The following is a 214,730-nucleotide window of genomic DNA, read 5'->3' on the forward strand; positions in this document are numbered from 1 at the left end:
CTAGAAACCCATCAGTTACACAACCCAGGGCAACATGGGTTTAGAACAGGTCGCTCCTGTCTGTCTCAACTATTGGATCACTACGACAAGGTCATAAATGCACTAGAAGACAAAAAGAATGCAGATGTAATATATACAGACTTTGCAAAAGCCTTCGACAAGTGTGTCCATGGTGTAAGAGCGCACAAAATGCGTGCTAAAGGAATAACAGGAAAAGTCGGTCGATGGATCTATAATTTCCTCACTAACAGAACACAGTGAGTAGTCGTCAACAGAGTAAAGTCCGAGGCAGCTACGGTGAAAAGCTCTGTTCCACAACGCACAGTACTCGCTCCCATCTTGTTCCTCATCCTCATATCCGACATAGACAAGGATGTCAGCCACAGCACCGTGTCTTCCTTTGCAGATGACACCCGAATCTGCATGACAGTGTCTTCCATTGCAGACACTGCATAGCTCCAGGTGGACATCAACCAAATCTTTCAGTGGGCTGCAGAAAACAATATGAAGTTCAACGATGAGAAATTTCAATTACTCAGATATGGTAAACATGAGGAAATTAAATCTTCATCAGAGTACAAAACAAATTCTGGCCACAAAACAGAGCGAAACACCAACGTGAAAGACCTGGGAGTGATCATGTCGGAGGATCTCACCTTCAAGGACCATAACATTGTATCAATCGCATCTGCTAGAAAAATGACAGGATGGATAATGAGAACCTTCAAAACTAGGGAGGCCAAGCCCATGATGACACTCTTCAGGTCACTTGTTCTATCTAGGCTGGAATATTGCTGCACACTATCAGCACCTTTCAAGGCAGGTGAAATTGCCGACCTAGAAAATGTACAGAGAACTTTCACAGCGCGCATCACGGAGATAAAACACCTCAATTATTGGGAGCGCTTGAGGTTCCTAAACCTGTATTCCCTGGAACGCAGGAGGGAGAGATACATGATTATATACACCTGGAAAATCCTACAGGGACTAGTACCGAACTTGCACACGAAAATCACTCACTAGGAAAGCAAAATACTTGGCAGACGATGCAACATCCCCCCAATGAAAAGCAGGGGTGTCACTAGCACGTTAAGAGACCATACAATAAGTGTCAGGGGCCCGAGACTGTTCAACTGCCTCCCAGCACACATAAGGGGGATTACCAACAGACCCCTGGCAGTCTTCAAGCTGGCACTGGACAAGCACCTAAAGTCAGTTCCTGATCAGCCGGGCTGTGGCTCGTACGTTGGTTTGCGTGCAGCGAGCAGCAACAGCCTGGTTGATCAGGCTCTGATCCACCAGGAGGCCTGGTCACAGACCGGGCCGCGGGGGTGTTGACCCCCGGAACTCTCTCCAGGTAAACTCCAGGTAAACACTGCAAGGCTCCAGGCGGACATCAACCAAATCTTTAAATGGGCTGCAGAAAACAATATGAAGTTCAACGATGAGAAATTTCAATTACTCCGATATGGTAAACATGAGGAAATTAAATCTTCATCAGAGTACAAAACAAATTCTGGCCACAAAATAGAGCGAAACACCAACGTCAAAGACCTGGGAGTGATCATGTCGGAGGATCTCACCTTCAAGGACCAAAACATTGTATCAATCGCATCTGCTAGAAAAATGACAGGATGGATAATGAGAACCTTCAAAACTAGGGAGGCCAAACCCATGACACTCTTCGGCTCACTTGTTCTATCTAGGCTGGAATATTGCTGCACACTAACAGCACCTTTCAAGGCAGGTGAAATTGATGACCTAGAAATGTACAGAGAACCTTCACGGCGCGCATAACAGAGATAAAACACCTCAATTACTGGGAGCGCTTGAGGTTCCTAAACCTGTATTCCCTGGAATGCAGGTGGGAGAGATATATGATTATATACACCTGGAAAATCCTAGAGGGACTAGTACCGAACTTGCACACGAAAATCACTCACTAGGAAAGCAAAAGACTTGGCATACGATGCATCATCCCCCCAATGAAAAGCAGGGGTGTCACTAGCACGTTAAGAGACCATACAATAAGTGTCAGGGGCCCGAGACTCTTCAACTGCCTCCCAGCATACATAAGGGGGATTACCAACAGACCCCTGGCAGTGGACAAGCACCTAAAGTCGGTTCCTGACCAGCCGGGCTGTGGCTCGTACGTTGGTTTGCGTGCAGCCAGCAGCAACAGCCTGGTTGATCAGGCTCTGATCCAGCAGGAGGCCTGGTCAGAGACCAGGCCGCGGAGGCGTTGACCCCCGGAACTCTCTCCAGGTAAACTCCAGGTATGGAATTTTTGTATGGGGCTCAACAACAATTAACCATCTCAGACCACTAATTACCCAACAAAAGGCTGCAGTTAGAATGATAACAAATTCTCACTACAGGCAGCACACTCCACCAATATTCAATACACTAAACCTACTCACCATTCAAAACATCCATACCTATTACATACATAGAACACTTAACTCTGATATTAACCCTCCCCTCAAACATCTCCTTGCCAACCTCAACAGAACACATGACCATAACACAAGGCACAGATCACTCTTTGATGTTCCTCGTGTCCATCTCACGCTATGCAAAAACTCAATGCACATAAAAGGCCCTAAAATCTGGAATTCATTACCTGTAAATATAAAAGAAACACTACCTGTTTATAAATTCAAGTCTCTTCTCAAAGATCACTTACCCATAACCAAATAAATACTGAATAACTGAACCTTATAAATTGTATATCTTAAATGTTTCTCACAATTACATCACATAAATGTTAAACCTAGGACCCAATCTAACTTTGTTATTTTTTAAATACACTACCTAACAGAATACTCCATTCTACTGAATGTACAGCAATGCATGCAACCATATGACCTGTCTTTGTAATACTCATTTGTGCTTTATAGTTATCTGTTTACAATGATGTCTTATCACTGATTTCATCATTGCTTAGTTAATCTTAAGTTAATTTTAAGCCAGCCCATAATGCTATGCATATAAGTGGCTTTGGCATGCTGCTCTTACCTGCTCTCTTACCTGATCTTGTCTTAATGAATTGACCACATATGTAGCTGAATGCATCTGGAGAATGATTGTAACCTCATGATGCCATTTCGCTTCTTCTAATTTGTCTTCTCATGTAGCCAGAGCTGAACTGAATGCTGGTTTGTGAGCCCTTGTTTTTATATTTGCCAAGAAAAATTCTAGAACCTAATAGTTTTACATCAGTCTTTCTTGAAAGTGTTCCAGAAGTGTCCTGATCACAAAAGCAAAGTTCTGGGATCAAAATTGCTTTTTTTTTAAATTTGTTTAGTTATAAAGAATTGGGAAATGATGCTTATTTCCCAGGAACACGACAAAAGTGAAATTTTGTTACATAGTGTAGTAGAGCCTACAAGACTATAAAATACACTATACCTCATTTTCACTATCAACAATCTCATATGTAATATAAACAAATCAAAGACAATACACTCAGATCATAACATGATAGAGGTACAGTCATGTATGCATAGGGCTCCTGGCCAGCAAAATGTGATCATTTATGTGGGTGCCTTCACAAAATTCAACTTCAGTAACATAAACATACACTGGGAACAAGTCAGCCATGTCCTAAATGAAACAAGCTGGGAAGATATCTTAAACAACATGGATCCTAACCTTTGCCTAAAAAAAATTAATTCTATGCCACTTGAGGTCTGCTCAAGGCACATTCCATTAAGAAAAAGAGAGACGCTCCCCATACAGGCAAAGGCGAAGAATTACAGAGCTACTGAGAGAGGCCAGTACATCTGAAATACGAAGGGAGGCACTGGAGTTTACCTGGAGAGAGCAGTCAATTAAATTGAAAGAAACCCAAAATACATTTTCTCCTCTGCCAAATCTAAGGGGAAAACAACATCCAGTATTGGATCCTTTCTTAGACAAGATGGGACCTACACAGCAAAGAAATAAGATACTCAAGTCAAAATACGACTCAGCGTTCAGCGAGCTGTTAACCAGACTAAGGATCGACAATCTAAATGATTTTTTATGACCGAGACTCAAAATCTGGTCATTTAAAAAATCTCTGATATTATCCTAACACCACATGACTTCGAAAGGGCAATTAATGACATGCCCATGCACTCTGACCCAGGCCTGAACCCAGGGAACTCTGTGTTCATCAAGAACTGCATGAAGCCCTTGTCACGTGCGTTCAGTGTTCTATGGAGGGGAAGCATGAACACAGGGGTCATCCCACAGTCACTAAAGACAACAGACATAGCCCCACTCCACAAAGGTGGCAGTAAAGCAATTGCAAGGAATTACAGACTGATAGCACTAACATTACATATCAAAAAAATCTTAAAAAGGGTTCAAAGAAGCAAGATCGTCAACCACCTAGATACCCATCAGTTACACAACCCAGGACAACACAGGTTTAGAGCAGGTCGCTCCTGCCTGTCCCAGCTACTGGACCACTATGACAAGGTCCTGGATGCTGTAGAGGATAAGCAAAATGCAGAAGTAGTATACACAGACCTCGCAAAAGAATTCAACAAGTGTAACCACAGTGTAATAGCACACAAAATATGTGATAAAGGTATAACAGGAAAAGTTGGTAGATAGCTCTATAACTTCCTAACAAATAGAACACAAAGAGTAATAGCAAACAGAGTAAAGTCTGAGGTAGCTACAGTGAAATGTTCTCTTCCACAAGGAACAGTACTCGCTCCCATCCAATTCCTCATCCTCATATCTGACAGAGATGTAAGCCACAGAGCTCCGTGTCTTCCTTTGTGGATGACACCCGAACTGCCATGACAGTATCCTCCATTGAAGATGTTGCAAGACGCCAAGTGGACTTCAACCAAATCTTTAAAAGGGCATGCAGAAAACAATATGAAGTTCATTGAAGAGAAATTTCAAATATACTCAGATACAGAAAACTCGATGAAATTTAAACTTTTTCAAGGCATCAAATTCTAACCGCACAATATAGCGAAAAACTAATGTGGAGGACCTGGGAGTGATAATGTCCGAGGATCTCATCTTCAAAGACCACAACAACATATCTACCTCATCTGCTAGAAATATGATAGAATGGATAATAAGAACCTTCAAAACTAGGGATGCCAAGCCCATCTTCATTCTCTTCAAATCACTTGGTCTCTCAGGAATGGAATTCTACTGTACACTAACTGCCCCCTTTAAGGCAGGCAAAATTGCTGACCTGGAGAATATATAGAGAACATTCATGGCACACATAAGTACGATAGAGCACCTAAATTACTGGGAACAGTTGAAGTCCCTTGATTTGTATTCTCTTGAATGCAGGTGAGAAAAATACATGATAATATACATTTGGAAAATCCTAGAGGGATTAGTACCAAATTTGCACACGAAAATCAGTCCCTACGAAAACAGAAGATGCAACATTTCCCCAGCAAAAAGCAGGGGCACCAGTAGTACACTCAGAGACAACACAGTAATTGTTAGGGGCTCAAGACTGTTAAACTGCCTCCCAGTATACATATGAGGGATTACCAATAGACCCCTGGCTGTCTTCAAGAAGGCACTGGACAGGCATACAAAGTCAGTACCTGATCAACAGGGCTGTGGTTCGTACATCACTTTTCGAGCACCCAGCAGTAACATCCTTGTTGATCAGACCCTGATCCACCACAAGGCCTGGTCTCAGACCAGACCTTCTCGAAACCCTTTCCAGGTATACTCAAGGTATCCTATAATTTTCCAAGCAGATGTGGTAGAGACAGTGTTGTGATCTTTGAAAATGAGATTCTCTGACATTATTACTCCCAACTCCTTCAATTTAGTTTTTCTCTCTACTGTGTGGTTGGAATGTTTTTTTTTCCGATTCAGTTTTTATTTCCTCGAGTTTTCCGAAGCAGAGTAATTGAAATTTCTCCTCAATAAACCTCATATTGTTTTCCGAGGCTCATTTAAATACAGTGGACCCCCGCATAACGATGGCATCGCATAGCGATTTTTCCGCATAACGATTACTTTTATCGCAAAATTTTTGCCCCGCATACCGATTAAAAACCCGCATACCGATTTTCGTCCGAGACGCGTCCAATGTGCCCTCACATGTGCCGGCCGTCCCATTGTTTACCAGCCAGCCTCCGCGGTAACATCCAAGCATACACTCGGAATATTTCGTATTATTACAGTGTTTTCGGTGGTGTTTCTGGAAAATAAGTGACCATGGGCCCCAAGAAAGCTTCTAGTGCCAACCCTGTGGTAAAAAGGGTGAGAATTAGTATGGAAATTAAGAAAGATTTTGAAGGGTTTGGGGCTAACCCTGAGAAGCCTATGCCAGTTGTGGAATCCATTGTGCCTACTTCAAAGATTAAGGAAATGTGTGCAGAGTGGTTTGAACTGCAAACCTTTATAGATGAAAATCACCCTGACACAGCTGTTGCAAGCCGTGCTTGTGACTATTTCAATGACAATGTTATGGCCCATTTTAGGAAAGTCTTGAAGAAACGGGAGGTACAGAGCTCTATGGACAGATTTGTTGTGCGACAGAGGTCCAGTGACTCTGAAGCTGGTCCTAGTGGCATTAAAAGAAGAAGGGAAGTAACCCCAGAAAAGGACTTGCTACCTCAAGTCCTAATGGAAGGGGATTCCCCTTCTAAACAGTAAGAAGATAATGCTCTCCCCTCCTCCCATCCCATCAATCATCACCAGATCTTCAATAAAAGTAAGTGTCATGTAATTGTGCATGCCTTTTTCAGTTTGTGTGTATTAAAATTAACATTTCATGTGGTAAAAAAAATTTTTTTTCATACTTTTGGGCGTCTTGCACGGATTAATTTTATTTCCATTATTTCTTATGGGGAAAATTAATTCGCATAACGATTATTTCGCATAACGATGAGCCCTCTTGCACGGATTAAAATCGTTAACCGGGGGTCCACTGTACTTGGTTAATGTTTGCTCGGAGATTTGTAGAGTACTCTATGAATGACACTGTCATGTAAATTCTGGTATCGTCAACAGAGGACACGGTGCTGTGGCTTAATCTCTATGTCAGACATGAGGGTGAGGAAAAGCATACCTGGAGTAAACCTGGAGGGGGTTCCTGGGATCAATGCCCATGCAGCACAGCTTGATCAACCAGGCTGTTATTGTTTGCTGCATGCAAACCAGTGTAGAAGCCACAGCCTGGCTGGTCAGGTACTGACTTTAGGTGCCTGTCCAGTGCTTTCTTGAAGATAGCCAGAGGTCTATTGGTAATCCACCTTATGTATGCTGGGAGGCAGTTGAACAATCTTGGGTCGCTGACACTTACTGTGTTGTCTCTTAGCGTACTCGTGGTGCCCCTGCTTTTCGCTGGGGGAATGTTGCATCTCCTGCCGAGCCTTTTGCTTTCGTAGGGAGTGATTTTTGTTTAAAATTTTGGGACTAGTCCCTCTAGGATTTTCCAAGTGTATATTATCATGTATCTTTCTTGCCTATGTTCCAGGGAGTGTAAATCGAGGAACTTTAACTGTTCCCAGTAATTTAGGTGCTTTGCCTTATTTATACATGTCATGAAAGTTCTCTGTACATTCTCCAGGTCTGCAAATTTGCCTGCTTTGAAAGGGGCCATTAATGTGCAGCATTGTTCCAGCAGAGAGAACAAGTGATCTGAAGAGAATGAAGATGGGCTTGGCAGCCCTAGTTTTGAAGCTTCTCATTATCCATCCTGTCATTTTCCTAACATGTGGTAGTTGCATTGTTGTGATCTTTGAATATTAGATCCTCTGACATTATTACTCCAGGTCCTTCACATTGGTTTTTGTCTCTATTGTATAATTGGAATTTGTTTTTTACTTGTATACACTTTTAATTTTATGGAGTTTTCAATATCAGAGCAATTGAAATTTCTCTTCATTGAACTTTATATTGTTTTCTGCAAGGGTCACCCCGATCCACAAAGGAGGAGACCAAACAGAGTTGAATAACTATAGGCCAATATCCAACTTACACCCTCTCTCAAAAATCTTCGAAAAATTAATTCATAAACGAATCTACTCCTACCTTATCTCCCAAAACATACTCAACCCCTGCCAATTTGGATTCAGGCCTAATAAAAATACTAATGATGCTATTATACACATGCTAGAACATATATACACTGCAATAGAGAAAAAAGAAGTCCCACTGGGGATCTTCATTGACTTACGTAAAGCTTTTGATACAGTTGACCATGACTTGCTCCACGTAAAATTGTCACACTATGGTATAAGAGGGCACTCCCTCAACTACCTCAAGTCATACCTCAGCAACAGAAGCCAATATGTGTACGCAAATGGGGCAAACTCTCCTGCACAACCAATTACAGTTGGTGTCCCACAGGGAAGTGTCCTTGGCCCTCTTCTCTTTCTCCTATACATAAATGACCTACCAAATGCTTCGCAATTACTCAAACCCACACTATTTGCTGATGACACAACATACGTCTTCTCCCACCCGAGCCCAGTCACGCTAGCCAATACTGTAAATACCGAATTACAGAAAATATCTACCTGGATGAGTACTAACAAACTTACACTAAACATTGACAAAACCTACTTCATTCAGTTTGGTAACAGAGCTACAGATGTCCCTCTTAACATAATGATAAACGGATCACCTATCACAAAGCTAACAGAGGGAAAATTCTTAGGAATCCACCTTGATAATAGACTCAAATTTCATACACATATACAACAAATTTCTAAGAAAATTTCCAAGACTGTAGGCATACTATCGAAGATACGGTACTATGCTCCACAGTCAGCCCTCCTGGCCCTATATCACTCTCTTATTTACCCCTATCTCACCTATGGAATTTGTGCATGGGGCTCAACAACAAGTAACCATCTCAGACCACTAATTACCCAACAAAAGGCTGCAGTTAGAATGATAACAAATTCTCACTACAGGCAGCACACTCCACCAATATTCAATACACTCAACCTACTCACCATACAAAACATCCATACTTATTACTGCACCTATTACATACATAGAACACTCAACTCTGATATTAACCCTCCCCTCAAACATCTCCTTGCCAACCTCAACAGAACACATGACCATAACACAAGGCACAGATCACTCTTTGATATTCCTCGTGTCCATCTCACGCTATGCAAAAACTCAATGCACATAAAAGGCCCTAAAATCTGGAATTCATTACCTGTAAATATAAAAGAAACACTACCTGTTTATAAATTCAAGTCTCTTCTCAAAGATCACTTACTCACCCAAAACCAAATAAATACTGAATAACTGAACCTTATAAATTGTATATCTTAAATGTTTCTCACAATTATATCACATAAATGTTAAACCTAAAATCCAATCTAACTTTATTATTTTTTAAATACGCTACCTAACAGAATACTCCATTCTACTGAATTTACAACAATGCATGCAACCATATGACCTGTCTTTGTAATACTCAATTGTGCTTTATAGTAATCAGTTTACATTAATGTTTTTCACTGATTTCATCATTGCTTAGTTAATCTTAAGTTAATTTTAAGCCAGCCCGTAATGCTATGCATAGTATAAGTGGCTTTGGCATGCTGCTCTTATCTGTATTTTTTTTGTACCTCTGTATGTGTGCTCAAATTATAAATAAATAAATAAATAAATAAATAAATGTAAAGATTTGGTTGATGTCCGCTTGGAGTCTTTCAGTGTCATTGATGGAGGACACTTTCGTGCAAATTCAGGTGTCATCCGCCAAGGAAGACACTGTGCTGTGGCCTAAATCTCTGTCTATGTATGACATGAGGATAAGGAACAGGATGTGGGCAAGTATGTGCTTTGTGCAACAGAGCTTTTCATTGTGGCTGCTTCACTTCAGTCTGTTTACTGCAGGTTAGCCATCACTAATCCGGCATCATTGGGACCTGTAGTGTGCCGGATTAGTGAGTTTGCCGGATTACCGAGTGGTTAGGTTAGAATACACTTAATTACCTATCAATAGAGACTCTGCTACATCTTCCTCATTTTCATCACTGCTTTCTCCTCCACTGGCTTGCTGCTGTGGATTTACAACCATCTGCACAATTTCTGAGTCAGTATAATGATGAAATTTGAGTCAGTATAATGACGAAACTTGAAATTATGCTAGCTGAAATTAATGCCACATTACTGATGGAACCGGTTAACTGATTGCCGGATTAGAGATGGCCAACCTGTATTACCCTTTGTGTTCTATTTGTTAGAAATCTGTAGATCCATCTACCAACTTTTCCTCTTATTTCTTTGTCACACATTTTGTGCATTATTACACCATAGGTTTCACTTGTAGGTATTCACGAAGTCTGTGTATACTACATCTGTATTTTATTCATCCTCCAGTGACTCTATGACCTTGTCATAATGGTCCACTAGTTGGGGCAGGCAGGAGTGGCCTCCTCTTAACCCATGTTGCCCTGGGTTGTGCAACTGATGGATATCTTGGTGGGTGATGATCTTGCTTCTTAGGACCCTTTCAAAATTTTTTGATATGGGGCATTAGTGCTATAGGTCTGTAATTCTTTGCAATTGTTTTACTGTTCACCTTTGTGGAGTGGGGCTATGTTTGATGTTTATAGTGACTGTGGGATGACCCCAGTGTCCATGCTCCCTCTCCACATAATATATAATTATAATCATGGGGGAGGGGGAGGGGGGTTGGAAGGTATTCAGGCTCAATTCAGAGAACTGGAGCACAGATCCAATTCCCTAAATCAAGAGCCCCTCACCAGCATCAAGGAACCTCCCTTGAGGGGTCTCTCTCCACAGAATGCAGAAGGCATGTGAAAGAGGCTTCATGCTTTCCTTAATAAACACGGAGTTTTGTGAGTCTGGGCCTGGGGCCGAGTGCATGGGCATGTCATTATTGCCTTTTCAAAGTTTTGTGGTATTAGGATAATATCAGAGATTTTTTAATTGACCAGATTTTGAGTCTGTAATAAAAAAATTTGTTTAGATTTTCGACTCTCAGTCCTGTTAACAGCTCACTAAACACTGAGTCTTACTGGGACTTCAGCATCTCACTCATTTCTTTGCTGTCATCTAAGTCCCATGTCATCTAAGCAGGGATCCAATACTGGATGTTGTTTTGGCCTTAGGTTTATCATAAATTTTTTTTTTTTTTTTTCCAATTTCAGTGATGGCTTTAAATTCTTCCTGAGATCCTTGTCTCCTGTTTGATTCCTTAAGCTTAGTTCAATATTCGCTATTTCTCTGACCAGTGCCTCCCTTTGTATTTCAGATATACTGGCCCCTTTCCCCAGGTCTGTGATCTTTTGTCTTTGCCTGTATAGGGAGCATCTCTCTCAAGTTTGCATCTTCTCCTTTTTCTGAAAGGAATGTGCCTTGAGTATACCTCAAGTGCCACAGAGTTAATTCTTTCTAGGCAAAAGTTTGGATCCATCCATGTTGTTTAGTACATCTTCCTAGCTTGTTTCATTTAGGACATGGTCAACTTGATCCACTGTGTTTTTGTTATTGAAGTTGAATTTTGTGAAGGCACATTCATAACTGGTCACAAGCCTATCCGATGTTATCCTGACTCCAAATGACTTCGAACAGGCGATAAATGACATGCCCATGCACTCTGCCCAGGGCCGGACTCATGGAACTCCGTGTTCATCAAAAACTGCAAGAAGCCCCTATCACGAGCCTTTTCCATCCTATGGAGAGGGAGCATGGACACGGGGGTCGTCCCACAGTTACTAAAAACAACAGACATAGCCCCACTCCACAAAGGGGGCAGTAAAGCAACAGCAAAGAACTACAGACCGATAGCACTAACATCCCATATCATAAAAATCTTTGAAAGGGTCCTAAGAAGCAAGATCACCACCCATCTAGAAACCCATCAGTTACACAACCCAGGGCAACATGGGTTTAGAACAGGTCGCTCCTGTCTGTCTCAACTATTGGATCACTACGACAAGGTCCTAGATGCACTAGAAGACAAAAAGAATGCAGATGTAATATATACAGACTTTGCAAAAGCCTTCGACAAGTGTGACCATGGCGTAATAGCGCACAAAATGCGTGCTAAAGGAATAACAGGAAAAGTCGGTCGATGGATCTATAATTTCCTCACTAACAGAACACAGAGAGTAGTTGTCAACAGAGTAAAGTCCGAGGCAGCTACGGTGAAAAGCTCTGTTCCACAAGGCACAGTACTCGCTCCCATCTTGTTCCTCATCCTCATATCCGACATAGACAAGGATGTCAGCCACAGCACCGTGTCTTCCTTTGCAGATGACACCCGAATCTGCATGACAGTGTCTTCCATTGCAGACACTGCAAGGCTCCAGGCGGACATCAACCAAATCTTTCAGTGGGCTGCAGAAAACAATATGAAGTTCAACGATGAGAAATTTCAATTACTCAGATATGGTAAACACGAGGAAATTAAATCTTCATCAGAGTACAAAACAAATTCTGGTCACAAAATGGAGCGAAACACCAACGTCAAAGACCTAGGAGTGATCATGTCAGAGGATCTCACCTTCAAGGACCATAACATTGTATCAATTGCATCTGCTAGAAAAATGACAGGATGGATAATGAGAACCTTCAAAACTAGGGAGGCCAAGCCCATGATGACACTCTTCAGGTCACTTGTTCTATCTAGGCTGGAATATTGCTGCACACTAACAGCACCTTTCAAGGCAGGTTGAATTGCTGACCTAGAAAATGTACAGAGAACCTTCATGGCACGCATAATGGAGATAAAACACCTCAATTACTGGGAGCGCTTGAGGTTCCTAAACCTGTATTCCCTGGAATGCAGGCGGGAGAGATACATGATTATATACACCTGGAAAATCCTTGAGGGACTAGTACCGAACTTGCACAAGAAAATCACTCACTACGAAAGCAAAAGACTTGGCAGACGATGCAACATCCCCCCAATGAAAAGCAGGGGTGTCACTAGCACGTTAAGAGACCATACAATAAGTGTCAGGGGCCCGAGACTGTTCAACTGCCTCCCAGCATAAATAAGGGGGATTACCAACAGACCCCTGGCAGTCTTCAAGCTGGCACTGGACAAGCACCTAAAGTCGGTTCCTGACCAGCCGGGCTGTGGCTTGTACGTTGGTATGCGTGCAGCCAGCAGTAACAGCCTGGTTGATCAGGCTGATCCACCAGGAGGCCTGGTCACAGACCGGGCCGCGGGGGCGTTGACCCCCAGAACTCTCTCCAGGTAAACCTTCTGCTGGTCAGGAGCCCTGTGCATACATGTCTGTACCAATAATTATGTTGTGGTTTAAGTGAATTGTCTTTCATACATGGGAGTGAGTACTGTACCTTGTGGAACATAGCTTTTCACTTTAGCCAATTTGTCTGTTTACTATTACTCTGTGTTCTATTTGTTAGGAAGTTATAGATCCATCTACCCACTTTTCCTGTTATTCCTTTATCACAGATTTTGTGATCGCACATGTCAAAGACTTTTGCAGTCTGTGTATACATCTGCATTTTGTTTGTCGTCCAGTGCACTGAAGACCTTGTTATAGTAGTCCAGTAGTTGTGAGAGGCAGGAGCAACCTGTTCTAAACCCATGCTGCCCTGGGTTGTGTAACTGATGGGTATGTAAGTGGGCGGTAATCTTGCTTCTCAGAACCCTTTCAAAGAATTTTATGATGTGGGATGTTAATGCTACCCATTTGTAATTCTTTGCAATTGCTTTACTGCCACCTTTGTGGAATGGGACTGTATCAGTACATCAGCTTGCAAATAGGGAAGAAGGTTCATTGTGATTATGAGGGAAAATAGGAAGGGTGTGGGGAAGCATGTATTTCTTCATTAGTTGTAACAAAGATAAAAATTAAGAGTCTGCAGTGGTGGTTAGTAGTAGTCACAGTTTGTAAAGAAATAGAAGTGTTGTGTGGTCTCCAGGTGATGGGTTTTAAAACTCTTTGGGGTCGAGAGGCAAATGTTGAGAGAGTAGTTGCTGTGAGCTGTGTAAGATGTTACCTAGTGTGGATAGTGGATGGTGAAAAGGTAGGGATTTCATCTGTAAGAATTGTGCAAAGGTGAGAAACAGGTGAAAATTACAGGGAGGCACTACTGGGTATGTGCATTTTTTAGGGAAATTCAAGCATGGATGCAAGGCAGATGCTCCTGTAAGTAGCATGTTGATAAAAACCCTCTTCGTCTCTAAGACCGGATTTCTCTTACCTGGAGGATGACACAACAGGGGCAAGAGTATAAGAGGTGCACTTTAGTTACAATTAAGGAAGGAAGGAAGGAATGCAATTCCAATCGAAGTCATTATGGCTCATGTTCTTACAGATGGGGCATTCTGCCTGGGACTTGCAAAATTTGGCAGGTGGCCAAGGCTCCAACAGTTGCAGCAATATTGTGGTGTAAATTTTGGCTCCTACAAATTATTTTTATAAAGTGGAATACAATTAATTATATAATTAGGATGATTGACATATATTGCTGCTTTACAGGAAGCCCCTTGATATGCATATCATTTTGGGCAGCCTTAATTAAAACTAAATCTTCTTTCAACAAATCGGCCATATCCCACCGACGTAGGGTGGCCCTAAAGGAAAAACGTAAGTTTCTCCTATTAAATTTAGTAATATATACAGAAGGGGGTTACTAGCCACTTGCTCTCGGCATTTTAGTCGCTTCTTACAACACACATGGCTTACAGAGGAAGAATTCTGTCTCACTTCCCTTGGAGATAAGTGGAAATAAAAAAAAGAACAACTAGTAAGAATATAGAAGAAAACCCAGAGGGGTGTGTATATATCTGCTTGTACATGTGTAGGGTGACCTAAGTGTAAGTAAAGTAGCAAGTAGTACCTGAAATCTCACATGTTTATGAGACAGAAAAAAAGACAGGCTTCCGTTTCAGGCTTCCGTTTTACATTCACTTGGCAGGATGGTAGTACCTCCCTGGGCGGTTGCTGTTTACCAGCCTACTACCTAGGTAAAGCTAAATTATGATTACCAATATATGAGAATAAGAATGCATAGTTTTTAACATATTGGAGGTATTTAGCAATTCAATAAAAAAGTTTAATTAGATATATTTAGGAAGAAACTAGGTACATGTGATGAATGGTAGACAAGGACAATACAGTTTGAATTTTTATTATAATCAAAACTAATTGCTAAACCCACAAAGGTCATACAGGATTGCAATACAGGTTGAAAATATTGTTCAGGATAATTAATTGTTGATAGGATCTTATTAGGGAAAGTAAATGTTTTTTAATAGCTTCGAAGCAGCTGTCAGAGAGGGAAGAGTTATCAGGTAGTGTTCCACATTTTAGGCCCTTTCATGCAAATTGAGTTTTTGCAAAGATCAAGCTATATTTACTGAGAGGGGAAAGGCTGTGGCCATCATATGTCAGTTTACTGAGGTTCATTAGGTACTTTGTTCATCTGTAAGCAAGGCAGACATAGGTATCAATACAAGTAATTCAGAGATGTTGCAGTTTTGATTGTTGTTGTTGTACATCAGGAAAGCAGTCTACAAAGTCTTGCTGGACAACAGAGTGAGAGATGACCACCATTTTCTGGCAGGAATTAAAGGTTGAGTGCTGATGAATTGTCACTGGGGTCATGCCAAAGGAATGAAGGTGATTTAGGCTGCTGTAAAGATGCATATCCAGTTACGTAAAGAAAGGAAACTGATAACTAGCTCACCATAGGTCAAGTTATCTTGTGCAACAATTTGGTTATTTAGTCAGTGCCTCTGGATTTGTTGGTTGCATAAAAATAAAACTGCATCCACTGATGTGTGTGGGAAAAGGTTTGACATTGGGAGAGACTACCAAGTCATGGCTTTCTTAGAGTATAATTGTTGCATCTGCATTATTCATTTCTTGACGGTATCAAATGATTTAGATAAAGAAAAATTGGATATCAAATTGGGGACGAGGAGTATGGAAGAAGTGAATGTTTTCAGATACTTGGGAGTTGACGTGTCGGCGGATGGATTTATGAAGGATGAGGTTAATCATAGAATTGATGAGGGAAAAAAGGTGAGTGGTGCATTGAGGTATATGTGGAGTCAAAAAACGTTATCTATGGAGGCAAAGAAGGGAATGTATGAAAGTATAGTAGTACCAACACACTTATATGGATGTGAAGCTTGGGTGGTAAATGCAGCAGCGAGGAGACGGTTGGAGGCAGTGGAGATGTCCTGTCTAAGGGCAATGTGTGGTGTAAATATTATGCAGAAAATTCGGAGTGTGGAAATTAGGAAAAGGTGTGGAGTTAATAAAAGTATTAGTCAGAGGGTAGAAGAGGGGTTGAGGTGGTTTGGTCATTTAGAGAGAATGGATGAAAGTAGAATGACATAGAAAGCATATAAATCTATAGGGGAAGGAAGGCGAGGTAGGGGTCGTCCTCGAAAGGGTTGGAGAGAGGGGGTAAAGGAGGTTTTGTGGGCAAGGAGCTTGGACTTCCAGCAAGCGTGCGTGAGCGTGTTAGATAGGAGTGAATGGAGACGAATGGTACTTAGGACATGACGATCTGTTGGAGTGTGAGCAGGGTAATATTTAGTGAAGGGATTCAGGGAAACCGGTTATTTTCATATAGTCGGACTTGAGTCCTGGAAATAGGAAGTACAATGCCTGTACTTTAAAGGAGGGGTTTGGGATATTGGCAGTTTGGAGGGATATGTTGTGTATCTTTATACATATATGCTTCTAAACTGTTGTATTCTGAGCACCTCTGCAAAAACAGTGATTATGTGTGAGTGTGGTGAAAGTGTTGAATGATGATGAAAGCATTTTCTTTTTGGGGATTTTCTTTCTTTTTTGGGTCACCCTGCCTCGGTGGGAGACGGCCGACTTGTTGAAAAAAAAAAAAATCTGGTAGGCTTAGTCTTTCTGCTCTTTGACACTCAGATGTTCTGCAAATAGTCATTGAGTCATGGGTGAGGTTGGGTCTACAGTCATGGTTGTGCAGGGAACAGAACTAGAAGACAGGCAAAACATCAGTATTTGGTTCAGGCATTGAGTGGTTGCCCTAAAGTGATTCTAGATTCTGAAAGAGTTCTGTGGGTATGCTGTGGTCTGAGGAGGATGCCACAGGGATCAAGGGACCAGAGTATAACAGTTTTTTTGGTTGAAAAGGGAGGAGAAAGTGACAGCTCTGTCCCTCTCTCCTCCCTTTACAACAAAATATATAAATTTTTTATATATAAAAGAAATCAATATTCTGACCCATGAACCACAATCACCATTGACGTGGCAGGCAGTGCTGTTGCTCCTTGGAAACTCCCCTCAACCCTAATCTACATACCAGGATCCACAGCACACCAAGATGGCACCTCTAGAACTGACTGAGATAGACTCAACCAATAATAGAAGTGGGAGATCAGAAATGCCAGAAGCCATACCCTTTTGGCCATAGCTCTCCAAGTCTGAAAGACAGTGTCTGGTAATAATTCTGTCATCTAAGGACATACAAGACTATCCTCCAGGGACACTGGAGGGTCACCCAGCATGCCCCCAGACTACCACTTCAGAAAGGAGCTGACAATGATCTCTTTTCCTTCTGCATAAGAAGTGACTTTCACAAGGTGGTGGTATTATTATTATAATCAAAGTAGGCGCTAAACTGATAAGGGTCATGAAGCGCTGCTCAAAAGGTGGTAATTTTCCCAATCAGGATGCTAAATGGAGAGGGAGGAAGGGGGTATTTAGAGTCCATTGAGGAAGGGGATAAAAAAAGTTACCTAATTTCCTGGATGAAGAGCCCCTTCACTGCACCAAGCATACTCCCTGAATGGGTAATTATTCAAAAACACTTCACGAGTGAGATAGGTACACGATGTTCAATTGCTGACAGCTAGTCAGTAAAACTCAAAATATGAGGGAATTTTGAAAAAAATATGTATTTTTTATTAAAACATATAACACACTGTACAATAAACATATGCACATCCTGTTCAGCTGTTGCCAGGTAATCAAGAATGTTCAAAATAACATAAAAAAATTTATTCCAATTTTAGTAACAAAGATCCTTAGTTACTTTAATTCAGTTTTCAGAGTCAAACTCTGCAGATTTGAATCAATCAAAAGGCCACACTTTTATCTCAGTAGTAAACTTGTTATCCAGTGTTATAGATGGGTGATACCTAAATATCAGCACATTTTAATCTGTTGCAAGTCCAGTCAAGCGATTCTTAACACTTAAGTTGATAACTGTCACATCACGTAAGTTCTGATGTTTTTATTTCTCATCCTCTTGACTTTAGGCCCATGAGAATGACTTCAGCATTATCCTCATTATCACACTAATTTTTTCCAAAAATTTTATTCTCCTACTTTCTTTGCTCTGTTGTCCTTGTCACACTTGCCACTGTTTCTTTGCTAATGGATACAAGAACATAAGTACGTACAGCCTCTCCTCACTTAGCGACGTCCTTGCTTACGACAGGCTCTCTGACCTGTGTGCATACGTAAATAATGTATATAAGAGCTGATTTCCTTTATTCTGTTTATTAGAATACATAGTGCACTACTGTATAAACATTTAAAAATATATCAGAAATGTTATCAATGGTGCAAAGGTGATATTAAAACAATATCAAAGATGGTTGGCACAAACCCACTACCATTATAGTATGTTCCTAACTTAGCGACGAATTTGTTTACCAACATGGTCTTAGGAACAAAACTCCATCATTAAGTGAGGAGAGGCTGTACATATTTTTCATATGTTCTATCTCTTTCTTCAAAAGAGATCGGTGGTCATGACTGCAATATTCTCCGATCAAGGGCAAAGTTACTGCCAAATGGTCACCTGTCCAGCCAGACCTTCTTAACTCTTTCAGTCTACATAACTCTAATATTGTTTCTTGGTTACTGATACGCTCTCTTAAGTTTGTTGGTCTTGGTGTCGAGGAAGAAAAAGTTTGTACATTATCTTCTGCTTGGATCGAAGAAGATCGTATCTTCCTTCTTTGGCCATTCTAAAAATGTAAAGGGTAATTATGTCAGTTCAATAAACTTAATATTTTATATTATATGCATTATTTTATATGTTAAACAAACATGTAGATTTTTATAACATAGAAAAAAGAAAAATATTTTGAGAAATTAAATTTGTCATAAAACCTGTTAAACTAGTGTTAATACTTAAAATTTCTGATTACAAATACAGTGGACACTCGGTTATCGGCCGTAATTGGCTCCAGAGGGTTGGCCTAAATCCAAAAAGGCCGAAAATCAAAATGTAAATCCAATTAATCTGTTTCAGACACCCAAAAATATAAAAAAAAAATACATTTTTTAGAGATTAACTATAGTTTTATATACAGAAAACAATGAGAAATAAATATAAAGCACATATTTTAATGATAAATGAACATTGCATACCTTTATTGAAGACTTCTTGGCATATTGATGAAGGCAGAAGCAGAGAGGGAGTTAGGAATCCCCAACTCCCTCTCCCTTCTGCCATATTACAGTGGAACCTCAAAAATCGAACGCATCACATATCGAACGTTCCGAAAATAGGAACATTTTTTCGGACAAACTGTGTCCCTATTATCGAATGCGCCCCTATTTTCGGACCGCCAGGTATGGGACCTGTCTGCCGCCCGCTCTGTCTGCGTCCCCGCGCAGGCGCCGTGAGCAGTCTAGCTTTGTTTATGCTTGAGTGAACACTAACCTGCGCTCTCATTCATGCATTTTACGATTATTTCGTTGTGTTTAGTGCTTGTGGGACTGTGAAATAAGCTGCCATGGGCCCAAAGAAACTTGCTAGTGGTACCCCTGTGGTAAAGAAAGTGAGAAACACCATAAATGTGAAGAAGGAAATAATACAGAAGTATGAGAGTGGTGTGAGACTTGTTGAGCTTGCCAGGATGTATGGGAAAAACAAGTCGACCATCGGTTCTATCCTGTCAAAGAAAGAACAAATCAAGGAAGCTGATGTTGCGAAAGGTGTTAATATAGGGAGTGGACGAGGTGCCTTCTTCAAAGATTAAGGAGATTTGTGCCAAGTGGAATGATGTCCAAATGTTTGTGCAGAAGTACCACCCTGAGCAAGCTGAAACAAGCCATCTTTGCAACAAGTTCAGTGACAGAACCATGTCCCATTTTAAGGAAATGTTAAAGAGGCGCCAGAAACAGAGGACTGTGGACAGTTATTTTGTGAGACAGGGGTCCAGTGACTCTCAAGCTGGTCCTAGTGGCATTAAAAGACAGAGAAGGGAAGTAACCCCAGAGAGGGCTTTACCTGAAGTCCTCATGGAGGGGGATTCTCCTTCCAAACACTAACCCCAACTCCCTCTCTCCTCCTCCCTATCTTCCAGATGCCATCACCAATCTTCAATAAAGGTAAGTAAAAATGTTATTTTATATGTATTACTATACATAATTAAAAACTATAGTATTTGTTGTACGTAAAACTGTAATTAATCTCTATAAAATGTATTTTTTGTGTGAATATTTTTGGGTTTCTGGAACGGATTAATTGTATTTCCATTATTTCTTATGGGAAATATTGCTACGAATTTCAGACTTTTCGAATTTAGAACTACAGGTCCGCCATCACAAATCGGGCAAGCAGTTATTCGGTTCCTTCAGTTATTCGGCACTAATTTTGGCTAGCATAATTTCAAATTTCCAGGGTCGCCACACCAACCTGCTGGTACTGCTTGCTGGCGCTACTTGCTGCACAAGTCATTCAAATTTCTTTTTCTCCATTTATTGTTTTAACCTGCTTGCTTTTAGCCCTAGCCATGGATCCAATGAATAAAAGAAATGCTTCTCATTATGTAAAGCACCTACACAGTGCATTATCCATTAAAGTGGCTTTGAAGCCACTGTCGGTTGCCATGAGCTCAGTCTCGTGATGCAGGAGAATATGCTTTATTATTACGCTAATATCAACACTACAGCTTATTTGCCTATCACAACTGATCTAATATGACATAAACAATATAAATAACATAAAACATGTTAAATACTCCAGAATGAATAATACAGTGGACCCCCGCATAGCGACTTTAATCCGTGCAAGAGGGCTGGTTGTTATGCGAAATGTTCGGTATGCGAATGAATTTTCCCCATAAGAAATAATGGAAATCAAATTAATCCGTGCAAGACACCCAAAAGTCTGAAAAAAATTTTTTTTTACCACATGAAATGTTAATTTTAATACACACAAACTGAAAAAGGCATGCACAATTACATGACACTTAATTTTATTGAAGATCTGGTGATGATTGATGGGATGGGAGGAGGGGAGAGAGAGTGTTAGTGTTTAGAAGGGGAATCCCCTTCCATTAAGACTTGAGGTGTCGAGTCCTTTTCTGGGGTTACTTCCCTTCTTCTTTTAATGCCACTAGGACCAGCTTCAGAGTCACTGGACTTCTTTCGCACAACATATCTGTCCATAGTGGCCTGTACCTCTCGTTCCTTTATGACTTCCCTAAAGTGTTTCACAACATTGTCAGTGTAATAATCACCAGCACGGCTTGCAATAGCTGTGTGAGGGTGATTCTCATCCATAAAGGTTTGCACTTTCAGCCACATTGCACAGATTTCCTTAATCTTTGTAGTAGGCAACTTCTTCAATTTCTCTCTCCCCTCCTCTGAACCAGTTTCCTCAGGTCTGGCCTCTTGCTGTTGAAGTTGATCTATCAGCTAATCAGTGGTTAGTTCTTCATTGTCCTCCTCCACCAACTCTTCCACATCATCCCCACTAACCTCCAACCCCAAGGACTTTTCCAATGCTACAATGGATTCCTCAACTGGCATAATCCTCTCAGGGTTAGCCTCAAACCCTTCAAAATCCCTTTTGTCTACACATTCTGGCCACAGTTTCTTCCAAGCAGAGTTCAAGGTCTTCTTAGTCACTCCCTCCCAAGCCTTACCTATAAGGTTTACACAATTGAGGTTATTAAAGTGCTCTCTCCAAAACTCTCTTGGAGTCAGTTGAGTTTCTGAGGTCACTACAAAGCACCTTTCAAACAGAGCTTTTGTGTACAGTTTTTTGAAGTTTGCAATAACCTGCTGGTCCATGGGCTGCAGGAGAGGAGTGGTATTAGGAGGCAAAAACTTCACCTTAATGAATTTCATGTCCCCATAAAGTCGCTCTGCCACGTCTGTAGGATGACCAGGGGCATTGTCTAACACCAGGAGGCACTTAAGTTCTAATTTCTTTTCAGTTAGGTAATCTTTCACATTGGGGGCAAATGCATGGTGTAACCAGTCATAGAAAAAGTCCCTAGTGACCCATGCCTTACTGTTTGCCCTCCACAGCACACACAAATTCTGCTTGAGGACATTCTTTTGCCTGAACGGTCTGGGAGTTTCAGAGTGATACACTAATAAAGGCTTCACTTTGCAATCACCAGTAGCATTGGAACACATCAACAAAGTAAGCCTGTCTTTCATAGGCTTATGTCCTGGGAGTGCCTTTTCCTCCCCAGTAATGTAGGTCCTGCTTGGCATTTTCTTCCAAAACAGGCCTGTTTCATCACAATTAAACACTTGTTCAGGTTTCAGTCCTTCACTGTCTATGTACTTCTTGAATTCCTGCACATATTTTTCAGCTGCTTTGTGGTCCGAACTGGCAGCCTCACCATGCCTTATCACACTATGTATGCCACTACGCTTCTTAAATCTCTCAAACCAACCTTTGCTGGCCTTAAATTCACTCACTTCATCACTAGTTGCAGGCATTTTTTTAATTAAATCCTCATGCAACTTCCTAGCCTTTTCGCTTATGATCGCTTGAGAGACGCTATCTCCTGCTAGCTGTTTTTCATTTATCCACACCAATAAGAGTCTCTCAACATCTTCCATCACTTGCGATCTCTGTTTCGAAAACACAGTTAAACCTTTGGCAAGAACAGCTTCCTTGATTGCCTTTCTGTTGCCCACAATAGTAGCGATGGTTGATTTGGGTTTCTTGTACAACCTGACCAGGTCGGCGACACGCACTCCACTTTCATACTTATCAATGATCTCTTTCTTCATCTCTATAGTAATTCTCACCCTTATTCCTGTAGGGTTGGCACTAGAAGCTTTCTTGGGGCCCATGGTCACTTATTTTCCAGATAAAGCACCGAAAACACTGTAATAATACGAAATATTCCGATTGTATGCTTGGATGTTACCGCGGAGGCTGGCTGGTAAACAATGCCACCGGCGGAACATGTGAGGCTGGCTGAGGGCGCACATTGGGCGCATCTTGGACGAAGAGCGGTGAGCGGGTTTTTGGGCGGTATGCGAGGCAAAATTTTTGTGAAAAAAGCGAGTGGTATGCGGATTGTACGGTATGCGGGGGTCCACTGTATTTGGCATAACACCGAGGAGTTCGACAGAGTTACGAAGAGGATATGGTAAACAAATACCATTCTCCTATCCTTGTCTTGGGGGCTTATATTAGAGAAAACGGAATATAGCACAGGGCTAACTATGATATACACTCGTACTCCACCATAAACATGTAACAAAAAAGTTATTTTCTCTCTATAGATTATCACACATAGCAGCATATGTGTAGAGAACCTAGGATAACCCCAAAAAAGTCAACGTGGCTTATTTTTAGTACCTGGCTTGGGTTAGCCATATATGATTTTTGGTAAATATTCGATTCCCAGCCAGGGTAGAAACATTAGGCGTGTTTCTTTACACCTGTTGTCTATGTTTACCCATCAGTAAATGGGTACCTGGGTGTTAGTCGACTAGTGTGGGTGTTATCCTGGGACACTGACCTAATTTTCTTGAAATACTCAGCATACCAAGTGCCTTTCTATACAGTAGTATGTCACTGATGTCAGATAGGCCTGTATACCTTGTACATGTACGTGTAGTAAAGATATTATTATTTTCTCAGTTGTTTGTTGGGTTATCTTATTCAAACTTGGGCAATGTATGATGGAAAGATACTTCTTCACGTACACCAAAAATGAAAGAAATCAGACTATAAATAGCGGAGTTCACTTCTCAGCCATTAGTGGCCGCTTAGCAGTATATTTGTGTATGGTTGTTATGGTTATATTCTCATTTTTTCGGTCTCATTTGATAGAATGAAAGATATATTACAGAAATAGATATGATTTTGATTGCTTTCATGACGAAAAGTACCTTGAAATTCCGCTCTCAGTAGCGAAAATGTTCTATCCTTTAGTGAAGCTCAAGAGTAAACAAATGACGTCACCGTACAATACCTGTCTGCCTGCCAGTCTAAATTCCAGTAAGGAGTCAAGAATGGATTGACATTATTTATACAATTATTACAAAAATGCAGCAGTCTGCATAACAGTAAATCTTCTATTTTTTTTGTGAATAAAAATTCCAAATGGTAAGCAAGAGTAATATAAGAGGGGCCTGTAGCCGTGACTAATGAACAGAGAAAATGTTATTTTAGTGCCAGGAATGTCTGCATTGTTTATTCTGGACCCTATTTTGAAATTGGCATCTGTTGAAATTTGTGTGAAATCGCCCAAATTGCCAATTTCTGACCACTTTATTGGGAAGTTGAAATAAGTGAATGGGCAGTTTCTTGTACTCAGTTGACAGACTAGAAGTAAATCAGTTTATTCAGGTATACACAAATACAGTTACACAGATTATCATACATAGCAGTGTATGTATAGAGAACCTGGGATAACCCAGAAAAGTCAGACAAAGTGACTTATTTCCAGTACCTGGCTTGGGCTTGCCATATATGATTTTTGGTAAATATTTTTTTTCTCGGTTGTTTGTTGGGCTATCTTATTGAAACTTGGGCAATGTATGATGGAAAGATGCTTCTTAACGTACAACAAAAATAAAAAAAGAGGGACAATATATAAGGGAGTTCACTTCTCAGCCATTAGCCGCCTCTTTGCAGTATACTTTCGTATGGTTTTTATGGTTGTATTCTCATTTTTTGGACTCATTTGATAGAATGGAAGATATATTGCAGAAATAGACATGATTTTGATTGCTTTCATGACGAAAAGTACCTTGAAATTGAGCTCAAAGTAGCGGAAATGTTCGATTTTTGCCGATGTTCAATGAACTGTGTAAGTCAAGTTAGTTAATTTTATTAAGTGTATTCTAACCTAACCACTCTGTAATTTGGCAAACTCAGTAATCCGGCACACTACAGGTCCCAATGATGCCAGATTTGTGATGGAGGACCTGTAGCTCCTGGAACGGATTAAGTTCGATTTTTGAGGTTCCACTGTACGTATTACCATGTTCAATGAGTTTAATCGTTTCTAACAACTACCTTTAGATGCCATCATAAACAAAGAGAGAAGTAATAAATAATTCATGCCGAGAATTGTAAACAAATGCATACGAAGAGCAGTTACTGGGCGAGACGCCAGATTCACAGTTTTCTCTAACCTTGAATCAGAGAAAACATAATGTTTACTCTCCACCTGATAGCATATAAACATTGCATGTTTATATGCTATATGCTATGCAACATGTTTCTTATACAATTCTGAAGAAAATATTATAGATGGATTAATGAAAATGTCTATATTAACCTAAATTAGGACAATGTGCCCAAGAGTGATTATTATTAACCCTTTGACTGTTTTGGTCATATATAGATGGCGAGAATATTTTGAGGAACTTTTAAATGTTGAGGAAGACAGGGAGGCGGTAATTTCATGCACTGGTCAGGGAGGTATACCATCTTTTAGGAGTGAAGAAGAGCAGAATGTAAGTGTGGGGGAGGTGCGTGAGGCATTATGTAGAATGAAAGGGATAAAGCAGCTGGAACTGATGGGATCATGACAGAATTGTTAACAGCAGGGGGGGATAAAGTGTTGGAGTGGTTGGTACTTTTGTTTAATAAATGTATGAAAGAGGGGAAGGTACCTAGGGATTGGCAGAGAGCATGTATAGTCCCTTTATATAAAGGGAAGGGGGACAAAAGAGATTGTAAAAATTATAGAGGAATAAGTTTATTGAGTATACCAGGAAAAGTGTACGGTAGGGTTATAATTGAAAGAATTAGAGGTAAGACAAAATGTAGGATTGCGGATGAGCAAGGAGGTTTCAGAGTGGGTAAGGGATGTGTAGATCAAGTGTTTACATTGAAGCATATATGCGAACAGTATTTAGATAAAGGTAGGGAAGTTTTTATTGCATTTATGGATTTAGAAAAGGCATATGATAGAGTGGATAGGGGAGCAATGTGGCAGATGTTGCAAGTATATGGAATAGGTGGTAAGTTACTAAATGCTGTAAAGAGTTTTTATGAGGATAGTGAAGCTCAGGTTAGGGTGTGTAGAAGAGAGGGAGAATACTTCCCGGTAAAAGTAGGTCTTAGACAGGGATGTGTAATGTCACCATGGTTGTTTAATATATTTATAGATGGGGTTGTAAAAGAAGTAAATGCTAGGGTGTTCGGGAGAGGGGTGGGATTAAATTATGGGGAATCAAATTCAAAATGGGAATTAACACAGTTACTTTTTGCTGATGATACTGTGCTTATGGGAGATTCTAAAGAAAAATTGCAAAGGTTAGTGGATGAGTTTGGGAATGTGTGTAAAGGTAGAAAGTTGAAAGTGAACATAGAAAAGAGTAAGGTGATGAGGGTATCAAATGATTTAGATAAAGAAAAATTGGATATCAAATTGGGGAGGAGGAATATGGAAGAAGTGAATGTTTTCAGATACTTGGGAGTTGATGTGTCGGCGGATGGATTTATGAAGGATGAGGTTAATCATAGAATTGATGAGGGAAAAAAGGTGAGTGGTGCATTGAGGTATATGTGGAGTCAAAAAACGTTATCTATGGAGGCAAAGAAGGGAATGTATGAAAGTATAGTAGTACCAACACTCTTATATGGGTGTGAAGCTTGGGTGGTAAATGCAGCAGTGAGGAGACGGTTGGAGGCAGTGGAGATGTCCTGTCTAAGGGCAATGTGTGGTGTAAATATTATGCAGAAAATTCGGAGTGTGGAAATTAGGAAAAGGTGTAGAGTTAATAAAAGTATTAGTCAGAGGGCAGAAGAGGGGTTGGTTTGGTCATTTAGAGAGAATGGATCAAAGTAGAATGACATGGAAAGCACATAAATCTATAGGGGAAGGAAGGCGAGGTAGGGGTCGTCCTCGAAAGGGTTGGAGAGAGGAGGTAAAGGAGGTTTTGTGGGCGAGGGGCTTGGACTTCCAGCAAGCGTGCGTGAGCGTGTTAGATAGGAGTGAATGGAGACGAATGGTACTTGGGACCTGACGATCTGTTGGAGTGTGAGCAGGGTAATATTTAGTGAAGGGATTCAGGAAAACCGGTTATTTTCATATAGTCGGACTTGAGTCCTGGAAATGGGAGGTACAATGCCTGCACTTTAAAGGAGGAGTTTGGGATATTGGCAGTTTGGAGGGATATGTTGTGTATCTTTATACGTAAATGCTTCTAAACTGTTGTATTCTGAGCACCTCTACAAAAACAGTGATTATGTGTGAGTGTGGTGAAAGTGTTGAATGATGATGAAAGCATTTTCTTTTTGGGGATCTTTCTTTCTTTTTTCTTGGGTCACCCTGCCTCGATGGGAGACGGCCTACTTGTTGAAAAAAATATATATATATATATATATATATACATCTTACAAGCCACAGTGTTTGATATATATATACTCAAAAATTCTAGCAGCTTCAAGTCAAGCAGGAGAAAGCTGGTAGGCCCACACGTGAGAGAATAGGTCTGTGTGGTCAGTGTGCACCATATAAAAAAAATCCTGCAGCACACAGTGCATAATGAAAAAAAAAAAACTCTGACCGTGTTTTTGGATTAAAACGCTGACTTTGTGGTATACACGTATTTTCGTATAGTATTTATGGTTGTATTCTCGTTTTCTTGGTCTCATTTGATAGAATGGAAAACATATTACAGGTCCTCCATCACAAATCCGCCACCATTGGGACCTGTAGTGTGCCGGATTACTGAGTGGTTAGGTTAGAATACACTTAATAAAATTAACCAACTTGACTTACACAAAGTTCATTGAACATCGGCAAAAATCGAACATTTCCGCTACGTTTGAGCTCAATTTAAAGGTACTTTTCATCATGAAAGCAATCAAAATCATGACTATTTCTGTAATATATCCTCCAGTCTAAAAAAATGAGCATACAACCATAAAAACCATAAGAAAATATACTGCAAAGAGGCAGCTAATGGCTGAGAAGTGAACTCCCTTATTTATCATCCATCTTTTTTTATTTTTGGTGTACGTTAAGAAGCATCTTTCCATCATAGGTGGTTGGAAGTGGCAGCGGCAGCAACAGCAGCGACCTCCAAGCTCCGTATTTTTCTCCAACTATCAGAGCCACCAATGCTCCTATGATGACCTAGTTACAAGCAAACCTGCACTACCCAACATAGCACCCAGAATGACCAAAGATTACCAACAGTGAAACCTACAAATCGAAAATAATAGAGATCAAAGGAAGATTGCCTTCAAACTCAAAGCAATACACAAATAACCAGCACATAAAAGAGAGAAGCTTACGACGACGTTTCGGTCCGACTTGGACCATTGACAAAGTCACACAAAGTCAGTGTGACTTTGTCAATGGTCCAAGTTGGACCGAAACGTCGTCGTAAGCTTCTCTCTTTTATGTGCGGGTTATTTGTGTATCGTTCCAGTCATGGTATTGTGCCTTTTTGTTATTTATAAACTCAAAGCAACACCCCACTGCCAGCCGAACAATGTAACCCTAAGCTTTGTATAACTACAACTTCTTCTTAACTACAACAATTCCTGTAGTACTATGAGGCACAATCTCAGAAGAAACAGCACCAAGGCCAGCAAGAAAACACCGAAAAATCAACTATTCAACAAGTGTAGCCAGGACGACGCTGGCCTAGCTACCACCCCTCTCACCATTGCTCAAGGCAGCACCACAACAATAACAAAAAACATGGCTGCCGCCAGCCTATCCACCCCTCTCTTCCCCAGATTCAACCTACCAAGTAGTCCCTCAGGTATGACCAACGATCCAGATACCCTAAAGTCATGCATCTCCACCTTAGTTATTGAAAATATGAATCTTCGAGAGACGCTAACAAAACAAGACACCAGGATGGCACAACTCGATAACAAAATCCTAAGTCTTGAACAAAAGTTATCAACACCAGGAATGACTAACTATGGCAAGACCATCCAAACAGTCATAGATAGCCATACAGAACAAATAATATCTCTTAATACAAAGGTTGAGGAAGCAGTAAAAGAATTGAAGAACAACTTGGATAACCAGTTCAGTGACTACTTTGCTCTCCAAGAAGATAAAACTGAACAAGATAAACTATCGGACACAGTAATAGTTAACAGTCCACTTTTTCCCAGTGATATGAACCAAATGAACAGTAAAGAAATTACTCTCCAGATCATAAAGGACCAAACAAAAGTTACAGTACCAGAGTCAGAAATAAAGAAAGCCAGGTTACTAGGATCCCATGGTAGAAAAAGTGTTATGCTTAGATTCCACTCACATGACAGGAAAAAAGACTTAATAACTGCATCTATTAAAGTAAAGGAAGAGGTATACATGAACGAGTGTCTTACCAAAAAATGTCAGAACCTCCTGTATAGTCAGAAAACTTAAGCGGGAGAATAATGACACAATACACCAATGCTTCACACGGGATGGGAAAATTCTAGTTAGGAAAACAAATGTAGGTCAACTGTACACAATCACGAACGAGAATGATCAATCACGATTTCTCAGGGATACTAATCTTACAGAGAATAACTAAACAATGTCCAACCTAAAAGCCTACGTAGTGTAGTGTATGTTTTGCTCCATTATTGTTCAAATTTCATAGTACAATCTCTTAGTAATTAAATAATCAACTACCTCATTATGTGATTTTACTAGTAAGCATAAGTCACCTTATGTAATTTTCTTATTTACTATTGTTTGCTTAAATATTAGCTGAATTGATACTTTCTCTGTCCATATTACTACCTCATATTTTTTTAAATACTATTAATTGATATTACTTACTAAAATTAATAATTAATTACCATTTTTACTATCAGTACAATTTACTCTTAACATTTTTGACATCATTTAATTACCATTACTTGTCTAATTACCATAACCTGTTTTAATACCACATTTACTATCTTAGAGTACTCTTAACCCTTTCAGGGTCCAAGGCCCAAATCTGGAGTCACGCACCAGTGTCCAAGATACTTAAAAAAAAATTTTTTTTATTTTTTCTTATGAAATCGTAGAGAATCTTTTTGTGAAGGTAATAAAACAAAAAGTACGAAAATTGGTGGAAAATTGACGAAATTATGCTCTCGCGAATTTTGATGTGTCAGCGATATTTACGAATCGGCGATTTTGCCGACTTTGACTCCCATTTTAGGCCAATTACATTATTCCAATCAACCAAATTCTTAGCTATTTCACTAGTATTACTTCTATCGATTGAGCACAAGAAATCGCCAAGTCAACTGTTTCAACTACAAAATAAAGTGATCGGAAATTGTTAATTTGGCCAATTTAACACAAAGTTCAAAATATTCCGATTTCAAAATAGGGTCCAGAATGAACAATGTAGGCATTCCTGGCACTAAACTAACATTTCCTCTGTTCATTAGTTATGTTTTGAGGCTTTACAAATAAATTCCATTTTGATTTTTTATTCACATAATGAATTTTTATTCACACCAAAAAATAGAAGATTTACTGTTATGCAATACTGTAATAATTGTATAAATATCATCACCATATTTGTGAATGTATATTAGACCCACCAGCTGATGTGTATTAGACGTGTGAGGTCGTTTGTTTACTCTTGAATAACGGCAAAAATTTAACATTTCCGCTACTTTGAGCTCAGTTTCAAGCCATTTCCAATGCTAAAACCAATCAAAATCATCTCTATTTCTGTAATATGTCTTCCATTCTATCAAATGAGACCAAGAAATTGCAAATACAACTATAAAAAATATACGAAAAAACACTGCAAAGTTGCTGTTTTAATCGAAAAATCATGATTTCATTTTTTTTCTCTCATTATGCACAGTGTGCTGCAGGATCTGTTTTATGTGGTGCACACATACCACATAGATGTATTCTCTCATATCTAGGCCCAAATGTACCACTCACAGTTTATCAGAGTGAGCTGAGCTCATGGCGTAGATCTACGGTTTGGACCCTGAACGTAAAGCCGTAGATCTACGGGACGGACCCTGAAAGGGTTATATACCTTGTACTGCCAAATAACCTCTAGTATAACTACCATTGCAATATTGAATCCAAATAACTGTTCTTAAAATTTAATACTTGAAATAAACATTACTTTTTCACTTTTTTTTTTTTTGCTAATTAATCTTTTTTTGTAATCATTATTACTTACAAAAATTTTATTAAACACCATATTTACTACCAGTCAATTTTACTTTTGTAAATTAATCATTATTTTACACTTTTCATAACATTTTGTTGCCAAATTTTCAAGTTTGTATATTCAACTCCAGCCTTTATATTATCCTTTGTACCTGTGTACCTGTCTACCCTCTTACTATCATATTATAACCAAGTCATTGCCATTGTTATTTTTTACTTATTATTCCTTGCAACACCCCCCCCCCCCTCCCCACTCTTCATAGATCTAAACTTACTCCCTGGTCAGAACATCCACACTTACTACTGTGCAATCTATATCTACAGGACCTTAAATTCCAATATTAACCTTGACCTAAAACGCTTCCTTGATAGTTGTGACAGGATCCACAGGCATAACACCAGACACATTCCCTGTGTTCAATTAAACCTTTACAAAAATTCAATGTATTTCAAAGGACCTAAAATCTGGAACACCCTACCTGAAAACTCTAGAACTGCAGACACATTCATCACTTTCAAAACTACAGTTAGAAAACATCTTATCTCCCTGATACACCCCGACAACTAACTACATGATAACCACCTGGTGGTTCACAATTATACTCATTCACCCACTGACTATAAACCCAGAAATACTAATCTTAAAATAATAAATCCTAACTAGTCATAAGTCTGCCCATGATACTCCAATATAGACACTTTGTGTTGTGCCAAAACAAAAGCATTCACATTGCTAAACTCACAAATTATGATGTAGTCACTTAGCCTTAATATCATAATCTGTAAGGATTTAATGTTAAGAATTAATCTAAGTCTGATCGAAATGCCTAGCCATGCTAGGTGTCCTAGTGACCCTCTCTGTAATTAGTATTTTATAACATGTAAACCACACAATACCCAAAACCTGTAAACCCCACATTGTAACCCTTATAGAGAATAAACTTGAATTGAAATGGAGCTCAAAGTAGGGGAAATGTTTGATTTTCCCAATGTTCAAAAGTAAACAAATGATGTCATTGTCCAACTAGCCATTCTAATATGCAGTCATGAATAGGTTGACATTATTTATACTATTATTACAATATTGCAGTAGTCTGCATAACAGTAAATCTTCCATTTTTTGTTTGAATAAAAATTCAAAATAGAAAGCAAGAGTATCAGAGGGGCCTGGACACATGACTGAAGAACAAAGAAAATGTTATTTTAGAGCCAGGAATGTCTGCATTGTTCATTCTGGTCCCTATTTTGAAATTGGCATATTTTTTAATTTGCATGAAATTGGCCAAATTGCAAATTTCTGACCACGTTTCTGGGTAGTTGTAGTTGGTAAATGGGCAGTTTCTTGAACTCAATTGATAGAACAAATGGAGTTCTAAAGAAATAGTTATGAGTTTGGTTGACTGGAACAATGGAATTAGCCGAGTATAGGGCTTAAAGTGGGCGAAATCGCCGATTTGTAAATATTGCCGAGATCACTAACTTCGCGAGAGCGTAATTCCATAAGTTTTCCATCAAATTTCGTTCTTTTGGTGTCATTACCATTGGGAAAAGATTCTCTATCATTTCATAAGAAAAACACTTCTTTTTTTTTTCAAAAATTTTGCGACACCAGGAAACACCTCGGGATTTGGGGTTGCAAGAGTCAAGGGGTTTAACATATAAACATGGCATATTTTTTATATGCTATGTAACGTGTTTCTTACATAATTTTGAAGAAAATATCATAGACGGATTAATGAAAATGTCTATATTAACCTAAAATATTTAACCCTTAAACTGTCCAAACGTAGATCTATGTTTTTTCAGCATTTGAAAGTATGTAAAAAAAGTAGATCTTTGTTTTTTTTTAGATTTGAAAATGTGTAAAAAAATTTGAGCTACTTTTTTTTTGTTATTGAAAATATGTAAAAGAAATGCAGATTTACTTTTGGAGCGCTACGCATGTGAACGTAGATCTGCTTGGACAGTTTAAGGGTTAATGTGCTCAAGGTTTATTACGCATCCAATACAGCCAATAACCGGGATAGAATTTTGGCCAAAAAAGCTGGGTGAAAAACGAATTGTCTGATATCCGGAATGGCTGATAACCGATAGTCCACTGTAAAATGATAATACTGTACTGTACAGTAAATGATCAATATAAAAAAAAATCACAGAAAAAGCACTAAAGTCATCTACTGTACCTAATATAGCACTGCATGCACAGTTTACAGATACAGTAGGGTCCCACTTACATGGCAGGTTAGGTTCCAGGCTACTGCCGTAAAGCGGAAATTGCCGTCAAGTGAAACTCTTTTTTTCCACTTATAAATCCATAGAAATACTAGATAACAAGTTTACATATTATGCGTATTATGTATATTAACCCTCAAGGGTTAATATACATAATATGCACTTACATTACTGTGCCTATTATATAAACAAACATTAAATTCCAATATAAACCCTCTTCTCAAACTACTACTTGATAACTACAACAGAACACACAGGCACAACACAAGGCACAAAACTCTTTTCGACATCCCTCATGTCCACTTCACTCTAAGCAAAACTGTCAATGAAATTGCAAATATCGAACTTATGCTAAAGAAATCTTACAGGAGGCAAGAATCACAGGAAGAACTAGTCATACAGGAAACTGAAAAAAAAAAATCTTCTCTTATGCCAAATCTAAGGGAAAAACAAATCCAGTATTGGGCCCCTGCTTAAGCGGGATGGGACATACACAGATGACAGCCAAGAAATGAGTGAGATACTAAAGTCCCAGTATGACTCAGTGTTCAGCGAACCGCTGCCCAGACTAAGGGTCGACAATCCAAATGAATTCTTTATGAATGAAACCCAATAAATGACATGCCTATGCACTCTGACCCAGGCCCAGACTCATGGAACTCTGTGTTCATCAAGAATTCCAAGAATCCCCTATTGCGTGCCTTCAGCATTCTATGGAGAGGGAGCATGGACACAGGGGTCATCCCACACACACTAAAAACAACAGACATAGCCCCACTCCACAAAGGTGGCAGTAAAGCAGTTGCAAAAAACTACAGACCAATAGCACCAACAGCCCATATCATAAAAATCTTTGAGATGGTTCTAAGAAGCAAGATCACCAACTACCTAGATACCCATCAGTTGCACAACTCAGGGCAACACTGGTTTAGAGCAGGTCGCTCCTGCCTGTCCCAGCTACTGGACCACAATGGCAAGGTTCTGGATGCTGTAGAGGATAAACAAAATACTACAGATGTAGTATACACAAACTTTGCAAAAGCCTTTGACAAGTTTGACATAAAATGCATGATAAAGGAATAACAGGAAAAGTTGGTAGATTGATCTATAACTTCCTGACAAATAGAACACAAAGAGTAATAGTAAACAAAGTCTCAGGCAGCCACGGTAAAAAGCTCTGTTCCAAAAGACAAAGTACTCACTCCCATTCTATTCCTCATCCTCATTTCTGACATAGACAGAGATATATGCCATAGCTCCATGTCTTTCTTTGCAGATGACACACGGATTACCATGGCAGTGATTTCCATCGAAAACACCACAAGACTCCAAGTGGACATGAACCAAATCTTTGAATGAGCCACTCAAAACAATACCAAGTTCAACGAGGAGAAATTGCAACTACTCAGATATGGGAAACAAGGAAATTAAAAATGTATCAGGGGATACTACAAATTCTAACCATACAATAGAGTGAAAAAGTGATGTGAAGGCCCTGGGAGTGATAATGTCAGAGGAACTCGCCTTCAAAGACCACAACAATGTATCTACCTCATCTACTAGGAAAATGATAGGATGGATAATGAGAACCTTCAAAACTTGGGATGACAAGCTCATGATTCTCTTCAAATCACTTGTGCTCTCTAGGCACCTAAAGTCAGTACCTGACCAACCGGGCTGTGGTTCGTACGTCAGCTTCCGTGCGGCCAGCAGTAACAGCCTGGTTGATCAGACCCTGATCGACCATGAGGCCTGGTCTCAGACCGGGCCGTGGGGGCGTTGACCCCTGAAACCCTCTCCAGGTAAACTCCAGGTTGGAATACTGCTGTACACTAATGGCCCCCTTTAAGGCGACACTGCAGACCTGGAGAGTGTACAAAGAACTTTCACTGCACACATAAGCAAGATAAGGCACCTAAATTACTGGTAATGGTTGAAGGTCCTTGATCTGTATTCCCTAGAATGAAGGCGAAAAAGATACATGATAATATACACTTGGAAGGTCCTGGAGGGATTGGTACCAAACCTGCACACGAAAATCACTGCCTATGAAAGCAAAAGACTCGGTAGGAGATGCAACATTCCCCCAATGAAAAGCAGGGGCACCACAAGTACACTGAGAGACAACATAATAAGTATCCGGGGCCTAAGACTGTTCAACTGCCTCCCAGCATACATAAGGGGAATTACTAATAGACCTCTGGCTGTCTTTAACCCTTTCGGGGTTTCGGCCATACTAGTACGGCTTACGCGCCAGTGTTTTTGATGTACTAGTACGCATAAATTCTAGCGCCTTCAAATCTCGCGGGAAAAGGCTGGTAGGCCTAGATGTTAGAGAATGGGTGTGCATGGTCGGTGTGCGCGGTAGAAAAAAAATCTGGGACCCAGTGGCGCATTGTGAGAACGCAATTTTAGTAGACCTTGTTCACCATGCCTCGCGGTAAGAAGCTCCTCACTCCTCGGTGAATTGGGACACTTTTGTTCCCCAGTGACAGTTCTAATACAGATGGAAGTGCCAGTGAAGATGAGTTTCAAGGTTTTGGTGAGGCTGTGACCAAAACTAATGACCATAATATCGGTAATAGTGAGGAAAACCCAGACGACCCTCAGCCTTCCACCTCTGCTGCTGGGCCGTCTTGTTCACATTCAGTTGTACCAGAATCAAAGAGGAAACTCCTATTTTCCCAAATCCCGCACTCAGATGTGAGCATTGGTGATGATAGTGATAGTGAACTACAAGCACTTGAAACCAGTTCCTGTAGTGATAGCGAAGTGGAATAATCTCCAGTGAAGCGTCAGTATATACGACGATATATGCGCTCTGGTAGTGTGCCACATGCTATTCCAAGGGGAAGGAGTACATCTCGGAGTACATCCCGTGGCTGTACAACAGGAACAGACAGTGAAAATGATTATGATAGTGTTGCAATTGGGATGGAAAATGTGCATGGTGGTGGTAGTGGTGGTGCCGGCCGTGAGGCACCAGCAGTGGGCCATGCTGCCACCCATGCTGCTGCCACCCACGCCGCTGCCTCAGCTGGTCTACAACAAAGGCCACCATCCCCCACCCACCACACCAGCCTCCACAACCACAACCACCTGTCAATGTCCAGTACCCACCAGCAGACCGCACCTGGGATTGGCAGGAAGCTGTCAATTTTGTTCCAAATCCCCAACAGTTTGAAGAAAGCCAAAGTGGAATATGGCCATGTTGTACATTGGGGAACAATGCCACTGAACTGGAATGTTTTGAGTTATTCTTTGATGAACCCCTGATGGAAATTATTGTCAGTGAAAGCAACAGATACTACGAGTACACCATGGCAAACACATTACTTTCACCAAAATCACGTCTACACAAGTGGAAGGAGACAACTGTGGCTGAGATGTATCTTTTCTTTGCCACAATAATGCTTATGCCACATGTGTATAAGCACAGAGTGAAATCATACTGGTCAACAGACTGCCTGATTGCAACCCCAGGTTTCAGTGATATAATGCCAGTGAATGGATTTGTGCCACAGTTACGTATGCTTCACTTCTCAGACAAAACGAGGCCTGACAGAAACGACAGGTTATATAAGATTAGGAATGTGTTTGTGTATCTGAAAGAGAAATTCAATATGTATTTTTATCCCTTCAGGAAGCTTGTAATTGACGAGTCTTTGATTCTGTTCAAAGGAAGACTCTCTTTCAAGCAGTACTTAAAGTTGTTTGTGCTTTGTGATTGTTACAGTGGTCTGGTATTGGATATTATTGTGTACACTGGAAGTTATACATTGCAAAATACCAGGAAGTTATTGGGCATCTCTAGTGATGTGGTTAGAACAATGATAGAACCATACCTTGGTAAGGGGCATATACACCTACCATCCGACTTACGACCAAGCTTGGTTCCGACCAACCGGTCGTAAGTCGAAATGGACGTAAGTCGAACCTTTGAAAATTGCCGACATATTGGCTAGGGCATAATGTCAAAACTTTCCTATATAAACTACCGACATAATACTGTAATGTAATGTACAATCATTATTTCATTCTTTTTACCATAATTTACTTCTATTGTTGTATTTTAATTATTTATGTACTGTATATAATGTATATATGGTAGTGATATGTATTGTAAATTTTACATCGCATACAGTATACCCTAAGTAAAGAGAAACAACTCTGGAACATGTGTAATACATATCCCGCTGGCTGGCTGGGTGGCCGGGTCTGTGGTTGGCCGGGTGGGTGGCTGGATGGGTGGGTGGTTGGATGGGTGGGTAGTTGGCTGACCGAATGTGGCTGTCTCTTTGTATCTCTCTCTCACTGGTACACGTAAGTCAAGTTATCATACATATTATAAATTACCTAGGATAACCCAAAAAATCCAGACAAAGTGCTATACAGTGGATCTGTGCTCCAGTGCCCTAAATTAATAATAATATTATAGAGGGGCCACAGATATATCAGATCACTTTCTAGTTGTAGCTACACTGAGAGTAAAAGGTAGATGGGATACAAGGAGAATAGAAGCATCAGGGAAGAGAGAGGTGAAGGTTTATAAACTAAAAGAGGAGGCAGTTAGGGTAAGATATAAACAGCTATTGGAGGATAGATGGGCTAATGAGAGCATAGGCAATGGGGTCGAAGAGGTATGGGGTAGGTTTAAAAATGAAGTGTTACAGTGTTCAGCAGAAGTTTGTGGTTACAGGAAAGTGGGTGCGGGAGGGAAGAGGAGCGATTGGTGGAATGATGATGTGAAGAGAGTAGTAAGGGAGAAAAAGTTAGCATATGAGAAGTTTTTACAAAGTAGAAGTGACGAAAGGAGGGAAGAGTATATGGAGAAAAAGAGAGAGGTTAAGAGAGTGGTGAAGCAATGTAAAAAGAGAGCAAATGAGAGAGTGGGTGAGATGTTATCAACAAATTTTGTTGAAAATAAGAAAAAGTTCTGGAGTGAGATTAACAAGTTAAGAAAGCCTAGAGAACAAATGGATTTGTCAGTTAAAAATAGGAGAGGAGAGTTATTAAATGGAGAGTTAGAGGTATTGGGAAGATGGAGGGAATATTTTGAGGAATTGTTAAATGTTGATGAAGATAGGGAAGCTGTGATTTCGTGTATAGGGCAAGGAGGAACAACATCTTGTAGGAGTGAGGAAGAGCCAGTTGTGAGTGTGGGGGAAGTTCGTGAGGCAGTAGGTAAAATGAAAGGGGGTAAGGCAGCCGGGATTGATGGGATAAAGATAGAAATGTTAAAAGCAGGTGGGGATATAATTTTGGAGTGGTTGGTGCAATTATTTAATAAATGTATGGAAGAGGGTAAGGTACCTAGGGATTGGCAGAGAGCATGCATAGTTCCTTTGTATAAAGGCAAAGGGGATAAAAGAGAGTGCAAAAATTATAGGGGGATAAGTCTGTTGAGTATACCTGGCAAAGTGTATGGTAGAGTTATTATTGAAAGAATTAAGAGTAAGACAGAGAATAGGATAGCAGATGAACAAGGAGGCTTTAGGAAACGTAGGGGGTGTGTGGACCAGGTGTTTACAGTGAAACATATAAGTGAACAGTATTTAGATAAGGCTAAAGAGGTCTTTTTGGCATTTATGGATTTGGAAAAGGCATATGACAGGGTGGATAGGGGGGTAATGTGGCAGATGTTGCAGGTGTATGGTGTAGGAGGTAGGTTACTGAAAGCAGTGAAGAGTTTTTACGAGGATAGTGAGGCTCAAGTTAGAGTATGTAGGAAAGAGGGAAATTATTTCCCAGTAAAAGTAGGCCTTAGACAAGGATGTGTGATGTCACCGTGGTTGTTTAATATATTCATAGATGGGGTTGTAAGAGAAGTAAATGCGAGGGTCTTGGCAAGAGGCGTGGAGTTAAAAGATAAAGAATCACACATAAAGTGGGAGTTGTCACAGTTGCTCTTTGCTGATGACACTGTGCTCTTGGGAGATTCTGAAGAGAAGTTGCAGAGATTGGTGGATGAATTTGGTAGGGTGTGCAAGAGAAGAAAATTGAAAGTGAATACAGGAAAGAGTAAGGTTATGAGGATAACAAAAAGATTAGGTGATGAAAGATTGGATATCAGATTGGAGGGAGAGAGTATGGAGGAGGTGAATGTATTCAGATATTTGGGAGTGGACGTGTCAGTGGATGGGTCTATGAAAGATGAGGTGAATCATAGAATTGATGAGGGGAAAAGGGTGAGTGGTGCACTTAGGAGTCTGTGGAGACAAAGAACTTTGTCCTTGGAGGCAAAGAGGGGAATGTATGAGAGTATAGTTTTACCAACGCTCTTATATGGGTGTGAAGCATGGGTGATGAATGTTGCAGCGAGGAGAAGGCTGGAGGCAGTGGAGATGCCATGTCTGAGAGCAATGTGTGGTGTGAATATAATGCAGAGAATTCGTAGTTTGGAAGTTAGGAGGAGGTGCGGGATTACCAAAACTGTTGTCCAGAGGGCTGAGGAAGGGTTGTTGAGGTGGTTCGGACATGTGGAGAGAATGGAGCGAAACAGAATAACTTCAAGAGTGTATCAGTCTGTAGTGGAAGGAAGGCGGGGTAGGGGTCGGCCAAGGAAAGGTTGGAGGGAGGGGGTAAAGGAGGTTTTGTGTGCGAGGGGCTTGGACTTCCAGCAGGCATGCGTGAGCGTGTTTGATAGGAGTGAATGGAGACAAATGGTTTTTAATACTTGACGTGCTGTTGGAGTGTGAGCAAAGTAACATTTATGAAGGGGTTCAGGGAAACCGGCAGGCCGGACTTGAGTCCTGGAGATGGGAAGTACAGTGCCTGCACTCTGAAGGAGGGGTGTTAATGTTGCAGTTTAAAACTGTAGTGTAAAGCACCCTTCTGCCAAGACAGTGATGGAGTGAATGATGGTGAAAGTTTTTCTTTTTCGGGCCACCCTGCCTTGGTGGGAATCGGCCAGTGTGATAATAAAAAAAAAAAAAAAAAAAATTGTTATTATTACAATAATACATATGTACTAATATTAATATTATTATTATTATTATTAAGCTATAATAAGTAATGAGTGGACACGATTATATCATAAAATATCTGTATTTTAATGTAGAGTGAGAGGTGAGTAAACAAGATTAAATGAATAAATGAGAGAGAGAATGAGAATGTAGAATGTTCACGAGTTATGTAAACAAACGTTGTTGTTGTTACCAGCCCGGACACGAATGATTCCTGTTCACTGTCAAGCCGACCAGAAAAACATCTCGTATTTGTTAATTTATATGTTATGTAGCATGTTTATTATATAATTTTGAAAAAAAAAAATCACAGATGGATTAAGCAAAATGTCTATATTAACGTTTTATACACATTTAATGTGCCTCAGTGATTATTATTGTTATTATCATTATTAATATGGCATCTTCAAGACCAAGTACACTCTTAATGAGTGGCTCTGAGACAGACAAGCAGACAAAGACAGACACACAGATAGACAGACAGACACACTAGTAGCCAGACAGATAAACAGACACACAGATATACAGGCAGACAGATACAGACAGGTTTATGTGCAACAGTAAAAAATAGAGAGTTCGACAGTAAGAGCCTTTCTTGCCACAATCTCCAGTGCAAGATTCAGACTTCATCTTAGGGGCCATTGTGAAATTTACTGTCCAGTTAGTACAGTTAATACAGTATGATGCTGCTGATAGGGCAGGGTTACTCAAACTGATGCTGCCTGCATGACACATTGCCACCGCGAGCATTGTCAAATATTGTACAGCGGTGTGCATCAACCGGCCCAGCCCAGCTGCCAGATACACGGTCGTAAGTCGAGTGGACGTATGTCGAGCAGGCCGTAAGTCGGATGGTAGGTGTATTATATACTGATAACTGGTACATAAGCCCCTCACTCAGTGATTTTTTGCGAGCGAACATGACAGACGTGTGTGGCACAGTGCCTGCAAATCGTAAGCATATGCCCAGGTTTGACACTGGCACTCGTAGAGATGAGGTGCAGGCGTTTGCTGCCAGTGACATCATGGCATTTCGGTGGCATGACAAATGAGATGTCACACTGTTGTCATCAGTTCACCCTAATGAAATGGCAGACACTGGCAGGCAGCATAGGGAAAGCAATGAACCCATTCTAAAACCTACAGCTCTGATTGATTACACCCTCAATATGCACTCAGTGGACAAATGTGACATGCAGATTGGGTTTGCTGATTGTGTTCGTAAGAGTTGTAAGTGGTACATAAAACTCTTTTTCTGGACATTTCCATTCTCACTGCTTGTAATATGTATAAGATGAGGACCAGAAACAAACCATCATATGACAAATTCCGTTTGTCTGTCATCAGACAAATATTATTCAAGTACCAAGGAACAACACCTGCAATAGACTGCCCACTAAATTATCAACAACTACCTTCTCGTCTGAAGCATGGTGATCATTTCCTAGTAAAACTGCCTGCTACTGCTTTCAAGAAAAAGGCTCAGAAGAGGTGTTACGTCTGTGCACATACAAAAAAAATGCCCACAACAACACAGACACTCGTTTTATGTGTGAGGAGTGTAAAACACCACTGTGCATGACACCATGTTTCAAAGACTTCCACAGGCTGCAGAACTTCTAGAAACATTCCCTGTGACTGTATATGTGTATATAAAATATAGAAAAATAGTAATAAAGAACATTTCATATCAATTGTGTGAAAACAACAATTATAAACAATATAAGGACAACAGTGTTTGTGGAGTTATTGTGTAGTAAATAAAGAGAAAAAACTTATAAAATATTGCTAATATTGGTCTCACGGGCCATAAAAGTAACTTGGAAAAAAAAAATTAAAAAATAATAGAAAATAGTATCTAAAACCAAAAACAAATAATACCGGGTGACGGCAGTTGGCGATGATACCATACGTGAGACATTTTCTGTCAACTTCACGCCTCCATATCTCGGTAAGTATTGATGGTAAACATTTTTTGTTTAGCCTATAATGTTTAGAAAAAAAAAAAAAATTCATAAGAAAAAATATTTTTTTTTTTTTCAAATTTGGGCGACCCTGAGAACAAGTCTCTGAGAGGACCTGCCGACCCTCAAAAGGTTAAGAAGGCACTGGACAGGCATCTAAAGTCAGTACCTGATCACCGGGCTGTGGTTCGTATGTCAGCTTGCGTGTGACCAGCAGTAACAGCCTGGTTGATCAGACCCTGATCCACCATGAGGCCTGGTCTCAGACCGAGCCGCGGGGGCGCTGACCCCTGAAACCCTCTCCAGGTAAACTCCAGGTAATATAAAGAGCCCCAGGATCTAGAATTTACTGCCTAAACCAATAAAAGGACTCCTGTCTGCCAATCAATTTAGAACTATAATTAAAGTCATGGTGCCACGTGGCCTGGTGGCAAAAGCTCTTGCATTACACGGTGAGGGTACGGGTTCGATTCCCGGCGAAGGGGTGGAAACATCGGACGTGTTTCTTTACACTGGTATTCTGTGTTCCCCATCAGTAAAATGGGTGCTTGGGTGTTAGTCGAATGGTGTAGGTCAAATCCTGAGACAAAACTAACCTAATTCGCCTGAAATACTCTACATAACAAAGGACTTTCTATATAGTAGTATGTCACTGATGTCAGCTAGGCCTGTATACCTTGTACATGTAGTAAATAAAGATATATTACAGTGGTACCTTGAGTTATGAACTTAATTCGTTCCAGAAGGCTGTTGGAGTGCCAATACCAAACGAATCTGTTCCCATAAAGAATAATGAAAATTAGATTAAACCATTTCAGACCTCCAAAAATATACTTACAAAAGCACTTACAAAAATACACTTACATGACTGTTCGAGTGGGAGCTGTTTGAAACTCTAGGCACCACTGTATTATTACAAATCACCTTATCTCCCAAATGTAATTACACCAACATTGTGCTATACCATACAAAACCATCTTGTCCAACTACTTCTGTTACTTCACCATTTCTTTCCTAGCCTGAAATTACAGAACCAGTTAAACTACTCATGAAACACTAATTAACTTAAGATCACTAAATCAGTTTAAAGTATTAATACTCTCTTAAAATTGTACTATTGTAATTGCACTGTTTGCTACATCTCTACTACAAATGTTTCTAATTACAGTGGACCCCGGTTTACGATCAGCTCCCAATGCGACCAATTATGTAAGTGTATTTATGTAAGTGCGTTTGTATGTGTATGTTTGGGGGTCTGAAATGGACTAATCTAATTCACAATATTCCTTATGGGAACAAATTCGGTCAGTACTGGCACCTGAACATACTTCTGGAATGAAATAATATCGTAAACCGGGGGTCCACTGTATAATTTTTTTACTAGCTTTTTTTGTAATATTACACAACTGAAATTCATCACTCCATAACCCATGTCTAGTTTTAAGTAGTCTGCATTAAGATTAGTCTGCCAGAAATGCTCATGCATGATAGTGGCATTCTTTGTGCTTAACAATATTTTATTACATGTAAATTACACAAAGAAATAAAAATTTTGATTCTGATTTTATTGTACATATGTTATGCAGGGTTCTGCATGACATCGTAATGTACATATAGTGGAGAAGTGTGCCATAATAGTATGAATATTATAGTTGTAAAGAATAATTTTATAATTGATAATGTGCATTTGGGGGTACTGTAAAGTACTCTAACTGTAATTATAAAGAAATTGTGTTAATGATTTATTTTCCAAGGATGTTTTGGTACGCGGAGTAAGCGTGGGGAGGGGGTCACGTGATGTTAGCATGGTGTGTAGAGGCTGGCGTCGGAGATGCTGTGTATTTAAGTTAAGTTTGTAGTTGTACACTCATTTTGTTTATCCAACTCAAGCCATAGGCTTTCATATGGCTTACCTGTATGGTCACCCAGGCTCTGACATGGTCAGGGTGCTGTGGGATGAATGATGAAGTAAGAAATGAGGTTTGTAGTGTAATGACGGCCTGACGCTGACGGAAGCCTAGTGTTATGGTGGCTGAACCTCCAGCCAGCTGTGTGTACCCTCATTTGGGCGTTTAGAATTAAGGTTTTTCTGTTATGTTATGTTATGGTGATTAAATAGATATATTTTCCTAATTGGGATTTTTGCCTAACCCTCTGTTAACCAACCCCTTGAAGTAACACATACTGGTTTAGTGCTTTCTGTTTTGACTGGGATAGCCCTGGGTGGACGGTTTGGGTTTGAGATGTGTGTAACTTTTACCTTTGCCCTTAGACCAGGCTCAAGCCCCCAGCTATCCCACATTTCTGCATAACATGGGGGCCTGTATATGGGAGAATTATCAAATTTTTGTGGTAATTCAAGTTTGCAACTTGGAAAGTCAATAATCATTCTTTACTGGGTTGGTCAGAGGAAGCATTCACTATAACACTCCCACTAAAATAATAATTTACTTTTGTTTGCAACATTCCTGGTTTTTAGGGTGTTATTATTAATTAATACCCTGTGAATAATTTACCTTTGTTTGTAATATTGCTGGTTTTTAGGGTGTTATTATTAATTAATACCCTGTGAATAATTTACTTTTGTGTGCAACATTGCTGGTTTTTAGGGTGTTATTATTAATTAATACCCTGTGAATAATTTACCTTTCTGTATAATATTGCTGGTTTTAGGGTGTTATTATTAATTAATACTCTATAAATCATTTACCTTTCTGTACCATATTGTTGATTTTTAGGGTTTTATTAATACTTGATATTTTGTGCATAATTTACCCTTGCAGGTACAATCTTGCTGATTTTTAGAGGGTTATGCTCACCTAAATTTCTGGAAATAATTTACCTTTGCAGGTGCAGTAGCTCTTTTTTTTTTTTTTCTGCCAGGGTTTTCTTTTTGTGTACAATCCTGTTTAATTTGGGGGAGTCACATGACAACTCCTTGTGAATATACTACTTCAGTATATGTACCTTGCTGTGTGCTTTATTATTTTATATCAGTAAGTTCTGTGGCTGGTAGTAAGATTTGGTGCTATTATTTCCCAAAATGGCTGACACTGGTGAAAATTCTGAGGATGACATGCATTTGGAAGGTGACATTGAATCACATCCCCATGATAGGGACCTGGATAAGGAAGTAGTAATTTTACAAATGAAATTAGCCCTAGTTGCAGAAGAAAAGGAACGGTTAAGGATTGAGCGTACAAAGATCCAGGAACAGAGAGCCTTAGAGGAGCTTAGGGCTCAAGAAAGAGCTAAAGAGAGGCAGCTTGCTTCTCACCCAGACACAGACACGAGGGTAGATGTTTTTCATTTGGATAAAGCCATAAAATTTGTGCCCAAATTCCTAGAGAAAGACCCAGACCAGTTTTTTCTGTTATTTGAAAGTACGGCCAAATCCCAAGTTTGGCCGGAAAAGGAATGGGCGACATTAGGAAGAACCCAATTAGTTGGTAAAGGGTTACAGGCTATTAGTTCTTTAGAAGGATCTGCCTTTTCTGATTATCATAAGCTAAAAGAGGTAGTTTTACTGGCTTATCAAATGTTGCCGGAAAGGTACCGGCAGAAATTTAGAGGACTAAAGTTTCAGTCAGGGCAGTCTTTGGTGGAATATGGTAAGGAGAAGATGTCACTTCTAAATAGGTGGTGTCACTCAAACGGGGTGGTAGGCAATTATGAAGGTGTAATTACCTTAATTTTGTTAGAGGATCTTTTGGGAAATGTTCCTTCTGACCTTAAGGCATATCTTGAGGAGAAGGATCTTGATGATTTTAATAATGCTTTAGAGCTGGGTGACAGATTTTTAGTTAACCAAAAATTTGGTAGTAGTTACCACACCCCACATACTAACAATGGTAAGTTTTCTCTACCCACCAATAGGAATAAGAAATTTCAGAAGTTTAAGCCACCCATTTATCAGCCTAATAACCAAAGGAGTTTTAATAACCCTAATTTTCCAGTACCCACTCGAGGAGCTTTCAAATCAGCTGTCACAGGTCCAGGACTACAAGGAACAGGTGGGACGACCCCAGTTCCCCAGAACCAAGGGATCCAACCTAGGTCAAATGGGCAGGGGGCCTTTAAACCTTATCACTGTATATATTGCAATAAACAGGGCCACCTGCAGCCATATTGTCGAAAGATGCTTAGGGACCAGGCTGCGACAGATGCTTCTCCAGTAAATACACCAATTACACATGATGTGGCTTGCATTGCAGTCTTGCCCCAAGGTATTCAAAGAAGACCAGCTGTCTTTGACCCTCGGATGAAGGTCTATTCAAGTAAGTCTACTGTGGCCTTACACCAAAATGAAGGTAGGGTCACGGGCGTTATGTCTTTGAGGGACACTTGTAGCACATACACCTTGCTTCGCAGGGGTGTATTGCCAGTGTCGGATGACACCTACACCGGATTGGACATTTTTCTTAAAGGGATAACTGGAGTCCCTGTCATGACTCCAGTGCACAGGTTATGGGTAGAGTCTGAGTACCAGTCTGGGTACCTACCTGTAGGTATTGCAGAAGATGTACCTTTTGCAGGAGTTGACCTTCTACTAGGCAACAATGTTGTGGGACTCCTCAAAAGTGAGGAATGTTTGGTTTTGCAGGACCCTGCTTTACAAGGTGGTAATTACCCAATTGGAGCAACGGTACCTGAAAATTTTTCAATGTTTTTTTCAATGTGCTTTTGGACTAAACAGGGGAACAAGGTAGGAGCTGTGCCTCCCTGTGACCCTTCTGCACACTGTGGTGATGGTTTGGGCATGGGGAGCCTGTTCATTGAGTCTGACCTGCAGGAGACTCTGAGCAGTGATGAACCGGCTCAACTGGAACTCGGTTGGAGGAGTGGTCTTGGTGCTGATGTGGGAAAAAATCCCCTGACTCTGCAGCAGCTGAGTGAGGCCCGGGAAGGTTGTGACCTCCGGAACGCTATTCATTTATCAGTTGTCGCGGAGGATGTGGTTCCCAAATTTCCCAAGTGTTTATTTTGCAGAGTTGATCAAATGAGCAAGACTCTTTTTAAGAGGACCTGTGCTTACGTGGACGCGGCAGAACTATTAAAGTGTCTTTGTCAGTATTTTTTACAGATTCTGAAGGAACGGCATTTCAGTGTTAAGACGGGAGAGCTAAATAATCAGTGTTTAATAATAAATTCCTTTTCTAACAGGTTACCAGAGTCTGTACCCTTTCTGAATAATTTTGTGTGTGTGGTTTTGAGATTTCTGGTGAAACATTTTTGTCTCTTAGGCTTTGCACAAATCACCCAGAAGTCATATTTTATGAAATGTCATGTAGTTTTGAGAGGCCTACTTGAGGTTAAATTTACCAATGCATATCATCCTAGGAGTCAAAGAAAAGCTCCATGGTTTTCCCAGTCTCTCAGGGCAATGCATGTTTGCTTTCCCCAGTACCAGGACTGGGAGGAGGGAATTCCCCTCCCTTTCATTACCGTGTGGAGAAGCACTCTGGAATCATTAAGTCATGTGCTACGTGAGGATGGTGATGTTTCCCCAGCGGTGTTTTATCTCGGTTTCAGAAAATTCTTGGCTAAGATGAGGTCGATGGCACTAGTGCACCAGTCTGCCAGTCCGCCCAGGATGACGTGGGACTATGAGGTGGTGCTACACATTCTGGAAGCTGGAGAGATGGGATTGGCATTGGAACTGGGTTCTGGGAAGGCTATGATGGAACTGTGTGGTGCCTTCAAAATGATGATGGATAAAGTCCCTGAGAAAGATAATGCAAGCAGGAAAATTGTAAGAGATTGTGGAAGATTTGGATCTTCTGAAAGACTGGTTGAAGTGTTGGCTCAGCCATGATGCACCTTAGTGAAAGAGTTTTGGGATGCTGAAAAATGGGGCCATGTTAAACCCCATGAGGTAGAGGTTTCCGAATTTGTGAAATGTCAGCAGGTCTGGCATGATGTAAGCTGGGGTGAAATAGGTTCCTTGAAGGAAGTGAAGTGTTTATTTCTAGAGACTGTGTTTGTATCCAGCGAGAGTCGGTGGACGTTGTTTTTTACTGGTCTCACACTAGGTGATACCTTGAAAACGTGCACTGACTGCCGCCAGGTACAGTTAAAAAATAAGGTTTTGTCTCCTCTTTATGAACTACATGCGAATTGTGTGAATGAACAGTGGGTGCGTCATCTGCTTCCCACGACCATGTGTGCCAAGGACACACCCGTATTTGTAACTTTAATATCTCTGTCCATGTACCTTTTGTATGCCATTAACCCTCAAGATCTTTTATGTGTAATCCTGAGTTACCCACCCCGGGTTTTGCAAAATGATACAGAGGTTGGGTCAGTCTTGTTGCAGGGTAGAGCAGGGGAAGTAATGCCACTCGGCTGCTTCTCAGCAAAAAGTAGCAGGCACCAAAGAAGTTATACCTCCATAGAAAAAGAGGTTTTTGCTTTAGTGTTGGCAGTGCAACATGTTGAGGTGCATATATCTTCATCAGTCCACCCTATAACTGTGTATAGTGACCATATTCCTTTACGTTTCCTTCACTTAATGAGGAACCACAATCAGAGACTTACGAGGTGGGCCTTGTTTCTCCAACCTCTTAATCTGGTGATTCATTATGTGAAGGGAGCGGAGAATGTGGTTGCTAATACCTTGTCTTGTGTTTAAAGTGCACAATGTAGTGTATAGATCACTTATCTATTCTTATTTTGCAGTGATTTGCAATAGACGAGTAGATGGAACTCTGGACCACCCAAAGGAGAAGGGCAGGTTGAGCTGGAGCTGGAGGTATCAGGATTCCCTAGTGTGTGTATATTTAGGGGGGTTGTCACATCAAAGGCCATGCCTAGGTAAGGTATGCTACGTTTTTTAGGTGTTGGCTGGAATGCCTCGCCTCTGTTTTATGTTGGTATAGAGACTGTTGGACCTAACGTTTTAGTGAATGTGGGGCTGGCGGTGATGCCCTCCACTGTTTGGGTCATGTCTTTTGATCCGAGGTGTTTTGGTTCTCCAGGACTCTTTTTCAATTTTTTCTTTTTGGATCACCACTGGGGTGACTCCAGGGTCCTTGGAATGACATGTAGGTTGCGGCCTGGGAGGTCCACCTTTTGGGGGTCTTCAGTGATGACTCCAGGGTTTTACGGCCGCAGTCCCACCAACAAGATTTATGTGCCTATCCACTTGTTGTTTTTAGGGGCCTGATATTTTCCCCCTCTCCTGTGCTCTCCTGATTCTCGCAGAGGTGTGTCATGGGGAACCAGTTTTGTTTACTAAAGATTGCTGTGAGATGGGAGTGGTAATGTGATGTTGTTTTCTCAGTAGAATTTAACATGTAACATCTGTTTTTCTTTTCTTTGAACTCCTGGAAAATGTACTTACTGTTTAAAAGTTTTTTTTGGTGGCACCTACAGTTTGGTCTGCCTTGCAACATACTGAACTTTGGTGTTACTTCATAAAACGGCATTCCTCAGGGGCACTTTTGTACAAAGTTTACTTGCTTGTTTATAAGTTTGCTTGATGTAATTTAGGTAAAATGCATCAACGCCAGTGCCTGGCCAGCGCTGTGTTGTAATGGTGCCTTTTCCTAAAACAGCTGTCTAAGAGTGTGACTGTGAGCTCGTTGGGTATAGAACTTGATCACTTTTATGTTCGACGAGTTTCATATGTCTGCAATCTAGTACCTCAGTTTGTAAATATGGCATATTTGTAGAACCAAAAGACCGTGATTGTTTGGTGGTCATTTCCCAGTTATCATTTTGCCAGTTGCCTCAGACCTTAATGTGGGGCTTATTTTCTTTTTTTTTTCTTTTTGCCTAGCGGTGTCCGTAGGGACCCCGCTAACAGAGTGAGACCTATGGTCTGGGGGTGGGGGTGTTATGCAGGGTTCTGCATGACATCGTAATGTACATATAGTGGAGAAGTGTGCCATAATAGTATGAATATTATAGTTGTAAAGAATAATTTTATAATTGATAATGTGCATTTGGGGGTACTGTAAAGTACTCTAACTGTAATTATAAAGAAATTGTGTTAATGATTTATTTTCCAAGGATGTTTGGGTACGCAGAGTAAGCGTGGGGAGGGGGTCACGTGATGTTAGCATGGTGTGTAGAGGCTGGCGTCGGAGATGCTGTGTATTTAAGTTAAGTTTGTAGTTGTACACTCATTTTGTTTATCCAACTCAAGCCATAGGCTTTCATATGGCTTACCTGTATGGTCACCCAGGCTCTGACATGGTCAGGGTGCTGTGGGATGAGTGATGAAGTAAGAAATGAGGTTTGTAGTGTAATGACGGCCTGATGCTGACGGAAGCCTAGTGTTATGGTGGCTGAACCTCCAGCCAGCTGTGTGTACCCTCATTTGGGCGTTTAGAATTAAGGTTTTTCTGTTATGTTATGTTATGGTGATTATTAAATAGATATATTTTCCTAATTGGGATTTTTGCCTAACCCTCTGTTAACCAACCCCTTGAAGTAACACATACTGGTTTAGCGCTTTCTGTTTTGACTGGGATAGCCCTGGGTGGACGGTTTGGGCTTGAGATGTGTTTAACTTTTACCTTTGCCCTTAGACCAGGCTCAAGCCCCCAGCTATCCCACATTTCTGCATAACAACATATATATATATATATAGAGAGAAAGAGATAGAGATTGAGACAGAGAGAGAGAAGTTTCAGGAAAGGTTACTCTGCTGGTGATCTGTTGCTAAACCTCTCCACTAAGTGGCACCAGTCACTGGATGAACCCAAAGTCAGCTGTATGGTACCACTGGACATTGCTGGTGCTTTCAACTGAGTATAGCACCAGGGCCTCTTGGCAAAACTGCAAGCACTGGGAAATGCAGGCTCTACACTATGTCTCCTCAGTGATTACCTTCAAGGTAGATCTCTCAGTGTAGTTCTCAATGGGACAGAGTCAGCAAGACATCCTATTGGGGCAAGTGTTCCACAGGGAAGCATGCTTGGGCCATTGTTATGGAATGTCTACTTCAATGACCATCATCTCATCGCAGAATCCAATGCATATGCAGATGACTGTACTTTGACATTTACTTATCCAAGAGAGGAAATGCCAGCTGCTCTAAGCTACATCAATCACCAGAACACACGAACAAAGAAACAGATTCACAGGTAAGGACCCACTAGGGGTGAGGGGGAAGTGGGGACTGACGAAGAATAGCCAATGAGAGGAATGTCTTCAGTCGTAGAAAAAAAGCTGATTTTAAACCCGACCACAGGCCAGTGTAAAGCACTTATACAAGCAAGGAGAAAGCAGAGGAAAAAATCTGCTGAGTGCTGGATGCACACTAAGTTCTTGAGCCTTGAAATCTTGTTGGTGAAAGGAGGGTGGCAGGCAGGCAGGCAGAAAGCAGGAGGAATCACCAGCTAAGAGCTATATCAGCCAGGGGAAACTGATGACAGGTAACATTTGCTCCTGAGAAAACACAAATAATGATGGTCACTAGGCACCAAGATGGTAATGCTGGAGCAGTGATAAGTATGAATGGGAGTGTTGGGCATCTGGTAAACCTGGGAATAGTGTTCCGATACCTCAGTAAGGAATCGTTCAAGACTGTACATCGTGTACGTCAGGCCCATATTGGAGTATGCAGCACCAGTTTGGAAGCCACACCTGGTACCCAGGGATGAAGTTGATATCCTTGGAGTAAAATTTGACTCCAAACTGACCATGAAGAACCATGTTGTAAATCTTGCAAACAAGGAAGACAGGAAGCTTACAACACTTCGACATATCTTGCATCTCGTATCTTGCATCTGGGAGATAAGGTTCGAAGATTCTGTATGAGACACAAATACACTCACACCTTGAGTATGTTCCACTTTTTTGGACTGCCTGGCCCCCCTCCCTTCTCATCTGCAACTGCTTGACAGAGTAAAGAACAGAGCAAGATGCCTCATCTCTCACCTGGACCCATCCTGGATAGACCTCTCATTTCAGCAGAGCCTTCAACACTGGAGTGATGTGGGTGGTCTTACTGTTATGTTCAAGGCCAATACAGTATTGTCAGAGTATCACACGTGTCTCCATTCTGAGGACAGCAAGAAGTGAGCATCTACACCACAAGATGGGCAGCAAGTAGCAGCTTCACTCTGACTGGACCCTTCTCCAGAACATCACTTAATCTGATATCATTTATTCGCAGGATGACTAGAGTCTGGAACATGTTCGTACAGCATAATGATGTCAGTGAAATAAAGTAAGTTGATCAAATGAAAATGCTGGCTCACAGATGGCTCCAACATCATCCTGTTCCCTACTTGTATGTTTCATAACACTAAAAATGCTTTAAATGAGCTATATAGGTAACAGCGCTTAGCCTGTCAATAATTTTAGGAATCCTTAACTTGTCAATAAAGTTAGGGATCCTTAACTTGTCAACAGCTTGTCAATCAAGTAGCCCAGCCAGAACTGTAGCCCATTTCTGACTAGGCTACAATTCTTACAGACACCTCTTAGAGAAGATGTGGGTTCTTTTTTTCATTTCTTAGGTGTACTCTCTAATTGCTTCTTTAACACAGTTAAGGTATGAACAGATGTCTTCTTTGAGGGGCCAGGCCGAGGTTTGGCAGGCAGTAATGCAACACCACCACCAGCCTTGAAATGCTGCACCCAGTTCCTCACTGAACGCTCACACACACCAACATTCTCCACTATTTCTTTCGTCTGGTACCCAGCTTTGTGAAACTCTATGATTTGAGCTATAGTTTCAGGTATTAAAGACTTCTTTTTACCCATAATCAAACATGAATAGCCCCAAAACCAAAGGGAACACCGGATAAAAGATGGGGCAGATGAGAGACAAAAGTGCAACACTTCCTCTCACCACGGCAGCCACGTGAGCACTGAGGAGTCACTGTGGAGTGTGGCGGCAGGCCGTGATGTCATGCTAATGGCTACTACCCGGCATAATGCACTGATGAAAAAAGACCCCCTGTGTGATAGGCCTTTGATTTTTGTTACATCATTATGCCGGGGTGCTCACCCAGCCATGACTAGCACTGTATGTAGGTAAAAAACTGGGTTGTAGGGTTTAGCTATGCACTCGTTCATTTGACCCTGGCCACTGTGCTAAGGTGACCCAGTGTTAGGGAGGAGGCACAGGACACAGAGAAGCACTAGGTCAAAACTAATATAGAAAAGATATGGGGGATATAGAAAAAGGAACAAAAAAAAAACATTAAAATGTATAAATAATGGGAATGAAATGTGAAATCAAATTAAAGATAACGGGAAATTAAATAAAAGAGCTAGCAGAGAAAGCAATAATGAAAAACTAACATATAAAAGAGAGAAACTATGCAATTACAAAACTATACACAAGAACATTTCCAAAGTTCAGTCATGATGTAGAGAAGCAAAAGATCAAGACAGTGAAAAAGTAAATACTAGGAGTCATTACTATTCTTCAAGCTTAATACAAGGTAGCACAGTAAATACTAGAAGTCATTACTATTCTTTAGGAACATAAGAACTTAAGAAATGAGGAACACTGCAATAGGCCTGTTGGCTCATACTAGACAGGTCCTTCACAATCCATCCCAGTAACAGAATATTTACCCAATCCAATTTTCAATTCTACCCAAATAATAAGCTTTGATAATTCTATTAAGTCACGTGCAAGTCCCACTCAAATCCAACCCCTCTCAATCATGTGTTTATTCCACTCATCAACTACCCTATTTCCAAACCAATACTTTCCTATATCCTTTCAAAATCTAAAGTAGACATGTATCTGTTTAACCTAAGCACACATTGATAAATTAGACACATGTGCAACTCTTGGGTATATTCAGGAAATGTTTCGCCACACAGTGGCTTCATCAGTCCATACATAGGAGAAACTTGAAGAACAGAAGGAGAATGAGGTAATCAGTCCCTCAACCTTGAGTCGATGTGGTCAGTCCATCTGCCACATCGACTCAAGGTTGAGGGACTGATTACCTCATTCTCCTCCTGTTCTTCAAGTTTCTCCTATGTATGGACTGATGAAGCCACTGTGTGGCGAAACGTTTCCTGAATAAAGATACCCAAGAGTTGCACATGTGTCTAATTTATCAACGTGTCGGTTCTCTGAACCATTCATCTACTAAGCACACACATATGTTTTTAACAAAGTGGCCATACACCACCAAGGCAGGAAGGCTTAAGAAGAAAAGCAAAAAATTATTAATTTATACATAAAAATGGTTACTAGGCCATTGCTCATGGCATACATATATCATGTTTATGTTAACATAAGGACATAAGAAAGAAGGAACACTGCAACAGGCCTACTGGCCTGTTGCAAGGTAGTGCAGTAAATACTAGCAGTCATTACCGTTCTTCAAGCTTAATACAGTGGACCCTCAGTTATTGGCCGTAATCCATTCCAGAAGCTCGGCCTAAAACCGAAATGGCCAATAACCGAAATAGTTATTCCCATAAGAATTAATGTAAACAGAATTAATCCGTTCCAGACAAAAATATTCACAAATTTTTTTTTTTTAACAATTAAATCAGTATTACATACCTTTATTGAAGACTAATGCTGGTTTCTGGAAGATAGGGAGGAGTTAGTGTTTGGAAGGGTAATCCCCCTCCATAAAGACTTCAGGTAGCAAAGCCCTCTCTGGGGTTACTTCCCTTCTTTGTCTTTTAATGCCACTAGGACCAGCTTGAGAGTCACTGGACCTCTGTTGCACAAGATATCTGTCCATAGAGGTCTGTTTCTGGTATCTTTATATGATTTCCTTGAAGTGGGACAAGGGTTTGTCACTAAACACGTTGCAGATATGGCTTGTTTTAGCTTGGTCAGGGTGGTACTTCTCAACAAAAGATTACACATCATTCTACTTTGCACAAATTTCCTAATCAATGAAGAAGGCACCTCCTTCACTCCCTCTTCCTCCTCCTCTGAAGCAAGTCACCTCCTTCACTCCCTCTTCCTCCTCCTCTGAAGCAAGTCACCTCCTTCACTCCCTCTTCCTCCTCCTCTGAAGCAAGTTCCTCAGCTGTGGCCTGTTGCTGTTGCAGATGAAGCTCTTGCAGCTCGTCAGTGGTTAGCTCTTCCCTGTGGTCCTCCACCAACTCTTCTACATCCTGGTCATTCACCTCCAACCCCATGGACTTGCCCAATGCCACAATAGAGTCCACAACAAGCAGAGGGTCAGGGTCAGCCCAAACCCTTCAAAATCCCTTTTGGATGCAATCTGGCCACAATTTTCTCCAAACAGAGTTCAGTCCTGGAAATCACTCCCTCCCAAGCCTTACCTATAAAACTTATGCAATTAAGGATATGAAGTGATTCTTCCAAAACTCTCCTAGGGTCAATTGAGTGTCCGAAGTCATTTCAAAACACTTTTGAAACACTGCTTTTGTGTTGAGTTTTTTGAAGTTAGAAATGACCTGCTGGTCCACGGGCTGGAGGAGAGGAGTGGTGTTTGGAGGCAAGAACTTCACTGTGATGCAACTGAAGTCCCTAAACACTTGGTCTTCCAAGTCTGGAGGATGTGCAAGAGCATTGTCCAGTACCAGGAGGCACTTGAGTGGCAATTTCTTTTCCAGGAGGTATTTTTTCACACATGGGCCAAACACATCATTAACCCACTCTTTGAAAATTTGTTTTGTGACCCATGCCTTGTACATCACACACAATCTATTTTTTATGACATTGTTCTTCTTGAACACTCTGGGATTTTCAGAGTGATACACCAGTAAAGGCTTCACTCTGAAATCCCCACGAGCATTAGCACACACCAAGAGAATTAGCCTGTCTGTCATAGGCTTGTGTCCTGGCAGTGATTTTTCCTCCTGAGTAATGTAGGTCCTCTTTGACATTTTCTTCACAATTGTACACTTGTTGGGATTTGAATCCTTTAGCCTTAATTTTATTATTTTTTTATTATTATCACACTGGCCGATTCCCACCAAGGCAGGGTGGCCCGAAAAAGAAAAACTTTCACCATCATTCACTCCATCACTGTCTTGCCAGAAGGGTGCTTTACACTACAGTTTTCAAACTGCAACATTAACACCCCTCCTTCAGAGTGCAGGCACTGTACTTCCCATCTCCAGGACTCAAGTCCGGCCTGCCGGTTTCCCTGAACCCCTTCATAAATGTTACTTTGCTCACACTCCAACAGCACGTCAAGTATTAAAAACCATTTGTCTCCATTCACTCCTATCAAACACGCTCATGCATACCTGCTGGAAGTCCAAGCCCCTCGCACACAAAACCTCCTTTACCCCCTCTCTTCAACCTTTCCTAGGCCGACCCCTACCCCGCCTTCCTTCCACTACAGACTGATACACTCTTGAAGTCATTCTGTTTCGCTCCATTCTCTCTACATGTCCGAACCACCTCAACAACCCTTCCTCAGCCCTCTGGACAACAGTTTTGGTAATCCCGCACCTCCTCCTAACTTCCAAACTACGAATTCTCTGCATTATATTCACACCACACATTGCCCTCAGACATGACATCTCCACTGCCTCCAGCCTTCTCCTCGCTGCAACATTCATCACCCATGCTTCACACCCATATAAGAGCGTTGGTAAAACTATACTCTCATACATTCCCCTCTTTGCCTCCAAGGACAAAGTTCTTTGTCTCCACAGACTCCTAAGTGCACCACTCACTCTTTTTCCCTCATCAATTCTATGATTCACCTCATCTTTCATAGACCCATCCGCTGACACGTCCACTCCCAAATATCTGAATACATTCACCTCCTCCATACTCTCTCCCTCCAATCTGATATTCAATCTTTCATCACCTAATCTTTTTGTTATCCTCATAACCTTACTCTTTCCTGTATTCACCTTTAATTTTCTTCTTTTGCACACCCTACCAAATTCATCCACCAATCTCCGCAACTTCTCTTCAGAATCTCCCAAGAGCACAGTGTCATCAGCAAAGAGCAGCTGTGACAACTCCCACTTTGTGTGTGATTCTTTATCTTTTAACTCCACGCCTCTTGCCAAGACCCTCGCATTTACTTCTCTTACAACCCCATCTATAAATATATTAAACAACCACGGTGACATCACACATCCTTGTCTAAGGCCTACTTTTACTGGGAAATAATTTCCCTCTTTCCTACATACTCTAACTTGAGCCTCACTATCCTCGTAAAAACTCTTCACTGCTTTCAGTAACCTACCTCCTACACCATACACTTGCAACATCTGCCACATTGCCCCCCTATCCACCCTGTCATACGCCTTTTCCAAATCCATAAATGCCACAAAGACCTCTTTAGCCTTATCTAAATACTGTTCACTTATATGTTTCACTGTAAACACCTGGTCCACACACCCCCTACCTTTCCTAAAGCCTCCTTGTTCATCTGCTATCCTATTCTCCGTCTTACTCTTAATTCTTTCAATTATAACTCTACCATACACTTTACCAGGTACACTCAACAGACTTATCCCCCTATAATTTTTGCACTCTCTTTTATCCCCTTTGCCTTTATACAAAGGAACTATGCATGCTCTCTGCCAATCCCTAGGTACCTTACCCTCTTCCATACATTTATTAAATAATTGCACCAACCACTCCAAAACTATATCCCCACCTGCTTTTAACATTTCTGTCTTTATCCCATCAATCCCAGCTGCCTTACCCCCTTTCATTTTACCTACTGCCTCACGAACTTCCCCCACACTCACAACTGGCTCTTCCTCACTCCTACAAGATGTTATTCCTCCTTGCCCTATACACGAAATCACAGCTTCCCTATCTTCATCAACATTTAACAATTCCTCAAAATATTCCCTCCATCTTCCCAATACCTCTAACTCTCCATTTAATAACTCTCCTCTAATGTACCCATTAAATTCTGCTACAAAGTCTTCAGCCGCTTTTTTGTCAGAATTTGGAGCCTCACCATGCCTTACCACACTGTGTATGCCAATACGCTTCTTAACCCTTTCAGGGTCCAAGGCCCAAATCTGGAGTCACGCACCAGTGTCCAAGAATTTTCAAAAAAAAAAAATTGTTATTTTTTCTTATGAAATCGTAGAGAATCTTTTTGTGAAGGTAATAAAACAAAAAGTACGAAATTTGGTGGAAAATTGACGAAATTATGCTCTCGCGAATTTTGATGTGTCAGCAATATTTACGAATCGGCGATTTTGCCGACTTTGACTCCCATTTTAGGCCAATTACATTATTCCAATCAACCAAATTCTTAGCTATTTCACTAGTATTACTTCTATTCTATCGATTGAGCACAAGAAATAGCCAAGTCAACTGTTTCAACTACAAAATAAAGTGATCGGAAATTGTTAATTTGGCCAATTTAACACAAAGTTCAAAATATTCCAATTTCAAAATAGGGTCCAGAATAAACAATGTAGGCATTCCTGGCACTAAACTAACATTTCCTCTGTTCATTAGTTATGTTTTGAGGCTTTACAAATAAATTCCATTTTGATTTTTTATTCACATAATGAATTTTTATTCACACCAAAAAATAGAAGATTTACTGTTATGCAATACTGTAATAATTGTATAAATATCATCACCATATTTGTGAATGTATATTAGACCCACCAGCTGACATGTATTAGATGTGCAAAAAATTAACATTTCCGCTACTTTGAGCTCAGTTTCAAGCCATTTCCAGTGCTAAAACCAATCAAAATCATCTCTATTTCTGTATTATGTCTTCCATTCTATCAAATGAGACCAAGAAATCGCAAATACAACTATAAAAAACATACGAAAAAACACTGCAAAGTTGCTGTTTTAATCGAAAAATCATGATTTCATTTTTTTTCTCTCATTATACACAGTGTGCTGCAGGATCTGTTTTATGTGGTGCACACATACCACATAGATGTATTCTCTCATATCTAGGCCCAAATGTACCACTCACAGTTTATCAGAGTGAGCTGAGCTCATGGCGTAGATCTACGGTTTGGACACTCACCGTAAAGCCTTAGATCTACGGGACGGACCCTGAAAGGGTTAAATCTCTCAAACCAGCCTTTGCTGGTCTTAAATTCACTAACAGCACCACTTGTTCCAGGAGTTTTCTTCACAAGATCCTTGTGCAACTGCCTTGCCTTCTCACAAATAATCGACTCCACAACACTGTCTCCCACTAAATGGTTTCCTTAATCCACAATAACATAACTTTTCCATATCTTCCATTATTGGTGACCTTTGTTTTGTAATCACATTTACTACTTTCGCAACATAAGCTTCCTTGATTTGTTCTTTCTTTGCCAGAATGGAAGTGATGGTAAATTTATTTTTCCCATACATCCTGGTAAGTTCCAGCACTCTCACACCACTCTCAAATTTTTCAGTAATTTCTCGCTTAAATTCCATGGTGTTTCTCACTTTCTTTGCCACTGGAACTTTACTAGGAACTTTCTTTGGACCCATGGTTACTTATTTCGCAGTTACACTGACAAAAAACCACCATAAACAATGAAAAACAAGAGAAATGTTTGGATGAATCAGCAGAAGCTTCCTCATGAACTGAGAGACACAGCCAAACTGACGTGCAAGCTGGCACAGCCAGCGAGGGACACTTCCAATACAGCCGATAACTGGTAGCTGAGAAACCGGCCTACAACCGAGTTGGTCGATAACAGGAACAGCCGATAACTGGGGGTCTACTGTACAAGGTATAATGAGAACACTACTCACTTGGCCTCCCATTCTGTGAGTTCACGTTCATACTGGTCTCGTTCTTTTCTAGCCTTCTCGAGGAACACCTTTTTCTCATCTTCAGGCAAACTCTGCCATCTGCGGCCAGCTTCTAATGAAAATTCCTAAAAAAAAAAAAAAAAAAAATTGGTGAGCTGTAGATGTGTTAGTTAATACACCTACCATCCGACTTACGACCGAGTTTGGTTCCGAGAAATCGGTCGTAAGTCGAAATGGTCGTAAGTCGAACTTTACTACTGAATATCAACATCACATTTTTGTAATGACTTTATTTTATTGTTTTACTTTGGTATTTCATGTTTTACTTTACTTTTTATGCTGTTAGTACTGTATTTTATACTGTAAGGTTTAGGATAAAAACTTTGTACAACACAAATAGTTGTTTATGTCCCAGAAATTTGGCAAAAAAAACACGGTCGTAAGTCGAGTGGTCGTAAGTCGAGCAGGTCGTAAGTCGGATGGTAGGTGTACTTTATTTCTCATTTATACATTACTTAACTTGGGTCACACCTATGTAATAATGGTTACACACATACTTAGATGGTAATTCTCTAGGTTAACCCTGTCACTGTGAATTGTGTAGGTCTATATGACAAGGGACAGTGTCACTCACATAGATCTACATATAAATCACAATGATGTGAGTGGCAAATCTTAGCCTAGTTATGAGAGAATGGGTGTGCATGATGGGTGTAACCTTATCAACTCAGTGTTCTTGGCCCTTTGCTCTTTTTCATTTACATCAATGCTCTCCCCAATGCATCTCATCTCTTTGAACCTGTCCTGTTCATAGATGACATGACTTATGTCTTATCCCACACAAATCCGACCACCCTCAGCGACACTATTAACCCTCTGAGGGTCCGTCCCATAGTTCTACAGTTTTGAAGCCAGGGTCCAAGCCGTGATTCTACACTCTGAGCTCAGCTTACTCAGGTAAGCTGTGAGTGGTAAATTTGGCCATCCTCCACCATAGGATGGTGGAGGATGACAATGATGAGCTAACCATACAGAGCTGCAAGACCTTCATCTGCAATATCAACAGATCACAGCTCAGGAATTTCCTTCAGAGGAGGAGGAGGAGGAGGAGGAGGAGGAGGAGGAGGAGGAGGAGGAAGAGGAAGAGGAAGAGGAAGAGGGATGGAGGAAGTTGCTGTCTTCAAAGATTAAGGACATTTGTGCAAAGTGGATTGAAGTGCAAACCTTTATGGATGAACATCATCCTGACACAGTAGTTGCAGGCCATGCTGGCAACATCTACAATGACAATGTTGTGTCCCATTTTAGGGAATTCTTAAAGAAATGCCAGAAACAGAGCTCTCTGGACAGATTTTTGGTGTGACAGGGGTCCAGTGATTCTCAAGTTGGTCCTAGTGCCATTAAAAAACAAAGGAATTAACCCCTGAAAAGGGCTTGCTACCTGAAGTCTTTATGGAAGGGGATTCCCCTTCCAAACAATTGTAAACTCCTCCATCCTCTCCCCTCCTCCTGTCTCATCACTCATCAATAAGTCTTCAATAAAGGTAAGTGTCATTTTAGTACTGTTTATTCTGCATGTCTCATTGTTTTCTGTGTAGGAAAATGTATATTTCATGTGAAAAAAATATTCTGTTTAATACTTTTGGGTGTCTGGAACGGATTAACTGGATTTCCATTATTTCTTAAGGGAAAATTAATTTGGATTATGACAGATTTGGTTAAGACACACTCTCTGGAACGGATTAATGTCATAATCCAGGGGTCCACTGTATAGGAAAAATCATTGATTTTGATGATGTGATAGATGATTTTGCAGGACTGAAGGCAAGGAAATGTAAGATCAGATTCACTGAGATGTTACCTGTACTCAAGGTCAAATTGAAACTAGTGTTTCTCTGATACTACGATGTTTTCCTTTATTTTTCAAGCATTTTTCTGCATTGTTGAATAAATGTAGGATCTGTTGCCTGTACTCAAAGTGGTATTTGAGTTTATATTTCCTCAGTATTACTACGATTATTTATTCTATCATTAAGAAAGTTAAGAAGTATTCTCCTGTTCGATATATGGCCCTTAAACGTTCTCATTACTAAACATTAGTCATTGGTCATGCAGTAGTGACATAACTGGAATTTATTCCCCCAGTCCCCCCACCATTGGATTTCATGGGGCTGACACCAAAGATGCCACCCCGGGTGGCACCAAATACGTATTCCGCTCCTGGTGACACCAACCCTAGCTACTACCAACCCTGCTACTACCACAGGATGGTAGTACCTCCCTGGTGGTTGCTGTCTGCAAACCTACTACCACAAGATGGTAGTACCTCCCTGGTGGTTGCTCTCTACCAACCTACTTCCACAAGACGGTAGTACCTCCCTGGTTGTTCTAGTCTACAAACCTACTACAACAAGATGGAAGGGCTCCCCTGGTGGTTGCTGTGTACCAACCTACTACCACAAGATTGTAGAACCTCCCTTGGGTGGTCGCTGTCTACCAACCTACTACCACAAGATGGTAATACCTCCCTGGGTGGTTGCTGTCTACCAACCTACTGCCACAGGACAGTGGTACCTCCCTGGTGGTTGCAGTTTACCAACCTAATACTACAGGATGGTAGCACCTCCCTGGTGGATGCTGTCTACCAACCTACTACCACAGGATGGAAGTAACCTCCCTGGTGGTTGCTGTCTACCAACCTACTACCACAGGATGGAAGTACCTCCCTGGTGGTTGCTGTTTACCAACCTACTACCACAGGATTGTAGTACCTCCTTGGGTGGTTGCTGTCTACCAACCTACTACCACAAGATGGTAGTACCTCCCTGGGTGGTTGCTGCCTACCAACCTACTACCACAGGATGGTGGTACCTCCCTGGGAGGTTGCTGTCTACCAACCTACTACTACAGGATGGTAGTACCTCCCTGGTGGATGCTGTCTACAAACCTACTACCTCAGGATGATTGTACCTCCCTGGTGGTTCCCCCCAAGGGAGGTTCCTTGATGCTGGTGAGGGACTCTTGATCTAGGGAATTGGATCTATGCTCCAGTTCCCTGAATTGAGCCTGAATACCTTCCATCCCCCCACATGTGCTGTATAATCCTAGGGGTTTAGTGTTCCCCCATGATTATAATAATAATGTTAAAATTCTCTTATAATCATACTTTTTTTTTTCCCCTTTTCTCCCAAACTACAAATAACGAACTTCTAGCTAGTATCAACTACCTCAAATAATATTCCTATAGTGATATTAATTGCTCAAACTTTATGCTATAAGGCAAATCCTACTCTTAGATTATTCTTCATATTTTAGTGACTATATTGTGTGTGCAATTAGTGTACATTCCAATTACATTATTGTTCAAGTGCCAAAACTTTCTTTTGCTAGCTAGTACCAACTACCTCATATTATTTTTACTTTTTATAGTACAATAAATTGCTTAACTTATTAATATTACAAATCAGATCTTACTCCCAAATCAATATTATATCATAGTGACTATCTGTCAATTTAACTTTGTTTACCATTACAGCGGTCCCTCAATTATCGTCCTTAATCCGTTCCTGGAAGTGGGACTATTATCGAAATAGACGATTTTCGAATCAATTTTCCCCATAAGAAATAATGTAAATCCAATTAATTCGTTCCAGACACCCAGAAGTATCAACAACCATTTTTTTTTTTTACCTAAAAGATAGATTTACATGCACAAAAGAATGAACATTCAACATGACAGTTACCTTTATTGAAGGCTGCTGTTGATGAATGGAAGACAGGGAGGAGGAGAGAGGGAAGAGAGGTTACTGTTTGGAAGGGGAATCCCCCTCCATAAGAACATAAGAATGGAGGAACACTGCAGAAGGCCTACTGGCCCATGCGAGGCAGATCCTTATCAAAACGACCTCTACCTTAAGCTACCCAAGAAATAACTCCCGTACCCAATGGCACCAATCAAACCCAGCCCCTCCCACTCATATATTTGTCCAGTCTCTTCTTAAAGCTACCCAAGGTCCTAGCCTCTATCACCCCACTGGGAAGACTGTTCCACACATCTACAACTCTGTTAGAAAACCAATACTTACCTATGTCCTTTCTACATCTAAATTTATCCAACTTAAATCCATTATTTCTGGGTCTTACCTGGTTCAACACCCTCAGTACTTTATTAATATCTCCCTTGTTCATGCCCGTCATCCACTTATACACTTCGATGATATCTCCCCTCATTCTACGCCTCTCCAGAGAGTGGAGATTTAAGGCTTTAAGTCTATCTTCATACAGGAGGTTCCTTACACAGTAAATCATTTTAGTCATTCTTCTCTGTATGTTCTCTAATGAGTCTATATCCATCCTGTAGTAAGGGGACCAAAACTGAGCAGCATAATCTAAATGAGGCCTCACTAGTGATGTATAGAGCTTTTGAACTTTTGAACTTCTGTTACTTATACTTCTTGAGATAAATCCAAGTAATCTGTTGGCCTTGTTACGCACACTAAGGCACTGCTGTCTTGGCTTTAGATTTCTGCTTACCATGACTCCCAAGTCTTTTTCACATTCTGTATGCTCAAGCTCTACTTCACCTAGATTATAGCTTTGAGGGTTATTTTCATTACCAAGGGCAAGTACCTTACACTTATCCACATTGAACTTCATCTGCCATTTTTCAAACCAAGAGATTAATTTGTCCAAATCCTCCTGGAGTTCATTGCTATCCTCCTCAAAGTGAATTATACGGCCTATCTGTGTATCATCAACAAACTTACTCATGTCACTCGTAATCCCTTCATCAAGGTCATTAATTTAAATTATGAACAAGAGAGGGCCTAAAACTGATCCTTGTGGAATGCCACTAGTGACTAATCCCCATTCAGATTTCACTCCATTAATGGTAACTCTCTGCTTTCTATTGGTAAGCCATGCCTCAATCCATGCTAGAACTTTACCTCCTATACCATAAGCTGCCACTTTTCTTAAGAGTCTCTTGTGAGGTACTCTATCGAAGGCCTTACTAAAATCCAAATAAACAATATCATATTCCTTATCACTGTCAACTGCCTCAAATGTTCTCTTGAAGAACGTCAGTAAGTTTGTCAGGCAGGAATGACCTCTCATGAATCCATGCTGAGATTCATTTATCAAGTTATGCTCTTCAAGGTGACTTCTAATAAAGTCAGCTATAATTGATTGTAATAACTTACCCAATACAGATGTCAGGCTTATAGGACGGTAATTTGAAGGAACGGACTTATCCCCTGATTTGAATATAGGAACCACATTAGCCATCTTCCACAACTCTGGCACAACACCTGGCTGACTAAGCTCCATCTTGCCTTCCCTAAGTACCTTGGAAAACAGCTCAGCGGGTCCCGGGGACTTATTTTGCTTCAGTTTGTCTATCTGTTTAATAACCATGTCCCTTGTGACAGTAATATTAGTTAATTTAAATTCATCAGGAACTAAATAATTGTTAATTACTGGAATCTCATTTACATCTTCCTGTGTAAAAACTGACAAAAAATAGTCATTAAATAAGGAACACATTTCCAGTTCGTTATCCGTCAGCTGTCCATTCCCAATTTTCAGAGGTCCTACTTTTTCCTTCACCTTCGTCCTATACACTTGAAAGAACCCCTTTGGATTAGTCTTTGATTCATTAGCAACTCTAATTTCATAATCACGTTTAGCCTTTCTAATCCCCTTTTTTACTTCTCTTTTAAGCTGAACATATTGGTCAGTAAGGTTAACCTCTCCTCTTCTGATGCGCCTACAAATTCCCCTTTTCTCCCCTAATAGATGCTTTATCCTACTGTTAACCCATTTGGGATCGTTATTATTAGACCTAATTTCTCTCTGAGGAATGTATATACTCTGGGCACGGTGTACATTATTAAGAAAAAAATCATAAAAGCAGATCCCTTCATAATCATAAGTATGATCATCATGACTCAAGAAATCGTAATGACACGATTGCAAACAAACCATACCCCCGGCCGGGATTGAACCCGCGGTCATAGAGTCTCAAAACTCCAGCCCGTCGCATTAGTGACGTTTTGAGACTCTATGACCGCGGGTTCAATCCCGGCCGGGGGTATGGTATGATCATCATCAATAAAATCATTAGCTAGATAACCCCAATCAAGATTAGACAGGTGCTCCCTTAGTCCATTATAATCAGCAGAACGGAAATCAGGGATTTTTACTGTATTATCATTATTCTTGCATTCCCAGTTAATGCTAAAAGTGATGGATTTGTGATCACTTGCACCAAGCTCTTCAGTGATCTCCAGATTATTCACGAGTGTTTTCTTATTTGACAAGACTAGGTCTAGCAAATTAGTATTACCCCTGGTAGGCTCTGTTACGCACTGCTTCAGAAAACAGTCCTGAACTGTTTCCATAAAGTCACTGAAAGTCACTGGACTCTAGATTACCTGTCAAAGAATTCCAGTCAATTTGACTAAAGTTAAAGTCCCCTACTATCACTATGTTATTGTGTCTAGAAGCCCTAACAATTTCGTCCCAAAGAAGTCTCCCTCTATCGTGATCCAAGCCAGGAGGTTGGAATATTACACCTAGAATTAGTTTTTCTTGACCCTCTACAAACTCTACCCAAACAGATTCTGTTACTGTTCCATCTATTTTTATACCTGCTTTTATGCAACAATTAATATTTTGTAGATGAATGATTCAGAGAACCGACATGTTGTTAAATTAGACACATGTGAAACTCTTGGGTATCTTCAGTGAGGAAACGTTTTGCCACACAGTGGCTACATCAGTCCATACAAAGGAGAAACTTGAAGAACAGGAGGAGAATGAGGTAATCAGTCCCTCAACCTTGAGTCGATGTGGTCAGTCCATTAATCTTGAATAGAATACGGCATATGAGCGGAGAAGCAGCTTATAAACCGTAGGGAGGAGAGGTGCAGCAGTCGTAGGTGGTGTCACATTTGTCCAATGTAGAAGAAGGTTGTGCCCAAGGGTTAGGCAAGTGAAGAATTCCCAAGTATTAAGATCCCAAGAAGTTGCAGTGTCTGACAGGATTGTAGATGAATGGTTTAGAGAACCGACATGTTGTTAAATTAGACACATGTGCGACACTTCTGTATCTTTATTGAGGAAACGTTTCACCACACAGTGGCTTCATCAGTCCATACAAAGGAGAAACTTGAAGAACAGGAGGAGAATGAGGTAATCAGTCCCTCAACCTTGAGTTGATGTGGTCATTCCATCAGTAGTAGTCACTTTCAGACTTCACAATGAGGCAGCCATGAATAACTTCACATCAGCAGTGACAAACACTGACTGGCACACTGAGCTAGAAATCTATACAGATATTGACGAATGTATTAATAATTTTCTAAAAAAGACCCAATACCTCTATAACAAGCACTGCCCTAAAAAAAAAAAATAAACAGATGACAGCTAAAGGACTGAACAGTCCCTGGCTAACACCCAGCATCCTCAAATCCATAAATACAAAGCACCTATATGAAAAACAGTACAGAATGGGTCACATAACCAGACCAAACAAAACGTTACTAGTCAGTCCTAACCAGCCTGATAAGAAGGGCTAAAAAATTGTATTATGAGAACAGATTATCCAACTTACGAGGTGATACAAAAAAGACCTGGAAAACCCTATTAGAAATTCTAGGAACAAAAAAGATATCACGAAATAGCAAAATTAAATTAACAAAATCAGATGAACCCCAACTCCCACCAACTGAAACAGCAAACAGACTCAATGATTTCTTCTCCACTATAGGAAAAAACCTTGCCAATAAAATCCCAGGCTTAGATACCCCACCCAATGACTACCTCACTGGCAACTACCCAAACACACTGATCCTAGCTCTGACTAACCCAACTGAAGTCTCCCTTATTATCAACACACTAAAAAACAAGACAGGAGATTTCAATACCTTACCACCCTTTATATACAAAAAAGCATCACAAGTGCTATCACCAATCATTGCAACACTCTTTAACAAATCCATCGAATCCTCTACCTTCCCTACAGTTCTCAAAATAGCAAGGGTCACCCCAATTCATAAAGGAGGAGACCAAACAGACTTGAATAACTATGGGCCAATATCCAACTTACACCCTCTCTCTAAAATCTTCAAAAAATTAATTCATCAGCGAATCTATTCCTACCTCATCTCCCAAAACATACTCAACCCCTATCAATTTGGGTTCAAGCCTAACAACACTGCTGCCGCAGCCACAGCCGCAGCAAGCAGCAACAAAGTTGCTCCTATATCTTGCCGTCCCCTGGGCCTATCCGAACTCCAGTGATGGCCAAATTTGCAAGTACTGCTGCAACAACATGCAAGGAACCTATAGTGACATAAAAACTGATGGTGACGACAACGAAATGGACTAAATATGACAAAAGAGGGACCGGCATTCAAGTACCAGACGTGAACCAGACATGAGATGTTTTCCACTACAATGAAATAACTGACCTCCATATCAACTGCACCAGTGTTTAACGGGAAGACAACATGGCAGAAAACCTGATCAACTAAATCTCCAAGAAAATGACAGGTCTGTAGGACTTTTTTCTTCAGTGCCAAACGAGGGAAAGAATTGAGCATTTAAACATGGCTGACCGGCATCCAAACAGCCACTACTGCCAGATGTACAACTAGCGAAGTGAAATTCTCATCTTTATTAACGTTCATCTGTTGACAGTAGCATCATATCTGTACCACCATCATATCACCTGTACCAGTGCTAACGAGAGGGAAACACAGGAGACATCGTCAAATCAACAGTACAAAACTCCAAGGTCATAGGTCGGATATCCCTCAGTGCTAGTCGTGAGAAAGAAGTGAATAGTTAAACAGTCAAAGTTAATGTTTTAGTAGCTGACCTATATTCAGCTGACCAGTGTACAGTGAGAGAATCATAGCAGAAAATGCCAAATATATCTATAAACTCAAGGAAAGTCAGGTTGTAGGTGGCGTTACTCCCCTCAGTGTTTTAAAAATGGCTGAGACAGCAGAACAGGTCAGGAGTCAACAACACCACACAACCCCCGATAAATGGAATTGAGGGGGATTTGGAAGGATAAAACCATTGATTAAACCTTTCTGATCTACCAGAATGGAAAGGAGTTAGAAGTAAATTGCGGAAGCCTGACTGTGAAGTGAGATGGGAAGGGGAGTGTGTAATAAGGGGTTAACTGTAAGGGGTTTGTGAAGTTAAGGGAAAAGTGAGCAGTGAAGAGGCTTTTGAAGAGGAAATTTTACTAGTAATTCAGTGGTGATTGCTAAAGCAGATACTAAGTGTACTAGGGACTGGAAAAGAGAAATAAATATTATTGTATATGAGTAAAAGAGCGAAGAGTGAAAATGGCAGGCATTAGGGGGGTACAGGCTGCCATAATTATATTTATATTTCTTCTTCAATTCCATGAAGAAAGAAATCAGTCATGGGGGCTGGAAAAGGTGAATGGAGTAACAGTGCCCTGGACAGTAAAAGCCCAACAGTTGCCATCCTACCAGAAAAATAAATATCACTATCGCTGCAAGGTATGGCAACACCGCATACCCAAACAAAAACAGTGGCACACAGCTCTTATTGTAGCGCTCTTAAGTGGTGATATCCAAATTAATCCAGGACCTCAAACTATTGTGCAGAGGCAAAACAGACAGATAAATGACGGCGATAATGATGGTCTAGTAGCTAGGAATGATAACCTTAACTCCATATGTAATGCATACATAGGTCAATGTGAGACAATACAGCCATTATTATCTCAAACACTACCAAACAGGTGCATACACTGTACTAAAGTACGCATGAAAAACAGAAAAGGCACCTTATGTAAAATGTGTAAGGGGTGGGTGCATGATGGATGTATGTACAATTATAGCAATGGTGCCAGAATTCATTTTGTGTGTAACAAATGCACTTTGGCACAGTTACCCTTTAGCAGTGATGACATTGATTTACCTAATTTTAATACAAATGACCCATTGCCATATATTGATGATTATGATTGTTTTATGAAAACAGGCCTTCACTTCATTCATGTCAATGCAAGATCACATCTTCCTACATTGGCAGAGATTAGGATTCTAGCTAACAAAATTAGGGCGGCAGTTATAACCATCTCTGAATCTTGGTTGGATGATACGGTGACTGACGACGAGGTCAAAATAGAAGGTTACAATATAAAACGCTTAGATAGGAACAGAAAGGGTGGTGGAATATGTGCCTACATTAGAAATGTAGGTTGGTAGTAGGTTGGATAGGTAGTAGGTTGGTAGACAGCAACCACCCAGGGAAGTACTACCGTCCTGCCAAATGACTGTGAAACAAAAACCTGTAACTGTTTTGCATGATGGTAGGATTGCTGGTTTCTTTTTCTGTCTCATAAACACGCTAGATAACAGGGATATCTTGCTTCTCCTACTTACACTTTGGTCACACTTCACAGACACGCACATGCATATATATATATATATACATACATCTAGGTTTTTCTCCTTTTTCTAAATAGCTCTTGTTCTTTTTTATTTCTTCTATTGTCCATGGGGAAGTGGAAAAGAATCTTTCCTCCGTAAGCCATGCGTGTCGTATGAGGCGACTAAAATGCCGGGAGTAATGGGCTAGTAACCCCTTCTCCTGTATACATTTACTAAAAAAGAGAAGAAGAAAAACTTTATAAAACTGGGATGCTTAAATGTGCGTGGATGTAGTGCGGATGACAAGAAACAGATGATTGCTGATGTTATGAATGAAAAGAAGTTGGATGTCCTGGCTCTAAGCGAAACAAAGCTGAAGGGGGTAGGAGAGTTTCAGTGGGGGGAAATAAATGGGATTAAATCTGGAGTATCTGAGAGAGTTAGAGCAAAGGAAGGGGTAGCAGTAATGTTAAATGATCAGTTATGGAAGGAGAAAAGAGAATATGAATGTGTAAATTCAAGAATTATGTGGATTAAAGTAAAGGTTGGATGTGAGAAGTGGGTCATAATAAGCGTGTATGCACCTGGAGAAGAGAGGAATGCAGAGGAGAGAGAGAGATTTTGGGAGATGTTAAGTGAATGTATAGGAGCCTTTGAACCAAGTGAGAGAGTAATTGTGGTAGGGGACCTGAATGCTAAAGTAGGAGAAACTTTTAGAGAGGGTGTGGTAGGTAAGTTTGGGGTGCCAGGTGTAAATGATAATGGGAGCCCTTTGATTGAACTTTGTATAGAAAGGGGTTTAGTTATAGGTAATACATATTTTAAGAAAAAGAGGATAAATAAGAATACACGATATGATGTAGGGCGAAATGACAGTAGTTTGTTGGATTATGTATTGGTAGATAAAAGACTGTTGAGTAGACTTCAGGATGTACATGTTTATAGAGGGGCCACAGATATATCAGATCACTTTCTAGTTGTAGCTACACTGAGAGTAAAAGGTAGATGGGATACAAGGAGAATAGAAGCATCAGGGAAGAGAGAGGTGAAGGTTTATAAACTAAAAGAGGAGGCAGTTAGGGTAAGATATAAACAGCTATTGGAGGATAGATGGGCTAATGAGAGCATAGGCAATGGGGTCGAAGAGGTATGGGGTAGGTTTAAAAATGTAGTGTTAGAGTGTTCAGCAGAAGTTTGTGGTTACAGGAAAGTGGGTGCAGGAGGGAAGAGGAGCGATTGGTGGAATGATGATGTAAAGAGAGTAGTAAGGGAGAAAAAGTTAGCATATGAGAAGTTTTTACAAAGTAGAAGTGATGCAAGGAGGGAAGAGTATATGGAGAAAAAGAGAGAGGTTAAGAGAGTGGTGAAGCAATGTAAAAAGAGAGCAAATGAGAGAGTGGGTGAGATGTTATCAACAAATTTTGTTGAAAATAAGAAAAAGTTTTGGAGTGAGATTAACAAGTTAAGAAAGCCTAGAGAACAAATGGATTTGTCAGTTAAAAATAGGAGAGGAGAGTTATTAAATGGAGAGTTAGAGGTATTGGGAAGATGGAGGGAATATTTTGAGGAATTGTTAAATGTTGATGAAGATAGGGAAGCTGTGATTTCGTGTATAGGGCAAGGAGGAATAACATCTTGTAGGAGTGAGGAAGAGCCAGTTGTGAGTGTGGGGGAAGTTCGTGAGGCAGTAGGTAAAATGAAAGGGGGTAAGGCAGCTGGGATTGATGGGATAAAGACAGAAATGTTAAAAGCAGGTGGGGATATAGTTTTGGAGTGGTTGGTGCAATTATTTAATAAATGTATGGAAGAGGGTAAGGTACCTAGGGATTGGCAGAGAGCATGCATAGTTCCTTTGTATAAAGGCAAAGGGGATAAAAGAGAGTGCAAAAATTATAGGGGGATAAGTCTGTTGAGTGTACCTGGTAAAGTGTATGGTAGAGTTATAATTGAAAGAATTAAGAGTAAGACGGAGAATAGGATAGCAGATGAACAAGGAGGCTTTAGGAAAGGTAGGGGGTGTGTGGACCAGGTGTTTACAGTGAAACATATAAGTGAACAGTATTTAGATAAGGCTAAAGAGGTCTTTGTGGCATTTATGGATTTGGAAAAGGCGTATGACAGGGTGGATAGGGGGGCAATGTGGCAGATGTTGCAAGTGTATGGTGTAGGAGGTAGGTTACTGAAAGCAGTGAAGAGTTTTTACGAGGATAGTGAGGCTCAAGTTAGAGTATGTAGGAAAGAGGGAAATTTTTTCCCAGTAAAAGTAGGCCTTAGACAAGGATGTGTGATGTCACCGTGGTTGTTTAATATATTTATAGATGGGGTTGTAAGAGAAGTAAATGCGAGGGTCTTGGCAAGAGGCGTGGAGTTAAAAGATAAAGAATCACACACAAAGTGGGAGTTATCACAGCTGCTCTTTGCTGATGACACTGTGCTCTTGGGAGATTCTGAAGAGAAGCTGCAGAGATTGGTGGATGAATTTGGTAGGGTGTGCAAAAGAAGAAAATTAAAGGTGAATACAGGAAAGAGTAAGGTTATGAGGATAACAAAAAGATTAGGTGATGAAAGATTGAATATCAGATTGGAGGGAGAGAGTATGGAGGAGGTGAACGTATTCAGATATTTGGGAGTGGACGTGTCAGCGGATGGGTCTATGAAAGATGAGGTGAATCATAGAATTGATGAGGGAAAAAGAGTGAGTGGTGCACTTAGGAGTCTGTGGAGACAAAGAACTTTGTCCTTGGAGGCAAAGAGGGGAATGTATGAGAGTATAGTTTTACCAACGCTCTTATATGGGTGTGAAGCGTGGGTGATGAATGTTGCAGCGAGGAGAAGGCTGGAGGCAGTGGAGATGTCATGTCTGAGGGCAATGTGTGGTGTGAATATAATGCAGAGAATTCGTAGTTTGGAAGTTAGGAGGAGGTGCGGGATTACCAAAACTGTTGTCCAGAGGGCTGAGGAAGGGTTGTTGAGGTGGTTCGGACATGTAGAGAGAATGGAGCGAAACAGAATGACTTCAAGAGTGTATCAGTCTGTAGTGGAAGGAAGGCGGGGTAGGGGTCAGCCTAGGAAGGGTTGGAGGGAGGGGGTAAAGGAGGTTTTGTGTGCGAGGGGCTTGGACTTCCAGCAGGCATGCGTGAGCGTGTTTGATAGGAGTGAATGGAGACAAATGGTTTTTAATACTTGACGTGCTGTTGGAGTGTGAGCAAAGTAACATTTATGAAGGGATTCAGGGAAACCGGCAGGCCGGACTTGAGTCCTGGAGATGGGAAGTACAGTGCCTGCACTCTGAAGGAGGGGTGTTAATGTTGCAGTTTAAAAACTGTAGTGTAAAGCACCCTTCTGGCAAGACAGTGATGGAGTGAATGATGGTGAAAGTTTTTCTTTTTCGGGCCACCCTGCCTTGGTGGGAATCGGCCAGTGTGATAATAAAAAAAAAAAATTAGAAATGACTTAGCTTACAACCCAAGACCTGATTTAAATAACAATAAACTGGAGATTCTATGGTTTGAAGTGCTGCTTCCTAAGACCAAACCCATCTTAGTAGGAACTAGTTACCGCCCTCCTACCCAGGACCAGTTCTTAGAAGACTTTTCCAGAGTCTTGTCCGGAGTTGAAAACAATTGCGAGACAATAATACTGGGCGACTTCAATATCTGTTTTCAGCAGCAAAATAACGGGCTATGCAAAAGGTATAAGCAAATTCTAGGATTAAATAGTTACACTCAACTAATTAATACACCAACCCGGATCACACAGTTCTCAGCCACCCTAATTGACCACATACTTTGTAACTGCGCTGAGAACATTAGTCAGTCAGGCGTCATTACCACAGGTCTTAGTGATCATTTCATCATTTACTGCACCAGGAAAATCACTAGGGATAGGATAGGCCTACACAGGACAATAAAAATGAGATCAACTAGAAACTACAGTAAAGAAACACTGGTAAATAGGCTACACAATTGTGACTGGACAGAGATAACAAGTTGCACGGACGTAAACGATGCCTGGGAAAAATTCAAAACAATGTTCACTATCATCCTTGATAATATTGCACCAGTTAAAGAGGTTAGGATTAAACGAAGAACTGAACCCTGGATGAATACCGAGATATTAGATAATATGAAATCCAGAGACCAGCTGCTAAAAAGATTTAAAGCAAACAGACAGGATATTGCAGCACTAAATGAATTCCAAAGGGTGAGGAACAGAGTACAAAGACTTATAAAAGGAGCAAAGGCAAAGCACTACTGCTCAAAAATTGAAGAGTATAAGCATAACCCCAGAAAGCTCTGGCAACAACTAAAACAGTTGGGGTATAGCCATAAGCCAGTAGATAGGTCTAACATAGTACTCACTATCGATAATGAGGTATGCCACGAAACATCTAAGGTGGCAAATTGCTTTAATTCATACTACACATCTGTTGCATCAACACTAGTAAGTAACCTACCAGCTGCATCAAATACCTTTAACACAGACTCTGATAAGTTTCAAACATACTATACCAATAAAGGGGTAACCCCAAACAGTTGTCAACTAGTAAGTGTATCTCATGACTTTATTCAAAAAGAACTAAGCAGGTTAAACCCAACTAAGAGCACAGGCCCTGATAACATCCCGTCTAAGTTCCTAAAAGATGGTGCTTCTGAACTGTCAATCCCTATTGCTCACATAATAAATCTATCAATCACCACTAATACCGTACCGGAGGGGTTCAAGGAGGCCAGAGTTACTCCTATCTTCAAGAAAAATAGTAGGTCTGATGTAAGCAACTATAGGCCTGTTAGTATACTCAGTATAATATCTAAAATTCTAGAGAGGGCGGTGTATTCTCAAGTAGTTAAGTACCTTAAAGACAACAACATTCTCCATAGCTATCAATCGGGCTTTAGAAGATCCTACTCAATCGACACCTCCCTTATTAATCTGATGGATTACCTGAGAACTGAAATGTCAAAGGGGAACCTCATAGGTATGGTAACCTTAGACCTGCAAAAGGCCTTCGATACTGTCAACCACAATATATTATGTAATAAACTTCAAGCTATCGGTATAGGTTCTGTAGACTGGTTTAAGTCCTACCTTAGCAACAGAAGATAAATAGTCAAAATCAACAAAACAGAATCAGAACCCCTGCCGATAACATGTGGAGTTCCCCAAGGTAGTATTCTGGGTCCCTCATTATTCTTACGTTATGTCAATGATATGCCTATCAGTGTCAAGTGCAAACTCCTACTGTATGCAGATGACAGTGCTCTGTTAGTGTCAGGTAAAGACCCACAAGATATTGCTAATGTTTTAACACTGGAACTGGAGTCCTGCAGCAAATGGTTAGTAGACAACAAACTATCATTACACCTAGGAAAAAACTGCAGTCATTCTCTTTGGCACGAAACATAAACTGAGAAGGGTAAATAATTTTAATGTTCAGTGTAATGGGGAGCCCATCACTTTGGTTTCATCAGTAAAATATTTGGGAATCCCCTTTGACCCATGCATGTCAGGAGAATTGATAGGGAACAGTGTAGCAAAGAAAGCGAATGCCAGACTGAAGTTCCTGTATAGACAAGCACAGTGTCTACCTACTGAGGCTCGCAGGACCCTATGTCTAGCCCTTATACAATGCCATATGGATTACACTTGCTCTTCATGGTACTCTGCCTTGACAAAAAAACTGAAAGATAGACTGCAAATCACCCAGAACAAAATCGTAAGATTCATCCTGGGGCTGGGACCAAGAGAACATGTAGGCCAGGATGAATTACAGCAGTTGGATATGCTGAATGTTGAAGACAGAGTAAAACAACTGAAGATAAATCATGTTTATAAAATTGCTCACAAACAGTGTCCAGAATATCTTGCTGTCAATTTTGTCAAGGTTGGGAACCAAAGCAATCATAGTACTAGGGGGAGAGAGCACAACTTTGTAGTACCCACAGTCAATGGCCAGGCTTCAAACACCTTTTATTTGTACATGTCAAAGCCAGTCATAGCATGAACCAGTTCAAGAAGAGTGCCAAAAGGTGTCTGATGAATGTAGCTACAGAAAGGGAGGGGAATGATTTTCTATTTTTTAGCTAACATACATGTAAATTTTACCTTATTCCTAGTAATGACCCTCGTATTGTAGATAGTATTAATGACCCTCGTGTAGTAGAGGGCTGAGGAAGGGTTGTTGAGGTGGTTCGGACATGTAGAGAGAATGGAGCGAAACAGAATGACTTCAAGAGTGTATCAGTCTGTAGTGGAAGGAAGGCGGGGTAGGGGTCGGCCTAGGAAAGGTTGGAGGGAAGGGGTAAAGGAGGTTTTGTGTGCGAGGGGCTTGGACTTCCAGCAGGCGTGTGTGAGCGTGTTTGATAGGAGTGAATGGAGACGAATGGTTTTTAATACTTGACGTGCTGTTGGAGTGTGAGCAAAGTAACATTTATGAAGGGGTTCAGGGAAACCGGCAGGCCGGACTTGAGTCCTGGAGATGGGAAGTACAGTGCCTGCACTCTGAAGGAGGGGTGTTAATGTTGCAGTTTAAAAACTGTAGTGTAAAGCACCCTTCTGGCAAGACAGTGATGGAGTGAATGATGGTGAAAGTTTTTCTTTTTCGGGCCACCCTGCCTTGGTGGGAATCGGCCAGTGTGATAAAAAAAAAAAAAAAAAAAGTTATCTTCATTGTAGAATAATAAGAAAATATTATAACCTTTATATTATAATAATAAGGTAAAAGGACCCCAATGGAAATAAGTCACTCTGTCTGACTTTTTTGGGTTATCCTAGGTTCTCTACACATATGCTGCTATGTATGATAATTCTATGTAACTGTATTTGTGTATACCTGAATAAACTTACTTACTTATTTAAAAATACTAATGATGCTATTATACACATGCTAGAACATATATACACTGCAATAGAGAAAAAAGAAGTCCCACTGGGGATCTTCATTGACTTACGTAAAGCTTTTGATACAGTTGACCATGACTTGCTCCACATAAAATTGTCACACAATGGTATAAGAGGGCACTCCCTCAACTACCTCAAGTCATACCTCAGCAACAGAAGCCAATATGTGTACACAAATGAGGCAAACTCTTCCGCACAGCCAATTACAGTTGGTGTCCCACAGGGAAGTGTCCTAGGCCCTCTTCTCTTTCTCATATACATAAATGACCTACCAAATGCAATGCAACTACTCAAACCCACACTATTTGCAGATGACACTACATACGTCTTCTCTCACCTGAGCCCAGTCATGCTAGCCAATACTGTAAATACCGAATTACAGAAAATATCTACCTGGATGAGGACTAACAAACTTATTCTAAACATTGATAAAACCTATTACATTCAGTTTGGTAATAGAGCTACAGATGTCCCTCTTAACATAATGATAAACGGATCACCTATCACAAAACTCACAGAGGGAAAATTCTTAGGAATCCACCTTGTTAATAGACTCAAATTTCAAACACATATACAGCAAATTTCCAAGAAAATTTCCAAGACCGTAGGCATACTATCGAAGATACGGTACTATGTTCCACAGTCAGCCCTCCTGGCCCTATATCACTCACTTGTTTACCCCTATCTCACCTATGGAATTTGTACATGGGGCTCAACAACAATAAACCATCTCAGACCACCAATTACCCAACAAAAGGCTGCAGTCAGAATAACAAATTCCCACTACAGGCAGCATGCTCCACCAATATTCAAAACTCTAAACCTACTCACCATACAAAACATCCATACTTATTACTGCACCTATTACATACATAGAACACTTAACTCGGATATAAACTCTCCCCTCAAACGACTCCTTACCAACCTCAACAGAACACATGACCATAACACAAGGCACAGATCACTCTTTGATGTTTCTCATGTCCATCTCATGCTATGCAAAAACTCAATGCACATAAAAGGCTCCAAAATCTGGAATTCATTACCTGTAAATATAAAAGAAACACTGTCTGTCTATAAATTCAAGTCTCTTCTCAAAAATCACTTACTCACCTACAACCAAATAAATACTGAATAATTGTTGTATCTTAAAAATTGTATCTCATAAATGTTTAACCTGATACCCAATCAAACTTTGTTATTTTTTAATTACATTACCTAACAGAATACTCCATTCTACTGAATGCACAGCAATACAGTAAATGACCATATGACCTGTCTTTGTAATACTCATTTGTGCTTAATTGTTATCTGTTTACAATAATGTTTTACCACTGAATATATCACTGCTTAGTTAATCTTAAGTTAATTTTAAGCCTGCCCATAATGCTCTGCATACAAGGGGCTTTGGCATGTTGCACTTAACTTTATTCATTTGTACTACTCTGTATCATGTTCAAATTAATACATAAATAAATAAATAAATAATCCCTGGTGGTTGCTCTCTACCAACCTACTACCACAGGATGGTTGTACCTCCCTGGGTGGTTGCTGTGTACCAACCTACCACAGGACGGTTGTATGTCCCTGGGTGGATGCTGTCTACCAACCTACTACCACAGGATAGTCGTACCTCCCTTGTGGTTGTTGTCTACCAATCTACTACCACAAGATGATAGTACCTCCCTGGCGATTGTTGTCTACCAACCTATTACCACAGAACGGTAGTACCTCCTTGGTGGTTGTTGTCTTCCAACCTAGTACCACACGACGGTAGTACCTCCCTGGTGGCTAATGTCTACCACCCTGGTTGTTGCTGTCTACCAACCTACTACCACAGGACGGTAGTACCTCCCTGGATGATTGTTGTCTACCAACCTACTACCAGAGGACGGTAGTACCTCCCTGGTGGCGGCTGTTTACCAACCGACTACCACAGGATGATAGTACCTCCCTGGTGGTTGTCTACCAACCTACTACCACAGGATGATAGTATCTCCCTGGTGGTTGTTGTCTACCAACCTACTACCACAGGATGATAGTACCTCCCTGGTGGTTGTTGTCTACCAACCTACTACCACAGGATAATAGTACCTCCCTGGTGGTTGTCTACCAACCTACTACCAGAGGACGGTAGTACCTCCATGGGTGATTGTTGTCTACCAACCTGCTACCAGAGGACGGTAGTACCTCCCTGGTGGTTGTTGTCTACCAACCTACTACCACAGGATGGTAGTACTTCTTTGATAGATTTATACAAAATGTTTTGCATATTATGTGGTTAATTCTGAGCATAAAAATGTATCAAATTAGTGGTGCAATAACTACATGATGACAGTATTATTATCAGTAATAGTAGTACTAAGACTAGTAGTAGTTGTAGCAGTATTAAGACTAGTAGTAGCAAAAGTAGTAGTAGTAGTTGTAGTAGTATTAAGACTAATAGTAGCAATAGTAGTAGCAGTAGTTGTAGTAGTATTAAGACTAGTAGTAGCAATAGTAGTAGTAGTATTAAGACAAGTAGTAGTAATAGTAGTAGTACTATTAAGAGTAGTAGTAGTAAGAGTAGACATAGTAGTAATAGTAGTAGTAAGAATAGTAGCAGTAAGAGCAGTAGTAAGAGTAGTAGTAGTAAGAGTAGTAGTAGTAAGAGTAGAAGTAGAAGTAAGAGCAGAAGTAGTAGTAGTAAGAGTAGAAGTAGTAGTAAGAGTAATAGTAGTAGTAAGAGTAGAAGTAGTAGTAAGAGTAGAAGTAGTAGTAATAGTAGTAGTAATAGTAGTAGTAGTAGTAGTAGTAGTAGTAGTAGTAGTAGTAGTAGTAGTAGTAGTAGTAGTAGTAAGAGTAGTAGTAGTAAGAGTAGTAGTAATAAGAGTTGTAGTAGTCATAGTAGTAGTAGTAGTAGTAATAGTAGTAGTAGTAGGAGTAGTAAGAGTAGTAGAAGTAGTAAGAGTAGAAGTAGTAGTAAGAGTGGTGGTGGTGGTGGTGGAAGAGGTAGAGGAGGACAGTAAGGGTCACACAACACTGCGGAGGAGGAGGTAGAGGAGGACAGTAAGGGTCACACAACACTGCGGAGGAGGAGGTAGAGGAGGACAGTAAGGGTCACACAACACTGCAGAGGAGGAGGTAGAGGAGGACAGTAAGGGTCACACAACACTGCAGAGGAGGAGGTAGAGGAGGACAGTAAAGGTCACACAATACTGCGGAGGAGGAGGTAGAGGAGGACAGTAAGGGTCACACAACACTGCGGAGCAGGAGGTAGAGGAGGACAGTAAGGGTCACACAACACTGCAGAGGAGGAGGTAGAGGAGGACAGTAAGGGTCACACAACACTGCAGAGGAGGAGGTAGAGGAGGACAGTAAGGGTCACACAACACTGCAGAAGAGGTAGAGGAGGACAGTAAGGGTCACACAACACTGCGGAGGAGGAGGTAGAGGAGGACAGTAAGGGTCACACAACACTGCAGAGGAGGAGGTAGAGGAGGACAGTAAGGGTCACACAACACTGCGGAGGAGGAGGTAGAGGAGGACAGTAAGGGTCACACAACACTGCAGAGGAGGAGGTAGAGGAGGACAGTAAGGGTCACACAACACTGCAGAGGAGGAGGTAGAGGAGGACAGTAAAGGTCACACAATACTGCGGAGGAGGAGGTAGAGGAGGACAGTAAGGGTCACACAACACTGCAGAGGAGGAGGTAGAGGAGGACAGTAAGGGTCACACAACACTGCGGAGGAGGAGGTAGAGGAGGACAGTAAGGGTCACACAACACTGCGGAGGAGGTAGAGGAGGACTGCAGAGGAGGAGGTAGAGGAGGACAGTAAGGGTCACACAACACTGAGGAGCAGGAGGTAGAGGAGGACAGTAAGGGTCACACAACACTGCAGAGGAGGAGGTAGAGGAGGACAGTAAGGGTCACACAACACTGCGGAGCAGGAGGTAGAGGAGGACAGTAAGGGTCACACAACACTGCAGAGGAGGAGGTAGAGGAGGACAGTAAGGGTCACACAACACTGCAGAGGAGGAGGTAGAGGAGGACAGTAAGGGTCACACAACACTGCAGAGGAGGAGGTAGAGGAGGACAGTAAGGGTCACACAACACTGCGGAGGAGGAGGTAGAGGAGGACAGTAAGGGTCACACAACACTGCGGAGGAGGAGGTAGAGGAGGACAGTAAGGGTCACACAACACTGCGGAGGAGGAGGTAGAGGAGGACAGTAAGGGTCACACAACACTGCAGAGGAGGAGGTAGAGGAGGACAGTAAGGGTCACACAACACTGCGGAGGAGGAGGTAGAGGAGGACAGTAAGGGTCACACAACACTGCGGAGGAGGAGGTAGAGGAGGACAGTAAGGGTCACACAACACTGCAGAGGAGGAGGTAGAGGAGGACAGTAAGGGTCACACAACACTGCGGAGGAGGAGGTAGAGGAGGACAGTAAGGGTCACACAACACTGCGGAGGAGGAGGTAGAGGAGGACAGTAAGGGTCACACAACACTGCGGAGGAGGAGGTAGAGGAGGACAGTAAGGGTCACACAACACTGCAGAGCAGGAGGTAGAGGAGGGCAGTAAGGGTCACACAACACATCGGAGCAGGAGGTAGAGGAGGACAGTAAGGGTCACACAACACTGCGGAGGAGGAGGTAGAGGAGGACAGTAAGGGTCACACAACACTGCAGAGGAGGAGGTAGAGGAGGACAGTAAGGGTCACACAACACTGCGGAGGAGGAGGTAGAGGAGGACAGTAAGGGTCACACAACACTGCGGAGGAGGTAGAGGAGGACAGTAAGGGTCACACAACACTGCGGAGGAGGAGGTAGAGGAGGACAGTAAGGGTCACACAACACTGTGGAGGAGGAGGTAGAGGAGGACAGTAAGGGTCACACAACACTGCAGAGGAGGAGGTAGAGGAGGACAGTAAGGGTCACACAACACTGCAGAGGAGGAGGTAGAGGAGGACAGTAAGGGTCACACAACACTGCGGAGGAGGAGGTAGAGGAGGACAGTAAGGGTCACACAACACTGTGGAGGAGGAGGTAGAGGAGGACAGTAAGGGTCACACAACACTGTGGAGGAGGAGGTAGAGGAGGACAGTAAGGGTCACACAACACTGCGGAGGAGGAGGTAGAGGAGGACAGTAAGGGTCACACAACACTGTGGAGGAGGAGGTAGAGGAGGACAGTAAGGGTCACACAACACTGCGGAGGAGGAGGTAGAGGAGGACAGTAAGGGTCACACAACACTGCAGAGGAGGAGGTAGAGGAGGACAGTAAGGGTCACATAACACTGCGGAGGAGGAGGTAGAGGAGGACAGTAAGGGTCACACAACACTGCAGAGGAGGAGGTAGAGGAGGACAGTAAGGGTCACACAACACTGCGGAGGAGGAGGTAGAGGAGGACAGTAAGGGTCACACAACACTGCAGAGGAGGAGGTAGAGGAGGACAGTAAGGGTCACACAACACTGCAGAGGAGGAGGTAGAGGAGGACAGTAAGGGTCACACAACACTGCAGAGGAGGAGGTAGAGGAGGACAGTAAGGGTCACACAACACTGCAGAGGAGGAGGTAGAGGAGGACAGTAAGGGTCACACAACACTGCAAAATCAAAAAATAACCAAATGAACAGCAAACTTAAACATTACAACTTGTGTTTATTCTTCTTAGAAGTAAATTTTATTTTTTTTTTTGATATAATGACCATAGAATAAATTCTTTATCAAGGTTTATGACCCCAATACTTTTATACATTTCAAGTTTAGGAAAATCTTTGAAAGCTGAATTTCATGCCCTTTTTTTTTGTGGTAATATCTTGATGCATCACCTCACTTATTCCTAGTCTTCAGGTGTATCATCTTAATCACTACTTTTTAAAAAAATAGGCATGTCATGAAGATAATGAAATATTTAAATACTGTACCTTTCTACTCAGTTCTGGTATTTTCAGCAATTCTAGAAACATCATAAAAGGACTATTAGGCAATTTAGGCTTTCCAAGTTTTTCCCCTTCAATGTTCTTTCTTCGCCGAATGTATTTCTGTTGCTTCTTGTTTTTAAGTTTCTTTTCCAATTTCTTCATTTTATTAAGATCTTTTGGGTTCATCATTTTCACATAATTTATATACCTAGAGTGAGAGACAGAGAGAGAAAAGTACAATTAATTAAAGAAAACTGATACTAACTGTAATTTATCATTGTCATAAGGAACACATTCATTGAAATCCCAGAAATTAACTTCAAAATGTGCATATACCTAGCTGCTACACTTCTGCATTGTCTTAACCATGGGGGAGGGAAGGGGGAGGGAATGTCTGTATGACTCTTAGATCCTGACCTTGTGCGATGAGAATAAATCGCTGGTGAGTGGAAAAGATTATTTTTTTCATTACCGAATGCATTTCAAATGCCTGATAACGTGTTTACACCATCACATAGAGCTGGGAATAAACAAAATAGATAAAAAAGTAAAATATTTGCCTTAAAATATGCCGCCAGTCGCTCTTCCCTTACACAACTGTTGTGGGGAAAAGTGGTAAGAGCACCAGACATAATGAACAATGGTTCAACTGAAAGCCAATAAAAACGTGAAACACTGAAAAAGATGGTGCTGAGTACACTGGGCCCTACTGTACTGTAAGCCCTAGATGTTTTTAACCCCTTAACTCTCCAAACGTTGATCTACGTTTCCACTACTAGCACTATTAATATTAAAAAAAAATTTTTATTAAACAAAAAGGGCAATTTTCTGCGTGTAATATAAAAAAAAATTAGCACCAGTACTTATCAAGATATAATGCAGCGAACTTGACACTGGATGCTTGCCTGACGTCAACGTGAAGACCTGCTGCTCCCAGAAATGTTGCCAATATACTTTTCTCTTGTTTTAATTTACATAATCTTTGTTCTGATACCTGGGGTATACCTGGAAAGGGTTTTGGGGATCAATGCCCCTGCAACCCATTCTGTGACCAGGACTCTTGGTGAATTAACCCCTTGAGTGTTTCGGTCGTATATATACGTCTTACGAGATACCCTGTTTGACATATCTATATGCATAAATTCTAGCGGCTTCAAATCAAGTGGGAGAGGGCTGGTAGGCCTACATGAGAGAGAATGGGTCTGAGTGATGGGTGTGCACCCTGTGAAAAAAATCTGGGACTCAGTGGTGCACTGTGGGAATGCCATCTTGGTAGTCCATTTTCACTATGCCTCGTGGTAAGAAGTACCTCACTCCTCGGCGGATTGGAGGTTTTTTGTTCCCAAGTGATAGCTCTAACAGCGATGAAAGTGTCAGTGAAAGTGAATTCCCTGGTTTTCAAGTGGGTGTGACCGACAACAGTGCCCAGGATAACGTAATTAGTGATGAAAACCCAGATGACTCACAACCTTCCACCTCTGGTGCTGGGCCGGCTCGTTCATTTTCACCTGTACCAGGATGAAAGAGGAAACTATTTGCCCGTGTACAAGACTCAGATGTGAGCAGTGAAAGTGATAGTAATTTCAAAGCTATTGAAAGCAGTTCTAGTTGCGACAGTGAGGGTGAATATTCCCCAGTGAAGCGGCAGTATATACGACATCGCTTGTGGTCTGGTAGTGTGCCATATGCTGTTCCAAGGGGAAGGAGTAAATCTCGGAGCATATCCCGTGGCCCTACACCATGACCTGATAGTGAAGATGACGATATTGTTACAATGGGTATGAATGATGTGAGGCAGCAGGCAGTGGTGGTGATAGTGATGGTGGCATGAGTCATGCGGCACCAGCAGTGGGTCATGCTACTACCGATGCTACTGACTCTGCACAACTACAACCAGCCTCACCCAACCCCACACTCCCACAACAACCACAACCACAACCACGTTTCAATATCCAGAACCCACCAGTTGACCGCATCTGGGATTGCCAGCAAGGTGACGAGTTTGTTCCCAGTCCCCATGACTTTGATGAAACACAAAGTGGAATATGGCCATCATGTACACTTGGGAACAATGCCACTGAACTGGAATGCTTTCAGTTGTTCTTCCATGAACCCCTGATGGACATTATTGTCCATCAGGCCTGGTTAAAATAAGTTCTGTAATAATATATCGCAAACCACTTTATTACTAGCTAGATAAAGCAGGTTTGACTATATATTATGAATCATCAAAAGTACTCTCATTGTATTATATTGTATTATATTATTATTAGGTTAGGTATTACGAATGTGTAACCACTACTGTAGTGACCAATTGGTGGTTCTAGAATTGATGCCACGTGTCGCCTTCTGGCCGAGCTGAAGTCATACTATGGAGTAGTTGAGTGAGTCAGTCAGCTCCTAGCTCTGACTCGGTACGGGTCTTCAACCCAAAGCTCCTAGCTTAAACTAAAACTTTAAACCTAGTCTATTGTCTTGCCTTTGCCTTTAGTTTCCTGAAGTCTGGTAATTCATGTCACTTATGAAAGATAACTATTTCATTACCTCAGACCTTTCTAAAAGAGTTAAATGGTGAGATTAGTAGATTATTAATTGAAATTATTGTATCATACTCTGTTAATGAGAATTTGAACGTAAGACTGGGTTTCTTGCTGTATAGTATTTCATTTATAATTGCTTGTGGTTATTTTAATTCACTAACCAAATACCAATGAAACTAAATGATTGGTAATAAAATAAAACTAACAAAAAAAATTGGAGTTATTTGTGCCCCTATTGTTACGGTGAAGATTAAGTCGTAACAAATGGGGGCCTGTCCGGGAGCTACTTACCCTGAAGTACATATTTGTTTTGCATTAAAATTAAGCTCCCTTGCGAGAATTAAGAAAATGGATCCAGAAATTTAGTCATTAATAGATGAATTAACAGAGGCTACTATTGACACTTTAAAATTACAGACGTGTTGGCAAATAGCTAGACAGTTAGATATACCTTATTAAAGATACCATAGCGCAGAGACTCTTAGGTCCCTAATTAAGGATAGATTATTTCCGAAATCCCAAGCAATGCCAGAATTAGATTCAGAAGATAGTTTTATTTCTCAGTTCGAGGAAGCAGAAATCCCACAGATGGGAACTGCCTTAAATAATGAAGTTGAACCAGGGTTTACAAGGCCTTACTACTCAGTCCAGTCTCAAAGCTCTCCCCCATTCATTTCCCCAGAGTATGTATTGGTGGTTGGAACGAACCTTCAGTCAAGTGACGGGGATAATTTTAGGAGTGGTGCTCGTCCAAAATACTTCCGGAGAAGACGCCCGAATTCCCCTCGGTGTCATTACCTCTTGGGAATTTCACGTCCGAACAACTAGAGAGAATAGAACGCATATTACTATTACAAAACTCTCAAATCGAAGCTAGAAGATATCTAAACGAGGAAGAATTTAGGCATGAAAGGTTTCATTTTGAAACAAAGCAGAAGGGAGTTCCGGAAGAAAGAGATGTGAAGAGCACTGTAACCGGGTTTGACTTACATAAAGCAGCTCTGATGGTACCTAAGTTTAACGAAACAGACTTAGATGAATTCTTTGAAATTTTTGAGAATCAGGCACGTTCAATGGGCTGGCCCAAAGACAAATGGGCCACATTGCTGCACACGTCTCTATATGGAAAGGCGCAGTCTTGTGTCACCTCCTTACCATATGAGTTTTATGTCCAGTACGACGTAGTAAAGAGAACTATTTTAGAAGCATATGACATGCTCCCTATTAGTTACCAAATAGCTTTTCATTCCATGAAACAGCAAACAGGACAAACTTATTTAGATTTTGCCCGAGGGAAAGCAGTGGCGTTTGAACGTTGGTGTCGAGCTTCTAGGGTCACGACTTTAAAAGATCTATCACAATTAATGTTACTAGAAGATTTGTATGCAAATTTTCCAGAGGGAGTTCGCCAGTATCTTGTTGGCCATCCGCAAACGACGTTGTTAGAGACTGCCGTGCTGGCAGACAACTTTGAGATTTCCCAGAGGTTGGTACACTCTGAAAGCAGCCAGGTTATCAAACCAGCAACGAGACCCGAACCTGCGAAGCCTTTCGGTAGGCGACCTACCCAACCCGTTCACTCCCGTGTAACAAGTAAACCCGAAGTATAACACCAAATTCAATCGAGCCCATCCTATAGACCAGATAGGTCATGGGAAAAAATTAAATGTTCGTACTGTTCGAAGCTGGAACATTTCAAATCACAATGCTTTAAGCGTGATAGGGACCAGGGAAGGAGTCCGTCCTATAGATTGCCCACACAAATCATATCCTCTACGACTCATCCAAGGAAGTCCGAGCCAAGAGTAGACGCTCTGTCCCAAGGAAAAGGAACAGATCCTCCTAGTTGACTAAGCAGAATATGGGTATCATCGTCAAACTTGTCAAGAGCTATGAGTCCTTACTTTTCCAAAAGCAAAGTAGGAATTACTGATAGCCAGTTGTTGCAAGTAAATTCCTTTAGGGATACGGGGTCCTACTTAACATTGTTAAGAGAAGGACTGTTATCATTCCCCGCCGGATCATATACGGGTTTCAACGCTCTGTTGGAAGCTTATGGTGGCTCCACTATGCGAGTACCCCTGTACAAGTTATATGTCGAAACTCCTATCTTTACAGGCTGGACGTCAATCGAGTGTCTCCAACTAACTTCCCCATAAAAGACGTAGACCTATTGATTGGGAATGACTTAGCGGAAGAAGGAATATGGAAAGAGCCCATAGTTATGGAAAATCCAACCGAGGAAAATTACGTCATCGAAGCACGATGAACGGAACCTACCCTCTTTCCTCTAAGCGTAGTAACCCAGGCAATGACCAAACAGTCGCATTCTCCGTTGGTATCGGAGGAAGTCAAGGACGACGTCGATGTAGGAGTAGGAGACATATTCAACGAAAGCTCGAGTTTCGAGCCAACAGTCCACCCGGAACCGATACCAGTTCCTAAGTCGGTGGTTTCTGAAATAGATTTATTCTCGAAGGAGGATCTAGTAAGAGAACTCCAAATAGACCCCTCCTTAAGTGACATCAGGAAGCTTGCTGTGTCGGGAGAAGAAGCCCTTAAAAGTGACAGCTCTTACTATTGGGAGAAGGACTTACTGAAAAAGAAACTAGGATCTCTTAAAAGTGATCATCTAGTGGTCATGCCTACCCTGTTTAGAAATTTAGCATGTAAGTTTGCTCATGACAGTCCTCAAGGTGGACATCTGGGACAAAAGAAGACTTAGAAAAATTGCTAAGCACTTCACATGGCCAAAAATGAAGGAAGAAGTGGAATGGTATGTAAGAAGCTGTTCCATGTGTCAACTAGTAGGCAAACCTGCACATAATCCACCACCTGCGCCGTTGAACCCTATACAAGTAAGAGGCGAACCCTTTTCACGTCTGGTGATCAACTGTGTCGGCCCGCTACACAAGACTCGGCAGGGCAACCAGTTCCTGTTCACTATCATGGACACCGTCACCAGGTACCTGGAAGCAGTTCCTCTCAGGAGGATTAATGCTTGCCTAATAGTGAGAGCATTGATTAAGTTCTTCTCTCACTTCGGATTTCCAAGAGAAGTTCAATCTGATCAAGGGTCGAATTTTACTTCAAAATTTTTCTGTGAAGCCTTGGCTCAGTTAGGAGTCAAGACGGTTTACGCGACGGCCTATCGACCCCAATCACAAGGCGTGGTGGAAAGGTTCCATCAAACTTTGAAGATTATGATGAGGTCCTATTGTTTGCAGTATTCCAAAGATTGGGATGAAGTTATTCCACTACTCTTGTTTGCCCTAAGAGAAAGCGAACAAGACAACTTGAAGTTTTCGCCATTTGAGTTAATATATGGGCATCAAATTAGAGGACCAGTACAGGTTCTCAAAGAAGCTTGGACCGGGGAAGAAACGCCGACTTTTAGGAGCTCTCCTACCTTAATGAAAGAACGCCTGAGCCTAGCTAGAGAATTGGCCGCCGAAAACTCACGACAAGCACAGAGTAAGATGAAGGAGGAATACGTTCGTCGAACTAAACTTCGTTCATTTGAACCAAAAGATCAAGTTCTGGTTCAACGATTTCATCAGGGATATGCTCTACAGCCCAAATTTGAAGGTCCTTTAGAAATCGTGAAGCGCCTAAGTGACGTGAACTACTTGGTAAGGACGCCGAAGAAGAGAAACTCACAACGGACGTATCACATTAACCAACTTAAACCCTATTCAGGAATCATTTCTCCAATTTCTACTATAACGCCTCTGAACCAAGAATGGGTACCAGCAAGTTTGGATGAAATGATAGGAGTACCAATTCTTCTGAACAATTCGACAGCCTTAAAGAATTTAAATTCTCTACTGATAAATCTGGAAGTGGACAAAGGACACGAAATAAAATCCCTGATTAAGGCAAATCTCCACCTATTCAACGACGTCCCAAAACCGTGTACGTTGGGTGTGCATGATGTTACTCTCAGAGAACCTACTCCAATCAAGCAATCTCCCTACAGAGTGAGTCCCAAGAAACAAGGTGAGCTAGAGGCAGAGGTGAACTTCTTACTCTCACACGGGTTGATAAAACCAAGTAACAGTCCTTGGGCATCCCTGTGCATTCTAGTCCCCAAACCAGACGGGACCTCCCGTATGTGCACGGATTTTAGAAAAATCAATGCTGTAACAGTACCTGATGGGTTTCCAATACCCAGAATTGACGACTTAATAGACAAGGTCTCCAGAGCTAAGTATATCAGTAAATTGGACTTGTTAAGAGGGTATTACCAAGTCCCGTTGTCACCAAGAGCTCAAGAGATATCGGCTTTTACGATACCCGGTGGCCTATACAAGTATTGCGTTATGCCCTTCAGCTTCTGTAATGCGGCCTCTACGTTCCAGTGCATTATGAACATACTTATGGGCGGATTGGATGGAGTAGAAGCTTACTTAGACGACTTAGTCGTATACAGCAACAGTTGGCCCCAACACCTTAGACAGCTTAAAGCCTTGTTTGACGCCTTAAGTAAACATAATTTTACAGTGAATTTGTCCAAGTGTGAGTTTGGCCAGATGAAAATTAAATACTTAGGATTTCAGATTGGACAAGGTGAAGTCGCTCCTTTGAACGCCAAAGTAAAGGCCCTCTTAGAATTTCCTACCCCTAAGGATAGGAAAAGCGTATCAAGATTTTTAGGAGTTGCCGGTTACTACCGTCGGTTCTGTCCGAATTTTGCACAGGTAGCTTTCCCCCGAACTGAATTAACAAGTCCAAAAACAAAGTTTTCATGGACCCATGACTGTGAAATTGCTTTTAATCACTTAAAAAGATTACTATCCTCTTCCCCATATTGCTAAGTCCTGATTTTAATAAACCATTCCACTTACAAATAGATGCCAGTGCGTATGCTTTGGGAGCCGCATTGTTACAGAAGGCTCCAAATTCTGACCTATTACAACCTGTTTCTTATTTTTCTTCTAAGTTAAAGAAACACCAAATTCATTATTCAACTATAGAAAAAGAAGCCTTAGCTCTCGTTGTATGCCTAGAGAATTTTGATGTATATTTAGGATCTTCTCCCCATCAGGTATCGGTGTACTCTGATCACAATCCTTTGACCTTCATAAATACTATGAAATCGAAGAATGCCAGAATACTTCGTTGGGCTTTGAGAATTCAACCCTTCTCTATTACTATTTCCCATATAAAAGGAAAACAATCTCATTGCTGATGCCCTCTCTAGGCCTTGAATCTTTATTAATATACCTTTATTTTTAACAGTACGAGTCGGTACTTTTATGACCATCAATGTTGTGGAGAAAGCTGGAGATGATGTAGGACTGCTGTCTATGTTACAACCTCTGCTACTACGACAGATGCTACCCACCACGAAGAGTACAAGTCAATGGCGACCGTCAGTTGTGAGGGGGCAGGTGTTACGCTCCCCTACTTCACTCCATTATATACAAAAATAAAAGGCCTGGTTAAAATAAGTTCTGTAATAATATATCGTGAACCACTTTATTACTAGCTAGATAAAGCAGGTTCGACTATATGTTATTATCGGGTACAGTATGAATCATCAAAAGTACTTTCATTGTATTATATTGTATTATATTATTATTAGGTTAGTATTACGAATGTGTAACCACTACTGTAGTGACCAATTGGTGGTTCTAGAATTGACGCCACGCGTCGCCTTCTGGCCGAGCTGAAGTCATACTATGGAGTAGTTGAGTGGGTCAGTCAGCTCCTAGCTCTGACTCGGTACGGGTCTTCAACCCAAAGCTCCTAGCTTAAACTAAAACTTTAAATCAAGTCTTTTGTCTTGCCTTTGCCATTAGTTTCCTGAAGTCTGGTAATTGATGTCACTTATGAAAGATAACTATTTCGTTACCTCAGACCTTTCTAAAAGAGTTAAATGGTGAGATTAGTAGATTATTAATTGAAATTATTGTATCATACTCTGTTAATGAGAATTTGAACGTAAGACTGGGTTTCTTGCTGTATAGTATTTCATTTATAATTGCTTGTGGTTATTTTAATTCACTAACCAAATACCAATGAAACTAAATGATTGGTAATAAAATAAAACTAACAAAAAAAAAATGGAGTTATTTGTGCCCCTATTGTTACGGTGAAGATTAAGTCGTAACAAGTACACCATGACAAACACAATTCTTTCACCAAGATCACACCTACACCAGTGGAAGGACACAACTGTGGCAGAGATGTATCTGTTCTTTGCCACAATAATGCTTATGCCACATGTTTATGAGCACACTGTCAACACATACTGGTCAACAGACTGCCTGATTTCAACCCCAGCTTTCAATGACATTATACCAGTGAACAGATTTGTGCTACTGTTACATATGCTACACTTTTCAGACAAAACAAGGCATGACAGAAGCGACAGGTTATAAAAGATCAGAAATATGTTTATGTACCTGAAACAAAAGTGCTGTATGTATTTTTATCCCTTCAGGAAGCATGTTATTGATGAGTCTTTGATTTTGTTCAAAGGAAGACTCTCATTCAAGCAGTATATACCAAGCAAGAGGAAACGCTTTGGTATAAAGTTATTTGTACTGTGTGATTGCAAAACTGGTCTGGTTTTGGATATAATTGTGTACATTGACAGTAAAACATTGCAAGATACCAGGAAGTTACTGGGTATCTCTGGTGGTGTGGTTAGAACAATGATAGAACCATATCTTGGTAAGGGCCATATTTTATATACTGACAACTGGTACACAAGCCCTTCAATCAGTGATTTCTTGCGAGTGAACATGACAGATGTGTGTGGCACAGTGCGTGGAAATCGTAAGCATATGCCTAGGTTCGACGCTGGCAGTCGTAGAGGTGAGTTGCAGGTGTTTGCTGCAAATGACATCATGGCATTTCGGTGGCATGACAAATGAGATGTCACACTGTTGACATCAGTTCACCGACACGAAATGGTAGACAGTGGCAAGCAGACTAGAGACCAATGAACCCAGTGTAAAATCTGCAGCTGTGATGGATTACAACCTCAATATGCGCTTAGTGGACAAATGTGACACGCAGATTGGGTTTGCTGATTGTGTTCGCAAGAGTTATAAGTGGCACATAAAACTCTTTTTCCATCTTCTTGACATTTCCAACAACAAACCCAAATATGGTGAATTTTGTTTGTCAGTCATCAGACAAATAATATTCAAGTACCAAGGAACAACATTTACAATAGACCAGCGCCCACGAAATTATCAACACATGTCCTATCGTCTGAGGCCTGGTGATCACTACTTCATACCACTGCCTGCTACTGCTCTCAAGAAAAATGCTCAAAAGAGGTGTTTTGTCTGTGGACATCCCACAAAAACGCAGAGACACTTGTTTTATGTGTAAGGAGTGTAAAACACCATTGTGCTTATACCCATGTTTCAAAGAATTCCACAAGCTGCAGCACTTCTAGAAAAGTGTCCAGTGATTGTACATTTGTATATATATTATAGAACAATCCTAATAAAAAAATTTTTAGATTGTTTGTTTGTGTAAACAAGTTTTATAAGCATTATGATGATACTAGTGTTTTTGCTATAATTGTGTTACATTCAACGAGTGTATATATGAACATTGCACCATACTTTGGTCTCACAGGCCACAAAAGTTATGTGAAAAAATAAAATAGTGAAAAAAAAACAAGAAACCGTCGAATAAAAGTAAACCAAAGTTCACCGGGTGAGTGGCAGTCGCCGCTGTCGCCATACGCGGCTCATTTTATGCAAACTTCACGCCTCTATATCTCGGTAAGTACTGATGGGAATTTTTTTTTTTTTTGGACTACAACAATCAGAAAAATAATCATAACATTTTCATAAGAATTTTTTTTTTTTTTCAATTTTGCGACACCAGGAGACACTTCAGGATTGGGCCTTTCAGTGCAAGAATAGTATGTTGGTATTATATACCATTCTTGCACAGCTTGTCAGACACTGCAGCATCATGGAATCTTGATTCTGAGGACATGTACATTACCTTCACAACTACGACAACTACTACTACAACTAACCCATCTCTTTGGGAAGGACCTACTTCCACTGGGGAATCCCGCCTACCAGTGACTATGCCCTCATCTGCTGCACCTGACGTCAGTATATAAGTGCCAAGGTCCTTGCTTCTGCTTCAGAATCTTCACGACTACGGTGCTCTTCACACCTACTCCAAGGTTGAGGGACTGATTACCTCATCTTCTGTATATAGTCCAACTGTCTTCAAGTTATGTCCTGGAATTTGTATTGATAGCCACTGGATGGCGAAACATCTACAATAAAGATACTTAGATGTTGCACATGTGTCTTAATTTCATTGGGCCTTTCAACAGTCAAAGGGTTAAGGCCTGATGAACCAGGCTACTGCTGCTGGCCACAGGCAAACCAACATACCAACCATAGCCTGGCTGATCGGGTACTAACTATACGTACCTATCCAGTACTTTCTTGAAGACAACCAGGGTCTATTAGTAATCCCCTTATGTATTCTGGGAGGCAGTTGAACAGTCTTGAGCCCCTGACACTTACTGTGTTGTCTCCTAGCTTTTTAATTCTGCCATTCAATAAAATATTACCACCTGCACCATTACTTGTAAGGTAGATTTTGTGTGTAATTTCAAACTTATTTTACTGAACCCTACTCACTTGTATTAAGTTTAAATAAGATTGTAAAACAGCTAACCACTATTACTTGTCTAGTTTTAAGTATAGTTACTATGTACTATTATCTCGTCTAGTTTTAATTAGTTACTATGTATTAGGATTAGTTGGCCCGAAATGCCTGGGCATGATAGTGGCTATCTTTGTACTTAGCAAATCACAACTGTAATTACACATTGCAACCTTCACAAAGAAATAAACTTTATTTTACATGTGGTGCCTCTGCTTTTCATTAGGGGGATGTTGCATCTCCTGCCCAGTATTTCACTTTTGTAGGGAGTGATTTTCGTGTGCAAATTTGGGACTAGTCCCTTCAGGATTTTCTAAGTGTATATTATCATATATCTTTCTCATCTGAATTCCAGGGAATATAAATCAAGGGACTTCAGTCATTTCCAGTAATTTATGTGCGTTATCATACTTATGTGTGCTGTGAAAGTGCTTTGTACATTCTCCAGGTCTGCAATTTTGCCTGTCTTGAAGGAGGCTGTTAGTGTACAGCAATATTCCAGCCTAGTGAGAAAAAGCAATTTGAAGAGAATCATTGTGGGCTTGACATCCACAGTTTTTGAAGGTTCTCAATATCCAGCCAATCATTTTCCTAGTAGATGTGTCAGATACAGTGTTGAAGTCCTTGAAAATGATTTCTTCTGACATTTTCACTCCAAGGTTCTTCACATTAGTTTTTTTGATTTATTCTGTGACTGGAATTTGTTTTAAACTTCAATACAGTTTTAATTTTGTCTCTGTCGCTTTCTTGTTGGTTCTGTAGAACTCTGTTCACAGAACATTGTCTAGACTTAGTGATTTTCGACGTTATACTGAGGTTGTGTGTCGCATAGACGCTCTGAGAAACTCAGGTCCTGAGCTGTAGCTTCTGACCTAACTTGTACTGGTATCTGTGTACTGTCACAGTCGGGGAATTTCTTATGCTGAACTTAGATTCAGGGGAGTTTTGTGACTTTTGTGGAAGATCTGCAGATGGTCCCTACTTAGTGTTGTTATATTATCTCCTTGTTCCTGATTCTGTGTTGCAGTTGCTTGTTATATAGCTATGGGCTTAGTAATCGTTTCATTGTTCAAGCAAGCTGTTCTGATTGCCAGGGGGTCAAGAAGTTAGTTGATGTGAGGACTTTGTCAGTCATTGGTTTAAGTCTAGTTGAGTTTTGAGACATAGCGAACTACTTAGAGCACTTACACACATACACACAAACTTGCTTGTACATATTTGAAATATCTTAATAAATGTTAATGTACCAGACTGTACTTAAGATGTAAAAATGTGATATGTGCCTTCAGCACAATATTTCTGTACATGAGAGAAGTGATTATTTTTTTTTTTTTATTATCACACTGGCCGATTCCCACCAAGGCAGGGTGGCCCAAAAAAGAAAAACTTTCACCATCATTCACTCCATCACTGTTTTGCCAGAAGGGTGCTTTACACTACAGTTTTTAAACTGCAACATTAACACACCTCCTTCGGAGTGCAGGCACTGTACTTCCCATCTCCAGGACTCAAGTCCGGCCTGCCGGTTTCCCTGAACCCCTTCATAAATGTTACTTTGCTCACACTCCAACAGCACGTCAAGTATTAAAAACCATTTGTCTCCATTCACTCCTATCAAACATGCTCACGCATGTCTGCTGGAAGTCCAAGCCCCTCGCACACAAAACCTCCTTTACCCCCTCCCACCAACCTTTCCTAGGCCGACCCCTACCCCGCCTTCCTTCCACTACAGACTGATACACTCTTGAAGTCACTCTGTTTCACTCCATTCTTTCTACATGTCCGACCCCTCAGGGAAGGTTTCTTGATGTTGGTGAGGGGCTCTTGATTTAGGGAATTGGATCTGTGCTCCAGTTCCCCGAATTAAGCCTGAATGCCTTCCACATTCCCCCCCCCAAGTGCTGTATAATCCTACGGGTTTAGCACTTCCCCTTGATTATAATAATAATAATAATCTACATGTCCAAACCACCTCAACAACCCTTCCTCAGCCCTCTGGACAACAGTTTTGGTAATCCCGCACCTCCTCCTAACTTCCAAACTACGAATTCTCTGCATTATATTCACACCACACATTGCCCTCAGACATCACATCTCCACTGCCTCCAGCCTTCTCCTCGCTGCAACATTCATCACCCATGCTTCATGAATATTATTATTTTGATTACTTTGATAAATTTAATTTGATAATATACTCCTAGACAATTTTGTTATTAATAAACTTATTAAATTTTAATTTCTTTAGTTAGTAACCTACCAATTGCAATCTTGAAGCACTAATAATTATTATTGAATTCTAATGGATAACTGGACCAGGATACTGACTACTTATTGGGAAAACACCCAGTAACAGGCTGGATGCTAGAAGGGCAGTTCTTTCTAGTATTCACTGGAGATCTCTATGCTTATTAGAAATCGCATTTTTTATAACAATATGTACATATGAAACTCCTTGAAGCACGGTGTAAGATGAGTGTCACTCCACTGCAAGTGGAGTGACACTCGTGGAGTGACGTTTGATGATTGTGCACTGCCTTGGCTTTATTTTTCACTGTTACAAACATGTCTGTCTATCTGTTTGTTTCTGTATCTGTCTATCTGTCTGTCATTCCACTGCAAGTGGAGTGACATTTGATGAACGTCCATTGCCTTGGATTTATTTTTCACAGTTACAAATAAACATGTCCGTCTATCTATTTGTTTGTCTGTTTCTATCTGTCTATTTGTCTGTGACTGTCTAGCTCTATGTTTATCTTTGTCTCTGCTTATCTGTCTTTCTGTCTGCCTGTGTTTCTGTCTTCCTGTCTCCTTACTTGTCTCTCAGTCTCAGAGAGAGAGAGAGAGAGAGAGCCACTCATGAACCAATAGGTGTTACAAATGATGCAGAGTCAGTCACGTCTGATTCCTGAGCAAATGAAAAGGTGTATCACTTGCCAGTCATGCTTATTATGCCTTATATCTACAAGCATAGTATGGCACTTTGTCTGGATTTTTTTGGATTATCCTAGGAAATTTACACTAAGTATAACTGTATTTATGTGTACCTGTGAGAGACAGAGATAGAAATAGACACACAGATAGACAGAGACAGAGATAGATACAGACAGACAGAAGGAGATAGAGACAGTCAAAGCAAATCAGTCAGGCAGCTGGCCACCCAGCCAGTCAGCCTGACAAACATGTTCCAGAATTGTTTCTCTTAACTTAGGGCATACGTTATAGAACATTCTGGCACTGGTTATTATCGAGGTTTTTGAAATTTTCTCTCACCTGTGAGTGGCGGCATATCTGAAGCTCACTCGTAACTTGGATTTCGGCTCACAACTCAAAGCAAAAAACTGACCGAGCGACGGCTCATAACTCGAAAAACTTGTAAGTTGGGGCAATCATCAGACAAGGTATTACTGTACATACTGGTTTCTAAGATTTTAAGTAATTGCGAGAGTGTCCTCTGACCCCGAAATGTTCGAGTTTTAGGTGCAATAGGTCATGGTCAACTGTGTCAAATGCTTTTTATAGGTATATGAAAAGTTCCAGGGGAATTTCATTATTTTCGATGCAGAATATATTTATTTATTTATTTATTTATTAACAATTTGAGCATACATACAGAGGTACAAAAAAATACAGATAAGAGCAGCATGCCAAAGCCACTTATACCATGCATAGCATTTTGGGCTGGCTTAAAATTAACTAAGCAATGATGAAATCAGTGATAATACATTATTGTAAACAGATAACTATAAAGCACAAATGAGTATTACAAAGACAGGTCATATGGTTGCATGCATTGTTGTACATTCAGTCGTATGGAGTATTCTGTTAGGTAGTGTATTTAAAAAATAATAAAGTTAGATTGGGTTTTAGGTTTAACATTTATGTGATATAATTGTGAGAAACATTTAAGATATACAATTTATAAGGTTCAGTTATTCAGTATTTATTTGGTTTTGGGTAAGTGATCTTTGAGAAGAGACTTGAATTTATAAACAGGTAGTGTTTCTTTTATATTTACAGGTAATGAATTCCAGATTTTAGGGCCTTTTATGTGCATTGAGTTTTTGCATAGTGTGAGATGGACACGAGGAACATCAAAGAGTGATCTGTGCCTTGTGTTATGGTCATGTGTTCTGTTGAGGATGGCAAGGAGATGTTTGAGGGGAGGGTTAATATCAGAGTTAAGTGTTCTATGTATGTAATAGGTGCAGTAATAAGTATGGATGTTTTGTATGGTGAGTAGGTTTAGGGTATTGAATATTGGTGGAGTGTGCTGCCTGTAGTGAGAATTTGTTATCATTCTAACTGCAGCCTTTTGTTGGGTAATTAGTGGTCTGAGATGGTTAATTGTTGTTGAGCCCCATGCACAAATTCCATAGGTGAGATAGGGGTAAATAAGAGAGTGATATAGGGCCAGGAGGGCTGACTGTGGAACATAGTACCGTATCTTCGATAGTATGCCTACAGTCTTGGAAATTTTCTTAGAAATTTGTTGTATATGTGTATGAAATTTGAGTCTATTATCAAGGTGGATTCCTAAGAATTTTCCCTCTGTTAGCTTTGTGATAGGTGATCCGTTTATCATTATGTTAAGAGGGACATCTGTAGCTCTGTTACCAAACTGAATGAAGTAGGTTTTGTCAATGTTTAGTGTAAGTTTGTTAGTCCTCATCCAGGTAGATATTTTCTGGAATTCGGTATTTACAGTATTGGCTAGCGTGACTGGGCTCGGGTGACAGAAGATGTATGTAGTGTCATCTGCAAATAGTGTGGGTTTGAGTAATTGCGAAGCATTTGGAAGGTCATTTATGTACAGGAGAAAGAGAAGAGGGCCAAGGACACTTCCCTGTGGGACACCAACTGTAATTGGTTGCGCAGAAGAGTTTGCCCCATTTGCGTACACATATTGGCTTCTGTTGCTGAGGTATGACTTGAGGTAGTTGAGGGAGTGCCCTCTTCTACCATAGTGTGACAATTTTACGTGGAGCAAGTCATGGTCAACTGTATCAAAAGCTTTACGTAAGTCAATGAAGATCCCCAGTGGGACTTCTTTTTTCTCTATTGCAGTGTATATATGTTCTAGCATGTGTATAATAGCATCATTAGTATTTTTATTAGGCCTGAATCCAAATTGGCAGGGGTTGAGTATGTTTTGGGAGATAAGGTAGGAGTAGATTCGTTTATGAATTAATTTTTCGAAGATTTTTGAGAGAGGGTGTAAGTTGGATATTGGCCTATAGTTATTCAACTCTGTTTGGTCTCCTCCTTTGTGGATCGGGGTGATCCTTGCTATTTTGAGTACTGTAGGGAAGGTGGAGGATTCTATGGATTTGTTAAAGAGTGTTGCAATGATTGGTGATAGCACTTGTGACAGTTTTTTGTATATAAAGGGTGGTAAGGTATTTAAATCTCCTGCCTTGTTTTTTAGTGCGTTGATAATAAGGGAGACTTCGTATGGGTTAGTTGGAGCTAGGAACAGTGTGTTCGGGTAATTGCCGGTGAGGTAGTCATTTGGTGGGGTATCTGAGCTTGGGATTTTATTGGCAAGGTTTTGTCCTATAGTGGAGAAGAAATCATTGAGTCTGTTTGATGTTTCTGTTGGTGGGAGTTGGGGTTCATCTGATTTTGCTAATTTTATTTCGCTATTTCGTGATATCTTTTTTGTTCCCAGAATTTCTGATAGGGTTTTCCAGGTCTTTTTTATATCACCTCGTAAGTTGGATAATCTGTTCTCATAATACAATTTTTTTGCCCTTCTTATCAGGCTGGTTAGGATTGACGAGTAACGTTTTGTTTGGTCTCTGGTTATGTGACCCATTCTGTACTGCTTTTCATATTGGTGTTTTGTATTTATGGATTTGAGAATGCTGGGTGTTAGCCAGGGACTGTTCAGTCTCTTAGCTGTCATCTGTTTAGTTTTTTTAGGGCAGTGCTTGTTATGGAGGTATTGGGTCTTTTTTAGAAAATTATTAATACATTCGTCAATATCTGTATAGATTTCTAGCTCAGTGTGCCAATCAATGTTTGCTACTGCTGTTGTGAAGTTATTAATGGCTGCCTCATTGTGAAGTCTGAAGGTGACTTTAGTAGTGTCTTTGGGTAGTTTACCAAGAGTTGTTATGAGGAAAGTAGAGTAGTGGTCCATGGTATTATCTGTAATTATGCCTGATTTTAAAGGGGATATGGTGTTGGTCCAGATGTGGTCAAGTAGGGAAACACTAGTCTCTGTAACTCTTGTAGGTTTTGTTACTGTTGGTAGTAACATACAGTTACTCATTGTGTTTGTGAATTCAGTAACGTGTGGGTCCTTGTCTTGCAGGAGATTTATATTGAAGTCACCTGAGAGTAGTAAGTGATCTTTGTTCATGTGTGCATCAGTTATCATACTTCCTAGGTTTTGACTAAATTGGCTAATGTTTGACTGTGGAACTCTGTAGATGTTTATCAATGTGAGAGGTTTTTGTAGGTATTTGGATTTGAATTTAGCTATTATATATTCCCCATGTTCATCCCTTGTGCAAGTATTAGTGATACATTCTAGTTGGTCTGAGTAGTATATGGCTGTGCCACCCCCGTGTTGGTCTGGCCTACAGTTGTGTATGGCTGTGTAACCAGGAATGGCATAGACATCTGTACTATCAGGCTTTAGCCAGGTTTCAGTTAGTGTAATGATGGACATATTGGCATGTAAGGAATTAATAATGCTATGAGGTCATCGTAATGCTTGCTTAAAGATCTGATATTGTAGTTAAAGATAGTTATGTTGTTGTTGGCACTGAGAAGTGCCTTTGATTGTTCTGCAGTGTAGTAATTACAGTAACTGTTTGATTCATTTAAGTCATTAAATAAGAGGTTGGTATCAGGATCAATGCTTGTAATCGTAAGATTTGTAGTGAATCTATAGTTAGAATTAAGTATAAAACAAAGTAAATAGTCTTAAGCTAAAAAAAAGCACCTGAATTATTTAACAAATGTAAAATAATGAGCTAAGGTAGTTTTTTTTTTTTTTTTAAGCTAAAATAAAGGAGACAATATAAAAGGGACTAATACAAATAAAGTGATGATTAAATAATGGAGCAGGGGAATATGATAGTAGGTAGTACTATAAAGGTAATTTTTTAAAGTTAGAATTATAGTATAAAATTATAATATAAAAGGGACTAATATAGGTTGTGGTGAACAATAAAGTGGTAATCAAATAAATGAACTTTGGAATATAATGGCAAAATTGTGAACTTATTCTACTTTAGCACCTGAAAATAGCACCTTGATTATTTTAACAATTGTGAATATATAAACTAGGGTAGTTATATAAAGCTAAAATAAAGGAGAAAATATATAAGGGACTAAAATTAAGTAATGGTAAACAAAGTTAAATGGACAGATGGTAGGAATTATAATATAAACTTATAATATAAAAATACAATTTGAAATGGTACTTGCAATTGCACTAGAGTCTGGTATAGGTTGTTGACAAGATCAAGATTATAACTAGATTTAAATTGACAAAATAAAATTCACAATTAAAGTACCAAAAGAATAATAGTAAAAAAATAACAATGGTAATGTCTTGGTTATAATATGATAGTAAGATGGTAGACAGGTACCCAGGTACACAGGTACACAGGTACAAAGGATAATATAAAGGTTGGGGTTGAAAATACAAACTTGAAAATTTGGCAACAAAATGTTATGGGAAGTATAAGATAATGTTTAATGTACAAAAGTAAAATTGACTGGTAGTAAATATGGTGTTTAATAAAATTTTAGTAAGTAATAATGATTACAAAAAAGTGAAAAAGTAATGTTTATTTCATTCAATATTGCACTGGTAGTTATACTTGGTTATATGGCAGTACAAAGTAATTAAGAGTAATCTAAGATAGTAAATGTGGTATTAAAACAGGTAAAGGTAATTAGACAAGTAATGGTTATTAAATGTCAAAAATGTTAAGAGTAAATTGAAATTTTAGTAAAAATGATAATTATTAATTTTAGTAAGTAATATCAATTGATAGTATTTAAAAAAATATGAGGTAGTAATATGGACAGAGAAAGTATCAATTCAGCTAATGTTTAAGCGAACAATAGTAAATAACAAAATCACATAAGGTGACTTATGCTTACTAGTAAAATCACAAAATGAGGTAGTTGATTATTTAATTACTAAGAGATTGCACAATGAAATTTGAACAATAATGGAGCAAAACATACACTACACTACGTTCAAGCATTTCAAGCATTTGTATAACTGCATCATTATTACTTTTTTTGGTCTAAATCCAAACTGACAGGGCTTAAGTAAGTATGTTGTGGGATACTAAGTAGTAGATCTGTTGTAAATTAGTTTTTCAAAGATTTTAGATAGTAGGGGCAAATTTGAAATAGGCCTATAGTTGTTCAATTCCATTGGATCACCTCCTTTGAGGATCGGGGTGATCCTTGCTGTCTTGAGTATAGATGGGAAGGTGGAAGACTCAATGAATTTGTTAAAGAGAATGGCAATAATTGGTGACAACACATGAGAAGCTTTTTTTATACACGAGTGGTGGTGAGTTGTTTTGGTCTCCTGTCGTGTTCTTTAGTGTTTTGATGATGAGCGAGATTTCAGTAGGGCTTGTTGGGGCTAAAAAGAGAGTATTTGAGTAGTTACCTGAGTGAGTGAGCTGAGCTCATGACGTAGTACTACGGCACTGACCGTGGCTTCAAAGCTGTAGAACTACAGGACGGACCCTCACGGGGTTTTTTAAAAAATATTAGAACACTGAAGCTGCAGTGGCCCAGAAAAGTTTTCATTCTTGAGCCATTTTTTTACACTTTTATGGTGAGTAAACCCAGAAAATAACATCTCAATATTTTATAAAAATAAATATAAAGTGTTTTATTAATAAACTGTACTACATAACAGCATGCTACAAATGATTTGTCTATATCTATGAAAAGGATGATTTACTCTGATTTACATTGTGAAAAAGAGCATATGTTACTGTATTATATATATGACTCGTGTAGCAAGAGCAACTCGACGTGAAAATTTAACCCTTTGACTGTCGGAACCCCCAATCCTGAGGTCTCCTGGTGTCACAAAATATTTTGAAATTTTTTTTTTTCTTATGAAATGATAGAGAATCTCTTTCCAATGGTAATGACACCAAAAGTATGAAATTTGATGGAAAACTTACGGAATTATGCTCTCGCAAAGTTAGTGACCTCAGCGATATTTATGAACTGGCAATTTCGCCCACTTTGAGCCCTATTTTCAGCTAATTCCATTGTTCCAGTTGACCATAGTTATTTCTTTAGAACTCTATTTGTTTTATCAAATGAGTACAAGAAATTGCCCGTTTACCGATTTCAACTACTCAATAAAGTGGTCAGAAATTGGCAGTTTGGCCAATTTCACGCAAATTAAAAAATATGCCAATTTCAAAATAGGGTCCAGAATGAACAATGCAGACATTCCTGGCTCTAAAATAACATTTTCTTTGTTCATGAGTCATGTCTCCAGGCCCCTCTGATATTACTCATGCTTTCTATTTTGAATTTTTATTCAAACAATAGAAGATTTACTGTTATGCAGACTACTGCAATATTGTAATAATTGTATAAATAATGTCAACTCATTGATGACTGCATATCAGAATGGCTAGTTGGACATTTATTGGACAATGACATCATTTGTTTACTCCTGAACATCTGCAAAAATCAAACATTTCCTTTAATTTGGGCTCCATTTCAAGGTCCTTTTCATAGTAAAACAAATCAAAATCATCTTTATTTCTGTAATATCTTTTCCATTCTATCAAATGAGACCAAGAAAATGAGAATATAACCATAAATACTATATGAAAATACACCTTAAAGTCGGCACTTTAATCCAAAAACACGGTCGGAGTTTTTTTTTTCCCCATTATGCACTGCGTGCTGCAGGTTTTTTTTTGTACAGTGCACACTGACCACACAGACCCATTCTCTCATATGTGGGCCTAGCAGCTTTCTCCCGCTTGATTTGAAGCCGCTAGAATTTTTGAGTATATACTGTATATGTCAAACACATTGGCTCGTAAGACATACATATACGACTGAAACAGTCCAAGGGTTAATGAGATATAAATGGTTGAGTAACACAACAACAACAAAGAAGTATGGAATTCTGTAGCTCTCACTTACTGAATATCATATGCAGCTTTCTCTCTCTCAGATTTTTGTGTCCACTCCTCCTTCTCTGCAGGACTCAAGTTTTGCCATAAGTGTGACAGCTTTGTGATAACTTCTGAAAATCATCAATAAAAGTAAAATGATGACAATAACTTTAAAATACAGTAATTGCTGATATGTTTGAATTAAAATTTAAGAGAAAATAACTTTTTAACCCTTTAACTGTTGATGTACGCATAGTACTACTAGCACTCCAGACACTGATCAACTATTTTTTCAGCATTCAAATTTGGCATGCTAGGCTTGAGAGGCCTAGTCAGAATAGAATGGGTCTTAATACTCACTGTGTGCAGTATTAAAAAAATCTGGGACTACTTAGTACCTCGTGGGAGCACTAGTTCAACTGAGTGCCAGCTAAGGCAAACTGCGTGGCAAACTCCAGGGATTCACTAGCACAATGTTGTATTAACACTCTTTTTTCGAGGTAAGTGATGTTGACCCCAACTTTAGTGGCTTTGTGATGGATGTGGCCACAAGTGGTCAATGAAATACCAAAAACCTAGATAATAACCCAAGTGCAACATTTATGCCACATACTTTCAGGATTATGTGGATTAAAATAAGGGATGGATGTGAAAAGTAGGTCATAACGTGTATGCACCTGGAGAAGAGAGGAGTGTAGAGGAGAGAGTGATTTTGGGAGATGTTAAGCAAATGTGTAGGAACTTTTGAGCCAAGTGAGAGAGTAATTGTGGTAGGGGACCTAAATGCTAAAGTAGGAGAAACGTTTAGAGAGGGTGTGGTAGGTAAGTTTCCGGTGCCAGATGTAAATTATAATGGGGAGCATTTGATTGAACTTTATATACAAATGGGTTTGGTTATAGGTAACACATATTTTAAGAAAAAGAGGATAAATAAGTATACAAGATATGATATAGGGCATAATGACAGTAGTTTGTTGAGCTATGTATTGGTAGATAAAAGACTGTTGGGTAGACTTCAGGATGTACATGTTCACTGAGGGGCCACAGATATATCAGATCACTTTTTAGTTTTAGCTACAGTGAGAGTAAAAGGTAGATGGGATACAAGGAAAATGGAAGCAGCAAGTAAGAGAGCGGTGAAGATTTATAAACTAAAGGAGGAGGAAGTTAGAGTAAGATATAAAAAACATGGAGGACAGATGGGCTAGTGTGAGTATAAGCAATGGGGTAGAAGATGTATAGGGTAAGTTCACTATTTAGTGTTCAGCAGAAGTTTGTGGTTACAGGAAGGTGGGTGTGGGAGGGAAGAAAAGCGATTGGTGGAATGATGTAAAGAGAGTAATAAGAGAGAAAAAGTTAGCATATGACAGGTTTTTACAAAGTAGAAGTGATGCAAGGAGGGAGGAGTATATGGAGAGAAAGAGAGAGGTTAAGAGAGTGGTGAAGGAATGAAAATAGAGAGCAAATGAGACAATGGGTGAGATGTTGAGACAATGGGTGAGATGTTATCAACAAATTTTGTTGAAAATAAGAAAAAGTTTTGGAGTGAGATTAATAAATTGAGAAAGCCTAGGGAGCGAATGGATTTGATAGTTAAAAATAGGAGAGGAGAGTTATTAAATGGAGAGTTAGAGGTATCGGAAAGATTTAGAGAATATTTTGAGGAAGTGTTAAAGGTTGATGAAGCTAGGGAAAATGTGATTTCATATATAGGGCAAGGAAGATTAACAGAGAAGTGAGGAAGAACAAGTTGTTAGTGTGGCAGAAGTGTGTAGGCAGTGGGTAGAATGAAAGGGGGTAATGCATCTGGGATTGATGATATAAAGATAGAAATGTTAAAAGCAGGTAGGGATATAATTTTGGAGAAGTTAGTGCTTTTATTTTATCAATGTATGGAAGAGGGTAAGGTACCTAGGGATTGGCAGAGAGCATGCACAGTTCCTTTGTATAAAGGCAAAGGGGACAAAGGAGAGTGTAAAAATTATAGGGGAATAAGTCTGTTGATTTATAGGTAGTAGGTTGGTAGACAGCAACCGCCCAGGGAGGTACTACCGTCCTACCAAGTGAGTGTAAAACGAAAGCCTGTAATTGTTTTACATGATGGTAGGATTGCTGGTGTCCTTTTTTCTGTCTCATAAACATGCAAGATTTCAGGTACGTCTTGCTACTTCTACTTACACTTACGTCACACTACACATACATGTACAAGCATATACAGTGGACCCCCGCATAGCGATATTAATCTGTGCAAGAGAGCTCATTGTTATGCGAAATTATCGTTATGCAAATGAATTTTCCCCATAAGAAATAATGGAAATCAAATTAATCCATGCAAGACACCCCAAAGTATGAAAAAAAAACATTTTTACCACATGAAATATTAATTTTAATACACACAAACTGAAAAAGGCATGCACAATTACATGATCAGTGTAATAGTCACCAGCACGGCTTGCAATAGCTGTGTGAGGGTGATTTTCATCCATAAAGGTTTGCACTTTCAGCCACATTGCACAGATTTCCTTAATCTTTGTAGTAGGCAATTTCTTCAATTTCTCTCTCCCCTCCTTCAAACCAGTTTCCTCAGGTCTGGCCTCTTGCTGTTGAAGTTGATCTATCAGCTCATCAGTGGTTAGTTCTTCATTGTCCTCCTCCACCAACTCTTCCACATCATCCCCACTAACCTCCAACCCCAAGGACCTTCCCAATGCCATAATGGATTCCTCAACTGGCATAGGATTCTCAGGGTTAGCCTCAAACCCTTCAAAATCCCTTTTGTCTACACATTCTGGCCACAGTTTCTTCCAAGCAGAGTTCAAGGTCCTCTTAGTCACTCCCTCCCAAGCCTTACCTATAAGGTTTACACAATTGAGGATATTAAAGTGATCTCTCCAAAAGTCTCTTAGAGTCAGTTGAGTTTCTGAGGTCACTACAAAGCACCTTTCAAACAGAGCTTTTGTGTACAGTTTTTTGAAGTTTGCAATAACCTGCTGGTCCATGGGCTGCAGGAGAGGAGTGGTATTAGGAGGCAAAAACTTCACCTTAATGAATTTCGTGTCCCCATAAAGTCGCTCTGCCACGTCTGTAGGATGACCAGGGGCATTGTCTAACACCAGGAGGCACTTAAGTTCTAATTTCTTTTCAGTTAGGTAATCTTTCACATTGGGGGCAAATGCATGGTGTAACCAGTCATAGAAAAAGTCCCTAGTGACCCATGCCTTACTGTTTGCCCTCCACAGCACACACAAATTAGCCTTGAGGACATTCTTTTGCCTGAACGGTCTGGGAGTTTCAGAGTGATACACTAATAAGGCTTCACTTTGCATTCACCACCAGCATTGGAACACATCAACAGAGTAAGCCTGTCTTTCATAGGCTTATGTCCTGGGAGTGCCTTTTCCTCCTCAGTAATGTAGGTCCTGCTTGGCATTTTCTTCCAAAACAGGCCTGTTTCATCACAATTAAACACTTGTTCAGGTTTCAGTCCTTCACTGTCTATGTACTTCTTGAATTCCTGCACATATTTTTCAGCTGCTTTGTGGTCCGAACTGGCAGCCTCACCATGCCTTATCACACTATGTATGCCACTACGCTTCTTAACCCTTTGACTGTTTCAGGCCCCTCTCTGAAACTGTCATTCTATGTCGCCAAATATTAAAAAAAAAAAAAAAATATTTTTTCTTATGAAAATGTTAAGATTATTTTTCTGAGTGTTTTAGTCCAAAAAAAAAAATTTTTGCCATCGGTACTTACTGAGATATAGAGCCGTGAAGTTTGCAGAAAATGAGCTGCGTATGGCAACAGCGGCGACTGCCGCTCACCCGGTAAACTTTAGTTTACTTGTAATTGAAGGTTTTTTGTTTTTTTCACTATTTTATTTTTTCACATAACTTATGTGGCCTATGAGACCAAAGTAAGGTGCAATGTATATATATACACTCGTTGTATACAACACAATAAGCACACAAACATAATTATCAATATATTGTTTACAAAACTTGTTTACAAAAACAAACAAACAATCATCCTCCTCCTCCTCCTCCTCCTTCTCCTCCTCCTCCTTCTCCTCCTCCTCCTCCTTCTCCTCCTCCTTCTCCTCCTCCTCCTTCTCCTCCTCCTTCTCCTCCTCCTTCTTCTCCTCCTCCTTCTCCTTCTCCTTCTCCTCCTCCTCCTCCTCCTCCTCCTCCTCCTCCTCCTTCTCCTTCTCCTTCTCCTTCTCCTTCTCCTCCTCCTCCTCCTCCTTCTCCTCCTCCTTGTCTTGTGTGCGAGTGTGTGGCTTATAATTGTTTTGAGTCAGAAGTCGGCAGCTGTCAAAGTGACATATTGTCTCATTAGTCACTACCCCTACCGCCTGTCAAAACAATGGGGTCGGATGCTGCTTCCCCTCCTCCATTCTATCTAATTATCTTTCTCCCTCATTCTATATCTTTCAATCTGTCTCTCTTTCTATCTGTCTGCCTATCTCTGTCTCACAGGTACACATAAATACAAGTATACATAGTGTAAATTACCTAGGATAACCCAAGAAATCCAGACAAAGTGCTATACTCTGCTTGAAGATGTGAGTAAACGTGATGACACAGTCTTGTGGCTCTCTCTGAGACAGAGAGCTAGATGGACAGACAGGGAGCTTGACAGACAGACAAATAGACAGACAGACAAATGTTTGTGTACCAGCAAAAACAAAGGGAGGGCGATGGTCATGTAATATTACCCTCCTTTACGCTCATCAAAGTCAGCTCTTATCAGATGTTATCTCCCCTTATCTTGTCACTGTCATGGGGTGGACTTTTTTTTTTCTTGATTCAAGGGAACAATATTATTACATCTTCTTCTTCCTCCTCCTCCTCCTCCTCTTCTCCTCCTCCTCCTCCTCCTCTTCCTTCCCTCCTCCTCCTCCTCCTCCTCCTCCTCCTCCTCTTCCTCCCCTCCTCCCCCTCCTCCTCCTCCATTGCTTTTGGTCTCAAACTCCTCCAAATCATGAAATTGATCTTCACTGACACTTCCATCTGTGTTTGAGCATCACTTGGGAAGAGAAGAGTCCCAGATTTGCTGGGGAATCACATATTTCTTACCGCTAGACATGCTGAAAAAGGACAACTGAAATGGCATTCCCACAATGCACCACTGGCTCCCCGATTTTTTTTATATGGTGCACACTGACCATGGAGACCCATTCTCTCACATGTGGGCCTACCAGCTTTCTCCTGCTTGATTTGAAGCTGCTAGAATTTATGCGTATAAATACGTCAGAAACATTGGCTCGTAAGACGTATTTATACGTCGGAAACAGTCAAAGGGTTAAATCTCTCAAACCAACCTTTGCTGGCCTTAAATTCACTCACATCATCACTAGTTGCAGGCATTTTTTTAATTAAATCCTCATGCAATTTCCTAGCCTTTTCACTTATGATCACTTGAGAGATGCTATCTCCTGCTATCTGTTTTTCATTTATCCACACCAATAAGAGTCTCTCAACATCTTCCATCACTTGCGATCTCTGTTTCGAAAACACAGTTAAACCTTTGGCAAGAACAGCTTCCTTGATTGCCTTTTTGTTGCCCACAATAGTAGTGATAGTTGATTGGGGTTTACTATACAACCTGGCCAGCTCGGAGACATGCACTCCACTTTCATACTTATCAATGATCTCTTTCTTCATCTCTATAGTAATTCTCACCCTTATTCCTGTAGGGTTGGCACTAGAAGCTTTCTTGGGGCCCATGGTCACTTATTTTGCAGATAAAATCACCAGAAACACTGTAATAATACGAAATGTTCCGATTGTATGCTTGGATGTTACCACGGAGGTTGGCTGGTAAACAATGCCACCGGCGGAACATGTGAGGCTGGCTAAGGGCGCACATTAGACGCGTCTCAGACGAACAGCGTTGAGCGGGTTTTTTAGCGGTATGCGAGGCAAAATCTTAGCGATAAAATGTAGCGGTATGCGGATTTAACGTTATGTAAGGCCAACGGTATGCGGGGGTCCACTGTATATACACACCCCTCTGGGTTTTCTTCTATTCTTTCTAGTTCTTGTTCTTGTTTATTTCCTCTTACCTCCATGGGGAAGTGGAACAGAATTCTTCCTCCGTAAGCCATGCGCGTTGCAAGAGGCGATTAAAATGCTGGGAGCAAGGGGCTAGTAACCACTTCTCCTGTATATAATACTAAATTTAAAAGGAGAAACTTTCGTTTTTTCTTTTGGGCCACCCCACCTTGGTGGGATATGGCTGGTACGTTGAAAGAAGAAGAAGAAGTCTGTTGAGTATGCCTGGTAAAGTGCATGGTAGAGTTATTAAAGAATTAAGAGTAAGACAGAGAGCAGGATAGCAGATGAACAAGGAGGGTTTAGGAAGGGTAGAGGGTGTGTAGACCAAGTGTTTACTGTGAAACATATAGGTGAACAATATTTAGCTAAGGGTAAAGAGGTTCTTGTGTCATTTGTGGATTTAAAAAAGGCGTACGATAGGGTAGATAGGAGGGAATGTGGCAGATATTGCAAATGTATGGAATAGAAGGTAGGTTATTGAAAGCAGTGATGAGTCTTTACGAGGACAGTGAGGCTCAGGTCAGAGAATGTAAGTGAGAGGGAGATTATTTCCCAGTAAGAGCAGGCCTTAAACAAGGATGTGTGCTGTCACCATGGTTGTTCAATATATTCAATTCAATTCAAGTTCATTCTTTATAATGGTTACAATGTGGGGTTTACAGGCTTTGGATATTTTGTGGTTTACATGTTATAAAATACTAATTACAGAGGGGGCCACTAGGACACCTAGCATGGCTAGGCATTTCGAGCAGACTTAGATTATTTCTTAACATTAAATCCTTACAGATTATGGCATTAAGGCTAAGTGACTACATCATAATTTGTGAGTTTAGCAATGTGAATGCTTTTGTTTTGGCACAATACAAGGTGTCTATATTTGAGTATCATAGGCAAACTTATGACTAGTTAGGATTTATTATTTTAAGATTAAGATTAGTATTTCTGGGTTTATAGTCAGTGGGTGAGTGAGTGTAATTTTGAACCACCAGGTGGTTATCATGTAGTTAGTTGTCAGGGTGGATCAGGGAGATAAGATGTTTTCTAACTGTAGTTTTGAAAGTGATGAATGTGTCTGCAGTTCTAGAGTTTTCAGGTAGGGTGTTCCAGATTTTAGGTCCTTTGAAATACATTGAATTTTTGTAAAGGTTTAGTCGAACACGGGGAATGTCATAGAGATGTTTGTGTCTGGTGTTATGCCTGTGGATCCTGTCACAACTATCAAGAAAGCATTTTAGGTCAAGGTTAATATTGGAATTTAAGGTCCTGTAGATATAGATTGCACAGTAGTAAGTGTGGATGTTCTGAACAGGGAGTAAGTTAAGATCTATGAAGAGTCGGGGGGTGTGTTGCAAGGGATGGGATTTAGTGATTATTCTTACTGCGGCTTTTTGTTGGGTTATTATTGGCTTTAGGTGTGTTGCTGCAGTTGAACCCCAAGCACAGATAGCATAGGTGAGGTATGGATATATAAGTGAATGGTATAGTGTGAGAAGGGCAGTTTGCAGCACGTAGTATCGTATCTTGGAGAGGATCCCCACCGTTGTCGACATTTTTTTTGTTATGTGTTGGATATGGGTGCTGAAATTTAGGTTGTTGTCGAGGTATAGGCCAAGGAATTTGTCCTCATTATGTCTGGCAATTAGAGTGTTGTCGATCTTAACGTTAAGTTGCGCAACACCTGCTCTGCTACCAAACATAATATAGTAGGTTTTGCCAGTGTTAAGTATAAGTTTATTGGCTGCCATCCAAGTCGATATTTTGAGCAGCTCCTCGTTAACAATGGTGTTGAGGGTGGCAAGATTAGGGTGGGAGATGACATAAGTCGTGTTGTCAGCAAAGAGAATGGGTTTCAGGTGTTGGGATATGTTTGGAAGATCATTAATGCAAATGAGGAAGAGCAGGGGTCCAAGGACACTTCCCTGCGGAACTCCAGTATCAAGTGGCCGTATTGATGAGGCTGTCTCTTTAATGGTGACATACTGATACCTATTAGAAAGGTAAGATTTAAAATATGCAAGTGCATGGCCTCTTATACCATAGTGGTCAAGTTTGTGGAGTAAGATACTGTGGTCTACTGTGTCAAATGGTTTTCTTAGGTCAATAAAAATTCCTAGCAGATATTCCTTATTTTCCAATGCTGTGTAAAGCAGGTCTAGCATTTTTATAATTGCATCATTAGTGTTTTTATTTTTCCTGAATCCAAATTGGCAGGGGTCGAGTATGTTTTGTGACGTAATAAATGAATATAGTCTCCTGTGCACGAGTTTCTCAAAGATTTTGGATAGCAATGGTAAGTTTGATATTGGCCAATAGTTGTTTACGTCTGTAGGGTCACCACCTTTATATAGTGTCGGAAAAGTGCTAGTTTCTAGTGACTTGCTAAAAAGTAATGTAATAGCATGCGAAAGGACATGTTGGCAAGAAGTGTGGGGTTAAAAGATGAAGAATCTAACATAAAGTAGGAGTTGTCACAGTTGCTCTTTGCTGATGATACCGTGCTTTTGGGAGATTCTGAAGAGAAGTTGCAGAGGTTGGTTGATGAGTTTGGTAGGGTATGTAAAAGAAGGAAGCTAAAAGTGAATATAAGAAAGAGTAAGGTGATGAGGATAACAAAAAAATTAGGTAACGGAAGATTGGATATCAGATTGGAGGGAGAGAGTATGGAGAAGGTGAATGTGTACTGATGTTTGGGAGTGGACGTGTCAGCGGATGGGTCTATGAAAGATGAGGTGAATCATAGAACTGATGAGGGTAAAAAGGTGGGTGGTGCACTGAGGAGTCTGTGGAGACAAAGAACTTCATCCTTGAAAGTAAAGAGGGGAATGTATGAGAGTATAGTTATACCAACGCTCTTATATGGGTGCGAGGCATGGGTGGCTGAATGGCTGGGCAGGTGGATGGCTGAATGGCTGGGCAGAAAGGTGGCTGAATGGCTGGGCAGGTGGGTGGCTGACTGACTGGGCAGGTGGATGGCTGACTGGCTGGGCAGGTGAGTGGCTGAATTGCTGGATAGGTGGATGGCTGAATGGCTGGGCAGGTGGGTGGCAGAATGGCTGGGCAGGTGGGTGGCTGACTCCCTGGGCAGGTGAGTGGCTAAATGGCTGGGCAGGTGGGTGGCTGACTCCCTGGGCAGGTGAGTGGCTGAATAGCTGGGCAGGTGGGTGGCTGACTGACTGAGCAGTTGAGAGGCTGACTGGCTGGAGCACACATGCTTGCTCTCTCCCTCAGACAGAGCTGCTCAGAAAGTTGAGCATCAGGTAAGCAGACAGGAATTATACATATTACAGAATTGTCACATCTGCACAAGTGGAAAGATACAACTGTGGGTGAAACATCACATTCATTCTTATGCCTTATATCTAGAAGCACAGTATAGCACTTGGACTTTTCGTGTTATTTTAGGTAATTTATGCTATGTATGATAATTATACTTATGAGTACAGTGTGTAGAAGAGAGGGAGATTACTTCCCGGTAAAAGTAGGACTTAAACAGGGATGTGTAATGTCACCATGATTGTTTAATATATTTATAGATGGGGTTGTAAAAGAAGTAAATGCTAGGGTGTTGAGGAGACGGGTGGGATTAAATTATGGGGAATCAAACACCAAATGGGAGTTGACACAGTTACTTTTTGCTGATGATACTGTGCTTATGGGAGATTCTAGAGAAAAGTTGCAAAGGTTAGTGGACGAGTTTAGGTGTGTAAAGGTAGAAAGTTGAAAGTGAACATAGATAAGAGTAAGGTAATGAGGGTATCAAATGATTTAGATAAAGAAAAATTGGATATCACATTGGAGAGAGGAAGTATGAAAGAAGTGAATGTTTTCAGATATTTGGGAGTTGACATGTCAGCAGATGGGTTTATGAAGGATGACCATAGAATTGATGAAGGAAAACAGGTGAGTGGTGCGTTGAGGTACGTATATGTTTATCTGGAGTTTATCTGGAGAGAGTTCCGGGGGTCAACGCCCCCGCGGCCCGGTCTGTGACCAGGCCTCCTTAGGTCAGTGTCCCAGGATGCGACCCACACCAGTCGACTAACACCCAGGTACCCATTTTACTGATGGGGAACATAGACAACAGGTGGAAAGAAACACGTCCAATGTTTCTACTCTGGCTGGGAATCGAACCCAGGCCCTCACCGTGTGAAGCGAGAGCGTTAACCACCAGGCCACCAGAGCCAAAAAAACGTTATCCATGGAGGCAAAGGAGGGAATGTATGAAAGTATAGTGGTACCAACTCTCTTATATGGGTGTAAAGCTTAGGATGTAAATGCTGCAGCAAGCAGATGGTTGGAGGCAGTGGAGATGTCCTGTCTAAGGACAATGTGTGGTGTAAATATTATGCAGAAAATTCGGAGTGTGGAAATTAGAAGGTGTTGAGTTAATAAAAGTATTAGTCAGAGGGCTGAAGAGGGGGTTGCTGAGGTGGTTTGGTCATTTAGAGAGAATGGATCAAAGTAGAATGACATAGCATATAAATCTGTAGGGGAAGGAAGGCAGGGTAGGGGTCGTCCATGAAAAGGTGGGAGGGAGGGGGTAAAGGAGGTTTTGTGGGCGAGGGGCTTGGACTTCCAGCAAGTGTGCGTGAGCGTATTAGATAGGAGTGAATGGAGACCTGACAAGCTGTTGGAGTGTGAGCAGGGTAATATTTAATTAAGGGATTCAGAGAAACCGGTTATTTTTATACAGCCGGACTGAGTCCTGGAAATGGGAAGTACAATGCCTGCACTTTAACCCTTTGACTGTTTCAGGCCCCTCTCTGAAACTGTCATTCTATGTCGCTCAATTTTTGAAAAAAAAAAATTCTTTTTTCTTATGAAATGATAGAGAATCTTTTCCCGATGGTAATGACACCAAAAGTTCGAAATTTGGTCGAAAACTCATGGAATTATGCTCCCGCGAAGTTAGCGGTCTCGGCGACATATGTGTATCGGCGATTTTGCCGTCTTTGAGCCCTATTTTCAGCCAATTCCATTGTTCCAGTTGACCAAACTCAGAGCTATTTCTTTAGAACTCCATTTTATCTATCAGCTGAGTACAAGAAACCTCCCATTTACTAATTTGGACTACCCAATATGGTGGTCAGAAATTGGCAATTTGGCCAATTTCACGCAAACTAAAAAAGATGCCAATTTCAAAATAGGGTCCAGAATAAACAAGGTAGACATTCGTGGCACTAAAATAACATATGCTCTGTTCATTAGTCACATCTCTAGGCCCCTCTTATATTATTATTGCTTTCTATTTTGATTTTTTATTCATACAAAAAAATACAAAGTTTACTGTTATGCAGACTACTGCATTATTGTAAAAATGGTATAAATAATATCAGTGCACTAGTGAAAGAATATAAGACTCCCCAGTTGACGTGTATTGGACGTGTGGTGTGATTTATTTACTCCTGAACATTGGTAAAAATCGAACATTTCCGCTACTTTGAGCTCAGTTTCAAGGTCGTTTTCATCGTCAAAGTAATGAAAATCATCTCTATTTCTGTAATATGTTTTCCATTTTATCACCTAAGACCATGAAAACGCGAATACAACGATAAATACTATACGAAAATACACCTCAAAGTCGGCGCTTTATTCCAAAAAAACGATCAGTTTTTTTTTCTCATTACGCAATGTGTGCTGCAGGATTTTTTTTATGTGGTGCACACTGACCACACAGACCCATTCTCTCACATGTGGGCCTACCAGCTTTCTCCCGCTAGATTTGAAGCCGCTAGAATTATTGAGTATATATACGTCAGAAACATTGGCTCGTAAGACGTATTTATACGTCGAAAACAGTCAAAGGGTTAAAGGGGGTGTTTGGGATTGTTACAAAAAACGCGATTCTAAAAGCTTAGAGATCTCCAGTGAACACTAGAAAGGACTGCCCTTCTAGCATCCAGCCTGTTACTGGGTTTTCGTAACAAGTACTCAGTATCCTTGTCCAATTATCCATTAGAAATCAGTATTATTCAATAGTGCTTCAGGATTACAACTGGTAGGCTACTAACTAGAGAAATTAAAATTTAATAAATTTATTAAGTCTAGAGGTATATTATCAAATTAAATTAATCACAGCAATCAAAATAAAATCAATCTCTCGAGTTCAATATTATTGTGCTGAAAGCACATATCACATTTATAATTCTTAAGTACCGTCTGGTACATTAACATTTAATAAGATATTACAAATATGTACAAGTGTGTATGTGTGTAAGTGCTCTAAGTAGTTCGCTATGTCTCACGACTCGACTAGACTTAAACAAGTGACTGACAAAGTCCTCAAATAAAATAACTTCTTGACCGACTGGCAACCCGAACAGTCTGCTTGAACAATGAAAAGAATGCTAAGCCCAATAGCAATGCAATATGCGACTGCGACACAGAATCAGGAACAGGGAGATAATATAACGACACTAAGTAGGGACCATCAGCAGATCCTCCACAAAAGTTACAAAACTCCCATACTACTGAATCTAAGTTCAGCATAGGAAAAAGCCGACTGTGACAATACACAGAAACCAGTACAAAATTAGGTCAGAAGCTATAGCTAAGGACCTGAGATGCTCAGAGTGTCTATGTGACACACAACCTCAGTACAACGTCGAAAATCACTAAGTCTATACAATGTTCTGTGAACAGAGTTCTACAGAACTAACAAGAATAATGAGACAGACAATCTGTCCAACCACCAAGCGAGTCTAGAGCAGACTGAATACTTCACGAGAGGTGAGGACACCCCCCCCCTCGATCACGTGATAGCCCCGTGGACAGCACAGCTCAGAAGCCGGCAGTATAACGAGCGACAAGCGATAATTACAGTAGTTTGACAATCAAGACTTGAACTGAGCACATATTATGTACATCCTAACAACATAAGCTACGTCAAATAACAATGTAAGGCAATACATTTGCGATTTAGCTATTATCGCAAATATAAGCAATATAAAATTATATGAAAAGGTAATATACATTATATATATACATAATAATCATTGTAACCCATTCAGGGGTTGCAACACCCCCCCCCCAACATGACAGAGGGTCGCACTGGGAGTTGCATTAATGTCTTTCACATTATTACTGATTACTCATATCAATACAATTTAATATAAATATTAATCAAAGTCTCTCTTGTGCCAAGCACCTCTACAATTTCACAGCGTCCATCACTAGGATATGCCCCTAGTACTAGGGCAGTACACAGTATCGTATCTGCATACTCGTGGTTATATACATCAGTGTAGAGACAGGATAGCGCTGACAAGGAGGGCACGTTGAGGCTCGATCATAGTAGAGGAGACTGCATTCCACTCTTAAGTAGTGGTTGTGGAATGCGAGGCAGTATGAACATCTGAGTATGAAACAGCTGAAGGTGTGTAGTGAAGGGGGGGGGGTCTGCGGCAGGACAGTGTTGCGTCACGCAGTACATCACCCGCACCACACTACCCACTCAACACTCAGCTTGTCTCCTCCTCACACAACAATACTGTGAATACATAAATATAATAACTAGACATGAGTATATATAGTTAATATGGGCTGGAGGGATTAAGTTACTTTACTGAATTTGAGATAGCAAGTAACAAAAGGTATTTGGGCATAAAATTACGTTAATTTAATGTAACTGATAATTATTAAGGACGTGACAGAGCGTCAGCAATTACATTACAATGACCACTTATGTGTTTTATACTAATAGAATAAGGTTGGATTCTGAGGGCCCACCTCATGATCCTAGTATTTTTACTTTTCATAGTGTTTATGTAGGTGAGTGGATTGTGGTCTGAAAAAACGTTAATTTTAAATGGGGAAGTGCCCAAATACACGTCAAAATGTTCCAAGGACACCACAAGAGCTAGAGCATAATTTTTCTGGTGTCGTTTGAGCTTAGATGAATAGTAACATATAGGATGGAGAATATCAGTGGATGTTGACTGTTGGAGCAGCACAGCGCCCACTGCATAACCACTCGCATCTATATGTAAAAAGAAGGGAAGATTGAAATTAGGACTTTTCAACACAGGAGCAGAGGATAGCAAGCGCTTCAACCTTTTGAACGAGTCTGAACAATGTCTAGTCCAGATGAACTGAACTTTGCTACTAGAGCTCATAGTGAGAGGTGTAGGTGGAGGTGTGTGCGCTGGCTTGCCTGTCACTTGACACACGTGGCAACGTCGCACATGATCAGCTACTGTTTCCTTCATCTTTGGCCAAGTAAAAAGTTTTGCCAGTTTACCGAGTGTCTTCTTGACACCCAAAAGTCCTCCTATGGGACTATTGTGAGCAAAATCAATGGCTTGTTCACGAAATGTAACTGGTAACACTACGAAATGCTTGACTGTGGTGGAAACACTATCAGCTGACAACTTACATGTATTTTTCTCCATCAGTACACCGTTACTATAATAGTAACAATTATCGAGATCCTTTGCTTCACTCTCAGTAACTGCTATATCTCTCAGTTTTTCCAGTGACTGATCAACAAACTGATCCTTGATTAAATCATCATGAGTTAGAAATTTAACGTCAGTTGTATCCTGACTAGGTTGATGACCGGGGGGAGTTAGTGTTAATGACCCTGGGCGCAGAGCGTCACTAAACATATTCAAGCCCAAATCATTGTCATCAACTAACTCAACAGGAGACAAGGATGGTTGTTGAATCTTTGACATAGCTCTAGTAATTGCGCTGAGAGGAAATAAAATAGGTTTCTCTCTACAAGCTTCAATGGCATAATTATCATCAGTGTTATTATCAATCACAAGTGGTTCTTTACATATACCAGCATGAAGGATATCGTTCCCTATCAACAAGTCCACTGACCTGATAGGAAATACACCGCTGGATATACCCACTGAAATATAACCAGTATAATAGCTTGTTTGAATATAAACTTTGTGAAGAGGTACTTTTATAACAGCCCCACCATAGGCTTCTAACAATACATCTATCTTACAATAGGTATCATCAGTTATGGGCAGTACATCTTCTCTTAATAATGTGAGATAACTGCCAGTGTCTCTGAAAGAAATTATCTCAGTTAGATGTGATTCGTCAAATCCTACTTTATCTCTCGAAAAGTAAGGACTCATCGCTGAACGAATCTTTTCGTCAGATACACTTTCTGACGCTAGTCATCTATCCTGAGTAACATTATCTAAAACAGTAGGATAAGAGAAATTACTAGGATTTTGGTGCCTTTGTTGCTCGGAAGAGGATACGACTTGAGTGGGGGCGCCAGCCGCACGACTGTCTCTCGCATCTCTTTCTAATTTATAGCAATACTCTCTAACATGTCCTTTTCTGTTACAATAGGTACATTTAACTTTCTTCTTCTCGATATCAGATTTCTGTCTAGCCACAGAGACAGATTCAGGGTTGTGAGTTTTCCTGGTAAAGGTACGAGAAGTTACAGTAGCAGGTACATCAGGCCGGCAATGAGCAGCTGATTTAGGTTGCCAACTTCTAGGACAATCTTTAGTTACCTTGTTTTTCTGTTTTTTAGTACGTACAAGTTTGTGAGAAATCTCATAATTGTCTGCTAATGCTGCAGTTTCCAGAATATCCGAGGTAGTATGATCGATCAGATATTCTTGTATGTCAGCAGACATACAGTTGTTAAATTCTTCGTGTAGTAACAACTGAACAAGGCTGTCATAGTTGTTACACTTGGCAGACCTACACCACCTCTGAAATGCAACTTTTTTCTCACGAGCAAACTCTACACAAGTTTGATCTTGTCGTCGTTGTAATGTACGAAATGCTCTTTGATAACTTACAGGTAACAAGTTATACGTCTCTAGAATTGTTTGTTTGACAGCGTCATAATTAATGTACTTGGCAAATGGCAAAGCTGCAGTACAGGTTTGAGCTCTTCCCCTCAAAGCAGTATGCAACAGTGTTGCCCAGTGCTTACGTTGCCAGTTCATAGCACGTGCCTGGTTCTCAAACACATCAAAATATGTGTCTAAGTCACTTTCAAAAAACTTAGGAACCATGGATGCAGCTTTCTGCACATTAAATGTGTCCTGTGATCTATCAGTCTGTTGTCTTCACAGACGAACATTTTCTCTTTGGAAATCTTCTTCGTTCAATCTCCTCTGTGCCTCTATTTGTGCAGTCTGCAACATAATGAGGTGTTCAAACCTCTCAAACTGTTCCTGAGAGATAGGACCAGTAGGTAATGGAGGAGTAGGGAAATTAACATGTCTTTCTGGACTGTCCTTAGGTCGGACACCTCGTCCAGCCGTCTCTAGAGTGTCTAGATCTGGTCTAGGATAAATAGATACAGGTGTAGCATACACAGTACTAGCGTGAGGCTTAGTCATACCAGCTATACTCTGTACTAATGTGTCAGTGAAGGAAGGAGCGAGCGAGAACTGATCTACACTAGGCTCAGACACTAGGCTCACTTCTGCTCTAGTTGCTCTTTCATCTTCATCAAATAGAGTCATACTTCCTAATTGTGACACTAGACTTTCTGAATCTGAATCATAATCAGACATCTCTGTATGAGCAGGAAACAATATATCTTTAATTAATGCTCTGACAGTTTCAGCTGTGTAATTCCTGTTATACGTCACACCGAGATATTTGGCTACTTGCCAACACGTCTGAAGTTTTAATGTACTTAACTCAGAGAAAGTCAGAGTATCAATTAACTGTTTCACTTTGGCATACATCACAAAAATAATTGTACTACGAGAGAGTGATTATGGGAAACTATAATCCTAATAGGAATTTTAGTGTTGGATGTCTTAGAGCTAGAACTCATAAACAGTATTTCCATCTCCTTGGATCAAGAGACTCAGTCAAGTACATACATCCACCTGGTATGTTGTAGAAGACTAAACTCAAAGTCTTCAGATTAGGAAAATACTCAAAGTGTTTGATCATAGAGTTACTAGTATGTCAAACTGGACAATTTCTCCAACACCTTGGATCAAGAGCATCCCGGACAGGCCCTCATTTGTTACAAAAAACGCAATTCTAAAAGCTTAGAGATCTCCAGTGAACACTAGAAAGGACGGCCCTTCTAGCATCCAGCCTGTTACTGGGTTTTCGTAACAAGTAGTCAGTATCCTTGTCCAATTATCCATTAGAAATCAGTATTATTCAATAGTGCTTCAGGATTACAACTGGTAGGCTACTAACTAGAGAAATTAAAATTTAATAAATTTATTAAGTCTACAGGTATATTATCAAATTAAATTAATCACAGCAATCAAAATAAAATCAATCTCTCGAGTTCAATATTATTGTGCTGAAAGCACATATCACATTTATAATTCTTAAGTACCGTCTGGTACATTAACATTTAATAAGATATTACAAATATGTACAAGTGTGTATGTGTGTAAGTGCTCTAAGTAGTTCGCTATGTCTCACGACTCGACTAGACTTAAACAAGTGACTGACAGAGTCCTCAAATAAAATAACTTCTTGACCGACTGGCAACCCGAACAGTCTGCTTGAACAATGAAAAGAATGCTAAGCCCAATAGCAATGCAATATGCGACTGCGACACAGAATCAGGAACAGGGAGATAATATAACGACACTAAGTAGGGACCATCAGCAGATCCTCCACAAAAGTTACAAAACTCCCATACTACTGAATCTAAGTTCAGCATAGGAAAAAGCCGACTGTGACAATACACAGAAACCAGTACAAAATTAGGTCAGAAGCTATAGCTAAGGACCTGAGATGCTCAGAGTGTCTATGTGACACACAACCTCAGTACAACGTCGAAAATCACTAAGTCTATACAATGTTCTGTGAACAGAGTTCTACAGAACTAACAAGAATAATGAGACAAACAATCTGTCCAACCACCAAGCGAGTCTAGAGCAGACTGAATACTTCACGAGAGGTGAGGACACCCCCCCTCGATCACGTGATAGCCCCGTGGACAGCACAGCTCAGAAGCCAGCAGTATAATGAGCAACAAGCGATAATTACAGTAGTTTGACAATCAAGACTTGAACTGAGCACATATTATGTACATCCTAACAACATAAGCTACGTCAAATAACAATATAAGGCAATACATTTGCGATTTAGCTATTATCGCAAATATAAGCAATATAAAATTATATGAAAAGGTAATATACATTATATATATACATAATAATCATTGTAACCCATTCAGGGGTTGCAACAGGGATATTGGCATATATTATACGTAGAAGCATATATTATACGTACAGTGGTCCCTCAATAATCATCTGGCCTGATAGTCGTCCATTTCGGAAATCGTCACGTTATTTCGTCTAAACATTGGCTCGCAAATGGCCCATTAACTTGCTAATCGTCTTTCGTCCTGGATGCGTACACACAGCTCTGAGCCACCTCGGCCTCCCTTCCCAGCCAGTGTGCCATTGTTTACCAGTGAGGGACAGTCCCCTCACATGTTCATACGAAATATTTCATAATATTCAATTCATTTTATTGCTTGCAAGCGCTAAATAAGCTACCATGGCTCCAAAGAAAGCTCCTAGTGCCAAGCCTTTGGTAAAGAAGGTGAGAAATACGATTGAATTTAAGGAAAACATCATTGAACAATATGAAAGTGGCGTACGTGTGGGCGAACTGGCCAGGATGTATAACAAATCCTGTACAACCATATCTTCCATTATAGCCAAGAAAAAGGAAATCAAGGAAGCTGTTGTTGCAAAGGAGGTAAATATGCTGACAAAAATGAGATCACCAGTACTCAAAGGAGTTGAGAAGTTATTATTGGTGTGGATAAACGAGAAACAATTAGCAGGAGATAGGCTTATGACGTTGATTATTTGTGAAAAGGCTAGGCAGTTGCATGACGATTTGGTAAAGAAATTGCCTGCAACTAGTGGTGATGTGAGTGAATTTAAGGCCAGCAAAGGCTGGTTTGAGAGATTTAAGAAGCGTACTGGCATACATAGTGTGATAAGGCATGGTGAGGCTGCCAGTTTGGACCAAAAAGCGGCTGAAAAATCTGTGCAGGAATTCAAGGAGTACATAGAGGCTGAAGGACTGAAATCTGAACAAGTGTTCAATTGTGACGAAACAAGCCTCTTACGAAAGAAAATGCCAAAGAGGACCTACATTACTCAGGAAGAAAAGGCACTGCCAGGACACAAGCCTATGAAAGAGAGGCTGATGCTCATGTTCTGTGCTAATGCTAGTGGGGATTTCAAAGTGAAGCCATTACTAGTGTACCATTCTGAAAATCCCAGAGTGTTCAAGAAAAACAATGTTATGAAGAGTAAATTGTGTGTTTTGGAGATCTAATAATAAGGCATGGGTCACGAGAAATTTTCGTCGAGTGGTTCAATGAAGTGTTTGGCCCTAGTATGAAGAATTACCTTCTGGAAAAGAAATTGGATCTCAAGTGCTTCCTAGTAATGGACATTGCACCTGCTCATCCTCCAAACTTGGATGACCTAATTCTGAAGGAGTTTGGGTTCATCACAGTAAAGTTCTTGCCCCCGAATACCACTTCTCTCCTCCAGCCCATGGACCAGCAGGTCATTTCAAACTTTAAAAAACAATCGACACCAAAGCAATGTTTGAAAGGTGCTTTAATGTGACCTCAGACACTCACTTGACCCTAAGAGATTTTTGGAAAGAACACTTCAGTATTCTCCATTGCATAAGCCTTATAGGTAAGGCTTGGGAGGGAGTGACTACCAGGACTTTGAACTCTGCTTGGAGAAACTTGTGGCCAGATTGTGTCCACAAGAGGGATTTTGAAGGGTTTGAGGCGGCCCTTGATGTCAGTTGTGAACTCTATTGTGGCACTGGGGAGTTCCATGGGATTGGATGTGAGTTTGGAGGATATGGAAGAGTTGGTGGAGGACCACAATGAAGAGCTAACCACTGAGGAGCTTCAGCAGGAAGAGCAACAGATCGCAGCTCAGAATCTTGCTGCAGAGGAGGAGGAAGAGAGATGGAAGAAGGTGCCTTCTTCAGAAGTTAAAGAGATTTTTGAAATGTGGGGTAGGATGGAAAGATTTATGGAGAAACATCACCTAGAGAAGGATGTTGCAAGCCATATCAGCAACTTGTACAGTGACAGAGTCTTGGCCCATTTTAGGGAAGTTTAAAAGAGATGTCAGAAACAGAGCTCTCTGGACAGTTTTTTTGCAAGACAGGACTCCAGTGACTCTCAAGCTGGTCCTAGTGGCATTAAGAAACAGAGAAGAGAAGCAACCCCAGAAAAGGACTTGGTACCTGAGGTGTTGATGGAAGGGGATTTCCCTTCCAAACAGTAATTCAATCTCTCTCCTCCTCCAGTCTTCCATACACTAAGAAGAATCGCCAATAAAGGTAAGTGTTATGCTGTTAATGTTTCATTCATCATGTCCCATTGTATTGTTTATGTACTACATCTATATTTCATGTAAAATTTTTTTTTGTTTTAATACTTCTGGGTGTCAGGAACGGATTAATTGTATTTACATTATTTCTTATGTGGAAAATTTATTCGAAAATCGTCTATTTCGATAATAGTCCCACTTCCAGAAACGGATTAAGGACGATAATTGAGGGACCACTGTATATACTTCTAAACTGTTGTATTCTGAGCACCTCTGCAAAAACAGTGATTATGTATGAGTGAGGCAAAAGTGTTGAATGATGATGAAAGTATTTTCTTTTTGGGGATTTTCTTTCATTTTAGGTCACCCTGCCTGGGTGGGAGACTGGCGGCTTGTTAAAAAAAATTATTTCTTATGGGGAAAATGAATTCGGAAATCGTCGGATTTGGGTTTAGTCTCTCTCTTAGGAACTGATTAATTATGATAACCAGGGGTTCATTGTAACGGAATTTTTCTATTTTTGCCGACATTCCAAAGTACACAAATTATGTCACTCGTCCACTGTGTGTCCAGCTGGTTGGTCTAATATGCGTTCACAAGATTGCCACTCATCTAGATACCTGTCAATTACACAACCCAGGGCAGCATGGGTTTAGAGCAGGTCGCTCCTGTCTGTCCCAACTAATGGATCACTATGACAAGGTCCTAGATGCACTAGAAGACAAAAAGAATGCAAATGTAATATACACAGACTTTGCAAAAGCCTTCAACAAGTGTGACCATGGCATAATAGCGCACAAAATGCGTGCTAAAGGAATAACAGGAAAAGTTGGTAGATTGATCTATCATTTCCTGACAAATAGAACACAAAGAGTAGTAATCAACAGAGTAAAGTCTGAGGCGGCTACGGAGAAAAGCTCTGTTCAGCAAGGCACAATAATCGCTCCCATCTTGTTCCCCATCCTCATATCTGATACAGACAGGGATGTAAGCCACAGCACCATGTCTTCCTTTGCAGATGACACCCAAATCTGCATGACAGTGTCATCCATTGCAGACACTGCAAGGCTCCAGGCAGACATCAACCAAATCTCTCAATGGGCTGCAGAAAACAATATGAAGTTCAACGATGAGAAATTTCAATTATTCCAATATGGAAACATGAGGACATTAAAACTTCATCTGAGTATAAAACAAATTCCAACCATACAATAGTGCGAAAAACTAACGTCAAAGACCTGGGAGTGATCATGTCGGAGGATCTCACCTTCATGGACCATAACATTGTATCAATCGCATCTGCTAGAAAAATGACAGGATGGACAATGAGAACCTTCAAAACTAGGGATGCCAAGCCCATGATGACACTCTTCAGGTCGCTTGTTCTATCTAGGCTGGAATATTGCTGCATACTAACATCACCTTTCAAGGCAGGTGATATTTCTGACCTAGAAAATGTACGGAGAACCTTCACAGCATGCATAACTGAGATAAAACACCTCGATTACTGGGAGCGCTTGAAGTTCCTGAAATGCAGGTGGAAGAGATACATGATTATATACACCTGGAAAATCCTAGAGGGACTAGTACCGAACTTGCACATGAAAATCACTCCCTACGAAAGCAAACAACTCAGCAGCCGATGCAACATCCTCCCAATGAAAAGCAGAGGTGTCACTAGCATATTAAGAGACAACACAATAAGTGTCAGGGGCTCAAGACTGTTCAACTGCCTCCCAGCATACATAAGGGGGATTACCAATAGACCCCTGGCTGTCTTCAATCAGGCACTGGACAAGCACCTAAAGTCGGTATCTGACCAGCCGGGCTGTGGTTCGTACGTTGGATTGCGTGTAGCCAGCAGTAACAGCCTGGTTGATCAGGCCCTGATCCACCATGAGGCTTAGTCACAGACCGGGCCGTGGGGGCGTTGACCCCCGGAACTCTCTCCAGGTAAACTCCAGGTAGGTAAACAAATGCATTGACACTATTTATACAATTATTACAATAATGCAGCAGTCTGCATACAGTAAATCTTATATTAACCCTTAACTGTCCAAACATGATCTACTTTCTTACCTCTAGTTCTCCAAAAATAGATCAACGTTTTATATGACCTGCCTCCATATTTGCAACGATTGGCCTGAGATGCCTGGTCAGTATAGAATGGGTCTTAACACTTGGTGTGCACAGTATTAAAAAAATCTGGGACCACTTAGTAACTTGTGGGAGCACCAGTTCAAGTAAGTGCCAGCAAGAGCCAAGAGCATGGCAAACACCAGGGATTCACTGATGTCATGTCACATTAACACTCCCCTTTTAAGAGGAAAGTGATGTTGACTCCAAGTTTAGTGACTCTGAGATGGATGTGGCCACAAGTTGTCAAGGAAATATAAAAAACCTAGATAATAACCCATGCACAACATCTGTGCAACATCCTTTCAATTTTGGTACCACTGGTAGTATCATCCTGCCAGAATGTCCTATAACCGAATCCCTAAGTAAAGAGAAACAATTCTGGAACATGTAATACGTGTTTGGCAGTCGAGTGGCTGGCAGACTGGGTGGCTGGCTGACTAGGTGGCTGGCAGGCCAGGTGGCTGGCTGGCTGGGTGGGTGGCTGGTTAGATATCTGATTGACTTTGGCTGTCTCTATCTCCGTCTGTATTTATCTCTGCCTGTCTGCATCTCTGTCTCTGTCTCACAGATACAGATAAATAGTTATTATACATAGTGTAAATTACCTAGGATAACGAAAAAATCCATACAACGTGCTATACTGTGCTTGTAGATATAAGGCATAATGAGCATGACTGGCAAGTAATAAGCATTTTCACTTGTTCATAAATCAGACGTGACGACTCTGCATCTCTGCATTGTGTGTAATACCTGTTGGCTCTCAGACAGAAAAAGAGACATACAGACAGAGAGACGAGCAGAGACAGGAAGACAGGCACACAGGCAGACAGAAAAGCAGAGACAAAGAGACAGAGCTAGACAGATAGACTGACAAATAGACAGGCAAATAGACAGACAAATAGAAAGGCAAATAGACATGTTTACATGTAAGAGTGATATCAAAAAAAGTCAAGGCAATGCACCATCATCAAGTGTCACGTGTTCACTGCTGCACTGTAAGCAGTGCAGTGACACTCATCTTACACCATGCTTCAAAGATATTCTTAAACACTATTCATCAGCTCTCACCAAAATAATAAAGAAAGCCAAACAACTATACTACTCCAGTAGATTCACAGACACTAGAGGAGATATAAAAAAGACCTGGAAAACACTCTCTCAGATTCTAGGGACCCACAAACTGAGAAAAACCAAGAATATTGTCCTAACTAAACCTAATGAAACACCACTACATCCCACTGACACAGCTAACAAGATAAACGACTTCTTCTCAACCATAGGATCTAATCTCGACAGTAAAATCCCACATACCAATGCCCATGCCGGGGACTACCTAGATGGGAATTTCCCTGATTCCTTCTATCTTGCACCAACTGAACCCACGGAAGTCACCGAGATTATAAAGTCACTTAAAAATAACTCGGGGAATCTGTCTCATGTCCCACCATTACTGTACAAGCGAGCGGCCCATGTCCTTTTGCATGCTATTTCATTACTTTTTAACAAGTCACTAGAGACTAGCACCTTCCCGAAACTACTCAAGATGGCAAGGGTTACACCAATACATAAAGGTGGTGACCCTACAGACTTAAACAACTATAGGATAATATCTAACTTACCATTGCTATCCAAAATCTTTGAGAAACTCGTGCACAGGAGACTGTATTCATTTATAACGGCTCAAAACATACTCAACCCCTGCCAATTTGGATTCAGGAAAAATAAAAGCACTAATGATGCAATCATAAAAATGCTAGATCTGCTTTACACAGCAATGGAAAATAAGGAATAACCACTAGGAATTTTTATTGACCTAAGAAAAGCTTTTGACACAGTAGACCACGACATCCTACTCCACAAACTTGATCATTACGGTATAAGAGGCCATGCGCTTTCTTATTTCAAATCTTACATTACTAATAGGTATCAGTATGTCACCATTAAAGACACAGCATCAGCAACACGGCCACTTGATACTGGAGTTCCGCAGGGAAGTGTCCTTGGTTCCCTGCTCTTCCTCATATACATCAATGACCTTCCAAACGTATCCCAACACCTGAAACCCATTCTCTTTGCTGACGACACGACTTATGTCATCTCTCACCCTAATCTTGCCACCCTCAATACCATTGTGAATGAGGAGCTGATCAAAATATCGACTTGGATGACAGCCAATAAAATTACGCTTAACACTGACGAAACCTACTATATTATGTTTGGTAGCAGAGCAGGAGATGCACAAATTAACATTAAGATTGACAACACTCTAATTACCAGAAATAATGGGGGCAAATTCCTAGGCTTATACCTTGACAACAACCTGAATTTCAGCACCCATATCCAGCATATAACCAAAAAAGTTTCCAAAACGGTTGGGATCCTCTCCAAGATATGATACTACGTGCCGCAAAATGCCCTTCTCACACTATACCACTCACTTATTTATCCATACCTCACCTATGCTATTTGTGCTTGGGGATCAATTGCAGCAACACACCTAAAGCCAATAATAACCCAACAAAAAGCTGCAGTAAGAATAATCACTAAATCCCATCCCTGGCAACACCCCCCCCCCCACTCTTCATAGACCTAAACTTACTCCCTGTTCAGTACATCCACACTTACTACTGTGCAATCTACATCTACAGGGCCTTAAACTCTAATATCAACCTTGACCTAAAACGCTTTCTTGATAGTTGTGACAGAACCCACAGGCATAACACCAGACACAAACATCTCTACGACATTCCCTGTGTCCGACTAAACCTTTACAAAAATTCAATGTATGCCAAAGGCCCTAAAATCTGGAATACCCTACCTGAGAACTCTAGAACTGCAGACACATTCATCACCTTCGAAACTACCATTAGAAAACATCTTATCTCCCTGATACACCCCGTCAACTAACTACACGAATACCACCTGGTGGTTCACACTTTCACTCACTCATTTGACCATAAACAGAAATATTAATCTCAATCTTAAAATAATGAATCCTGTGATACTCCAATACTGAAACTATGTACTGTGCCAAAACAAAAGCATTCACATTGCTAAACTCACAAACTAGTATTTAGTCACTTAGCCATAATACCAACTTACCTCATAATTTGTAATATTTTACAATTAAGAATAAAACTAAGTCTGCCCGAAATGCCTAGCCATGCTAAGCGTTCTAGTGGTACACTCTGTAATCACTATTTTACTACATGTAAACTACACAATAACCAAATTTCTGTAAACTCAGCATTGTAATCCTTATAGAGAATAAACTTTGAATTTGAATTTGAATTATATACTCCAGCATGTCTAAAATATTGCTGACACCTATAAATACTTTGTATATACAGTGGTACCTTGAATATCAGCCATAATTCATTCCAGAAGGCTGTTCGAGTGCCGTTACCGAACGAATTTGTTCCCATAAGAAATAATGTAAATTAGGTTAGTCTGTTTCAGACCCCCAAAAATGCACTTACAAAAGCACTTGCAAAAATACACTTACATAACTGAGTTGGGAGCTATTTGAAATACATGGTACCACTGTATTTCTAGACAATAGTAGGTGACCAAGGCAGGTGAAAATGTCCACCTGTCAGTGTGTTTGTGACTACATATTTGAGTACTATTTCAGTACCTAATACAGTGGAACCTCAAATTTCGAACTTAATCTGTTCTAGGAGCTACTTCTAAAGTCAAAAAGTTTGAAAGGCAAAGCAATATTTCCCATAAATAATGGAAATACAATTAATCCGTTCTAGAAACCCAAAAATATTCACAAAAAAAAAAAATTTTATAGATAGTATTATATTATAGTTTTACATACACACAACAAATATAGTGTACAATTATTAATAAATTTAAATCAACATATAAAATAACATTTTTACTTACCTATATTGAAGATTGGTGATGGCATTTGGAAGATAGGGAGGAGGAGAGAGGGAGCTGGGATTAGTGTTTGGAAAGGGAATCCCCCTCCATAAGGACTTTAGGTATCAAAGCCCTCTCTGGGGTTACTTCCCTTCTCTGTCTTTCTTTGGGCCCATGGTAGCTTATTTCACAGTCCCACAAGCACTAAACACAATGAATTAATCATAAAATGCTTGAATGAGACCACAGGTTAATGTTAACTGAAGCAACAACAAACCCAGACTGGCTCACGGCGCCTGCGCGGGGATGCAGACAGAGCGGGCTGGCGGACAGGTCCGGTAGCCGGCGGTTCGAAAGAAGGGGCGAGTTCGATAACAAGGACAAAGTTGGTTCGAAAAAAATGATCGAAAGGCAAAGAGTTCGATAAGTGATACGTTTGAAATTTGAGGTTCCACTGTATTAGTGTCAGAACAAAGATTGGTTATGAAATCACAAGAAATACTACAAATTGTAATTATCAGAACATAAAAAATCATATATGAATTAAAAAAAAAATGAGGAGAAAAGGTATATCAGCAACACTTCTGCATGTGGCAGGATTCCATGTTGCCATCAGGTGAGTAACAAGCGCCGACTTTGCGGCCTTATATCTCCTTAAGTAATGACTCTAAAATTTTTTTTACATTAATTTATTTAAAAAAAAAAAGCCGCCTTCATTTAATTTTTTTTTTTTTTTCAAAATATTCGGAGCGCTGGGCGAGAGTAAGTAAATCTACATTTGGACAATTAAGGGGTTAATTGTGTGAATAAAAATTAAAAATGGAAAGCAAACATAACATAGGAGAGGCCTGAGGACATGACTAATGAACAGATGAAATGCTTTAGTGCCAGAAATGTCTATACTGTTTATTCTGGACCCTATATTGAAATTGGCAATATTTTAATTTTGTGTGAAATTGGCCAAATTACTGATTTTGCATCACTTTACTGAGTAGTTGAAATAGGTAAATGGGCAGTTTCTTGTAGTCAGGCCAAAGAAAAAGCTATGAATTTGGTCAGCTGGAACAATGAATTTGGCAGAAAATAGCGCTCACAGTGGGCAAAAGCACTGATGCATATACATGTACAGTGGTCCCTCAATAATCGTCCGGCCTGAAAGTCGTCCATTTCGGAAATAGTCCTGTTTTTTCGTCAAAATATTGGCTCGGAAATGGTCCGGTAACTCGTTAATAGTCCTTCGTCCCAGACGCGTATGCACGGTCTGAGCGGCCTCGAGCCGCCTCAGCCTTTCCATCCCAGCCAGTGTGCCATTGTTTACCAGTGAGCGACGGTCCCCTCACGTGCTCAAGTGAAATATTTCATATTTCATTTATTTTAGTGCTTGCAAGTTATTTAAGTGCTAAATAAGCTACCATGGCTCCAAAGAAAGGTCCTAGTGCCAAGCCTTTGGTAAAGAAGGTGAGAAATACGATTGAATTTAAGAAAAACATCATTGAACAATATGATAGTGGCGTACGTGTGGGCGAACTGGCCAGGATGTATAACAAATCCTGTACAACCATATCTTCCATCAGAGCCAAGAAAAATTCAAATTCAAATTCAAATTCAAAGTTTATTCTCTATAAAGATTACAATGTTGAATTTACAGAATTTGGTTGTTGTGTGGTTTACATGTAGTTAAATAATGATTACAGAGTGTACCACTAGAACGCCTAGCATGGCTAGGCATTTCGGGCAGACTTAGTTTAATTCTTTATTTTAAAATATTACAAATTATGAGGTAAGTTGGTATTATGGCTAAGTGACTAAATACTAGTTTGTGAGTTTAGCAATGTGAATGCTTTTGTTTTGGCACAGTACATAGTTTCAGTATTGGAGTATCATAGGATTCATTATTTTAAGATTGAGATTAATATTTCTGTTTATGGTCAAATGGGTGAGTGAGTGTAAGTGTGAACCACCAGGTGGTATTCGTGTAGTTAGTTGATGGGGTGTATCAGGGAGATAAGATGTTTTCTAATGGTAGTTTTGAAGGTGATGAATATGTCTGCAGTTCTAGAGTTCTCAGGTAGGGTGTTCCAGATTTTAGGGCCTTTGACATACATTGAATTTTTGTAAAGGTTTAGTCGGAGATGGGGAATGTCGTAGAGATGTTTGTGTCTGGTGTTATGCCTGTGGGTTCTGTCACAACTATCAAGAAAGCGTTTTAGGTCAAGGTTGATATTGGAGTTTAAGGTCCTGTAGATGTAGATTGCACAGTAGTAAGTGTGGATGTACTGAACAGGGAGTAAGTTTAGATCTATGAAGAGTGGGGGGGTGTGTTGCCAGGGATGGGATTTAGTGATTATTCTTACTGGAGTATCTGAGAGAGTTAGAGCAAAGGAAGGGGTAGCAGTAATGTTAAATGATCAGTTATGGAAGGAGAAAAGAGAATATGAATGTGTAAATTCGAGAATTATGTGGATTAAAGTAAAGGTTGGATGCGAGAAGTGGGTCATAATAAGCGTGTATGCACCTGGAGAAGAGAGGAATGCAGAGGAGAGAGAGAGATTTTGGGAGATGTTAAGTGAATGTATAGGAGCCTTTGAACCAAGTGAGAGAGTAATTGTGGTAGGGGACCTGAATGCTAAAGTAGGAGAAACTTTTAGAGAGGGTGTGGTAGGTAAGTTTGGGGTGCCAGGTGTAAATGATAATGGGAGCCCTTTGATTGAACTTTGTATAGAAAGGGGTTTAGTTATAGGTAATACATATTTTAAGAAAAAGAGGATAAATAAGTATACACGATATGATGTAGGGCGAAATGATAGTAGTTTGTTGGATTATGTATTAGTAGATAAAAGACTGTTGAGTAGACTTCAGGATGTACATGTTTATAGAGGGGCCACAGATATATCAGATCACTTTCTAGTTGTAGCTACACTGAGAGTAAAAGGTAGATGGGATACAAGGAGAATAGAAGCATCAGGGAAGAGAGAGGTGAAGGTTTATAAACTAAAAGAGGAGGCAGTTAGGGTAAGATATAAACAGCTATTGGAGGATAGATGGGCTAATGAGAGCATAGGCAATGGGGTCGAAGAGGAATGGGGTAGGTTTAAAAATGTAGTGTTAGAGTGTTCAGCAGAAGTTTGTGGTTACAGGAAAGTGGGTGCAGGAGGGAAGAGGAGCGATTGGTGGAATGATGATGTAAAGAGAGTAGTAAGGGAGAAAAAGTTAGCATATGAGAAGTTTTTACAAAGTAGAAGTGATGCAAGGAGGGAAGAGTATATGGAGAAAAAGAGAGAGGTTAAGAGAGTGGTGAAGCAATGTAAAAAGAGAGCAAATGAGAGAGTGGGTGAGCTGTTATCAACAAATTTTGTTGAAAATAAGAAAAAGTTTTGGAGTGAGATTAACAAGTTAAGGAAGCCTAGAGAACAAATGGATTTGTCAGTTAAAAATAGGAGAGGAGAGTTATTAAATGGAGAGTTAGAGGTATTGGGAAGATGGAGGGAATATTTTGAGGAATTGTTAAATGTTGATGAAGATAGGGAAGCTGTGATTTCGTGTATAGGGCAAGGAGGAATAACATCTTGTAGGAGTGAGGAAGAGCCAGTTGTGAGTGTGGGGGAAGTTCGTGAGGCAGTAGGTAAAATGAAAGGGGGTAAGGCAGCCGGGATTGATGGGATAAAGATAGAAATGTTAAAAGCAGGTGGGGATATAGTTTTGGAGTGGTTGGTGCAATTATTTAATAAATGTATGGAAGAGGGTAAGGTACCTAGGGATTGGCAGAGAGCATGCATAGTTCCTTTGTATAAAGGCAAAGGGGATAAAAGAGAGTGCAAAAATTATAGGGGGATAAGTCTGTTGAGTGTACCTGGTAAAGTGTATGGTAGAATTATAATTGAAAGAATTAAGAGTAAGACGGAGAATAGGATAGCAGATGAACAAGGAGGCTTTAGGAAAGGTAGGGGGTGTGTGGACCAGGTGTTTACAGTGAAACATATAAGTGAACAGTATTTAGATAAGGCTAAAGAGGTCTTTGTGGCATTTATGGATTTGGAAAAGGCGTATGACACGGTGGATAGGGGGGCAATGTGGCAGATGTTGCAAGTGTATGGTGTAGGAGGTAGGTTACTGAAAGCAGTGAAGAGTTTTTACGAGGATAGTGAGGCTCAAGTTAGAGTATGTAGAAAAGAGGGAAATTTTTTCCCAGTAAAAGTAGGCCTTAGACAGGGATGTGTGATGTCACCGTGGTTGTTTAATATATTTATAGATGGGGTTGTAAGAGAAGTAAATGCGAGGGTCTTGGCAAGAGGCGTGGAGTTAAAAGATAAAGAATCACACACAGGGTGGGAGTTGTCACAGCTGCTCTTTGCTGATGACACTGTGCTCTTGGGAGATTCTGAAGAGAAGCTGCAGAGATTGGTGGATGAATTTGGTAGGGTGTGCAAAAGAAGAAAATTAAAGGTGAATACAGGAAAGAGTAAGGTTATGAGGATAACAAAAAGATTAGGTGATGAAAGATTGAATATCAGATTGGAGGGAGAGAGTATGGAGGAGGTGAACGTATTCAGATATTTGGGAGTGGACGTGTCAGCGGATGGGTCTATGAAAGATGAGGTGAATCATAGAATTGATGAGGGAAAAAGAGTGAGTGGTGCACTTAGGAGTCTGTGGAGACAGAGAACTTTGTCCTTGGAGGCAAAGAGGGGAATGTATGAGAGTATAGTTTTACCAACGCTCTTATATGGGTGTGAAGCATGGGTGATGAATGTTGCAGCGAGGAGAAGGCTGGAGGCAGTGGAGATGTCATGTCTGAGGGCAATGTGTGGTGTGAATATAATGCAGAGAATTCGTAGTTTGGAAGTTAGGAGGAGGTGCGGGATTACCAAAACTGTTGTCCAGAGGGCTGAGGAAGGGTTGTTGAGGTGGTTCGGACATGTAGAGAGAATGGAGCGAAAGAGAATAACTTCAAGAGTGTATCAGTCTGTAGTGGAAGGAAGGCGGGGTAGGGGTCGGCCTAGGAAGGGTTGGAGGGAGGGGGTAAAGGAGGTTTTGTGTGCGAGGGGCTTGGACTTCCAGCAGGCATGCGTGAGCGTGTTTGATAGGAGTGAATGGAGACAAATGGTTTTTAATACTTGACGTGCTGTTGGAGTGTGAGCAAAGTAACATTTATGAAGGGATTCAGGGAAACCGGCAGGCCGGACTTGAGTCCTGGAGATGGGAAGTACAGTGCCTGCACTCTGAAGGAGGGGTGTTAATGTTGCAGTTTAAAAACTGTAGTGTAAAGCACCCTTCTGGCAAGACAGTGATGGAGTGAATGATGGTGAAAGTTTTTCTTTTTCGGGCCACCCTGCCTTGGTGGGAATCGGCCAGTGTGATAATATATAATATATAAATAATCTTACTGCAGCTTTTTGTTGGGTTATTATTGGCTTTAGGTGTGTTGCTGCAGTTGATCCCCAAGCACAAATAGCATAGGTGAGGTATGGATAAATAAGTGAGTGGTATAGTGTGAGAAGGGCATTTTGCGGCACGTAGTATCGTATCTTGGAGAGGATCCCAACTGTTTTGGATACTTTTTTGGTTATGTGTTGGATATGGGTGCTGAAATTCAGGTTGTTGTCAAGGTATAGGCCTAGGAATTTGCCCTCATTATGTCTGGTAATTAGAGTGTTGTCGATCTTAATGTTAATTTGTGCATCTCCTGCTCTGCTACCAAACATAATATAGTAGGTTTTGTCAGTGTTAAGCGTAAGTTTATTGGCTGTCATCCAAGTCGATATTTTGATCAGCTCCTCGTTAACAATGGTGTTGAGGGTGGCAAGATTAGGGTGAGAGATGACATAAGTCGTGTCGTCAGCAAAGAGAATGGGTTTCAGGTGTTGGGATACGTTTGGAAGATCATTGATGTATATGAGGAAGAGCAGGGGACCAAGGACACTTCCCTGCGGAACTCCAGTATCAAGTGGCGCTGTGTCTTTAATGGTAACATACTGATACCTATTAGTAAGGTAAGATTTGAAATAAGCAAGCGCATGGCCTCTTATACCGTAATGGTCAAGTTTGTGGAGTAGGATGTCGTGGTTTACTGTGTCAAAAGCTTTTCTTAGGTCAATAAAAATTCCTAGTGGATATTCCTTATTTTCCAATGCTGTGTAAAGCAGATCTAGCATTTTTATGATTGCATCATTAGTGCTTTTATTTTTCCTAAATCCAAATTGGCAGGGGTTGAGTATGTTTTGTGCTGTTATAAATGAATATAGTCTCCTGTGCACGAGTTTCTCAAAGATTTTGGATAGCAATGGTAAGTTTGATATTGGCCTATAGTTGTTTAAGTCTGTAGGGTCACCACCTTCATGTATTGGTGTAACCCTTGCCATCTTGAGTAGTTTCGGGAAGGTGCTAGTTTCTAGTGACTTGTTAAAAAGTAATGAAATAGCATGTGAAAGGATATGGGCCGCTCGCTTGTACAGTAATGGTGGGACATTAGACAGATTCCCTGAGTTGTTTTTAAGTGACTTTATAATCTCGGTGACTTCCGAGGGCTCAGTTGGTGCAAGATAGAAGGAATTTGGGAAATTCCCATCTAGGTAGTCCCCGGCATGGGCATTAGTATGTGGGATTTTATTGGCGAGATTAGATCCTATCGTTGAGAAGAAGTCGTTTATCTTGTTAGCTGCGTCAGTGGGATGTAGTGGTGTTTCATTAGGTTTAGTTAGGACAATATTCTTGTTTTTTTTCAGTTTGTGGGTCCCTAGAATCTGAGAGAGTGTTTTCCAGGTCTTTTTTATATCTCTAGTGTCTGTGAATCTACTGGAGTAGTATAGTTGTTTGGCTTTCTTTATTACTTTGGTGAGAACTGATGAATAGTGTTTATAGCCATGGGCAACCAAGCAGTTTGTTTGTGATCTGTTTCGTTTTTATAGGACAATGTTTGTTGTATAGTCTAAGTAATTTGTTAAGAAAAATGTCTGTCCAGTCATCAATACCATTGGCCTTGGAGAATTCTGTAGGCCAGTCAACAATCTCTAGGTCAGTTGTGAACTTCCTTATTGAGGCCTCGTCATGGAGTCTAAATGAGACTTTGTTGTGTTCAAGTGGTGGTTTATTAATGTCTGTCAGGAGGAAGGTAGGGTAGTGGTCTGTAGTGCTATCTGTGATTATCCCTGATTTAAGGGGGGCTAGTATATTGGTCCATATGTGGTCTATTATGGTTGCACTTGTCTCAGTGAGCCTGGTTGGTTTAGTTATTGTTGGTATGAGAAGTGTGTTGTTCATATTGTTGATGAAATCAGTTACAGGCTGATCATCTAGTAAGCCAAGGTTGATGTTGAAGTCTCCAGCTAAGAGAAGGTGGTGCTTATTTATTTGTCTGTTTGTTATTAGTGACTTTAATTTCTCACTGAAATTTGGGATGTTTGTGTGAGGTATCCGGTAAATGGCACCGATTGTTATAGGTGTCTTAAGGTTTTTTACAGTAAAATTAGCAAAAATGTATTCCCCATATTCATCACTAAAGCAAGTGGTGCTAATACAAGATAATTGGTTAGAGTAATAGATTGCAATACCACCCCCAACTTGGTTTGGTCTGCTCTGCAGTTGTGAATTGCTGTGTATCCGGGTAGAGGGTAGATATCTATTGTGTCCTGCTTAAGCCAGGTCTCAGTAAGAATGCAGGAGAAGGGTGTCTTTAGTGATTCAAGGAGTGCCAGGAGGTCATCATAGTGTTTGCTTAAGGACCTGATGTTGTAGTTAAGTACTGATAGGCTTTTAGCATTGTTTAGGATAGTGCTGGCTTGTGATGCTGTGTAATAAAGGCAGTTACTTTCCAATAGGTTTTGATTGGGTGTCAGATTATGGAGGTTTAGATCAGGGTCAACATGATCAATCATCTTCTAGGTTTAAATTATGGTTATTTATATCCTGAGTTATGTGTTGAGTTCTAGTATTGATATCTGTAGTGGTGGGAAGCTTGGATAAGTATATAGCTAGAGTATTTTGGTCATATAGAGTATAGTCACTACTACACATAATGAAGTTGATGTTGTGTATGTGTTGTGCTGGAATGAACTAAAGTACAACTAGGTATAAACTAGTAATATAAAAATACAAATTTAAAATAGAACAAGACTCTCACTTGTAATTGCACTAAGGTCTAATATAATGACTTTTGTGGAGTTTATGTTTTGAGCTAGAATGAGCTATAGTACAACTAGATTTAATCTGTAATAAAGTTGGTAGAATTACCGACAATATGTAAAGTAAAAGGACACAAGTGCAACTAATGTGACATTTATTGTGGCAACGTTTCGCTCTCCAGGAGCTTTATCAAGCTTTATCAAGGCTTGATAAAGCTCCTGGAGAGCGAAACGTTGCCACAATAAATGTCACATTAGTTGCACTTGTGTCCTTTTACTTTACATAGATTTAATCTAATAATATAAAAATACAAATTAAAAATAGCACCAGTCTCTCACTAGTAATTGCAATATGGTCTAATATAATGAATTTGGTATTGACTATAGTACAACTGAGTTTAACCCTTTGACTGTCGAAGGGCCAAATCCTGAAGTTGCTTCTGGTGTCGCAAAATATTCGAAAAAAAAAAAATTATTTTTTCTTACGAAATGCTAGAGAATCTTTTCCCGATTGTAAAGACACCAAAAAACGAAATTTGATGGAAAACTGACGGAATTACGCTCTCGCGAAGTTAGCGACTTCGGCGATATTTAAAAATCGGCAATTTCGCCCAATTTGAGCCCTATTTTCGGCTAATTCCGTTATTCCAGTCAACTAAACTCATAACTATTTCTTCAGAACTCTATTTTTTCTATCGATTGAGTACAAGAAACTGCCCATTTACCGATTTCAACTACCCAATAACATGGTCAGAAATTTGCAATTTGGCCAATTTCACGAAAATTAAAAAATACGACAATTTCAAAATAAGGTCCAGAATGAACAATGCAGACATTCCTGGCTCTAAAATAACATTTTCTTTGTTCATCAGTCATGTCTCCAGGTCCCTGTGATATTACTCTTGCTTTTTATTTTGAAATTTTATTCAAACAAAAAATAGAAGATTTACTGTTATGCAGACTACTGCAATACTGTAATAATTGTAAAAATTACATCAACCCATTCATGACTGCGTATTAGAATGGCTATTTGGACATTTATTGGACAATGACATCATTTGTTCACTTTTGAACATCGGCAAAAATCAAACATTTCCTGTACTTTGTGCTCCATTTCCAGGTTCTTTTTATAGTAAAATTAATCAAAATCACCTCCATTTCTATAATATAGTTTCCATTCTATCAAATGAGACCAAGAAAACGAGAATACAACCACAAATACTATACGAAAATAGACCACAAAGTCGGCATTTTAATTAAAAAAAACGGTCGGAGTTTTTTTTTTCTCATTATGCACTGCGTGCTCCAGGATTTTTTTTATGTGGTGCACACTGACCACACAGACCCATTCTCTCACATGTGGGCCTACTAGCTTTCTCCTGCCTGATTTGAAGCCGCTAGAATTTATGAGTATATATACGTCAAACACGGTACCTCGCAAACGTATATATACGGCCGCGACAGTCAAAGGGTTAATCTAATAATATAAAAAGGCACAAGACTCTCAATTGTAATTGCACTAAGGTGTTATATAAGTTGTTTACAAGAATTAGAGTATAACTAGATTTAAATTGACAAGATAAAATATACAAGTTAAGGTAGCAAAAGAATAAAAAAAGTAGAAAAAAAAAAAAGATATATGAGGTAGTTGGTACTAGTTAGCAAAAGATAGTTAAGGGCCTTGAACAATACTATAATTGAAATATACACTAATTGCACACACAATGTAGTCACTAAGATATGAAAACAATCTTAGAGTAGGAATTATAATATAAACTTCTTCTTCTTTCAACGTACCAGCCGTATCCCACTGAGGTGGGGTGGCCCAAAAGAAAAAACTGAAGTTTCTCCTTTTAAATTTAGTAATATATACAGGAGAAGGGGTTACTAGCCCCTTGCTCCTGGCATTTTAGTCGTCTCTTACGACACGCATGGCTTACAGAGGAAGAATTCTGTTCCACTTCCCCATGGAGATAAGAGGAAATAAACAAGAACAAGAATTAGAAAGAAAATAGAAGAAAACCCAGAGGGGTGTGTATATATATGCTTGTACATGTATGTGTAGTGTGACCTAAGTGTAAGTAGAAGTAGCAAGACTTACCTGTAATCTTGCATATTTATGAGACAGACAAAAGACACCAGCAATCCTACCATCATGTAAAACAATTACAGGCTTTCGTTTTACACTCACTTGGCAGGACGGTAGTACCTCCCTGGGCGGTTGCTGTCTACCAACCTACTACCTACATAATATAAACTTATAATATAAAAATACAAATTGAAATGGTACTTGCAATTGCACTAGAGTCTGGTATAGGTTGTTGACAAGATCAAGAGTATAACTAGATTTAAATTGACAAAATAAAATTCACAATTAAAGTACCAAAAGAATAATAGTAAAAAATAACAATGGTAATGTCTTGGTTATAATATGATAGTAAGATGGTAGACAGGTACACAGGTACAAAGGATAATATAGAGGTTGGAGTTGAATATACAAACTTGAAAATTTGGCAACAAAATGTTATGGGAAGTATAAAATAATGTTTAATGTACAAAAGTAAAGTTGACTGGTAGTAAATATGGTGTTTAATAAAATTTTAGTAAGTAATAATGATTACAAAAAAAGTGAAAAAGTAATGTTTATTTCATTCAATATTGCACTGGTAGTTATACTAGAGGTTATATGGCAGTACAAGGTAATTAAGATAGCAAATGTGGTATTAAAACAGGTAAAGGTAATTAGACAAGTAATGGTTATTAAATGTCAAAAATGTTAAGAGTAAATTGAAATTATAGTAAAAATTATAATTATTAATTTTAGTAAGTAATATCAATTGATAGTATTTAAAAAAATATGAGGTAGTAATATGGACAGAGAAAGTATCAATTCAGCTAATGTTTAAGCAAACAATAGTAAATAAGAAAATTACATAAGGTGACTTATGCTTACTAGTAAAATCACAAAATGAGGTAGTTGATTATTTAATTACTAAGAGATTGCACAATGAAATTTGAACAATAATGGAGCAAAACATACACTACACTACGTAGGCTTTTAAGTTGGACATTGTTTAGTTATTCTCTGTAAGATTAGTATCCCTGAGAAATCGTGATAGATCATTCTCGTTCGTGATTGTGTACAGTTGACCTACATTTGTTTTCCTAACAAGAATTTTCCCATCACGTGTGAAGCATTGGTGTATTGTGTCGTTATTCTCCCGCTTAAGTTTTCTGACTCTATACAGGAGGTTCTGACGTTTTCTGGTAAGACACTCGTTTATGTATACCTCTTTCTTTACTTTAATAGATGCAATAATTAAGTCTTTTTTCCTGTCATGTGAGTGGAATCTAAGCATAACACTTTTTCTACCATGGGATCCTAGTAACCTGGCTTCTTTTATTTCAGACTCTGGTACAATAACACTTGTTTGGTCCTTTATGATCTGCAGAGTAATTTCTTTACTGTTTGTTTGGTTCATATCACTGGGAAAAAGTGGACTGTTAACTATTACTGCGTCTGATAGTTTATCTTGTTCAGTTTTATCTTCTTGGAGAGCAAAGTAGTCACTGAACTGGTTATCTAAGTTGTTCTTCCAGTCTTTTACTGCTTCTTCAACCTTTATATTAAGAGATATTATTTGTTGGGTATGGCTATCTATGACTGTTTGGATGGTCTTGCCACAGTTTGTCATTCCTGGTGTTGATAACTTTTGTTCAAGACTGAGGATTTTGTTATCGAGTTGTGTCATCCTGGTGTCTTGTTTTGTTAGCGTCTCTCGAAAATTCATATTTTCAATAACTAAGTTGGAGATGCATGTCTTTAGGGTATCTGGATCGTTGGTCATACCTGAGAGACTACTTGGTAGGTTGAATCCGGGGAAGACAGGGGAGGATGGGCTGGCGGCAGCCATGTTTGTTGTTATTGTTGTGGTGTCGCCTTGAGCGGTGGTGAGTGGGGTGGATGCTGGGCCGGCGTCCTCCTGGCTACACTTGTTGAATAGTTGATTTTTCGGTGTTTTCTTGCTGGCCTTGGTGCTGTTTCCTCTTAGATTGTGCCTCATAATACTACAGGAATTGTTGTAGTTAAGAAGAAGTTGTAGTTATACAAAGCTTAGGGTTACGTTGTTCAGCAGGCAGCGGGGTGTTGCTTTCGGTTTGTGGGCAGTCTTCCTTTGATCTCTATTATTTTCGATTTGTAGGTTTCACTGTTGGTAATCTTTGGTCATTCTGGGTGCTACGTTGGGTAGTGCAGTTTTGCTTGTAACTAGGTCATCATAGGAGCATTGGTAGCTCTGATAGTTGGAGAAAAGTACGGAGCTTGGAAGTTGCTGCTGCTGCTGCCGCTGCCTGTTGTTGCAAAGGGGGTAAATATGCTGACAAAAATGAGATCACCAGTACTCAAAGATGTTGAGAAGTTATTATTGGTGTGGATAAATGAGAAACAATTAGCAGGAGACAGTCTTATGACGTCGCTTATTTGTGAAAAGGCTAGGCAGTTGCATGACGATTTGGTAAAGAAATTGCCTGCAACTAGTGATGATGTGAGTGAATTTAAGGCTAGCAAAGGCTGGTTTGAGAGATTTAAGAAGCGTACTGGCACACAGTGTGGTAAGGTATGGTGAGGCTGCCAGTTCGGACCACAAGGCGGCTGAAAAATATGTGCACGAATTCCAGGAGTACATAAACAGTGAAGGACTGAAACCTGAACAAGTGTTCAATTGTGACGAAACAGGCCTCTTTTGGAAGAAAATGCCTAAGAGGACCTTCATTACACAAGAGGAAAAGGCAATGCCAGGACACAAGCCTATGAAAGACAGGCTGACGCTAATGTTCTGTGCTAATGCTTACCTGGAGTTTACCTGGAGAGAGTTTCGGGGGTCAACGCCCCCGCGGCCCGGTCTGTGACCAGGCCTCCTGGTGGATCAGCGCCTGATCAATCAGGCTGTTGCTGCTGGCTGCACGCAAACCAACGTACGAGCCACAGCCCGGCTGATCAGGAACTGACTTTAGGTGCTTGTCCAATGCCAGCTTGAAGACTGCCAGGGGTCTGTTGGTAATCCCCCTTATGTGTACTGGGAGGCAGTTGAACAGTCTCGGGCCCCTGACACTTATTGTATGGTCTCTTAACGTGCTAGTGACACCCCTGCTTTTCATTGGGGGGATGGTGCATCGTCTGCCAAGTCTTTTGCTTTCGTAGTGAGTGATTTTCGTGTGCAAGTTCGGTACTAGTCCCTCTAGGATTTTCCAGGTGTATATAATCATGTATCTCTCCCTCCTGCGTTCCAGGGAATACAGGTTTAGAAACCTCAAGCGCTCCCAGTAATTGAGGTGTTTTATCTCCGTTATGCGCGCCGTGAAAGTTCTCTGTACATTTTCTAGGTCGGCAATTTCACCTGCCTTGAAAGGTGCTGTTAGAGTGCAGCAATATTCCAGCCTAGATAGAACAAGTGACCTGAAGAGTGTCATCATGGGCTTGGCCTCCCTAGTTTTGAAGGTTCTCATTATCCATCCTGTCATTTTTCTAGCAGATGCGATTGATACAATGTTATGGTCCTTGAAGGTGAGATCCTCCGACATAATCACTCCCAGGTCTTTGATGTTGGTGTTTCGCTCTATTTCGTGGCCAGAATTTGTTTTGTACTCTGATGAAGATTTAATTTCCTCATGTTTACCATATCTGAGTAATTGAAATTTCTCATCGTTGAACTTCATATTGTTTTCTGCAGCCCACTGAAAGATTTGGTTGATGTCCGCCTGGAGCCTTGCAGTGTCTGCAATGGAAGACACTGTCATGCAGATTCGGGTGTCATCTGCAAAGGAAGACACGGTGCTGTGGCTGACATCCTTGTCTATGTCGGATATGAGGATGAGGAACAAGATGGGAGCTAGTACTGTGCCTTGTGGAACAGAGCTTTTCACCGTAGCTGCCTCGGACTTTACTCTGTTGACGACTACTCTCTGTGTTCTGTTAGTGAGGAAATTATAGATCCATCGACCGACTTTTCCTGTAATTCCTTTAGCGCGCATTTTGTGCGCTATTACGCCATGGTCACACTTGTCGAAGGCTTTTGCAAAGTCTGTATATATTACATCTGCATTCTTTTTGTCTTCTAGTGCATTTAGGACCTTGTCGTAGTGATCCAGTAGCTGAGACAGACAGGAGCGACCTGTTCTAAACCCATGTTGCCCTGGGTTGTGTAACTGATGGGTTTCTAGATGGGTGGTGATCTTGCTTCTTAGGACCCTTTCAAAGATTTTTATGATATGGGATGTTAGTGCTATTGGTCTGTAGTTCTTTGCTGTTGCTTTACTGCCCCCTTTGTGGAGTGGGGCTATGTCTGTTGTTTTTAGTAACTGAGGGACGTCCCCCGTGTCCATGCTCCCTCTCCATAGGATGAAAAAGGCTCGTGATAGGGGCTTCTTGCAGTTCTTGATGAACACAGAGTTCCATGAGTCTGGCCCTGGGGCAGAGTGCATGGGCATGTCATTTATCGCCTGTTCGAAGTCATTTGGCGTCAGGATAACATCGGATAGGTTTGTGTTAATCAAATTTTGTGGCTCTCTCATAAAAAATTCATTTTGATCTTCGACTCTCAGTCTGGTTAGCGGCTTGCTAAAAACTGAGTCATATTGGGACTTGAGTAGCTCACTCATTTCCTTGCTGTCATCTGTGTAGGACCCATCTTGTTTAAGTAGGGGCCCAATACTGGGCGTTGTTCTCGATTTTGATTTGGCATAGGAGAAGAAATACTTTGGGTTTCTTTCGATTTCATTTATAGCTTTTAGTTCTTCCCGCGATTCCTGACTCCTAAAGGATTCTTTTAGCTTAAGTTCGATGCTTGCTATTTCTCTGACCAGTGTCTCTCTGCGCATTTCAGATATATTGACCTCTTTTAGCCGCTCCGTTATTCTTTTCCGTCGCCTGTAAAGGGAGCGCCTGTCTCTTTCTATTTTACATCTACTCCTCCTTTTTCTTAGAGGAATAAGCCTTGTGCATACATCGAGTGCCACCGAGTTAATCTGTTCTAGGCATAAGTTTGGGTCTGTGTTGCTTAGTATATCTTCCCAGCTTATATCGGTTAGGACTTGGTTTACTTGGTCCCACTTTATGTTTTTGTTATTGAAGTTGAATTTGGTGAATGCTCCCTCGTGACTAGTCTCATTTTGTCGGTCTGGGGCTCCTCGCATACATGTCTGAACCTCAATTATGTTGTGATCTGAGTATATTGTTTTTGATATGGTGACATTTCTTATCAGATCATCATTGTTAGTGAATATGAGGTCTAGTGTATTCTCCAGTCTAGTAGGCTCTATTATTTGCTGGTTTAAATTGAATTTTGTGCAGAGATTTAAAAGCTCGTGTGAGTGTGAGTTTTCATCAGAGCTGCCTCCTGGTGTTATTACTGCAACAATATTATTTGCTATATTCCTCCATTTTAGGTGCCTTAAGTTGAAATCCCCCAGGAGCAAGATGTTGGGTGCAGGAGCTGGAAGATTTTCCAGACAGTGGTCAATTTTTAACAGCTGTTCCTGGAATTGCTGGGATGTTGCATCCGGAGGCTTTTAGACTACCACAATGACTAGGTTTTGGTTCTCGACCTTTACTGCTAAAACTTCCACTACGTCATTTGAGGCATTAAGCAGTTCTGTGCAAACAAGTGACTCTGCAATGTACAGGCCAACCCCCCCCTTTTGCCTGTTCACTCTGTCACATCTGTATAGGTTGTAACCTGGGATCCATATTTCATTGTCCAAGTGATCCTTTATGTGGGTCTCAGTGAAAGCCGCGAACATTGCCTTTGCCTCTGCAAGCAGTCCACGGATGAAAGGTATTTTGTTGTTTGTTGCTGGCTTTAGACCCTGTATATTTGCAAAGAAGAATGTTATCGGACTGGTGGTATTGTTGGTACTGGGGGGGGATTTTTTTTCCGGCATTAGTATCTGTATCTGTTGGTTTGGAGTGGAGGCCATCGACTGTGGTTCCACTCCAGGAATGACTGGATTTGGTGTACGATTTCTGCCATTTCCTGCCAGTTTTTTTTCCTTCCTGGCACTAAAAAACCTCTCCCTCTTGAGTGGCTGTGGCTACCCAGGTTTTCCCATGGCCTGGATGTTTTGTATCTTTTTGTCCCCTTTAGATGGTATGCCTGGCAATTTAAGTTATAGCACAGTCTTTCCTGTACTGAAGAGGTACACATTTCAGGGTGAAAAAGCTTACAGGAAGGGAGTTTGCATTTTCCTGTTGTCATATGGGCATGGCATTTTCTAGGGTGGTCATAGTTGCACGTCCCATCAGTTTTTCCAGATTTCCCATGCCAGCAGATATAAAGTGCATAGTATGTGCACAGGCTTGGTTTCCGCTTGCCTTGGGTTTCTGTGACTGTATTCCCTGTTGGTGCATGTTTCCCTGTCTTACTTCTATCCTCCCTAGCACCAACAATGGAGCTCCCACCAGTTGTTTTTGGTAATTTATCCTCACTATTGCTATTGGAGTCCTCTTGTTTGCTATTTCCTGCGGTATTTCTAGTTTGCAATATTGGTTTTATCTTATCTTTGACTACACTTGTTTCCCTACTATGGCTCCTATCCCCTATGTGGTCATTTATACGTATTCCTTCCTGCGTATAATTCCCGACTACCTGGACAAAATCTCCAGCTTCATCATTACTGTCTCCCAGGACAGTATCTCCAGCTTCACCATTTCTGTCTCCCAGGACAGCACCTCCAGCTTCACCATTACTGTCTCCCAGGACAGCACCTCCAGCTTCACCATTACTGTCTCCCAGGACAGCACCTCCAGCTTTACTATTACTGTGAGGATTTCAAAGTGAAGCCGTTACTAGTGTACCATTCTGAAAATTCCAGAGTGTTCGGGAAAAACAATGTTATGAAGAGTAAATTGTGTGTGTTTTGGAAATCTAATAGTAAGGCATGGGTCACGAGGGAAATTTTTGTAGAGTGGTTCAATGAAGTGTTTGGCCCTAGTGTGAAGAATTACCTCCTGGAAAAGAAATTGGATCTCAAGTGCCTCCTAGTAATGGACAATGCACCTGCTCATCCTCCAAACTTGGATGACTTAATTCTGAAGGAGTTTGGGTTCATCACAGTAAAGTTCTTGCCCCCGAATACCACTCCTCTCCTCCAACCCATGGACCAGTAGGTCATTGCAAACTTTAAAAAACTCTACACCAAAGCAATGTTTGAAAGGTGCTTGAATGTGACCTCAGACACTCACTTGACCCTACGAGATTTTTGGAAAGAACATTTCAGTATTCTCCATTGTGTAAGCCTTATAGGTAAGGCTTGGGAGGGAGTGACTACCAGGACTTTGAACTCTGCTTGGAGAAAATTGTGGCCAGATTGTGTCCACAAGAGGGATTTTGAAGGGTTTGGGGCTGACCCTGATGAGCCTATGTCAATTGTTAAATCCATTGTCTCACTGGGGGCTTCCATGGGGTTGGATGTGAGTTTGGAGGATGTGGAAGAGTTGGTGGAGGACCACAACAAAGAGCTAACCACTGAGGAGCTGCAAGAGCTTCAGCAGGAACAGCAACAGATGGCAGCTCTGAATTTTGCTGCAGAGGAGGAGGAAGAGAGATGGAGGAAGGTGCCTTCTTCAGAAATTAAGGAGATTTTTGAAATGTGGGGTAGGATGGAAAGATTTATGGAGAAACATCACCCAGAGAAGGATGTTGCAAGCCATATCAGCAACTTGTACAGTGACAGAGTCTTGGCCCATTTTAGGGAAGTTTTAAAGAGACGCCAGAAACAGAGCTCTCTGGACAGTTTTTTTGCGAGACAGGACTCCAGTGACTCTCAAGGTGGTCCTAGTGGTATTAAGAAACAGAGAAGAGAAGTAACCCCAGAAAAGCAATTGGTACCCAAGGTGTTGATGGAAGGGGATTCCCCTTCCAAACAGTAATTCATCCAATCAGTCTCCTTCTCCAGTCTTCCATACACAAAGAAGAATCGCCAATAAAGGTAAGTGTTATTCTGTTAATGTTTAATTCATCATGTGCCACTGTATTGTTTATGTACTACATCTATATTTCATGTAAAAAAAATTTTTTGTTTTAATACTTCTGGGTGTCAGGAACGGATTAATTGAATTTACATTATTTCTTATGGGGAAAATTGATTCGTAAATCGTCCATTTCGATAATAGTCCCACTTCCAGGAACGGATTACGGACGATTATTGAGGGACCACTGCATATCGACGAGACCAATAACTTTGCGAGGGTGTAATTCCATAAATTTTTTATCAAATTTCATACTTTTGGTTTCATTAGGTTCGAAAAAAAGTGGCGTGCTGTTACCATATTAGAAAGTCAGGTAGGTAGGGAAGGGGGGAGCCGTATAACAAGTTTTGGTCATAATTGGAAATGTGTGTATTAGCGGAATTTCATAAGGCAAAACACCGTAAAGTGGGGACCTACTGAATACAAAAATTTCCCCTCTCCTCCCCCAAAAAATATTTTCTGAATTAGTAGAGAATCTTATTCTGAAAGTAATAACACCAAAAGTATGGAATCATGCAGGTGCAAAATTAGTGATCTTGAAAAAATTTATGCACTGGTGATTTTGCCCAGTTTGAGTCATATGTAAGCCAATTCCATTATTCCAGTTAATTAAATTCTAGCTATTTTGCTAGTACATGTATGCCCTTTATTCTATTGACTGAGCACAAGAAACTGCCCACTGGCCTATTCTGACTACTCTATAAAGTTATCAGAATTCATTAATTCAGCCAATTTTACACAAAATAAAAAAAAATACTAATTTAAAAATAAAGTCCGTAAAAAAATACAGACCTTCCTGATACTAAAACAACATTTCCTTTGTTCGTCGGTCACATTCCCAGCCTTTTCCAATATTATTACACTAGCTTACTATTTTGAATTCTTATTCACACAAGCATACAAGATTTAATCTATTTCTCGGATAATAAAATATAATCAGGGAAGAATATTCAACGTTTACAACATACAATAATTAAGTCACGCCTATTAAATACCCATGAAACAGACTGGGGGTTGTAGGGAGGCCTTAACCACCCTTTGGAAAATCAGCTTAACCCTTTCATGGTCCATGCAGTAGTTCTACAGCTTTGAGTTGATGGTCCAAACCATAGATCTACGCCATGAGCTCTGTTCACTCTGATAAGCTGTGAGCGGTAAATTTGGGCCTAGATATGAGAGAATACATCTGTGTGGTATGTGTGCACCAAACAAAACAAATCCTGCAGCACACAATGCATAAGGAGAAAAAAACTGAGACCGCAATTTTCGATTAAAACAGCGACTTTGCAGTCCTTTTTCGTAAGTTTTTTATAGATGTATTTGCTTTTTCTTGGTTTCATTTGATAGAACAGAAGCTATATAACAGAAGTAGAGATGATTTTGATTGGTTTTAGTACTGGAAATGGCTTGAAACTGAGCCTAAAGTAGCAGAAATGTTAAATTTTTGCCGATGTTCAAGAGTAAACAAATGACCTCACACATCTAATACATGCCAGCTGGTGGGACTAATATACATTCACAAATGTGGTGATATTATTTATACAATTATTACAATATTGCATAACAGTAAATCTTCTACTTTTTGGTTTGAATAAAAATTCATTATGTGAATAAAAAATCAAAATGGAATTCATTTGTAAAGCCTGAAAACATAACTAATGAACAAAGGAAATGTTAGTTTAGTGCCAGAAATGCCTGGATTGTTTATTCTGGACCCTATTTTGAAATTGGAATATTTTGAACCTTTGTGTTAAATTGGCCAAATTACCAATTTCCGATCACTTTATTTTGTAGTTTAAACAGTTGACTTGGCGATTTCTTGGGCTCAATCGATAGAATAAAAGTAATACTAGTGAAATAGCTAAGAATTCGGTTGACTGGAATAATGTAATTGGCCTAAAATGGGAGTCAAATTCGGCAAAACCGCCGATGCGTAAATATCGCTGACACATCAAAATTCGCAAGAGCACAATTTTGTCAATTTTCCATCAAATTTCATACTTTTTGTTTTATTACCTTCAGAAAAAGATTCTCTATCATTTCATAAGAAAAAATAATTTTTTTTCTTTTTTAAATTCTTGGACCCTGGTGCACACCTTGAAATTTGGCCTCTGGACCCTGAAAGGGTTAATTAGATAGTTTATTTCTTTGTAAAGGTTACAATGTGTGATTACAATTTTGATTTGCTAAGTACAAAGATAGCCACTATCATGCCCAGGCATTTTGGGCAGACTAATCCTAATACATAGTAGCTAATTAAAACTAGACAATATAATAAGAACAAAGTAACTATACTTAAAACTAGACATTTATACTGAGTTTAAATAAGTTTTACAAACTTATTTAAACTCAATATAAATGTATTAAATCATCTCCATTTCAGTAGTATATCTTCCATTTTATCAAAAGATACCAAGAAACAGCCTAAAAAGCATAAAAAAATCCAAGAAAACACTGCAAATTTGCTATTTTAAATAATACTAATAATTTTCTATCAGCATGATATATGTTTGTACAAAGGAGTACATATAACAATTGGGTGTACATGCCTTGTCAGCAGATAGGTCTATGAAAAATGAGGCGAACCATACCATAGACAAAAGGAAAAGGTGGGTGGTGCAGTGAGGCATCTGTGGACACAAAGGTTATCGATGGAATCAAAAAGAATACAGTGGTACTAACTTGCAGGGAAGAGGCTGGAGGCAGTGGAGAAGTTATGTCCGAGCACAATGTATGGTGAGAATATTAGGTAGAGAATTTATAGTTTGGGGATTACAAAGAGGTGTGTGGCTGAGGAGGGGTTTTTAACCCATAAGTGTCCAGATGCCTGATCTGAAAATTGTCCACAGGATCCAAGAAATTTTAGGAGTGAAGAAGAGCAGAATGTAAGTGTGGTGGAGCTACGTGAGGCATTACGTAGAATGAAAGGGGGTAAAGCAGCTGGAACTGATGGGATCATGACAGAAATGTTAAAAGCAGGGGGAGATATAGTGTTGGAGTGGTTGGTACTTTTGTTTAATAAATGTATGAAAGAGGGGAAGGTACCTAGGGATTGGCAGAAAGCATGTATAGTCCCTTTATATAAAGGGAAAGGAGACAAAAGAGATTGTAAAAATTATAGAGGAATAAGTTTACTGAGTATACCAGGAAAAGTATACGGTAGGGTTATAATTGAAAGATTTAGAGGTAAGACAGAATGTAGGATTGCGGATGAGTAGGGAGGCTTCAGACTGGGTAGGGGATGTGTAGATCAAGTGTTTACATTGAAGCATATATGTGAACAGTATTTAGATAAAGGTAGGGAAGTTTTTATTGCATTTATGGATTTAGAAAAGGCATATCATAGAGTGGATAGAGGAGCAATGTGGTAGATGTTGCAAGTATATGGAATAGGTGGTAAGTTACTAAATGCTGTAAAGAGCTTTTATGAGGATAGTGAGGCTCAGGTTAGGGTGTGTAGAAGAGAGGGAGAATACTTCCCGGTAAAAGTAGGTCTTAGACAGGGATGTGTAATGTCACCATGGTTGTTTAATATATTTATAGATGGGGTTGTAAAAGAAGTAAATGCTAGGGTGTTCGGGAGAGGGGTGGGATTAAATTATGGGGAATCAAATTCAAAATGGGAATTGACACAGTTACTTTTTGCTGATGATACTGTGCTTATGGGAGATTCTAAAGAAAAATTGCAAAGGTTAGTGGATGAGTTTGAGAATGTGTGTAAAGGTAGAAAGTTGAAAGTGAACATAGAAAAGAGTAAGGTGATGAGGGTATCAAATGATTTAGATAAAGAAAAATTGGATATCAAATTGGGGAGGAGGAGTATGGAAGAAGTGAATGTTTTCAGATACTTGGGAGTTGACGTGTCGGCGGATGGATTTATGAAGGATGAGGTTAATCATAGAATTGATGAGAGAAAAAAGGTGAGTGGTGCGTTGAGGTATATGTGGAGTCAAAAAACGTTATCTATGGAGGCAAAGAAGGGAATGTATGAAAGTATAGTAGTACAAACACTCTTATATGGATGTGAAGCTTGGGTGGTAAATGCAGCAGCGAGGAGACGGTTGGAGGCAGTGGAGATGTCCTGTCTAAGGGCAATGTGTGGTGTAAATATTATGCAGAAAATTCGGAGTGTGGAAATTAGGAGAAGGTGTGGAGTTAATAAAAGCATTAGTCAGAGGGCAGAAGAGGGGTTGTTGAGGTGGTCTGGTCATTTAGAGAGAATGGATCAAAGTAGAATGACATGGAAAGCATATAAATCTATAGGGGAAGGAAGGAGGGGTAGGGGTCGTCCTCAAAAGGGTTGGAAAGAGGGGGTAAAGGAGGTTTTGTGGGCTAGGGGCTTGGACCTCCAGCAAGCGTGCATCAGCGTGTTAGATAGGAGTGAATGGAGGCGAATGATACTTGGGACCTGACGATCTGTTGGAGTGTGAGCAGGGTAATATTTAGTGAAGGGATTCAGGGAAACCGGTTATGTTCATATAGTCGGACTTGAGTCCTGGAAATGGGAAGTACAATGCCTGCACTTTAAAGGAGGGGTTTGGGATATTGGCAGTTTGGAGGGATATGTTGTGTATCTTTATACGTATATGCTTCTAAGCTGTTGTATTCTGAGCACCTCTGCAAAAGCAGTGATAATGTGTGAGTGTGGTGAAAGTGTTGAATGATGATGAAAGTATTTTCTTTTTGGGGATTTTCTTTCTTTTTTGGGTCACCCTGCCTCGGTGAGAGACGGCCAACTTGTTGAAAAAAACAAAAAAAATTATTTTTTCTTATAAAATGGGAGAGAATCTTTTTCTGAAGGTAATGAAACCAAAAGTATGAAAGTTGATGAAAAATTTATGGAATTACACTATCGTAAAGTTAGCAGTGTCCGTGATATTTACGATTCACTTTGAGCCCTATTTTTGGCCAATTCCATTCTTCCAGTTGACCACATCCATAGGAATTTTGCTAGTATTCCTTCTATCGATTGAGCACAAGAAACTGCAATTTACCTATTTCAACTACCAAATAGCATGATCAGAAATAGGAAATTTGGCCAGCTTCATACAAAAATAAAAAACTGTTAATTTAAACATAGGATCCAGAATAAACAATGAAGACATTTCTGGCACTAGAAAACATATCCTCTGTTCATTACTTATGTCCCCAGGCCTTTCGTTTATCATGCTTTCTTTCCCTTTTGAATTTCTATTCACACCAAAAATAGGAGATTTACTGATATGCATACCATTGCATTGCAATAATTGTATAAATAATGTCAGTGCATTCATGAAGGCATATCAGATCAACCAGTTGGATGCGTATTGGACAAGTGACATAATTTATGTACTTTGGAATACCAGCAAAAATCAAACTTTTCCACTACTTTGAGCTCAATTTCAAGCTACTTTCAGTCCTGAAATGAATCAAAAGCATCTCTATTTTTGTAATATAACTTCCATTCTATCAACTGAAACCATAAATACAACCATAAAAGCCACACAAAAATATACTGCATAGTCACTGTTTTAAACAAAAATATCTTTTCTAATTATACACTGCTCCTGCAGGATTTCTTTCATGTGGTGGACATTTGCTGAATAGACCCATTCTCTCATATCTAGGCCCAAATTTACTACTCAGTTTATCTGAGTGAAGTGAGCTCATGGCATAATTTTATAGCACAGAGAGCAAAGTGGTTAAAATGGTTTGGACATTTAGAGAGGATGGAGCAAAATATGATGAACTGGAAGGTGTATAAATCTGTAGTGGAGAGAAGGAGAGGCAGGGTCATCATAGAAAGGTTAGAGGGAGAGAGTAAAGGTTTTTGTATGTAAGGGGCTTGGACATCCAACAGTTGTGTTAGTGTGATAGATAGGAGGGGGTGGAGGCAAATGGTTTCTATGATTTGAAGTGCTGCTGGAGAGTGAGCAATGTCAGATTTATAAGGGATTTAGGAAAACTGGTTAGCTAGATTTAAGTCCAGGAGGTACAAAGCACAGTGAAAGAGAAGTGGGGATACTGTAGTTCAGAGAAACACCGAAGTTGCAGTGTCAGTATGCCTACAAGGTGGTGATGGCGTGAATGATGGTAAAAGTTTTTTTTTCAGGTCACCCTACTTCAGTGGGAGACAGTCGATGTGTTAAAAAATAGATGTCTTTAGTGCAACACGAATAAGGAGTTTTTAAAAATATATGACGACTTAAAAAATGATCAGATAAACACAAAATTTCTTCTGTAGCTATAAATAGTTGTTTTTGTAATTATAAAAAAAATGCTATCCCTGTCCTTTTCTGTCTTCATAAATACAAAAACAGCACTAAAAACACACATAATGTACATAAAAGAAATACATGCATTAACCTTTTTGTCGTAAATCAGGAAACTCTTTCAGCACATCTTCTCGGTGATGTTCAAGAAAATGAAAATAGTTTGATATTGGTTTTTTAGGAGGTTCTGGCAGTCCCAGCTTTTCAGCTATTGTCTTCTTGTACGATGACACAAACCTAGAAGTAATCAAAGAAGAAAAAATATCTTGGGAAGTGCTTTAACATATAGAAAGAGTTTTCAAATACATGTACATGTATATTCTTGAAACGACATATATATATATATATTTTCTTAAACTCAACTTAATTTTTTTTTTTATCACAAAGATAGGGTGATGTGAAGGAGGACATTCACCATCATTCATTGAACAGCTGTCTTACCAGAAGTGCACAGACATCACAGTTCAAGAAATTGAAATGCAGCATCCACACCCATCCTTCAGAGTACTGGAACTGTACTTCCTAACTCCAGGACTGCAGTCTGGCTAAACTGTTTCCTGTATGCCTTTATAAATGTTACCTTGTCCACACTCCAACAAGACATCAAATCCCCAAAATGACCCAGCTTGCTCACTTTTAACACTCGCATACCTGCTGGATGCTTACAGTCATGCCACTTTAAAACCAACTCATCATCCCTTTAGCCTAACCTTCTGCCCAACTTAATTTGACTTCATGGTCAAAGTACTGTGTTCCATGATTTCTAAGTAACTAAACCATCGTAAGAAGCCCTCCTCCACCCTCTGAGTTACACCTTTCATACTCCCACTCCTAGCTGACTCTCAGTGAGGTAGGGTGACCCCAAACAAGGAGGAAGTCTTTAGACCATAATTCACGTAATCTCTTGTCAGAAGGGTGCTGACATCATAGCATGATGTCTCTCCTAAGTCATTCTTTAGGGTGCAGGCACTGTACTTCCCACCCCCAGGACTCAAGTCTGGCTACCAAGTTCCCCTGAATCATTTCACAAAAATTTCCCTGCTCACACTTCAAAAGCATGTCAAATCATAAAAACCACTTGTCTGTACTCACTCAGACATATTGCTCATACAAGCTTACTGGATGTTCAAGACCTTAGCACTCAAACCTTTATTCCTCCCTCTCATCCATTCTGAGACAACCTTGTTACAAAATGTGACATCTACTAAGTGAAGATATCTCCAGATAATACTAAAAGGTCAACTTATTGATCCCCCTCTAGCATCAAGCTTGCTTCTGGTTTTGTAACAGTTTGTTAGAGTATTCTAATCTGGTTACCCTATAAATTATGTGGCTTCTCAATAGCACTTTGGGATTACAACTGGATGAGTGCAGACCAACTAAATAAAAGTCGAGATCTTAAACCCTTTGAATGTCGAGACCCCTGCTCACAAACTTCCTCACAATGTCAAAGAATTTTCAAAAGAAAATATATACAGTAGACCATCGTTTAACCCTTTGACTGTTTCAGGCCCCTCTCTGAAACTGTCATTCTATATCGCCAAATATTCAAAAAAAAAAAAATTATTTTTTCTTATGAAAATGTTAAGATTATTTTTCTGAGTGTTTTAGTCCAAAAAAAAAAATTTTGCCATCGGTACTTACCGAGATATAGAGCCGTGAAGTTTGCAGAAAATGAGCCGCGTATGGCAACAGCGGCGACTGCCGCTCACCCGGTAAACTTTATTTAGTTTACTTGTAATTGAAGGTTTTTTGTTTTTTTCACTATTTTATTTTTTCACATAACTTATGTGGCCTATGAGACCAAAGTAAGGTGCAATGTATATATATACACTCGTTGTATACAACACAATAAGCACACAAACATAATTATCAGTATATTGTTTACAAAACTTGTTTACAAAAACAAACAAACAATCATCCTCCTCCTCCTCCTCCTCCTCCTTCTCATCCTCCTTCTCCTCCTCCTCCTTCTCCTCCTTCTCCTTCTCCTTCTCCTCCTCCTCCTCCTTCTCCTCCTCCTCCTTCTCCTTCTCCTCCTCCTTCTTCTCCTCCTCCTTCTCCTCCTCCTTCTCCTCCTCCTCTTCTTCCTCCTCCTCCTCCTCCTCCTTCTCCTCCTCCTCCTCCTCCTCCTCTTCTTCCTCCTCCTCCTCCTCCTCCTTCTCGTCCTCCCTCTTCTCCTTCTCCTCCTCCTTCTCCTTCTCCTCCTCCTCCTTCTCCTCCTCCTTGTCTTGTGTGCGAGTGTGTGGCTTATAATTGTTTTGAGTCAGAAGTCGGCAGCTGTCAAAGTGACATATTGTCTCATTAGTCGCTACCCCTACCGCCTGTCAAAACAATGGGGTCGGATGCTGCTTCCCCTCCTCCATTCTATCTAATTATCTTTCTCCCTCATTCTATACCTTTCAATCTGTCTCTCTTTCTATCTGTCTGCCTATCTCTGTCTCACAGGTACACATAAATACAAGTATACATAGTGTAAATTACCTAGGATAACCCAAGAAATCCAGACAAAGTGCTATACTCTGCTTGAAGATGTGAGTAAACGTGATGACACAGTCTTGTGGCTCTCTCTGAGACAGAGAGCTAGATGGACAGACAGGGAGCTTGACAGACAGACAAATAGACAGACAGAAATGTTTGTGTACCAGCAAAAATGAAGGTAGGGCGATGGTCATGTAATATTACCCTCCTTTACGCTCATCAAAGTCAGCTCTTATCAGATGTTATCTCCCCTTATCTTGTCACTGTCATGGGGTGGACTTTTTTTTTTCTTGCTTCAAGGGAACAATATTATTACATCTTCTTCTTCCTCCTCCTCCTCCTCTTCTCCTCCTCCTCTTCCTCCTCCTCCTCCTCCTCTTCCTTCCCTCCTCCTCCTCCTCCTCCTCCTCTTCCTCCCCTCCTCCTCTTCCATTGCTTTTGGTCTCAAACTCCTCCAAATCATGAAATTGATCTTCACTGACACTTCCATCTGTGTTAGAGCATCACTTGGGAAGAGAAGAGTCCCAGATTTGCTGGGGAATCACATATTTCTTACCGCTAGACATGCTGAAAAATGACAACTGAAATGGCATTCCCACAATGCACCACTGGCTCCCCGATTTTTTTTATATGGTGCACACTGACCATGGAGACCCATTCTCTCACATGTGGGCCTACCAGCTTTCTCCTGCTTGATTTGAAGCTGCTAGAATTTATGCGTATAAATACGTCAGAAACATTGGCTCGTAAGACGTATTTATACGTCGGAAACAGTCAAAGGGTTAACATGGTAGTTATGTTCCTGAAAACGCCGTGTTAGACAAACTGAAGAACTTACGGGAAAAATGGGGTTGTGTTCCTGGGAGCCCCCAAAAAGCCAAACAACTTTTTTTTAGACCTCCAGATCTTACAAGATAAACGTGAAAATGTAATTGTAGTGCACTGTCGTGATATATCACTGCTTAAGACTACAAATGCAATAGAAACAAGAGTATTTCTACCTTAAATTGTGAGTAATGGTGTCTGTGGATGATTGTGAAGAGAAAGGATATGGACAGTGTTGTTCTACTGGGCTGAAGTGGATAGTTGTTGGGTGTCGGCAGAAGTGGATGGTTGAGGTTCTATTACTGAAGTCGATGGTTGTGTTGGAGTGTGCATAAATTCTGTAATGGAACTCTGGACTCTTTTACTCTGCAGTACATTATACAATTGACGGTAATGCATCATCAGCTGGTCTAGACCCTGTTTCAAAGCAATGCTTCTATATTTGTTATTATATAATTATACTATTACTATCAATAAATAATATCTACCTAACATATTTATTCCAGAATAATATTAGGTACAGTGGAATCTCAAATTTAATCCGTTCCAGAAGCTAGTTCTAAAGTTGAAAAGTCTGAAAGGCGAAGCAATATTTCCCATGAGAAATAATGGAAATACAATCAATCCGTTCTAGAAACCCAAAAATATTCACAAAAAAATACATTTTATAGACAGTATTGCATTATAGTTTTACATAAACACAACAAATATAGTGTACAATTATTAATAAATTTAAATAAACATATAAAATAACATTTTTTCTTACATTTATTGAAGATTGGTGATGGCATCTGGAAGATAGGGAGAAGGAGAGAGGGAGTTGGTGTTAGTGTTTGGAAGGGAAATCCCCCTCCATAAGGACTTTAGGTATCAAACCCTCTCTGGGGTTACTTCCCTTATCTTTTAATGCCACTAGGACCAGCTTGAGAGTCACTGGACCCCTGTCTCACAAAATAACTGTCCACAGTTCTCTGTTTCTGGCACCTCATTAAGATTTTCCTAAAATGGGACATGGTTCTGTCACTGAACTTGTTGCAAAGATGGCTTGTTTCAACTTGCTCAGGGTGGTACTTCTCCACATCATTTCACTTGGTGCAAATCTCCTTAATCTTTGAAGAAGGCACCTCATCCACTCTCTCTTCCTCCTCCTCTGAAGCAAGTTCCTGAGCTGTGGTCTGATACTGTTCCAGATGAAGCTCTTCCAACTCTTCAGTGGTTAGCTCTTCCCTGTGGTCTTCCACATCCTTGCCACTCACCTGGTGCCTGTGCTAACCTTCCTATGGTGTAGAAATATACCTAGTTGGATGAATCTTATTGTGGCTAGTTGGTCTAGTGGCTAACGCGACGGGCTGGAGTTTTGAGACTCTATGACCGCGGGTTCAATCCCGGCCGGGGGTATGGTTTGTTTGCAATCGTGTCATTACGATTTCTTGAGTCATGTTGACGGCAGTGAAGGGACTTGAGCTAGAGTTCGTCACGGCCACGCTAGCTGGAGATTCGTCTGTAAAAACTTGCATTTGTGATCACAGTGGTGCCTGTGCTAACCTTTCTATGGTGTAGAAATATACCTAGTTGGATGAATCTTATTGTGGCTAGCTGGTCTAGTGGCTAACGCGACGGGCTGGAGTTTTGAGACTCTATGACCACGGGTTCAATCCCGGCCGGGGGTATGGTTTGTTTGCAATCGTGTCATTACGATTTCTTGAGTCATGTTGACGGCAGTGAAGGGACTTGAGCTAGAGTTCGTCACGGCCACGCTAGCTGGAGATTCGTCTGTAAAAACTTGCATTTGTGGTCACAGTGGTGCCTGTGCTAACCTTCCTATGGTGTAGAAATATACCTAGTTGGATGAATCTTATTGTGGCTAGCTGGTCTAGTGGCTAACGCGACGGGCTGGAGTTTTGAGACTCTATGACCGAGGGTTCAATCCCGGCCGGGGGTATGGTTTGTTTGCAATCGTGTCATTACGATTTGTTGAGTCATTACCTTAAAATATTTGTAATCTTAATGTAGGGTGAGAGGTGAGTTTTATTATTTAAGTCAGGTTTGGGAAGTATGGGTAGCCAGCCAGGGCAGCCCTCCCCACCTCACACACATGTAATATACTAGATTTAATTAAAGCTCCCAAGAGCGATCAAATACATATAGAGTACATTCATTAATTACCTTAAAATATTTGTAGTCTTAATGTAGGGTGAGAGGTGAGTTTTATTTGTAGGAAGTCAAGTTTGGGAAGCATGGGAAGCCAGGCAGGGAAGCCCTTCCCACCCCACCCATACATAATGTAAACAAACCAGATGAACGTGTCTGGTTTTCGTCATTTTACATTGTGTATAAGTCATCTCCACGGTGATACAGTAGAATAAATAAAGAGAAACACTCCCATTCTCCTGTAACACCATTTTTAGAAGAAATGACGCCCTGAGTGAAGGCAAACTTAGGTAATGGTACACATACAGTGTGAGGGTGATTTTCATCAAAAAAGGTTTGCACTTCAAGCCATTTTGCACACATTTCCTTAATCTTTGTAGTAGGCAATTCCTTCAATTTCTCTCTCCCCTCCTTTGAACCAGTTTCCTCAGGTCTGGCCTCTTGCTCTTGAAGTTGATCTATCACCTCATCAGTGGTTAGTTCTTCATTGTCGTCCTCCACCAACTCTTCCACATCCTCCCCACTAACCTCCAACCCCAAGGACTTCCCCAATGCCACAATTGATTCCTCAACTGGCATACTCCTCTCAGGGATAGCCTCAAACCCTTCAAAATCCCTTTTGACTACACATTCTGGTCACAGTTTCTTCCAAGCAGAGTTCAAGGTCTTCTTAGTCACTCCCTCCCAAGCCTTACCTATAAGGTTTATACAATTGAGGATATTAAAGTGATCTCTCCAAAAGTCTCTTAGAGTCAGTTGAGTTTCTGAGGTTACTACAAAGCACCTTTCAAACAGAGTTTTTGTGTACAGTTTTTTGAAGTTTGCAATAACCTGCTGGTCCATGGGCTGCAGGAGAGGAGTGGTATTAGGAGGCAAAAACTTGATGTTAATGAATTTCATGTCCCCATAAAGTCGCTCTGCCACGTCTGTAGGATGACCAGGGGCATTGTCTAACACCAGGAGGCACTTAAGTTCTAATTTCTTTTCAGTTAGGTAATCTTTCACATTGGGGGCAAATGCATGGTGTAATCAGTCATAGAAAAAGTCCCTAGTGACCCATGCCTTACTGTTTGCCCTCCACAGCACACACAAATTTTCCTTGAGGACATTCTTTTGCCTGAACGGTCTGGGAGTTTCAGAGTGATACACTAATAAAGGCTTCACTTTGCAATCACCAGTAGCATTGGAACACATCAACAAAGTAAGCCTGTCTTTCATAGGCTTATGTCCTGGGAGTGCCTTTTCCTCCTGAGTAATGTAGGTCCTGCTTGGCATTTTCTTCCAAAACAGGCCTGTTTCATCACAATTAAACACTTGTTCAGGTTTCAGTCCTTCAGTTTCTATGCACTCCTTGAATTCCTGCACATATTTTTCAGCCGCTTTGTGGTCCGAACTGGCAGCCTCACCATGCCTTATCACACTATGTATGCCACTACGCTTCTTAAATCTCTCAAACCAACCTTTGCTGGCCTTAAATTCACTCACATCATCACTAGTTGCAGGCCTTTTTTTAATTAAATCCTCATGCAACTTCCTAGCCTTTTCGCTTATGATCGCTTGAGAAACGCTATCTCCTGCTAGCTGTTTTTCATTTATCCACACCAATAAGAGTCTCTCAACATCTTCCATCACTTGCGATCTCTGTTTCGAAAACACAGTTAAACCTTTGGCAAGAACAGCTTCCTTGATTGCCTTTCTGTTGCCCACAATAGTAGAGATGGTTGATTTGGGTTTCTTGTACAACCTGACCAGGTCGGTGATACGCACTCCACTTTCATACTTATCAATGATCTCTTTCTTCATCTCTATTGGAATTCTAACCCTTATTGCTGTAGGGTTGGAACTAGAAGCTTTCTTGGGGCCCATGGTCACTTATTTTCCAGATAAAGCACCGAAAACACTGTAATAATACGAAATATTCCGATTGTATGCTTGAATGTTACCGCGGAGGCTGGCTGGTAAACAATGCCACCGGCGGAACATATGAGGCTGGCTCAGGCCGCACATTGGACGCGTCTTGGACGAAGGGCGCTGAGCGGGTTTTTGGGCAGTATGCGAGGCAAAATTTTAGCAATCAAAGCGTCCGGTATGCGGATTGTCTGTTATGCAAGGCGTCCGGTATGCGGGGGTCCACTGTACATATAATTATCAGTTACAATAATGTAGGTATACAGTGGACCCCCGGTATTCGATATTAATCCATTCCTGAGAGCTCATCGAATACCGATAATATCGAAAACCGAATCAATTTTCCTCATAAGAAATAATTGAAATCAAATTAATCCGTGCAAGACACCCAAAAGTATGAAAAAAAAAAATTTTACTACATGAAATATTAAGTTTAATGCAATAGAATAATTACAAAAACAATAAAATAATTGACACTTACCTTTAATGAAGATCTGGTGATGATTGATGGGATGGGAGGAGGGGAGAGGTGTTCGTGTTTAGAAGGGGAATCCCCTTCCATTAGGGCTTGAGGTAGCAAGTCCTTTTCCGGGGTTACTTCCCTTCTTCTATTAATGCCACTAGGACCAGCTTGAGAGTCACTGGACTTCTGTTGCACAACATAACTGGCAGCCTCACCATGCCTAATCACACTATGTATGCCACTACGATTCTTAAATCTTTCAAACCAACCTTTGCTGGCCTTAAATTCACTCACATCACCACTAGTTGCAGGCAATTTCTTTACCAAATCGTCATGCAACTGCCTAGCCTTTTCACAAATGATCGCTTGAGAGATGCTATCTCCTGTTATCTGTTTTTCATTTATCCACACCAATAACAATGTCTCAACATTTTCTAACACTTGCGGTAGCTGTTTCGTAATCACAGTTGCACCTTTTGCAAGAACAGCTTCCTTGATTGCCGTTTTCCTGGTCACTATAGTAGAGATGGTTGATTGGGGTTTATTATACAACCTGACCAGCTCCGACACACGCACTCCACTTTCGTACTTTGCAATTATCTCTTTCTTCATTTCATAAGTCATTAGCGACTTTTTTCTCGAAGGGTTGGCACTAGAAGCTTTCTTGGGGCCCATGGTGACTTATTTTGCAGAAACAAGCACCAAACACAGTGATAATATGGATAATATGGAATGTACTGAATGTATCCTTAGATGCGCGCACACTGGCTGGCTTGTAAACACTGGCACACACGGGGCAGTTCAGGCCACACGTGGACAGATCTTGTACGAATCGTATCGAATACCGAGGAAAATTTTTTGCAATATAATGCATCGAAAACCAGATTTATCGAATACCGATGCCATCGAATACTGGGGGTCCACTGTACTATAGTCTGCCTGAGCTACATACCTACACTTACCTACACAGCTACGCAATATTTAATGTGGCCCAGAGCCATATTATTACCATCGACATATCATGTTCACTGATTTTAATCGTTTATAACAACTACCTTTAGATGCCCTCATAAACAAAGGGAGAAGTAATGAATAATTCATGCCGAGAATTGTAAACAAAAGCATTATGTATTAAGAGGAGTGACATAATGTTTTCCCTCCACCCGGCTACCACACCTCCATAGTAGTATACAGTGGAACCTCTACTTGTGAGTGCATCTATGTACAAGTTTTTCCAAATACGACCAGTCAATGGGTCAATTTTTTGTTTCCATACGCGAGCAAAATTTCCATAAGCGAGCTTACCTCAAGGCAGGTTCCTTGACACTGGTGAGGGGCTCTTGCTCTTGATCTAGGGAATTGTATCTCATTTGTTTGCTGGACTATCTTATTGAAACTTGGGCAATGTATGATGGAAAGATGCTTCTTAACGTACACCAAAAATGAAAGAAATCTAAATAAATAATGGAGTTCACTCCTCAACAATTAGCCACCCCTTAGTGGTATTTTCGTATGGATTTTATGGTTGTATTCTCGTTTTTTTGGTCTCATTTGATAGAATGAAAGATATATTACAGAAATAGATATGATTTTGATTGCTTTCATGAGGAAAAGTGCCTTGAAATTGAGCTCAACACAGGAGAAATGTTCGATTGTTTTGGCTATGTTCAAGAGTAAACAAATGTCCATTCCAATATGCAGTCGTGAATGGGTTGACATTATTTATACAATTATTGCAATAAGGCATAACAGTAAATCTTATATTTTTTGCATAAATAAAAATTACAAATTATTTATATTGTAATAATAATAATAATAATAATAATACTAATAATATGTATAATAATAATAGTATGTATAATAATATAATACAATAAAAATAATAATATAATACATATAATAATGTACTACATAATAATAATTATAATAATAGACGGCTTCAAAAGGCTGTCACTAGGTGGCAGTGTTTACCATAACATAGAGGGAGCGGTTGTGGCTGCCTCCACCTGTTACATAATGGTATATTTTATTCATTCTAGAGTACATACAGTGGTCCCTCATTTATCGTCGTTAATCCGTTCCTGGAAGTGTGACGATTATCGAAAAAGACAATTATCGAATCAATTTTACCCATAAGAAATAATGTAAATACAATTAATCCATTCCTGACACCCAGAAGTATTAAAACAAAAAATTTTTTTTACATGAAATATAGATGTAGTACATAAACAATACAATGGGACATGATGAATGAAACATTAACAGCATAACACTTACTTTATTGGCGATTCTTCTTAGTGTATAGAAGACTGGAGGAGGAGAGAGATTGGATTAGTTACTGTTTGGAAGGGGAATCCCCTTCCATCAACACCTCAGGTACCAAGTGCTTTTCTGGGGTTACTTCTCTTCTCTGTTTCTTAATGCCACTAGGACCAGCTTGAGTCACTGGAGTCCTGTCTCACGAAAAAAGTGTCCAGAGAGCTCTGTTTCTGGCATCTCTTTAAAACTTCCCTAAAATGGGCCAAGACTCTGTCACTGTACAAGCTGTCGATATGGCTTTCAACATCCTTCTCAGGGTGATGTTTCTCCATAAATCTTTCCATCCTACCCCACATTTCAAAAATCTCCTTAATTTCTGAAGAAGGTACCTTCTTCCATCTTTCTTCCTCCTCCTCTGCAGCAAGATTCTGAGCTGTGATCTGTTCCTGTTCCTGCTGAAGCTCTTGCAGCTCCTCAGCTGGCCAGTTCGGCCACATGTACGCCACTTTCATATTGTTCAATGATGTTTTTCTTAAATTCAATCGTATTTCTCACTTTCTTTACCAAAGGCTTGGCACTAGGAGCTTTCTTTGGAGCCATTGTAGCTTATTTAGCACTCGCAAGCACTAAAATGAATGGAATATCATGAAATATTTCGTATGAACAAGTGAGGGGACCGTCACTCACTGGTAAACAATGGCATAATGGCTGGGAAGGGAGGCCGAGGCGGCTCAGAGCATGAGTACGCATCCCGGACAAAGGACGATTAGCGAGTAAACCGACCATTTGCGAGCCAATGTTTGGACGAGAATAACACGACGATTTCCGAAAAGGACGACTATCGAGCCGGACGATTATTAAGGGACCTCTGTATCAGGTTTCTGTGTTATTTATATTGTTTATTATTTCATATCAGATGAACTGTGATAGATAAATAAGCCATACAGATGATATTAGCGAAATATTCAAGAAGTATTTTGTCTGGTCTTTAGACAAACACTCGTCAGCCGCTGCCGCCGCCACATATATAATGACATATTTTATTCATTCTAGAGTATATATCAAGTTTCTTTGTTATTTATATTGTTTAATATGTCACACTAGATGAACTGTGATAGATAAATAAGCCGTATAGATGATATTAGCGAAATTATTCAAGAATATTTTGTCTGGTCTCCAGACAAACTCTTGTCCACCATCGACATCACCCATACCATTACATGAATTACATATTTTATTCATTTTAGAGCATATAAATCAGGTTTCTATGTTATTTATATTGTTTATTATGTCATATTAGATGAAGTGAGATAGATATAAAAGCTGTAGAGTTGATATTAGCAAAATTATTGAAGCACAGAATTCCACTGGAACAGATTAATTGCATTTCAATTAAACCTTTCAGGGTCGCCAGGCCCTCTCCGAGACTTGTTCTCAGGGTCGCCAAATTTAAAAAAAAAAAAAAAAAAATTCTTATGAAAAGATAGAGAATCTTTTCCAGATCATAATGACACCAAAAGTATGAAATTTGATGGAAAATTTACGGAATTATGCTCTCGCGAAGTTAGCGGTCTCGACAATGTTTACGCATTGGCAATTTTGCCCACTTTGAGCCCTATTTTCAGCCAATTCCATTGTACTAGTCAACAAAAATCATAATTATTTCGCTAGAACTCCATTTTTTCTATCGAATGAGTACAAGAAACTACCCATTTACCGATTTCAACTATCCAATACAGTGGTCAGAATTTAGCAATTTTGCCAATTTCACACAAATTTCTAAAGATGCCAATTTCCAAATAGGGTCCAGAATAAACAAGAAAGACATTCCTGGCACTAAAATAACATTTCCTCTGTTCATTAGTCATGTCCCCACGTCCCTCTTACATTCTTTTGCTTTCCACTTTGAATTTTTATTCTCACAAAAAATAGAAGATTTACTGTTATGCAGACTACTGCATTAGTCTAGAAATGGTATAAATAATATCGGCGCACTTGTGAAAGAATATTAGACACACCAGTTGATGTGTATTGGATGCTTAGCACGATTTGTTTACTTTTGAACTTTGGTAAAAATCGAACATTTCTGCTACTTTGAGCTCAATTTCAAGGAATTTTTCATTGTAAAACCAGTCAAAATCATCTCAATTTCTGTAATATGTCTTCCATTCTATAAAATGAGACCAGGAAAACTAGAATACAGCAATAAATACCATACGAAAATACAGTGCAAAGTCGCTGTTTTAATCTAAAAACACGGTCAAAGTTTTTTTTCTCATTACGCACTGTGTGCTGCAGGATTTTTTTTATACTGCGCACACTGACCACATAGACCCATTCTTTCATATGTAAGCCTACCAGCTTTCTCTCACTAGATTTGAGGGCGTTAGAATTTAGGCGTACTAGTATGTCAAAAAAACATGGTGCGTAAGCCGTACTAGTACGGCCGAAACTCTGAAATGGTTAATTTAAATGAGCATAATTGACTCTGCAAACAAGCAAATCCAGTTGCGAGCAAAGTCATGAAACGGATTAAACTCACAAGTAGAGGTTCCACTGTATAAACATAAAATGCTTATATGCTATGTAACATGTTTCTTATATAATTTTGAAGAAAATATCATAGATGGATTAACGAAAATGTCTATATTAACGTAAAATAAGACATTTAATAATCCCAAGAGTGATTATTGTTAGTACAGTGGACCCCCGCATAACGATCACCTCCGAATGCGACCAATTATGTAAGTGTATTCATGTAAGTGCGTTTGTACGTGTATGTTTGGGGGTCTGAAATGGACTAATCTACTTCACAATATTCCTTATGGGAACAAATTCGGTCAGTACTGGCACCTGAACATACTTCTGGAGTGAAAAAATATTGTTAACCGGGGGTCCACTGTATTATGTAATGTTTTCCCTCCATCCGGCAACCACACCTCCACAGCATATAAACAACATGTTTATATGCTATGTAACATGTTTCTTATATAATTTTGAAGAAAATATCATAAGTGGATTAACCCTTTGACTGTTTCGGTCGTATATATACATCTTACAAGCCACTGTTTTTGACGCATATACAGTGGACCCCCACCTTACGAATGCATCGCGTTACATTAAATCCACCATACGAAGCATTTGAATGCAAAAATTTTGCCTTGCCTCACGATAAAAAACTCACCTCACGTGATTTGTCCAGGACGCATCCCACGCATGGCCTCAGCTGCCCTGTGAGTGCCAGTGTTTACAAACCAGCCAGTGCGGTCGCATCTAAGCATACATTTGGTATATTTCGTATTATCAAAGTGTTTTTAGTGCTTGTAGCTGCAAAATAAGTCACCATGAGCCCCAAGAAAGCTTCTAGTGCCAACCCTGTGGTAAAAAGGGTGAAAATTACTATGGAAATGAAGAAAGAGATAATAGCTAAGTACGAAAGTGGAGTGCGTGTCTCGGAGCTGGTCAGGCTGTACAGGTCTCACTCAACATTCACGTTTCCAGCTTTCGCGGGCTTCACACATTCACGAATTCCCAACCGCCAAATTCCCAGCCACCAAATTCCCAGCCGCCAAATCATATTCAAGTTTCCCGCCACCTGCGAGTCCCTACTACCCTCCCACCGACCCCCGCAACTGGCAGCCAGCCCTCCCACCACTCAGTGTGGTGAGTGTTTTGTTTGTTCATTATTTGCTGTTAAACTACAGTATAAATAATGTAAACCCATTCATGACTGCATATTGGAATGGCTATTCGGACAGGTATTGGACGGTGACATCATGTGTTTACTCTTGAACACAGCAAAGAATCAAACATTTCTGCTACTGCTAATAATAACAATAGTAATAATAATAATAATAATAATAATAATAATAATAATAATAATAAATACGATAAAATTGAAGAAGGAAGTTGTACAAAAATATGAGGGAGTGGTTGACACATCGTCAGTGTGGCTTTGTTTATGCTGGAGTGAGCAATAGTCTCCCTGCTCTTCCAAACATTTCACAATAATTCATTGTGTTTGGTGCTTGTAGATTGAGTGCGACTGGAGTGGTAGAGGCAGTGGCTGAGGCAGCTGTTGAGGCAGCGATTGAGGCAGTGGTTGAGGCAGCGATTGAGGCAGTGGTTGAGGCAGCTGTTGGGGCAGCAATTGAGGCAGTGGGTGAGGCAGCTGTTGAGGCAGCGATTGAGGCAGCAATTGAGGCAGTGGTTGAGGCAGCTGTTGAGGAAGCGATTGAGGCAGTGGTTGAGGCAGCGGCTGAGGGAGTGGTATTTAATAACATACATGTTATTAATAATAATAATAATACATGTTATTAATAATATGTACTATTATTATTTATAACATATATGTTATTAAATACCACTGCCTCAACCGCTGAATTATTGTGAAATGTTTGGAAGAGCAGGGAGACTAATGCTCACTCCAGCATAAACAAAGCCACACTGATGATGTGTCAACCACTCCCTCGTATTTTTGTACAATTTCCTTCTTCAATTATATCGTATTATTATTATTATTATTATTATTATTACTATTACTATTGTTATTATTAGCAGCAGCAGAAATGTTTGATTCTTTGCTGTGTTCAAGAGTAAACACATGATGTCACCGTCCAATACCTGTCCGAATAGCCATTCCAATACGCAGTCATGAATGGGTTTACATTATTTATACTGTAGTTTAATAGCAAATAATGAACAAACAAAACACTCACCACACTGAGTGGTGGGAGGGCTGGCTGCCAGTTGCAGGGGTCGGAGGGAGGGTAGTAGGGACTCGCAGTGGTTGAGGAAGTGGTGGAGGCATTGGTGGAGGCAGTGGTGGAGTCTGTGGATGGTGGATGAATTTGGTAGGGTGTGCAAAAGAAGAAAATTAAAGGTGAATACAGGAAAGAGTAAGGTTATGAGGATAACAAAAAGATTAGGTGATGAAAGATTGAATATCAGATTGGAGGGAGAGAGTATGGAGGAGGTGAACGTATTCAGATATTTGGGAGTGGACGTGTCAGCGGATGGGTCTATGAAAGATGAGGTGAATCATAGAATTGATGAGGGAAAAAGAGTGAGTGGTGCACTTAGGAGTCTGTGGAGACAAAGAACTTTGTCCTTGGAGGCAAAGAGGGGAATGCATGAGAGTATAGTTTTACCAACGCTCTTATATGGGTGTGAAGCGTGGGTGATGAATGTTGCAGCGAGGAGAAGGCTGGAGGCAGTGGAGATGTCATGTCTGAGGGCAATGTGTGGTGTGAATATAATGCAGAGAATTCGTAGATTGGAAGTTAGGAGGAGGTGCGGGATTACCAAAACTGTTGTCCAGAGGGCTGAGGAAGGGTTGTTGAGGTGGTTCGGACATGTAGAGAGAATGGAGCGAAACAGAATAACTTCAAGAGTGTATCAGTCTGTAGTGGAAGGAAGGCGGGGTAGGGGTCGGCCTAGGAAGGGTTGGAGGGAGGGGGTAAAGGAGGTTTTGTGTGCGAGGGGCTTGGACTTCCAGCAGGCATGCGTGAGCGTGTTTGATAGGAGTGAATGGAGACAAATGTTTTTTAATACTTGACGTGCTGTTGGAGTGTGAGCAAAGTAACATTTATGAAGGGATTCAGGGAAACCGGCAGGCCGGACTTGAGTCCTGGAGATGGGAAGTACAGTGCCTGCACTCTGAAGGAGGGGTGTTAATGTTGCAGTTTAAAAACTGTAGTGTAAAGCACCCTTCTGGCAAGACAGTGATGGAGTGAATGATGGTGAAAGTTTTTCTTTTTCGGGCCACCCTGCCTTGGTGGGAATCGGCCAGTGTGATAAAACAAAAAAAAAAACAAAAATGTTATTAAAGCATAACATGTATATATTTAGTACAATTTACGACGTTTTCATGCATTTTATGATTGTTCATGGTTCAACAAGTTAAGGAAGCAGTATTGTAATATATTTCCCTACAATATATTGGGGCACCAAACATTCACGTTTTTTCAACATTCGCGAGGCTCTTGATCCCCTAACCCTCGCGAATGTTGAGGGAGACCTGTATACCAAACCCCAATCAACCATCGCTACTATCTTGGCCAAGAAAACGGCAATCAAGGAAGCCATTCTTGCAAGAGGTGCAAGTTTGTTTTCGAAACAGAGATCGCAAGTGATAGATGATGTTGAGAAACTTATTGGTGTGGATAAACGAAAAACAGATAGCAGGAGATACCATCTCTCAAGCGATCATATGTGAAAAGGCTAGGAAGTTGCATGACGATTTAATTAGAAAAATGCCTGCAACTAGTGATGTGAGTGAATTAAGGCCAACAAAGGTTGGTTTGAGGGATTTAAGAATCGTAGTGGCATACATAGTGTGATAAGGCATGGTGAGGCTGCCAGTTTGGACCAAAAAGTGGCTGAAAAATATGTGAAGAAATTCAAGGAGTACAGAGACAGTGAAGAATTGAAACCTGAACAAGTGTTTAATTGTGACGAAATAGGCCTGTTTTGGAAGAAAATGCCAAGCAGGACCTACATTACTCAGGAGGAAAAGGCACTCCCAGGACATAAGCCTATGAAAGACAGGCTCACTCTTCTGATGTGTGGTAATGCTTGTGGTGATTGCAAAGTGAAGCCTTTATTGGTGTATCACTCTGAAACTCCCAGAGTGTTCAGAAAAAACAATATTGTCAAGGGTAATTTGTGTGTGCTGTGGAGGGCAAACAGTAAGGCATGGGTCACTAGGGACCTTTTCGATGACTGGTTACACCATGCATTTGCCCCCAATGTGAAAAATTACCTAATGGAAAAGAAATTGGACCTTAAGTGCCTCTTGGTATTTGTTACGTTGGTTGTCCCTTATTACTTTGATAGTAAGGTTCTCACTACATGTTCTAGTGTGGGGTAGCTTTTACTTAATGGCCTTATCTGTCTAGGGGTAATACTTACATCATGGCTGATCATCTTGAGTGTCTCTGATACCCTTTCACCAGCCCTCTTCACAGGTTATGTAAACTACTACTATAAAAATATAACTGTATTCTCAATAGATATGTACAGAATATACAATCACAGCCTCACATTTTCAAAACAGAAATCTACACACTCCATATCTGTTCTCCCACATGGTGTATCCCAACAACTTTTGTCCTCTCTTCTTGACATAACTCTGGGCTAACCAGTGTTTTGACACACTTTAGTCACCCTGGGTATGGTGGTCACAACTTAAATTATAAAAACTCACCCCTGGAGCACACATAATGCCCCAAAAGATAGAAGAAGGACCCAGAGATCCTGCCAGGTTGAAGGTCAGCCACAGAGAGAGTGAGTCAGTGAGAGGGAGAGAGAGAGAGAGGCTAAGCTCCTCCCACCAAAACAAAAGACTGTTGCCAAGCACAATTCTCCAGTTACCACAATTCTACCACACCTTAATTTTACTTTTACAAAAGGAAATACAACTTTATAAACTACTTATTTAAATTGTGTGTTTATGTGTCTATAGTATAACCTATTATATTGAGAAAAATAGGCTTGACCCAGCTGCCTCTCAGTCATAAGGTTGATCAGTCCTTCTGACATTTAGAGCAAAGTCCCCATCAATTCAATATAATTAGGTATTCCAGAGTAACTGTTACTTATAAATACATGTTGGGTCCTATAGCCCCATAACACCCCCACCTCCAGACGAAGTCTCACAAAAGCTAGCCGTGTCCCTCAGGATACGGCTAGTAAAAAGTATATTGCTTAAGTCTGAAGGCGGTAAACAAGACTACTAGAAATGCTACATATTTCCTAGCACCATAACTACTCTTCACTTTACTGTTATTTACAACAGATTGCAGAATTTTTTAGAAAAGCATTTTAACCATACCCATATACTCAAGTGTGTAACTATTTACAATTTTAGTGACTTTTAAACAATACACATTACAATGCAAAAATTGCACACAATGCCCACTGTGAAAGCCCGCACCAACAGGCCTGTGCCTCTGCTGCGGTAATCCAGCAAGCAACTGGTACTCCAGGGTGGCATCTTCCTGATCAGGAGACGAGAGTAGAGCCAAACCCAGAGCAGTCAGGCGTACACCAGGCAGGAAACTTCACAAAACATGTCAAGGTGTCTCTCACTTGGTGGCCAAACCAAACAGTGAGACTTCCAGTCAACACTCACGATCCTTAACATGGTCAGGCACTCAAGCCCATCTTCCGAGGTCCCACTCCACACAGATCCTCCAAACTTATGAAGAGGAGGCTGACATAGAACATGGAGGGGTCCAAGGGACCACAAAGGCAAATCGTCGGGCCGTTTAGTATATAGAGCACACCAAGACACAACATCACATACCTTCCTGAACGTCTCATGTTACCGAAGGTTGTCAACCACTGCCTCAACTCACATTTACGTACACCCTGACCCTCGTCACACTTTTGGCTCTGACTCGACTCCTTCACAGTCAGATGGCTGGTAGAGAGTACTCAGGCTCGCCGAGAGTCCACCACTGCAAAAACAACAAGGTCAGCACAAGACAAACACTATGTACAAAGTACGCACCCTGCATCTACATGAAACATCTAGAGAGAGCATCAGCAACCACATTCTCTGAGCCTTTTATATATTTGACTTCCAAATTAAAAGGCTGTAGGAACAAAGCCTATTTTAAGAGTCTGATTTTAGTCACCATACACAGGAACAGGATGAAGAGATCCTGAGACATGTACAAATGCTGAATAGCCAGCCCCAAAATGAAAATTTTCTTTCCTGTGATAAAATGTTGACATTTAAATTTAGAAGGTTGCTCACTGATAGTAACAGTTCTGCAACCTCTCGCAGTGCAACAACAAACACCAAAGACATCTCTTTGCACCCAGGTTGGATACATCAAGTTTACACAAACACCATCACGTTCCATCTCACACACAAATTTTAAACACACAATGAACACAATTTGCATTACACACATTAAAATGGTGCTTGAACACAGACCATGGAAATCACATCTTCCATGTTTTAGCTTATTTAAAATGTTTGCATCTTTTAGTGCATAAGTATCAATCTTTCTAATTCTGTAAACCTTAGTTGTTAAACGTACTCTGTGGTAGTCAGTGTTTATGCCCAGGGTGCCATCTAATTTGGGAACCATGAAGCATGGGAATGCCCACTGACTCTCACTAAGCACTACAAACTGGTGTTGGAAGAATTTCACTTCTTCCTCCATCTCCAATTTTTCATACAGATTTTTCCCACACAAAAATTGTTGAATTGGCTCAGTTTCCTTAACAATTTCCTCATGGAGTTTCAATTTTTCCCCATTACTGACATCCCAAACTTTTATAAAGTTCCAAGGTGGCTGAGCCAACTCTCCAACATTTTTCTCATTAAACCCAAGCATGCATTTCCCAAAATCTTTTACACACATGTTATTTCTTAAATACGCTTTTGGTATTTCATACAGATTATTGTTTTGCAGCCCTTTACATTCCATTAAAACATTGGTCTCTCTGAATTTTTGACACAACTTCAAACCTTTTGACCGGTTACTGTGTACATTATACTCATTCTTTTTCTGCTCAGGGGTGTGGGTTTTATATCTAACCCCTGGGAACTTCCCCCACAACATGTTCAGCTCACAGCAACTTGCCATACAGATTTTCACATGAATTGGCTCCAGTATCAGCACTTCCCTTCCAGCCTCCAGAGTATTATGGTTCACATTATGGTCCCACATCATCATCCTGGTCTGGTTGATGGGCACGTTCACTGGTACCATCCACCTCATATGAGCCAAACGGTATCTGAAACTGAGAAAAAGCTCCGAGGGGGGAGCATCACCATCCTCCCCAAGCCAATAGCTCAGAAATTCCAGAGTGCTTCCCCACTCAGCAAATACAAAGAAAGGGATCCTCTCATCCCAGTTGTTAGTATTGTCTATACCATAGGCTTGCATCATTGTCTTGAGGGTTTGATGTAATTTCTCTATTTCCCCTTGAGATGGAGAGTGATACACAGTTGAACACTGAGGCTCTACTTTTAGTCCCTTCAAAACATTTCTAAAAGACTTTGAGGTAAAGTTAGATCCTTGATCTGTTTGTGCTGCTTGAAGAAAACCAACATGAAAAAAGAACTTCATCAAAACCCTTAAGACTACATGAGCAGTTATCTTATGCAGAGGGACTGCTTCCAGGTACCTGGTAGTGGAGCAAATTATTGTTAGTAAATAATTATTTCCCATTCTGGTCCTTGGGAGTGGGCCAACGACATCCACTACCAGCTTGCTGAAGGGTTCACCTGGTGCTGAAATCGGCTGAAGGGGAACAGGTTTAATACTTCGACTAGGTTTCCCTATAATTTGAAAGACATGATAGGTCTCAATATACTCTGACAGTCTCCCACAGCTGAAACCAGAAGAAATGCCTGGAAACCTTGGACATCACCATCTGGGGACAAAACCCTTGTTCTCCTTCCATCGATACTGCAAATAGAGGTGAATTCTTTGTAAGAGTTTCCTCCCTGAAATGAAAACACTTATTTAACTGTAACATCTTTTCCTCAGCAACAGCGACATTTTCCTGCACAGAAATTAATTGCACCCTAGCAGGTGCAGCCTCTCTCACACTATTTCCTTGATCTCTGCACTGATTAGGCTCAACTCGGGTTGTGGTATCCTTTTCTTTAGTTGATTGCAGTTCAACCTCAGAAAATAGAGTTTCCAAACCTAAGTCCTCACCATCCTCATGAGAAATATAAGGATTACCCTTGGTATCCTGGTCACGAGACATACTTCTTGTGATGGCACCAACAGGGAAAAGGTCTGGCAGGGTCTCCCTAGCCTTCTTCTCCCAAACTTTGGGGCCTGGTTGCCCCCATACTAGTGGTTCTTTACTGTCTAACAAGCCCATCACATTATTCCCTAATAAGAGGTCGACCCCTTCGAAGGGAATTTCATCTGAGATACCTACAGGGAGATAGCCAACTTGGTATGTAGATTCTACCCATAATTTGTGTACCGGTGTCCTTATGGTTGAACCCGCAATACCCTTCAACAATATATCTACCCCAGTATAGGTATCCTTAGACACTGGTAGCACTCCAGCACGTAGCAAAGAGTAGGTGCTACATCCATCTCTCAAGGACAATATGTTCTCAACTCTGCCTACATTCTTTTGCAAACCAACTGTGGACCTACTAGAAAATATACACATCCTGGGATCTAGATCCAAAGGTTCCTCCTCACCTTGCCTTGAAGACCTAATGCAGGCAACTGGATGTATCTCTGCAGTTAGAGTCCTCTGGGGTGGTTCCTCCCTTTCCTGATCTCGCCGCCTTGACCAGCAAAACTTTTGTGTGTGTCCAGTTTTGTTACAGTAATAACAGATAAAACTCTTAAAGGTATTTTTACCATTTGGTGTAGGACTGGTACTGTTTACTCGAGGATCTGAAACATCTGATTGTCTAAGTAAACTTTGAACTCCAGCTGACTTACCTTTTCCTTCTATTTTAGAGGGCACCTCAGCCTTCATTTGTCCCTGAAAATTCTTGTCCCACTTACCTTTATGACCATAGGACTTGGAATAAGGTTTAGAATGAGTGGGGAAATTTTCAGGAGCATGACTGTTTTTACTTACCAATTCCATGCGAGCCAAGAATCGGTCACCTAGATCCAGTGCTTCTGAAAGATTATCTGGGTTTTTGTCCTCCAAATATTCTCTGAGGTCAACAGGGATTGTATTGTACAATTCCTCATGAACCATTAGATCTACTAATTTGTTATAGTCTTTATTAACTCCTTTAGAACAAACCCATTTCTTAAAAAGGAACAGTTTCTCATTCCCAAACTCAGTTAAGGTCTGCCCATCCTGAAATTTTTGATTCCTGAACTTTTGTCTATATTTCTCAGGTATCATTTGGTATGCAAGCAATACTTCCTCTTTAATCTTATCATAATCAGAAAAATCTTGCCCCTCCAGAGTCTCTACTCTTTGGAATCCTTTACCTACAAGTTGTGTGCGAACTAGGGTAGCCCACTTCTGTTTGGGCCATCCTTGCTCCAAAGCAGTCTTCTCAAAAAAAGAAAAATACCTATCTGGGTCACTCTCTGTAAACTTAGGGACAAAATTTGCAGCTTTAGTTATGTTAAAGTACTGCTCAGGCTCTTGTTCTGAACCTCCTAACCTTTGACGTTCTTTCTCCTTAGCTTTCATTAATTTCATTTCAGCCTCTAGTACAGCTAATTTCAGTCTCATTCTCTCCATTTCCATATCACCTGGAGTAGGTGATTCCTCATCTTCACTATTAACAGGCATGTTTACTGATGAATTATTACCTTCTTCCCTGAAGCCTAAAAAATCTGAAGACTCATCTTCTGACATAGTTTTTATCTTTAAACACTTGCTTCCCTCTTACAATATCAGTGGACAAAGTTTTCCCACAGGCACATAAAATAACACAAATTGAATGTAAACTATGCACATAGCACTTACCAACCACAACAAAAATGTGTTACTTAACCTTTCTCCCACCTTAGGAGAAAAACAACCTGTAAACTAATATATGAAAACAACACTTCCACTGACCTCACCTTGGTAAATCTTCTACCAGAAACATGCAACTGTTATTACCCCATACCAGCACATATAGTTCAAAGAATGTTTTGAGTTATTTTAGCAGTCAAATAACTCTCCCGGTCAAGCTCCCATGTTACGTTGGTTGTCCCTTATTACTTTGATAGTAAGGTTCTCACTACATGTTCTAGTGTGGAGTAGCTTTTACTTAATGGCCTTATCTGTCTAGGGGTAATACTTACATCATGGCTGATCATCTTGAGTGTCTCTGATACCCTTTCACCAGCCCTCTTCACAGGTTATGTAAACTACTACTATAAAAATATAACTGTATTCTCAATAGATATGTACAGAATATACAATCACAGCCTCACATTTTCAAAACAGAAATCTACACACTCCATATCTGTTCTCCCACATGGTGTATCCCAACAACTTTTGTCCTCTCTTCTTGACATAACTCTGGGCTAACCAGTGTTTTGACACACTTTAGTCACCCTGGGTATGGTGGTCACAACTTAAATTATAAAAACTCACCCCTGGAGCACACATAATGCCCCAAAAGATAGAAGAAGGACCCAGAGATCCTGCCAGGTTGAAGGTCAGCCACAGAGAGAGCGAGTCAGTGAGAGGGAGAGAGAGAGAGAGGCTAAGCTCCTCCCACCAAAACAAAAGACTGTTGCCAAGCACAATTCTCCAGTTACCACAATTCTACCACACCTTAATTTTACTTTTACAAAAGGAAATACAACTTTATAAACTACTTATTTAAATTGTGTGTTTATGTGTCTATAGTATAACCTATTATATTGAGAAAAATAGGCTTGACCCAGCTGCCTCTCAGTCATAAGGTTGATCAGTCCTTCTGACATTTAGAGCAAAGTCCCCATCAATTCAATATAATTAGGTATTCCAGAGTAACTGTTACTTATAAATACATGTTGGGTCCTATAGCCCCATAACAGTATTAGACAATGCTCCTGGTCATCCTCACGACTTGGCAGAGCGACTTCCTGGGGACATGAGCTTCATTAAGGTCAAGTTTTTGCCTCCTAATACCACTCCTCTCCTGCAGCCCATGGACCAGCAGGCCATTTCAAACTTCAAAAAACTCTACACAAAAGTTATGTTTCAAAAGTGCTTTGAAGTGACCTCAGACACTCGAGTCACTCTAAGAGAGTTTTGGAAAGATCACTTTAGCATCCTCAGTTGTGTAAACTTTATAGGTAAGGCTTGGGAGGGAGTGACTGAGAGGACCTTGAACTCTGCTTGGAAGAAACTGTGGCCAGAATGTGTAGAAGAATGGGATTTTGAAGCTAACCCTGAAAAGCGTATGCAAGTTGTGGAATCCTTGTGGCATTGGGGAAGTCCTTGGGGTTGGAGGTTAGTGGGGAGGATGTGGAAGAGTTGGTGGAGGAGGACAATGAAGAACTAACCACTGAAGAACTGCAAGATCATCTTCAACAGCAAGAGGCCAGACTTGAGGAAACTGCTTCAGAGGAGGGAAGATAGAAATTGAGGAAGTTACCTACTTCCAAGATTAAGGAAATGTGTGCAAAGTGGGTTGAACTGCAAACCTTTGCAGATGAAAATCACCCTGACACAGCTACTGGAAGCCGTGTTGGCAACCTGTACAATGACAGTGTTATGGCCCATTTTAGGAAAGTCTTAAAGGAACGGGAGGTACAGAGCTCTATGGACAGATTTGTTGTGTGATAGAGGTCCAGTGACTCTGAAGCTGGTCCTAGTGGCATTAAAAGAAGAAGGGAAGTAACCCCCAGAAAAGGACTTGCTACCTCAAGTCCTAATGGAAGGGGATTCCCCTTCTAAACAATAACAACTTCCACACTCTTCCCTCCTCCCATCCCATCAATCATCACCAGATCTTCAATAAAGGTAAGTGTCATGTATTCTATTCTTAGTAGAGTAGTAATTGTGCATGTCTTCTTCAGTTTGTGTGTATTAAAATTAATATTTCATGTGGTAAAAATTTTTTTTTTCATACTTTGGAGTGTCAGGAACGGATTAATTTGATTTCCATTATTTCTTATGGGGAAAATTAATTCGCCTTACGATAATTTCGGCTTAGGATGAGCTCTCGGGAACGGATTAATATCGTAAGGCGGGGGTCCACTGCATACTCATAAATTCTAGCAGCTTCAAATCAAGCAGGAGAAAGCTGGTGAGAGAATGGGTCTGTGTGGTCAGTGTGCACCAAATAAAAAAAAATCCTGCAGCAAGCAGAGCATAATTAGAAAAAAAACTCCAACCATTTTTTTAATTAAAATGATGACTTTGTGGTCAATTTTCATATAGTATTTATGGTTGTATTCTCGTTGATTGGTTTTACTATGAAAAGAACCTTGAAATGGAGCTCAAAGCAGGGGAAATGTTTGATTTTTGCTGATGTTCAAAAGTAAACAAATGATGTCATTTTCCAATAAATGTTCAAGTAGCCATTCTAATATGCAGTCATGAATGGGTTGACATTATTTATACAATTATTACAATATTGCAATAGTCTGCATAATAGTAAATCTTCTATTTTTTGTTTGAATAAAAATTCAAAACAGAAAGAGTATCAGAGGGGCCTGGAGACATGACTGATGAACAAAGAAAATGTTATTTTAAAGCCAGGAATGTCTGCATTGTTCATTCTGGACCCTATTTTGAAATTGTCTTATTTTTTAATTTTCATAAAATTGTCCAAATTGCAAATTTCTGACCCCGTTATTGGGTAGTTAAAAATCAGTAAATGGGCAGTTTCTTGTATTCAATCGATAGAAAAAATGGAGTTCTAAAGAAATAGCTATGAGTTTGGTTGACTGGAACAATGGAATTAGCCCAAAACAGGGCTCAAAGTGGACGAAATCGCCATCAATTTTTCATTAAATTTCGTTCTTTTGGTGTCGTTACAATCAGGAAAAGATTCTCTATCATTTCACAAGAAATTTTTTTTTTTTTTTTTTTTTTGGAAGTTTTGCAACATCAGGAGACACCTCAGGATTTGGGGCTGCGACAGTCAAGGGGTTAATGCACCCAAGAGTGATTATTATTACGCGTCTGATATGGCCGATTTCTGAGTTGTTGGCTGAAATCCAGGATAGAATTTTGGTCAAAAAAGTGACTGAAATCTGATTTGGCCAATATCCACACCAACCAATATCCAGGGGTCCACTGTATATCAGTGGGTCACCCAGTAGTTAAAGAATTAGGTGGCAGAATTCAGTGAATTTTTAACACCATGAAATTAAGGAAGCAAGATTGCTGGGGATATTAACTATACATCTGTCATACAATAAATAAATAAATAAAAATATAAATAAAGTGAGAGAGTGAATGAATATGTGTGAGAATACAAGTGTTAAATTGTGTGTACATGAGAGTAGAATCATGACTATATGAGCACTGAATTGTGAGTACGTATATGAGTACTGAATCATGAATACATGATTTAGAATGGTGAATACATGAGCAGTGAATCAAAAGTACATGAGGGTCGAATTGTGAATATGTACATGAAAGTAGAATGGTGAATACAGAAGCACTGAATCATGAGTACATGAGTACAGTGGACCCCCACATAACGTTGGCATCGCATAGTGTTAAATCCGCATAGCGATACATTTTATCGCTAAAATTTTGCCTCGCATAGTGCTAAAAAATTCGCTCAACGGGATTCGTCCGAGACACGTTCATGCGGCCTGAGCCAGCCTCACTTCTTCTGCCAGTGGCACTGTTTACAAGCCAGCCTCCGCGGTAACATTCAAGCATACAATCGGAACATTTCGTATTATTACAGCCTTTTTATAGTGATTTCACCTGAAAAATAAGTGACCATGGGCCCCAAGAAAGCTTCTAGTGCCAACCCTACAGGAATAAGGGTGAGAATTACTATGGAGATGAAGAAAGAGATCATTGCTAAGTATGAAAGTGGAGTGCGTGTCTCCGAGCTGGCCAGGTTGTATAGTAAACCCCAATCAACCATCGCTTCTATTGTGTCCAAGAGAACGGCAATCAAGGGAGCTGTTCTTGCCAAAGGTTTAACTGTGCTTTCGAAACAGAGATCGCAAGTGATAGAAGATGTTGAGAGACTGTTATTGGTGTGGATAAACGAAAAACAGATAGCAGGCGATAGCATCTCTCAAGCGATCATAAGTGAAAAGGCTAGGAAGTTGCACGAGGATTTAATTAGAAAAATGCGTGCAACTAGTGGTGATGCAAGTGAATTTAAGGCAAGCAAAGGTTGGTTTGAGAGATTTAAGAGGCGTAGTGGCATACATAGTGTGATAAGACATGGTGAGGCTGCCAGTTCGGACCAAAAAGCAGCTGAAAAATATGTGCATGAATTCAAGGAGTACATAGACAATGAAGGACTGAAACCTGAACAAGTGTTTAATTGTGACGAAACAGGCTTGTTTTGGAAGAAAATGCCAAGCAGGACCTACATTACTCAGGAGGAAAAGGCACTCCCAGGACATAAGCCTATGAAAGACAGGCTTACTCTTCTCATGTGTGCCAATGCTAGTGGCGATTGCAAAGTGAAGCCTTTATTAGTGTATCACTCTGAAACTCCCAGACCGTTCAGGCAAAAGAATATCCTCAAGGCTAATTTGTGTGTGCTGTGGAGGGCAAACAATAAGGCATGGGTCACTAGGGACTTTTTCTATGACTGGTTACACCAAGCATTTGCCCCCACTGTGAAAAATTACCTAACTGGAAAGAAATTAGACCTTAAGTGCCTCCTGGTGTTAGACAATGCTCCTGGTCATCCTACAGACTTGGCAGAGCGACTTTGTGGGGACATGAGCTTCATTAAGGTGAAGTTTTTACCTCCTAATACCACTCCTCTCCTGCAGCCCATGGACCAGCAGGTTATTGCAAACTTAAAAAAACTGTACACAAAAGCTCTGTTGAAAGGTGCTTTGTAGTGACCTCAGAAACTCAATTGACTCGAAGAGAGTTTTGGAGAGAGCACTTTAATATCCTCAATTGTGTAAACCTTATAGGTAAGGCTTGGGAGGGAGTGACTAAGAGGACCTTGAACTCTGCTTGGAAGAAACTGTGGCCAGAATGTGTAGACCAAAGGGATTCTGAAGGATTTGAGGCTAACCCTGAGAATCCTATGCCAGTTGAGGAATCAATTGTGGCATTGGGAAAGTCCTTGGGGTTGGAGGTTAGTGGGGAGGATGTGGAAGAGTTGGTGGAGGACAATGAAGAACTAACCACTGATGAGCTGCTAGATCAACTTCAACAGCAAGAGGCCACACCTGAGGAATTGCTTCGGAGGAGGGGAGAGAGAAATTGAAGAAGTTGCCTACTTCAAAGATTAAGGAAATCTGTGCAAAGTGGCTTGAAGTGCAAACCTTCATGGATGAAAATCACCCTCAGACAGCTATTGCAAGCCGTGCTGGTGACTATTACACTGACACTGTTGTGAAACACTTTAGGAAAGTCATAAAGGAACGAGAGGTACAGGCCACTATGGACAGATATGTTGTGTGACAGAAGTCCAGCGACTCTGAAGCTGGTCCTAGTTGCATTAAAAGAAGGAAAGCAACCCCGGAAAAGGACTTGACACTTCAAGTCCTAATGGAAGGGGATTCCCCTTCTAAACACTAAAACCATCCAGTCTCCCCTCCTCCCATCCCATCAATCATCACCACATCTTCAATAAAGGTAAGTGTCATGTAACTGTGCATGTTTTCTTAAGTTTGTGTATTAAAATTAATATTTCATGTGGTAAAATTTTTTTTTTTTCATACTTTTGGGTGTCTTGCACGGATTAATTTGATTTCCATTATTTCTTATGGGGAAAATTAATTCGCATAACGATAATTTCGCATAACATTGAGCTCTCAGGAACGGATTAATAGCATTATGCGGGGGTCCACTGTACTGAATCGTGAATACATAATATAATACAGTGGACCCTCGGTTATCGTAATTAATCCATTTTAGAGAGTGACTAAAGCCGAATTTGATGACTTCCGAATTTATTTTCCCCATAAGAAATAATGTAAATCCAATTAATCCGTTCCAGACACCCAGAAGTATTAAAAAAAAAATTTTTTACATGAAATATACATTTACCCACACAGAAAACAATGAAACATGAAGAATAAAACAATAGCAACATGACACTTACCTTTATGAAAGACTCTTCTTAGTGTATTGAAGAGGGGAGGAGAGGAGAGGATGGAGAAATTACTGTTTGGAAGGGGAATCCCAATCAATAAAGACTTCAGGTACCAAGTCCTTTTCCTGGGTTACTTCCCTTCTTTGTTTTTTAATGTCACTAGAACCAGCTTGAGAGTCACTGGAACCCTGTCTGTTTCTGGCATATGTTAGGAATTGTGGCGGCAGCAGGGGTGTGTGTTTGGAGACAGGACAAAATAGTCCTTCAATATGACACGAATATCAATTCTATGGCTTATTTATCTAGCACAATTCATCTAATATGGTGGCTTATTTAGCAGTTGCAAGCACTAAAAAGAATGGAATAATAAGAAATGTATCATATGAACGCATGGGATCGTGCTCACTGGCTGATAAACAATGGCACACTAAGTGTCAGGCCGCTGTTGCTGTGCGGATGCGTTCGGGAAGAATGACTATTACTGAGCTCAATGACAATCACCGAGTCAATATTTTGACAAAAAAAAAAAGTTACAATTTCCGAATATTACGAAATTCGACGACTACAATATCTGGGGGTCCACTGTATAATAATATCATCTTTATTTACTGTAAGTACATGTAGTACATGGTATAAAGACCATAGCTGACATCAATGACATACTACTATATAGAAAGCCTTTTGTTATGTAGAGCATTTCAGGCAAATTAGGTCAGTTTTGTCCCAGGATGCGACCCACACCAGTCAACTAACACCCAGGTACCCATTTTAAACTGATTGTTGAACAGGGACAGGGACAGTGGGTGTCTTATGGAAACACGTTCCTAATGTTTTCCAGCCGTACCAGAGGAGATTCAAACCCCGGAACTCAGTGAGTGGGCTGAGTGTGCTAGCGATCAAGCTACGGGACACCGACATGATAGTAGAATGATGAATACTTGAGCAGTGTATTGTGAATACATGATAGTAGAATGGAGAATACATGAGCACTGAATCATAAATATGAGACTAGAATCACAAAAACATGAGTGCTGAATCAAGTATATAAGCATTAAAGATTTGTCGATATTTATAACCCAGGGAAAGTTAGTCACCCAGGATAAGCCAACAGTCAGTGAGTCGTGGAGGATTGTCTGTCTTATTTCCATTGTGGTCCTTTAATCTTGTCCCCCCAGGATGCCACCCACACCAGTCACCTAACACCCAGTTACCTACTTAATGCCTACCTACTTAATGCTGGGGTGCCACGAGTACACTGAGAGAAACACTGTAAGCATCAGGGGTCCAAGAGTGCTCAACAGCCTCCCAGCATACTTAAGGGGGATTACCAAAAGACCCCTGGCTGTCTTCAAGAAGACACTGGACAGGTGCCGAATGTCAGTACCTGACCAGCTGGGCTGTGGTTCATACGTCAGTTTAAGTGTGGCCAACAGTGACAGCCTGGTTGATCAGGCCCTGATCCACCACGAGGCCTGGTCTCAAATTGCACCACGGGGGCGTTGACCCTCGAAACCCTCTCCAGGTATACTCCAGGTATGCTAAGTGTAGTGACAACAGGTGTAAGGTGACTAACATTCAGGTACCTACTTACTGCTAGGTGAACAGGGATAACAGGTGTAAGGTGACTAACATTCAGGTACCTACTTACTGCTAGGTGAACAGTGACAGCAGGTGTCAGGAAACATACCCAACGTTTCCACCCGCACCGGGTATCGAACCAAGGACACTCAGTTGTGAGTTCAGTCTTGCCAATCGAGCCTTGAATCATCTATACGTATATTGTTAATTATTTCTCAGATCTAATACAAGATATGTGTCTTTACTTAGTATTGAAGGACCTACCTAGGTACCTGTGTGGGTGCATAAAGTCTGACAGCAGAGACACAACACACTCGCACCAGCGCCATCTTGTGTTATTGTTATTGTTGACACAATATAAAGGACACCAAAACTTACGCCTTATTCAGCTCTGGCTCCTCAGAGACGGGGGGAAATATATTGGCCATATATGTGTGGAAATTGTCAAAGAAATGAGTTTTCTCCAGGAAGGAGAAACGGAATAATAAGTTTCCAGTTTGGTCAAGTGGATTCCCTTACCCAGACCCTGTAGAGTCAGACGCTCACACAGCCCCAACCTAAATGAACACCAACAGGTTTTTCCAAGGCCTAGAAAGAGTTGATTTACGGCGGCACAGCAGCAGCCAAATACCACCTCCAGAGAATCAGGAGATTATCTGGAGGTGTTCAACATACCTCCATAATAATAATAATAATAATAATAATAATAATAATAATAATAATAATAATAATAATAATAATAATAATAATAATAATAATATCTTTAAAGGACCCCAATGGAAATAAGTTACTCTGTCTGACTTTTTTGGGTTATCCTAGGTTCTCTACACATGTGTCCCCTCAAGGAAGGTTCCTTGATGTTGGTGAGGGGCTCTTGATTTAGGGAATTGGATCTGTGCTCCAGTTCCCCGAATTAAGCCTGAATGCCTTCCACATCCCCCCCCCCAGGCGCTGTATAATCCTCCGGGTTTAGCGCTTCCCCTTTGATTATAATAATAATAATCTACACATATGCTGCTATGTATGATAATTCTATGTAACTGTATTTGTGTATACCTGAATAAACTTACTTACCTACTGTGAAGGCTTACTCAGCCCTGTATTATTATTAAAATCAAGGTTAGTTTAATATGTTTATTATGCACCCCATACCCATCCTGTGGGCGGTAGTCAAAAGATTACAGAGGTACATAATTGGTCCAGGGACTGGACTCCAAAGTTTTGATAGCTGAGCAAGTTACAAAGGTAATGAACTAGATCTGGTCATAATCATGACCAAGTTACAAAGGTAATGAGCTCCAGGTAGAGCTGGTCACACTCATGAATAATTGCAAAGGTAATGAATCATAAACACATTAATCATGAGAATTTACAAAGGTAATGAGCTCCAGGTAGAGCTGGTCAAAATCATGACAAGTTTCAAAGGTAATGAATGATAAACACGTTATCACATGATTACAATCATAGACAAATTACAGAGTAATGAGCAGTTGACAAACATAGCAGGGAATTCATCCATTGCCCCAACAACAGATGTTGCTAGGTGCCTGTCTCTCCTCAGCAGACAGCCATTGCAAACAGCAGCAAGTTGCCCCGGGATCTGCTGCTTGCACGAGCACCATCGACCCTCATCAAGAGGTCCAAGAAGCCAGTGGCTCCGTTAGCAGCCCGATGGAGAGCTGTCCTAGGGACATGGCAACGTCCTGGTGGACGCCAAGTTGACTGAAGATCCCAGGCCCTCGTGTGCACGGATGTTGAAGCTTGAGGAACTGAGTACACACTGCCTGTGGCACACCTGACAGCTGCCTCGCGGTCGAACTCCACGATGCTGTCCCTGTAGTGGAAGTTCCTGTGAGCCCGGCACTCCCTGCAGTGCCATCGCTGACATCGTGGGTTAGGGGAGAAGTACCCTCTAGAGATGGGGTGGCGCTGGGAGTTGGGTGGGTGAGGCGGGGGAGACGGGCAGGGGCGAGGCGTTATGAGAGGGTCACTGTTTACTACACACGCCCTCCCCCTCCCCCCCAGCGGAGAGGGGGGGAGGCGCTGACTGGTCCTGACTCGACAACACCAAACCTTCTGCACAACACTTCAACTATTTACGCTGAAATGATGCACTGGGAAGTCCGTTCGCTGCTCTGGTATCTTCTCAAAGCATTCACACTGAGTTCTGTTAAGTAGGGACCTGGTCAGCCTCTTTGACCAGGAGCTATCCTTGAAAATCCCGCAGCTAGCCCGCTACACAACCTGCCACGTCGGCCATGTTGGCCGCTAAACCCGGAGGATTATACAGCGCCTGGGGGGGATGTGGAAGGCATTCAAATTCAAATTCAAATTCAAAGTTTATTCTCTATAAAGATTACAATGTTGAATTTACAGAATTTGGTTGTTGTGTGGTTTACATGTAGTTAAATAATGATTACAGAGTGTACCACTAGAACACCTAGCATGGCTAGGCATTTCGGGCAGACTTAGTCTAATTTTTTATTTTAAAATTTTACAAATTATGAGGTAAGTTGGTATTATGGCTAAGTGACTAAATACTAGTTTGTGAGTTTAGCAATGTGAATGCTTTTGTTTTGGCACAGTACATAGTTTCAGTATTGGAGTGTCATAGGATTCATTATTTTAATTAAGATTGAGATTAATATTTCTGTTTATGGTCAAATGGGTGAGTGAGTGTAAGTGTGAACCACCAGGTGGTATTCGTGTAGTTAGTTGACGGGGTGTATCAGGGAGATAAGATGTTTTCTAATGGTAGTTTTGAAGGTGATGAATGTGTCTGCAGTTCTAGAGTTCTCAGGTAGGGTGTTCCAGATTTTAGGGCCTTTGACATACATTGAATTTTTGTAAAGGTTTAGTCGGACACGGGGAATGTCGTAGAGATGTTTGTGTCTGGTGTTATGCCTGTGGGTTCTGTCACAACTATCAAGAAAGCGTTTTAGGTCAAGGTTGATATTGGAGTTTAAGGTCCTGTAGATTTAGATTGCACAGTAGTAAGTGTGGATGTACTGAACAGGGAGTAAGTTTAGATCTATGAAGAGTGGGGGGGGGGTGTTGTCAGGGATGGGATTTAGTGATTATTCTTACTGCAGCTTTTTTTTGGGTTATTATTGGCTTTAGGTGTGTTGCTGCAGTTGATCCCCAAGCACAAATAGCATAGGTGAGGTATGGATATATAAGTGAATGGTATAGTGTGATAAGGGCAGTTTGCGGCACGTAGTATCGTATCTTGGAGAGGATCCCAGCTGTTTTGGATACTTTTTTGGTTATGTGTTGGATATGGGAGCTGAAATTCAGGTTGTTGTCAAGGTATAGGCCTAGGAATTTGCCCTCATTATGTCTGGTAATTAGGGTGTTGTCGATCTTAATGTTAATTTGTGCATCTTCAGGCTTAATTCAGGGAACTGGAGCACAGATCCAATTCCCTAAATCAAGAGCCCCTCACCAACATCAAGGAACCTTCCTTGAGGGGACTCAGCCCTGTAACAACTTCAGTCAGTATTACTAAGGCTGGCTCCTCCTCAGGAAAATTAATGCATAGAAAAAGAACAAAAACTGACAAACATAAACACTTTATTATTTAAGAAATATAAAATATAAAACACTTAAATATGAAATATTGATCCTACCTTAAAGAAAATGAAAAATGAAAAATATAAATGATATCTGAATTCAACGCTAATATATAGAGAACTTGTGTGTCTGGTGTTGGTGACACTGCGTGTGGTTGAAATCGTAGCCGTTGCTGATGATGGGGGGGGGGGGGTCGCAGGTGTTGGTGACAACCCACTGGCTCGTTCTTGTGGCCATAAATAATCTCTCCCGATGACAGAAAATCAGGTTTTGTACCGCTGCAATGATGAGGGGTTACGTCCTGATTCTTCATACATATGCACAGGCAAGTAAATACAACAGGGGACGTCTCCAGGACGTTAGTCCATCTTCAATTCTATTCGTTGATTGGCAGGTGACCCTCTCTGTCATCCAAGCTGGAAAGACAGGTTACCCACTGCTTAAGAAATCACTCTCCATGATAAGTACAATATCTAAAAGACGTGGTGATCATTACAACATTCAACTTAGAGCAAGACTGAAAGGACTAAGTTTATTATTGGTCAAAAGTGAAGCTTTCAACCAATAAATCCACTAGAATACAAGGCAGGCATGTACTTACAGTAGTACTGGGAGCTCTGAGTCTAGTGATTACTGTTTGGACAGGAGCCCCACACGTCACCTTTTGGGGGGGGGGGAGAAGGAGGGGGAAGGGATAGTGGGAGCTAGACTGACCCTACCTTAACAAGCAGCTGGCAATCAAACTATCACTTTCGGGGAGGGGGAAAAAGGTGGGGGATAGCGGGAGCTGGACTTGCCCTACCTTAACAAGTAGCCGGCAATGAAACTATTGTTACTATATTGCTACTCCTATTTATTGAACTTTTCCCTCACACCTACTTGCTTACTTACTACAAGTACATGTACAAGGTATACAGACCATAGCTGACATCAATGACAAATTTGTGGAAAATTACATTTACCTGGATGAATCTCATTACATACATGCAAGTAAATGGTAACAAAGATAATAATTATTTATCAAAGTTACAGAGACAAGTAAGAATTTTTAGAACACCTATACACAAATAACCTGCACATAGAAGAGAGGAGCTTACGACGACGTTTCGGTCCAACTTGGACCATTTACAAAGTCACACTAACCAGAAGTGGAGCAGGACGGCTATACATAGGCAGGAAGAGGTAGTGCTGGTGGTAGTAGTAGTAGTAGGTCGCAAAAATGTCCTCTTTCGATACCTACCATCTATTTCTCCACAAGTTGCTCTAGACCTATATTAATTGATGGCCTCCACTCCAAACCAACAGATACAGATACTAATGCCGGAAAAAAATCCCCCCCCAGTACCAACAATACCACCAGTCCGATGACATTCTTCTTTGCAAATATACAGGGTCTAAAGCAAGCAACAAACAACAAAATACCTTTCATCCGTGGACTGCTTGCAGAGGCAAAGGCAATGTTCGCGGCTTTCACTGAGACCCACATAAAGGATCACTTGGATAACGAAATATGGATCCCAGGTTACAACCTATACAGATGTGACAGAGTGAACAGGCAAAAGGGGGGGGGTTGGCCTGTACATTGCAGCGTCACTTGTTTGCACAGAACTGCTTAATGCCTCAAATGATGTAGTGGAAGTTTTAGCAGTAAAGATCGAGAACCAAAACCTACTCATTGTGGTAGTCTACAAGCCTCCAGATGCAACATCCCCGCAATTCCAGGAACTGCTGTTAAAAATTGACCACTGTCTGGAAAATCTTCCAGCTCCTGCACCAAACATCTTGCTCCTGGGGGATTTCAACTTAAGGCACCTAAAATGGAGGAATATAGCAAATAATATTGTTGCAGAAATAACACCAGGAGGCAGCTCTCATGAAAACTCACACTCACACGAGCTTTTAAATCTCTGCACAAAATTCAATTTAAACCAGCAAATAATAGAGCCTACAAGACTGGAGAATACACTAGACCTCATCTTCACTAACAATGATGATCTGATAAGAAATGTCACCATATCAAAAACAATATACTCAGATCACAACATAATTGAGGTTCAGACATGTATGCGCGGAGCCCCAGACCGACATAATGAAATTAGTCACGAGGGAGCATTCACCAAATTCAACTTCAATAACAAAAACAAAGTGGGACCAAGTAAACCAAGTCCTAACCGATATAAGCTGGGAAGATATACTAAGATATACTTATGCCTAGAACAGATTAATTCGGTGGCACTCGATGTATGCACAAGGCTTATTCCTCTAAGAAAAAGGAGGAGTAGATGTAAAATAGAAAGAGACAGGCGCTCCCTTTACAGGCGACGGAAAAGAATAACAGAGCGGCTAAAAGAGGTCAATATCTGAAATGCATAGGGAGACACTGGTCAGAGAAATAGCAAACATCGAACTTAAGCTAAAGGAATCTTATAGGAGTCAGGAATCGCGGGAAGAACTAAAAGCCATAAATGAAATCGAAAGAAACCCAAAGTATTTCTTCTCCTATGCCAAATCAAAGTCGAGAACAACGTCCAGTATTGGGCCCTTAGTTAAGCAAGATGGGTCCTACACAGATGACAGCAAGGAAATGAGTGAGCTACTAAAGTCCCAATATGACTCAATTTTTTAGCAAGCCACTAACCAGACTGAGAGTCGAAGATCAAAATGAATTTTTTATGAGAGAGCCTCAGAATTTGGTTAACACAAGCCTATCTGATGTTATCCTGACGCCAAATGACTTCGAACAGGCGATAAATGACATGCCCATGCACTCTGCCCCAGGGCCAGACTCATGGAACTCCGTGTTCATCAAGAACTGCAAGAAGCCCTTATCACGAGCCTTTACCATCCTATGGAGAGGGAGCATGGACACGGGGGTCGTCCCACAGTTACTAAAAACAACAGACATAGCCCCACTCCACAAAGGGGGCAGTAAAGCAACAGCAAAGAACTACAGACCGATAGCACTAACATCCCATACCATAAAAATCTTTGAAAGGGTCCTAAGAAGCAAGATCACCACCCATCTAGAAACCCATCAGTTACACAACCCAGGGCAACATGGGTTTACAACAGGTCGCTCCTGTCTGTCTCAACTATTGGATCACTACGACAAGGTCCTTGATGCACTAGAATACAAAAAGAATGCAGATGTAATATATGCAGACTTTGCAAAAGCCTTCGACAAGTGTGACCATGGCGTAATAGCGCACGAAATGCGTGCTAAAGGAATAACAGGAAAAGTCGGTCGATGGATCTATAATTTCCTCACTAACAGAACACAGAGAATAGTAGTCAACAGAGTAAAATCCGAGGCAGCCACGGTGAAAAGCTCTGTTCCACAAGGCACAGTACTCGCTCCCATCTTGTTCCTCATCCTCATATCCGACATAGACAAGGATGTCAGCCACAGCACCGTGTCTTCCTTTGCAGATGACACCCGAATCTGCATGACAGTGTCTTCCATTGCAGACACTGCAAGGCTCCAGGCAGACATCAACCAAATCTTTCAGTGGGCTGCAGAAAACAATATGAAGTTCAACGATGAGAAATTTCAATTACTACGATATGGTAAACACGAGGAAATTAAATCTTCATCAGAGTACAAAACAAATTCTGGCCACAAAATAGAGCGTAACACCAACGTCAAAGACCTGGGAGTGATCATGTCAGAGGATCTCACCTTCAAGGACCATAACATTGTATCAATCGCATCTGCTAGAAAAATGACAGGATGGATAATGAGAACCTTCAAAACTAGGGATGCCAAGCCCATGATGACACTCTTCAGGTCACTTGTTCTATCTAGGCTGGAATATTGCTGCACTCTAACAGCACCTTTCAAGGCAGGTGAAATTGCTGACCTAGAAAATGTACAGAGAACCTTCACGGCGCGCATACCTGGAGTTTACCTGGAGAGAGTTCCGGGGGTCAACGCCCCCGCGGCCCGGTCTGAGACCAGGCCTCCTGGTGGATCAGAGCCTGATCAACCAGGCTGTTGCTGCTGGCTGCACGCAAACCAACATACGAGCCACAGCCCGGCTGATCCGGAACTGACTTTAGGTGCTTGTCCAGTGCCAGCTTGAAGACTGCCAGGGGTCTGTTGGTAATCCCCCTTATGTGTGCTGGGAGGCAGTTGAACAGTCTCGGGCCCCTGACACTTATTGTATGGTCTCTTAACGTGCTAATGACACCCCTGCTTTTCATTGGGGGGATGGTGCATCGTCTGCCAAGTCTTTTGCTTTCGTAATGAGTGATTTTCGTGTGCAAGTTCGGTACTAGTCCCTCTAGGATTTTCCAGGTGTATATAATCATGTATCTCTCCCTCCTGCGTTCCAGGGAATACAGGTTTAGGAACCTCAAACGCTCCCAATAATTGAGGTGTTTTATCTCCGTTATGCGCGCCGTGAAAGTTCTCTGTACATTTTCTAGGTCGGCAATTTCACCTGCCTTGAAAGGTGCTGTTAGTGTGCAGCAATATTCCAGCCTAGATAGAACAAGTGACCTGAAGAGTGTCATCATGGGCTTGGCCTTCCTAGTTTTGAAGGTTCTCATTATCCATCCTGTCATTTTTCTAGCAGATGCGATTGATACAATGTTATGGTCCTTGAAGGGGAGATCCTCCGACATGATCACTCCCAGGTCTTTGACGTTGGTGTTTCGCTCTATTTTGTGGCCAGAATTTGTTTTGTACTCTGATGAAGATTTAATTTCCTCATGTTTACCATATCTGAGTAATTGAAATTTCTCATCGTTGAACTTCATATTGTTTTCTGCAGCCCACTGAAAGATTTGGTTGATGTCTGCCTGGAGCTTTGCAGTGTCTGCAATGGAAGACACTGTCATGCAGATTCGGGTGTCATCTGCAAAGGAAGACACGGTGCTGTGGCTGACATCCTTGTCTATGTCGGATATAAGGATGAGGAACAAGATGGGAGCGAGTACTGTGCCTTGTGGAACAGAGCTTTTCACCGTAGCTGAAAAGCTAAAACACCTCAATTACTGGGAGCGCTTGAGGTTCCTGAACCTGTATTCCCTGGAACGCAGGCAGGAGAGATACATGATTATATTCACCTGGAAAATCCTAGAGGGACTAGTACCGAACTTGCACACGAAAATCACTTACTACGAAAGCAAAAGACTTGGCAGACGATGCAACATCCCCCCAATGAAAAGCAGGCGTGTCACTAGCACGTTAAGAGACCATACAATAAGTGTCAGGGGCCCGAGACTGTTCAGCTGCCTCCCAGCATACATAAGGGGGATTACGAACAGACCCCTGGCAGTCTTCAAGCTGGCACTGAACAAGCACCTAAAGTCGGTTCCTGATCAGCCGGGCTGTGGCTTGTACGCTGGTTTGCATGCAGCCAGCAGTAACAACCTGGTTGATCAGGCTCTGATCCACCAGGAGGCCTGGTCGCAGACCGGGCCGCGGGGGCGTTGACCCCCGGAACTCTCTCCAGGTAAACTCCAGGTAAACATACACAGCAGGAATTCTGGTAAAATTATTATAATTTTGTGGACTGCATATTAAAATTAATAAATGATTACATATACACATTTATATAACAGAAGGAGAGTTTATAATCATAACACTCACCAATTTGTCTGGAGATTACTGTGTATCATACTCAAAAACCCCTCTGTCTACATTTATGATAATAATACTGGCCAGAACTATAAACATAAATATAGACATGACTTAGCTGGGGGTAATATCCTGTTTTCATCTAATTACGGAGTCCTCTCCAGTCGCCTGATTCTCCCGTTATGCAGGACTGCAATTCCAACAATTTCGGTTCCTATTTGAGAGGTGTAAGTCCAATATAACATCTAGAGTGACGAAAATTCTTCTTATTTTTACTAATGTTTTCTTGGCTCATTCAAAAAACATGGCGGCTCTTCCTGCTCGTCAGCGCAGGCGCCGAGCTTCCCATTTTTTTTATAATATAATTTTTATTAAATACAATATATTTTATTAATTTACATACAAATACACTATTTTCGGAAAATATACTATATATTTTCCACAATACTACTACATAGAAAGCCCCTTGCTATGCTGAGAATATCGGGCAAATTAGGTCAGTTTTCTTCAAGGATGTGACCCACGCCAGTCGAATGACACCCAGGTACCCATTTACTAATGGGTGAACATAGACAACAGGTGTAAAGAAACACGCCCAATGTTTCTACCCTGGCTGGGAATTGAACCCAGACTCTCGCTATGTTAAGCGAGAACTTTAGTCACCAGAACCTTCCAGAGAATCTTCCGAGTCGTTCTGGCATTGGACTGCTGCCTGAGTGCCAGAAATGACTCAACTGGATTTGAAAGTCACCTCGCCCTTGTCATAGGGCTGCCCATGCCATAGGGCTGTAAATGGTACACCACCGTACCTCTGCCAGAGGACTTTAATCGGTGTCCCATAGCTCGATCGCTAGCACACTCAGCTCATATGTGATGAATGGTTTGGAAAAACCGACAAATTGAAGATTGAGACACTTATGCAACATATGGGAATCTTTATTCAGGAAACGTTTCGCCACACAGTGGCTTCATCAGTCCAATACAAAGCAGAAGGTGTAAGGAGAGGAGGAGTTTGAGGTAATCAGTCCCTCAGCCTGGAGTCTACAAAATTGATGAACTGAACACATCGAATCCAGGCTGAGGGACTGATTACCTCAAACTCCTCCTCTCCTTACACCTTCTGCTTTGTATTGGACTGATGAAGCCACTGTGTGGCGAAACGTTTCCTGAATAAAGATTCCCATGTGTTGCATTAGTGTCTCACTTTTCAACTCAGCTCATATACTGAGATCCGGGGGTACATCCCCAGTACGGCTGAAAAAAACATTAGAACGTGTTTTCATAAGACACCTGCTGTCCATGTTCACTCAGTAAAATGGGTACCTGGTGTTAGTCAACTGGTGCGAGTCGCACCCTTTGATAAAAGTGACCTAATTTGCCCGAAATGCTCTACATAACAAGGGGCTTTCTATATAGTAGTATGTCACAGATGTCAGCTAGGCCTGTATGGAAAATTTTATATGGGATTACCTGTATGTACCTCAACATTACATTCATACAAGTAATCTCATTGGGAGACAACAGCCATATTGTTTACTGTAGTCACCCCGTGTAAATATGTGAGAAAACTTAGCCACCCGTGGTCACTGCAGGTGGCTCCTTCGACCTCATAATCTTACCCACTCATTCGTCTCTCAGCTCTTGAGTAGAGAGGACGTGTGCTGCTGCTACCCCCTGGTGTTGATTAGTGGCAGTTATATTTTCACAGCATGGCGCAGGCAAGCCGGAGACGCATAAACACAGTCTGTGTTGAGCTTATCCATGGGGCTGTGACAGGAACTTCTATGGACCTGATACTACCTGCAATCATACGAGATACATATGGTATTGCTGACGAGGAGATATATGGAGTAGCGCTGAATGGCACGACGAGGATCTTTGTCAAGTTTAATTTGGCAAGTGTGTATGAGGCGGTGGTAGACAAGTACCAGGAGGTTACTTTGACAGTTAACTCCGCTGTGACCGTGCGACTTCACGACGTTTCTCGCCATTACACATGGGTTAAGATTAGAAATGTGCCATTCGAGGCGGATGATTCTGACATCCGTCTTGTGATGGGCAAATATGGTACAGTACATATGAGGAAGTGGGCCACTGGGCCATACGCAGGGAAACTCGAAGGAACGTATTCTGTGAAGATGACGTTACGTTACCCTATTCCGTCGTACGTAGTGCTGCCAGAATTTCGTACCCAGGTGTTTGTGACATACGCTGGGCAACGCCGGACCTGTCGGTTATGTGGGTCATATGATCACCTAGCGGCTCTGTGTGAAAGGAGGCGTGGCAACATGGAACAAAGGCAACGACATACAGCAATAGAGAAGAGTGAGGATTTGCCTTATGTGACTCTGCCTACACAGGGTGGGTCCTGGAGTGAGGAGGTCGAAAGAGCGGAGGAGATGGAGTCAGCAGGTGTGACGAGGGGGGGGACACCCCTTCATTGAACGCAGCTCAGGTGTTGGAAGAGGACACCCCGACTGCAAGTGCTAGCGATGTGGAAGACTCATTAGCCATGGCTTTAAATGTGTTATTGGCTGACAAGAGTATTGGGAAGGTTGGGAGTCCAGATCTAGTTCTTGGGTCTGTTGTGGATCCGGGCGTGGAACAGGATCTGAGGTCTGCGCAGTGTGATAAGAATATTTTGATGCAAGCTGTGGAGGTGGAGGTCCACCGGGACAATGTATCAGACGACATGATGCAAGCAGAGGGAGCATCACGGAAGCGCGCTGCTGCGCTATCTGACTCCGAGGACGTGATCACGCCTGCTCAGCGCACTGGCAAAAAGTCCTGGGCGGAAGTTACGCAGAGAGGACACAGCGGCCCTAAGGGGCAGGAGTTGGTTAAGAGCGTTTCTAAAGGGGGGGAGAGGGACCGAGGTGTCACGAAACGATCTGGTGGCAAGACAGTACCAGGGTCAAGAAGGAAAACCACTCTGTAAGCTTCAAGTGCATGACATTGAACATTAATGGATTGAGATCAGAGAGAAAGTGTGTATGGTTTAGTGAATATTTGGTGCGTAATAGTGTTGACGTGGTGTTCGTGCAGGAACACAACTACAGACCAGGTTATGAGTTGAAGGTAAATGGGTATAATATGTATGTGGAGCATGCGATAAGGTTGAAAGGAGGAGTTGCCATCCTGGTAAGGGAAACTAGCCCGTTCGTAGTGAGGCATTGTGAGGGTGGGGAGGGGAGGGTGATTCGTGTAGATGGGTGGTGGGGTAGGGTACAGATGAGTTTGGTGTGTGTGTATGGTCCAGCAGAGGGAGATGTGCGTATTAAGAATAAATTTGTGAAGGATGTCTTAGTATATTATTTGCGTGCTTTGCCGGGTGTAGCTGTAATTGGTGGTGATTGGAATTGTGTGATAAGGCGTAAGGATGTGGAACCTAGAGGGGCAGGGTATTGTTTGGGGATTTTGGGGGAATTATTAAATGGAGTGGGGTTAATGGACGTTGGACGGGGTGGGGTTGTAGAACATACTTTTGTTAGACGTGGATATGCGGCAAGACTGGATCGATTGTATGTGCCCCGAACAGTAATAGTGAGCAGAGTGCGTGTGGTGGACGCGGTTTTTTCAGATCACAGAGGAGTAATGGTGGACCTAGAATGGGAGGGATTGCCTAGAAGGGGTCAAGGTTATTGGAAGTTAAATGTGAAGCTTTTGCAGGGTGAGGAATGTCGTCAGTCTTTTGCGCAATTGTGGGAACGGTTGGTGGATGAGGCGCCGGGGGATGATGAACTGGTAAATTGGTGGGATTCGGTGGCTAAAAATCGTATCAGAGAATATTATATTTGTCGTGGGAGGGAAGATAATCGGTTAAAGTATGGGTTTCAAAGATATCTTGAAGGGCAGCTGCGGGACTGTTATGCAAGAGGAGGAGCAAGCTATCCAGTGCAGGACATTGAGGGTTTAAAGGAGAGTATTAGGGTATTGCAAAACGAGCGTTTTGATGGTGTGCGAATTATGGGAGGATTGGAAGAAGTGCTATGGGGTGACTGGCCGTCGGCTTGCGTGTTAAGAGGCCAGATTATTATTATTATAATCAAAAAGAAGCGCTAAGCCACAAGGGCTATACAGCGCTGCAGGGTAGGGAAGGAAGCAAGGGAATTGGATGGCAGAAGGGAGGGGGGATGATCAGCAGGTTACAGAAAACAGCGGGGCAGGGGATAGTACGGGGGTAGAGGGTAGCAAGAGATACAAGTAGAAAGGGCTGAAAGTATCAGAATTTGTGAAGTAAGTCAGTCGTTGTCAAAAAGTCAATGAGAGAGTCCGGATGAAAGGTGGGTCCATCAGCGAGAAGGGAAGGTAAAGAGAGAGCAGCGGGGCGAAGACGACGACAGAGGTAAATTCTGCGTGCTCGTTGATAAAGTGGGCAGTCCAACAGAATGTGGCTGACTGATAATGGAGCTTGGCAATTCTCACAGAGAGGAGCAAGACGCCTCTCCATGAGATATCCATGAGTAAGACGAGTATGGCCAATGCGAAGACGGGAGAGAGTAGTCTCCCAACCTCGACACTGGTGATAAGAAGACGGCCAGTAACCTATACTCGGTTTAATAGACTGAAGTTTGTTGCCGAGCATAGTAGACCAACGTTGTTGCCAACGGGTGTGAAGGTGGGAAGATATTACAGCAAAATAGTCTGTACATGGAATACCTCTATAAGAAACTGGTAGGTCATGTACTGCTGACCGCGCAGCAGTGTCTGCCTGTTCATTGCCCTGTACGTCAACATGACCAGGGACCCAACAAAAAACAATATCTTTATGCTTAGTAAAGATGCGGCGTAGCCAAAGTTGGATACGGAGGACTAAGGGGTGAGGTGTATCAAATTTTTGTATAGCCTGTAAAGCACTAAGGGAGTCTGAGACAACCACAAATGATGACACAGGCATAGATGCAATACGGATAAGTGCTGTAAGGATGGCATATAATTCAGCAGTAAAAATACTAGCTGAAGATAGTAAATGCCCTTGTACGACGCTGTCCGGAAACACTGCTGCGAATCCTACGCCGTCAGAAGACTTAGAGCCATCCGTGTACACAGCAATGGCATGAGAATGAGAGTGAAAGTGGTCAAGAAAAAGAGAGCGGGAAGCGACCGTAGACAGTTGGGCTTTCGAGCAAGGGAGGGAGAAAGAACAGACTCGAACAGCTGGAACTTCCCAGGGGGGTAGGGAAAAGTGAGATGCTACATGTACATAGAAAGGTGGTAGTTGAAGAGAAGACAAGAGCGAATGAAGGCGAAGAGAGAAGGGACGGAGTAAGCAGGGGCGGCGAACAAATAAAGAATGTCTACTAATATCAGTGACCATTCTATAAATGGAAGGATTGCGGAGATCATGAGAGCGTACATAGTAGCGCAGGCAATGGGCATCACGGCGATCGGATAAGGATGGAACGTTCGCTTCTGCATAGAGGCTTTCGACAGGGGAAGAGCGAAAAGCACCAAGGCATAAACGTAATCCTTGGTGATGAATGGGGTTAAGGCTAGAGAGAGTAGCAGGAGATGCCGCTGAATAGATCTGGTCACCATAATCAAGTTTCGATAAAATAAGGGTGGAATGTAGGTGAAGGAGGGTTCGACGATCAGCTCCCCACGAAAGATGAGCAAGGGTTTTAAGAAGGTTCAGCCGGCTGTGACAAGTTGCCTTCAGAGAGGTAATGTGAGGTTTCCAGGATAACCTACGATCAAAGAGGAGGCCCAGAAACTTGACTGTATCACGTTCAGGGATACGTGAGCCATATAGGTACAAAGGATGATCAGAGATGACAGAGCGTCTAGTGAAAGTGATTTGGTGGGTTTTAGTGCTGGAAAATTTAAACCCATGTGTGGTGGCCCAATTGGAAACACGGTCGACTGCATGCTGGAGAGAAACTGTAAGGAGGTGACAGTCAGCGCCTGCACAGGCAATAGCGAAGTCATCAACATAGAGTGATGACCAAATATTTGATGGAAGACTAGAGGCCAAATCATTAATAGCAAGGAGAAAAAGTGTTGTGCTCAGAACAAATCCCTGGGGGACACCTTCAGCTTGGACAAAGTCCGGGGAGAGCACATTATTAACCCGAACACGGAAATGCCTGTCAGTTAAAAAGTTCTTAAGGAAGGATGGTAGATTGCCTCGAAGGCCTAAGGAGTGGGCTTGGGCTAAAATATTATACCTCCAAGTTGTGTCATATGCCTTCTCAAGGTCAAAAAATATGGCAATAACTGAGTGGTTATTCGCAAAGGCATTACGAACATACGTATCCAAGCGCAGTAAGGGGTCTATGGTAGAACGTCCCTTACGAAAGCCATATTGACGAGTGGAGAGACTGTTGTGTGTCTCTAAATACCACACTAAACGTCTATTTACTAGACGTTCCATTACTTTGCAAACTGCACTGGTAAGAGCAATGGGACGATAGTGGGAGGTTTCATGTCCCGTAGTGCCTGGTTTGCGGAAAGGGAGAACAATGGCGGATTTCCACAGCTGTGGAAGAACTCCTTGTGACCAAATAAGATTGTAAAGGCGTAATAGGACTGCAAGGGCTGACTGATGTAAATGTTGTAGCATACGAACATGAATGTCGTCGGGCCCAGCTGCCGATGATCGACAAGCTGAGAGTGTTGCCTCCAGTTCTTGAAGTGTAAAAGGCACATTATACTGTTCTTCTCTGAGAGAAGAAAAGTCCAAGGGTGCTAACTCTCTGGCAGACTTTGAGGAAAGAAATGAGGGGCATAGATGGAGTCCCTGAGAAATACGGACCAGATGATTGCCAATTTCATTGGCAACATCTAGTGGGTTTGCTATATCAACACCGGCAACCCGCAGAACAGGAGCCGGGTCAGGAGAATATTTACCACTCAGTTTTCGTACTTTTTTCCAGACTGCACTCATAGAGGAAGCAGAGGTGATGGTGGAGACATAATCTCGCCAGCAAGTGCGTTTAGCGTCACGGATGACACGGCGAGCGATCGCACGCTTCTGTTTAAAATCAAGGAGTCGCTCTGTGGTTCTATTGTACCGGTACCTGCCCCATGCAGCGCGTTTCAAACGTACTGCACGAGCACAAGCAGGAGACCACCAAGGCACGCATTTCTGAGAATGCCTGCCCGAAGTTTGGGGTATAGAATGAGAAGCTGCGGTGAAAACGGAGGACGAGAAGAGGTGTAAAAGCTCATCGATGGAGGACAAAGAAGGAACCTCTTTAAAAACAGTCAGGTGTGAGTAAAGGTTCCAATTTGCCCGATTAAATTGCCAGCGTGGGGTGCGAAGAGGTGGCGAATATGAAGGGGAAGTAAGAATGATTGGGAAATGATCACTGTCATGTAAGTCCGGGAGAACAGACCAAGTAAAGTCTAATGCGGCGGAGGAAGAGCAAACTGAGAGATCGATGCAAGAGAGAGTATGAGTCCGAGGATCAAAATGGGTGTGAGTACCTGTATTTAAAACATGGAGGGGGTGGGTGGCAAGAAAAGCCTCTAACTGAATTCCACGGGAATCACAGTGAGACCCTCCCCAGAGGAAATGGTGGGCATTAAAATCACCAAGTAACAGAATCGGTGGCGGTAATGACGAAACAAGGAAGGCAAAATCCGGAATAGATAATGCCCGAGAAGGAGAGAGATATAAAGAACAGAGCGTATACCACCTATGTAAGTGGATACGGGCTGCTGTGTAATGCAGTGAAGTATGAATAAATAGCTGATGGTACGGAATATCAGTGCGGAGAAGAAGGGCACTTTCATTAAAGGTCCCATCAGGAAAAGGATCTGAAGAATACAATAAATTATAGCCTGAGATGTGAGAAATAACAGCAGAGTGTAATTTTGGTTCCTGTAAGCAAACACCAACAGGGGCAAACTGGGAGAGTAACATCTGAAGCTCACCTCGATTACCCCTGAGGCCGCGTATATTCCACTGTAAAAAGGCCATGATTGGCAATGATAAAGATACTTGAAATCCGCAGGTAAGGGTTCCTACGGACTAGAAGGGTTAGAAAAGTCCACATGCGGAGGCAGTGGAAAATGTTCAAGCAGCGAAGGAACGGTGCGCTGTGAAGAAAGGAGTTGCGCAGATGGAGCAGAGGAGAGAGAAAGAGCAGAACGTGGATCAGTGTCCATTGATGGTTTGGTCTCTGCAGTATATTCAGAGATTGCTTCAAGTGTTTCGGAATTCAGAGATGTCGTATGGGAGACAATATTGGGAATGGTAGGGGGAGGATGAGTAAAGATTGGAACTGTATTGGACTGTACCAAGGTAGGGGGGGGCGAAAGGGTGGAGGGAACTGGAGAAGCGTGGCAGGGGACAGAAGAGACAGGAACCTGGGAGGTGGCAGAAGAGGAAGAAACTTGGGAGGGAACAGGGGAGGAAGGTACATTACGAGGAGGAGGGTGAACCTCTGCACTTGTAACTGAGCCAGTGAGAGGGGAAGAACTAGGGACAGAGACAGGGAGGGTAAAATGAGGAGGTGGAAGATGGGTAGGAGGTGTTACCGGACCTTTTTTTGACTTTTGAGAAGTAGAGGGACGATTGGGAAGAGGTGTCGTACGAGGTCTCGTCGATACTGAGGCTTGTAAGAGAGAACTCGAAGAAGCGAGATTAGACTGAGGCGTTGAAGTAGGGACGTCTGTGCCGAGGACAGCAAAAGGATTAGATACAGGAGTGATTATGGGAGAGGTAACCACAGAGGTGGGTGTAGAAGATGGGATACCAGAAGTGGGGGGACGTTTTGAAACACGGGAATAAGAAACACGTGGGAGTCTCCCTTGGAGGCGGAGATGAGAAACTGCCATGGCATAAGGGAGACCTTCTGTCTCTTTGAGGTAACGGATTTCCCGCTCGTTTAAATAGACCTGACAACGGCGAGAGTACGAAGGGTGAGCCTCATGACAGTTAAGGCAAGAGGGAGATCGATTGCAAGACGTATTAGAATGGTCATCAGCACCACAGACTGGGCATTCGGCGATAGATCTGCAATATTTCGCTGGATGGCCAAATCGCCAGCAATTTCTACACTGTTGTGGTGTAGGGATCACCTTTCGAACTTGTAACCGATGTCCTGCTATATAAACGGAGGATGGGAGTTCTCGGCTGTCAAAAGTTAAACGAGCCACATTGCTAGGGTATCGTCTCCGCCCACGGGCAGGAAGAACGTAAGTGTCTACCTTGAGGATTGGGAGATCTTGGAGTTCCAGCTGTTCTAGAATGTCGGTGCCACATGTCTGGAAATTTTGTTGAACTATGGTATGGGGCAGAATAACGGTACCACTACAAGAATTGAGGGAATGATGTTTTTCAAGGGTGACAGGAACAGTATCTATATGGGAAAGACGAGAGAGCTCACGAGCCTGGGTAGCATTCTGTACGGTAATGATGCGCGTACCGCTCTTAAGAGCATGAAAAGAAATATCTTTACCAACATGGCGTAGGAGTGCCTTGCCAATACTATGGTCAGAAAGATAGGCAGTAGAGGAAGTTGGTCGTAAAGTGAAGAATTTAGTCCACTGTTCAGTCTGAAACTGAGCGTGGAAAGGTAGTGAAGGACGTGTCGATCGTTTCTGAGAAGAACGAGAAGGTGAAGGTGGAGAAGTATCATCAGCAGGTAATTGTCGTTGACGTTTAGGCGTGGGACCAGAGTTGGTCCGATGTGGAACGGGTCGGCGATTTGAAAATTGCCGCACCGTAGAGGGAGAGGCCGGAAGCATAGTCAGAGGAGAGCGAAGGTCTGATAAATCGAAGGAGTCAGTCGAGGCCTCAGTACCTGAAGCGGGTGAGGAAACAGCACCGGCAATAGGTACAGAGGCATGAGGAATGTCTGAAGAGTGGTCCAAAGACGAGGCGGGGTCAGAACGGGGTGCGGTATCAAGAAGGGGCCCGGGGGTACCAGGTTCATGGACTAGGGCTGCCATGGTTAGGTTACTTCTTTCTTTTTGTTTTTAAGAAAAAAAAAGAAAGAAGAAAAGAAAATAAAAATAAAAAAAAGAAAAAAAAAAGGGGGGACCGGGGAGGGATAGTTCCTAGGAGGAATGAAAGGGCCAGAAATCTCCCTCCGCGCCCAAGAGGACTCGACACCGCTAGTAGCGCAGATGCAGCATGGAACCCGTGCCATACCCTACCCTTCATGCCAGTAAACCAGCAATCTGGGATAGCAACCTCACATCTGCCGAGCTACCTCGGTGGACAAAAGAGAGGGCGGCCGGATATCCGCCACAAAGCATACCTCCTTCAGCCACCACCCCCGGAATCCGAAAGGTGGCTTCCAGAGATACACCCGTCGCCCAAAAGACACCCAAAGCTACTCCGGGATACCGGAGAGGGATCAGGACATCCCTAGGCAATCCAGATTCCACGGCAAACTACGCCACCGCCAAGAAACCTCAACGGAATGGGATGGACCCCGGTGTCCTTTCCCCTACCTAGGAACTAGCGCGCCTGTGGGAGAAATCACGAAGGCTAAAAAGAGGAAGGGCAAAAGGGAGGGGTGAGGAGGAGGAGGAGGAATGGAAAAAGGGGAGGATGGGGAGGATGGGATAGGGGAGGGGAGAATGGGGGGTAATTAGGTTCGGTCTGAGGAAGAAGACCGACAGGGCTAATTCCTCAGACCAAGAGCCTCTTCACCACGCCAAGGAGCCCCCCTTGAAGAGGTAAGAGGCCAGAGAAAGAGGAGAGTGACGATGGAGATGATGGGGTTAAACGTACATGTAGGGATGGAAGGGTATAGAGCGGGTCAAGCATTGGTAACGACAGAGGGTATGAGTGGATATGTAGATGCTTGGTTTAAGTCATATACGCAAAGTGTGGGCTTCCGTGAGGTGGCATTGAGGGAAATGGGAGAGTATGTGCAGTGTGAGCTTGATGGTCAAGATCGGGTGACATTAGGTGGGCCGATTACGGAGTGTGAGATTTGGCAGGCGTTGTCAGGAGTGAGTTTGGGAAAAGCGCCGGGTATAGACGGACTGCCAAATGATTTCTACGTAAAGAATTGGGGGGTTCTGAGGTTTTTTTTAGTAAGGCTGTTTAACATACTTAAGGCGGCTGAGGTAATGGGAGAGCAGCAACGGACGGCCGTTGTGGTGTTGGTGCCGAAAGGGGAGCAGTCAACGGTAATGGATTATCGGGCACTTTCGCTTATGTGTGGAGATTATAAGTTGTTTGCGAGAATATTAGGGAACAGAATCAAGAGGGTAATAGGCAAGGTAATTGATAGGGGGCAATATGGGGTGCCAGGAAGGTCGATGTATGAAGGGCATGGCATGATTCGAGAATTTATAGAGAAACAGGGGGAGCTGGGTGATGGAGGTGTATTGGCGTTAGATTGGAAGGCTGCTTATGATAATGTAGAAAGGGAAGGGTTATGGAGGTTTATGCGTTGGCAAGGTTTTGGGGAAGAAATAATATCTTGGGCAAAATTATTGTATCAGGGGGCATCGATGAGGGTGCAGGTTAATGGGAGGCTAGGAGTTAAAATACAGATGCGACGGGGACTGCGCCAAGGCTGCCCACTATCACAAATATTGTTTGCGTGTATACAGGATCCATTTTATAGGGCCATTCGGTGGTGTGTTGAGGGAGGTGGGGAGGGTACTGACCGGGGGGAGGGGGGGCTGGTATCGTAGGTTATGTGGATGACACGACTGTTTTGGTGAGAGGTAATGGGGATTTGCTTAGGGTGGGTAAGGTGGTGGATGTGTTTGGGGAGGCTTCAGGTATGAAAATTAATGTTGAGAAGACTAAGTTTCTAGACTTAAGGGATAGTACAAATGGGGATGAGGTGGTAGGGGGTGGGTGGAAGGTGGTGGATCAACTAATGATATGTGGGATAATTTATGTGAGAAATACGCGGGTGGCTCAAGAGGTGAATTCGGTGAGAATAGTGAATGGAGTATTGAAAAGACTTGGTGGTTTGAGGGCGGCGCAACTAACGCTGCATCAAAGAGTAATAGTGACGAACGTGCTATTGTACAGCAAGATATGGCATGTCGTTGTCATGTACCCGCTGATGAGACGTGAGGTGAAGCGTTTACAACATGGGGTTTTTAGGTTAATATGGGGATCGGGCTGCGAATGGTTAAGTAGAGCGGTGTTAACACTTCCGGTCAGTCGAGGAGGGCTGGGACTTTTACCTCTGGAAAAAAGGATGATGAGCGTGTACCTAAAACGAAGTTATATAAGGGAGGGGTGCGGGAGGGAAGGTGGACTTGTGCGAGTACGTAAGGATATGCAACGGTGGTGGGGGGGTAGGGATTTAATAGTTGGTGAGGCCATGTTGAGGTTATTAATGACAGTGAGGGATCCATCGTGTGTTAAATTGCGGGTCCTCGAAGGAGTGGAAGGTAGGTCAGTGGTGGCTGCTGTTGAAGGGGCATACCCTATGTATGCGTGGAACGAAATATGGACGCGTCTAAAACAATTACGTGTAAAACCGGGTGTTCGGGAGGTAATGTTTAGATTTTTACATGGGATTTTGCCGTCTGGGGTTGTCCTATTCAATAGGAGGATAAGGGAGGGAGGGGAATGTAGATTATTATTATTATTATAATCAAGGGGGAAGCGCTAAACCCGGAGGATTATACAGCGCCTGGGGGGGGGGATGTGGAAGGCATTCAGGCTTAATTTGGGGAACTGGAGCACAGATCCAATTCCCCAAATCAAGAGCCCCTCACCAACATCAAGGAACCTTCCTTGAGGGGAGGGGAATGTAGAGCGTGTGGAAGCATGGAGACAATTTTGCATGCGGTATATTTTTGTGACTGTATAGAAGTGGTGGGGGTCTGGTTAGGAAAGGTGTTCAGGTTAGTGGGTGGGGGAGGATTGCAGGTGTTGCGGGCTTTAAGTTTGGATATAGGTGGGGTGAGTAAGATGGTGGAGAATGCAGTGGCGTATTTGGTCACGGATTTTATATATACGTCATGGGCCATGAGGGAGGTGGGCGTGGATGAGAGGATAAAGGTGTTAGCTGCGACATTTTACAGAACTAAGTGTCGTAATAGGGAAATTTATGGAGGGAGTTGGGAGAATGCTTTTACTGAGGGCTATCGGAGTTTTAGGTTGGGGGATTTATGGGATTTACGTGCAATGTAAGGGGTCGCGGCGGGCTGGCTTCCCGATGAGGACAGTGTGAAAGGGTTTAGTGTGGAAGAGAATGAATATAGTACTGAGACATAAGTGCCTTTGACTGTGTGATGAGCGGGTTGTGTGTTGTGAACGATACAAGTTCTTCAATTTAATTATTAATTATGCTAATGACAAAGGACGACAGACGTCGTAATGTGATGGAATATTATATATCTGCAACGAAATTATTGGTATGTGTGTAATGAAATGACAAAATGGGTGCACTGTGTGAATGCGAAATATATATATACACATGAAGCATTGCGTGTGGTAGGAAGGCTTCAGTATTTATCGAGGTGTGAAGGTCATGCACTGTTATGTTTTGTGCTAACAGACTTACATCTTAGTAGTGGTTTTAATGATATGGGCGAAATATTTTTAGAAAGCTTGACTTATCCTGTTTTCTTAATACATATTGTTTTTTCATGGGAGCTCTATAGAGCCCGTAGGTTTAGGTTACCATTGAATTGATATATATTATAGGGTAATTGATGGATGACATAGGATTAGGTATTTGTGTTTTCACTGGTTGTGTTGTAAAGTGTATGTAACATATGTATATATTTATACCTTCCTGGAGAAGGTGATATGTTTGGGTGTTTAGTAGATATACGTTGTACATGAATCATGTAGAATTGAATTTTATATTATCTCAATACATTGAGTGATACTGAACGTATCATGTTGTTCAATATGGAATAATGAAAGTATTTCATACAATATACAGTTACATATAAAGATTGTTACGTGTCAGGTGGATTGACATGCAAGAAGGGGGGGGGGTAGTGTTTTCAGAATGTAAGGTGTACATTCTGTGGCATGATGTACAATCAGGAATTAGATGTACTTGCCAAGGAGTCTTTAGGTTAGATTTAGTGTTCCAGACATAATGTCATTACTTCAAGGATTGGAGTGGTCATTGTTTACTGTACAGATTTGTCTTTCAGATGTAATATGTTAATTGGAAAGTACATGTACTATGCAGAATTTTTCATCACTGTTTTCACTATGTAATTTGTCGTTTATTTTTATGTACTATGTATGTCTTTTCAATAAAATATAAAAAAAAAAAAATCTTACCCATATCTATCCGAGACCAGTATGAATTGGATAGCACCCGCAAGTACGGCACTACTAATTAATTGTGGAATGTATAGATTATATTAGTTTAACTGAATGAAGGGGGAGGGGAGGTTACATATGGATATATCCATTAAGGAAAAACAGTTGTATATAATACCACCACTTACCAGATATTCTGTGGTGGTCACTTGATGTAGCTGGATCACCCATAACCTATCCAATTACAACATACCTAACTGGCCAGTATCAGTTTGTTATAACTAGAAGGGCTACTTAACTGTGGGTGATTGATGCTCCTTATTTCCTCCATTCACCATCTCATTTTGATATCCTGCTACACAGACACGGTTCTTATTCCAGCAGGACGAGGTATCCATTGGTTTGTCCCGGTTTAGAAGTCGTGACTCCATAAAACTTCACTATCCTTGGGATATATCTGAAATGCGTAGGGAGACACTGGTCAGAGAAATAGCAAGCATCGAACTTAAGCTAAAAGAATCCTTTAGGAGTCAGGAATCGCGGGAAGAACTAAAAGCCATAAATGAAATCGAAAGAAACCCAAAGTATTTCTTCTCCTATGCCAAATCAAAATCGAGAACAACGTCCAGTATTGGGCCCCTACTTAAACAAGATGGGTCCTACACAGATGACAGCAAGGAAATGAGTGAGCTACTCAAGTCCCAATATGACTCAGCTTTTAGCAAGCCGCTAACCAGACTGAGAGTCGAAGATCAAAATGAATTTTTTATGAGAGAGCCACAAAATTTGATTAACACAAGCCTATCCGATGTTATCCTGACGCCAAATGACTTCGAACAGGCGATAAATGACATGCCCATGCACTCTGCCCCAGGGCCAGACTCATGGAACTCTGTGTTCATCAAGAACTGCAAGAAGCCCCTATCACGAACCTTTTCCATCCTATGGAGAGGGAGCATGGACACGGGGGTCGTCCCACAGTTACTAAAACAACAGACATAGCCCCACTCCACAAAGGGGGCAGTAAAGCAACAGCAAAGAACTACAGACCAATAGCACTAACATCCCATATCATAAAAATCTTTGAAAGGGTCCTAAGAAGCAAGATCACCACTCATCTAGAAACCCATCAGTTACACAACCCAGGGCAACATGGGTTTAGAACAGGTCGCTCCTGTCTGTCTCAACTATTGGATCACTACGACAAGGTCCTAAATGCACTAGAAGACAAAAAGAATGCAGATGTAATATATACAGACTTTGCAAAAGCCTTCGACAAGTGTGACCATGGCGTAATAGCGCACAAAATGCGTGCTAAAGGAATAACAGGAAAAGTCGGTCGATGGATCTATAATTTCCTCACTAACAGAACACAGAGAGTAGTCGTCAACAGAGTAAAGTCCGAGGCAGCTACGGTGAAAAGCTCTGTTCCACAAGGCACAGTACTCGCTCCCATCTTCTTCCTCATCCTCATATCCGACATAGACAAGGATGTCAGCCACAGCACCGTGTCTTCCTTTGCAGATGACACCCGAATCTGCATGACAGTGTCTTCCATTGCAGACACTGCAAAGCTCCAGGCGAACATCAACCAAATCTTTCAGTGGGCTGCAGAAAACAATATGAAGTTCAACGATGAGAAATTACAATTACTCAGATATGGTAAACATGAGGAAATTAAATCTTCATCAGAGTACAAAACAAATTCTGGCCACAAAATAGAGCGAAACACCAACGTCAAAGACCTGGGAGTGATCATGTCGGAGGATCTCACCTTCAAGGACCATAACATTGTATCAATCGCATCTGCTAGAAAAATGACAGGATGGATAATGAGAACCTTCAAAACTAGGGATGCCAAGCCCATGATGACACTCTTCAGGTCACTTGTTCTATCTAGGCTGGAATATTGCTGCACACTAACAGCACCTTTCAAGGCAGGTGAAATTGCCGACCTAGAAAATGTACAGAGAACTTTCACGGCGCGCATAACGGAGATAAAACACCTCAATTATTGGGAGTGCTTGAGGTTCCTAAACCTGTATTCCCTGGAACGCAGGAGGGAGAGATACATGATTATATACACCTGGAAAATCCTAGAGGGACTAGTTTACCTGGAGTTTACCTGGAGAGAGTTCCGGGGGTCAACGCCCCCGCGGCCCGGTCTGAGACCAGGCCTCCTGGTGGATCAGAGCCTGATCAACCAGGCTGTTGCTGCTGGCTGCACGCAAACCAACATACGAGCCACAGCCCGGCTGATCCGGAACTGACTTTAGGTGCTTGTCCAGTGCCAGCTTGAAGACTGCCAGGGGTCTGTTGGTAATCCCCCTTATGTGTGCTGGGAGGCAGTTGAACAGTCTCGGGCCCCTGACACTTATTGTATGGTCTCTTAACGTGCTAGTGACACCCCTGCTTTTCATTGGGGGGATGGTGCATCGTCTGCCAAGTCTTTTGCTTTCGTAGTGGGTGATTTTCGTGTGCAAGTTCGGTACTAGTCCCTCTAGGATTTTCCAGGTGTATATAATCATGTATCTCTCCCTCCTGCGTTCCAGGGAATACAGGTTTAGGAACCTCAAGCGCTCCCAATAATTGAGGTGTTTTATCTCCGTTATGCGCGCCGTGAAAGTTCTCTGTACATTTTCTAGGTCGGCAATTTCACCTGCCTTGAAAGGTGCTGTTAGTGTGCCGAACTTGCACACGAAAATCACTCACTACGAAAGCAAAAGACTTGGCAGACGATGCACCATTCCCCCAATGAAAAGCAGGGGTGTCACTAGCACGTTAAGAGACCATACAATAAGTGTCAGGGGCCCGAGACTGTTCAACTGCCTCCCAGCACACATAAGGGGGATTACCAACAGACCCCTGGCAGTCTTCAAGCTGGCACTGGACAAGCACCTAAAGTCAGTTCCGGATCAGCCGGGCTGTGGCTCGTACGTTGGTTTGCGTGCAGCCAGCAGCAACAGCCTGGTTGATCAGGCTCTGATCCACCAGGAGGCCTGGTCACAGTCCGGGCCGCGGGGGCGTTGACCCCCGGAACTCTCTCCAGGTAAACTCCAGGTAAACTCCAGGACAGGAACCACGAGGTCTACAGGTCTACTTGGAGAACAGCAACTTATTTCCCTTCAACACATTATCTCAACTTAGTGTTATTGTCGCTGAGTACTTCACAGCCCACCATACGGTTAATGTCTCATAACTATTATGCACATTAGAGGTCACTCCATTAAGATCTGAGACCGATGAGTGATGATTAAATCACGGGTATTTTCCCCTGGACTCACTCCATGGCATCGCGCCAGTCACCCCCAGTCCTACCGTTATTCACTAATTTTACCACTTTATTACGGTGGTCCCGTAAATCACAAATCACGTTCCCTCGCTCTTCACCAGGAACAGTTACGACACTTCCTATTCCGAAGTTAGGCCGGGCTGTGGCTCGTACGTTGGTTTGCGTGCAGCCAGCAGCAATAGCCTGGTTGATCAGGCGCTGATCCACCAGGAGGCCTGGTCACAGACCGGGCCGCGGGGGCGTTGACCCCCGAAACTCTCTCCAGGTCTCCAGGTATGTTAATCCTTAGGCCGCCATGAACGCAAATTTCCTGGTCCCATGCTTTCCCAGCCTCTTAACTCCATTCAAAACACTCCTGCCCCTGATGCCCCATCTCGAAGTCTCCCCTGCCCATCAGCGCAGGCGCAGAACTTCCCTGTTGGTTCTATTCCATTTTCAAATACATTTTTTTGACCCATATCATCTTATCAAACACCTATTAGGCACTATAGCTTCGGAAAATTAAAATATTTTCCACAGCCTGTATACCTTGTACATGTACTTGTAGAAATAAAGATATTATTATTATTATTATTATTATTATTATTATTATTATTATTATTATTATTATTATTATTATTATTATTATTATTATCATCACTTGTACCAACTTTAATACTCCTTCGGGAGTCACTGTTGGGTCACCACATGGAGAAGACCTGGTCCAGGACCCGTCCTGGCAAACCTACATGAACATAAACCTGGGTGATGATGGGACATGAGACATACTAAAATAATGATTAGTAAGTTAATTTACGTACAGGCACACGTAAATACAATTGTAATAACTCAAAAGAATTCAAACAAAGAGATAAAATAGGAATAACGTAAACTGACTTATTTACATGAACATTAAGGAGATGATCAGCTTACAGTAATAGATACAAGAATGTTAGCTATACAAGAAATCACTCTCTCCCCTTTCTGTAGCTTCATTCATTAGGTGCCTTTTAGTTCTCTTTTTGAACTGGCTCATGTTTGCACTGGCTTTGACATGTTCAGGCAGTCTGTTCCATTACTTTATTGTTGTATAATAAAGGATGTTTGAGACCTGACCATCTACTGCAGGTACTACAAAATTGTGTTCACTTTCCCTGGTACTATACTGGTTTTGGTTTCCAGCCTTTGTGAGGGAAAAGTTCAATAGAGAGGGTATATAAGGAATATATATAGTATCAGTAGTTTCACTGCCGGCTTCTAGTTAAGGTAGGGTAAGTCAATCTCCCGTTTTTCCGGCCTTTTCTCCCCCTCCCTGAAATTGATAGTTTGTCTGCCGGCTACTAGTTAAGGTAGGGTCAGTCTAGCTCCCGCTATCCCTTCCCCTCCCTCTTCTCCCCCCCCCCCGAAAGGTGACGTGTGGGGCTCTGGTTAAACAGTAAATTACTAGACTCACAGCTCCCAACTCTACTGTAAGTACATGCCTGCCTTGTATTCTAGTGGATTTATTGGTTGAAAGCTTCACCTTTGACCAATAATAAACTTAGTCCTTTCAGTCTTGCTCTAGGTTGACTGTTGTAATAATCACCACGTCTTTTGAATATTGTACACTACCATGAAGAGTGATTATTTAAGCAGTGGGTAACCTGTCTATCTTTCCAGCTTGGATGTCAGAGAGGGTCACCTGGCAATCAACGAGTAGAACAGGAGAAGGACTAACGTCCAGAGACTTCTCCAGGTTGTATCGAAGTACCTGTGCACCTGTATGAAATTGCAGGACGTAACTCCACAGCATTGCAGCGGTAAAGAACCTGCTTTCCTGTCTTCGAGATAGAATACTCACTGGTATACTCTGAAGAACTAGCCAGTGGATGGTCACCAACACCTGCGACCCCCCCCCCCCTTATCAGCAACGGCTACGGTTTCAACAACAGTGTCACCAACACCAGACACCATTGTAGATATTAGTGTTGAGTTCAAATGTTATTTTATTCATTTCATTTTTCATTTTTCTTTCAAATAGGATATACCTTTCATGTTTTGTTGTTTTATGTTTGATTTAATAAATAGTGTTTATCTTTGTGAATTATTTTCTTTTTCTATTCATTAATTTTCCTGAGGAGGAGCCAGCCTGAGTAATACTGTCTGAAGTTGTTACAGGGCTGAGTAAGCCTTCACAACTGGCGACCTTGCCAGGATCAACTCTACTGAATCAAGATTCAACTGCATCTCGAATCTACCATTGGAACTTCAACGCCGCATACCACAGACGGTTACCACCAGCCATGAGTAATCATTCTCTATGGTAGGACTACAGTACAGGTATTTAAAAGATTTGGTGATTGTTATAGTCTCAATTTATTGTAAGTCAAGTCAGGCAGGAT

The 214,730-nt window shown here is 41.0% G+C and overlaps 1 protein-coding gene across 11 annotated transcripts; it reads right to left on the bottom strand.

Annotated features, from left to right (window-relative positions):
• Nucleotides 1–17,836: 17,836 nt before the first annotated feature.
• Nucleotides 17,837–186,131, bottom strand: LOC128699014 (transcription factor A, mitochondrial). Of its 11 annotated transcripts, none has more exons than XM_070096818.1 (7): nucleotides 186,019–186,089; nucleotides 158,911–159,072; nucleotides 155,523–155,665; nucleotides 104,694–104,796; nucleotides 83,326–83,530; nucleotides 60,091–60,215; nucleotides 17,837–18,940 (listed from the first exon to the last, which is right to left on the bottom strand). In XM_070096818.1, the coding sequence occupies exons 1-7, from the start codon at nucleotides 186,081–186,083 to the stop codon at nucleotides 18,847–18,849; spliced, it is 897 nt and encodes a 298-aa protein (XP_069952919.1). In that variant the 5' UTR covers nucleotides 186,084–186,089; the 3' UTR covers nucleotides 17,837–18,846. The 11 variants fall into 11 exon arrangements, 6 of the variants coding, with proteins under 6 accessions (XP_069952919.1, XP_069952918.1, XP_069952917.1 ...); XR_011393530.1 differs by lacking the exon at nucleotides 83,326–83,530 and adding an exon at nucleotides 113,570–113,955 and having other exon boundaries at nucleotides 18,931–18,940; XR_011393532.1 differs by lacking the exons at nucleotides 17,837–18,940; nucleotides 60,091–60,215 and adding exons at nucleotides 86,571–86,686; nucleotides 113,570–113,955 and having other exon boundaries at nucleotides 83,393–83,530; nucleotides 104,694–104,793.
• Between the last annotated feature and the right edge of the window lie 28,599 nt (nucleotides 186,132–214,730).

The sequence above is a fragment of the Cherax quadricarinatus genome, chromosome 55 (genome assembly GCF_038502225.1).
Source record: "Cherax quadricarinatus isolate ZL_2023a chromosome 55, ASM3850222v1, whole genome shotgun sequence".
Classification (NCBI taxonomy): domain Eukaryota; kingdom Metazoa; phylum Arthropoda; class Malacostraca; order Decapoda; family Parastacidae; genus Cherax; species Cherax quadricarinatus.

Excerpts from the sequence above, each read along its gene's own strand:
- LOC128699014 (XM_070096816.1), bottom strand. The coding sequence starts at position 186,083 with ATGGCGCTGGTGCGAGTGTGTTGTGTCTCTGCTGTCAGACTTTATGCA. Across the intron at positions 155,666-158,910 it reads ACCATTACTCACAATTTAAG|GTTTGTGTCATCGTACAAGA; the intron begins GTAGAAATACTC and ends GATTACTTCTAG. Across the intron at positions 18,941-83,325 it reads TACCAGAACTGAGTAGAAAG|AATGGCCAAAGAAGGAAGAT; the intron begins GTACAGTATTTA and ends TTACATTTTTAG.